At 37.4% G+C, this 255,300-nt stretch overlaps 3 protein-coding genes across 3 annotated transcripts; all 3 read left to right on the top strand.

Moving 5' to 3' along the window:
• Positions 1-18,856: 18,856 nt before the first annotated feature.
• LOC121393750 (CD109 antigen-like) lies at positions 18,857-21,694 on the top strand. The gene is made up of 3 exons (XM_041563121.1): positions 18,857-19,006; positions 19,920-20,022; positions 21,254-21,694. Exons 1-3 carry the CDS (start codon positions 18,884-18,886, stop codon positions 21,523-21,525), a joined length of 498 nt encoding a protein of 165 aa, XP_041419055.1. The 5' UTR covers positions 18,857-18,883; the 3' UTR covers positions 21,526-21,694.
• A 14,473-nt stretch (positions 21,695-36,167) lies between these two features.
• On the top strand, positions 36,168-98,458 carry LOC108704143 (CD109 antigen-like). The gene is made up of 33 exons (XM_018240551.2): positions 36,168-36,302; positions 41,122-41,279; positions 47,217-47,245; positions 47,985-48,221; positions 49,319-49,444; positions 50,702-50,741; positions 53,539-53,626; positions 57,318-57,435; positions 59,344-59,446; positions 61,998-62,107; positions 66,631-66,861; positions 68,582-68,683; positions 70,067-70,129; positions 71,861-72,040; positions 73,150-73,302; positions 74,665-74,685; positions 76,141-76,201; positions 78,099-78,198; positions 79,352-79,469; positions 80,910-81,023; positions 81,898-82,116; positions 83,120-83,249; positions 84,246-84,422; positions 86,325-86,406; positions 87,217-87,448; positions 90,301-90,469; positions 90,575-90,762; positions 90,912-91,070; positions 91,158-91,223; positions 92,841-92,974; positions 94,701-94,851; positions 95,767-95,869; positions 98,003-98,458. Exons 1-33 carry the CDS (start codon positions 36,241-36,243, stop codon positions 98,233-98,235), a joined length of 4,257 nt encoding a protein of 1,418 aa, XP_018096040.2. The 5' UTR covers positions 36,168-36,240; the 3' UTR covers positions 98,236-98,458.
• Positions 98,459-100,336: 1,878 nt separating this feature from the next.
• Positions 100,337-166,202, top strand: LOC108704145 (CD109 antigen-like). Its single transcript, XM_041563118.1, has 33 exons — positions 100,337-100,536; positions 103,757-103,917; positions 104,592-104,620; positions 105,355-105,585; positions 106,764-106,889; positions 108,716-108,755; positions 110,296-110,380; positions 110,932-111,028; positions 113,283-113,412; positions 114,820-114,929; positions 116,424-116,669; positions 117,711-117,812; positions 118,120-118,182; positions 118,270-118,446; positions 118,635-118,787; positions 121,009-121,080; positions 121,430-121,490; positions 121,787-121,901; positions 126,349-126,466; positions 129,404-129,517; positions 131,264-131,476; positions 136,586-136,730; positions 139,943-140,119; positions 141,848-141,929; positions 142,587-142,815; positions 144,724-144,889; positions 146,551-146,732; positions 148,386-148,541; positions 148,651-148,716; positions 154,735-154,877; positions 156,080-156,236; positions 156,574-156,676; positions 165,041-166,202. Exons 1-33 carry the CDS (start codon positions 100,460-100,462, stop codon positions 165,217-165,219), a joined length of 4,305 nt encoding a protein of 1,434 aa, XP_041419052.1. The 5' UTR covers positions 100,337-100,459; the 3' UTR covers positions 165,220-166,202.
• The last annotated feature ends 89,098 nt before the right edge of the window (positions 166,203-255,300 follow it).

The following is a 255,300-nucleotide window of genomic DNA, read 5'->3' as shown; positions in this document are numbered from 1 at the left end:
TACAATTACAATAGCCAAAATTACGATATTCCTTTGCTGTCACATTAGATTTAAAGGTAGGACCAGTGGAAATGACCCTACACATTTTACAAGTGGTTGCTCCACATCTGTAGCTGCCTTTTACAGTTAGCCAATTTTCACTATGTCTGTTTTGTGCCGAGGTTATCAAGCTCGGTGCCAACATCTTGCCCAACGTGGGTGCCCTTTTTGGGACACATTTCAAATCCGTGTTGGACAAAATCTCAAACAATCTCGTATCATTATGCAGAACTGGAAGATGTTTCCTAATTATATTGCAGATCCTCCCGTATTCCTCACTAAACTCGGTAATGAAATAAATTTTGTCTCTTCCATTAGTTTTGTCTGAGTCTTTATTAATAGTTAAGGTATTTTGTGTATTTGACCTGGCTTCAGTTGAATACCTGCTTGCTTTTTCACAGGATTGTCTTATCATATCTCTTGGATAGCCTCGCCTCTGCAGTCTGTGTCTCAAGTGTCTAGCTTGTTCCTCAAAGGTATAGTCCTGGCTACAATTCCTCCTATATATATATATATCCCCCGAACAATATGTCTGGGGTGACAGCTGTTCGCTCTCAAAATATTGTTGCCCGATGTGGGCTTTCTATATACAGTGGATTCAATTCTACCACTACATGTGTCTCCCCTTAGTGTGAGATCTAAAAAGTTGATCTCTGATTTGTTAAATTCAAGTGTAAAATGTAAATTGTATTGATTAACATCTAAGTACGTGTGAAAATCCCTGATTAATTCCTCAGGGCCGTCCCAAATAAACAAAAGGTTGTCTATATAGCGACCATACCATATAATGTGTTCAGGAAAGGGGTTCTCACATCCATAGATGCGGGACCGCTCCCACCAAGCCATAAAGAGGTTGGCATAGGTGGGGGCAAAGGAAGCACCCATAGCGGTCCCACGTCTCTGGAGGTAGAACCCCCCGTCGAAATAGAAGAAATTGTGCGTAAGTAAAAACTCCAAAACCAAAAGTGTGTAATGAATTAAATCATTAGTGTAAGTGTGTGTGTTGTTAAGAATATCTGTAAGCGCTCGTAAGCCCAAATCATGTGAAATGACTGTGTACAGTGACTTAACGTCCATGGATAGCCATATATAGGTGTCACCCCATTTCAAAGTGGACAATCTCTCTAATAAGTGTCCGGAGTCTCTAATATAGGAATCCAATTGTGGTACCAATGGTTTTAAACATGTGTCCACCCAAACTGACAGTCCTTCATTAACTGACCCTATACTAGCCACTATTGGCCTTCCCTCTGGGGACGTAATCGATTTGTGTATCTTGGGGAGGTGGTGGAAAATCGGGACCACCGGATTAGTTCTGACTAAATAGTCAGTGTCCCGAGAGTCCACCACCCCTAACGAAACTCCATAGGAAACCAAACCCTTAACAAGCTCGGTATATTCTTTTTGTGGATTGGAGGGGAGGGGTAGGTAGGTGTCTGTGTCACCCAGTTGTCTCCTAGCTTCCAGCAAGTAGTCAGCTGTATTTAGTACCACCACACACCCACCCTTATCCGCTTGCCTGATTGTAATATCAGTGTTGTCTCTTAATGATTTGATTGCTAACTTCTCCTCCCTTGTCACATTATCAGGACCCCCTCTAGATTTCAAAGAACTTAATCTATTCAGATCTTTCTCAACGAGGTCCTGAAAAATGTCCATTGGTGTACATCTGGACTGTAAGGGGTAAAAATTCGAAGGCATCTTTTTATCCTTAGGCAGAGCCACTCTCTCAACTACAACATCTGTGTTTTGGGCATCATCCATGCTCTCATGTCGTAATGTATCTAAATCAACCAAACAACAGTGTTCGCGAAACGTGGACAATAGATTCTTGGGATCTGACCCACTCACAAACCTTTGGGGCTCAACTGCCTCAGCTGTACCTAGCCCGCATGGACCAAAATGTCTCCGAAGGGTTAGTTTACGTACCAACCGATTCACATCTAATAATGTATTGAACAAACTAAAATGGTGTGTGGGTGCAAAAGATAAACCATGGCTCAAAACACGTATTTGGGGTAGAGTCAAGGTAACTAAAGAAATATTCACCACGTTTAATAAGTCCTGTCCTTCCTCGCCGTGTTCGGCCTTAGCCCGTATCTCCTGTCTCAGTTTCCTCCTCCCACCTCTTCTGGTCTTCTTTCCATTTGGTTGCTCCATTTCGGCCAATCCTTCTCCATTTTCTTGCGTTTCGGGAACAGGTCCTGACCTTGGTAGTTTTTTGCCTTTTTAGGAATGTCCCCTGTACCCAAATCCTCCAGGTCCGCTTCCGTCGGATTCCTCCTAGTAGTCCGCAAAGAGGTCTTTTCCAAATCATCAGCACAATACGAAGTTTCATCACCTGAATCACTGGAGACACTTGAAAAGGACACAGATTTGTTAGAATTCTGGCTCCTAGACTTATTTTTATGTTTAGGTTTCAAGATGGGTCTGGGTTTGTTCCACAGATATACCATATTACTCTCATAATCCCTCCTAAATTTTCGTTTTTTCCGAGCACTCACTGTGGATTCAAGCTTCTGTAAATAGGTCTTCAATTGGATATCAAACCCCTCAAATTCCGGTACTCTGTCCGTCATCTTTAACTGGTGTTGGGACCCCTTGATCTCATCTCTGGTATTAAGGAGATCCTGTTTCTTGTAATCAATGATAAGTCCCATTAGTTCCATTGAACATTTCGTTAACACACTATTCCATTTGTTAGCAAAGTCCACATCATCCTTCGCAAAAGTGGGGAACTTTTTTATCCTCAATCCCCTGGGTATCCACCCTGAGGAGATATATTTCTCCAAGGTAAGTATGTCCCAACATAGTAACAGTTCGCGTGACATCTGCTTTTCAAGTGTTCTAAATAATGTGGGAACCTCATCAGGCATATCCTCATCCAGATCCATATCCCCCAGCATTGACTCATATTTATTGAATCTATTCAAAAGGTCTTCTAACCCTTCCAGGGCACACGTGTTCACTAATTGCATGGGTTCCGTTGCTCCGCCAGCCGCCATGTCAGGGTGGAAAAGTTAAAATCCAAAAAACCCTATAATGTATGCAGCATCAAACTTTGGGCGGTAGCAACTAATTTTGAGCTTGACGAATAAATAAATAAGTGAATAAAAGAGCTGCAGAACCGATAATTTAGGCAAAAGTCAATGGTGCACACTGGTAAAATTATTTAGGATGGGCACGTTCCAAATCAACTTAATTTAAAATCGTGTCTCAAAAGCCCATGCTGCGTATAAACATTGCAGGCTTACATGGGCAAAGGGGTCTGCTCCGTTACCTGTATTCACAGCTCAACTGGTCTAGCTGCTGATTGGAAGAATGTCTATTCAAAAGTTCATAGCACAGAGTAGGTAAAAAGCTTTTTTTATTGGCATTGGCGCAAACGATAAAATTCGCAAACGGTCTTCCACTGTCAGAAGTGGTCGCTAAACAGTTTCTGTGTTTGCAAAAGCTATATTAAATTTGCGCAAAGGCATAACTTTTCGCATTGCAAATAGTTTGTCTGTTGCCGGCTTTTATTACATTCCCCCGCTACATTTTTAAACATCATAAACTTTTAACTGCTGGAGCAGCACAGGCATAGATGTCAATCCAAGGGGATGAGCAGCGCACCACTGAAAATTCCTGCGCCGGAAGCAACAAAATTACTTGTGTCTGTGACCAGAACTGATGTCAGTGTACATGTGAAAACACTGTTCCTCTGAATGCTCGCTGAATCTGCACAAGCTCCCAATGACATTATTGGATACATACTGCACATGCAGGAGAAACTGGAAAACCAAGGGGAATTATGTAAATTCATGGAAGTCTGTGGATTTAAATGGGGGGGGGGGACAGGGGGTTTGACCATTCTACATGGTGCACCACATGGTTAATTCTCATTTTGACTGAAGTTCAAAATTTTTAGTCTTCTTTCCATCTTCATAAAAGGTATTTGCATAAAAATGTGCTATGACTGTGTTCTGCAGTGCTGCCTTCTCTACCAAATGAAGCGCTGCTGCAACTTTTGATGCAGTCAAACCCTACCACCACTTCAGACCAGCCAGTAGGACTCTGAGCTGTGTTTTCGGACGTAAACAGTCCTATCGCCATTTGAAAAAAAGGTTAATGTAGTGTGGGTGTGTTGGGGAGGCACAAATGTATTTTATTTATTTATTTTTCTCCCCCATCCAGTCCAATTTTTTCCTGCCTGGTGTTTCTAGGGAGAACACTGCTTAATTTGTGTGTCCTCAGAAGAAATGTGGGTCACATGCCATGTGCAGTTACATACTAAGTACTTGACGTTGTGTGACCTGTAAACATGCTTCTGTTTCCAAGGAATTTAAATCCTCAGTTTACGATTGTAACTATTCAATCAGATTCAGCATTAAAGCAATAGTAAATTTGCAGCCTATTTAATCCTGATTAATGAGAGCAACAATACAGAAATGTTGGCAGCACATAAACAAGAAACAAGGGACATTATAGCTTATGTAGCTCAGCTAAAACATGCTAAATTAAAGGAAAATGCTTATGCAAAAAGGCAGCTAACAGGTACAGTATTTTCATGTACGGGTGTAAACATTTAAAAAATGTTTTTTACTCATATTTGAAAGAAATAACAAAAATACCTTTACCTACAAAGAGCACTTAATAGATTTTTAACTTGTACATGTCTATACCTGATGGTGTAAACCATATTTTTATAGTTAATTTGCATTGAAAAAACTGTTTATCAAGTTCAACCCCCTCCAAATGACATATACTGTATATAAATAACAATACATTTGTCTTACAGAGCATATGTTTTTAGATCCAAGATCCCCATTTGAAAACTTGGAAGAGTCAGAAGAAAAAGTCAATTTAGTGAACAAAATATAAAGAATTATATTATGAAAAGTTGCTTAGAATTGGCCATACTATAACATACTAAAAGTTAACTTGAAGGTGAACTACCCCTTTAAGATTCCAATAGCCTATGATATTATACATGTCCAAGAAATCATCCAAGCCCCTCTTAAAGGCATTAATAGTCAGCCATCATAACATCTCTATGAATAACTACCTACTCTGCTTTTAATGAAAGTTCTTTTCCTCTAGTCTAAAGGGGTAGCCCCTTCTGCATTGATCTTTTATATGTGCAAACTTAACTACTGTGACTTGATATATATACATCTTGTAAGATTATTCTTCTCTCATTTGATTCAGATATCTGTACTATTAATTATACTACAACAAGGTAGTGAATTCAGGGGAATTTTCAAAGTAAAAAAATATGAAATTCAAAGTAATTTTTTGGATACTTCGACCATTGAATAGGATACTACGACTTCGAATTTACTTTGATTCAAAGTAAAAATCGTTCGAATATTCGACCATTTGATAATTGAAGTACTGTCTCTTTAAAAAAACTTTGACTTCAATACTTCGCCAAATTAAACCTGCCGAAGTGCTATGTTAGCCTATGGGAACCTTCTACAACCATTTTCTAAGTCTTTACACATCGAATAAAAATCTTTCGATCGATCGCTGAAATCCTTAGAATCGAACGATGTTTATTCAACCGCAGGATTGCCAAATTTGCTGAAAAAACGTTGATTCACATATTCGAATTCAACGTTTTTTAATTCGATAGTCGAATTTCGAAGTTTTTTGTACTTCGAAATTCGACCCTTGATAAATCTGCCCCCAAGTGTCTTAATTGAAATACAAATATACATCATATATTGTTTTAGCATACTGTTAAATGCTCTGTATAGTTTTATAGTCATGTCCTTTTATAGGGGTGGTTCACCTTTCCGTTAAATTTTAGTATGTTATAGAATGGCAAAAGCTAAGCAACTTTTCAATTGGTCTTCATTATTTTTTTAATAGAATTTTTTAATAATTTGCCTTCTTCTTCTTCTGACTCATTCCAGCTTTCAAACTGGGGTCACTGTCCCGATCTAAAAAACAAATGTTCTGTAAGGCTACAAATGTATTGTTATTGCTGATATGATATACTGTACTTTATATTACTCGTCTTTCTATTCAGGTCTCTCCTATTCACATTCCAGTCTCTTATTCAAATCAATTCATGGTTGCTAGGGTAATTTGGACCCTAGCAACCAGATTGCTGAAACTGCAAAGCTAAATAGATCAAAAACCACAAATTATAAAAAATGAAAACCATTTGCAATCTCTCCAAACCTTCCATTACTGATTACAGAGTGTTGGATGCAAACATGTGTGCATGGGTTGGTTCCTAATAAAATAGTTTGGGGGCATAATAATAACAGACAACTGGATACCATGAAGAGAAAAAATGGGATGAGAAAGCTTGACCAAAACCCCCTTGTCATTATCCATTAATTATACACTGTAGTGTATGCAGCTGTCACTCCAGAGTGCAAGCAAGCAGGCTTTTTTTCTGGTGAAACAGACCTCAAGGAGAAAATCTAGGACGGTTTTGTGAAAGCACATAGCGTTGGTCAAACCACTAGATTTGCTGCAATACTGTACTGGGTGTGCACACAATGAATGAGGTTAGTAGTGATGGCCAAATTTATTTGCCAGGCGCGAATTCCCACGTTTTCGGCCCTGGAGAATAAATTCACGAAACTGACGCGAAAATTCCCTTGCGTCAAAAAAATGGATGCCGGCGCAATTTCGCCAAAAACAGACGCTGGTGTCCAAAAAATGGACGCCGGCACCGTTTTGCAAATTTCACAGGAAGTTCGCAAAGGGAAACGCCTCAAATTCGCCCATCACTAGAGGTAAGTGTTAGTAAGATCATAAGGATCTTCATGTGGACAATAATAGATGTTTTCCATAAAAATAAAAACTAGATTAGTTATTTTTAGACATTGCTAATTAAATCTCCATGAGGTATGTATAAAGGAAACAACAGGAATCTATTTAACAGTTACTTATGTTAATATGTTGGATCATGTAACACTTGTATGACTCCACCTCTGCTTTTATACATTTTGAAACAAACAGCATACTATTGCATACCATTTAAATGAAAACTAAACCATAAAAATGAATATGGCTAATCATGCCATATTTTATATACTGCACTTATTGCACCAGCCTAAAGTTTCAGCTTGTCAATATCAGCAATGATCCAGGACTTCAAACTTGTCACAGGGGGTCACCATCTTGGACATTGTCTGTGACACTCACATGCTCAGTGGGCTCTGAGCAGCTGTTGAGAAGCTAAGCTTAGGGGTCGTCACAAATTAACAAGCAGAAAATGAGGTGTGTCTATAATATATGCTAATTATTGAATTAGGATGCTAGTTGCATTGGTTTCTGTGCTGTCATGTAGTAATTATCTGTATTAATTACTAATCAGCCTTATATTGTGACATTTATATTCTATGTGTACTGTATATTGTGAGCGGGTCCCTAAGCTCAGTAAGTGACAGCAGCACAGAGCATGTACAGTGAATCAGCAGAAAAGAAGATGGGGAGCTACTGGGAGGCTTTGAGAGGCACAGATCTTTACTGCTAAAGGGTTGTGGTTGCCTTGGGTTGGTACAGAAACCCAAAGCATAATGTACAACATTTCTAGTTAAGCTTTAGTTTTCATTTAAAACTAACGATGACTTGACTATAATGACTACTTCTCATGTTCTAGAACTGATCTAACACATTACTGTATCGTATTCTTTTTAGTGTCCTGTTGTAAAAACCTAATGCCTTGTATATACCTGGCACATTGAGGGTTAATACAAACTTTACTTACCCATGCAGTTTTTAGGCAATAGTGAATATACTGTAGTTAGCTGTACAAATAAGCAAGGTTTTCTCCCTCATGACCTATCACACAAAGCATTCAGTGACACAGTATACTGTATCCCAGCATTAATTTCAACAGAAACATGTGTAACATGGTGGGACATAATAAATATTTTAAGGAACTGCATCTATTAGGAGCTTGGAGAAAAACATTTATTTTTCAGTGCTCAGGCTGATTATCGAAACATCTAGTATTATGACAAACAATTACAAAAACACATATTGCTTCTTTTTAATAACTTTAACATAACCTAAATGTAAGTGCAGCTAAATGATCTATTGCTTGGGACCAGGGTTTTTTATGGTTAAGGAATCACCCTTTTCTCCATACCTTAAATGTTCTAAAAATCATTTAAACAGTAATAAATCCAATAGTATTATTTTGCCACCAATATGGATTCATGCAACTTAGTTACTGTCACGTGTTTGATTATTACAGAAAAAATGGAAATTGTTTTTAAAGAAATAGCATTATTTGCTTAAACTGGAGATTATGGCAGTTGCCCTTACTGTCATTCCATTCTTTCTGGATAAAGGGTTTCCGGATAAGGGATGCCATAACCTGTACTACAAACATTGGCATTTTATCAGCATGAAACTTTATACTAGTGTAGTGGAGCTTAAAATTCTGTTACAAAAGAGCTGTAAAAAAGGACACAAAAACTTGCATGCAGTAGCTTTGTACACAGCATTTTACACCACGTTTCACATCAAAAGTTCTTCGCTACAATTGCACAGTTACCTGTAAAACATGATCTTTGGTTCCATTCCAAATTGCAGATGAAAAACAATATTCAAATGAATGGGTTTACTCTGATTTGCATCAATGTTTTCTTACTCTTCACATTGCTTGCATCATATTCATTTATAAGTATTTATTATAAATAATACCTTTCAAGACGGATCCCTACCAGACGATTACTGGGGATTAATAATTTTAATGAAAATATCTCTAGGGATTGAGCCTCAACATGCCAAGCAATTAAATGCAAATAAACGATGGTTGACAAGCTGGCATAATTATATTCTTTTATAGCAAATGTTTTCTTTGTAGATAGTGATTGACAGAGTAAATGGATTGTTTATGTTGCTTATATTTTAGGAGGTTATGTTGTGCTGTTTCTGTATATCTATAAAACATAAAGGATAAATATGCAGTAAATGCTAGGATTTGGCAAGATGTAAATACAGCCTCTAATCCATTAACCTAAATAGTATTTGTTATTTGACCTAAATATTTTGTTTGGAATATGTGGAGATATGACTTAGCAATGTGTCTGAGATCCATCACTTCAATACATTTGAGTACTTTTGGAGTAATTTGGATGCCTGCACGCCTCCCCCTCATGAATATGGCATTGCCGAAAGCAGGCAGCATTGTATTCAGTGGGGAAACATACTATAGGTATCTATTTTGGAGTGCAGAGACCTGCGACAGTTTTTTAAAGGGCAAGTGCAGAAAATGTGATGGATTGTACAAGTGTTTTGCACTTGAAATCATGTCCTCCACCGTTTTCTACTTGATATTCCTAAAATAGCATAAATCCACATTGAGAAAAAAACAATCCTAATAAAATCTTAATTTTATTTTTCCGATTTGTTGCTGGGGCGACTAATCTCCCCTGAATCTGCTTGTGTGGACTGACCCTAAGAGGTCTGGCAGCAATCTGTAGAATCCAGTACCAGTGTGTGCAAGGCAGCCCTATCCTAACCTCAGATCCTGAAAATGATGCATAATAGTATCACAACTGTACATTAAGGTGCAAATGTACTAAGGTCCAAATGGGAAATTTTCATTTATTTTTTTTTGATCAAAACTCAGAAGTTAAATTTAAAAGCACCAAGGAATTTGAATGTGTGATTGATCACACCTCAACCCTGGAAACAGTTCTAATTTGAATATTCACCACCTAAAACCTGCCAAGTTTATGTTGAAGTCAATGCAGAGGTCCCTTGAAGTATATAGAAGATGTTAATAGTAGTGATGAGCCAAGTTTTGCTGTGAAAATTATGTCCCATAGTCTTCAATAAAAAAAATGTTGTGTGTCAAAATAAATTGTCGTAGCAAAAGTCTGGGTTGTTTTTTGGAGAAAAACTCAATTCAAATTAGATTCTCATTCGATTTTTCGGGTAGGGACGAAATTTTTTTTTTTTTAATACAAAAAAAATTCCACCTTTGATAAATAATCCCAGTAAGCCTCATATACTTTATATATATATATATATATATATATATATATATATATATATATATATATATATATATATATATATATATATATATATATATATATATATAGTCAACTACAAGAGGTCCTCTGCACTCAACCCATTATCAATATATAGTGACATTTTGTGCATACTGCTACTGAAAAATGCCTTACCCTTTAAACAAAACAGGGATTGTTTGTCCATATATTGCAATATATTTAAGATGGCCAACTATGTCAAAGTCATCCCATATCTGGCCAGTCCTACGCTTAATTTTCATCTGATTCATTAAGAATTCAATTGCTTAATTATACATTTTACAAAGGGACTAAGTTTTACCTGCAACTTACTAGCTGCTTTCAAAGTAAAACTCCCAAACTTGGCTGCCCTTTTATTAGACACCAGTGGGATCACCTGACTATAGCTGGGAAGGGTGGGAGCTACAACATGGAGCTGGTCACTGCTCCTGTATAACTATAACAAACAAGGGAAAGTTGTGCTCACCACTATTTTTTAAAACCATTAGGCGGGGGTGCAATGAGGGTGTGACCACAAAATACATATAGTCAACTACAAGAGTCCTCTGCACTCAACCCATTATCAATATATTTAAGACAGTGACATTTTGTGCATACTGCTACTAAAAAATGCCTTACCCTTTAAACAACTGACAGTAGAATTTGATATGACAGTAGAATTTGATAGCTGGAACGGTCCAAATCCTAAGACGGACGAATGGCTAGTGTCAGAGGGTTGATAGTTGTCACCCCCGCCCTCTATGACGCCATAACGCTATATGGCCTAAGGCAGGATGGACTTTAAGGGCTAAATGGTCTACTGTGGACAATGGTCACTCATATAGTTTATACTAGGCCATACAAATAAATGATCCCCACTCTGTTACTTAGATTCCAGAGTGTTAGCATAGTGTCAGCATGTCTCTTATGCCCTTTTGCAGAAGTGTTGCTCAATAGCTGTCTGTACCACAATGGCTATGTTTAGCCAACAGATGTTTACGAGGCTGTGGACAGTTGGAACCAGAAACTCTTATGTTGCAAAACTGCACATCTTACAGGAATGTACAAATATATGCCAGTAAGTCTCCTCGCCGGACCATGTATGGTATTTCCTTGAACCCCTTGTCACAATTACTGTAAATGCCTTCTGAAAGCTATATAACGCCTGGACCAAGAGGTGGGTCTTTGGTAAGTCCTTGGCTGACATTCTGTGTGTTACTCCAACAGCTTACCCAGACAAAACTGTTATGTTGTATTATGTAAGAATAAATTGCCTGACTATTACTAAAGGTTTTCCTTTACTGAGTTTTGTCTTACACGAGGTCAAAAATGGTATTACTAAAAATACCATCATATGGTGACCCGCCGACTGTGATTCATTTTTTTCCAGTCAATTTTTTTCAGGCAATGGAGGGCTCCAGGCTGTGGCCATTGGAGTGTACCCGAGGAAGCTTTGTTCTCGGATGTCGATAGTTTACCCGTGGATATCTCTTTTCCAGGAAGGTTTCCCCGTAAAGCTTTACTTTAACGGATGATGGATACACGCGCGTAAGTACCCCCCGGGGTGGGGTATATATGTTTTTCTAACTTCTTCTTTTTGCCTATTGTTGTGTTAATTGTTGTGTTAATCAGCTGAAATTATCTGCCATTCATGATAGGAATCCGCAGTTTCCTTCCTGTTTTTGTATTTTGTACGTCTGTTATTCCTTATCATGAAGTGTAGTCTAAAACATCTTGAAATAGAAATTACACGTGTACTGTATGTTGTTTGATGAATGCAAAAGGATCCATGAATGTTGAATGTTTGCCTAGCTGAGTGTGTGAATAACTTTAGTGTAACTGTCATATGCCTAGCCGAGTGTGTGAATAACTTTAGTGTAACTGTCATATGTGTAATGGTGTACGAGAGAATTTGTGGCTCTATCTCAGAGTCTGCTTGCTGCGTGAAGTGTGAATCACTTTCCTGTCTGTTTGAATTGTCAGATGAAAAACGAGAGCCCTACAAACATTTAGGTGTTGTCCAACTGCAACTTCAAACCTATTTTCTCCCTTTCCACTCAATTGTAAGCTTGTTCTAAATTACAGAGAAAAGTATAACATAATTTTTTCCTGCAGGTGACTCCAGTTTATATGTTTGTTTTCCCTGTTTGTTTTATAAACCAATGTTAATAGCTCGCTGCTAAGCTTTTTGCATCCTACAGGTCTGTTAGAGCATATTTTGAATGTAATACTTGTGTGTATGTTAGAAAGAAAAGGACTTGACTTGACTTGACTTGACGGTTATATGACTTTGATGTGTCTGTAATGAATATGTTTGCCTTACTGTTTTTAGTTCTCTTTAATGTTTAAATGTTTTAGTAGGTACCTCTGGTAATGTAATATTTGTTCTATGGGTCTATCACTAAAATATTGTCATTTTGTCTTAGACTATCATGTCACTATTCTTATCTTATCCTAACATTGTCTTCTTTGTTACTATTCTCATAGTAACATTAGTTCTCTTGTGTATTTCTGTTTGTGAATGGGTTACTCGTGAATAAGGTTAATTCACTCCACTTGTCTTTCTTGTGTTAACAGAAATATTAGTGTTGTCTCTTTAAATGTTCTCTGTTATAGTTTTTGTCTCAAACTAAACTTACTTCTCTTTTTTATCTTTATGTGTCAGATTGATAACTCTTTTTCTAAGTGTATTATGTTTGACTTGTGATCTGAAAAAAAAACATGTTCCATCAGTTTGGAATATCTAACAATCCTCCTAGATATGCTAGTTGAGTGCCCAAAACATTTTAAGTTTCAAAGCCTTTGTTAAGTGTCACAGCTGAGGGGACAAGACTGCGTTTTCCTGGCCAGAGGGCGATAGTTTTCTTCCCTCACAACTTGAAATTCTACTGTGACAGATAAAGGATACGTGAAAGAGTAAATATTTTACTATGCAAATTGCATGCTATTAGATCTAGCAGGCTTTTGCCCACCAATAGAAAGTGATATTTCTCACATATACTTCAGCTGAGACATTACACCTATGCTCTGCTCCTTGCTCAGCAAACTTAGATCCAGTCCTTTATATGGATACCAGGAGCAATTAAATGCCAAATTTGAATGTGCCTATTGGCAATTTTAGAGTGATACAGGGTTACACAATCTCAGAACTTTTTGGTTCCACAGACGGTGCAGCCCCCAGTAATAAAGATTCTTATTGAGCTAATGGTTCAGAATGTTTTAAGCTTATTAACAGTAGTACTTCCCCTGAATATTCTGAAGACAAACGTCCTGACGACCAAATAAATCACCGTCAGTTGTTTCACACTGAAGTACTTAATGGTGCATTAGACTTACAGCACCCTTTAGAGGAAATCTAGTTCATAGTCCAATTAATAACAAGAAGGATTCTGTTTGCTGGTACTGTCATAAAAACTACATTTCCCAGAATCCTCCGTTGCACAATATTTCAGATACTCACTGTTTTGTAACTTCCTCTTTTGTCAGCTCGCTGGCTCAGGAAATTTTAACCACAGCAAATATTTTTAACTTTACCATTTCATACTCATCTGTATTTTTTTTTCTGTATCTCCTGCATCTGGATCTTTTTCACCAACATGAAGGTAAACTTGATGCAGTTTGGATCCATACCCGATTCACTCATTGGTACAGGTTAAATTATTTTCATTATTCTCTAGACAGATGTGAATCTATTATTTCATATTATTGTACTGCATTTGCAGTACAACAAGAGGGGAGTATTATATTGTGAGGTTATGTTGTTGTTACTATTTTTTCTAATTAAATAAGTTTCAGTTCATAAAAATGCAGCTTATGTGCTTGTGCCGCTGCTAAAAAAAAAAAAATTCTCCCGTAATCTTTGCACTTGTGTATCTTGCATCACAAGCCTGCAAGTGTAAGAAAATGCAGAAGTGACTTAAATTTATTGTTGATTTTGTCTGATAACCAGTAATTTCACTACCAAATTTGTAGAAATAAATGATGCTACTAAAATGGGTCTATGTCATTCTCATTTAGGCTAAAAATATAAATATATATATATAAAAATATATATATATAGATACAAGAGAGAACTTGTTAAATGTTTTTCCTGGTTATGATTAATCAATATTATTTTGTTATAAGAAGGAAACAGTACAGGTTGTATTTGATAATTTACACAATTAAATTTTCGATTCTGTTACAAAATTGCAAATATCACTGATATTAAGTGGAGTTGTGTCTTTGTACCATCCCACTTCCAACAACACAATTACTGGCAGCATTTGGTTGGATTTATTCCCAGCTGTCCTGTCAATTCTCTGCAACAATCCTATCAGGTGTTGTGGACTTTCCCCATTTGAATTAAACACAAGAAAACGAACGTCCTTCACTCATATCATAAATGTACAACCACTTCTCATTACTGACAGTTCATACAGTAGTTTCATTAGAGTTCTTTAGCTAGTACATTAGACAAGTCAGTATTACCAGAACACCAGATATTGTCACATTGTCTCTTTGTTTCCAGGTTGGTGATCTGAGCAAAATTCCATCAGTAGCTGTTGAGATTATTCCAATCCATTCCAAATAGAACAGCTATCATTGATCACACCACTCATTGAAAGAAACTCTACATACATACAAAGAGCCATTTCCAAGTTTGCCATTCATATCTGTGATGCCTTTACATTTTTGCCTATCCTAATATCGAATCCATGGACTGATTATGAACTCTAAAAAGAACTGTACAGAGACTGCTGCATTGACTGAATACAAGTGACTGTTGAATATTTCTTCATATGCCTATCCACCGCCATGATGTCTCTCTGATTGGACTTTCCCCTATAATGAACTGATGGACTGATATTGAAACGGGTTAATTTTAAGGTTTAGATTCATACAGTATTGAATGTGATATAGTTAAATTGTGTGCAATTTATAAGAACAATGGGAATGTGATAATGTAACATTTTCTCTATATGTTTAGATTTAGATTAGTTATGAAAACAACAAAGGTAAAATTGCATCTGTTTAAACAGTTTTTAGAAGGGAAGTTTCCTGTAATTACTTATTATTGTATTATTGCCCCAGGTCCTCAGCTCTATATGTAGCCGGTTGTGTGTAAACAGCACTGACGTAGAAAAAAATATAGACCCCATAATAATAGAACTCTGTCATGTGCTAATATTAGTATTGAGTAGAGTCTAGATTCCACGACTAGTCCCACCCATCATGTTAAATCTATAAAAAAAATATAAATCTTATCACCGTCATAAACTAAGCTCTATAGTTAATATAGATATGGGTATATAGAATTTGTGTGAAAGTAGGGAGGGGTGTGTGTATGGGGCTGGGTTTTCATTTGGAGGGATTGAACTTGATGGACTTTGTCTTTTTTCAACCCAATTTAACTATGTAACTATAAACATAGAGGTTGTTCAAATAAATAGAGTAGCTGACCAAAATAGTATGATTTTAGATTAGTATGTGTTTTGATAGGAAAAAGAAGGTTGTACTCATATTGTTTCTGAAATGTTTGTTGAATGTCATATAGTCAAAGTTTTAGAACTGCAACAATAAGTGTAATCTTTTTATAGAACAGTTCAGTTATTCCAAATGATTAGGTAAAATTTTATAGCTGGTTAAACAACTCCATTGGAAGTTTCATTAAGTCTATCCATGTCATCCTAGCCTTAATACTTGGTCTATATTTCTCTGTTAGAATTTGTGCTATAAGCACCTCCCCCCAACTTCTGCTTTCATTTGATTTACATCTATAAGATAAAGCTTTTCTCAGCCATGTGTGGGGAGGTTTGAAAGAAAGAAAGAATAATTTTTTACTTTTCAATAGTAATGAAATCAGTATTATATTAGTCTCTTAGAACATGTTACATATATATTATATATTCTTTGTCATTTTATAGGGTTTTCTGTTCCCAACTGCACTTAACCAAGTTATTTCATGACACAGGATGTATCTGTAGCTCCCTAGCTTCCTGTTTTTTCTTTTCACTGATTTCAGCTTTCAGCTGCACTTCTGTACTGGTGCTGCCATGACGTTGAACTGTAACTCACAACAACGTACACCACTGTCCCATTTATAATAGACCTCCCTTGTTCCTGGGGGTCCTCTCAGCACTCTTACTGTGCCTGTAATTACTAATGTGAAACATATGTAATGTTTCAAGAGAGGAATGACAGTAGAATTTGATATGACAGTAGAATTTGATAGCTGGAACGGTCCAAATCCTAAGACGGACGAATGGCTAGTGTCAGAGGGTTGATAGTTGTCACCCCCGCCCTCTATGACGCCATAACGCTATATGGCCTAAGGCAGGATGGACTTTAAGGGCTAAATGGTCTACTGTGGACAATGGTCACTCATATAGTTTATACTAGGCCATACAAATAAATGATCCCCACTCTGTTACTTAGATTCCAGAGTGTTAGCATAGTGTCAGCATGTCTCTTATGCCCTTTTGCAGAAGTGTTGCTCAATAGCTGTCTGTACCACAATGGCTATGTTTAGCCAACAGATGTTTACGAGGCTGTGGACAGTTGGAACCAGAAACTCTTATGTTGCAAAACTGCACATCTTACAGGAATGTACAAATATATGCCAGTAAGTCTCCTCGCCGGACCATGTATGGTATTTCCTTGAACCCCTTGTCACAATTACTGTAAATGCCTTCTGAAAGCTATATAACGCCTGGACCAAGAGGTGGGTCTTTGGTAAGTCCTTGGCTGACATTCTGTGTGTTACTCCAACAGCTTACCCAGACAAAACTGTTATGTTGTATTATGTAAGAATAAATTGCCTGACTATTACTAAAGGTTTTCCTTTACTGAGTTTTGTCTTACACGAGGTCAAAAATGGTATTACTAAAAATACCATCACAACACAGGGATTGTTTGTCCATATATTGCAATATATTTAAGCTGTCTAATAAAAGGGCAGCCAAGTTTTGGAGTTTTAATTTGAAAACAGCTAGTAAGTTGCAGGTAAAACTTAGTCCCTTTGTAAAATGTATAATTAAGCAATTGAATTCTTAATGAATCAGATGAAAATTAAGCATAGGACTGGCCAGATATGGGATGACTTTGACGTAGTTGGCCAGCTTAAATATATTGCAATATATGGACAGATGAGAAAGGCCGTGGGTCGGCCGAAACGTCAGACCGTGTTCTAAAAATAAAACTTAAATTTTAATTAATAAGAAATGTGAGTGCGGATTCTTCTGGATATATATATATATATATAGCTAGAAAAAGAAACCGCACCAAAAAAACCCCCCAAATTTATTATCGACGTTTCGGCTCTGTAGGTCGAGCCATCTTCAGGAAATATAGGAAATAAGGAGATATATATAAAATGGGGAACATGATAATGCTTCGGCACACCACTGCTCTCCGTTATCCAGGGGTTATGGCTTTTCAATGTGTATCTAATGCAAGTAAGGGAGACACAGGTCCAGGAGGAAAACTCGTTTTATGTCAACATTATTAAGAGCTATTTCTATTTTTCTATACTGAAGAAACACATGTACAACATATCTAGTATAGGAGCATGTCATGTTTAAAGCAACCAGAAAAAACTCTCCATTTGGCTATACTTAATACAAAACCATTTAATTACATTTAATTTAATGATAATGTATTAAAGCACAATGTATCCAGCAAGTGTCACTATTGAGCTTTGTCTACAAAGAAAGTCTGGAATTTATGCATAGCTGGCAGCACATTGATGGATGGTAAATTATCATCTAATGTTGTTTCATGGCTTCCATGTTTTGGTCCAGATCTCAGATTTCCCTTTTCTTTTGGATGTAACAAAAAGTGCTAGGGAATTTAGTACAACTCAAGGGACAAGACCTTGTTATCCCTTCATTCACCTCTAAGGGCTCTTAAAAGGCCAGAGAAACATATTGTGGGATCTACAGCGCTGATTCTTTTTGACTAGGGCTTATAGACTTCTATCACTCGAGACTGCTATTGCCATACCAGGTGAAGCCTGCATGATCAGTGGGACACAGACTGACAATATCAAAATCTTTTCAGTGTTGGGAATGTTCAGTTCTTGATAAGTGTGTCACACATACAAGCTGGAAATAGTGCCTTGGTTTGTATGTAAGCACATGGGTACATGTGTGTGCCTGTGTTTGTGAGTATGTATGGATATACAGTATAAGTGTACTCGTCAGCGTGCATGGACCCATGCTTATCTGTAAGCATTGGTGCATGGGGATGCCTGTGATTGTGAGCAGAGAGGTAGGAACAAGGCTCCGTACAGTATATGAAATCTGCCTGCAAGCTCCTTATTTGTTTGCATGAAATTTGGCAAAAACAGAAGTGCACCCAACTCCAGCCCCTGGCTTTATCTGCCCCTACTCATTTCACATTTTACCCTCCATTTTTCAACCCACCCCCTACATTTCTACTTTTGGCAACTTCTCTTTCCCCACTTTATAATCACCGCTGCTGGTATATAGGGCTGTATTTAGAGGAGGCATCAGGGGTATGTGCCTAGGGTCCTAGCTCCCCCCCCACATTGCACAATAGACATTTGCCTCTTCTGCCAACCCCTAGTTCTTGCCCTGGTCCCATCTGTGTGATGCCCATAGGTATACATGTCTCTCAGTGCCCACAGTTGTGTTGAGAGTCTGGAAGGATCTAACTGACAATCAATTTGGTTTCCATCAAAGTCTTTAATGCTTTTATCTGATATTCCTTACATGTGTACCCTTAATAAATACTGTATAAAATAAGAATATTTTGCTTTCTTATTTAATCAGCATGCAATGTTTTAACTATTTCTGAACAATCTGATTTTTTTTTGAAGCTATCAAGGTCCAGAGAGCGCAACCGGCATGGTTCTTTGGGAGGTTCCCTTTCTTAGTGGATTCGAATTGGACCCTGTTGGCATAGGTTTAAATGGGTCTTTTAAACTGGTGGAGATAAAAGATGAGAAAGTGTTCCTGTACTTTGACTCTGTGAGTCATTATATCATTATTATTATATATATACATTATATATTATATTAATTTAATTTATTTTCTTTAGAAAAATGTAGCCCTTTCATATATTGATATATGGATATACATACACCAGGAAATTGTAATTGAAGGGAACATATTACATCATATATACTTACATCTCATTGATTTTCCTTCACATTCCAGTGCACAACAATGGTCTTATCCCACTTGTGATGGGAAAGGCAGGCAACTTCTCCTATGCTTTTTTTCATTTACTATCCTGTCTTTAGTATAGGTCATCTCATCATATTTACTAAAAATCCTAAAAAACAAATTAGAGAAATGTGGTGATTCTCTGTGAGAATTTGCCTGTATTTTTTCCCAATACAATTGTAGGGGGGGAAATTCTCTACAGAATTTTCACCAAGAAGAAATGACATGGAAAATTAGCATGGAGGGAGTGATATAGATAACGAGATTCAAAAGCAGCTGCTCTATCATTATAATGGTATTTTAGCAGCGTGAACCTGGAGACATTTTTTTTGTTGATTAATTTGTTCTTCTTTTCTTAGTAAATTGGAGAATATTCACTGGAAAAATTTCACCACTGCCAAGATAATTCTTCAAAACTTATTCTTATCCCTTTCAGTAAATTGAGGGAAATCTTAATTTTTGGTGAAATTCTACAGATTTTTACTTTACCCTTAAATATGCCCCATAGGCTTCCCATCTAATGTGCATCTACAAAGATTCAGGACAAATTACTTTCTCCAGAATTCCCTTTCCTGCAGCTCTGTCCCTATATCAGGACTTTTTATAATGGACAGGTGTGTCACTGAGACTTCCCAAGCTGTAAATTAAAAACAACAAAAGCCACATTCTGCTTATATTTGATACATTGTTAATGATGTGTGTTTTTTTTTTTTAGATGAACAGAAATGAGATTTGTGTAGTTGTTCCCATGGTTCGTACATCATTGGTAGCAGGTTCCCAAGCAGCAGCAATCAAAATCTATGATTATTATAATCCAGGTAAGTGCCATCGGATAACTATCATCACAAAATACACATTAATCTAACTAAACATTATATTTATGTTTACACAAGTTCAAATTGTACTTGCTTAAAAGTAATTGACATGTTTTATGAGCTATAATTCACATTAACAGCAAAATGGGATTTCTATGGGAAGGAAACCATGTTTCACCAGTATACCAATTTTGGCAATACGCTAAAGTTCATCCACTGGATTTTAAAGCACAGCTACTGTAGGATAGTAACTGATCAGATACAAACTTCAGGCTTTCTTAATATACAGTATTAAGTTCCATGAAAGTTAATTAAAGAGACTAAAATAGTGCCCATCACTTTTTGATTGACGGGTAAGGACTAAGGGGTTTTCATGACACTGGAAGAATTTAAAGCAAACACATAGCCATTCTAGGCACACAAGGGTCACTGTTTTGTCAAATTTTTGCTTTCTCTTGTTGGATCTACAGTATGTACTATATACATTTTCTCAGTGTCGGACTGGCCCACCGGGATACCAAGAAAACTCCCGGTGGGCCATGGTGTAAGTGGGCCCTCTTGCTTCTAACAATCTTGCCTATTTCATATTCATTCCCTATTTCTATATGATAAAAAAAAGGCTTAATAATGGAAGAATAAAGTAAAGTAAGTAGATATAAAAGACTAGTAGAATAAAGAGGCTGAGAGAGGAGAGGAGGAATAATAGTTTGGAAAGTGGGCCCACCGTCTAAGGTTTTCTGGTGGGCCCCTGGCATCCCAGTCCGATACTGCATTTTCTGATCAGAAACAATGATCTTGATTTATGGTTTCTAACAGGTTTGAAGCTTGTCAATGCCCTAGTTGTCCTTTTAAAACCAACTAAATGCAACATATGACTTAAATTCCCATAATAATGTGTTTTGTGTCAACATGGTAATACTTTACTTGAATGAAAAGAAAAAAACATAAACATATTGCAGGATGGTCTGCCAAGTTAATGTTGTGCTATGGGCCCCAGGGAGATTGGGTTGGGTGATGGGTAAAAAAACACATAAAAAACACAAACAATGATAAATCAGCCCAGTAGGCTTGTGCTATAAATGTATTCTCAAGGGTGAGTAAACCTTCTTTTTTATGCATTTTATTCATCCATTTTGTCATAATGAACATTTACTCAGCATTTGAAAACATTTTGATTTCAACATATTTAACCTTCGTGATGGGTCCATAATTATTATTATTCTTTTAATTTCAGGAATCTATACAATGAGAACGTATAATTCAGAGAAACTGAATAAAGTCACAGTTTGTGCATTTTGTGAACTGAATTGCAATGCTTGTATATCCAATGTAATGATGCCTATGACTAGCAGTACCACTATACCACCTAAAAACAGCCTCAGTACAACAACTGCAAAGCCTTTAGTTAGTAGCGCTACTGCATCAACTCTTGCCATGCTTGGGTTCTGTGTGAGCTGCATGTGGAATCTTCTCTGGAAATTATATTTAGCTTACATTTTTGCTTAAAATATTAATTTTATTCTTGCTCAATGTTCAGCGTTTTGATATTAAATTTATTCTTCTAATGATCTGAATTACAGTTAAAAGTAGTCTACTAATACGTCAAGAGCTTTATATCAGCTAATAAAAGAGCAATATATTTCACATTTTATTGCAATAAATCATTATAATTAAATTCAGCTGTTCTACAAATTGCCATGAGGTCTTTTAGTCTTTTTTCTCTTGCTTTATATATATATATCTAGTCGTCTCCAGTAGTGAACTGACATATATATATATATATATATATATATATATATATATATATATATATATATATATATATATATATATATATATATATATATATATGTCAGTTCACTACTGGAGACGACTAGACTCCACAAGAGAGAGTGTGCTGCTGCTGTGCTGCCCCCACAGCACGTCCCCTCCCCCTGCAGCTTTGCTAGCTGCACTGTGTTGGACCAGTGTTGTTAGTGGAGTACCACAGGGCTCTGTACAAGGTCCCTTGCTTTTCAACTTGTTTATTAATGACCTGGAGGTGCAGGGGCGATCCTGGCCCATCCACCGCCTGAGGCAGCAGCAGTTGATGCTGCCCCCCCTCCCCCGGAAATTCGCTCTTAAAGTACCAGGAGCAGCATTTTTGCTGCCCCTGGTACCTAGTGGGGCGCTGCCGTCTGAGGCGACATCCTCAACTTGCCTCATTGGCTAAGCACCCCTGTGGAGGTGGGCATTGAAAGTACTATTTCTATTTTTGCAGATGATACTAAATTGTGCAGAACTATAGGTTCCATGCAGGATGCTGCCACTTTGCAGAGTGATTTGTCTAAACTGGAAAACTGGGCAGCAAACTGGAAAATGAGGTTCAATGTTGATAAATGCAAGGTTATGCACTTTGGCAAAAATAATATAAATGCAAGTTATACACTAAATGGCAGTGTGTTGGGAGTTTCCTTAAATGAGAAGGATCTAGGGGTCTTTGTAGATAACAAGTTGTCTAATTCTGGGCAGTGTCATTCTGTGGCTACTAAAGCAAATAAAGTTCTGTCTTGCATAAAAAAGGGCATTAACTCAAGGGATGAAAACATAATTCTGCCTCTTTATAGGTCCCTAGTGAGGCCTCATCTGGAGTATGCAGTGCAGTTTTGGACTCCAGTCCTTAAGAGGGATATAAATGAGCTGGAGAGAGTGCAGAGACGTGCAACTAAATTTGTTAGAGGGACGGAAGACTTAAATTATGAGGGTAGACTGTCAAGGTTGGGGTTGTTTTCTCTGGAAAAAAGTCGCTTGTGAGGGGACATGATTACACTTTACAAGTACATTAGAGGACATTATAGACAAATAGCAGGGGACCTTTTTGCCCATAAAGTGGATCACCGCACAAAAGGCCACCCCTTTAGACTAGAAGAAAAGAACTTTCATTTGAAGCAACGTAGGGGGTTCTTCACAGTCAGGACAGTGAGGTTGTGGAATGCACTGCCGGGTGATGTTGTGATGGCTGATTCAGTTAATGCCTTTAAGAATGGCTTGGATGATTTTTTGGACAGACATAATATCAAAGGCTATTGTGATACTAAACTCTATAGTTAGTATAGGTATGGGTATATAGAATTTAATTAAAAGTAGGGAGGGGTGTGTGTCTGGATGCTGGGTTTTCATTTGGACGGGGTTGAACTTGATGGACTTTGTCTTTTTTCAACCCAATTTGACTATGTAACTACTATGTAACTATGTGTGCCTGTGTGAGTTGTTTGTTGGAGATGTCACAGCTCATCACGTGACTCGTCTTCACCTGAGAGAAAGAGAATAAGGAGAGATTGCCTGCTGCTCTGCTCTGCTGCTCTGCCGCCTCCCACCATGTAGTAAAGTAAACCTTGCCTCACTGACTGCTCAGTGCTCACCAGGAATGCCAGGTTGGTGGGTTTCTAGCCAAATTGGGCTTGCTTTAAAAATTAGTAGCGGGTTTTAAAGGGGATGTATTGTCAAAAATTAAAATCCCCCTTTGCCCTTGGGGAACGGATATAAGCCTTTTTCTAATTGCAATCTATTATTTTTTATCAGCGGTTTTCATATTGTTTTACTTTATACACTAATGCCCTTTTTTCAGTGTACAAATTGGGCTATTTTTGGGCTACTTTTAAAATGGCTTTTGGCTACTTTTTGGCTAATTTTTTGATAGCCTTTGGCTGGTTTTAAAATATAATCCTGGCAACCCTGGCTGGGAGAGAGAAGCAGCAGAGTACAAGCAAAGTGTGCATACTCCCAGAGTTTCTGTGTGGGAAAGTTGTTAGGGAACCCAAGTGGCAGAAAAGCGTACTCTTTAGGGTGCAGAAGGAAAGGGGGTCCTTGTCAGAGCAAAGCGTGCTCTTCTCAGGGCATGGAAAACCAAAGGGAGTCCTTCTCAGGACTTTGAAGCAACTGCCACATAAGTGGGGATTCCCCTGAGCAATTCAGAGATCATCAGCTGTGTCATTTGAGTGAAGTTGCTCCTGGCTGGCAGGCTACCTGTATCACTGCAATTTAAAGGTATAGTGTCCTGCCAAATAAACACATCAACCGTTCCACTGTGTATGTGTATTGAGGATCAGAGAAGTTCCCAGGGAGGGGTATTACAGTTCAGCCTGTCCTGACCTTGAGGCACGCCATTTTATAGTGTACCTGCTCTACCATATAGCAGAGGCACAGGACTCCTGTAGTGCCACACGCAACTAAATGCATGCTAGATCTCATGCAGTAGCAGAAGAGGGCTATATAAAATGGCGTGCCTATAGTGAAGTGTAATTACAGACAGGTTTTTACTACAGATCTTAAAGGTTGGTAAAACAACAGTAATTTCCCTTGTCAAATCCAGGGATTTGCATTAAGCATGCTCACATGATTTAAAGAGATGTTGAAAAATGTGAGATTTGAGGGTTCTTTTTTTCAGCATGAGGGTTCTTTTCCCCTGATGCAAAGTGAAAAAGGAAAAAAATCATTTGGATTGAGAAAGGACACTGAGCCCTTGAAATTGAATAAATTACTCCTGTGTTAAAAATAAACAGATGTAATGACTTACTATTGTTAACACTCATTACAAGCAAATATATCAGTTGCACCCAATAAATTAAAGACCATTTAGCTCATTTTGAAGGCTCATCAAAATCAATTGCATATGCATGTTTCCTCTTTTGGAATGCTGTTCCTCCTGTAAGTCATGGGGTTGGTTGACCTGGCAAGCTGCTGTGTGATGGGCAATTATATTGATAATGTGGCTTTCAACAAAAAGAGAAAACAACATGGCTGCTTTGTTTTTCTTGGCCTGGTAGGATTAAACTGTTTGCCAGGTGAAGCCAGACCTGATGTCAACCCTAAATGCACCTCTTCAATAAACAAGACGCATTTCTAGTTAGAAGACTGAAATTTTACTATTTAAGATACCTGGTACAGTTCTCACCTTGCCTCAAAGCAAAAATGGCTTTGGGTAAAGGTAAGAAATTTTCTTCACACACTGTTTTAGAAAATATTGTTTCTGTGCTATTGGATTTGCAAATTACTATTTTACCAGAATTTACTCAGCTATATGGGCTGATTCATTTTAATTCATTTAAAAAAGAAGCATGTTGCTTTGTTTTATTCTGAAATTCTCAACTTTCCTTTTGTGGATATTGTGTTGGCTTTTTTGCAGGTGTCATAAAACTTCATAGATAATAGATGAAACTTGCCACGGCAGATTTCTTTTGTAGTCTCTTAAATACGGCTGATGTGTTGCCGGTAAATTCAGGAGTAGCCTTATACAGAAAAAAGATCTAAACACCAGTGTCCCACAAGTGCTACAGCTAGGGTTGCCACCTGTCCAGTTCATATAGATAAAGTTTTTTCAATAAAAATATATTTAACTAATCATATTTGCCATTATTTAATCCCATACGTATTTCATTATTATGCATACTTATATTCATTATACTTATATTCATTATTTTATACTTTTCCATTTAGAGTGTTTACTTTTGCTTAAATATCATCTGCTTATGAAACATTAAACAATATATTTATTCTGAATTTTTTTGGACTTTTTTTTAACATCAGTAGAAATACTTTTACTACAGAGTATATCCAAACATCCATATAGTGTGATTGCTTGTGTTATAATGTGTGTGTGCGCCCTATCATTTAGCAACAGAGCAACTTAAATACTGTATTATTTTAGCTCTGTCAGCAGGTATCAGCATTCATGTTATTGTGTTTTTATAAAGTTTTCTTGAAACCTATTCTGTGAAGAATCTCTAGAATGTGATGCTATATACTTTTCCTATATAAAGTATTAGCATGCATGCAGCACCATCCTGATTGGTCAGATTTCCACTGTTCCTGCATCTCCAGAATATCCACACACTCTAAAATGAACTATGTGCATCTAGATTTAAGATTAATGTAAGCATGGATATTATACTTGTTCAAGAAGTCATTCAATCCACTTTTAATGGCATTAATAGAATCTGCCATCACAATGTCACCCTGCAGGGACTTACATATTTATAATGTCCTCTAATAAGATTATCCCCTTGTTCTACCCCTCATTCCAGTCTAAGTGCATGACTCTCAAGGCAACCTGGCTGCCACTTCACCCCTCGAGTGCACATTTGTGCGTGTCCGTGAGAACGTGCATGCGAACCCGATATAACAATTCGTTGAGGGGATGTCACGGTGGGCACCCAACACCAGAACAAATGCCAAGCACCCTGGTCTCGGGTCGTGCTTCACCTGTAGTGTCTTTGGCCTTGGAAGGAGCCCTCAGCTACTTGGATGCCACCAGGACTTAAACGAGAGGTGCAAGGACAGATGTTCTGGATAGGCAGAGGGGCACGACTGTTAGCTTTGGGCAGAAGGTCGTAGTACAAGGCGTTAGGCAATAGAGTAGTCAGATCAGGCCGGGTCGGGGTAGGCAGAGAATAAACGTAGTCAGGCAGGCAAGGGTCAAACCAGGAAGTCAATCAGAAGGGTTAAGCAGAAGAGGTAGTCGGTATTCAGGCAGGGGTCAGGATCCAGAAGTCAGAATAGTCAAAAGCCAGGCAGGGGTCACAACAGGAATCAAAACAGGTTCAAAAACAGGATAGTAAACTCACAAAAGCACCAGGAACAAACTCCTATCACGGGCACTGAATTACACACTGAAGTCCCTTTAAATACTTTTTGAATTTCGCGCCACTGCGCGCTGACGTCGTCACACTCCGCACGCACCCTAGGAAGAGGATCCAGAAGCGGCGCAGCGTGGCGGGCGTCCCCGCCGAGGGGGCTGCAGGCGTCCCTGCAGACCCCCTCCCACTAGACCACCAGGTACAGTTCTTACAGGGGAGCAGAGCACACACAGAAAAGCGAGCACAGAGGTGCACTGCCCAAAACTGCATACTGAAGGTGAGGCCTTACCAGGGACCTATATAAAGGCAAGATAATGTTTACATTCCTGAGGTAATGCATTTTTTTTTATTTGCTTTAGTGGCCACTGAATGTGCCATAGTTTGTTTTCCACAAAAATCCCCAAATCCCTCTCAATTAAAAGAATAGCGACACCAATTATTATTAATAATTAATTAAAGCTTAATTCCCCCCAAAACAGCTATAATAATAGGTAAGGCTTACGTCCCCTTGGATTTTTTCAAATCTTCAGCTTGAATTTGACTTTCAAAGTGCCCCATAGGAGAAAGGTGAAAAGGCGACAGCAGCTTGAATGTCTCTGTGAATGATGTGAGCATATATTTAAGCTGCAGATGCTGAAAAAAAGCTTAGGTGCTTTAGGTTATCGGTGCAAAGTGTCTTCCGGCAGGAATTCAGGCTGCCGCTGCCTTTTAGCCTTTCTCCTATGTGGCACTTTGAAAGTCAAATTCAAGCTGAAGATTTGAAAAAATCCAAGGGGAACTAAGCCTTACCTAGCATTATATCTTTTTTGGGGGGAAATAAGTGTTAAAAAATGTTGGTGTTACTGGTCCTTTAAGAATACCTCAACAAACTACCATTAAGGGGGTTATTTACTAAACTTCGAATGCAAAAATCACAAAAAATTTGTGATTTTGAAAACTTTTAAAAAATCACAAATTTTTCAGAATTTATTAAACCCCCAAGGATGGAAAAGTCTGAATAAGAAAATCCGGCATCTCAGACCTGTCGAGGTTGCATATAAGTCAATGAGAAAAGTCCCAATTATTATTACTATTATTAACATGTATTTATATAGCGCCAACATATTGCATAGCACTGTATGATTTTTTGATGTGTGCTGGGTTTCGTGCAATACCTGCATTTACTGAGTTTTCAGGTGAAAAATCCTAAAAAATCATGAAATCGGATGAAAAATCTGAATCTTTTTTTTCCTGCAAAGAAAATTTTTGGGAAAATGTAATAATAGATAAGCGCAAAAAACCCGATCGAATTTTCTACCCAAGTGCATAACCTTGCATTTATTAACATTGAATCTCATTTGTCAGTTTTTTTGCTAATCTCTGCATTACATTTCTGAGCCTGATTTCCTTTAATTGCCATTTTAGAGGTAACAAATTACATAAAAATGATTTAGAAAGTGGTATAAAATAAATTCAGTTAGCAAATTCAAGAGTAAAATCAATTTTGTTTCAACTTGTTTTATAAAGAGCTTTTTTTCCTTCAGTATAATACAGTGCAATACAACACAGTACAACAATACAGGGTTATACAGTACTTATTCATGAAATCATTACACTGTTGTATAAATATGAATGATTTTACAAGGCACACTGTGGCAGTAATGTGGTGATGTCTGGCTTATTTAAAAGCTCTTTTTAAACATCTTTATAAACATGCCCCTAAGTAAATCTGGTCTATAGGTTTGGGTGGTTGTACTACCACAGATCCTGAATTAGGAAAAAGAAAATTAGGAACGGTGGATGACATGAAGATTAGTTTAAAATTTGTCTTTTACTGTATATCTTAAAAAAGCTAGTCACTTTCAAAAATGTAAATTCTGTTTTTAACTCATTTTCGAATTCTCTCTAACAAAAAAATATCCTAGAACAAACTAAAAGGAAAATAACAGCACCATTTTACTACATTATGAAAGTAATTTAGATATGTATAAGAAACATTACAATTCACATTCACTTCATATTTTCAATACACTAATACAAAGTGAAAATAAAAAATAAATGTCCCTATCTAAGGTCTGTCATTTATGTCTGAGTAAGTTTTATAATGTTTGATAAGTATAAATGATACAACTGTTATGCTCCTCATGTAAAAAGGATAATATTTAGTCAAAATGATAATGCAGTATGTGAGCATGGCTGCAACATTTATGTTGGGTGTGCTGGATGCCAGTCTGAGAAGGTTATTGAAATGCAAGGCAAACCATAACAAGGACAGCCACCATATGTAAGGAATGCGAAATACTGCAGTTTAGAAACATTTCTTAGCTGTAAGCAGCAATTATATCTGAGAAGTGTACGTGAGACTAGAAATAGAAAAAAGCGTCTAGTGTAACAAACAACAAAGTTGTTTTAAAAGGAAACTCCCTCATTAGAATAGCCTAATACAACAATTTGGACTAGTAAAATTCAGGTCACTGAATTTTTTTGTTACTTCCTGCTAGTATAATTTAGCCAAGCATATAGGCACAGTGATGTAAGCAGGCATCATGATGCAATTATGCTTAGGGTCTTCATAATCGAAGAACGAAATGCCGAACATTAACTAAAAAGGCAGCTATTTCATTCTACTGTGCATCCGTTTGCCCGGGGAAATTTGAAGAAAGAAGAAGACGGAAGAAGATCTCTCCATGGTGCTCGCTAGAAAAACCCTAGGCTGGTGCAGTTTTCTGCTGATAGGAGCACCGGCCCGGGGGTTTCAGGTAAGACAATACAATCACTTGGGGTTGTCTAACATTTGGTCCCCCCTAGTGCAAAAAGCCTTTCCTTCTCCTTTAAACAAACGTTTGAAGTTTTATCCCTGGTGTGAACTCTGGTGTGCATGGCCGAATAAAACAATTATGGAGAGCAACATAAGCATACAAAAAATTCTTGCGTGTGTCAAATATGGATGTATCAGGGTTACCGGCAGCAGCAGTGCCGGCAGGTGCGTCTGTCCCTTCCAGCGTTGCATCCAAGATGGTGGCGCCCAGGATCCCCACGTGGGTGATGATGTCACTGGCGCCAAATTCAAAATAAAGGAACGCCAGAGACGCCGGTTCAATGCCCGATGATAGGTCTTATTTTCTTTGAGTACCTGGGTGTTATAATTACTGTTTATTCTCTGAACTTGACCCTGCCTGGACTTTTGACACTGTTTGTATGCTGCCTGCCTTTTTGACCCCTGCCTGTACTTTTGATTGTGCCTTTCTCTTGAACCCTTGTCTGTACTTCATATTTGGATATTGCCCCTGTAGCTTCCTCCCTGGTCCAGACTACGCCCTCCGCTGAGTGCCGTCAGGCCTCTGACAGGATGTGAGTGGTTATTGGTAGCCCCTATGTTGACTGGCAGTCTATAGGAGGCTCTGTTTGGCAGTACACATGGGTTTTATGCAACTAAAGCTTGCCTTCAAGCCAAGAATTCAAGAATTAAAAAACAAGGACACTGGGAACAACATCCGAGGGGTCGGAGAGAAACTCACAAGCCACTGGTTGGGTATCACTGCTCTAGATCTTTCTTTTTGTAATTCACTAACTTCCCTCTTCCTAGCTTATAGTTATTAGCTTGCTGCTTCAACTTGTTGGTATGTACTGCAGTACCTCAATGGAGATATGCAGTTGTTTATTAATTATTCTGCATTGACTGATAAGTCTGCATTTTCATTTAAGAGATACCATCATCATTCATCTTTATGGTATTTCATGTAACTGGAAATTTTAATACGGACCCTGCTCCTTTTTCACAAAATTCTCTGCAGTAACTAAAACATTATATAAATCTTTCTGAAACCTTACTTACTACCATTTTTGTCCATGTACTACTACTACTGTATGCCCCACAGAGGAGGATGAGGGTCAAGGCGCTGTCTTAACTTCTTTACTCTAAAAAGAAGGCAGAAGACTGGAAAAGGCAGAAGAATCTCTTAGCTGATTAACCAGTTCTAACACTAATGGGCACATTTACTAAGCTCGAGTGAAGGATTCGAATGAAAAAAACTTGAATTTCGAAGGTTTTTTTGGCTACTTCGACCATCGAATTGGCTACTTCGACATTCGACTACGACTTCGAATCGAACGATTCGAACTGAAAATCGTTCGACTATTTGATAGTCGAAGTACTGTCTCTTTAAAAAAAACTGTAAAATGTTAGCCTATGGGGAAGGTCCCCATAAGCTTTCTAAGCTTTTTTTGATGATAGGAAAATCCTTCGATCGATGGATTAAAATCCTTCGAATCGTTCGATTCGAAGGATTTAATCGTTTGATCGAACGATTTTTCCTTCAATATTCAAAGTCGAAGGATTTTACTTCGAGGGTTAATTAACCCTCAATATTCGACCAATAGTAAATGTGCCCCTAACTGTGTATGACAGGACAGTCAGAGGAAGAGTACAGTAGTTCACCATTTTTCTTTCATGTCAAATTGCTTAAATCCTTTTAATCTGTGATCAACATTGCATATTATAATTTATACTGAATATCCTCCACATGTATAGTATGGATTAACAATTTCAGTAAAAATGGCATTAAGGGTTGGGTTACAACATGCCAAGCAATTAGATACTAATGGTGGCTGGTAAGCTGCTTTTTTTTATATTCTTGCATAACAGATATTTTCAAACAGTAACCTCTTTGCTGTATCTGTGATTTATGAGTTTGTAATTCATATTTGTTCATGTTATGCTCCAGTTGTAAGTTGTAAATGCAGCCTCAGAACTGGCAGTCCTAAATATTTTATTTCCAATCTTTGGAGATAATAATGAGGACAATGTATGTGATCCATTACTTCAATCACAGTACATGCTGAAATGTTTGAGCAAGGCCAAGTTTCAAATACAGAGAGTACTTTTGTCTGACTGAATCAAAATACAGTATTTCATTTATTTGTGATCTAATGAATATATAGAAACGAGAGGAAAACATTTGACTGTTTGCACATCAGGCTCCTTTGCATAACTATACTGAGCTTTCTACTTCACTGGATTCCAGATTTTATAGCCTTTGAAAACTGGCTGCACATGTGCTAGTAAGGGACAAACGTTCCAGTTGATATGATCTATTCAATTCCATGACAAATTCTAGTAATGAGGAGAGGGGAGTATCCACATCATATTTCCTGTAATATGTGGATCTTACATGGGTTTGGTTTTGCACAAAGTGGTGAAAATGTGCTGGGATTCATTACTTTGCCACAGCACCCCCACTCTTCGGAGTCTTCAAATGAGAGGCCAAATATCTCCTTATAGGCTTTGTAGCATTTCATAAACACACCTTCCCTTGTTCCCTTTTTTAGAAAAACAAAATTAAATAGGCCATGTGTATATTATATAGCATAAATATTTGTTTTTCGATCACTGTACCAGGTCACTTACTATTTTCCTATCAATCTTCTGTTACCTCCCATTCCCTTATGGCATCTATCCAGCACTACTACACCCATTGGCAATTGTACATGTTATCTGCATAATCATCTGTAAGGGCATAAGTAGAACATGAGATCAGGATGAATATCCATTAGTGGCTATTTCAGAGAGTCAGGGGCTTAAACATTGGAGCAGTAGCTCCTGCAAAATCCATATAACACGGAAGAAGAACTCCAGAATAAAGCTGCAAGTGAATGTACTAATGGTAGTGGATACATGACATGTTTCAATGCCCTTTTTCAAGCAGTAGCTGCTGCCTTTGCTGAGGGCCAAGAGTGTCTCTCCTAGTAGATCTCTAACTGATGTGCTATTGTAATACCTATTATATAAATACATATTGGCTTACAGATATTAGCATAAAATTACTGATATAAATAGTTTAGTCTTTATATAACAACTAATAACAGATATTATCTTTTGGACCCCTCCCATTCTATTATAATCTGGGTCAAAAGGGTGGCCCAATAGTTTGAGTAACAGCTCATAAGGAGTCATTTATAAGCTAGAAGGCAGCCTGCAAAAAAAAATATGCCATTTTTGACTTTGCATACTGCCTTGCATTTTTGAGCTTTGTAAAGCACTTGCACGTCTTCCCCAAATCTATGTAAATAGCCCAGTCTAACACTTTGCTCTGCATTTATGAAAGTACAGTACCATTTAAAAATAATTATGGGATTTCTAATCATCTGTAACAAAAGAATATGAATCTCATCCAACTTCCAAGAAAAAATAAAAAATAAATAATAAAAAAATAAATAGTTTAACACATGATCGCATTGGGCTTAAACAATTGCTAAAAGACAGAGATATTACACTTAGGGGCATATTTAAATACGGTCGAATTTCGAATTGAAAAAACTTGGAAATTCAAATTCAAAAAGACCAACCGAAATTAAGTCAAAGTTTTTTTTTTGGTAGAATAGGTCAGTTTTCGATCAAATAGGTCTGTATTCGGCAGAATTTAAATCGTACGAATTTAAGGAAGAGCACATTCAATTGAATTTGATTCGTAGTTTTTCCAAAAGAAATCTTTAATCTTTCCAAGTCCACCAATTGACTCCAAATAGGGTCTAGGCTAAGACAACAATTCGGCAGGTTTTAGATGGCAAATGGTCGAAGTCAAATTTTTAAAGAGACAGTACATGATAAATTTTGATAATCGAATTTTCTAATTTTTTTCAAATTGGAATCGAATTTGGACTATTCCCTAGTTGAAATACATAAAAAAATAGCTCAAAGGGATTCGGGGTTCTGCAGGTACTATTCGTTTTGCTCAGTATATCTAAAACACATACATAGGGGGTTATTTACTAAACTCCAAATGCAAAAATCACAAAAAAATCGTGATTTTTTTAAAAAAAAATCACAAATTTGTTGGAATTTATTGAACCCCAAGGATGGAAAAGTCAGAGTCAGAAAATCCGGATCTCAGACCTGTAGTGGTTGCATATAAGTCAATGAGAGAAGTCCCAATTAATTTTTTGATGTGCGCTGGGTTTGTGCAATACCCCGAAGTATTCAGAGTTTTCGGGTGAAAATTACAAAAAAATAGTGAAAATTTGATGAAAACATTGTGAAAATCTGATTTTTTTTCCACCAAAGCAAATTTTCAGGAAAATGTAATAATAATAATAAGCGTTAAAAAGACGGATTGGATTGGAGTTTATATCAGAAAATATTGAGATAAATTCAGACTTTGATAAATAATCCCCATAGTCTCTCATTTAAGCCATTCTATACCATACCCAAAAATATTTGATTGATCCTATCACACACAACACCAACAATCAGATATTTTCTGTTGCAGCTTGGAAAATGGCAATTAATGCTAATAATAATATTGAAAAATCATAAAATTATGGCTTGGTATACAAAAAAAATTAAATTGGCAGAAGGGTGGGGTGTCCAGGGGTTCCAAATTGACCCTATCACTTCCATGGTGTGACCAAAATCTTATTCCCATTGTCATAATACAGTAGGTGTGTTTGTCCTCAGGGTAGTTGGACCAAATGACAAATGGTTATGTGTGCAGAAATTAATGAATGCAGCCTTCCTAACATAACATAAAGCTATTCAGGAATACAAGCTACACAACTAACTAGTCTGACATAGAAATACAACACTCAAGAGACTCCTTATTATTTCTTGCTCTATTATTGTTAAATATGAGATAAATTAATTGTGCATGTTTTTTGTTGAATCTGCCGATGCTGTTCTAGTACTAGAGTCTTATGTATAAGACTTCATTTTGAATCTGCTGTTCTGTTTCTCTGCTACATTATCTTACTGTGTTATGGAGTTTACTTACTCTTAAGCATTACAGCAATTACTCCTGCAGCTACTTGTCTGTGTGTTTTACTATATTCCATGGACACAACAGTTATGATTTTCATCATGACTAAAAATATTATAAATGTAATCTAACGCTGCTACAGCTGTATTTCAGATTTAATGGTGTTGAGAACATCATAATTTATTTTAAACAGACAAACATAGAAAACAATGATTAAATGGAAAGTTAACCCTACTGAACATTTACTATTATAACTAAATAACTTTAAACTAATCATTAATCTGTTTTATATAGGGAATAATGTATATAATATAAATAGAAGCAGAATATCAGTATGTTATTTGGCCATATAAACACCAGAGGCAAGTGGTATATACAAATAATGCAACTATGAGGGAATACCACCCTCATATTTTACAAACATGTCATAATATTTTTTGTGTATTACAGAAGTTTCAAAGTCAAAGTAAATTTTATTGTCATCTCAGCAGTATATGAATACACAGTGAGATGAGACGATGTGGCTCCAGCTGTGTGACTGAAATGGCATCACTAAGCACCAATAATAACTGATTATATCACTTAGCACATATATGTTCAGTAAACAAATATAGGTGTGGGATCTCTTATCCAGAAAGCTTTTATCAATTAAAATATGGCAGTAATTTGCCATAGCGGCTTAATTTAACAAAAAAAAAAGTATTTCGGGGCAGATTTATCAAAGGTTGAAGTTCGAATGTTTACTCTAATAAATTCAATGTAGTCACAATTCGACTAGGAGGTCTAAAATTCGATTGAATGGGAATGACCAGAAAATTCGATTTGTATTCTATTAGAATATAAACAAAATTTGAATCGAATTTTCTTCCGAAAAAACGAGAGTGTCAGGAAGCCTATTGACATCTTTAAATGGATCAATGGACTTCTGCCATTGACTTGTAAATGAATTTGGCAGGTTTAGGTGGCAAATATTTGAATTCCATGGTCGAGATAAATCCCACATTCGAATTTACATTTTCGAATGTGTGAATTTTGACACCAAAAAAAAAAAATCAAAAATTCAAATTTACTATTCGACCCTTTATAAATCTGCCCCTTATTGTTCACTGATTTGTTTTTTTGTAATTACATAGTACCTTCTGCTTGGTATTCCTAAAAGAAAATAAATCCATGTCGATGACAAAAAACTGTCCCATTTTTAGGACAAAAGAGTCCTTATTTAATGTGTGCGTTTGATAGAACTATGCTGTATATATGCCATGGATTTATGGAGAATGACCTATGTAAAGAAATATGTGCAATAATTAAAAGAGCAAAGATCTGTGGAGTTAAGAAACTACCTCATTTGCTTTAATATATCACACCATAGCTCCAATTGTTGGCTGGTCATTTGATTATTCTTAATTAATACCATTTCTCTTCTTCATAGCCCTCTTCTAATAGTTATAATGTTTATGTATAGTTATTTTTTACTTGATTTGTGTACAGAATTATATTTATGTTAGGGCCAACATAGCTTCTTTGTAATTGTCTTGAACAAAGAAGTGAAATGCTATGAAAGCTTGGTGTGATCATCATCTTTGCAATATAATATCCATATCACCTTTATGCCACTATTACCATTTTATCAAAAGTAATAACCCTGTAACTTTCTGAATGAATTAAATGGCTCAAAAACTTTACCAAAAATAACTTGATCACAAACAGGTTTTCCCTTAATACCTAAACTAGGTGTGACCACATTATCCTGGGAAGGGATGCTCATCAACTGAAATTTAAATGGTTGCATCCCTGAAAATAATGAGTGCTTTCCAAAAGTTTAACGGCAACACAGTGCCTGGGTATCCAAACTGGCTGTGGTTCCAAACAAAGCCAGGATGCACCTGCTTCTGAGACTTATTGGCCTCTTACTTTTAATATTTCACTTTTCTGATGCTCGGTAAGTAATTAAATATGAGTCAAACCAAATCTCAGAGTGTATTTAATATTGTTATGTGTATTTAGCTTGATGCCTTATATACAGTATCTATATTATATACATATAGTATCCTTGATACCCAACAACTGATTGTCACAATCTTTCAACCTTTTTCATCTTTTCTTTAAAGATTCAGAATTTGCAATGTTGGGGTTAAGATTCTACCTTAAAGTGATCTTTTCTCAAATCCCCGCAATCTTACAATAATATTATCTCCTTAATATTGGTCTGCTATATATAACACAAGATTAAGGTTAAAAATATTTCTCACACTTTATTCAAAATCTTGCTGTGCCCTAGATTTCTCAGGCACAGTACTGCAATGTGATTATATTCGCTTTTATTTTTGCATATAAGGAGAATTCATAAAACGTTGATTTTCTTGAAAAAGAATAATCCCATCATCATAACAAGCCATTATTATCCTCATTATAATTACCATTTTACTTTACTATAGTATTTAACAGTCTTTGTTTTCCCCACCAGGTTTATGTGGTTTTGTCATAGACTATACATATGTATATATAACATTTGTTTTTTAACTATTTTGCAATAGGAGGGACAGAAATGTTTTTTCGTCACGAATAGTATTATCAGATAATGTAGGTGGTGGACTCAGAAGCACATGGCAGGCAGACAGTGCATTCCAGTTATTATTATTATTATGAGTGTTTGAGGTATACAAGTCTACCCTCCCCACCCATCCTCATTGATAGAAAGCAGTGAGATTTCCTCACTAGGGTCGGGAGGCCTTGTGCCCACTGCCATGTTTCTGTCCAGGAAATGAAAATCTCAGTAATTATGACTTGAATTTTTGTTTTCCTGTTCCTTCACATGGCAGTGGGCACCAGTGGGATTTAACAAGCTTACACACTAGTGAGGGAGCATCGGGAAACACTGCACCGCTATGCAGGCCACTGGAATAACCAACTACGGAACAAAGGCCACCTTATTTCAGCAGCTAAACTCAACAGAAGAAGCTCCCAGAATAAAGAGCACTGTGCATTTTCAGATGTCAGCGGTAGAACTACAATACTGTAAAAGAAACCACAGAATTGACATGGCAACACTGGTGACCTAAATAGCGAAAACCAAAAAAGGACAAGAGTTTCATAATTTACTCACCCTTCTGTGACAGTATAATAGTCCTTGTTATGTAGTAAGGCTCATGATTAATAATTAGTAGTAAACCTCTACAATAATATGGAAAATATTGCTGCGCATATCAGAGGATGGCAGTAGTAAACAATGAAATATTCACCATTGAGATAAATGAAAATGACTATAGGAAGGAAAGTTAATAACGTACTATGGATTTTTCTGTGCATTAACTTTCATTATGTGTATTCTATGTCTGATATAACACAAGATGACAGAACTAATTTCAGTAATACAGTCAGGAGCATATATAATGATTTTGGTGGAAAAGCAATTCGCAGAACCAATATTATCTTTTATGGTTATATAATAATATTGAAGTAACCTGCCAAAATGTGCACATGTATACACTATACCATTAGAACATCCTATCAAGAAGTAACCTGACTTTAAACCAATTCGCTGCTACATAATATAGGAACTCTTAACTACAGTTATAGGATGTGTTATCCGGAAACCTGTTATCCAGAAAGATCCGAATTATAGAAAGTCATCTCCCATAGACTCAATTTTATCCCAATATTCCGAATTTTCAAAAGTGATTTACTTTTTCACTGTAATAATAAAATAGTACCTTGTACTTGGTCCAAACTAAGATATAATTAATCGTTATTGGAAGCAAAAGCAGTCTATTTGGTTTATTTAATGTTTACAAGATTTTCTAGTAGATATAAGGCATATAGATATATATTATGGAAAGATCTGTTATCCGGAAAACCCCAGGTCCCGAGCATTCTGGATAACAGGTCCCATATCTGTAGTACAACAAAGTAACAACTCTGGCAATAAAGAAGTGTTAGATGTGCCTGTACTAGAACTAGTAAATATTTGCAATGTGGTAGCCCAGGATAACTGTAGCAGTTTTAATATATATATTAATACCACCTGTGATAATGATGAGTGCAACCAGTATTGAACTGACTAAATTGCAGATGCAACTGATTTTAATAATGAACACTGGTAACATGCTGGTGCCACTGTGCAGATTACCCTCTGTCAAAATCATCTCTGAGTAGCTGTAATGCTAAACTGCAGATGTAACAGTTCCAGTATACTGGAAAGTTGTAGCATGGGAGTATCAATCCACTGATAGTGAAGATAGAATTAAGACTATATTACTTGTGAAAATGTTAGAGTACCATGCAGATTTGATAGCATAGAATATTAAAATGTTCCCATCTGCATATATATATTAGCTGTAAAAAACACACTGTTAGCATACCAAGTAGTTACACTTCTGGACTGCAGAAGTGCCACAGTATTAAAATACTGAATATTTGTAACATAAAATAAGATGCCATGTAAAACCAAACCATACAATCTACTGAGTAGTTGTAACCTGGAATAATGCTGAACCACAGAGATGCGCCTCCTATAAGTAACTGAATAGCCGCAGCATTGTAAAAAAGATGAACCATAAAAAAGCACACGGTATGAGTATACTTAATTTTTGCAGAAACCCAAAATTATGATTACTTGTGTAGTTGGAACAAGAAAGATATTGCAAAAAATACCCCTAGTATTGATATACAAGTTAGTTGTCAAATGGAATAAATGACCAGCAGTGCAATATGACAAAAAAGAAAGACTTCCCACCAGGCCCGGACTAGCAATCTGTGGGTTCTGGCAAATGCCAGAGGGGCTGCTGTATGTTTCCATAAAAAGTTACCATATAGTGGGCTGGTCGGGGGCTGTTTGGGCAGGTAGGGGGATGTGTACTTGGAATGGCAGGGCCTATTTTGACTCCCAGTCCAGGCCTGCTCCCCACAGAGTTTGTGGTTCCAACATTGTCCTTCAGACACACTAAAGTGACAGGCTTGAATAAGTCTTTATGAAGCCGATGCATTTCAATATCCAGTACACAGTTTTGGTAATGTAAGCTTTACCTGCAGCCAGTGAAACCAAAAAACACACCAGGCTGAAAAGAAATACAGTAGTATAACCTCTCTGGCTCCACGGACTGGGTGTTTCTACCCATATGAGGAATATTGTAATTAGATGCATGCGCAGAGTGAAAGAAAACCCGTTTATGAGACTGTACCGTGCCTGAGGCAGTAGGGTGGGAACACTAAGAAATGTGCTGACATAACAAATATGAATGAAAACAGGGACACAGGATTCACTGTGCATAGTAGATTATAAAGACGAATGCCTTTGTTTTCAGCCAACATGTTGATTAACCTTAATCATACTGATCATGGGTGTCTAAACAGTTTTTCAACCAGTGACCTCTATGGCAGATAAGAATATTGCACAAAGTAATGTAACACATTATAAATGAACTTAAAAACAAAATATACTTGTTACAAATACAGCAGTTACATGTATGAAGTTGTTGATGCAGTATACTATGAGATATCATCGATTAATGAACAAAAAGCTGACATGTCAAAGACTAGGGGGCACATTTAGTGGTCTTCGAGTGAAGGAATAGAATAAAAAATACTTCGAATTTCGAAGTATTTTGTAGGCTACCTTGACCATCAAATTGGCTACTTCGACCTTTGACTTCGAATCAAACGATTTGAACTAAAAATCGTTCGACTATTCGACCATTCGATAGTTGAAGTACTGTCTCTTTAAAAAAAACTTCGACCCCCTACTTCGCCACCTAAAACCTACCGAACCTCAATGTTAGCCTATGGGGAAGGTCCCCATAGGCTTTCTAGCCAATTTGTGATCGAAGGAAAATCGTTCGATCAATGGATTAAAATCCTTCGAATCGTTCGATCGAACGAATAGCGCTAAATCCTTCGATTTCGATATTTGAAGTCGAAGGATTTAACTTCGACAGTCGAATATCGAGGGTTAATATCTTCTGGACTGAAAATTAGTTTCAGTACTTGTGTACAACATTCCTCATAGGCTACATGTTATTAACACTGGTGGGCACATTTATCAAAGGTCGAATTTCGAGTTCATGTGAGTTTTTAAAAACTCCCATGAACTCGAAATTCGACCAATTGAAATTTATTAAAAAACTTGGGTGAATATGATTGACCCAAAAACTCAAATCGAATTCGATTTGAGTTTTAAAAACTCTATTCTAGTTTTTAATCTGAATGTCAGGAAGAATGCAAACAACACCAAATTAATCCCAGGATGTCTTCCATTGACTAAAACAGCAATTCGGCAGGTTTTAGGTGGCAAAAGTCTAATTCGAGTTCCTAAAGGACAGGGTATTTTTTAAAATTCAGATTTTTTAAAAAAACTTGAATCGAATTTTAACAATTCCCTAGTCGAGTTAACAGATTAACAGATTTGGCCACAAAAAAACTCAAAAATTTGAATTTGAAATTAAAATTTTCCCTTCGACCCTTGATAAAGCTGCCCCAGAGTGTCCTGAAAAGTGTGCTAAATGCAATTTCTCTAATACCCAATTCTTTACAGACATGGCTTCTAGTTCAATAAAGTGGGGACAGACTACATTTCAGAGCAACTACCTTACTGATTTCATTATGTCATCATACAACAGGACAATTTATTTGATATTATTGAAATAAACTCTTTTCAGCCCTTCCTTTCTATGCTAGTAATGGCTTGACTAGCTTAAATAGTAGATAATGTGACAAATGAAAATATAGCATCTAATATTAACACAGTTTTAATTTTTCCTTTAAAGTGCTTCGTACTACATTTCGAGACCTTCCAATATATTCTCTGGGATCAATACAACCCTTACTGTTCACTGGTTCGGGAACAATTCTGAAATCAATGTCACTGCAGGAATTATAGACCAAGGTGTAACTATAGCTGAAACAACGCAAGTCTTTGAAAATGGTAAGCATATTTATATCCCAATATACAGTGAACTTGGTAATGTAATTATGCCTGTATATTGCAGATGAACGATACTGACAGCTATAATAGGTTCAATTTCTTCTTTAGGTTTGATTAACGTTGTTTTTGCTTTTTCAAGAATCTTTGCAGTTGAGTGAGAGACATGGGACTGAAAAGCAGGAAATTAGTCCTCTCTGTGTTTAGTGTTCCAAACCAAATGAGATCCCTCATATGGAGATCATTATAAAGAGTGATCAAGTTCACTAAATGCAAAACTGATATTCTTTTGGACTGTTTAAACCACCACCTTTCACAAGCACACACTTACATGACAGTTCTATTTAGGGCATTTAAGGTAGCTAGCGTTATATAAAGTTAATAAGAATATAATCTGTATATTAAATTTTAGGGCATCCTTGCTTAAATTTTGGCCAACATCAAACAACAACCAAGTCATGTTTGTCTGCTGATGAGAAATAATTGTTCTTCTGAACTCTTACAGCTCTGACATTAGTTGTCACACATTTTTTCTAAGCTTCAGACCGCAATTCTACCACTGCTTTAAACCTTGCCATCTTTTGACAAAGAAATCCACTCTCTACTCAGATCTCTCTAGCATGGCTTATTTCTTAGATTACACCTATATTAATGTTTAGATTTATCTCCTCATTTCATGGCTCCCCTGTCACTCTTCAAACTCTTCTGTAGTACTTCTCAAATTTTGGTATGAGTCAGGTTCAGACTTGCCTACCAGGGTGCTGGGTAATATCTTGGGGCCCACCACCCTGGGAAGATTTGCACTCATGGTAGGTCTGATCAGTTCGGCGTAGGGGCCTGAGGTTTTTGGTCAGTGGCAACCAGGGTCCTTGAGCTCAGGTCCTAATGTTGCATGTTTAAAATATTTTCTGGTCATTGTAGTGTTATAGTGACCTGAATCAAACAACCCTTTCTGTTTAACTGGTTGTTAAATTAGACCTTTAAATAAAAGTCTATTAGTTTGTGTTCCTGCTAATTTCCCTAACTGATTTAAGGTATTGCAGGAAAATGTCCAAAGCTCCAAAGCAAATGGGAAAAATATAATCTCATGAACTGAGGAGGATGTAAAGCACAATAAATGCAAATAAACACCAAACTGTTCATCTAGGCTGTTTCTGCAGTCTGTGAGGCAACTGAAATAATTGTCCTTCTCAACTTCTGAGCCTCGACCCACAGCATATTAAATATGTTCTCTCCTTTTGTGGTTGTCTTTATTAACTGATTTATACAATTTTATATCTGCTGCTATTCTAGTCATTAGATTCTCCTTCATTAATACTAGTAAGTTTAAGAAATTTAGAATTTGTTTACACATAACTATATGAATCTATGTACAATGAGAAATAAGCATTTGTGACCTTCAGGGATTTCAAACTCATGGGTTTATGGCTGTAACCGAGCTATGAACTGAGCTAAGTGACTTGTTCTTGTGCTTCCATATCTACCCTAACTCTATGTCCTATAATCATCTGCCTTCCTTCACTCTGCATCCCTCCCTTCCAACTTATTCGTGTGTTCTCTAACATGTTTTTCTCTACTTTATGTATCACTTATTTCTCAGCATGCTCATCCTCTCAATTCTACAGCTCTAGAGAAGCCTCCATAGAGGGTTATTGTGCATGCGCGTGCAAGTGCGTCCTTTCAGTTTTAATATATTGATGGATACATTTTATGTTATTACTCCTATAAATGCAAAGTGAATCATAAGGTATTTACTTGGCTCATACCATACACACAGCACTGCCTAAATACCAAAAATGAGAGTTTTGATTCTCCCATAAGGCATCATAGGTGGAGACTGCAAATCTCTCCTTTGTGTCCCTTTGGCCAACTATGCATCCAGTACCGCTGGTTTATAGCACAGATACAGCCTAATGGTTCAGAGCCATGTATCCAAACTTGCAGCCAGCCTGTTTTGGATCTTGTTAGATCTCATCAGCGCAAGATATTTGAACATGGCCTCAGAGAGGTAGGACTTGGAGAGTAGCAAAATGGGGAACCAAATCTGTTTATGGTAAGAAGGGCTGAAAGGAGCCAAAAAACCCTTAGCTAGCAATTAAATGCAAAGGGATGCCTTCTGAAATCAGAAGGTATTTTCTTGTCTCATGTCATACACACAGCACTGCCTAGATACCAAAATGAGAGTTTTGATTCTCCCATAAGGCATCATGGGCGGAGACATGCAAATCACTCCTTTGTGTCCCTTTGGCCAACTATGCATCCAGAACCTATATACCGATATAACTTATTTAATTCCTAGTATATATATATATATATATATATATATATATATATATATATATATATATATATATATATATATATATATACACATAGGCGGGTGGTGATGTTTTCGTTTGGGGAGGCTAAAAAGTGTTAATTATTTGAGTGCAATGATCATTAACAGCCTAGACATTTTTTGTCACACCCATGTTGATAACTCTATTGTGCTAAAGCAAAGATTCTTTTGGTAGCAGTGCAGGGTAACAGAAATGCCCAATTTGTTTTAGTGATTTTGGTTGTTTAAAGTTGGGCTTTTTACAACTACATTCAGCTCTCCCTTTCAATAAGCACCTAATTCCATACCTACAGCTACCTTACACTCAACTCAATATGCCATTTTTTTTAATTTGCAAACTTATTTTGCATTTTCCATCAGCCCCCACAATAAGCCCTGCAGCAAGACAGCCCTCCATACACCCCAGCAGAACAATATCAACCCGCCCAGCCCCAAGAGATCCTGACTCAAGACTTTTCACTCTGTAGCTCCATGGCTCTGCTTGTTTAGCAGGTCAGTATTAGGGGGTTTTATAGAAATCCAAGCTTAATTACGGTTAAGAAAGCATTGCAAACATTCCTTTATCTGCCATATACCATAACAAATCCTATCTATAGCATATCAGCTAAAAAATAAAATTATGTAAAAGTAAAATGTATGAATATCTGCATGCTTATAATACTATTAAGTTATACTACACACCTTATCTTCCTCTCTATACAAATTTCCATGCTCAGTAATTCCTCCGTGTAGCCCCTCCCCTTGCTGGGCGGTTCTAAATCTACACTGGGAAGGAAGACAGGCAAGAGTCTGAGCTGAAGAAGATTCTTCTTTGCTAGCAAGGTGAAGAACACTGTGGCTCGATTATTACAGTCTTCCACTTGCATCCCTTCACATCTTAACCCTCCCTATAGAACTCAAGTGTATGCTTTTAACTGGTTAGTCACCTGTGTAGCATAATGTTGCAGGCTAAATTACATTTACAGAGGAATTAGGTTTGGGGAGGCTTAGCCTCCATAAACCTTTATGAAAATCCACCTATGCAGGCTGGCATGCTACAACTTTCCAATTAATCTCTTACTGTGTTATAATTCCCCAACATGAAGTTAGAAGAAGCTGTAGTTTTGTGGCCAAATACACAATTGCGTATCTATAGGAACCCAGGTCCCCCATCTAAAAAAGATATCTGAGACCACCCCCACACGCTAATAACCTGCCCAATAACCCCCCCCCACCCAACATGTGTTTGCACTTAGGCATCAAAGGCACTTTACGGGTACATTTAATAAGTGGTGAAAATTCGCCAGCGACGGCTTTGTACCCATTGCTACACTTCGCCAGGCGAAAATTCGCTCATACAACGCTAATTTACTAAAATGTGAAGTTACATCCAGGGCACCGAATGCTGGCGAATTTTTGCTAGCGTTACTTCGGCAATCAAAGCAAAGATGCACTAGCGTTGGCTAATTGGCATACGTCGGGAAATGATTAAGAATGCACGTATATGTTGCAGCAAATACATTACATTAGACAAGTCCAGGGAACCTTAATGAAAAAAATAGAGTTGTTATAATGCCCTACACATGAGCCCAGTGTATAGTTTATGTTCCATATGTTAGAAAATGTAGGGGGGAACCAGGGGACCCAAAAGAATTTTTACTGACTTTTGCAGGCTATCACCCTGAAAAAGTGAAAAGATGCCAGCATTTTTTAGAAAATTTTTCAACAAAAAAAATTGAGGTAGTCCTATGCACTCCGTTGCACTTCGCCTGGTCTGAGCTGGCGTAGGCAAGTCTGACGGAACAGCTAACATTCAGTAAAATCCACATATAGTGAATTTGCGCAGTTACGTCCGTTCGCCAGAGAAAATTCGTCTGGCGTTAGAGTGGGAAGTTGCGCTACTATCTATCTCCTTCGCTAGTGAAGTTACGCTGAATTTTCGCCAGCGTTAGTCACTTCACCCTTTAGTAAATTTGCCCCTAAATTTGCCCCAGGAGCAGTAACCCATAGCAACCAATCAGCAGGAAGCATTTCCTGGTCACCTGTTCAAAAGCAAACATCTTATTGGTTGCTATGAGTTAATGCTCCCAGGCAAACAGTGCATTTCATTACATATGGGGGATAGTCTGGTGAATGGTAGTTATGCCACTGCAAATAGGGCTATAAACTCTACATAGTATAGATAGCTCCCTAGGTTTTTTTAGAGGTTTTACCATGTGATCCAATGCTGCATCACCCTAACCCCCAGCAATTACCTCAAGCCAACAGACTGTGATGAAGGGGGCAGATTTGCTAGGGTAGAGAGTGCAATATTGTTCTCTCTAAATTAACTACATTTTCACTTCTCAAAAAATTCACTTTAAATTTATAAAAAAGGGGTTAATTTAATCTTAGGGTTTCCCCTGTACTAAGCACATTCTTGAGGGAAATCTGAGGTTATTGTGGCAAATTAAATGGGAGGTTCACCTTTAAGTTAGCTTTTAGAATGTTAAAAATGGCTAATTCTAAGCAATTTTACAATTAGCCTTCATTTGTTCTTTTTTTAAGTTTTTGAATAATTTGCTTACTTCTTTTGATTCTTTCCGGTGATCAAATGGGGGGTCACTGACCCCATCTAAAAACAAACACTCTGTAAGGCTACAAACGTATTGTTATAGCTTTTTCTTGTTCATAATTTTATCCAGGTCCTCTTCTATTCTTATTCCAGTCTCTCATTCAAAAAAAAAAGTCTCAGAATATGACCCTCAACATCATATTAAAAATTTATTTAACGGTGAACAACCCCATTAAGTATTGTAAATGTATTGAACCTATTGTTTCTCATGTTATCTATCTGAACTGCAAAACTGGGGGCAGATTTATCAAAGGTCAAGGAGAATTTTGGAATTTAAAAAAATTGAATTTCAAGCTATTTTTGTGTACTTCGACTAGGGAATAGTCCAAATTCGATTTGAATTTGCAAAACATTTGAAAATTTGAATATAAAAATTTATCATACTGTCTCATTAAAAATTGAAATTCAACCATTTGCCATCTAAAACCTGCCGAATTGCTGTTTTAGCCTATGGGGGACCTCCTAGAACCTACTTGAGTTTTTTTTGGGAAATCAAATTGAATTCGATCGAAAACTGACCTATTCGACCCCAAAAAAAGTTGACTTAATTTCGGTTGGTCTTTTTGAATTCGAATTTCAAAGTTTTTTCAATTCAAAATATGCCCGTTAAAATAAAAATTCTGAGCTGCCAACAAAATGTAATAAAAAAGTTCAAGTGGGATTTAAATAACTATTGATTTGAAGGGGGTTCCTAGAAGCTACAGTTTCATATAACAATAGCTGCTTCTCTTCATAAAGCAAGCTCTTTTCCAGAGGGAAGGGCAAAATAAGAAATGAGCAGAAGAAAATTCTTATAAAAATATTATATGTGAATATTTGACCCTATTCTAGTATTCTAGAAACATAGATTGAAATCTAATAAATGATGTTTGTTTCTGAAGTAGCTATTATTTTACTCCAACTAGTATAATTCAGTTACTAGGTATGATGTAATCAATTATATATTTTTAACAATATTTTTTTTTATTAGAAACATAGTTGTAATACTTTTCATTCTTTATATTTTTAGATTCCATTGGGATTTTGTCTTTACCTGCAGTAAGTACAGCTATACTGTATAAACAACATTGGGGTTGGGGTGGGAGAAGCAATATACACATAGGGTAAACTAGAACTAAATGTAAACTATATAGCAGTGAAGTATAAAGCAAGTAGTATAGAAGTCTAAAGCTGGCCATAGACGCACAGATCCTATCGTACAAATCGAGGATTCGTACGATTTTCGGATTGTGTGTGGTGAGTGCCGACATCTTTCGTCCGGCGGAGATCGGACAGGTTTGATTTTGACATAACCGATCCCGCTGGAGCTCATTGTGCATCGTAATCAGATCACCCGTTCAGATTACCCCCGATATAGCCATGCTCGTAATGGCATATAGGGGAAAGATACGCTCGTTTGGCGATGTCGCCAAACGAGCGGATCTTTGCGTCTATGGCCACCTTAACGCAACTGGACTTTCAGATTAATCTTAAAAACATTTCAATACTCAACCGAGCGACTTCTTTAGTTCTGCATTGCTGAAACTGCTCGTATGGGTGCTGAAAGATTATGAGAGTACTCACAATGCCCAGCTGCTTTAATGTATATACTGTATATCATATACTGTAAATTATATCCTCTGGAGGAGCCTAGACACCATTTTTCAGACTGTGTCTGTACTGTTATTTTGTTGAAATTAAACTGCTCCCAAGGACTACAGCAGATAACATAATGTACCATAGGCATGTTACTATTTTATGAGCTATGCCTTAACTATTTTTTTCTTTTTTATTGTAGATTACACTGAATTATTCCAGCTATTATTATGGTTATAATATATTTGTAAATGGATCTGGTGGCAATGAATCGATTTTTTCAAATACTTTTTTTGTGTTCCCGACTGAAAAACCCACATATACATTCGTTGAAACTGACAAGAGAAATTACAGACCTCTGGAAACTGTGAAGATTAGAGTCATCACTGTATATCGTGACTTGAAACCGTACAAAAGACCCATAAGTATAACTATACGGGTATGAGAATGTATTCTATTTGTGTATAGTTGCATAACTATTACATTTCTATACTGTATATATAATAAATAATAGTCCTAGATAAAATTTCAGCTTCATGTGCACTTTATATTATATTAGTATCTGCTTTTATCACATGTATATAAAGTCTCAGAATGTGGCAGAAAAGCTATTATAGCCACAAATCGTCATCGAATACCAAGCTCTTTCACAGATGAACAAGCAAAATAATGCAGGCTATGCATTTTTTTCTTAGCTTTTTGCAAAAGTCATGGAAGTAGCTTTTTTATATTTTTTTATGAATACTTGTCTTATTCCAGCTAGGATAATTTTAAGGGTTCACTGTACCTCCACTGTCTCTCCTGGGGAAGGGAAATTCATGGAGCACTTGCTTCTTTACTTTTACTATGAGCCATTTTCCAAAGACATGAGCCCAAGTGCTAGAGGACTATTGCCCATAAAATTGTGCCTCTTGAGACAAATGCAAGGAGCAAATATTGCAAAGTGTGGGTACAGACAATGCTCTGCACCTAGCACCATATAACAGCGGGGGAAGGGGGTTTGTAGGGTCATGGGTGATACACTGCATGTGAAATTGCTAGTGACCCACAATGCACACAAAATTGCTGGTCACCCAGAATTTTGTGTAGGGATGGCCAACAAATACTTTATTGCAGACCCCTGAAGCTATGTTTCTGTGCAGAGCTTAGAATACTCAGTATGTCAATTTGCCCAAATGTTAATTATTTTACTATAAATTTAAATAAAGAAATTTACTTTTGTTTTCATGGCCCATAATGAATAATTGAGTGCCTGAATGGACAATTTTGTGGTTGTTTACAGATTACCCTCTGCTGAGGGTCTGGAGCTGTGGTGGTGTATCTAAGTTTGGTTTCCTGTGGCCCGCTCTTTGTTTATATAAATGATAAATCTTAGACCATTCAAGTTTTGGGGGTTTGAGTGAATGAATTGATCAAATCAAAAGGAATGGACAACCCATTCAATACTTGATACATCTCCCACTTTGTGTGATACATATTTAAAGTGTCCCTACAAATGTGATTGATAAATTGTTTTTTTCCCTCAACCAATGACAGGATTCAAATTCCAACGTTGTAAAACAACTATTGAATCAGAAAACTGAGTTAGGAGTCTTTTCAACTGAAGTTTTGCTGCCTGTCTTGCCTGTTCCTGGTTCCTTGTATATTAATGCTGGGCCAAATGTAAGTAAAGTTTTCTACAAAAACTTTAAGGGACTGATTTACATACTTTCAAGTCTTTTTCACAATGGCAATTTGAGTAAACATTTTTTTCTTGATTTGTTTTCTAAAAATATAAATTTTAAAAGTGATCTAAATTTTCTTTTAAATTGGGAGATTTTTTTTTTTTTAGAATAACCTCTTTTAGAAAATGGGAGAGAATATGTTTCTGCACAAGAAAACATTGTTGCAATTAAAAGTAAACCGCAAGAAATTAAAACATTTTGTCTGCTAACAGTGTAGGCCAGGCATGTCCAAAGTGCAGCTCAGGGGCCAATTTCGGCCCTTTTTCAAATTTACACCGGCCCTCATCTTCCATCATGAAATTAATAATAATGAGGCCCCCCAGCACAGTGCAATCAGGAATCCCATAGTAGTAATATTTGGGCACATTAGTGAAATGATCTGCCACTTGGTCTATACTGCTGCCTGTGTGCTGAAGGTGTTAGCTATAGACACGTACTGGAACGTAGTGATGCGCTGTTTTCGCATACTTCTTTAGGGCTGAAGGTGTCAATAGACGTACTGACTTGCCAGTACAGTAAACTAAAGAAGTATGGCGTCACTACGCGCCATTACATGTCTATTACTAACACCTTCAGCACACAGGTAGCAGTATAGACCAAGTGGCAGATCATTTCACTGATGTGCCCAAATATTACTGCTACGTTTACTCGATTCCTGTAATTTAATGTTAATGGTTCAAAGAATGTCAGGCTGAATGGTCGGCCCCCACACATTTTCACCTCACCAAATCTGGCCCTCGTTGCAAAAAAGTTTGGGCACCCCTGGTGGAGGTTGAATTTTGGAAAATAATTTCTACTAATGTTGAAAAATGTGGTCTCTTTTTGGTTTTTTTGTTGAACCACCCCTTTAAGTACTCCATTTGGCCCTGCACTTAGCTATTTGTGAATTTTATTCCCTGCAGTGATGTGCAAGCTGGCCTAATACCCACGGGTTGGCCCGTAGGTCTGTTATGGATGGACTGGGTAGGTATGATGCAAGTTGGGAGTGGGAGGGTTCGGGTAGAATTTTTGTCAACCCACACATCTCTAATTCTCTGCTTTCCAGTTAATATGCAATTCCTGAATGATAATTTATTTATGTTGGATACTGAAGTGTTAGGTTCCAAGTTTGTGTAATACAGTGCAATATCTTTTATTAATATGTTGTGTAATAATGTTTGTTTTTTTTGTATTATTTTCGTTTTCTACTTTTTAGGGTTATGAAGCCTATGAATATGTCTACATTCATGAAAATGGTAACAACAGTTTTGAAACAGATTTTGGGGTTATATAATGAAAGCCACTATGTTTGCCTAGGAGCAGTTACCCATGGAAACCAATCAGCAAGCAGCATTTTCTGGTTACCTGTTTATAATCAAACAACTTGGTTGCTAAGGGGTTACTGCTCCTGGGCAAACTTTGTACATTTTATTACATGGGGGCATATGTATTTGAAAAATAAGCCATCATTATGAAAGTTTCAGACAAGTATGCTTGGAGAAAATGTTCTGTGTGTCAAGTTCCAGTAGAAAATAGAGTTGTTACTGAAGGAAATTAATACAAAATGTAAATTCTATATTTTCTTACACCAAAATATAAGGTTTCTGCATCTACCTTTTGTTATGAGACACTTGATGGATGGAAAGAAAGAAGGCAATAGTTTATATACAACCCTATGAATACAAGATGAGGTGTTTTGCCATGTTTCCCACACCTGGATCTTAAAGTAAAAATGATCATGGTCACCGCATTCTTAGCCTGGTGCATTAATGTTTATAGAACCAATACTAATATTAGAAGCACAAAGACCATTAATGAGCACCCTTACCATAACATTTAAAAATGTCCTTCTGGACCTTTATTAAAAAAGTGCTCATGAACAGGACACAATCCTGCACCCAGTATTAAAAAAATGTAAAACATACATAAAAACACAATAATTATGTGCCAATGTTGAATATTCATAAGCAATTTTGTTTAGGGTCTGTATCAGGGTCAGTGAAATTGCAACCAAATGTTACTTAAAAGATTCTTAGGACATTAAAGGAGAACCAATGCTTAACTAAAAATAGGCTATAAATGTTGTACATTATGTGTTGGGCTTTTGTACCAGCCCAAGGCACCACAGACCTTTAGCAGGGAAGATATATATCTCCAAAGATACCCCAGTAGCTCCCTATCTTCTTTTATGCTGATTGGCTGCACATGCTAAAAATATACAGAACACATAGAATATGAATGTCACAGTATGAATACAGATAATTACTAGATGGCAGCATAGAAACCAGTACAATTAGCATCAGAATTTAATAATCAGACCTGTAGCATCATCTCATATTACAGGCCAATCTCATTTTCTTCTTGTAAATTTTAGCCAACCCCTAAGTTCTGCTCAAAGCCCACTGATCATGTAAGTGTAGCATTCCAAGATGGTGTCCCCCTGTGATAAGTTTGAAGTACTGGATCATCGCTGCTATTGAGAAGCTGAAACTTTAGGCTGGTGCAATAAGTTCATTATATAATATATGGCATTTTTAGCCACATTAATTTTTAGAGTTTAGTTCTCCTTTCAACATTTGTCCATTTATAAAATACTGCAGCCTCTTAATCATTGGGTAAGGCAATCATTTTCTCAAAATATTGTTTCAATTGCACTGTACGAGATACATATATATATATATATATTGTGAGCTTCTGGTAGCGAAACCCTAGGCCCCGGCACAGATTTCAGCACATACATGGAGACTGACCACCTTCAAGAGTTCAAATTGCCGCTTTTCTGGCTTTTATTTGCAAGAAACACAAACTCTTCAGCCCACTGGCTTCACATGGGGAATCACATATGCTTCATGTCATAGTAATAAATGTCCCACTTCACACCCTCACTGGTGTTCACCTTACTCACAGGGGAGTTTAGCCCTCAATGGCTTTCAGCAGACCACAAATCCCAGAATCCTCTCTGAGCACACTTGAGACACTCTTGTCTCCTGGGAGTGGTTTCTCTGGTCCTCTCTCCAGCTCAGGGGAATCACTCTTGTTCCCTGTTGCTCACAAGCACATGTAGCCCCTCACCCTCCTTCACTCCAGGAGGTCTCTATCAGGAAGCAGCAGCAGCAGCTCTCAGGTGTTGCTCCACACTTCCTTTTAACTATCCTTAATTAACTAACTGCCTTTAGCTTGGCAGCTGCAAAACCCTTACATGGAGCAAGGGATGGAAGCCCATCCTGCTCTCTTCCATCCACTCCAGGGACCCTTAATCCAGCTTTTACCAAACTGGTGCAGAATTAAGCAGCATTACATGCTGCAGAAACACAGTTTTCCCTGGAGTTTTGATTTCACCAGCTTAATGCTGGTGAAATACACACAATATCGTGCCCTTTAGACACCCATATTTTACAATATATATATACTACCTCATTCCTAGGGACAGTAAGCCTTAGAAACTAGATGACTAGAGGGTTAATTATCAAAGGTTGAGTCGATTTGTACCCGAAAAATTTTCAAGTCAAAACTCGAATTTTTACTCACATTTTTTAAGATTTATTGTTCCTTTGAACCTGGAAATAGCTTTGATTCAAAAAATACTCCAGCTAACACCTGTGAAGTTCATGTAGAAGTCAATGGCAGAGGTCCCTTCAACCATTTGAAGATGTTTGTAGCCTTCATGATGTTTTTTTTTTGAGTGGGTTTCACTCAAAAAATGGATTAATTCAATCGATTCACATTTTTTTCCACAGAAAACTTGATTAATTCTCCCCGAATTCACTGACTGCGTTTTTCCCATTCAAGTTTTTTCTTGAATCTGAAAACTTTCAAGTTGTGAGTTCTTTTGAGTTATAAAACCCCCCCACAAACCTCTAAGACTCGAACCTTTGATAATTCCTAAAATTCCAAGATAGAGAAGTTCTGAATAATTAATTAAAAACAACAAAAATTTTAAACAAATTGCAAATTGTCTTAAAATAAGATTATCTATGCTATACTATAAGTTAATTTTCTAGCGAACTAACCCTTTAATACAATGTTCTGATTGCTTTCCATTTTTTTCTTTAGAGTCTCCAAATTTTGATGTCACAATAGTGGCACCTTCGTACTACTATAAACCAGGCAAAAAAGACTTTTTTGGTAAAGTGTTCGCAAAGTAAGTTTATATTACCTAGAATTTAAAATATAATTTTGAGCAACTTTCAGATACACTGCTTTCTGTGACTTCTGCAATTATGCAGTAGAATGCAGCACATTATGGGGCAGATTTATCAATAGGTCGAGGTGAATTTTCGAAGGAAAAAAAATTTGAATTTCAAGCTATTTTTTGTGTACTTCGACTAGGGAATAGTGCAAATTCAATTAAAATTTGAAAAATTCATCATGTACTGTCTCTTTAAAAATTTGACTTCGACCATTCGCCCTCTAAAACCAGCCCAATTGCTGTTGTAGCCTATTGGTGGACTTTTAAAAATCAAAGTTTTTCTTGGGAAAAAATTTGAATCGAATTTGATCGGTTGTGCTATTAATTCGATTCGAACGATTCGAATTCAGCCGAATATGCACCTATTCGATCGAAAACGGACCTATTCGACCGATAAAAACTTCGACTTAATTTCGGCTGGTCTTTTTTGAATTTTAATTTAGACGTTTTTTTCAATTCGAAAGGGACCTAATTGTTGAAGAGTCAGACCCTGGGAAAAGAAATCCATGTATGAATGTATATTGGGGGGATTGAAGGATTTGATCCCGAAACGCGGTTTTTCCAGCAACCTGGAAAGATGCTTGTTTTTAAAATGATACTGTATGTTAACTTGGGGCTACATTTTCATTTGTATTCTTATTTTGGCCCTTTCATATTGTAACTTCCAAACCACTGCGTGGTTGCTATAATGGACCTTCGTGGTCTTGCACTTGCACCCCCTGGGTCATAAATCATTCCTAACATAATCATTCCTAACATATTGCATTATACTAAAATTTGACTGAATGCCAACCAGGTGCTGTGGAAGATGATTATCAGTAGGAGGGGGGAAGTATCCAGAACTGCTGATTTACTAGTACAGATACAACCTTAAAATACAGAACCATAAATCCAAAAATTCAGACAGCCTGTTACACTCTTATTAGATATTATCAGTGCTACCTTTTAGTTGAAGTCTTTTGAGGTTGCGTTTCTAGAAGTTTTCTCGAAGTGGCAGCTTTTTGATGCCCCTGTTAACCTGCAGTCTGCTACCGCCAGAGGCAAGTTTTCTCAGCTCTTTTTGATTCCCCCATCTGTGTCTGCCTTGAAATATTTGGTATTACTAGTCCATTCTACCAGTGTATTAAATACCGATATATTAACTAATCTCAAATAGTCTTTGGGGGGGAGGGGATAATGTCATCACAATTTGATATATTTAAAGGGACCAGACAGGGCTGCCCCTTATTGACTCTTTTATTCAATATTGCACTTGAACCGTTGATTCAAATTCTAGGTTCTTTCCAGTCAACTAAGGGTAATAACCATTAATAATAAGCAACCCAATTAGCCTATGCTAATGATTTGGTGCTTATCATTAAAAATCCAAATAATTCTCTTATATCTGTTTTTGACATACTTCAAGACTTCCAGTCATTTACTATTAAAACAGCATGTCAAAAGATATTTTTAATGTTTACTAAATGGGCAAATTCAGCTCTGAATCTGTAAGGAAGGATTGTTTTTTTGGTATTCCCTAAATTGATTTATCCTTTGATAAATCTTCCATTGCTTTTAAAACATTCAGATATTAAGAAGTGTGACATTTTAATAATCTTTATTTGGAATGGTTAAAAAGCTAAGATTGCTCTCTTTAAAGGAACTTAGGTAAAAATAAAAACTGGGTAAATACATAGGCTGTGCAAAATAAAAACATTTCTAATATAGTTAGCCAAAAATGTAATGTATAAAGGCTGGAGTGACTGGATGTCTAACATAATAGCCAGAACCCAACTTCCTGCTTTTAAGCTCTCTAAATCTGAGTAAATCAGCGACTTGAAGGGGGGCCACACGGGACATAACTGTGCAGTGAGTTTGCAATTGATCCTCAGCATGCAGCTCAGATCCAAAAGCAACAGATATGACCCATATGCCCCCCCCCCTCAAGTCACTATTTGGTTACTGCCTGGTAACCAATCTGTGGAAACCAAGAGAGCTGCAAAGCAGGACGTAGTGTTCTGGCTATTATGTTAGACATCCACTCACTCCAGCCCTTATACATTAAACCCTTATTGAGTTTATTTAATGTTTACATGATTTTCTAGTAGACTTAATGTATGAAGGTCCAAATTATGGAAAGATCCATTATCTGGAAAACCCCAGGTCCCAAGCATTCTGGATAACAGGTCCCATACCTGTACCCCAAAGCTGCTAAAAATCCGAATCCAAAAAATATGCCATCTCAAACCTGTTGAGGTCATGTAGAAGTCAATGGCAGATGTCCCTGAAGTTGTTTTTTGATATTGTGATCTGCTTTGGATAATCTGAAGAATTCAGGGTTTCATCCGAAAATTTTGACAGGACAATTTGCTGCTCTGATTTTTTATTATTGATAGATGAGTTTAATTCGTGGAAGGGAGTTTGACTGAATTGTTTTCATTAAAAAATTCGATTAATTCAAGTTTTAGTAAATCAGCTCGTTAGAGTCAATTTCTAAAGCAGTAACGAAAGCAGTAACGTGAAAGTATGCATTTTTGCACTAAAATCAGCTGTGTCTTAAAGCAAGAAGTGGATGGTTAAAGATCTGTCGGATAAACTTTTTACCATACAGGTGGACAAACAGACTCATGTACCATTAGCCTTAGTCTTACACATGCTCCTAATACACATTAAAATAAAAACTCACAAAGTTAATTCTTATCTAATCGTTAAAAAGTAATCTTTAATTTACAAATACAGATTTCAGAGTTACTGCAATAGTTCTCAGACCAGTAGTGGTCCTAATATTGTAAATGCAATAGTGTATTTTATATTGAATAGTGTAACATCTATTTGCACAACAAAGTTTCAGAAATAAAATCAAATATATGATTTAATCAGTCATGTAGTAGAGTCTTTAAATCCAAAATGTTTCTTTTCTGTTTGAGTCTCCGCTGACACCCCCCCCCGCCTCTAATACCCAATATTACCCTTTCAGTTCTTTGAACACTAAGAAATGTTATATAACTCTCATTGCACTGTTTAAAATGGTTGGTAACATTACTTCTCTATTTTTATAGAAAAAAAAGGCATTAGACACCATACGATTTGTACATTTGCAGTCTGTGTCTATGGGGCAGATTTATCAAGGGTCGAATTTAGAAGTAAAAAATACTTCGAAATTCGACCATCGAATCAAAATACTTCGACTTCGAATATCGAAGTCGAAGGATTTTTCACCGAATTTTGCAATCGAACGATCGAAGTAGGTTTAATTTGGCAGGTTTAATTTGGCAAAGTATTGAAGTCAAAGAGACAGAACATCGATTAACGAATATTCGAATATTCAAACGATTTTTACTTCGAATTGAAGTCAAAGTAAATTCGAAGTCGTAGTATCCTATTCGATGGTCGAAGTATCCAAAAAATTACTTTGAATTTCTTATTTTTTTTTACTTTCGAGAATTCCCTCGAATTCACTTTGACCCTTGATAAATCTGCCTCTAAGTGTTTAATAGTGTGAGTTTTTCTATATTGTTAGTATGACACTTCCTTTATTTAACTTTGTAATAATGGTTATTGTTTATTTGCTGCATCTGGCTCATTTACTGAACCAGCTTAAAATGTCTCCTAAAAATAGGTTGCATGCTATACCAAATATTTTCTTATACTTCTTTAATTCTAGCTATAGCTATGGAAGACCTGTTAAAGGAAATGTAACACTATCATTGAGTTTTACTGATTTTGGTGTGAGTTATTATTATCCTCGTGATGATCTCACTGGTGTGAATAAAACATTTGAGGTAAGCATTCTTTCATTATTATCTACAAATAATGTACTTGTGATATATACTTGTGTGATGTATGTGATGTTTTATCCTGATTAGGGAGCATAACTGTTCATAGTGTGTATATATATATATATATATGTGTATATATATATATATATATATATATATATATATATATATATATATATATATATATATACACTATGAACAGTTATGCTCCCTAATCAGGATAAAACATCACATACATCACACAAGTCTATATCACATTATTTGTTGTATTCTCATTGTATTAAATATTATTACTATATATACTTTTATTTTTGGTGCTAAACTAATTTGGAGCCTTTATTTTTGCAAGTCACATTGTGAAGAGATTGTGTGTGGAAAGCACTGACTTTAAGGGGCAGATTTACTAAACTCGAGTGAATAATTTGAATGGAAAAAAATACAAATTTCTAAGTATTTTTTTGGGATTTTCGACCATCGAATTGGTCAAATTCGATCGTATCGAATGATTTGAAGTAAAAATTGTTCGACTATTCGACCATTCGATAATCAAAGTACTCTTTAAAAAATACTTCGACTTCATACTTCGCCACTTTAAACCTACCGAGGTGCAATGTTAGCCTATGGGGACCCTCCCCAGCACATTTCTACGTTTTTTTTGGTCAAATAAAAATCCTTCGATCGATGACTTAAAATCGTTTTAATCGTTCAATTCGAACGATTTTAACGTTCGATCGAAAGATTTTTAGCTTTGCGCTAAAATTCTTTGAATTCGATATTCGAAGGATTTTACTTCGAGGGTCGAATTTGAGGGGTTTTTAACCCTCGCAATTTGACCCTTGACAAATCTGCCCCTAAGCTCTAAAATATTAATTAAAGAAGTGAGACTCAGTTCAATGTATGTGTATATATATATATATATAGTTGTGAGCACAACTTTCCCTTGTTTGTTATAGTTATACAGGAGCAGTGACCAGCTCCATGTTGTAGCTCCCACCCCTCCCAGCTATAGTCAGGTGATCCCACTGGTGTATAATAAAAGGGCAGCCAAGGTTGGGAGTTTTACTTTGAAAGCAGCTAGTAAGTTGCAGGTAAAACTTAGTCCCTTTGTAAAATGTATAATTAAGCAATTGAATTCTTAATGAATCAGATGAAAATTAAGCGTAGGACTGGCCAGATATGGGATGACTTTGACGTAGTTGGCCAGCTTAAATATATTGCAATATATGGAAAAACAATCCCTGTGTTGTTTAAAGGGTAAGGCATTTTTTAGTAGCAGTATGCACAAAATGTCGCTGTCTTAAATATATTGATAATGGGTTGAGTGCAGAGGACCTCTTGTAGTTGACTATATATATATGTATATATATATATGTATATATATATATATGTATATAACAAAATCGTGGATGATACCCGCACTCCTTCACATGTAGTTTTTGCCGGGTGCTTGGTCAAGTTTAAGTATATAAAAAATTGTAGAAAGGACCAATTGTAAAAAGTTCAATGATTTATTCAAAACTCACAGTTTCGACCCTCTTTTGGAAAACGGAGTGCTGGTCCTTTCTACAATTTTTTATATATGTATATATATATATGTATATATATATATATATATATATATATATATATATATATATATATATATATATACACATTACAGTATATATCTGACTGCAGCAGTGCAGGAAGAGCCTGTTTTATCAGTCATGTTGGGTAAGTGGCAAACAATACATAATTATATTACCAGCAGTCTAGTGTGACTGACACCATATGTCCTTCATTGAATGCCATTACAAGTAGTTTGTGTGGGTCAGGGTTGATACTTTATTTGCTGGTAATCCATGTAAACAAAATATTTGCGTTTGATAAAAAGCATTGTAATTACAGTACTGTTTTTCTTCTTGAATAAAGATATATGGATCTGCAAACTTCAGTTTCTCCAATAATGAAGTATTGAAGTGTCCATTTTGGGGGAGATTGATATTAACAGCTTCAGTAACAGAGGAAAAGACAGGTATTCCTATATGCAATGATATAAAATGCACATTCATTTTTTTATTGTGGAAACAGAAATGAACACTGTCTTTACCCTCTACCCAAATGAGCAAGGTCTACAGTAAACCTATTTAGATCCAATGTGTAGAAGACTCCAGCTAAATACCCTCAGTACGGCAAGGCGCCAACAATACAACACTCCCTTCTAAGCTGTGCATTTGTGACATGCAGCAACTATCGGCTTATTTAAGAGGAGACAAAGCAAATATATGTTTTCTCAATGTCTGCAAAAGCTTGTAGAATCAATGCAAGACAGAAAGCATATATAGTGCCATATTTTGTGGCACTAGAGGGAAGGTTTTTTCCCAGAATGCTCTATGAGACCCAGAATATGGGGAGGATAACAGACGCTGAGTGCAATTGGCAACTAATGTTGCTGTTGGGAGTCATGACTCACCATTTGGGGGAGGGAGCTGGGTCAGGGGAAGTCTGTAAGGCAGTGGTCCCCAACCTTTTTTACCTGTGAGCCTCATTCAAATGTAAAAAGAGTTGGGGAGCAACACAAGCATGAAAAAGTCCCTTAGGGTGCCAAATAAGGGCTGTGATTGGCTATTTGGTAGCCCCTATGTGGACTTGCAGCCTACAAGAGGCTTTACTTGGCACTTTACTTCGTTTTTATGCAATTAAAACTTGCTTTCAATCTCTGAATTCAAAAATAAGCATCTCCTTTGAGGACCCTGAGAGCAACATCCAAGGGGTTGGAGAGCAACATGTTGCTCGCGAGCTACTGGTTGGGGATCACTGCTGTAAGGTATATGTTAAGTGCAGTGTTGTGTGAAAACCAATGGATAAACGGACGAACTACCCTAAGGGGACGAGCCATGTGGTCTAGGAGAGCAAATTCTTTAAAGCTATCCCTGGTTTTGTATACTTAAACGGCCATCACTACTGCTTTGTTTCACTGTCCCCTCAAGTGTTTCACATAAGAAACAAAAGAGCAGATTATGTCAGGCAAATTTTTATTCAAAATTTAAATAATAAGTAAGTACCTCATACAGGTATGGGATCCATTATACCCAATGACTCCAGTTTAACCAAGTAATAATTACATTTTTTCCATTTGATTTCCTTTTTATCTATAATATATAATATATAAAACAGTACAGATATAGGAATTGTTATGTGGAAACCAGTTATGCAGACAGCTCCAAATTACAGAAAGGCCATCTCCCATACCATCCGTATTATCCATATAATCCAAATTTTTAAAAATGATTTTCTTTTTCTCTGTAATAATAAAACAGTACCTTGTACTTGATCCAAACAAATATATAATTAATTCAAAGCAAAACTAGCCTATTGAGTTTATTTAATGCTAACATGATTTTCTAATAGATTTAAGGTATGATGATCGAAATTACAGAAAGATATGTTATCTGGAAAACACCAAGTACCGAGAATTTTGCATAACAGGTCCCATACTTGTACCTTGTACTTGATCCCAAATAATAAATTGTGAATCCTTATTGAAGGAAAACAATCCTATTGGGTTTATTTAATGTTTAAAGTGGAACTATTGCAAAAATTTAAATTTTATATAAGCTTCATCATACTGAAAAAAGAAACTTTCTAGAGACAATTATTTAAATATTCTGCATCATTTCTGGAAAAATCAAGTTTATCTTCACTATCCCTCTCTCAGCATCTGTTTCTCTTCACTCGCTCTGCATGCAGGAGTTGGGTGTCAGATATTCATTGACAGTTAGATCCAATATATCTTATAGGGGGCTTCCTTTCCTAGCAGATGTATTAGAGCTCACTCAAATAACTGATTCCAGTACAAACAAAATCTAACAAAATAACTGCCTTTTGCACAAATCCTGCATGTAGAGAGACATGATATCTGGTGATTTTAATAGAGTGAGCACTAATACATCTTCTAAGCAAAAGAGGCCTCCCTATAAGATATATTGGATCTAACTGTCAATGAATATCTGACACCCACCTCCTGTATGAAGAGAGAATGAAGAGAAACAGATCCAGAAAGTGAGGGATAGTGAAGATAGACTTCATTATTTCAGAAACAGTACATAATTTTTAATTGATTATATTAAGAAAACTTCTTATTTCAATATGATGAAGCTTATATAAAATTTTCATTTTCGCTATAGTTCCCCTTTAAATATTATTTAGTAGAATGAAGGTATAGGGATCTAAACTACAGAAAGATCCATTATCCAGAAAACCCCAGGTCCCAAGCATTCTGGATAATGAAACAGGTTTCTTTGCAGTATTTTAACATATACTTTGCATCCTCTATTTTTCAAGTTACCCAGACAATTTTCATTCTAGGCTGAAATATCACAAAATACGGAAAAGCATCCGCTGGGTAAAAGCTTAATGCAAGGCACTGTATACTCTAACCATCATGTTCATTTTCTGAAATGTTGCATATGCAGAAAATGTGCATAAATATTTCAGAAAATAAATGCTTTAGTATATAAATAGTTAGCCTCTGTGGACTTGAAAAATAAAATCAATGCAATATTGTAATAACTATTTTTTTCCAGGCAAAACAGTGACTACTTCATGGTATATTAAGAAAGCAACTTCTGAGTACAGGATGTTTGTTGTTGGTCAACCAGGAAATTGGACGCATAAAGACAATTTTACAGCAATGGTAGGTTAACAAAAAGACATGGATTCTACAGTGCTTTGAAGAATATAGTATAGACACATAGTACAGTATTATACTACTGTAGATACTAGGTCATATTCTAATATTTTGAAAGAAATGTATATACAGTATAACATATAGAATAAACTTCTATATGTACAGATTTATATAGTAATATAGATTGGAATATATGTATTATGTACAGCTATATGGTTTTTTTTTAATGTGAATTAATGTGTAATATAAAAAAGACTTATTTATATTAAAGAATGAGAACAAAATCTGGTTAGTGCACAAAAGGATGTCATAATATCACAAACTCCATTCTGTACATTTTAACAGGCAATCTGTCTCACAAATGTATAACCTCCATGTAAGAGACACACTTATGTGTAGAGTTACTTACAAATGAATTATGTAAATAAAACTTGGACATAATATATAATAGTGTAACTACTGTAACTAGTGCATGTCAAGCTAGATTTGAATGACAAAATAGATATCTGTGACAGAAAGCAAGATTTTATAGTACAAGATTCATTCTTTCCTGAAAATGAAAGCTTAGCTTCACAAAACAGATAAAATATCATTCTGTAAAGCAATACTGTCAGTCACATCCCTGAACCAATAAGAACAAAGTTTTTGCCATATAACAAACAAGATGAAAAGTTGCCAGCTCTGATCCACATGGCTGCATCATCACTTAAAGGAGAATTCAACCCCTTCGGCGCTAAAATCCCTCTCCCTTCCCTGTGTTGCCCCCCCCTCCTTTCCCCCCGACCTACCTCCCCCCCTGGCAAATGCCCTTAACTTGTTACTGACCCCTCCGTGCAGTTCCTCTCCTGTTGAGTTTCTCCATGTTCGCCCGTGCGCTCTTCTTCCTGTATTCGCTGGCATTTGGTGGCGCATGCGCAGTAGAGGGATTTACCGGTAAGGATCTACTGCACATGCCCCCGAAAGTCACAAAGGGCTGCTGTTAAACACTACAGGTTCCTAATTGGAAGTTCTTACAAATGACTGAAAAATATAATGCTGCACTGATATTGATTGTAGAGAAAGAAAAGTATGCAAAACAATATGATACTTTTAGGTGATATAGCTTTTCTTATTGTAGTACTCTGCCACTTTGGTTAAGGGCATTCCTGCTGTTTTGCCATTGTCTTATGATTCATTCCTGTTTCCCTCTTCCTGTCTAAGCTGAGAGCAATAATGGGACAGGCCACACCTACCTGCCATGTTGTAATACATGTACCAGAAGTTCCTGTGCGTTTCTGGCTGTTTTGCCTGAACTAACACTGCAGAATCATTAAATCCACTACCAGCCAGTTTATCACACTTATTATCTTGCAGCCTCACCCATCACAGGCCTAATATCCCTTCAATAACATCTGCCAAACTCTCAGAATCAGTAATAAGCTTTGTCTACAATTATTAGACTCCAATGTCTCCTTCTAGCTATAATCTTGCACTCTCTTTATAATGTGCTTAGCTATAGTTTAACTACTACATAATAGGTTTAGCCAGAGATGTGGGAATGCCACCTGTCCGGATTTCACCCATTGTCTGGAGTGGCTGACTAAAGGTGGACATACACGGGCCGATAAAAGCTGCCAAAAACGAAGTGGTCCCTAGGGCCCACAATTGGATTGGACAAACATCACCCAGGGTAGGGTTACCTCCTTTTCTGGAAAAAAATACCGGCCTTCCTATATATTTAACTTTTTTCCCTAATAATAAAATTGGGATCAGCCATCATTTTTACCAGCCAGGTTTTTTTCGCCCGACATCTGTCAGGAAATTGATTGGCCAGGTCAAAAAATCTTTGTCGGTCCCAGTGCAATCTATCTATGTTTGCAGGGCCAAGCAGGCAGCTCCCCTTTGTTTTCCTGGCAAATCGGTCTTTTTAGTTGATGGTCAATTCGTACGATCGGAAAATCGTGGTCTCACGATGAGGATCGGATCTTTTAAACATCTCAACATCTATGGCCAGCTTAAGCAAAATTCTATTTTCTAATTATATTATTGTATGACAGCACCTGGATTGCTGCTGGGCTCGCAGTTCAGATGACAGTATTAATTATACAATGTCCCTAATTAGAGATGGGCAAATCTGTGCCTCGACACGGCAAAAAATTTGCGAAACGCAATCAACGGTAAAATAATTTTGACGCGAGCTACACTACTAACAATAGTGCAACTATTTGGTCCAAATGCATTAAAGTCAATTTTTATGCGTTTGTTAATTTTGATGTGCGCCAATATTTTTTTTTGATGCAGCGGATTTTTTGCCAGTGAATTGATTTGCTTGTGGCGAAATGCGGTAATTGGCAGAAAATTCGTGTCACTATCCCTAATCACCAAGGCTACACATTGTACTACATAGACTTTAGGGAGCATTAATGACTACAGTTGCCAGTAACAGAACTAGGTGGGGGCGGGCCCTGGTGCGGGCCGTGCAGCCGGGCCCGCCACCACCCTCGTCCGTGTGATTTTTCTCTCGTGCTGCAGCCGACTCTAGCAGAGACTACTAGAAGCTAACTGGTGCAAGATTACAGCTATGAGAAAACATTTGAGCCAAACAATCCTATACAAAACTTATAACTAACTCTGAGAGTTTGTCAGACATCATTGAAGGGATATTAGACCTATTATAATAATGGGTTAGGCTGCAAGATGATGTGTGATAAACTGGCTGGTAGTGGATTAAATGATTCTGCTGTGTGAGTTCAGGTAAAGCAGCCAGACAAGCACAATAACTTCTGGACTCAGTGGTGTAACTAGATACTACTGGGCCCCGCAGCAAATAATTTTTCAGGCCCCCAAAATGTTAAGAGGTTGACCTGTTTTACCTATATTTATTGAAATTATATAGGAATTAGGGCCTCATGGGGCCCCTATACCTCCTGAGGCCCCCTGCAGCCACAGGGTCTACTTCCTCTGTAGTTACACCCCTGCTTCTGGTACATTTATTAGAACATGGCAGGTAGTTGTGGCCAGAAATGCCACAATCTGCCTGTGATTGTCTGTAATTTGTGCATACATAAGAATATATGTTACTAGTCTTGCCCTTATATTGATGGAAGCATGAGGTCTCAATTCCCCACGATAATTTTGTAACCGTTTCCTGGCACAATCATTCAGGGCCACACTAAGGTGCTAACAGTAAAGATCCCAAGCCTCCAATTAGTTGGAGAATTGCGTTGTTTGGATAAGTTAAGTGCCCCCACCCAGGGCTAGGACCAGGTATTGGTGGGCACAAAACTCCCTGGGAATTGCAGCAGCAGTGATTATGGTACCCAATGTAAAAGACAATAAACCACACAATAGTTAGGTATGCAGTAATCATTTTTATTGGTTAGCAATGAAAGAACTCAATCGAGTTAAAAACAGTAAATGAGGTGTTAGAGAGTGGTAGTTGTAGCTCCTGTCAAAGTGCACTCTAGGGGGCATATTTATTATGCTGTGTAAAATAAATTGCAAATGTATGAAGGTGTGTGTAATTTTATGCCATGTGAATGCCAGATATGCTGCCATTGCTTCCGGTGGAAGTCACTCTAAGAAAAACCGCATAGCCTGCCGATGTGTGGTAATGTGAATTGTGGTGTATTGTACTGCCATTTTTTACACAGCATAATATGCCCCTAGAAGTGTAAGTCAAATAGATTGAGCTAGATAGGAGGTATCTTTCCAAGAGGTGTCACAGAGTTGAAGTGGGATTCCTTGCAAGTCTACCTCAAGGGAGTGTAAGTGTGGGATATGATCTATTATTGAATGTGCCTTCACCAAGCATGTACTGCAAGTACTTTTCACTGTTACTATATTTTTATTTTGGTTAAGAACTCTGGGCATCCAGAAATCCTGTTTTGAGCATCTGAGAGGTATAGTTCTGCAACACCTCTCAGCAAGGCAGCTATATTGTCTAAACATATGATAAAAAATACTGGCTATTGACATGCACAGTTTTGGATTTTTTTGGCTATTTGATTTTGTGTGACACAGCAATCTGACAAATCAAATAACATAAGATAAGGAAATAACAGAGGATGTGTTCATAGTGTACCACTGAAAGGTACAACCCTCCTGCTAATATCACATTCACAACTATTATTTGTTTTTAGTAGTGATGAGCAAATTTGTCCTGTTTCCCTTCACCGCAAAATTCGCAAATTTTTCCGTGAAACGGGTGAAAAATTCATGAAACACGAATGCAATTCCGATGCCTGCGACATTTGACGCGTATTAGTCAACGGGCTTATGTTAAATTGTCGCCGGCGTCGGAATTGTCTGCGAATTTCACACCAATTCCATGAATTTATTTGCCGGCGGCAAACAGTGGAAATTTGCTGTGAATTTCACGCCTGGCGAATAAATTTCGCCCATCACTAGTTTTTAGCAACATTGTCAGAAAAAAAATGAACGGTAGTGCAAAAACTGAATTTTCTTTTATATAGATGATTACTTTGAATGACTACTTTGAATGCTGTTAGAAAAATAATAATTATCGCTTTAATATTTCACTGTTTTAGATTCAGATCCAAAGAACGGATGATTTGCCTTTAACACAAGAGGAAAAAAATATTCCTGTTCTTATTAAAGTGACTGCCAACTACTACTACTACTATAACTACATCGACGTTACAAGGAATTACACCATGTCAGAATCTGGAATTATAACCATTGAAATTCCATATCAAAACCAATATTATTATAATTACTACTACTATAATTATTATTATTACTATTATTTTTCTATTGAGGTGGGTATAAAGAAAGACTAATACTGACCCATTGTAATTTGTTTTGCACATAGTAGTGAAAAATAAGTAGAGGTATGGGATTAGATATCCAGAAACCCCCCTATCCAGAAAACTCAGAATTATGGGAAGGCTATTTCCCATAGACTTGCTATCCAAATAATTATATTAAATCCAAAATAATCAAAATTTTTAAAAATGATTTCCATTTTAAAACAGTAATAAAACAGTACTTGTACTTGATCCAAACTAAGCTTTAATTAATCCTCATTGGAGGTAAAACAATCCGGTTTATTTAATGTTTAAATGATTACTTATTATAAAAAGATCTATTATCTGGAAAACCCCAGGTCCAGAGCACTCAGGATAACAGGTCCCATGCCTCTATCCTTTTTTGGATCATACTGATGCCTTACAGGCTTTTGTAGTCATACAACTACAGCAGACCCCCTGCACTCCAGGTATGATGTGAGCAGTGATACTGGAGTCTGCATACTAATGGAAAAATGAAAAGAGTAAAACCTTTCAAGGGGCACAATCAGTAACTGTTGCCCTTTAGGAACAGCTTCATTTTAAAAGTTTCTGCATATTAACTCAATATCTGTAGCTATTCTGTTTCCTATTTCCTATGAAAATGGATGGGCTGTGTTTTTATAGATTTGTAATAAAATTAGTCAGTGTATGTATATCTGGAATATGAGTATACAAAAGATTATTGTAAACATGGTAAAAGTCCAGGGTTACATTGGCAAAAACCTTTAAATACATTTTAGTTATAGATGGACATATATTGAATAATTTTTCACATGGTACTTGTTATTAATTTTGTATTCCTTTTGAATTATTTGTGTTGATTTTCTGCCTACTGTACTGTACTGGAAGTTGTAAACACAAACAGGCATACAGCTATATTTTAAATACATAAATTCTAGGAGTTTGAATAAAGAGTTGGAATGAGTTCCTTGCTCTGAAGAATTATGAACTAAATTTGTAACTGGAACTTGCAAATGAAAATGCTAACTCTGGCAACTGTGAGACTTAAGTTTCATTATTCTTATTGTGATTCTTATCTTTTCGTGCATATCTTTCTGTTTCGACATCATACTATTCATATTCAATTCTGACTTCCTAACTGCTACCTGTTAATTAAGTTCTTACAACCTGATAGCAGATAAATTCCAGGTGGGACAACTATACATCAAACAATTGTGATTACAGGTATGGAATCCATAATCCGGAAACAGGTTATCCAGAAAGCTCTGAATTACAAAAAGGCTGTCTCCCATAGACTCCATTTTATCAAAACAATCCAGATTTTTAAAAATGATTTCCTTTTTCTCTGTAATATTAAAACTGTACATTATACTTGATCCAAAGTAAGATATAATTAATCCTTTTTGGAAAAATCAGCCAATTGGGTTTATTTAATATTTGCATGATTTTCGAGTAGATTTAAAGTATGAAGATCCAAATTATGGAAAATCCATTATCGAGAAAACCCTAGATCCCAAGCATTCTGTTTAACCGGTTCCATACCTGTATTCAAAACTACAAAAGTAAGACATTCAATGTAATTTCAACACACTTAAATATAATTTTACAGTGAACTGTTCCTTTAAATGTTTTAGGGTGATTTAAAGAGTATGTATTTATGCAGTGTAAGGGGGGATAATGAAAGTAAAAATGTGCTAATTTCAATTTAAAAAGTTTACTTATGTTTTAGGGTAATTATAAAGGCTCTACTCAAAGCTGGAGCATGTACACACCATACACCTGGTATTGGAACCCTACTATTTACTTCAAAATTCCAGACAGACCTGTACAGGTAATGATAATTCTCTGTAGTGTCAGGTCATTTTGCAAATATTGCCGATTATACACTTTCTTTATATATAAATAAGGTCAAAACCTTTTGGGGGTAACTTATCAAAGTGCGGATTCACATTTTTGTCATGATTCAAATGTTTTTGCACAAAAACTCGAGAAAAAATTTGAATTATATTTTCAAAAACTCAAATGTTTTTTTATTTAAGCACAAAAACTTGAATGTAAAACTTCTAAAAGCTGACTTATTCAGGTAGAAATCTATGGGAGTTGTCCTAGGCATCATTCAAGCCATTATTGAATTAGAAATTTTCAAGTATTCGATTCTTAAAATTACATTTTTTAAAGCCTCTAAACTTGACAAATTCAAGGTATTTGAGTTTTTCCCTCGATTGTATTCAATCAAGTTTTTTATATTCTGATTTTTTAATAAATGAGCAAACACTCAAGTTTTTTTTAAAATTGTGAGTTTATTCAAAGTAGAAAAAACTCTAAAACCTCACACATTCAAAGTTTGATAACTAGGCCTCTTAGGGGTTTATTTATCAAAGGTCGAATTTTAGAGTATTATATACCTCGAATAAACTCACAAATTGAATGGTTTCTAATTAAAAAAATCTCCAATGGGAAAAACTCCAATCAGCGAGTTCTGGGTTAACAACCGGAAAACGTGAATTTATCCCGTTTTCAGCGAGACAAAACTCATTCAAATTGATCACGTTTTCAGGCAAAACCCTCTGAAAAAAACTCGAACATCATGAAGGCTATTAACATCTTAAAATGGTTCAAGGACCTTTGCCATTGACTCCTACATGACCATGACAGGTTTTAGAGGTGTATTTTTGGATTCAAGCTATTTCCATGGTCAGGGTATAATAAATATAGAAATATTTGAGTTTTTATTAACCGAAAAATGTGTGTTTTGACCACAAAAAACAACTTGAAAACTTGAATTTTTGTGGAAAACCAACTCGAACCTTAAAGGAGAAATAGACCGTTAAAAAAAACCCCTACCCTCCTACCCTAGATAGACCCCCCTCCCTCCTCCCCCCTAGCCTAGCTGCCCCCGAGCAAAAGCCCCTAACTCTTTACCTACCCCTCCATGCAGATTCTGTCCAGCGGAGTTCATGGGCGATACCTTCAGCAGCTTCGATAATCTTCCGAATGAGACCGGTGAAGCAGCGCATGCGCAGTTGGAGCAATTTTCTGGTTCGCGACAACTGCGCATGCGGCCAAAACTCACGAAAATTGCCAGTCTCATTCCGAAGATTACCGAAGGTATCGCCGTGAACTCTGCTGGTAGGGTAGGATTTTTATTATTAAGGGTTTGTTTCTCCTTTAATAAACCTGCCCCTAAATCTACATTTATTCTTGTACCACACAGGTTGGAATTCCATTTACCATAAGTCTTGGAATCATACCAGAAGTTGAATATATTTATTATACGGTATGTATTATTTCTGTTTAAATACTTGTATTGCATAGTTGCACTTGGATTCAACTTGTATTCAATATAAGTTTTAATTTTTTTAAGATTTTAAAGGGGGCATATACACTTTATTTTTACAGTGCATTAAACCATGTAAAATCGTGTAAAATAGGAGTCATTTTTAATTCAATACCTTTCAGATCAAAATAGGGATGTGCTGAATCCACTATTTTAGTATTTGGACCAATCCTGAAATCTTTGTGAAAGATTTGGCCGATCCCGAATCCTTTGTGAAAGATTTGGCTGAATGATTTGGCTGAATACCGAATCTATTGTAATTGTTTAGTATCAAACTACAGTTTTTCTCTGTGTAACTTCCTGCATTTATTAACTTTTAATAGTTAAATTAGTAGCTCCAATTATATATTGTTTCTGCACATCTGTATGTAGCTCTTTAATCCCACAACAGCTGCCATGTTTTTTTCTATAATTCATTGGATGGCAGAAACAACAGCACCCCAGCTGTTGTTGTGGAGAACTATGCACACTGTTGTGCACTGTTTATATAGATAATAGATGCAGGGAATAATATAAAACAAACCTCCAAAACTTGCTGATCCCTATTAAGATACCACATTATAACATAACAAAAGAAAATGATAATGGATTTTCTACTTCATTTTACTGAATAACATATCCTAAACTGGAATTGTATTATCTTTTATGTATTTATTTTAAAGCACCAGAACTGTACAAAAAACTCTTGTGTAGGTATTCAGCCACTCCCATTAGTATCACCTTATGCAACAATATACCAAATTTATGTCTGCAAGCAGTCTCTGCAATTTCTCGGCAGTCAGTTGTACTCAGCAGTGCTCAGTCCTTTCTGCCTTCCAAATCATAGGGGGACTCCTCAATTTGACCCTTAGCCTAAAGCTATCCTACTGAATCCCTTTATTATATACCTAAATGAAACCAGGAGACAGAAATGGTTGTAAAATAGCCACAGCATTTATTCACATTTTATCAAATAAATAGGATCTTGCCAGCTTTTTTCCTGCTTAGATGAAGGGTTGGTGTTAAGCTGCTGTCCCGGTGCTTCTCTGCTTGGCGCTCATTGCCTAGGGGAGGGGACAGAAAATGCTAGAGGATTTGCGCAAGCACTGCCTGGTGACGACGTCGGCCGGGCGGAATCGAGTGGGGGAGAAAGGCTAGGGTGTGCCTCCATAGGTGCTGTGCCGTTTCAGAAGAAAACAAAACGATTGCAGAAAACAGGAGAGGGCCCAGGAAGTCCAAAAAGTATTTATTAAAACATACAGCAAAATGCACTAAAACAGGCTATTTAAATTAAAATATAAGTGCATTTTTGGGAGTTTGCTTGTGTACAAATGTTTCTCAAATTCGCAAGTAAAAGGTGGGGTGTAGGATATTTTTACATTTTCCTTTTGTATTCATAATTACTAGAACTAGCTACAGTTATTTTTTCATTTTGCATTTAACAAAATTCGTATGCCCTCTCCAGGTTGGGTTTGCTCAGAGTGTCAGTACTGCTTTGTTATGTATGTATTTGTTTGCACCATTGCTGCACCATCCATTTGCACACACAGACAGTATAGTATATATGTGATATGGCAACTAACTGTAGCTTTACTTGCAATTTGATTGACAAAGGTGCTCTAGTTATTTATCTGTAATAAGTTTACTTAAGTTTAAAGTATTTTTCATATCGCAAATATTTTTTCGTCATAGGTAATGGCTGGAGGAGTATTTGTAGCCACTGGAAAGTCAAGCAGCTCCTCGTTTACTCTCACTGCTGAAAACTCATGGTTTCCCATTGCTCAAGTCAATGTGTATTATATTAATCCTAATAACTTTTATTGGTATGATATTATATCGGCAACTAAGACAATTCGCATCAACAGCAACAGGGTAAAGTACCAACGTAATTTTTAATTCTTGTTCAATAGATCATGCAATATTAACAAATCCCATAAATAGTTGTTGTAGTTTTTTTATTGTTTCATATGGTTTGTGCAAAATCTCAACAAATTATATATTTTAGATATTATTTTGCTTTGCTTTGTTTTCCTTTATGTAAGCTTGTGGGATCCATAACAGACACTTTCTTCTCTTTATGGCAGTTTATTCAGACACAATTGGTGACCAATTGAGTATAAAAAAACATAAACAATAAAAATAAATCCTGCCCACTGGGCATTAACTTCACACATCCAGAATCCTTTGTGAAAGATTTGGCCGAATACCGAATATAAACCCTAATTTGGAAAGAGAGTAAAAAAGAGTAAAAACATTTTTACTTCCTTGTTTGTGTGATGAAAAGTCACATGATATTTTGTATTCCGATTGGGTTCTGCCAGGCACTTGGATTTGGCTGAATCCTGGTCAAATCCTGAACCAAATTCTGAATATGGTGCATCCTTGGATCAAATATGTCTCAATTAGCTTCAAAACTCTGCTTGGCCCTCCCCCACCCCACACTCTCATTCATTTCTTATGTTGATGGATGCCTGTGCATATTGTGTTGCTAATACAGGTAAACAACAGTACACAGAGTCATCACCTCAAATTTGTTCACCAAGTCCACTCAAGTCCAAAAAGGACTAGATAAGCCAGAAGGAATGTAAACATAACCTTATTGAGCTGCAAAATTCCTAAAGTGCTTGTTCACATTACTTTCTAGGTGCCACCTTATGTCTAAAAACATTATTGCAAGCCAAGAAGTGTCCTTCCCCCTGACACTGTAGGGAGATAATGGGATTGCGTCTTTAAATACATCTGTAGACTTATTTGGAATGGTCCCTGCGTTACTGGTCTGTTGATTTATCTATCTGTAATTGATGCATGACTATTTTATTTTATATGAGGTTGGAATGGGACTCTAGGTATTACCAGAACTTAACCTTTAACTACTCTTCTTGTTCCTGTGAAAAGGGCATAAGTAAGCCTTTATCAGCTCTTCCTTTGAAATTTATTATTTTACAGTCTTGACAGTTATATGTTTATTTTTACACGTGTAGGTTGCTTTGTCATGGAGTACAAACAAAACAGAGCCATCAGAAAATGTTACTCTGACAATCAGTAATATCAGAGACACTCCTGCTATTGTGGATGTGAAAGTGGTTGATATAAATGACATACTGTCAGGAAATACTAACACTCTAGCTGCCAAAGTAAGTAATTGTATTTAATTTTAATTTTAAATTATTAGAATTACAGTGAATTGTACAAAATAATGACAATTGTCCGGCAACAGCCTAGACCTAAAAATATTTCACTTAATTTTGACTGTTTGATGTTATAGTGTATAAGCTTTTTTTTGGCGGGGGTGGTATTCCTATACTATGGCATTATTTTATTTATTCTGTGGCTACAGAGACTTTTCATGCTGCAATTACATCAAACCTTATTCACAGAAACGCATGTAACTTTCTCATGCGCTATCTAAAACAAACTATCTGAAATAAATTCATTCCCATCCCTGACTTCTTTATTTCTAAATCCTTTAACCTCTTAACTCTGCTGGAACTGTTTCATTTGTCACCCTCTTGTCCACCTAGAGCTGCAGATTGTCATATCAGTGGAGTTGAGATTCTCTTCTCCACCAGATTGTTTCAGAGTCTAAGTTTTCCTCCTTTTATTCACTGTCTTTGAAATATATATTTAATGCCTGTTTTACCTGTCTCAATCTATGCTACAGTTATATATCACCTACCTGGTGCCTTTTTGACCATTCTCTATAACTTTGCTCTTATGAAGCACCATCTTTCATTCTAGGTGACTTCAACATTCTTTTACTGACTACAACATTCTTTTACTGCTGTAAGATGCCATAGACAGTCACTATGGAGTGGACTACTGGGGGACTGGTTGGACTCCTGTGTACTTGAAATGGAAGGGCCTATTTTGAGTCCCAGTCCAGACCTGATAGCGTAGTGGTAACGAATTTGCGCCTGGCGAAGTGGTCGTTGGCGAAAAGTCATCGTTTAGTGAATTTGCCCCATGGTTGGATTTCAAATGTATAGGCTGCGGGGTCTATTAGACATCTGCCAGGCTTAAGGAATAAGAAACGGGACAACTGGAGCATACTGCATGTCTAAAGTCTATTTAGTGGTGCCCAGCCTAAAACATTACAAAACTATAGCAATTGCTCTAAGGGCTAAAAACACCCTCAGAAATAAGGACCCAATATTGACACTGTAAATTAATCCTAAAAACAAAGAAATAATTAAAAAAAATTATTTTAATTATTTGATTAAAATCGAGTCTATGGGAGCTGGCCTTCCCATAATTTTTAGATAATAGGTTTCCAAATAATGGATCCCATACTTGTACTTTCAAGTCTTTTAGTACTTTCCTTTTGTTTCTTAAGTGGTAAAGGTTGGTGCTCAACTAATACATGTTTATTATCAAGATAACCTGACTGGCCTTCATTCTTAATCTATATTGTCCCAGATATACTATTTATATTATGAACATAAAAAATATGTTTTGTCTGTAGTGCTTTTGTAAGGTTTTATATTTGTGTTTTCCAGGTGGACAATATATATTCATGGGTAAGATTTTTACTTTTTTATATGTACAGTATATATTTTCCATAAAGAAGTGCATGTGTATATACAAACATGCAGTAGCCTTCTCAATATCTGCGAGGTAACATATTGCTTATGTTACTCTAATTTTCTGAAAGCAGAGATTGTCCTTCAGCACTCGTACCTTCCACAACACATCAATGCATCTGTTAAAGACAAGGAAAGTCCTGAAATCATATAATATATGCTAAGCATGATCTGTGAACTGTGAGAAAGTGCCCCAAGCAGGGCCGCCATCAGGGGGGCACAGGGGTTACTGTTGTACCAGGCCCAGTCCTAAAGAGGGCCCAGCTGTGCTGCACTTTTCAAAATAGCCAGGTCCCCCTTGACAACGCCAAAGTGGTGACACACCGGGCAAACTCCCGAAGAGCCGAAGTCCTGAAGAGCCGAAGTCCAGAAGAGCCGAAGTCTCGATGATGCAAAAAGCCACAAAGCCACAAAAGGAGCCGAAGTTGAAGCCGCGAGAAAATCCGAAGCCATGAAAGGAGCTGAAGTTGAAGTCCCGAAGCCACATAAGGAGCCCAAGTTAAAGTCCCGAAGCCGCGAAAAGAGCTGAAGCCACGAAAGGAGCTGAAGTTGAAGTCCCCAAGCCATGAAAAGCCCCCAAGCCACGAAAGCAGCCAAAGTTGAAGTCCTAAAGCCGGGAAAAGACCCAAAGCCACAAAAGGAGCCGAAGGTGAAGTTCTGAGTCTGTGAAAAGAGCCTAGATGAAGTCTTGAAGTCACCAGTTCAGTTCTTTTTTTTAAAGTTATATGAGGGCCCTCACCATTAATGGCTTTTTATAACTTATGTGGGGAGCGTTTACCGTTTTTAGCACTGATGTCTGTGTGGTCTTTTAACTATGGTGTGGGTGGGATCTGGGGTGGGGCTTGGGAGCTCAAAGTATATAAGGCAAGTGTATAAAACACAATTACTTACAGAGCTGCCAGAAACCTAAATAAATAGTGGTAAGAACTGGGATAATAAAATAATGATAAGCAGAACAATAAACAAAAGGAAACAATGCCCATAAAAACATCAAATACTACTATAACTTTCCACAAACTTCTATTTTAGCCCTCTAATATGAATACTTTAAAATGTAAATCTATGTTCTGAGGTGTAGATCTTTGTCGCTTTTGATCTGTTATGTTTTTGGGGCAGTACTCTAAGCACAAAATGTAAAAATATAATACATAGTATTCTATAACCTTTAATTGTTCTCTTATATCCCTTTTAGCTCTGCACAATGTATGTTATTTTATAACTGTATAACATATGCCCTTTTATAATCTTTATTTATAAAGTAAACTATTTGTTCTAGTCCAAATCTTTTCCCTCTGTCAAAAGGTCAGGAGTAGGATTTTAAGGTTATACAGCATATTAGGATTATTTTGCACAAGTGTAAAATGCTTAAATAATATGACATTTCTTATCCAGGATTATTTAAACCAATATTCCGATGGCAGTTTCACCAGTGCATATAGCGACTATACACCAGGTGAGCATTTATATATTATTTTCAGCTTAGCTGTATGGCTAGCCAATAATAATATAAGACTGAATTATTTTACTGCAGGAATATATTGCTATGTGAGCAGCAGTTATAGAAAATATAGAAAATTTGACAAACCTAAAACTAAATTTGCATTTACTGTTTGATTATCCTCTAAAGGAGTTTGCTTATATTGATCATTGAACAAATTATCTCTCAGTTTGTCATTGAAACCTGACTGGTAAATAGGCGGTAAATAGGTTCTTTATATTTAAATACGTCTTAAAAAACTGTTGTCTACATTATATTAAATGGGGTTGTTTACCTTCCGAACACTTTTTCATGTTCAGTTGTTTTCAGATTGTTCACCAAAAATAAAGACTTCAGTTGTTTTACATGTTTTAATTATGACCATGTTTTCCAGAATTGAAGTTTAAAGTTTAATGTTCCTGTCTCTGGAGTTTCAGTCTGACAGCTCAGTGATCTAGGAGCATCTGGACTCTTAGGGGCAGATTCACTAAGGGTCGAATTTCGAAGTTAAAAATACTTCGAAATTCGACCCTCGAATTGAAATCCTTCGACTTCGAATATCGAAGTCGAAGGATTTAGCGCTAATCCTTCGATCGCACGATCGAAGGATTTTTCGTTCGATCGAACGATTAAATCGTTCGAATCGAACGATTCGAACGATTTTAATTCAACGATCGAAGGAAAATCCTTCGATCAAAAAAAGATTAGCAAACCTATGGGGACCTTCCCCATAGGCTAACATTGACTTCGGTAGGTTTTACCTGCCGAAGTAGGGGGTCGAAGTTTTTTTTAAAGGGGAAGTACTTCGACTATCGAATGGTCGAATAGTCGAACGATTTTTCGTTCGATTCGTTCGATTTCGTTCGAATTCGAACGAATTTAACCAATTCGATGGTCGAAGTACCAAAAAAATACTTCGAAATTCGAAGTATTTTTCATTCGAATCCTTCACTCGAGCTTAGTGAATCAGCCCCATAAAATTTGCTGCATTAGTTGATACATTTCTCAATAGCATTCGTGGAATATTAGCAACTATTGGATCAATTGCATCGTATCAAAACAGCTGTCTTTAATAAAACTCAAGGGGGCTCATTTATAAACTTCGCGCAAGGCAGATTGTTTCGCAAAGTGAATATATTTGCCCTGCACATGGTTATATTTATTAAGCTGAATAAGTGTGGTGCAAACAGAATTGCGATTTTTTTCTTCACAATGCGAATATCTATAAGAGCTTTTTAAATATGTCAAAAATCGCAAATTTTGAATATTTATGTGCACACTCTGCGACTGAATTATGCCACAACTTTGATGGTGGAGAATAAACGCACAAAACACTTTTGCAAATTGTGAATTTAAGGTACTGTCAACACTATATTCACGCACAACAACCTCGCACAGTGGGCGCACTCTCGCAAACACCCATCTCATTTGAGTCATTTGCGAAAATGTATTCTCAATGCCAATTCGCAAAAAGCATAAAGACGGGCAGAGCTGTGCAATTTTCTAGCATTCAGGAAAAACTAGATCATACATAGACTCACCCAAGGGCATTGGAAGCCGAGACATCCCCCTCCCCCCGTCCCACCTTGACCCTAGCCGGCCCTCATTTTAGCCTACCACAGCCCTTAAACCCATTATTTATACATAAAAGATACTGTACCTTTCTTTGTGTTACTGTCAAAGACAAAATGAATGGGTAAAAAACCTTTTCATTTATAATGCAATTCCAGTTTCATAAAAAGGCATTCTGGGTAAAATTCTGTTTATTGATTACATTAGTTGTTATAAATTATACTAAAATAACTTTTTAAATTTAACTTAAAAAATGTATATTTATTTTCATGCATGCCTTATGTTTTTTTTTTTTTACAAGTAATCAATTCTCCCTATGAAAATAATGATCCAATAACCCAGCCTGTTAATGCTATAAAACGGTTTTCTGAGACCATAATCTGGAAACAAAGCAATATCAGGTAGTTTTTTCTATTTTTTTTAATGTATCCTGTTAAATATTAGTAAATATGCTTAGAATGTGGCATTGTGCAAATTATCATAATCACACATCTAAATCTTACCAGTTTTTAATAATGTACAGCTCTCCTGCCTCAACAGACCTATATTCATGAAATGCGGCCAATCAGAAGCCCCCAGCCTTCCCCTCAACCTGCCCCTGCAGGCACTGTCCGCTAGTGATGTGCAGGCCTGCGGGTCGGTTGGGTTTGTGTCAACCACGCAGCCCCATTTGCGGGTGGTGGTCAAGCTCTTCATCCTGCTCTCCCCGACCCGCCACCTTACACTGCCGGATTCCACTTCCACTTTTATAGCCGTGCGCCTTCGGGCAGGACTATAAAAGGAACATGGAAGTTGGACTCATGTGGGTTATGGTTGGGTGCCGGTCAAGTTTTGGGTTTTATTGTTTTGACAATGCACTTCACCTAGAGGAAAATTTACCCTGATAAGAGTGTAACTTAAATGAGCAGTAAGGAGCGAGATTTTGCTCATAAGGGCAGTTGTAAATGTCCCCTATTAACTTTCAAGACTGAGTCAATTGGCAATCACTTTTTTTTCTGTGATTTAAAAATCCTTTATCATGAAAGGTTTTGGGTGATGAGTTTTTTAAGGATTATTGTTTGAAAAAACAAGATTGATAAAAAACAAATACCCTTGATTTTGGATACAAAAATGCAGTAAAAATGTGAATTGTGGCAAAATGCAGGCTCAAAATATAATAAATTAGCCACTTAATCAGAGCCTATATAATATATTATTATAATTATATAATGTATATTTTGTTTACATAAAAGCCAATTTTGCTTTTACACACAATTCTGCATCCAGTGCTATGATGTGTATAAATATACAATTACAAAGTGCTTGTTAGATAACACATCTAAACATACAAACTAATAATGGTGACATTTTACATTTTAGTTTAAAGGAATGCCAAATCATTTAAAATCACAAAGAATTAACAACAAGAAAATAAGAATAAGCTACACTGTATCTTACAGTAGCATTGCCTGCTATACTGTCTTTTTGACTGAAGGTGAAAAAATATAATTATACTTATGCTTACAGTCATAATTATACCATTTCTTTTGGTTTTGTGATGTTTTTCCATTGCAGCTCTGGATCGAGTACTAGTCTGCAAGTAACTGTGCCTCATAAAGTTATCTCTTGGGTGGCCAGTGCTTTTGTGATGTCGGAAGAATTTGGCCTGGCAGTGTCAGAGCAATATCCTGAGGTACAGTTTTTTTATCACCACGTAATTAACTGAATTCTCTTTTAATCTTTCTTTTTTGTGCCCAGCCTGATGAATCCCTTATTGTGTGTTCATACTACTTTAATTCCACACTAGTATTTCATCAGTGTTACTTGCAAATGAGCTATAAACCCCCTTATAAAGTCTCAACACTCTAAAGTTGATGGAAAGAAATGTAATTGAGCAGGGGGCTATTGTTCGACAACTTTGACATATGTATGCTATACATATTGCTTTGTGGCCAATCTAGTGCAGGTTTATGTATTGTTTACAAACATATGCACACATCCCCTAGCTCATCCCAGTCTATTCCCATTTTATTGTGTTCTGAAGATTCCTATTATATTATTTTATCTGGTTCTAGTGATGGAACAGGTTTGAGAATCTGTAGAACTTTTTTCACTGATCAAAAATGAGTGTAGTTTTACAAAAAACACCACCTTCAAGCGGGTCCTATGCAAAGTACCTCTCCCTTTGGACAAGACAGTAGCTCCCATGTAGCAGGCTGTCAATTAAAACCTGTCCTCACACAGGGGACACACTAGAACCTTCCAATACCATCCCTCAGGTAGAACACTCACCGAGGACTCACAGAGTAGGTACAGGCATTCACAGCTTCTCACAGAAATCTTTCATCTTCAGGCTGGGCTCCCAAGCTCTCTAGCTGAGGATTTCCAGCCTGTAGAAAATGTCCATTTTCAGAACATGGGGAAGTTAACCCTATTGACCCCTACACTACTACAGTGGATAAGTTTATTCTCTGATTTATGCCTTTCCCTTGTAGGTCAAGTATAGAGGAAAAGGCAAGCACAGCCGGACGTCACTTGGTATGGATAAAACTTCAACTTTATTTCAAATGCATTAAAACCAGAATGTCCTGACGCGTTTCGTATCTAGGCGATACGTAGTCATAGGCATGCCTATGACTACGTATCGCCTAGATACGAAACGCGTCAGGACATTCTGGTTTTAATGCATTTGAAATAAAGTTGAAGTTTTATTCATACCAAGTGACGTCCGGCTGTGATTGCCTTTTCCTCTATACTTGACTGTGCACACACCCCCTGCTACGGGTTCGGGGCGATGCACCCGGACCACTAAAGACTACGGGTGAGTGTTATTCCATTTTTATATCAGCGACCGTTTACTTGAATCAAGCGCTGGACCTGGGGTTTCTACACCCAGGTCACGTCTGTCACCGGGTGAGCAGGGTTTTCTTACCTTTCATCCGATTAGATAATTTACGTACATCCACTTCGATTCATCGCGGAACTGTGCAGCTGTTTCGTTCATTGTTAATTTTCCCTTGTAGGTGTTGTTAAAATGTTTACTCAGTTGCATAATATTGGAGCATAAGGCTGTGTCTCCATCTGTGTCAATATTTGTTTATACTACTCATTATTAATGCATTTTTTTCTGCAGCTTGACGTTTCCAAGTCACTCTTTCTGACTCTGAATGCTCCTAAAACAGTAATCAGAGGTGAAGAATTCATATTAAAGGTTACCTTGGAGAACTTCATAGCTTCAGACTTACAGGTAAATTCTTGAACATAAATTTATCATTTTTATGTGCTTACAAATTGTGAAGTAAAAAATATCAAAACTCTATTCTTTGCCATGGTGATACTTTCCATATCACTACATAAATTATAAAAATAATAAATATATTAAATGTGAATTATGTTTACCGGCAGCAAAGGATGCCTGGGTGTGGAGCCATGTGAATTAAGCAAATCCACTATATAAAGATTCATATTTGCAAGACATGAATAACTTTTAGAATTTTTGTGTACCAGCATTATGGCTGGTTTTCTTAGCCTCTCTATATACTCAAGATAATGCACCTATATGCCAAACAGTAAATTGTGTCTTTTATTACATTCTCACATTAAGGGCCATATTTATCAAAATCCGTGTATTTAAATCAAAAAGTCCAACCAAACTAGAATCCACGACTGGACCTTATTTAATATTTAAAAAACACAAATTATTCAGATCGGGTAAATACATGGTAAAATCAAGTGAAAATCGGAATCATATGATTTTTTCTGATTTTTTTGCCCGAAAAGCCAGCAATAGACAGAGTTTCTAGATAATTCCAGTGCAGGCCACAGAAATTCAGAAAACAGAAAATGGAGTATTTTTGGATTCTGACTTTTTCCATCCTCAGAGTAAAATAAATCTTAAAAAGTTAAAGTTTTTTTTTCCACTAAAAATTCAGATTTGATAGTTAAAGGAACTAGATTTTTTCGAGTATTTTGTTTGGACTTGGACTAATAAATAACCCCCTTAGTGTTATCAGTTGTTGAAATAAAATATCTGAACAGAATATGATTGCTCTCTTGTTCCACTTGTTTCTATATGTGTATCATTTATATTATCAGTAACTATCCATTTAATTATATTTTAGGTGGCTGTAATATTGGATCCTAGCAGCTCCTTTAAAATAATTGTTCCAGATAACAACATAAACAGTGTAGCAGGACAAAGAAGTGTCTTCATTCCAAGTAAAGAAACAAATGAGGTTTTATTTCCAATAAATCCTAAGAAACTTGGTGAAATATCACTCACTGTACAAGCCAACTCACTGGGAGCTTTTGATTCTGCAACCCACAAAGTATTAGTAAAGGTAGGTAACAGAGAACAAAATTAAAATAACGATGGGATTAATGAACTTTAGAAACAGTATTTTCTTTTTATCTTACAGTTTTCTGAATAAACTAATTTTGTTTGCAAGAGAATTCTTATAGAATGATTTATCAGTTACACTGTATATATTTTTCAAGCCATAACAATGGCTACAATCTTGCGGAAATACTGATACTATAAAAATATTTATGAAAGTCATAACTGCTGTGAATCCCTGAAATTTGAACACATCTGCCTCTCAGATGCAACCACCAGTACAACAATCACTACATCAGAGATGGTGGTCATTTTTGTAAACAGATTTTATTTTATTGTTATATTAGCTAGTTAATAATAAATATAGCAGAGAACCTGAGCACTCACCAATGTGGTCCTGGTTTAGCTACTCCAGGCACAGAAGTCAGCATTGTATGAAGGTACTAGACCTACTCAACTTAGATCCCTCTTTCTCTGGGTCCCTGCCTGGTGCGAACCGCTGGAGCACAAGCCCCTTCCTTACTTCAGATTGGAGCCTCAACTTCTCATCTAACTGGCCTACTATTATCTCTCACCACCTACAGTGAGCTCCACAAATCTAACCTATCACTATCTACCCTAACTATTGACTACTTCAGTTACCTTACTGAGGTGGAAAACCTCAGGCTTGTTGCTGCCTTTCACCTTCTTAGATCAACCAAAGAGTAAGTAGCACACTTATTTGGCTTCCCTAGGGACTTTTTTCATCTTTTCCTGTAATTCAGAGCTTTCTGGATTAAGGTTTCAGGATAATGGATGTCATACTTGTATAACTCTTTGCAGATAATATGTAGGTTAATTGCCTTTTGAAAAAAATAGTATAGAGTATATTATTTTTGATGCTTGTGTTAGGGAAATTCTCTACATGGAAAAGTGTCAGAGCTATATAAATATGATATTGTTATATTTGTATATACAGTAAATATTTTCAAAAATGTTAAAATGTATTTCTTCTTTATTTACTTCAGGCTGAAGGCATAGAGTATACTTATTCCAGTAGTGTTATTTTAAAAGCTGGAGATGTGGGAAAAAAATTATCATTCACTTTTCCTGCTGATGTGGTAGTGGACACCAGACAAGCATCTATTACCGTTGTTGGTATGGCTTATTTTACAGTTTCAAACACATTTACGTTTTTATGGGTGTAGATTATGGGTTCTTGCCATTTCAATACAAGAGCTTGGCGTACCATTCACAGAAAAACAGCTGGCACAAATTGGGTTAAAGAGAAGTCTAAAAATTAAAATAGTTCATTTTATATACATAACATACTATGCAAGTCCAAGTACCCATGCAGAATGCACTAGTTTTTGAGCTTCCATATTACGTGAATCAGAATTATTTACTATTAAGCCTTAAGGCATAAATATCATATAGTATATATACTCTATACTGTGAATTAGTCCCTAATCAGCCGAGAGCATGTTCTATGAATCAGCTACAAAGATGATGAGTAACTAATGGCGGCATCTTCAGAGGTATTCAATTCTAAAGGAATATGGTGGCCTAAATTGTTATGCTTCAGTTCTCCTTTAAATTCCTACTGGTGTGGGATTTAGTATGTAAAATTCTTGGGATAAAAACTTTTTGGATATGGGATATTTTACAACCTCAATAGGATTATATGTTTATCAATATAGATGTATGCTAGTTTAGTTAACAACATGTCAGTGAAATAGTCAGAAATTAATAGGATTCTCTTGTGAAACTGTGTCAGTAATTGGGTCAGTATACTTGATTCAACATGAGTTCAATAAATAGGTGCCAACAATTCTTTCTGTCTATTTTTAAATCATGAAAACATCATTGTTTTTTATTTCATGAGCTAAACAGGGCAACCAAGGAAACGGGAGCTGATGGTCCTTGCTATGTAGATAATTACATTACCAGTGCATAATGGACTTCTCCTAACAAAGCAGTCACAACAAAAAGACAAAGAATGGGGTGTATACTGGTAATCTAATTATTTACCATGCAACAACAAAAATAGAGTCAGCATATGCTGTATATTGTTATTTGCAATGCATATTGTTATGATTCTACTGAAATATATGTATAAATGATCAAATATCTTGGTTTTCAATATTTCAACAGGAAACTTTCTTGCACCGTCAATTAAAGGTCTTCAGTCGCTGATCCAGTTGCCCACTGGTTGTGGAGAGCAAAACATGATTAACTTTGCCCCGGACATTTATATTTTACAATACTTAATAGCAACCAACCAGATAACTGAAGATGTTAGAGTCAAAACCATTCATTTCATTGAAATAGGTTAGTGTGTGTTTGCAAGAGTCCATGCATTTTAAATACATAGATAGTTGCTTGACAGCAGTTATGACTGGAAACTGCATCTGTTTAAATCTACTGTCAATGTGTACATATATACTTAACAGAGTATCCTACAAATCATAATAGTGACAGTTTTCAGCTGCTTCAATTTTCACATATTTATGTTTTAAACATGAATTAGTTTAATTTCCCTCCAACTCATAAAACTCTGCAGGCTAAGTCACCAACTGTTTAAATTAATAAAATGTAATTCATTAGCTGATACAGTGTCGGACTGGCACACCAGGGGCCCACCCAAAAACCTTAGACCAGGACCCCACCAAAAAAACTTAGGCCAGGGGGCCCACTCCCAGCGCTATTATTCTTCCTGCCTGAGCCACATATTTCTGCTAAATTTGAATTACTATTGAGCAGTTATACATTGCTATCTGCAAAAAAGTATTGTTGCTAAGAAATCCTGATTGTTCTGTTACCTGCCTTTGTGCTTATTATGTGCCCATAGTGGTCCCTATCTTAAAGGGAACCCATTTTCCAAAAAAAATATTCCTAATCCTATTTTATTTTTATGTTAGTGATAAAATTAGCATTAATTACACTGTATAAATTATTTGAATCTTGTTTCCATCAGTCTGGGAATTCATAAGTAAGTAATTGCTTGCCCTGTCTCTGTGCTCAAGGCATAGAGGAGGGGCAGCCAATATTTGATTAACAGCTGACATTACAACAGCTATGAACACTTTAATGAAAAAAAGAATTTGGATTTCATGTTTAATTTGAAAAGGACTTTTATTATACAGATTTTTGTGTCTGGGTGACAGGTCTACTTAAAGTCACGAGCATTTGTCATTACCAGGGGCAATACTCATGTAAAGTGAATGGAAATGGTAGCTGCTGGAAGAGAAAGGCATTCAGTTCCTAGCTGTTCTACTCGAGAGACCACTGACCTTAAATATTGCTGTGGGCAATAAGCCTTGGCCTTAGGATAATTCCACATGGTGCTGATTCTTGGCCTGTTGCCAATACAATGGTTCCAAGTACAGGCAAAGAAGAAGGCTGATGCTAATGTAGAAGCTGATTATATGCCTGCTTTTTTTCCATAAGCTGAGAATCAACCATTTGTGGCATCAACCTTAAGAATTCTTCAAGAACAACATATTCTTGCTGGGGATTTACAGATACCACAGACGGTCATTTACTTACCGCACTGTTGGTTTGGGGCTGCACATTTTCTCACAGTCAGTTGCACTATAATACATTCTTGCATCAACATGTGCTCCTTGCACCATCCTATAGTTGTTTGCTGTTGGAACCCTGAAGCTACCACTACCTCCAAACCAGGCGGTATCTCCAGTGTTCTCAAAGCAACCTGCATCAATTACTATAGCACAGTTGCACCAAAACATGGTAGAATGCCCAAAAGTTTGCCAACTGTATTTGAAACATTTCCAGTGCAATTGCATCTGATTTACATTGAAGTGCAACTGCAACTGCATCAGGTTTATCGGCTGCAATTGCACAGGTGTATCTCCCCCTGGTGACAACAAATACATTGGAATTATGGAACAAAACATGGCATTGTGGGTAAAAAACATACATTGGAAATTTCCACTATGCAAACTGTGGTGGGGAGGTACTTACCTGTATATGTAAAATATTGTGTGCAATCTCTCCCTAGAAGGACCCTATGGGCCTATTAATTTATTCTTAAACCCTTGTTTATAACTCTATATAAATAAAATGATGATGATGATGATACTTGATAGAATTTGATGTTCAATTCTTACTACTGAGAATGCGGAATAATTGCAGACTTACCCATGCCGAGTATTACTGTTATATTATTGTTATGTTATTAATTAATTTTTCAATATTTTCAATATGTAGGTTATCAAACAGAAATGAATTACTGGAGATATGATGGTTCATTCAGTGCTTTTGGAAACCGTGATTATTCTGGAAGTGCTTGGTAAGCATTATAGTATACCTAAAATTTGTATTTCTAATGCATGTAAAATATTTAACACTAACAAAGTGTAAGTTGGTGTATTTATAAAGTTTTATGGTCATCCTCACATTTATGAATTCTATCTTTCAAAAACCATTGATTACGAGAAGCTAACTCACTTCTTTAAACAAATGTTCATTTTTAAATGGCATTTACCAAGCCCAGAGACCAATACCAATATAACTTAATGGGAAAAGTACAGTGCTTTTTTTCAGGCTCTTATTTGTACAAGCAAACTCCTATTTGTACATCAATACACATAATTTACCATGGTACCAATTTTTAGTGCATTTCAACACACCTTTAGACATTTATCCAAGATATTATTTATCTTTAAGCAATATATCAATCTATTAGGCCAAACTATACTTATTGGGTAATTCTTAAAGGGGATTAAAAGCCTATTGACATCCCCTGCCCCACTAAAGGTGTCCCTCCATTCTCCCAAAACACACCTCTGGTGAGTCTCGCAACTGAACTAGTGTACCTGGCTCAAAAATAATGCAGCAGTGTTGCCAGATTGCCATTTTGGGTCCCATCACAGAGCATGTGCAATTGAAGTCAGGTCTAGATTGGCTTCTGCTTTCATACTTCTATGGCAAATTTGCAGAGAAGAGAACCCAAAAGCGAGATGGCACCTTCCAACACCCCTGCATTTTTAGATGCAAAGACTTCCCGGTGGGTTTATAATATAATAGTATTCCTACTGTTGGTTTGAACCAGAAATGGCATGATATAGTCTATTTTAAAGACATTGTCATTTATTTCTAGGCTTTCAGCATTTGTTCTAAGATGCTTTCTTCAAGCCCGTCAACTGATTAGCATTAGCGAAGACGTCTTATATAGGACAACAGAATGGTTATTTCAGAAGCTGAATGAAGAAACTGGCATTTTTCAAGAACCTGGGCGCGTTATACATACTAGCCTTCAGGGTGGATCAGATGGTGAGATTGCCCGCACTGCTTATATACTGATATCTTTGCTGGAAGATGAAAGCAATATAGTAAGTAATAATATATCTTTTTTACAGTCCCTGTATGTATATTTTTGAAGCTTAGATGATACCTGCCACGGGTCAAATAATGTATCAAACAGCAAGATATAGCACACTGGAATAGCAGAATTTAGTCACATCAGTCATCATTAGGCTTGATAAAGGGCCCAGGGTGGCCTAACACTTTGCCTGGTCTGTATGTACAATTGGAGCCATTAAAGCACTTATAAATCACTAAATTCAGCTGTGTCAGTGTGCTACAGTCTATCTTGCTGTTTGATTCCATCTGTGTAAAGCTCCGAATAGATACAACTGACCTACTGATTTAATTGATTTGAAAGGGAAATGTGTTCAGTCAAAACCAATACTTACTGTATTACTGTTCAAGACTTTGAGGATTGGTTATCTGCCTGAAATGTACTGTAATGGTATGTGATTGTGTGAATGTTTTTGTGTCTGCATGTATGTGTGCTTGTACAACCTGGAGTCCCAATATATTAATTTCCTGAACAGCAGAGGGTGAATAATAAATGCTTATTAGGAGAAGGAAAATAGAATGGCCATATACATAAACAGACAATATAGTAATATGACATTGCTTTAGTTACCCATACTAATGAGTCAGCATTAATGCTTTGTCTCCATTTTTTGTTTTATGACCTAAAGAGCCATTTTGATGTGTTTGGATGTCACTTCTGTTTATATTCATGCGTTATCCACGATTCTGAATGTACCACTACAGGGATTATGTAACAGGAAAACATTCTTCAAAATGCATCAGCTAAAGTGCTGCTCTAGCAGAATCCTACACTGAATTCCGTCTTTCAAAAGGAGCAAACCATTTTTTTTTAAATTTAATTTTGAAATTTGACATGCTGTTAGTTTCCCAGGTGCCCTAAGTCATGAGACTTCTGCTCTGATAAACTTAAGTATTTTTTTTACTGGGGCACTGCAGGTTGGAATGGTATCACCCTTCCCTTCCCCCCCATCAGCAGAACAATGGTAAGGTAATCAGATAACAGCTCCCTGACACCTGCAGTGCCAGGAGTAGATATGAGAATAGCACTCAATAGTGAAAATCCAAATCCCACTGCAACCCCTCCAGTTGATTGAGTAGGAGAAACAATAGCTTATCTAAAAGCAGTTCCATTCTGAAGTGCTGGTTCTTTCTGAAAGCACACGGTCAGGCACAATGACCTGAGATGTCTGTCTACACACCATAATTACAGCTAAATGAAATACATTTGTTGCTTCAGGAATACAATTTTTCTATGCTATAGTGAATTATGTATGTAAACAGTTTAATTTAGAAATAACAACTACACCATGAAAATCATGACAGAATTCCTTTAAAGGAAAACTATACCCCCAAACAATGTAGGTCTCTATAAAAAGATATTGCATAAAACAGCTCATATGTAAAACCCTGCTTCATATAAATAAACCATTTTCATAATAATGTAGTTTTCTAATAGTATTTGCCATTGGGTAATCATAAATAGAAAATTGTCATTTTAAAAAATATGGGCCGCCCCCTGGGATCGTACGATTCACTGTGCACACAAACAAACCAAACAAACTTTACTCCTTAGGTCACATAAGCCAATTAACAGACAGAGTTCTGTCTTTTGCTTCAACACTCCTTCCTGTTACAGTTAGAGTTGTAGTATTTCTGGTCAGGTGATCTCTGAGGCAGCACACAGATCATCACAAAATGGTGGTTCAAGGCAAGAGTTGTAAAAGGGCAATATTTACTTAAATATACATACCAGTTTGGTAAGATTGTTTAATACACCACTTAATATGATATAAACTATCTGTTGCTTAAGTATTCATTTTGGGGGTATAGTTTTCCTTTAAAGCAAGTCTTACTATACATTCATCTAATACTGCAGGTGTATCTATCTATAGTATATATATATATATATATATATATATATATATATATATATATATCCTACATGTTGCCAGCACTCTCAAAAAAGGTTTACATGCCTGGGTGCAGTAAATTTATCCAAACCAAAATGCAATAAGGTCCGCACTCTCAGGAGTCAGGAATTCTTAAAAGGAAAAAATTATTCATTGTAGAACTTGCACACATGAACTTGCACATACTGTATGAACTATAACTAGAAGCTTCATCGATTAACGATGCACGAGGGAATGCAGCAGATTTGAACTGACATAAGAACTGTGCATAATATGCAATCAATTTTTTTACTTTTGTCTTCCCCATTTTTTGCTTTTTCACTTTATTTTTATATATTTTTCACATATTTTTTCTATTTATGCATTTGTCATTTACTGGTATTTATGGTGGGTAGCACTCACTGTTAATTTAAACCAAATAGCATTTATAGAATTAAGGGTATATGAAGCCCTTTTTGGGATTGGTGTGATACATAATATTTTGTATGGGTAGTTTAATTTGAAGTTATAAGTGGGGAATTTTAATGTATTTATTTAGACATATGTATTAACAGTTTGATTCCTTTTAGGACATGTAGTGACTTGGATACACATCAGAACATATAACTTTTTTATTATGTATTATTTATATATTTATGACACATTTTATTGGGTTTCACAATAGTAGGTGGGCGTAGAGACTAGGGTAATCACCTGTGCATAGTTTAAAAGTTCTGAGGTATATAGAAGTGTGTGCTTCTATGTAGTGTGAGCTAACGAACATGTGAGTTCATTAAACTAGTGTTATATAGAGTCAGTGAGAGGGACATTTACATCATTTATTATAATGATATATGAAAAATATACTTAGTTTTATGGAGTTAAGGTATAATATGGCGTGAGATGACCAATTTCAGTGTTTTGCAACTTCATAACTTATTTTCTTTTTGGAGACTATATCATACAGATTGAATAAAACAATACAATACCTTGAGAACAAGACAGAAGAAGGAATTGCCAACAACCACACTTTATCAATTGTGGCCTATGCTTTATCAGTGGCCAATAGTTCTAAAGCAGCAGCAGCACTCACTCAACTTAATTCAAGGGCAAACAGTGTTGGTAAGTGTTTTTTAAAATGAAGATTTGCCACATCAATATGACACCTGGTATTTATCAGGAAAAAGTTACGATTAACTACATGTACAATGTTTTTTATTTCTTTAGGGGGGCAGATGTACTGGTCTTCTGGCACTGTCATATCAAACTACTGGCAGCCCCCCTCTGCAGATATTGAGACAGCAGCTTATGCACTTCTCTCCCACTGCCAACAGAACAGGATTGCTGAAGGCGTTCCCATTATGAATTGGCTGGTTGAACAGAGAAATCACCTTGGGGGGTATTCTTCAACTCAGGTAATACTTTGAGAGACAGGTATTGTTATTACATTATTTGGCGCTAGCTGGGTCTGACATTTTCTGATGTTCTTTATAGTATAAATCTGATTATGCTGTAAAATTTGTTGGTTCTAATTGACAAGTTCCATATGTTCCATTATTTTCAGGATACCGTTATGGCTTTGCAGGCTTTAACCAAGTTTATGACATTGGTTCCATCATCTAACAATACTTCTCTAACAGTGTCTGTTACTGATTCAGGAGCTATTGTAGCAAATACCTTTCACATCACAAATAACACTGCTCTGGTTGTACAAAGTCAGCAGGTAAACAAGTGTGCCAATTTCATATTATAATTTTTGAATCTGACACGTCAGTTAATATAAGCTAATGTTTTTTTCTTTTCATTTTAGATTTATGCACTTGACCCATTGGAACTAATTCTTTCTGCAGCTGGTGAAGGAGTAGCTCTTTTGCAGGTGTGTTTCTGACCATCTGACCACAGCAAATATATGCAATTACATAAAAATTAGTTTCTACAACTTCCCCTTTATTTTAAGTGTTTTAAAATACTGGTTGTTCAATATGTAGAAATGTAGAGAACAGTATATTCTGCTGGCTCAGTTTTTATTTTTCTGGTTTAGGTGTAGATAACAGTCCTGTTTCATGTTTTGGTTGGAAAAAGTGCTATATACTGGCTTTGGTATTTTCTCCTAGGACATAACTGACAGGTCCTACTGGAAATAGTAAGGCCTTGGAGAAAGATGCATAGTAGTCTAGTGGTGGGTAGCACAGTGGCCTGCAGACACATGGACAGCACAAAGAAGCTGGAAGACAATCACATGGTGACAGGAATAAAGCAAAGGTCAGGTTGGGCAGGAAAACAACTAGGGAAACACCAAACCATACTTTTTTGGGTTTGGTCAAATCATCCACATCTAAGGTTGCTAAGTATGCGTGAAGCCAATTTTTTACAGTTATATAGGGTTCAGATTTGTTTCAGCCAGGCTCATGGATTCAGCTGAATTCTGATAAAAATGGCTTGGATTGGCCAAATCCCAAACCTAATCCAGGATTTGATGCATCCCTATAACCAACAAGCATGACCAGCAGGCTATTGTAATAATATCTTGGCACAGAAGAATGTATTTTAGGATTTTAAAACATTGTTTACACTGGGCCCTCAGCTTGGTACTCACAAAGTGGAGATGGGAAGAGGGTGTTGTGCTTCTTCACCTTTCAGTTGTTGCAATGAGGTAGATAGGATGGCAGAGGTTCTTAAACATAAACAAAAGATTTATTTGTAAACACCACAGGATCATACTCACAGGGTTACACTCATCTTTCTAGGTAGATATAGGGTGAAAGGTATTTGAAACGTATTATTAGAAAGTTATATGTGTGAGAGCAGGTAACTTTTTATGACCCAAAGCAGTTGTGCAGCTACAGGTGGTAAACCTCATTCCCTTGGGACTTGTCAGAGGTGTGATAAAATGATATTGTGGCAAGAAGGGTTTTCTTTCATGCACACATGTCCAGATAGGCAAGAGAGGGGGGCCTGGCTGAGATGCTTTTGCACATTCTACACCAGGGCCTTCCCGATGCTAGTTACCCTGCTGTCCATGATGTAAAGTTCTCACCTTGTCTCATAGTTGAAATGCAAATACTGATTAAGTCTTGTGACTTAGAACTAGTTTCCTGAGCAAAATAGCAATAAAACTATTGTGTTCATTAAACAAGTCAGACCTCTATGTGTATTAATGTATATAAGTTACAATAGTCTCCTCTTTCTCCATTTCTTAGATGTTTAATTTTTGCCCTCTCTTATTTTGTTTCTTTCTTTGTTTTTGTTTGGTCCACAATGAAGGCATCTGCAAGTCCACAAGCATACTGTACGTTGCTTCTTTGCAAAAGGCTTATGTTGATCATGTTGGGTAGTACTGTGTATTGAAAAAGTTGCATTCCCTTTAAACCCACCACCATCACCGCATATTTAAATGAATGTATATACAATTAATAACAAAGATCCTTCTTTTTGTCATACAAACTATTGTTAATCAGGTATTTGCTAAAAAATGATTACATTTCTATTACAGCTTAATGTGATTTACAACAGTATAGCATCATCTAGACGTAAAAGAGCAACGGCGGCTTCAGAGGTATTTAAACTGAGTGCAACTGTAGACGACAGTGACAGCCAAAATCGGATATCAGTAAATGTATGCTCAAGGTAAAACAAGTGTCGCTTACCACTGCCCAGTGAAATTCATATGTGTTAAATTGACAGCTTAATTTATAATTAATGTATTCATTATTAATGATATCATGAATTATACTCTGCAACTGGTTTGGCCAATATCTGAACCTTACTTTTACATTCACATCTGAACTCTAAGCATTTTGTTCAATTCAAGCCCTGCAGAAGGTGCTAGGATTTGTCCAAATCCAGAACCATAACACAGGATTTGGTGCAGCCCTAATTTTTACACAATCAGAAAATTACCTTTATTTCTTTAATGTGCCACAACAGTGTATGTCATTTCGCTCTGATGTTTTTCACTACAAATAGATCCTCATTTTGCCCATCTTTATTGCAGGGGTAGAAGCAGTCAAAACACACACAATCTGTTCTAATTTTTCTTGGTCATAATATTCCAAGCCTCAATTTCCCATCCCAAGGAGTTTTTTTTAGCTAATCTCCAACTTTTGTACTTTGTACTTTGCACTCTGTGATCGGCACCTGTTTACGCAGGTTCTTACATCCAGAATGGAGCACATCTCTTGGGTAAAGAGAACAGAAATGAATAATCAAATATGTCTTTCAAATGCAATTACTTTACCAATAACTTTAGAACTTGACAAAATGTATTTAAAGAATATTGGAAAGTTGCTAAAAATACATTTGTTTTCCTTAAAGGGATACTGTCATGGGAAAACATGTTTTTTCAAAATGCCTCAGTAAATAAGCAGACTTCTGCAGTGAAATCCATTTTTTCAAAAGAGCACTGATTTTTTTTATATTTAATTTTAAAATCTGACATGGGGCTAGTTTCCCAGGTGCCCCCAGTCATGTGACTTGTGCTCTGATAAACTTCAGTCATTCTTTACTGTTGCACTGCAAGTTGGAGTGATATCACCCTCCTCCCTTCCCTCCAGCAGCCCATCAGCAGAACAATGGGAAGGTAACCAGATTACAGCTCTCTGGTAGATATAAGAACAACACTCAATAGTAAAAATCCATGTCCCACTGAGACTCCTTCAGTTACATTGAGTAGGAGAAACAATAGCCTGTCAGAAAGCAGTTCCATAGTGCAGCACTGGTTCTTTCTGAAAGCACATGACCAGGTAAAATGACCTGAGATGACTGCCTACACACCAATATTACACATATACCATAAAAATCATGACAGAAACCCTTTAAGCAAAAAAAAAACTATTTGGGTGTATTTTCTTTAAACACTCTATATACAACAAATACAGCAACTGACAAAGAGGTAAGATTCTTCCCATGTATTATGCCTTTGAGCTTCTTCTTTGTTTGCATGAAATAACATACAATGAAATGGCATGTAAACTGATGCTTGTGCCCCACCTGTGTGATGCTCGTAGTGTGGTTAAAGTGGTAAAGTGCTGCCTGAGGAAAGGTTCTCAACTTGTCTCATTGCTAAAATGGAACTAGCTGGACTCGATGGTCTTCTCTTGACACAACTTAACTATCTTTGTTATAAGGAAGGAAGCACTGAAATATCATGTTTTTATATAATATAATGACGTGAAAACAAAACCCACACCATTACTGATGTATGCATGTATATATACACTGTTTGATTCCTGACAAAGGAATATATGTATGTACTGTTTGTAAAAAGAATGTTTGTACTCATTATATCCTGACACTTTTCATCTTGTGTGGTTTCAACTATTTATGAACAAATATGTTTTTTTTTTCTTTCAAGCTATCAAGGCCCAGCGAATGAAACTGGCATGGTTATTTGGGAGGTTACTTTACTAAGTGGATTCAAATTGGACTCTGGTAGCATAATCTTATATGCACCTCTTAGACTGGTGGAAACAAAAGACAACAAAGTGTTCCTGTACTTTGATTCTGTGAGTTGTAATGATTGATGCAAATGTAATTGATAATATTCTGTATTTGATACACTGATAATTGATACAATTTTGAATTTTTACTAAGAAAAATGAAGCAAATGCAAGACAAATACAAGAGGTCCTCTGCACTAAACCCATTATCAAAATATTTAAGACATTGAGACATTTTGTGCATACAGCTACTAAAAAATGCCTTGCCCTTTAAACAAAACAGAGATTTTTGTCCATATATTGCAATATATTTAAACTGGCCATATATATATATATATATATATATATATATATATATATATATATATATATATATATATATATATATATATATATATCCAAACGTACCCGCACTCTTATTCCATTATTCAATTCAATGTTGGGTGCTGGGTCATAGTATTATGTAGAATTCAAAATGGACCAGCACTCCAATAATCTTCAAACAAATGTGTTTATTGAGTCATTGTGTAACCAACGTTTCGGCCCTCATTGGGGCCTTCATCAGGATATAGAAACGGGAGTGAGATACCCATTTATCAATACACCAATCATTGTGAGAGTCCCCTCTTACCTCATCCACCAAGTGTTCAAATGAACCCGTGCGTGTTGGTTTGTTCAGTGAATATACCAACACGCACAGGTTAATTTAAAGTACCTAAGTACTAAATTACTTTGCAGAACATTTTCTTTTGAAATTATACTATTGCTTTCATAGCCTTTCCCTACCCAATGTGCATCTAGGTTGAGTCTAGGTTGCATTCCCCAGAAATCCTATTCCTAAAGCCCTGCCTACTATGGCATGACTAGGCTAAATCCAAGGATACATGTGTCACTGAGACTCCTCAAAGTGTACAATAAAAATGAAGCCACATTTATTTTAGATTTGATATATACGTTTTAATATATGCATTTTTTTTTTAGATGAACAGAAATGAGATTTGTGTAGCTGTTCCTATGGTTCGTACATCAATGGTAGTACATTCCCAAGCAGCAACAATCAAAATCTATGATTATTATAATCCAGGTAAGTGCCCTCAGATCACATATGTCACTGTAAATTAACAAACATTATGTATAAATAAACATCAATGTCACTAAACTTTCTAATTGTGTTTGGTCAGAAATAATGTGTCTCAAGAGCTATGTTTCACACAAACTGCATATTTCTAGAGAGGAGACATCTACTCCACTTTTATGCAAAACAGAAACATTATTGGAAGAAGACTCCAAGATGTTCCGTTTTTGTCTGTAGGCTGGAGCTCACCCACTGGATTTTAAAGCACAGCTAGGGTGGTCACTGATCGGATTCCAACCAAATGCTTTGTTTCATGTTACAGTAAATTCCATGTGAGATATTTACTGAGATGGGAAATAATAGTGCCCATTACTTTTTCATTCCAGTGGGTGAGCAATAACTTATAGTGGCTTCCATGACACTGGAAGCATTTGAAGCAAACAGTTTAAATCTCATTAGTATGTGCCCTAGAGGTGCTTTAAAACCAAAAACGTGGGTTCCCTCCCCTCCCCAGAGCAAGGGAGTGACTGATGGGGAGGCACATTTATCAAGAGTTGAATTTTGAATTCATGTGAGTTTTTTTAAACTCCCATAAATTTGACTAGTCGAAATGTATTAATAAAATTGAATTTGGCAAACTTGAACGAATTTAAACAACCTGAAAACTCGAATTGAATTTGATGCAAATTGAATTTAAAAAACTTGATTTGAGTTTTTTTCTCAGAAAAAACCCTCAAATGTCAGGAAGGCTGCAAACATTACCAAATTGATCCCTGGACCTCTCCCATTGACTTATACAGTAATTTGGCAGGTTTGATAAATCTCAAAATTCAAATTAAAACTCAAATCAAATTGAGTTTGGATAATACACAATTCGAATTTAAAAGTTTTGACCAAAAAAATGTTGAAAATTAAAATTTTCACTTCGACCCTTAATACATCTTATGTGTTGGTATTGGTGTAGTGTCGATGTGGGAGTGGTTCCCTTGGGGGGGAACTGGTGATAGAGGTATCAAGTGTAGGGTATGGCAGCGGCCAGGCCTGGGGCCAAAGTGAAGGAAGGGGCATGAGTTCTCTTGGTTGTAATTCTTTGCAGCCTTACATTTTGCTGGTGTTAATGTTCATATATTCATATATTTTTTGTTATTCATGTAAATGTATTAATTTACAAGCTGCTGCCTTTTTCACCCAAAGCATTTATTGTAATCTAGTAATCTAGTATGTTACGTTATTGTTGTTGGGAGGGGTCTGTCACTGATGAATCCACTGTCATGGCAAATGTATAACTAAACCAAAGGGTAATAAAAAACATGTTATACATAGTGAATACATAAATCTAGTAACATGCAGGTTGCATATTCAGATAGATCCTTTCATTAACATTGACTGCTTTGACTGCCACTGAGATGCCAGCAGCTACAGGTATGGTATCCCTTATCCAGAAAGCTCTGAAGGACGAGAAGGCCATTGAGTCAATTTTAAGCAAATTATTCTGAATAATGACAATAATTCCCTTTTTCCCTGTAATAACAGATAAGAAAATTGTAAAAATGTAAACAATTTTTATCAGGGCATGGAGATACAAATTACAGAACAGCCCCTTATCTAGAAAACCCCAGGTCCCAAGCAAATAACCATACCGCAAAAAATCTTTTTAAAAAATCACGAATTTTTCTGAATTTATTAAGCCCTGAGGATGGAAAAGTCAGACTCTGAAGATCCGGCATCTCAGACCTGCTGAGGTTGCATATAAGTCAATGGGAGAAATCCCACTGTTTTTTTGATGTACGTTGGGTTTCGTGCAATACCCTGACGTTTTTGGAGTTTTCAGGGTGAAAATTCCAAAAAAATCTTGAAAATTGGATAAAAAAAATACGAAAAAATACGTGAAAATCTGATTTTTTTTCCTGCAAAGCACATTTTAGGGAAAATGTTATAATAAATAAGCATAAAAAATCTGAGCGGATTTAATCAGAGTTATTAAATATCGAGATAAATAACCCCCTACATCTCAGTTTTTAACTGTTTCAGCTAAGCTTTCTTTTTTTCCATAAGCTTTCCTTTTTTCAATAATTAATATTTATTCAGCATCTGATTTGAATCTTTATGAGGGGGTCAATAATATTTTTTTTTATATTTCAGAAATCCATACAATAAAACTTTACAATTCAGGTAAACTGAGTAAAGCCACAGTATGTGAACATTGTGGACTGAATTGCAACAATTGTATATCCAATGTAAAGATGCCCAGTGTGGCGACACCTACATCTACATCTAAAGAAACAACAACTGCAAAGATCGCAGATAGTAGTACTACTGCACCGAAACTTGCCATGCTTTGGTTCTGTGTGTGCTGCATGTGGAATTTTCTCTAGGAATGATATTTAGATAGAAAATAATGCTTTGAGTATTCTTGCTTCATGTTCGGCCTTTTAATGATACGTTTTTATCCACCTAATGATCTGTATTTTAAGTAGTCATACCTTATAATGCCAAGTTTAGTTTTTACCAGTTTTATATCATGCCAAATAATTAATCAAAATTATTTTCATATTGTTAATGGGTTTTCATTACAATAAATCATTATCATTAAATTCATCTATTAGAAATTCTCATGTTTTGTTTTTATTTTTTGTTTTAAAAGCAGACTTATCTGCGAAAAATGATCACCATGACCGATAGGCAACTTTTAATATACAATAATTACATAATTACAATATCATGCTCCCCAGCTATATTATTCAATATCTTATACAGTATAGACTGTGGTTGTTAAATTGCCTATAGTGTTAGAATTGGGTTCATTACTCACAATGCAAACTACTAATGAACATTGTTAAACTCTTGTGTGACAAATTTTTATTAGTTAGTACATCTGCTTCATGCTGGATCCTTTCAATTAACAGGTTACGGCCTTGTGGGGAAGGTTTTTGCAGGAAAGTATTGCTGGAGGTGGATAAAGATAAAACAAACAACGGGTTATTACATTTAGAAAATGCAGGAGTTTAGCTAGGGAAAAGGTGTACAAAAGCATGATGGACAAAAGGTAGAAACATAAATGCAAAGGTAAGAAATTAAAAGATAAGAATGGAGAATAAGGAGAGGTAGTAAGGAGTATAAGATTGGCAATCCAGCAAAGAAAACAAAGACAGAAAATATGAGAAAAGCAACAGGGAGAGAGGATAAATAAAAAAAGCAGGAATAGAAGTGAAACAAAAAGGGCTGAAATATAGCAATGAATCAGTGGTTTGGGCCAGAAAAAAAAGCAGGGGTAAATACAATGGAGGACTAAAATAAAAAAGAGGGAATGACACGAGAGAGTGAAAAATGACGCGCAGTGAGAAACAAAATGAAATGGAAGACCAAGAAGAAAAAAGTAAAACAATACAGAAAGTAGGTGAGTAGGCAGGGTCTGGAACAAAGTGCTACTAGGATATACAATATGTGGCAACAACTTTTTAGAGGTGGGATAGTATAGGCTTTACATTTGTACAACAGGGGTAAAGGAAGACTGCAATAGAATGCTGGTGTGTAATACACTGTAATGCACATGAGTGACAGACTGGAGTCACAATTACATGGAAGTGTTTTAGTGTGTATATATATGTGTGTGTTTGGTGGTATTTGGTACAGAGACAGCTCAGATACATATAGGTTGAAGTTTATATGACACCAGATATAGTATCACCCTGTTTTCAGTTACACCATTCTCTCTGCCATCAGCAGTTTAAGGAGGACCTAGGATTAGTTATCCCTGATGTAGATTAAAGGCTTAAATTCACATGTGCTTAATTTTTATTCCACAACTATTAAATCCATACCACAGGATTACTTACATAAAAAACCTCAATATATAAATGATTTTTTATTGTGATGCCTATCCTATCTTCTACTGGATTGTCTGGAGTATCTAGCTTTAAAAGTTTTTTTAGGTGCGAAATATCAAATTTCAAAAAACCACAAGAAATTAAAAATGAAGACTAATTGTAAGTTGAACTGCCGGCTACATCATACTAAAGACTGCTTTGAACTTTTTCTTGGCCCTTTTCCCGGTGGCATCTTCTTGCAGGTTTATTTGATTAAATTTCACTCATAGGCACTTTTAATGTCCAGTATTCTCTTGAAGTGAAATCATATAATAACCAGAGATAAATGCAGACAGTGCTTCTGTTGCTAAGTGAAAAGCTGAGAGTCTCTGCTGTGTCTGCCTCTCCAATTTATTTGTGGTTAGGGAATATTTTCCACATGAGCATGTTTCATGTCTTAACTCATGATTATGGGTGTGGTACATATTTTATACTATGAGGACGCTTCCCACAGATTTATCCCTTCTCAATTTTCTTTAAAACACAGGTATAGCATCAATAGCAGCAGCAGCAATAGCAGGGAGTTGTACATAACACTTCAATTCTCTGCAAAGTAGCCAGAAGCAGCCACGAGTTCCAGTTAGAAAGAGGTGGGTGGGGATCTTAGGAGAGGAGTTATTACAAGCCTGGCTGCATGAATCACTAATTCCTCTGCTTGGTTATACAGTTTGTTTAGTCAGTGTGTAATAGGAGGACATAGAAACAGTTTGGGGAGAGAGCCTGAAACTAAAGGATGCTGCTGCTGGAAGGGCTGATCATATTCCCTCATATTCTTTGCTTCATATCAAGTTCTGCATACGCGGCAGCAGGGTAGGAGACTATTCCTTTGTTTAGTAATGCTACATTTAAATAGGTCAGCAAAGTAAATGTATTGATCCAGTAAAGTATAGAATAAGCTTTATAAAAATACAAGCCTGTCCACAAAGCTTTCTTGGCAATGTAAACAAGCCTGTCTTTCTTGCTCTCTGCGGTCCATAGTTTCCGCAGTAAACATTGTCTTTTGCTGTGGTGTTCACCTGCTTCCCAGTCCCCAGCAGCTCCATAAAGGGTAATTGTCGACTTTCACTAATTGCTACTACCATTATTACCAGCACTGACGACTGCACCAGCCAAATAAATATTTACAATAAAAAGCAGTAAATGTTCTTTGCAGGATGTTTGCTGCTTTTTTTAAAATAACATTTAAGAAATAATGCAGTAACAGTGTAGTAACAAAACAAAACAAAATCCAGAATTGATTTTACAGGCTTGGGTGAATATAGTGTTTATAAAGAGTGCTTTGAAGTGTATACCCCAACTCATCCAACAGATTACATGGCTGGGGTGGTGGGTAGCATATTGCTGACCATAGCAAAATTCACATTGGCTCTAAACCAGAGGTTTCTGCATAATTTCACACATTCAATATTATACTGCCTGCGGGAAAGAGCTGGGTGTACTTGATTTCATTTTAATGATTTCATATTTCACTAATTTCTTTAAATGTGGCAGGCCTTTTATAAATAACCCCAAATACACTAAAATCAGTGACAATAAACAAAAATGGGGAATGACATGGCTATTAGTATTTCCATTTGTCAATCCATACACTAGCATGTCATTCTAAAACCCCTCATATAGCTACAAATACATGTTTAAATATAGTTTTAAGCCATAATAAACATAGGTATGCACCTAATTCATTATTTTTGGATTCAGTCAAACACTGAATCCTGTGCAAAATATTTATTTGAAGACTGAACTGCATCCAGACCCTGATTTGCATGTTCAGTTCTGAAATAAATAAGAAAAAAACATCAGCTGTGAATAAAGGATTGTTGTGTGCATTTGTCCAGAGCTGCAAAGCCACATAACTTCTGCTGAACCAAAGCCAAAACCAAAAAGTATTGTGCCAAATACAAACCCTGTAAAAAGTGATGGGATTCAACTGAATTCCTGGATTTGGTGCATCCCTATTAAAAAGATAACTGTTGTGGGAAAGATAGTAAAGATATGAAATGGCATGACTATTTTGGTTTCTTAGCATTTATAGAGACATCTCTTGGAGTTTGGTTAAAATGTACACTGGATTTATAAGCATTTATGCCTCCAACATTTGGTTACTTTTGTCTATGATGTAATTATTTTTATAATAATGTACTTGAGAGAAATGCAAGGGAACCAGATGACTGCGCACACTCCATCCTTTCTAGTGGGCCTCTATCCCCTTTTATTTTTATCTAGGCCTTGTCATTAGCCACAAAGGGCTTCTTAAAGTTACACATTAACAAAACTTTAGTTTCAAACTGTTATTATTATTATGATGATTACTGCATGTTTATAAATTACAAATATATTCTGCAGTACTGTATAATAGAAGGGTGTATACATGATTCATAGGTTTATCTTAATCCACCACCATAAATGAAGGAGGTTTACCTGTATTCAATGTTTCCTGTAATGCAGGGGTCCCCAACCTCTTTACCAGTGAGCCACATTCAGATGTAAAAAAAATTGGGGAGAAGCACAAGCATGAAAAAGTACCTATGGGTGCCAAATATGGCCTCTGATTGTCTATTGGTAGCCCCTGTGTGGGCTGGCAATCTAAAGGAGGTTCAGTTTTTCAGTACAACCAAAAAAAATCTCTGTAATCTCTGTCTGGGTAAATATAATGTATTTCTTTATTTTTATAACCTTTTTTGTGTACACAAAGCATGAATTAATGTTTGCTCCATGTCATTTGTGCTGTAGGTTGTTACTGGTTTGTATATGTTTGTGTGTACATGAATATTTAATAAAAGTTATACCATTTGGTTTGACTGGAAGTTGCATCTGTGGCATGGTATGAATAGTTATAGATCATGTTAGAATAGTAAATACCGTGAAACACCTTACTGTGCATAGTGTAGATTAGGATAATAGATGAATCTGCACTGATAAACTCTAATTGCACACTTTCATAAATCTGCCCTATAGATACAGTAGATATAATTGTGCTAATCAGACTACATCAATGGATTATTCTCCATAAAATCTTTATGACAATATAGGATTGCACGTTCTCCTCATGTATGAGTGGGCTTCCTGCCACATCCCAAAAACATACAAGTAGGTGAATTGGTTCATAATAAAATGGACCCTACTGTGTGCCAATGTGATAAAGACCTTAGATAAAGCTCCACTGGAGCAGGGACTGATGTGAATGATGTATAATATTTGTCAAAAAGTATGTTGGCACTATATGAATAATAATTGGCAACCAACAGAAAGCATCAAATTGTACATATAGTCCAAAGTTAGTCCATTATTGTATGTGATCCCTTCATTCATTCTGTGTTTACACCAAGGTTGTGTCCTTATTGGTCCATGGCAGTAAATTGCAATGTTGGCTATCCCTGATGTATAAGATCAATAGTATAAGTATTGCCAAGTATAACCTACATAGGGCTGTAGACGAACATGTAGGCAAAGTCATTGTAGTCATATAATGCCAGCAAAAAACAAAACTCCTGTAACAGAATGATACATTATTACCTTACATGGCAGGAGTTCCGTGATACTTTTCTGGACTATGCTGGCCTTTAAAATAGGGATGCACCGAATTCACTATTTTGGATTTGGCCGAACCCCCGAATCCTTCGCAAAAGATTCGGCCGAATACCGAACCCTAATTTGCATATGCTAATTAGGGGTAGGAAGGGGGAAACATTTTTTACTTCCTTGTTTTGTGAAAAAAATCCACGCAAATTAGGATTTGGTTCGGCTGGGCAGAAGGATTTGGCTGAATCAGAATCCTGCTGAAAAAGGCACAATCCTGGCCGAATCCCAAACCGAATCCTGGATTCTGTGCATCCCTACTTTAAAACCTGAAGTACACTTGAGAAAGGGCTTGACCCGAAACATATATAGTGTATTCACACTGCTTCAGTTTGTTAATACTTACTACAGCTGTTAATTCTTCTTCTACTTTGTTTATTAAAAGAAACGTTCCGTTCCTTTGTTCTACTACTAATTGTTCTACTAATTGGTATTATCTGTCCTGAATTCACAGACCCATATTCTTGATCACTTCTCCCATGGATATACGGCCAGGCGTAAACCTGACACTAGGCATTGAGATGCTAAAAGAGAGCCCTCCCTTAGTAAAAGTAGTGGCTGAACTCCAAAAAGATGAACATACATTGCTGGAGGGAGAAAGCTTCTTTAACAGAGGTAATAACATTTTAACTGTTTGTATCTGATATTCTATCTCTCGATTTTTCTTATTCTTCTCTAAGATCATACTTACAGTATTAGTGGCCTGATTGATAATGGGAAAATGCTCATTATTGGAATGCCAATGATTTAGTAAATTAATTTTGTTATTAACACTTCTTCTATTGGGTATTAGAGTTCAGCAGCAGATCTGAACAGAAAACCCCATGAATTCATTAAAGGGACACAAACATTTATTTTTTGCCTAATAAAAGAAAACACAATTTTAAGCAATTTTGCAATATACATTCATTGCACATTTTCTATGGGTTTAAGTTATTTGTATATGTATTGCTATTGAAAGTAGTTTTCGTCTGTCCCTTTCTATTCTCTGCCCTGATGACAACCAGGAATTAAGCAAATACCTTTAAAATCACTTAAAATGTTTAATAAATAAATGTAGGAAAGTTGCTTAGAATTATGTTTTCTTTTACTAGGCACATTTTTATTTTGGGCGTGCCTTTAAACCCTGATAAAACAGAAGAGAAATGTATCATTTTAATACTTACATTATGAATATTTATATGTATAAATATGTCTATACATCTATTTATCTATATCCCTAATTTCTGTTGAGTTGAATAACATAGACTATATAAATCAATCATTTGATTAATGCTCTATCATTATAGGAACCTTTGGAACATTGGTGCTTCCTCAAGTAAGTCACCCTTATAATGTAAATAAATCAATTTTAGTGACTTGTGGGATAATGACAGAAAAAAATCACTTTGCATACACCTTTGCATTTTCAGGAACAAAATTAACGGGGTTGTTCACCTTTGAATTACATTTTAGTTTAATGTAGGGATTGATATTCTCAGACAATTTGCAATTGGTTTTCATGTTTTATTATTTGTGTTTTTTTTAAAATTATTTAGCTTTTTATTCTGCAGCTCTTCAGTTTTGCAATTTTAGAAGTTCAGTTTCCAGGGTCCAAATTACCCTAGAAACCATGCAATGATTTGAATAAGAGACTGGAATATGAATAGGAGAGGCCTGAATAGAAAGATGAATAATACAAAGTATCAGTAATAAATTTGTAGCTTTACAAGGCTAGAAAGAAGAAAAAAGGCAAATAATACAAAAACTATAAACAAAGAAAAAAAAAGGCAATTAAAAAGTTGATTAGCCATTTTAAAACATACTAAAAGTTAACTTAAAGGTGATCCACCCGTTTATAATAAGACAATGATTGGAATATGTGAATGGTTTGCAGGAACTTTATTATTTTGGGTTCATGTATCCTTATTTTGCCTCATTAATTTAAATATTCTTTTGGTATCTTAATAGCAAAAGGATTAAATAAAGTTCAGAATATTATTTCAAAATTTGCTTTGCAAGTTATTAACTACAAAGTTACTGAATGTCAGTCTACAAAACTTCTCTCACCAGCTTCCATTAAATAGCGTTAACGGAAAGTATGAACTAAACGTAAAAGGATATTATGAGGAAAAGCTGATATTTTTCAACAAGACATCCTTGGAGTTTAAGTCCAAAGGTTTCTCTGTCTTCATTGAAACAAACAGTGTTTTTTATAAGCCTGGCCAAGAAGTCAAGATACGCATACTCGCCTTCTCTTTACTCATGAAGCCTTACAGATCTACAGTCGATATATACATTTTGGTAAGTTCAGAAAAGAAAACATTTTAATGTTTGTGGAATTGCTTTGCTATTTAATACAAAGGGATTTTGCAAGTACAATAAATGAATACATAGGTAAAGACATAAACCCTACAGAATGCTAGAATAAGTCACATTGCAATAATATCAGTTAATGTCATGGGAAAACGTTTTTTTTCAAAACACATCAGCTCTAGCAGAATTCTGCACTAAAATCCATTTATTAAAAGAGCAGACAAATGTTTTTATAATTAATTTTGAAATTTGATATGGAGCTAGACATATTGTCAGTTTCCCAAGAGCCCTCAGGTCATGTGACTCTGATAAACTTCAGTCACTCTTTCCTGCTACACTGCAAATTGGAGTGATATCACTCCCTCCCTTCTCTCCCCAGCAGCCCATAAGCCCATTAGCAACCTGTCAACAGAACAATAGGCAGCTAACCAGATAGCAGTTATATGACATATCTAGTATAGGTAAATCTAAAAACAACTGGACTTGCTGAGTAATCAATGAAGACGTTTCACTACTCATTCGAGCAGCTTCTTCACTTCAACTGACTGGTGTGGGAAATTCTCGGCATATAAACTCTTCCACTATATGAAAAGTTTATATGCCGAGAATTTCCCACCCCAGTCAGTTGAACTGAAGAAGCTGCTCGGATGAGTAGGGAAACGTCTTCATTAATTACTCAGTAAGTCCAGTTGTTTTTAGATTTACCTATACTAGATATACCATGACCTGGATGAATGAAAATCTTCAAAGTCATAGTTATATGACACCTTTGCTGAAGGATTTGTTTGCATTGCTTAAATCCCTAGCCCCACCTAGGAGTAGACATGAGATATGAAAACCTCTGCTTTTTTCCTCCTTAGGTGCTATTCTTATGTCTACCAATAGGTGGGGCTAGAGATTTGGCAACACAAACACAACCCATTTTGTGGTATCACACAATGGGATAGTGCTGGCTCCTTTTCAAAGCTCAGAATCAGGCATAATAAACTGAGATGGCTGCCTCCACCCCAATATTACAGCTAAAAAAATAATTTGTTGGTTTAAGAATAAAACTTTTTTTACAAAGTGAATTATTTACAATGTAAACAGTGTAATCAGAATCCCTTTAAGGCAGCCACATTAGAATGCCTTGACTAAGCATGAAAATGTTTGTTTTATTTTGTAAGGACCCTCAGGGAAATTTAATTGAACAATGGCTTGAAGAGGAGATGGAGTTAGGTGTTGTATCCCAAATCCTATACCTCAGCAATAACCCTCCTCTAGGGGACTGGACTATAAAAGTGAAGTTGCATGTGAGTATAACACACAGTATCTCGTGGATGAACCAGCAAAACACATATTTCACTCCTGATTACAATTTTCTATTTTTAAATGTAATTCTCTAAATGTGTTATGTGTATGGGATTATCTTCCAATAAAAGTCGTAAATACAAACAGTCCCTCATTTTTAACTGATTTTCTCTTTATTTGTATTAAGTAAGTGCCAAGAACTCCATGTTAAATAAACTACCATAGCTGATTGTAAATAAGGATTAATTATATATTATTTGGGATCAAGTTATCGGGAAACCCGTTATCCAGAAAGCTCCAAATTACGGAAAGGTCATCTCCCATAGACTCCATTTTATCCAAATAATCCAAATTGTTTACAATTATTTCCTTTTTCTCTGTAATAATAAAACAGTAGCTTGTACTTGTTCCAAACTAAGATATAATTAATCCTTATTGGAAGTAAAACCAGTCTATTGGGTTTATTTAATGTTTATATGGTTTTCTAGTAGACTTAAGGCACGAAGATCCAAATTATGGAAAGATCCGTTATTCAGAAAACCCCAGGTCCTGAGCATTCTGGATAACAGGTCCCATACCTGCACTGTTTTTTTTATTACAGAGAAATAGAAAATAATTGTTAATTATAATTTGAATAAAATAGAGTCTATAGGAGATGGCCTTTCCATAATTCAGAGCTTTCTAGATAAGTGGTTTCCGGATACATGTGCTAAAATCCATTTTTTTAGCTTTAAGTCATGGCACTCCACATTATGTAAAAACACAGGTCCAAAGCATTCCAAATAATAGATACCATACTGTACATCCACATATTCATATGTGTATTTGCAAATGTTGTTCTCTATTATTTCTTTACACTTTTTTTTATACATTTGTATATGTAGAGTATGGTTTTATGTCATAAACTCTATATATAATTGCCTCGTCTTTGCAGCGACCAATTTACCCAAACACCCTCTCTGACTCTGCGCCGGCTTAAAATGAAAAAAACTCCTCACAAGGAAACTTCGGGTGACTTCGGAAAATTAATTGCCACGTGTGATTAGCGCCGGCGTTTTTTCATTTTAGCCGGCGCAGAGTCAGGGAAGGCGTTTGGGGAGATTGGTCGCCGCAAAAACAAGGCGATTAGTCGCCGGGCGACCAAATCTCCCCAAAACGCCCAGTGTGGCCTGACCCTTAAAGGAACAGTAACACCAAAAACTGAAAGCGTTTTAAAGTAATAAAAATATCATGTAGTGTTGCCCTGCACTGGTAAAACTGATGTGTTTGCTTCAGAAACACTACTATAGTTCATATAAACAAGCTGCTGAGTAGCAATGGTGGAAATTGAAAAACGGCTATATGGCACAGGTTAACTAATGGATAACAGATAGCATTATATTCTACAGAGCTTATCTGCTGTGTAACTTGAGCCTTTTCTCCTGTGAATGGCTGCCCCCATGGCTACAAAGCAGCTTATTTATATAAACAATAGTAGTGTTTCTGAAGCAAACAGATATATTTTATTACTTTAAAACAATTAAATTTTTTACGTTACTGGTCCTTTAAGTATTGAAAATGCAAAAGATATTGAAACCAACACCCTGGCCGAATAATAGAATCACAAGTAGGCTCAGTCTTGCAACCACTTGGTGTCTTGTTTGACAGAACCATTCTTGAGTATTAACGCTAAACAGATTAATATTACGTTTTAATTCTAAATACATTTTATGTAAATGATAAGTACAGGATAGTCTCTGTATGCATTTCTTTGTACAATACGAAAAGTTGTTCGCTAGCAAATATATACTTGTACAGTAAATAATATTTTTTAACATATATTTTACAGCAACAGCTTCATTATCAAACATTTACAGTTATGGAACATGGTAAGCATATCATTTTTATGCATTCCTACAATATTTCAAGTGTAACAAAATGTTGATGAGTTAAAATGTATCCCTTATTTACTGCAGATCAAATCAATATGAATCGTTTAACCATCTAATGTAAAATATTCAATCTGCAGCTTGAGTCAATGCGTTCCATCATATCCCAGAATTACTGTCAGACTCATAATGTCATTTTATGATATAGTTCTTTCATTTCTGTTGTGCTACATACAATATAGATAGTTAATATTGATAGAAACTGCAACATGGGCTTTGGGGAATATTGAAATTCAAGATTTTCAGAAATGAAACACTATTAATACATTACTGTTTATAGTAATTTGGGAAAATGCTAATTATTGATTATGGCCTCAATTGATTTTGAACTTTCTGCTAATAATAACATCCATAGAAAAAAAAGCTGTGAAATATTTTACGTATTTAAAGGGGAACTCCACAAAAATACAATTTAAGCTTTTTGAAAAGTAAACATAATTTCAAACTCTGCAATAAACATCAACTTTGCAATATACATCAGTTAAAAAATATGCAGACTTTTCATGATTTTGGATGGTTCCTGACAGTTCCCTAAGCCTAGCCCCCTGCTCTCGTGCTGATCTGTCTGACTACATTGCTGAGCTGGCTGACTACTGTTACTTTATATCAGCAGCCATCTGTCCTCAGCCTGCATCCTCCAAACCCCACAATTCCCTGCACATGTGATTTCAATAAGGAACAGAACATCACAGTGCAATGCATTGTGGGTTATGTAGTTCCTGCATGTTGTCTGTAAGCTGTGGAGAAGTTGTTACAATTTGTAACATTAGTGTTTAGTCCCTCCTTCCCTGCTAGGATTTCAAATGATGCAGAAAGAGAAGAACTGTTAAACAGCTGGATTGCAGCATAGAACGTGGCATTTATTCATACTTTTTTAAGAAACATGTAACTGTGATGAATATATTAGGGGTTTCTGTGTTATGTGGGCCTGTTTTGGTTTGGAAGCCAGAGTTCCCCTTTAAATGTATCTTTATGTGTGCAAAAAGAATCTTCATTGTATAAAAATGAGACCTGAATGGATATCCAAAATGCTCAGGGCCTGTGGTTTTCCGGATAATGGATCTTACTGTAATTTGGATCTCCATGGCTTTAATCAACTATAAAATAATTTAAACAATATTTAAACCTAACAGGAGCATTTGCCCCAATAAGGATTAAGTTTAGTTTGTACCAAGATACTGTTTTATAATTATGGAGAAAAGGTCCAGCTGAATAAAGAATCCTTCACAGAATCCTCCTAAACCAAATTCCAACCCTAATCTAGATTTTACAATCACATACAATTTACATATCATTGTGTAGACCATATTGCTGAATGAGCAAGTGTAGGGCCCGTATTGTATAACATTATCCAATATAACTTTTTCAACTGGCTAACACGGTGCGCAACACTTTACCTGGAACCAAAATGTATCTGTCTGTCTGTTTTTCTCTCTGTCTAGATACATGTTGAATTCTTACCTCTGAATTATTTATCTAGTTTTACCCAGATTTGAAGTTTTGCTAAACACACCATTATATCATTCGATAAAAAATCTTCATCTTGAAGGTACAGTTACTGCAAAGTAAGTATACATTTTTGTATTTGGATAACTACAGTATACATGCTTCACTGGGTATTTCTATGCCATAATATAATAATAAATTATTATTTTTAGAATCTACTTAAAAAAAATGCGAGAATAGTGGATAGATTTAGTCACAACATAACCATTCAATTTAATATTTGTTAGGAAAGTTAGAAAGCCATATGAGTCATTTATTTGTCTACTACCAAATCTATAAAACTGTATTCACCTGTCAACTTTAATAGTAAACATTAAAATAGTTTGGGACAATGCACTGCACTTCCCCAAATTCCCTCCCATACTTAATTATAAAGCATTTATACTGTATAATAGATTGAATAGATGGAATATCATTTTAAAACAACACTGCACTTCTGCAATTGTAAGGCAACCAACACCTTTATTTTGATCAGAGGGTTATTTAAAATAATTTATAAGTACAGTGTAATTTTGGATTTTGCTATGCTTTCTGCCGAATTGCTGTCAGACTTTGTAACATATAACACAGTTTGCTGAACACATTATTTATTTATTTGCATATGTTACAGGTACACATATGGAATGCCTGTTAGAGGAAAACTTTCAGTTATGTTAAGTCATAATTCAATCTACAAGAAGAAATCAAACATTACCAAAGATTTTGTGGTAAGTTTGGAACCCCTCCTTTTAAACGCACTTGCTATACTGGTGTTCTTATGCATTTTATTGAATGAATGAAATGTGAACGAATGAATGAAAGCTACAAATACTCAGGGGTGCCAAAAGTTAAGCACCCCCAGTCATTGCAATCATTCACCTAATACCCTGGACCAGTGCTCCTGTTAGCATAAAACTGCTCCAACCCGGGGGACTTCAGTGTAAGTACAACAGAGCAATCCACTTCTTCAACTTCTTTCTTCAAAATACTGGGACCAACCCATGTGCAGTAGAGTGAAAAATTAAACTTTTTTGTTCAGGTTTAGCTTTTCTCTATTGCACATGCACATCCTCAGGATGAAATAAATGAGGATTCCTCCATGGTACTCCTCTATAGGGTTTATACCCTAAGGTAGACTAAACACCTTAATGGAAACCAGGGAAAGGGATCCTGTGAATGACGAATTGTAGTAAGTGATAAAATAGCTACTGCCAATGGATTCTAGGATTGTGATATAGACAGAGAAGCTTGTACCAATGAGATAAGACTGTAGGGTAATTTCCCAGAGTGACACCTACAGACTATAAGGACTCCAAGGCAGACTGAGAAATTCTGGCATACTGGGGCTGGAAACCTGTAGTGGTTTTAGTAATACAAAAGATACACAGCTTCATATCATGAGGATGACTATGACTTTTCAATGTAGTGTCTTTTCCTTTCACAAATTCTGTTCCTCAATATATTTGGTCGACCTGTTTAAGAAACATTGGTGCCCATGATTACATCTAACTGTGTCTGAGAGGTCAATTTAGAGACCTTCCAAACACTTTTTCAGTTAAGATTGTTCACCAGAAATTAAGGGGGTTAATTACTAAAATCCGAATTATCTCATTTTTTTTTTTATTAAAGATTATTAAGATTTTGCCTTATAGTTACATAGTTACATAGTTAAATGGGGTTGAAAAAAGACAAAGTCCATCAAGTTCAACCCCGCCAAATACTTTCATATAAATTCTATATACTCATATCTATACTAACTATAGAGTTTAGTATCACAATAGCCTTTGATATTATGTCTGTCCAAGAAATCATCCAAGCCATTCTTAAAGGCATTAACTGAATCAGCCATCACAACATCACCCGGCAGTGCATTCCACAACCTCATTGTCCTGACTGTGAAGAACCCCCTACGTTGCTTCAAATGAAAGTTCTTTTCTTCTAGTCTAAAGGGGTGGCCTTTGGTACAGTGATCCACTTTATGGGTAAAAAGGTCCCCTGCTATTTGTCTATAAAGCCCTCTAATGTACTTGTAAAGTGTAATCATCTCCCCTTGCAAACAACCCCAACCTTGACATTCTACCCTCATAATTTAAGGCTTCCATCCCTCTAACCAATTTATTTGCATGTCTCTGCACTCTCTCCAGCTCATTTATATCCCTCTTAAGGACTGGAGTCCAAAACTGCACTGCATACTCCAGATGAGGCCTTACCAGGGACCTATAAAAAGGCATAATTATGTTTTCATCCCTTGTGTTAATGCCCTTTTTTATGCAAGACAGAACTTTATTTGCTTTAGTAGCCACAGAATGACACTGCCCAGAATTAGACAACTTGTTATCTATAAAAACCCCAATATCATTAAAATAACTTGAATAAATCGGATTGGGGAAAAACTCGATAAAATCGAGCAAAAACCCAAATTGTATGTTTTTTTGGCCAAATTTTTCAAATTATCTTCAAATTGGGATAGGAACATCTGCCATTGACATACATAACCTCAACAGGTTTGAGATGGAGGATTTTCAGATTCTGGCTATTTGCAGCATTGGGGTATAATACATCACGAAAAATTTGTGTTTTGGCCCAAAAAGCTTAAACAGAAAAAAATCAAGTTTTATTAAATAAACCTCAACTGCAGTCACAAATAGAAAATAGAAAGTTTATTAAAAAGTATAGTATTTTCAAAAACTGAACTGAAAAAGATGTTGGAAGGTGAACAACCCCTTTAAAATATCCAATTTATATAGTCCTACAGCATTATGATGACAGATATTGCTAGTTACGTTCTGCTCTCAACGTTGATGGTAAATGTTGATTGCTTATTAACTTCTCACATTTATTCAGAACAAGTTTGTTGTAAGCTTATTTTATCATATTTGTTATCCTTGACAATATATATGTGAGTGCCTGGTGTGTTTTAATTTCAGCTTTGCATTTGTATTCATTTTTTTTTAAAGCTCCCTGCATTTAATTTACTTGTAGATAAATGGATCTGCAAAATTCAGCTTCAGTAACCAAGAGCTAAGAGAGCTTATGAAAAATGCAGATTATGAATCTAATAAAATTACTGGCCCAGTGGACATTGTTGTTGATGTTAAGGAGTCACTTACAGGTAAGTCATTAGATTCAACTACATATGTCTAAAGCCTGAAATGTACCGTATATACTCGAATATAAGCCGACCGAGTATAAGCCGAGATACCTAATTTTACCTACGTAAACTGGGAAAACTTATTGACTCGAGTATAAGCCTAGGGTGAGAAATGCAGCAGCTACTGGTAAGTTTCAATAATCAAAAATTGATGCATGAGTGGGTTAAATCAATTGATTAATAAATAATATTAAATTATAAAGTGTAGTGCAAATGAATTAATTAAACCCCATAAATTGATTAGGACAATTAATTAGAAAATCCCACCAATCTAAAAATTAAAAAACCTAGATAAATAGTACTCTCCTTTGGTGAGATATAATTCATTGGTTTAATAAATTGATTATTAATAATTAGATTGTGACTAAGGATAATTTAAACAATTAATTAAAATGGAGTGAAAATATACTGGTGATATAAAGTGCAGTGCTAATAAATATAAGTTAATATTAGACTAAAGTAGATTCTAAAAATATTTAATAGTGACCATCAATTAAAAAGGATAAACACACCCAACTGCTTGATTAATGAGAACAGGAGGAATAAGAAAATTGTAGATGGTGGAGTCTACAAAACCACAGCCTCTTGAGGAAGTAGTAAGGGAAGAAGTACAAAAGGAAGGTAAACCGAGCTGCAGGCTAAAGCATTTCACCAACCCACTAGTTTTCAAAGCATCGGATCGTGATAAAGTTACGTAATAAATTACCATTAAAAGGATTTAAAATAAAACAGAGTGTCTCCAACGCACTTCCCAATATAGAGCTTTGTCAAGGCAAGACTGTACTAATGGCACGTGACGCGCCACTCTCTCGCATACCATACTTTCTTAATGTACGTACTACTGGCACGTCAGTTAGTCTATTCAGCTTCAGATGTGAGAGTGGCGCATCACTGTCAGCCAGTAGCACAGTCTATCTACCGTACTGCATACGGACCTGTATCCTACTATTATTGTTACGGTAATTTTCTTAGAGATACTGTGGGCCGCAATTGGCCCGAAGACCACACTTTGGGCCTGTTTGTGTTGTGTGACTAGAGTATAAGCCGAGGTAGAATTTTCAGCACATTTTCGAGTATATATGGTAATCCTAATAAATATAGCATAAGGTGAAACCATTATGATCTGCGCTGGATAATTCTATAAAGTCTGGGTTTTTGTCTGATAAAGTTGAATTTTTGCGGCGGCAATATGATAAAGACGAGTTTCGAGAGCGTCAATCGTATGATTCGAATTGACACTTGATTTTATTGTTTCACTCCAACTTTGTAAAATTAAGGGGATTTTGGTCAAAATTTTTTTTTATTAGAGTGAGAAAAAGTCGAGTTTTAGTAAATCCCCCCAATAATCTTAACATTTTCTTTTATCAGGCATTACAGAGAATGTGACCACAAGTGTGTTTGTAATTGACAAAGAATATAGCGTTGAATTTTTGGACTATCCCACTGTCCTGAAGCCAATGCTTAACTTCACAACACGTGTAAGTTTTATTTATTAAATTGGAGTAAATTTACATTTTCTTGAAGACATATTTCTGAACGGACACAATTATTTGTAGAGGGTGTAAGTTTGCAGGATCTAAAACACTCCTTGACACTTTCTTCAAATTAAGGCAGTTTATTTACACACAGGGATGACCATTTCATCATACAAAACATAAATGATACAAATAATTCCTGCCCACTTAGCTCTAATTTTGATGAGTCCCTCACTTTATGTAACTACTTATATTAAATAAACGCAATTAAAATATAGTTGATAAGCTGTCATTCTTTATAGACTGGGGCTCATTTATAAAGTTCCGCTGTGCAGAATGATTCGCTTAGTGAACATATTTGCCCCACTGATGTTTATATGTATTAAGATGTGCAAGCATACTTCCAAATTCTTATTCGCACTGTGATTGTCCTTAAGTGCTTTTTAAATAAAATAATAGTAATCACAGGAATGGGACCTGTTATGCAGAATGCTTGGGACCTGAGGTTTTCAGGTTAAGGGATCTTTCCATGATTTGGATCTCCATACCTTGTCTACTAAAAAAGAATGTATCCATTAAATAAACCCAGTAGGCCAGTTTTGCCCCCAATAAGAATTAATTATATCTTAGTGTGGATAAACTACAATATACTGTAATTAAAAGTTGATTAAAATGGAGTCTATGGGAGATAGCCTTCCAGTAATTTGAAACTTTCTGTATTATGGATTTCTGAAAAAATGTATGCTCGCAGAAAACGTATTCACAAAAAAATATACACTAAACATATTTTAAAACTGCTAATTTATATTTGCAAAATTACTGTTGACACTATATTCAGTACAACGTGCACAGTGGCCATGCTCATACAAACACTAATTTGATATATGAATATTTGTGCACAATGAGCGATCACAGCAATGCAAAGATTTCTGCTGATTCATAGCATGTGCTCTGTGCTCACAACTTACTGTAAACTAATTTCAAAAGTCACTATACAGATTAAGATTAATTCAGATAATTAATTCAGATTGTCATTACAATCAGAATTTATTAATCTGCCCTTTAATATAAATTCATATAAACCTCAATTTCTGGCTGATAATTTGTGATAACCCCTAACCTAGTTTCTCAATAGCTGCCGAGCATGTGCGTGTCTCCGAAACTCCTAACAAAATCCAAGATGGGAAACTCTTGTGACAACTTTGAAGGCCTGGATTAGTATTGTTTTATACAGTATATATATTATGCTGAACCCTAACTCTCATACACTAAGTTCAGTAAAACACTGCATTTACAACCATATTAGTTTTTGGGGATTATTTCTCCTTTAAGCATGCTCAAGTAATTTACGTCCCCACCACACCTAAAACCTAGCCTCAATACCCTTTCTAGTATCATTTTGCCTCCACCATCAGTGCCCCCTTTTGTTAGCCAGTTGGGTTATTTATAATTTATTTATGTAAAATGAATTGTCTGTCTTGCTCTGGTATGCTTTAGCTGCAGATTCTGCGGTATGATGGAAGGAAGCTGACTGCTGAAGAAAGAGAGAATGAAGTTGCAGTGACAGTAACACAGACCAGAAGGTTTCCTTTTGGAGACAACCCTGTTAAAATGAACACAACTCAGAATGACGCAGAAGATTATGTGCAAATTGAACAACTTACACGCTATACTGTTCCCAAAAATGGGTTCATTTCTTTTGAGATTCCGCTCTTGGCTGATATCACCCATTTATATATTAAGGTAACACAAACTTTTCTAAACTTTCTCTCATTGTAGTGCAAGTAAAATGAACATGACCACATATTTGCTGACTTGAACTTGTTAAAATAATATATAATAATACCAAGAATATATATACAGTTTTCAGCACAGAAATGGAGTCTGACACCACCTTTCACGTTCAAATGCAGCTTGGCTTTTATTATATACACAATGTACAGGTTCAGCACACTTGCATCAACATTCGGAATAGCAGTCCCACTTTAACACCCTCACTGGTGTTCACACAGACACAAATTGTCAGCATGGATGTACACAGGTCTCAGAATCCTCTCTTGGACTCACTCTTGACACTATCTGGGGAGGGATATCTCTCTTCCTCGCTCCAGTCCTTTAGAGGTCTCTCCAACACTTTGCTCAGTGGGGAATCACACTCTCTTCCCCAACAACACACACACACCTCCCTCTTGTACATGTTGGTGTCCACGGACCACTCACCCTCCTCCACTCAAGGAGGTGTCAAGGGGGATATATATATATATCTTTTGTTATTTTATTAGTTTTTTATTATTTTCAATGTTCAGGAAGCCTTTAAAGGGGAACTCTGGTTCCAAACCAAAATTTGATAAAGAGGCCCACATAACACAGAAACCCCTAATATACCCATCAGTATGAATAAATGTAATTTTGTGACAACTAATCCACAGCTTACAGACAGCATGCAGAAACTACATACCCCACAATGCATTGCACTGTCATGTTCCTTTCCTTATTGAAATCATGTGCGCAGGGAATTGTGGGGTTTGGAGGATGCAGGCTGAGAACAGATCGCTGTTAATACAAAGTAACAGCAGTAGTCAGCCAGCTCAATGATGTATATTGCAAAGTTGCTTGAAATTATGTTTAAGTTTTAGTGGTGTTCCCCACTTCTATTTGAAAAAAAAAACAATAAAAAACATTTCAATATCCAACTTTTTTTTAAAAAAAATATATTTTGTTTCATACCAGCATTCAGGAGATACATTATGTAATGATTTTAATCCATTCTATTATATTTTACAGGCTGAATTTTTGGATGCTAAAAATAATCTTTTTATTAATGATCTGTTTAGCTCACTAAATGGTACATATATTCAAATTAAGAAAGCAGAACAAGATTTAAAGGTATGATTTCATCCTCATTTAATAAAATACAACAATATAGTATAACTAAAGTATTTGTAACAGTCACTTAAAAGTCATTAGCTGTATATCATGTAACTTTACATAGATTGTAGATACAGTTCATATTAACATTCTGAAGACAGGACAATCAAATCTTATTTGCACTAATAAAATATTCATAACCCATACAGTAACAGTTTTATTTTTATAAATTACGTGACACAGTAGAGCTGAATATGATTTCTTCTTTAAACAACCACATGTAAACCTTATAGATACTCAAATCTGTGTCTGTTTTTACCTACAGGTTGGAACACCATTTATCCTTTCTGTAGATGGAAGTATTCCTTTAAAGGACATAAGTTACCTGGTATATTTTCTATTGCTTCTTTATAATATTTTTATGTAAAATTAATTTGTTGATTTTTAGGTTTAAGACACTGGTATATCATTATAGGTTGTATCCAAAGGTCAGATTGTGACTGGAGGTAAAAGTAACCTCAAGGATATTACCCTTAATCCTGAAAATACGTGGACCCCAGAAGTGTGCTTAATTGTTTATCATGTAGCTAATGATGGCACAGTTATAAATGATGTCACAACAGTCTCCGTGCAGCCCATCTTTGAAAACAAGGTAAACGCTTTCAATTTGCTGTACATGAAAGCTTTTCACAATTGAATCCTTAATTGAACATATAGTTACACCATGTTTTTGCATCTTACACTTTCTTTAATTGTATGTGGTTGACTGGTATAGATAATTGATTTGGTAAATAAAAAATAATAGTTAATAATAACAGCATAAATTTTGTTTCATGACAGGTTTTTGTTTTTTGGAATAGAACTCAGGCAAGGCCAGGTGAAACAGTTTCCCTTAATGTCATTGTTGCTGAGCCCAATTCACTTGTTGTGCTTTCAGCAATAGACAAAAGAGTGAAGCTTTTTGGGGACAGACAAGAAATTTCTACAGCAAATGTAAGTACAGAACAGTCAGCAGTCCATCTGCAACCAACACAATTTTTTTTAAATCACAACTCTATTTGCTATTTGCAGTTGAATTTTACACCCTGAGCCATCAATAACTGTTTGCCTACTTAAGCTCTAATGTTATGACTCAATAAATAGATAGGCAACTACTCTTCTTTCTTATCATCTCTTTGGAGTTGACAAACCGATCATCACATGGAAATTGATGCAGTTAAAAAGGAAGTTTATTTAAAGAAGAACATTCTTAAAATGTAGCCTATATAGGCTATGTAACCCCTATAGGCTATGACTATGATTGATAGGCCCATATCCTTACCTGAATGTCAAGGTACTGTATTAGACTTTGCAAACTCTACCCCCTACCTAAGACCTGCTAGGCCACCAATCTATCCTATAAGACATTGTGCCTAAAACTATGTGGTCAGCCTCAATTACTGTAGTTCTCCTGCCCAATTTGCCACCCGCGTCGGCCGCTCCCCCCTCTCACCTTCAGCGCCGGACGGGTCCATGTCGCTAGTGCAGAGAGAGCAATTGCGCTCTCTGCACTAGAAGAGCTGAATTTCAGAGTTGAAAACCAGAAATTCGTCTCATAGTTACCAGGAGCGGCGACTCGCCTCATTGGCGGAACACCCCTGGTAGTTCTTAATCTTTTATTCTTAATAGAATATAAACATGTTAATAGGGGCTTTTTACTGAACTCAGGGGTGCAAGCGTTAGAGCTAGGGCAAAGAGTGCACCCATTACTACATATCTAGGATGCACTTGTGCCCTGGTTTTGCTAACAATACAGATACAATACTTTGTAATTAGTGATGGGCGAATTTGTGCCGTTTAGCTTCGCCGAAAAATTCACGAATCTCGCGAAATGGCGAAAAATTTGCGAAACGGCGAAAAATTTGCGAAACGGCGCCGGCGTCTAGTTTTTGGACGGAAATTTTTTTTTGACGCCGGCGAATTTTTTCCACGAATTTATTCGCTGGCAGCGAATCGTGCAAATTCGCTGCGAATTTGCACCTGGCGATTAAATTCGCCCATCACTATTTGTAATCATACACATTACTTATCTGTGTGAGTTGTAGGCCTCCTCTGAGCAGCACAACTCTTTGTTGCCTACAATGTCTGACTGGCCCACAGGGATACCAGGAAAACTCCCGGTGGGCCAAGGTGTCAGTGGGCCCTCCTGCTTCTAAACATTTGGCTTATTTCATGGCCATTCCCTATTTCTATGAGAATAAAGAGGCTAAATAGATGGAATAATAGGTTATAGTATGTAAAGAAAAGAGAATAGGAGCACAGAAGTTGCGTAAGGAAAGGAAGAAAATAATACTTCGAGTGGGTCCCTGGTCTAAAGGTGTTTGGGTGGGCCCCTGGTCTAAGGGTTTTTGGTGGGCCCCTGGTGTCCCAGTCCGACACTGGTTGCCTATGAAAGTAATCTGACATTCTTAGCACTACAGTTCATAAAGGTGGTTCAGGTAAAAAAATCACCTAATTTCTCATAATTAAATCATATACTTGAGCTGGATATTGCATGTTTGTAGGAGCTATCTACAATTAAACAGAGACTTTTTAACTGGCATAGTGTTTGTGTGTGCAGGCACAAAAAGGCTCATTTGCAATGCCCCACACAGTGTGCAAAGTGCTAAAAAAGACCATCATTTTCAGACTATGCCTTGAAACAAGCACTGCCTGCGTTAGGCAGCAATTCAAATGAGGTGGGCAATTAAAGGCACGTAGGGGCATGCTCTTATGCCCATTAGTGCTCTTGTGCCGCCAGGGATCATGTATGACTCCGAGGGGGTTATTTACTTAAAATCCAATGCAAACCACAATATCTTCCTATTGGGATAGGGATACCTTCCATTGACTTATACATGACCTCGACAGGTCTGAGATGGCGGATTTTCAGATTTTGGCTTTTTGCAGCATCAGTGTATAATAAATCTAGAAAAATTCAAGTTTTTGCCCCAAAAAGCCAGACCAGATATATTCGAGTTTAGTAAAGTCTGAGACTTGGCTTATTGGCTGAAAAAAAAAAATGTGCGTGCTGAATCAGGGCAATTATACAACACTAAAATTTAATAAGAAAATTTTGAATGTGATAGTTTGTTATGTTTGCTTATCATAATGATATGATCAATATTATATCATAGAATTTATTTGTTAAAATGATTAGTGTATTTTAATTTAGTTTTTCCTGTTATTATCTTAGGTGCTAAAGGAGTTAAAAAGCTACAGCACTTCTCACATACAACATTACACTAACCCCTCTGAAGTTTTTGAGGTAAGCATTTTTATCCTGTTTTGTAAATTAGAAGTAATAATTCTTCATAATTCAAATATTCATATCCAATATGCTTCTTAATAGGTGTACTGCAGTTCTTTATAATTCCATTATTGCCCATACCGTAACCTGGATAACAATATACTGCACATATAGCAGATGTGTAAATCACTTCTTTAAATCCCTAACATGTCAACCTTAGCCTAACCATTCTCTTCTGTAGATGCAAATGTGGATCAAATAAGGCCAATAGCTATACACAGTTTAAATTGTATTATAGCACTACAGTACAAAAATATGTGTATATTAGGTTTTCTGTCATTTTAAATCATATATTTTTATTTCATAGATGTGTAATATTGGAGTGATGACTGATGCCAACATTGAAGTTCATGATCATTTTGATATTTGTAAGTTGTTTTGCCTTTATAATAATATTGTTGTGCAGTTGTTCCTAAAGACATCTCCAGTTTACTTGTCTTACCTTACTTTGCAATACTTGTCATATTCAACTTCAAATTAAATTTTATCAGTCCAATTTATGTATCAATCAGACATGTCTACTAGGGAAAAGTGAACCTTTTCACCCTGTATAATTTGGTGTTTATTATACATTTTGAAACATATTTTATTTGTATTATATTGTCGAGAAATGCTACGACTGTGAGTTTTGATCATTCTTTTTTTGTTGTTTTTTCTATTTTAGTGTTGGAATCTGGCTTTGATATACCAATACAAGGAGCTCTTCCTGTTCATTTTGGCAGCCCTCGGATAAGATCCCTTTTCCCAGAGACGTGGCTTTGGAATCATTTAACAACTGGGTAAAATGATTTTTTGACAATTATAGAAAAATATGAATTTACAAAAATAATCTAATTAAAAGGCGAAGTTCATATTTAAACAAAATCTTGGTAAATTTTAGATTGATATATACTTAATAACTTTTCAATTGTTCCTCATATTCTATTGTTTGTGAATTATTAGGCTTACTATTCTGCATCTCAGTGACAATAAACTGGTGTAAGGGCCACTGGCCCCAACTTGAATGTGAGGCTTCAACTTTCTTGTATTTTATTAATTGTCATTAGTGCTTATTATCAGGCCTGGATTAGGGTGGCAGGTTTTTAGGGGCGGCATGACGTCCAGCTGCACCCACATTGGTTCCTAAGCACTGGGAAAACAGAAGAGATTTGCTGTTTCTTCATATTTCCCATGCTCCAATCTTCAGTGTTCTGGACCTTATGATGGAAATTTGCACATTTCAAGGAGAGGGGGATGGGAGTAACGAGTAGAGGCAGTTCTAGGGGTGCCCAATATGTAAATCCAACCCTGCTTATTATTATACCATATAGCAGTTACAATTCCAAGCTTGTAAGCTGCAACAACAAAAAAGTTAATAATTCACTCTCCAAGAAGTAAATATGAAGGCCATTTGCAAATAGTACTAGAAGACTACTGTCTACATCATACCAAAAGTTACTTCAATACAAATGTAAACAATTTGTGCTATGGTTTAGAGCAGTGCTGTTCAATTTTCCGGCCTACATAGTGGAGGGCCGATAATGGAAGCCAGTGTTGACCACTCCCTGTTTTTAAACCATACCCACTTTAAGCCACACCCATGTTATCACAAGATCATATCCACATTAATTGTGGTAACACACCAAAAAAACAAATGGTTGGTGCTCACTGCAGGGATATCACTTATATGTGAAAAAAGTTGTCATATTAATACATACCCTTAAATCCATATACCTACTCTTCCCCTTGGATAACACAGCAGAGCAAGGCACACACAGGCAGAGCAGGGCACAAACAGACAGAGCAGGGCACACACAGGCAGAACAGGGCACACACAGGCAGAGTATGTCACACACACACAGGCAGAGCAGGGCACACACATGCAAAACAGGGTACACACAGGCAGAGTATGTCACACACAAACAGAGTATGTCACACACAGGCAGAGCAGGGCACACACAGGCAGAGTATGACACACACAGGCAGAGCAGGGCACACACAGGCAGAGCAGGGCACGCACAGACAAAGCAGGGCACACACAAGCAGAGTAGGGCATACACAGGCAGGGTATGTCACACACAGGCAGATTAGGACACACACAGGCAGAGTATATCACACACAGACAGGATATGTCACACACAGACAGAGTATGTCACACACAGGCAGAGTATGTCACACACAGGCGGAGCAGGGCACACACAGGCAGAGTAGGGTGTATACAGGCAGAGTATGTCACACACAGGCAGAGCAGGGCACACACAGGCAGAGTATGTCACACACAGGCAGAGTATGTCTCACACAGGCAGAGCATGGCACACACAGGCATTGCAGGGCACACACAGGTATAGTAGAGCACACACAGGCAGAGCAGGGCGCACACAGGGAAGGCAGAACAGAGCAGGACCACTGTAAAATGTACTACATACAGTGACACAGTGCTGGTGCCCCATTAGCATTTTGTATAAAGTGTGAACAGGTGAATGATGTGGGCAGTTTCAGTCTGGGTCTCAGGTGTGAACAGTACGGGGCTTTAGGTGTGTGAACAATAGAGGTGTCACAAGTGTGAACAATGCACGGCACTAGTCTGAATTTGAACTGGACAGTTAATCTCTGTAGCAATACCATTTAAATCTTACACATGTTAATCAAACACAGCAGGTAGGTGGGAGGCCACAAAGCCCTGGTTTAGAGACTGTAAATTAATTCCTAATAATAACCATCACCAATTGGTCTATATTAGCTCAAGGGTTAAAATTGGATTTAGCAATTCTATCTCACTGTGCTCCTATAACCTATCCTGTCAGTAAAGTGTCTATTTTCTTCCTAATACTGTTGACCCTACTCAGTGTCAGACTGGGACACCAGGGACCCACCAAAAAATCTTAGACAAGGGGCTGACCAAAAAATCTTAGACCAAGGGCCCACACTCAGTTCTATTATTTTTCCTCTCCTTACTCAACCTCTATTCAACCTCTATTCTCCTAGTCTTTTTTCTGTTCATACTACAATATGTTATTCCATCTGTTTAGCTTCTTTGTTCTCATAGAAATAGGGAATGGCCATGAAATGGGACAAATATTTTGCAGCATAAGGGCCCACTAACATCTGGGCCCACCTGGAGTTTTCCTGGTATCCAGGGGGGCCAGTCCGACACTAACCCTACTTTCCACTGTTTTGAAGCCATTATTGAATTATTTCTACTAATATCTCTGCCTTCCTGATCTGAACCCCTCAGGTTTATGTTACTAAAAGTAAATAGAAGTGATTAGGTTAAAATACTTCACTTATTTCACCTCACGTCTTCATACTATACTATACTTCATATTCATCATAACTATCAAGAATTTGTAAGCAAAATTTATAAGTATAAAAATTGCAAAACCACTATACCTACAGTACATCAAGGTAAAACGCACATGGTCCTGATTATTTCTCTTTGGTCATAACTAGCCACTACCTGCTCTCCTCTTGGTTTAGGTGTCCTTAGCAACACATTAGCTTGGGGTGGCTTATGCCTCTAAATGTGATCATCTTTGACATCCCTCCATTATATCAAGCTACAGCATTTATAGGATAAAATACTTCTTGAGACAGTGTTGCCAAGAATATGCAATCTACTACTAGAAATGAACAATTAGGCCTACCACGTGCAGTTTACTTTTACATGGGTATGGAGGATTAGCAATTCTGTGGTCGTAAGCACAGTTTATCTGAAATGTTTGCACTTTTTTATTTTTAATGTTTGCACTTTTTTATTTTTAGTTGTGTGGTTTTAATTTGCCAGAACAGTAGGACTCCCACAATATTCTTGAATTGATTTACTGTTTCTCTTTATGGGAACATTTGATTATACCGTATATATGTGCAAGGCTAGCAAGTCTTACTTGCAAGTGGGAAATACAGGTGAAATGGCAGCAAGACACTTAGAAACAACTGAAGGTCACTGAATTACTTTTGGACGAGGATTGCTGGACTGGCAAAAAAGCCACTTAAAATGGTCAAACTATGGGGCTGACTTATGAATAGGAGGGATTTATTTTTAGTTTAAATTATTCACAATTATTACCAGTTTGGAAAAGTCAAGCATTGCATTAAATGTAATGCATGCCCAATCTACTGGGTGTGTTTGTAATACAGGTATGGGATCTGTTATGCGGAAACTCGCTTAATTAATGCTTATTGGAAGCAAGACCAGCCTATTGGGTTTACAGTATGTAATGTTTACATTATGTTCTAGTAGACTTAAAGGAGTGGTTCACCTTCAAATGAACTTTTAGTTTGTTATAGTTTGTTGTAGAATGGCCAATTCTAAGAAACTGTTCAATTGGTCTTCATTTTTTATAATTTATTGTTTTTGAATTATTTGCTGCCTCCTTCTGACTCTTTTCAGCTTTCAAATGGGGGTCACTGACCCCATCTAATAAGCAAATGCTCTGTAAGACTACCAGATTTCTGAAATTGCAAATGGGGAGCTGCTGAATGAAAAGCTAAATAACTCAAAAACCACAAATAAATATAAATGAAAACCGATTGCAGTTCTCTTAGAATCTACATCATACTAAAAGTTCATTTAAAGGTGAACAACCCCTATAAGGTATGAAGAATTATGGAGCGATCCATTATCCGGAAAACCCCAGGTCTGGATAATGGATCCTATACCTGTATTATAAATAATGTAAGCAAATTAACTCATGTTAGAACATTTAAGAAAATGGGGGATACTATTGTTTTCACTCCACATTCAACAATATTGGAGTTAATGACATTATCAGTGCTTATTATAAATGAACTCTATGTTTTTAATGTGTTTGTAAAGTACAGAACAGTAAAACTGATGGCTTAGTTAGAAACTGGTTTTGAATATGTGTGAACATGAACAATGGATTGAAATCCTTGCAATGGGCCAGAATTCACTCTTTGGGAATGGTTAACAAGGCAAGAATCACAGGGAAATCAAGAATGCATAGCATTCGCATGAAACAGTAACCCAGCAATAAGCTGGGATCAGCTGAACTGCACTCACCCATTTCCAACAGTTAGCGGAATCATTGGAATTCAAACTTGGAAGTGTATTGGTACACTGTTAAACTCATACATTCAGCTTTGTTGCATACCTGCTACTGGTATAACTTGCTCAGAGAAATTAGTATTCCAAATATTGCAGTGACTTTAGCAAGTGACACTATTTCTATGAAAGTTCTAGAGAACGCAGCTAATTACTTTCTGAAATCAATTTTAATTTCTTAGATCCACAACACATATGGCACTTGACTTGAAGGTGCCAGATGTCATCACTGCTTGGATCACCAGTGCTTATGTGATATCAGAGAATTTGGGATTCGGAATGCTGGCAGTCCCAGAGCAGGTAATACAAGTAAAAAAAAAAAAATTTTCTTTATAAAGTTCCTGGTTATGTATAAAATAATATTATTACATCACACGTTTTGCAGTGGGTGAAATTAAGTATATAAGAGATAATGATAGGATATCCATCATCTCTGGCAGGTGAACTATAATTTTAGTTTAAAACAAACACTCCTGGCATGTACAACCAACCCATGAAAAAGTACAACTGAAAAAAACACACAAAAACAGCCCATTCTTCTAGGCATAAGGCTTTACAGTAGTAAAATAATAATAATACTAATATACATTATAATACAGACCTTAGGTACTATTATCTGAATATATGGTAGAAGGTAACAAGTGGGTCTGGGATTGGACAGAAACAAATATAAATGTTTTGAATCCATGGTTAAGCAAAAATTAAGAAAATACAAAAGTTCATAAAACCCATCCAAGACAAGAAGCTGGACTTCAGCTCTGCTATAAATTTTAATCTATTTAACATAGTGGCAGCACAGCAACTTATTTAGTTTGGCACTCTTTTGTAGGGCTTTTGCCTGGAAATCCAGGAAAAGTTTATCTAGAATGTGCTTAATAAATATTAGTTTTCGTTACTTCAAAACGGTTTTCTTAGCCAAATATTGTGCGGTTGAGAGTTCCATTATGGATCTTAGCTTCCATTGGTAAGAGAATGGGTTCTGAATCAGTATACCCCTGAGCTCTCATTCCCACCACTGTAAAAAGTGGAGCAAGGGATTGCTAATTTTTTTATTTTTAATTGTTTCCCTCTACCCAGAAGCACAGCATAGGAAGGAGTGGTCTCTATAATCATTTTGTCATAACAACCCTCCACCATAGCTCATGTTGGGCAAAGTTGGTGATTAGTGGTGCCAGAAATAAGAGCGGTGATTTATTACCCTCCACCCCAAACAAGCAGAATGAAGTTGTGAGAGAGGCCTTACATTCCTAAAATAAATGTTTCTGTTTTTCCCCTACCACTACACATAGACCATACATCAAAATACATCTGTAATCTCTAAAGCTATTTAACAAAATGCATATGAAAATGAAGTGAACACTGGCCACATGAATGTTATTGATGTTGGTTTATGGTATGCCTGGTACCCAAACCATTGCTTCCAGATTTTTGTAGTTTACAGCTGTACATTTTGTTGCTATGGTCCACAGCAAAATTGCATTAACATCCATCAAAATACATCTGCAACCTCTAAAGCTATTTAACAAAATGCATATGAAAATGAAGTGAACACTGGCCACATGAATGTTGTTGATGTTGGTTTATGGTATGCCTGGTACCCAAACTATTACCCCAAATGGTTCCTTTAGAAATCACATTTACCCTAGTGTATCTCCTCTATATAACGAGCTATATAAAACAGCTTTTGGGTGAATGGCAATGAGTAACTTAAATCAATGAAGTTTTAAAAAAGCTATATGTAGTTGTAATAAACTTGTCAAAATTGTGTAACTGCTCATGAAAAGGGCAGGGTCATTGAAATGCTCTCTTTTAAAATGAATAACTTCCCCTTGTTGCAGCACAATGTATTTACATTCAGTAAAACCTGACAGCATTATAAACAACGTATTTTAACTGTAATATGTTATCATTGTTAAATACAGTAACTTATTACAAGGAGCAGGTGTAGGCTGCATTTATAGGAGTCATTCATGCTCCTAACCCACAATCGAGTCCTTGATTCTATCTATGCCACTTTCTATAAAAACCACACCCCTAATTTATCACAAATTTATGGCAACAGTTCCTAGCCTCAGACCTAACCTTCCACCACAGGCATAATCCCAGATGCTCCAGAAAGCTGCAAGTCCCTTTCAACCCCATCTGCTAGGCCCAGATTAAAGATATCCATCACTACCTTTGACAGGTGCACACCAGCCACCATATAATAATCAGAAAACTTACTTCTGAGTTTGAGCCTATCCACCACTCCCCCAGAGCGTCAAACATAAGTCATCTTTTTACTCACCTTCCTTCTGCTACATTGCAGTACATGGGGGTCCCTTGCCTCTCACCACCTCAACTTGCCTACCATCTCAGACCACACTATGATCACCGACCCAGAAAAAGTGATCACAGCTTGTTAACATCCCTTTTCATCACCCTCACCAACTTCCTTTGCACCACAACTTCCATGTTATTGCCACATTTGTCGATCAAGAGAACCTTGGGGAGCATCGTTGGCTGCCAGCTCAGTCACTCTGTTGTATAAGCCTGATCACAACATGCCTCAGCTTGACATGAGCCCAGCTGCTTACCAGAAGGCCTAAATGCAGGCCTTCGACTAGCCTAGTAGATGTAAGAGTTACTCACCAGCAAAGCTACTTTTCCATGACCTTCAAAGGAAAATGACAACAAGAATCCAAGTATATGTATGTCAACCTACACAACCAGAAATCAGAAATATTGGCCAAAACCGCACTTGCTGCCTCATTGCGGTAGAAGAGATATCACTGATGCAAAACAAATGTATCCTGTAATCCCCAGGGTGTTTGCCTAGCCTCTCTAAACCTAACCTAAATATCGATACAAAGTGATAACAAGGTTGCTCGTTCTTGTGAATTGACATAAAATAAGTAAGGACCTCCTCAGACATCCCCATTGGCAAATACGCCCTCCCCCCATTGATCATTCCCAGCTCAATTTGACGGCCTCTGCCCCACCTGTTTTAGATGTACACAGTCCTATTCCCCTACTGGCACGTCCTTGATCTCCAGTCCCCCTGACCTGTCCTTGCTTTGACTAATTCTTCCACTTCACTCCACGGAAGGCCAGCATAAAAGAGACCTGAAATAAGCTCACCTCAAATTCTGACATAATTTGTTTTAAACGTCACTTTGTTTTGTTTGTGTTTTCTACAAAAATAGTTTAATCAAATATAGTTTAATCATGGTATTTCTTTTCTTTTTTTTTTTACAGCTGGAAGCCTTTCAACCATTTTTTGTTTCCTTACATTTGCCCAGTTATGTTATCAGAGGAGAACAATTTGTGTTGGAAGTAATTGTCTTCAACTATTTGCAGGAAGAAACTGAGGTAAAACAATGTGACGCTAACAAAATGTGAGGTAAATAAAGGGTGTTAGTTCAATGCAGTGTAAAACCTATTTAGTTAGTATACTGAATTTAGTTAATTGTTTTTTGTTAGCAGTGTAAGCTTGTGGAATCCAAAACAGACACTTACTTTTAAGGCAGTTTATTGAAACACAGGGGTGCCCACTTCAGTATACAAAACATAAATCATAAAAATAAATCCTGTGCTTTGGCCACTACCCTCACACATTTGGTGAGTTTCCTTATCACACTGGGTCCCTTGTAGTCTTCCAGCAAAAACACAGGTTTGGGTCGAACCTGTATTCACGATCCTTAAAGGTTATTTGGGGGATTGCTCAGCCTCTTGGCTTTACTCTTAGTCCCTCTATATTAGACAATCACTCCCTCTTCTCCCCAGCCCCTCCAGGAGTTCCGTCTACAGACAGGTAGCCTTCCTGAACTGTGTCCTGTGTGACAAGCTGGCTGTCTGTACACATATTTTTTGGGAGAAGTTAGCAATAGTAAGCAGATTTAGCAGAGAATCAGGAGCAAAAAGACAGGGACACCATGTTTTCAGGAAAAACACAAGTTTATTTCTCCAAGCTTTTCCAAACATAAGCACAAAACCCATTTATACAGCTTTTCCTAAGCCTAGAAATGTACTACCTTACTTGTACTGTAACATCAACACTGGTGAAAAATACATATAATCATGATCTTTTCTTTTTTTTAAAAGAGACCTACCTCACCTTCTCACTATAATTATATACCTCTCCACAGGACAGAACAAGAAGTTGCAATAAATTGTGACAAATTGCCTGCAATTGAAAATGTTATGATAGTAGTAGGGTGCATAATAGCAAGGTTGGGTTGGCAGATAAGGAAGCCCCTTTTTTGTAAAAGATAAAGATTATCCTTAATTATTGACTCAAAGTAGGTTGGAAGATTAACAATTCTGGGCAATTCTTGCTCTAGTGACAAATGATATGTGGTGTATGGGACAGGTCTCGTTATCACGTAAGTCAAGGCTATCATTCATGGGGTAAATATTTTTTATCTGTACCAAAGGAATTTAAAAGTGCTACTTATTATCTGAGTGATTAGCGGATGTATTACATGTATAGAAATTTAATGGAGGGAGTGTGCCACTTTGGTGATGGTCTGGATTTTATCTCTCTGAAATTTAAACTAATACATTTTGTGCAAAGAATTTTATATTGTTTTTCAAATAATGTATCTCAACCGGAACTGTTTTTAGCTCTTTCTCTAATTTTCTCTAATTCTGAGGATAACTTAATGGATGTTAATAGAAATAGGTGTAATCATTTTTTTACTGGACCCTCTCTTGTCTTATGTAGATGTTATTAGTATTTAATAATATTATTTAGGAGAAGAAGTATGTTTTTGATGTTATTAATAAATAACCCTCAGAGGCTTGAAAACAGTACATCATTCTAATAACTTTAGACATTCGGGGTGGGAGTTCGCTAAAGCTGGCCATACTTGTACCCACAATATCTTTTAAAACAGAGTTTCACTGTGTATTGCACCTTGTATGCTTTTCATCCTTTCTGCCTGAGGGCCGACAAGGGGGAGTGTGTACTCAGGGGGCTTGTGTACGGCTGCCTTATGGTTGTAAAAAAATCTAAAACTGAGATTAAGGTCACTTAGATATACTTTGCTTGAAATATTCTCAAATGCTTATTTTGTACCACAGCTTAAAAAGTCTTATGTACTTTTCTTTCCTAAGGTGTCTGTAATGCTTGAAAAAAGTGATGCTTTTGAAATTCAGTTAACGTTTGTAAATGCAAGTGAGAGCCAACAGACTGTGTCAATCCCAAGCCAAGAAGGAAAAATTGTTTTCTTTCCAATCAAACCAATCCATCTTGGCGAGATTCCTATTACTGTAAAAGCCATATCCTCTCTTGCTTCAGACGCTGTAACTCAGAAACTACAAGTTAAGGTAAATATATACCCTTTAACAGTACATGTCTTATGGCAACAAGTTAAATGCAAATAGTATAAACCAAGAGAATGTTCTTAGAGATGCCTAAAATGTTATACATATTAAGGAAGTGCTTTGATGATCAGTAGAGGAGATTCTCAGTGCCCGAGTTCAAAAGAAATAAGCAACAAAGAAAGAAAGAATAAAAAAATAAAATCCAGTTATGTTGTTACTTTTTAAAGGGGTGCAAGCAGGCCCGGATTTGTGGGAAGGCCACCAAGGCCAAGATTTTAGAGGGTGGAATGCTGCCTAACCACACCCACATTGGTTCTGAAACACTGGGGATGCACAGGAGATAAAATAGTTTTTTAAATTTCCTGTGCACCAATCCCCATTGCTCCGGTCCCGATGATGAAAATTTGCACTGATAATGGTGAGGGCTATGAACACCAGCGGGTCTATATAAATCTGGCCCTGGGTGCAAGCTATAATTCTAACTTTGGTCTAAAAACAATCACAATAAAGGCCCCCATACACGGGCCGATAAAAGCTGCCAGAGTAAGACAGAGTAAGTCGGCAGCTTATCACCCCGTGTGTAGAGCCCCTGACAGGCTTTCCTGATCGATATCTGGCCAAAAGTCGGGCAGATGCCAATCAGGCACTTTAGAAAATCGCATTGGATCGCATCTTTCGTTGATGCTGTCCCGAGATCCAACCGCCCATTTGGCCTCCATTCTGATCCGATCGCTGAGCCCTAGGGCCCATGATCGGATCAGCCCGATATCACCCACGAGTGGATCTACACGTCTATGGCCACCTTAAGGAGCCCAGGTTTCAACAAAATAGATGTTTGGAAAGGCAGAAAAAGTTAAATAATATTTTGCTTTAAGCTTAAAATTCTAGGGTTTTAGGATGTAACCTCACTGTACACCAACCTATAAAAGTTTATTACAGTGGTGCATTCGGTGGTTACTATTATTTCTCTATCAGTAAAGATTTTATTCAACCCCCTGTACTTTTAGCACTATATATACATTCAAACGAATGTGCAAATACTATAGTTTGTGACTAGTCCTCCCATAAGTTATGCATTGTCTGAGCAAATTTAGGTTGTCCCTGCCATTAATTGCAAGTTTATTGTACACAATTTGTAGATCTAAAATCCACTTGCAATCACAGGGTGAATGAAGCTCATCATTTGTCATGTGTGGGTACTAGAGATGTCGCGAACTGTTCGCCGGCGAACTTGTTCGCGCGAACATCGGGTGTTCGCGCTCGCCGGAAGTTCGCGAACGTCGCGCGACGTTCGCCATTTTGGGTTCGCCATTGTTGGTGCTTTTTTTGCCCTCTCACCCCAGACCAGCAGGTACATGGCAGCCAATCAGGAAGCTCTCCCCTGGACCACTCCCCTTCCCTATAAAAACCGTAGCCCTGCAGCGTTTTTTCACTCTGCCTGTGTGTGCTGAAGAGATAGTGTAGGGAGAGAGCTGCTGCCTGTTAGTGATTTCAGGGACAGTTGAAAGTTTGCTGGCTAGTAATCGTTTTGATACTGCTCTGTTATTGGAGGGACAGAAGTCTGCAGGGGTTTGAGGGACATTTAAGCTTAGGTAGCTTTGCTGGCTAGTAATCTACCTTCTACTGCAGTGCTCTGTATGTAGCTGCAGTGGGCAGGACTGCTTTTATTTATTTTTTTGTTGTTTTACTACTACTACTACTACTACTATAAGAGCCCAGTGCTATTAGTCTAGCAGTGTTGGGGAGTGGGACTGGTGTGCTAATCTGCTGCTCCTAGTAGTTCAGCAGCACCAACTTTAATTTTTTTTTTTTAATATTCATTTTTTTTTTATTTTACTTTTTTTTATTTTACTACCGCTGTAGTAGTGTATAAGTTGACCTTTTAGGCATTATTTGCCCTGTAGGCATTATTTGCACACTGTTTTCTTCAACCCGCCATCTAGCTGTGTGACCTTGTTCACATTCTGTCTAAATATCCATAATATTACCGTCTCCAGAAAAAACACCGGAGTGACTTTTTTCAAGCAGCCATAATATATTTTACGTAATCCGTATCCACCGCTGTAGTAGTGTATACGTTGACCTTGTAGGCATTATTTGCACAGTGTTTTCTTCAACCCGCCATCTAGCTGTGTGAGCTTGTTCACATTTTGTCTAAATATTGATAATATTATCGTCTCTAGAAAAACCACTTGAGTTACTTTTTTTCAAGCAGCATTCATATATTTTACGTAATCCGTATCCACCGCTGTAGTAGTGTATACGTTGACCTTGTAGGCATTATTTGCACACTGTTTTCTTCAACCCGCCATCTAGCTGTGTGAGCTTGTTCACATTCTGTCTAAATATCCATAATATTACCGTCTCCAGAAAAAACACCGGAGTGACTTTTTTCAAGCAGCCATAATATATTTTACGTAATCCGTATCCACCGCTGTAGTAGTGTATACGTTGACCTTGTAGGCATTATTTGCACACTGTTTTCTTCAACCCGCCATCTAGCTGTGTGACCTTGTTCACATTCTGTCTAAATATCCATAATATTACCGTCTCCAGAAAAAACACCGGAGTGACTTTTTTCAAGCAGCCATAATATATTTTACGTAATCCGTATCCACCGCTGTAGTAGTGTATACGTTGACCTTGTAGGCATTATTTGCACACTGTTTTCTTCAACCCGCCATCTAGCTGTGTGACCTTGTTCACATTCTGTCTAAATATCCATAATATTACCGTCTCCAGAAAAAACACCGGAGTGACTTTTTTCAAGCAGCCATAATATATTTTACGTAATCCGTATCCACCGCTGTAGTAGTGTATACGTTGACCTTGTAGGCATTGTTTGCCCAGTTTTTTTGGCCGCAGCCACTGAAGCACAGAGGCCAGAAAAAATATGCCATATAAATGCTGAAAATAGTCATTTTTTGCCATACGTTGACTCAACGTATATGGCAAAAAATTACTATTTTCAGCATTTATATGGCATATTTTTTCTGGCAACTGTGCTTCAGTGGCTGCGACCAAAAAAACTGGGCAAACAATGCCTACAAGGTCAACGTATGGCAAAAAATGACTATTTTCAGCATTTATATGGCATATTTTTTCTGGCAACTGTGCTTCAGTGGCTGCAACCAAAAAAACTGGGCAAACAATGTCTACAAGGTCAACGTATGGCGAAAAATTACTATTTTCAGCATTTATATGGCATATTTTTTATGGCAACTGTGCTTCAGTGGCTGCGTCCAAAAAAACTGGGCAAACAATGCCTACAAGGTCAACGTATGGCAGTTGTTTAAAGAGAACAGTAGATTACTAGCCAGCAAAGCTACCTAAGATAAAATGTCCCTCAAATCCCTGCAGACTTCTGTCCCTCCAATACAGAGCAGTATCAAGCAGATTACTAGCCAGCAAACTTACTATCATCTGTCCCTGAAATCACTAACAGCTCTCCCCCTACACTATCTCTTCCAAGCACACACAGGCAGATTTTTCAGATACATTTTTGCCCTTGATCCCCCTCTGGCATGCCACTGTCCAGGTCGTTGCACCCTTTAAACAACTTTAAAATCATTTTTCTGGCCAGAAATGTCTTTTCTAGATGTTAAAGTTCGCCTTCCCATTGAAGTCTATGGGGTTCGCGAACCGTTCGCGAACCGCTCGCATTTTTGCGCAAGTTCGCGAATATGTTCGCGAACTTTTTTTCCGACGTTCGCTACATCCCTAGTGGGTACCTGAAATCTGTGGGAGGTTTGGGAATGCAAAGAATGATCTTTTACTGTTGTATTCAGGAGGATCCATCTACTAACCATTATGGGAAGAGCTCTGAATGATTCTTATGATGGATGATTTGAAAACTGATTCAGTATCGCCTGGAAAAACTGGAAAATCGGCACCAGAAGTGTTAAAAATTATTGCCAAATCATGCAAGAGAAGTCTGAAAAACTCAAATGTTAATTGATTTAAATCAAAGCACAAAATGCCATACAACTGAATCTGAAAAGCTATACAGACATGGGACCAATGGCATCCAAAATGCTCGGACCTGGGGTTTTCCAGATAAAGGATCTTTCCATAATTTGGATCTCTGTGCCTTAAGTCTATTGAAAAATAATTTAAACATTAAATAAACCCAATTGCATAGTTTAGCCTCCAATTAGGATTAATTATTTCTTATTTGGAATTAAGTTCAAGGTACTGTTTTATTATTACAGAAAAAAAGGAAATCATTTTAAAAAATTATTTGAAAGAATTATTTGCTTAAAATGGAGTAATTCAGAGCTTTCCGGATAACAACTTTCTGGATAACCGATCCCATACCTGTATAATTCTGCTTTAAAGAACCAATATACAATGGTTTATATATATATATATATATATATATATATATATATATATATGGTATGAGTACTTTTATATAGAGCTAATTATCTACTTTAACCTAACATCTGTCAGATGCCTTTGACAGATGAGGATGGGTTGGCAATAATGAGTTAAACAAAGTATGAGCGAATTTTTTCACCAGCCATGAATTCGAAATCCTTTTGCATTTTACCCTCTGTCAACTCCCATTGACTGTAATGCATTTTGAAGGAAGAAAAAATTCTGTGCACGTAAAAAATTGTCGTGTGTAAAAAAAACAATTGACGCCCATTGACTTCAATGCGTTTTGTGAGTTTTTTTTACCGTTTTGTGAATTTTTTTGCTGGTTTGCGAATTTTTCGGCTAATCGAAATGGGACAGATTTGCTCACCACAAGTGATTTTTTAATGTCTTGATATAAAAAAGAAAATATATATTAAATTTTTCAATTAAAATATGTGGTGCCACTATAGTCAATAGAAGCTCTAATTATTGTCTAAAGCAACAAAAAGATTTATATATCTCCTTTAATTAAATCAATGTGTATTATTAAAAAAATCTGTGTTTATTATTCATCTGATATACAGTCCAACAATGCTGGTCATTGCTCATATTCAATCACTAACAAGCACCTAAATAATGTACAGTGTTAATTGCTATGTAGTAATATGCTTATTTATGTAATAAATGTGTTTATTTATAACTAATCTTCTAGTTTATAGCTTTATAGACAGTATTACTTTTTTTTGACAGGCAGAAGGAGTAGAACAGTCCCATTCACAGACACTCCTTTTGGATCTGATGGGCAATAAACCAAAATCCATTTCACAGACTATGAATTTTACATTCCCTCCTGATGTAGTAAGTGGCAGTGAAAAGGCATTTATTACTGTTGTTGGTAAGGATGAAAATTTGCTCTATGCAATTTTAAAAAATGGATTCTGAAAGAAATAATATCTTCACATTCAATAAATATTAATATTTTACATGAAGCTTCATTTTACTTTGCCAAGATGAATTAGACTACGCTGACAATTGTAATTTATTATTTCTTTTTATTGGCTATAAATTTGCTTTGTGTGTTACTATAATGGTTTTGAATTAGGAAAAATGCTCCTTAGTCTATTTTTCTAGGAGAATGGTTAATATTGCAATGCACATATACCATTTTAAAAATGTATTACTGTATATTAAGTGTCTTAATATGCAGCACATCACCTATTTCTTAACTTTAATTCCAACCTTTAGTATTATAATTTAATGATAGAGTGCCAGCTATTTCCACAGTGCTGAACAAATCTTTGAAGAAATACAATGCAAACAGAAACAAAGCATTCATAATGGAACAACCTGGAGGCCATTTAGGGTGGCCCCCTTGTGCAGTTTTTTGATAGGTAATAAACAGGAGGGATTAATATCCACTCACCTACTCCAATATCTGATGGTCCAATATCTACAAAGTTGCAAGGCCCTAGCACCAGATCTAACCTGTTTAACTATTCCTGGAGACTTCAAGTAAGCATAATTTAACTTTAAAAATATTAATCTAGAATTATATAACTGGAAATAATGAATTCTTTAATTGCAAGCAGAGATCTTCATTAATTGTTAGGCAGTGAATGTCCCACCACTGATCTTACCACTCTGCACTTCTTCCCATGGTCAATAGTAAACAATTCCTTTTAGGCAGCAGAGATGGTCTTAACAATGTGTCTGCATTAAATATTTCTATACTCTGACCAATATGGTATCCAATCTGCTGGATTGTGCTGAATGGTTGCATTCCCTATAAGAGGCCATACACCTAAATAACCATTTTCATTGTTCTGTTCATTCAGGCCACCAGAACAATTCACAATAACTGTAGGGATGGGTAGGCAGGGATAAGCAACATATATGTGCCTTCTGGGAAATGGAGGTGAGATTCCATTAAAGATGTTAATTGTGGTATTCTCAGCAACAAACTATTCGAGCAAGTCATTCATAGATCAGATACTTTCCTTACTTCTTCTGTGTTATCTGGGGGGAATTTTAAACATTTGCGTTAAAGGGAAACTAAAGTCTAAAATAGTATAATGCTAGAAATGCTGTATTTTGTATACTACATAAACATAAACATGAACTTACTGCGCCAGAAGCCTAATTAAACAAATGATTTATGCTTTCAAAGTTGGTCACCATCTTGATGTTAAACATCTTTGCAAGACCAATACCATGCACATGCTCAGTTTTGTCTGGGCTGCTGTTGGGAGGCTTAGGGACCGTCATAAATAATCAAAACAGCACAAGTCAAATAATATCTGCCAGAAGCCAATATAGCAAGACTGATAAATAATCAGAATATGCAGACTGCACTGGGTCCTCTGTTGTCATGTAAGGTAATGTGGTTTTTATAGTTTTTGTATTGTTTAATACAAAACTTTCTCCAACTCCCAGAACCAGTGGCTACAGCAATATAATCCTCCAAATAGAATCCCAGTTTATCTGTTTAAATCTGGCTCCATGATCTTTGTCCCTGCAGCACGGTCGCCGACTGCTCTACAGGGAAACAAACAAAGATGCTCCAGTTGTAGGAAGTAAGGTAGGAGGGGCTCCTCCTGCTGTTTGAAAGTATGATAGTTTCCCTTCAGAGCAGTTAGGGACCGTCTGTTTCCTATCCACAGCATTCAGTAAATGACACTGCATACAGTCAGGTTTCTTATGAAAACGGTATACATTTTTTAATTAAAGAATATTGGATACAGGTTTCTTTTTTATTAAAGAAAGTAAAAATGGGATTTTATTTTTTTGGCTTTACATTCCCTTTAAAACAAATTTGGAGCTAAATTAAAGTAAAATGTTTATTTACTCAACTACATCAACTAACTTCAAATTGTCATAGGCTGTGCTACAGATTCATCTGCAGTAATTTCAGACTCAAAACTCATTAAATGGCATCCTGACTTGACAATTTAACAGCAAAGTATACAAAACCACTAACTTCACAAAATTAAGTAAGGCTTTTGTAAATTTTTTAGGACAACAGTAATATCCCTTACACCATTTACAGTTTCCACAACTTTTTTGAATTCCCCACTGTTCTATGTTCAGCACCAAGTGGCCCATTTAAGATTCGTAATGCTTTTCGGCACGAGCAATCTTTAATGAAACCCCACATGAGTTTACTAATCATGCCAGTTTCATACTGAAACAAGCTTGGTAATGTTAGCAAGTTTGCTATACAGACTTTTTAACAGGCCTTTTGTAATGAAGAAAAACGTTGTCACCTAAAATTGTATCATGAAGGTTATATTGTTGTTGAATATACAAATGGAGTAGGTTTAAGAAATTGAATGTTAATACTGACAAATGAAAGGCAACGGAAAATTCCAATCCAAAGGGGGGTGCCAAATCTTAGGGCAACCCCCCCAGATTTACCTGATACCTGCTCCTGCTAGCAGAAAACTGCACCGGTCCAGGGTGGTAGCCAGAGAACAATCATTTTCCTCCCTTCTTCTTTCTTCAGAATCCAGCATTTGACACTTGTGCAGTAGAATGAAAAAGTCATCTTTTTGGTTAAAGGTCAGGCTTTTTAAGATACTGCACATTCATGTCCGCACAAAGGAAGATGATGGCTCACTGGATAGTGGCTGGGGTCGGTGCAGTTTTTGGCTAACAGGAGCACTGGCCTGGGGTATTATAAGTCTTTACAATTCTTGGGGGGTGCCTAGCATTTGGCGACCCCCTTGGTTTAGAACTTTCATTCTTCTTCAAGAGGGAACAGGACATGGGCCTTTTTTGCTGCCTTAGATTATTCTAGATTATTAGGCACTTTCAAGCATATACAGTAGCTGTTTTATGATCATACAAAGTTAATGAGAATCACTTGTTTAGTGTGCCCTGGGATATAAATAGCTAACCCTAGATTGATCGAGGGTCTAAACATGAAATATCTATGGATGATGATGTATGAAAATGATAGAGTACCTTGGGAAGAACGTTTACCTAAATATCAGTAATTTATCCAGACCCAGTATAGGCCACATTTGGACCATTTAGATTTCTGCTTTGATTGTTCTAGTTCTAATCTTTAAATAGACTGATTTAAATACAGAAATGTTCTTTTCTCAGGTGATCACCTCGGGCTCTCAATTAGAAGCATAGAGTCATTAATTCAAATGCCATATGGATGTGGTGAACAGAACATGATAAGATTTGCTCCTAACGTTTTCATTATGGAATACCTAACCAGGACAAAGCAACTGAATGAAGAGATTGCCCATAGACTTATTTCATTTATTAAAAATGGTAAGTTATTATTTAAATACAATCTGATTAAGCTTTTTTTGAGGGAAAGAAAGAACCACATACAGATTGGTTGCAACAGAAAATGTTTAATAAAGTTTACAAAAATATTTCCAGCTTTAAATAAATTGCAACTAAAAAATAAAATGGTCAAGTGCTTTAGTAAACGGTGGTCTGTCTATTCTTGGATATTTCCACTCTGACATTTTTTCACTTCTAGACTAATATCTTAAGTTTGAATCAGTGACATCACAGTTAAGCATAACCTATAAAACCTTCTTCATAAAGGAAAATTATATACACAGTTCAGTTTATATATTATCAGGCAAATTTTACATTGACCAAGTGAATACTGTAATGTTGTCTTTCTTGTCATTTGGAAATCATAGCACTGGCTGTTTGCCTGTTACGATTTTTTTTGTTATTTATTGGAATGAACCATGTCTCAAGTACCTTATAGCAAAATAACTTTTGCTAGTGAATTAGAATACAGCTGTTGCATTTTGCCATCCCCTGGTATTTTGACAGACAAAAAACAGTCTCAGATGATTATTACTAATGTTCTGTCTACTTCTGATTTAAGTTCATTTAGTAACCTCCTTCTCTCCTTTTCCACCCCTCTCTCCTAAATTTACTTATAGCAGACTCTTGCTTTTGACCTTGCAATACTTCAAACCAAGTCCCTATACCAGCCATCACCTTAATCAGATTCCCACGCACATCTTCCTATCTTTCCTCTACTTGTATTCTTTTCAGTATCCATGTTGTTTGAATCTCTCCCATTGTGACCTCTCTTTCTCTCATGCTCCTTACTCCACTGCCTTTGGTGATGGTGGCAGTGGAGAAAGGGACTTCTTTAAAGTGCATGCAGTTCAGCTCTTCTCCTCTGCACAGATCGACCTTTGCCAACCACTTTTACATTTTTATCTAACTATAAGTCCTGATTCTCCCTTTTACTCTGCACTGAGAGCTATGTAATTAGCAAAGGAATCTTCAACTGTATATCTTGGCTTTCTCACTTTTGCAATATGAACTTTTCTTTTTATTTCCAACATTGGGCCACTACCTTGATTTGGTCTTCATCAAAAACCCGTTCTCCATTAAGTAGTGATTCATTCCCTTCTTCATATAAGCTCATTTTCACATTTTTTTCTGTTTCAGACTCTCCTCCTTCATCAGATCATTTGCCAAAAGTCCTGGTTTATAATACTTGCACTATTGACCTATTCTGGTCAATAAAATTTACCAATTTTAAGTACTGATTTGAACATGTGCTGTACATATTTTTCTAACTGCAGTTTTGACAATATTCATGGATTTTGCAAACAGTAATGGCATCTCTTATCCAGACACCCGATATCTAGAAATCTCTAAATTGTGGGAACGCTATCTCATTTTATTAATTATTAATTATTTTTGTTTAAATGTTCTTTTTTTCTGTAATAACAGTGCTAAACTAAGTAAGAAAAAAACCATATTGGTTTCAAAACCTCCATATTGGATGTATGTAATGCTTGATTTTTTTTGCACACAAGATCCAAACCCCCAGGTCCCAAGCATTCCACATAAAAATTATCACATATTTTAAAGCTCCAACATATTCCACACTGTTGTACAATAATTGAACAGATTTACATTTACATATTTAAATACAAAAATAACCAATAGACCATACATGTACAGATAACAATCAAGCCATATTTTTCTTTCTTCTTTCTCTCTTTTCTTTAGGCTATCAGAGAGAGCTTGTCTATCAAAGGGAGGATGGATCATTTAGTGCATTTGGAAATAGGGATCCTTTTGGAAGTACATGGTAATTAATCATTCCCTTTCCTTTATATTAAGTGACTATTATTGATATGTAAGCCCATGTTATTACAGTATATAAGTGTGTACATGTTTATACAGTCAACCTTCACAAGAATACACTAGGGGTCATTTAAGGCCACAAGCGATGTTGCGTTCACTCAAATTTATCTGCCTGTTGCGTTATAACACCCTTCATTAAAGGTATTTTTTGTCAAAATGGGAACCCTGGAGCTACCTTCACCTATGGATCAGGCAGAAGCTCCATGTTCCATCAGTGCCCTGCATCAATAGGCACAGCGCACCTGCTTCTCAAGAATTATGCATACATATCGGGACACTAAAATGTTGAACATTTTCAGCACAATTGCATATGATTCACCTTGAAGTGTGAGCGTTAATGCTAATGTTAATGTTAATGTTAATGCATTGGCTGCAATTGCCTTATGTGCCTCCCCCTGGGAATAAATGGCAACACTGGAATTCTGGGAAAAATGCTGCATTTTGGAGAAAAAACATGCAGATTGCACTCCAACTAGCACCTAGTGCTATTTAGTTTACCATTGTTTAAGTTGATTGGAATATGAGATTGTTGGGATAAATAAATACATTATGAGAATATTACATATTGTTACATACAATTGTTTGTCTTCTTTTTGTTAAGGTTATCAGCATTTGTTCTGCAATGTTTTTTAAAAGCAAGACCATTTATACTAGTTGATCCTGTGGTACTGCATGAAACACTAACGTGGCTTTTGAAACACCAGAGGAAAAATGGTGAATTCTGGGAACCTGGGACAGTGATTTATGCTCAAATTCAAGGTGGCCAGCACAGTGCAATTACTCTAACTGCCTACATTATGGCTGCTCTCATTGAATACCCGGGACTAAAGGTAAAGGATAAACCTTGCTAATTCTGCTTTTAGCACACAACTTGAGTTAATCTGTAATAGTTCATTCAATGACTCTCTACAAATATACATACTGCATTACATACAGTACTGTATGTATGGGTATATATAATATAAATATGTACATTTACATGTAAATGTATATGCTTTCTTTAATTGTTCTAGTTGTTTAACACATTTCATGCAGGAACAGGTTTGTTAAAATCTGACATCATTAAATGGATAATACATGTAACCCTTTGATTTACACTCACTTTGACGCAGTTGCTATGGCAATCAGGGGTCTTGAGCCTCTTTGCATGAAAGATACTGTGATTTACAGTGAAGTGCCTCCTCCTAGTGGACACTGAGAAATTATATTTCAGGGCAATTTCACCAGGAACAATAAACAGTAAAACAAATGTTATCTTTATATAAAACTTAAGAAATAAAATTGGGCATCTAATACACAATGCACTCATGCACTTGGGAACACGTGGGGACCTACAGTATCTAACTCACTAGGAGATATTACTCTTACTGTCTCTCTAACACAGTCCTTTTAGTATCACAGTCCCAATCACACCAGAAGGGGTTAATGACCACACAGCTCTTATATCAAAGGAAGCGTTACGTTTTACCAAAGTACCTTTCCCTTTGGACACTTAGTAGCAGCTCCTACATAGCAGGTGCACGAACAAGACCTGTCCTCACACAGTGGCCTCACACTTGTAGCCTTGCCAATATCCTCCCTTGGGTCGCTCATTCACAGGGGTGCTCTCAGATGCATTAACACTGGAGATTATAGGCAGCTCTGCAGCAGGATCAATCTCAACAGTGATGCCTTTCACCTCTAGCAGCTTGGCAGGAAACAGGATGGGCTCTCTCTGTACTTTTAGGGATGCAGACTTCTTATCCAGATTTGAACAGCATGAAACATCAGCTTCCACTCCTGAATGGATGCTGCAGCAGGGGCTCTTTTAAAAGGTCTCCCTGCCAACCCCTTAGATTTAGTTGCAAACCACAGCTTTTCCTGGATCCTCCTCTTTTTCTCAGACGTCCTCTTGGGCTTTCAGCCAATTGGCCACTTCCCTTCCTGTAACCTGCAAAAAAAAAGCTTCCCATTTGGTCCTTCCAGACTGAGTCAACAGTTTATTGGTGAAAATTAGCCAGATATTGATTGGGGAGGTTTAAAAATTCAGGGCAAGGACTGCATTGGCTTAACTAACAATTCTCCAGAACATTTTTTTCTATAAAATGTGTGTTATTATTACATAATAATATGTGCAACATTTGCTAGTATAACTAATACATTTTTTGCCAGTTGAGTCCAGTCATATTTTTTGGTTGAACTGAAAAAACATAGATATTTTCCAAGGCAACAGAGCAAGCCGAGACTATAGTGTTGCAATATTAGCATGGGTGTCCACAGAAAAGTTTCCATGGGGGGCAAGTAAGTAAACATCACATAGGGCAGCATCCCACTGAAGATGAACCTATTCATGACAATGCAGAAGATAACCTAATTAAGGCTTGCCTTGATGTGGGAAGTATAAAAAAATGTTTTGTATTGTTGGGAATTAAATTACAAACAATTTCTTGGAACAATCTAGAGAAGTCAGGGTGTGCAACTGCCCCTCTTGCCCCCTTCTGTGGACACCCAGGAATATTAGGATAGTTTTAAACTTTTTAAACACAAAGAAATTCTGAACTAGAACAATGATGTGTTTGCTATTATAAGAGTAAAGAATAATGAGTTGTGTTTTATCTCATAAAAACTTCATTGTTGCAACTAAGAATTATTTCCATATTGAATGAAATTAATTTCTCTCTCGCAATCATTATATATACATGTAAACAGTATATCTAGGAAAACATATTAACTCCTCGTTCAAATAATGATTTTTCTAGAACTCCTCTCAAGTGGCAGCTGCAACAGATTACTTAGAATCGCAAATGGATGAAATAATTTCAGACAATTACACCCTTAGTCTTGTGACATACGCACTTTCATTGGTTGGAAGAAGCAAAGCAAAAGAAGGGATGGATCTTCTGAACAAGAGAGCAGAACAAGAAGGTGATTTTAAAAGTGTCTCATCATCCTAAATATTTGAGGCTATTAGACTAAAGAGGTGATTATTTAGTGAAAAGCATTTTCATTAGCTAAGCCTGAGGAACTAAATAACATACTCTAGTATATAACCAGCTGAATGCATATGTTGGGGTAGCCCTTGGCAAATGGCATACCTGAATAATTTTCTAAGTGAACAGTAGTAAAAACAAATTAAAGAAATCAGTGCATTAAATAACATACTTGCACGTTAATGCACATTTATATTTGTTTTTGCCAACTTTAAAATATAGCAACACAAAAAAAAAGTAATTGTCTCATGTCGAGAACTAGGACACCCTAGTAAATCAGGATTTAGTAACAAGCTTTTTGGCATAAATAACAGCTTGTAAACACCTTTTGTATATGTTCTTGCTATAAGGATTTTTCCCCAATCTTTCTTGTAGACTGGATGTTGCACTTACTATATGCTTTATGACAAGATTGATAGATCAATAGATGAATAGATAGATAGATAAAATATATAAAATATACAGTGGAGGTGGAGGGGGTGTGATCACACTATGGTCCGCACCCACTCAGGCCAGTGCACGCGAATCCGCCGGAAAAAATCTCCTCCGGAGGGTGGTGCGGGGCCCCCGGCTGCATGGCCTGCACCCCGGCCCCGTGCCCCCTAAATACAGTAAATATATACATATAATACACAAAAGCCATGAATATCTTGTAAATTATATCCTTATAAACTGTGACTAGCAATGTCATCAGTTATAAATGGTGAGTAGTGATGTCATTTTTGTCATATGACTCACTAAAACTTGTGTATTATAATAAATAAAGTACCCCTTGTTGCAAAATATGAGGCTATAAGAAGTGACCTTGGAGTTCCATGACCTTCGACCAAGTGCTTTTATATGGTCATGGAACTCCTCGGTGACTTATAATATCCTTATATCTTACAAAAGGGGGTACTTTATTCACTATATATATATTTATATATGATTTACATGTGGGCCCCTAGGCCTTATGTCCCCCCTATCTTGCATGCATGTGCAGATGCCCCTCTCCTCTCTACCATTCACCCTTCTTCCTAGACACAACCCCACCTTTCCCCATCACTTTCGCTTCTGCAATAACTTCTCCTAGGATCCTGGAGCACTGAGGAATTGACGCACAGCAGAAAGGTTTCACATCTTATTGGTTGAGGTTGCTGCACCTGGGCAATTATACTTACTTTTATTAACTATGGGGTTAGTGCTTCCAATAATTGTTAAAACTAGGTAATGTAATATCTATATACAGATACGGGTTCCATTATCAAGAAACCCATTATCTAGAAAGCTCTGAATTTTGGGAAGACCATCTCCCACACAGTTTATTTTAAGCAAATCTGATTTTTCACAGTAATAGTAAAACAGTACTGTATACTTGATGGTAACTAAGCAGCATGAATCTTTATTGGTGGCAAAACAATCCTATCAGGTTAATTTAATTTTAAGTTTAAATTAGTTATACCAAACGTAGTATGGAAATTACGGAAATATCCCTTATCGAGAAGAGGTTCCACGCATCTTATATAATAGATCACATAACATTACAATGCTGTATTTGAATGACATTGCTAATGAAAAGAAACTACTTCTCATTTATGGTGTGAAATACTTTTTCAGGGCAATTGCGATTTTGGAAATCTTCAGCACCTAGTTGCCAGCATCCATGTACTACAGATATAGCAATTTCTTCCTATGCTCTTCTGTCCCATGTGGTCCAGAATCGAGTTTCAGAAGGGATACCAGTAATGAAATGGTTAAGCCAACAGCGAAGTCATCTTGGTGGTTTTTCCTCTACTCAGGTTTGTTATTGTTGGACCAGGATATCAGTACGAATGTATGAAGAGTGAAAGAGAATTAGCAAGTTGCACATTGAACAACACTGAAATAAGTAAGATCATTTATTTATGGACACTGAGCCATAACCATAAATAGAATAAAAGTGCATATATTTTAATATTTAATATATATATGTAATTACTATTTTATATAAGATAAATGTATGCAACAAAGCCCAAAACCCATACAAGGAATAATTATCATTTCAAGACACTTATAATGGATAGGGAAACTAATAGAAGACAATCATTATATAGCTTTTTATATAGCATTTTCTGGTGATCGTTTAGAAAACAAACATCTGCTTGGTTGATGTCATTTGAATACAAAATGCCAGAAATAACACATTATCCATTCCAAAAATGTTCAGTACATCTGATTCATCAAAATGTGCAATTGCATGCACCTGTATGCATCAAATGTATTTGATGAACAGAAATTATGGGGAAAATGCAGCATGTGAGTAAAAACATGGAGAATTGTGTTCAAGATTACTGTATTTACTGTTTTTTTTGGACTTACTGAATACTGCATCCTCTATAAAAGATTTATCTGAATACAAACTTAATCAAAACCTTAATTTGAATATAAAGATTTAAATTAATTAATCTTTATATTCAAATTAAGGTTTTGATTAAGTTTGTATTCAGCTAAATCTTTTATAGAGGATGCAGTATTCAGTAAGTCCAAAAAATACAGTAAATACAGTAATCTTGAACACAATTCTCCATGTTTTTACTCACATGCTGCATTTTCCCCATAATTTCTGTGCATCAAATGCATTTGATGCATACAGGTGCATGCAATTGCACATTTTGATGAATCAGTTGTACTGAACATTTTTGGAATGGATAATGTGTTATTTCTGGCATTTTGCATTCAAATGACATCAACCAAGCAGATGTTTGTTTTCTAAACGATCACCAGAAAATGCTATATAAAAGTAATCAATTTTGAATAAAAAAAATGCTCAGTCATTTGTTCAGTACTATTAAATCTGATTTGACCATACTGACATACCATACTTTGAATATAAAGATTAGCCAAAACCTAATGAATTTTGAATAAAAAAAAAATACTCAATTGTCCAGAGCTATTGAGTCAGATTTGCATTCCTAATAACAAGTTAGTATCTGATAAGCTGGACTGTGGCTTTGACATCCCACATCGCAAGAATAAGTCACAACATCACGTGAAAGTTGAAACAATTCAGTGTTGTTCTGCTTATTATTCTGCAGATGTTTTCTTGTTTTGTCCCCTTTGCAGCATGTATTGTTCTACAATGTGCAGCTGGGGTGCAGTTACTATCTTATCACAATGTTGTTTTTTTAAAACAGAATAGGCTTATTCCATAGAACATATTTTGATTGATTTATGACAAACTGGTCACATAAAATCCCACATGTGAGCTCAAACAATTCCTGTCATTCTTTTATTTCATGAAAGCTACATTCTCACTCAATGTGATAGGGATTTCTGATGCCTTTTTAAATGAAGTCCTTCTTTAGCAGAGGAGCCCAGGTAGCCCTCCCTTATTCTGCAGCAGTAGCTTAGGAATGCCTGACATGTGGTGTTAATGATATGTAGCTTGTATTTTTCATATTTCTCTTTAAAAGGATACTATTATAGCTCTGCAAGCAATATCTTCGTTTGCATCTGTGTATACAATAAGCAAACAAATGCTGACAATTACAGTGAATTCTCACTCCCTGAATTCTACTGCAACCTTTCAGATTGACTCAAACAACCGCATTCTTCTTCAAACGAAACAAGTAAGGCATGCAGAAAGTCCACAGCATTTACTTTATATGTAAAAATAGTAAATTAGTAAATTCATTGAACTGTACGAGTAATAACAGTTAATTACCTATGTTGTTACAGCTTGCTACTCAGCAGCAAATGAACTTCACTGTACATGCAGAAGGTATTGGTTTTGCCATTTTACAGGTAAGAGTTCTTGTGTTCATTTGTTTAAGTAAGGCATTAATTGTATGGTTGAATTTCATCATGGGCATTTTGTACTAAGGACTTTATGTGGTCAATTTACTAATAATCAGATTTCTATTTTTTCCACGAATCTCAAAAAAATGTTTGGTTTTCCTATTTTTCTTAAAAGCTCTAAAAATTGACATTTATTAAGTGTAAAATCCACATAAAACTCTAATACAAAAATTTGCCAGGTAAAAGTTTTCAAGGCCCTATAGAAGTCAATGGCAGCTGGTTGATCCTATTGGACCATTTTTAATCAATTTAGACTTTTAGAGGTTTTCAAAAAAAATTCAATAGCAATTGTCCAAAAAACTCAGGTTTAGAGATATTCGGATTGTTCAGTACTTTATTTCATTAGTGCTTTTTAAGTTCGGATATTTAATGAATTTCATGGCATTTGTTGTGGTTTCATATACCTCTAAAACCACTAAAATGAGACTGTTGAGAAATTGGCCTCCAGTATGGAAACTGCTAAAGACATTTCTCTTTACAACTATTTAAGAATGCAGAAGTTGCTGCAGTTTAGCAAGCAATTCATTGCAAATCATACAGTATCTTCTGTGCTGGAGTACTGTCACCATTACTGTACTGTATAAAGGTGGCTCTTGAATTACAAACAAAATAACCATACTAAATAAAAGTAATTCCATAATTCAGTGCTGTCCAACTGGCAACCCACTGCACCACAGACCCCCCCCCCATCCCTCCTAGTGTGACCACCCACATGCTGTGACTGCTTACCTTGTGTAAGCTTTAAAAGTTATCATTACTGCGATTAACTGGCCCCTGCAATGTTCACACCTATAATCACCCCCTGCATTGTTCACACTTCTATTTTTCACACCCCTAAAGCTCTGTACTGTTCACTCCTCAGTCCCAGACTATAAGTGCCCACATTGTTCACCTGTTCACACTTCAGACAAACTTCTGGAGGAGCACCAGGTCCTGATAAGTTTCCCTGTCTCCTGCTGTATTCTGTCTGCCCTATGCTCCCTGTGTGTGCCATACTCTCCCTGCCCTATGCTCCCTGTGTGTGCCATACTCTGCCTGCCCTATGCTCCCTGTGTGTGCCATACTGTGCCAGCCCTATGCTGCCTGTGTGTGTCATACTCTGCCTGTCCTATGCTTCCTGTATGTGCCATACTCTGCCTGCCCTATGCTCCCTGAGTTTCAAACTCTGCCTGCCCTATGCTCCCTATGTGTGCCATACTCTACCCACCCTATGTTCCTTGTGTGTGCCATACTCTGCATGCCCTATGCTCCTTGTGTGTGTCATACTCTGCCTGCCCCATGCTTCGTGTATGAGCCATATTCTGCCTGCCCTATGCTGCCTGTGTGTGCCATACTCTGCATGTGGGAAATACTTGTCAGGCTGTTCCCAATGTGTCTAATCATGTGCTAGGGGTTGCTGTGCTATCCACAGGGAGAATGATGCATATGAATTTAAGGGCATGTCTTAATATAACATAATAAACTTGTTTCACATATGAGTAATATCCCTGCAGTGAGCACCAACTAATTGGTTTTATGGTGTGCTACCACCATTAATGATATAGTCTTAAAAGTTCTTGTAGTAACATGGGTGTGGTTTAAAGTAGGTATAGTTTAAACAGGGAGTGGTCAACACTGGCTTCCATTATCTGCCCTCCAGCACGTATGCCAGGAAAATTCTGGCCCTTGGTACCACAAAAGTTGGACAGCATTAGTGAATAATTTTGGTTGCAGCCTCCTCTTGAAAAGTGACTGGTTTTAGTTTATTTGGTATTGCTTTTCCCTATTAATAACATTGTTATCAAATTTTATTTATACCAGCCATGTAGTATAAATTAGTGAAAACCCAGATTTTTGAGTGCTTATTATTTAATGATTTTTTCATTAGGTTCAGTTAAATGGTGTTTAACATCATTAAAGTATTTTTCATGTACTGTATATGCCTTGGCATTCACCAAGCCTGCAGAAATGCTCAGTGGTATGGACAGTTCACATCTATGTTTTTAAGTTGATTTTTGCTTTGATTCTGTCAGATGACTCAGTGTCTCCGACTCTGTGGGATCACACGTTCATTAAGTACTAACCAAAGTATCAGTATGCTGCAAATATTTACTGCATGTTGGTCTCATAGGAGATTATGAATTTGAAGAAAGAGGTGATTGAAGAACAGTGCTTATTGAGATGACAGAGACTGGTAGAAGCATTCATTATGGCTGTTTTGCCTAGAAGAGTTATTTTTCAGAATTTGTCTTGATTTAGTTAGTGTGTGTGGAAAACGGGGGAATCGAATGAAGCTCATATGGCATAGGCTAAGGGTGTGGTGGTGGTGGAGATGGTAACATAGACTTCACTTTTGTTCCCTAACATTTAATCCCAGCCTGTCTGGTATGCTTCAGCAGCATTAGAAAAGGCTAAAGAACGCTGCTTCTTTTTTTAGAGATGTTAATATTAAGACATACATTTCTACTTGCGCATATAATACGTAATACTTTATTATGGATCTCCAGTATCTGTTGGGGTACACATTGCTAACATTTCTAGCACACACTGCCAAACCTTTTATTTAAAATGAATGGTGCATATATGTGCTACACAGGTCATATGATAAAATAAACTGTCTAATGTGCTCTAAAAGTACACCCTGCACTGGTGAAACTGTTGTGTTTGCTTCAGAAACACTACTATTGTTTATCCAGAAACCTGTTATCCAGAAAGCTCTGAATTATGGAAAGACTGTCTCCCATAGACTCCATTTTATCCAAAGTTTCCAAGTTTTTAAAAATGATTTCCTGTTTTCTGTAATAATAAAACAGTACCTTGTAATTGATCTAAAGTAAGATCTAATTAATCCTTATCGGAAGCAAAACCAGCATATTGGGTTTATTTAATTTTTAAATGATTTTCTAATATACTTAAAGGGTTTCTGTCATGATTTTTATGATGTTGTTTTTATTTCTAAATCACACTGTTTACACTGCAAATAATCACCCTACAATATAAAATGTTATTCCTGAACCACCAAGTGTATTTTTTGGTAATATTGGTGTGTAGGCATCCATCTCAGGTCATTTTGCCTGATTATGTGCTTTCGGAAAGATCCAACACTTTAAGATGGAACAGCTTTCTGGCAGGCTGTTGTTTCTCCTACTCAATGTAACTGAATGTGTCACAGTGGGACCTGGATTGTACTATTGAGTGCTGTTCTTAGATCTGCCAGGCAGCTGTTATCTTGTGTTAGGGAGCTGCTATCTAGTTACCTTCCCATTGTTATGCTGATGGGCTGCTGGGGGGGGGGGGGGTGGATGATATCACTCCAACTTGCAGTACAGCAGTAAAGATTGACTGAAGTTTATCAGAGCACAAGTCACATGACTGGGGGCAGCTGGGAGACTGACAATATGTCTAGCCCATGACAGATTTCAAAATTAAATATAAAAAATCTGTTCATTGCAGAATTCTGCTGGAACAGCACTATTAGCTGATCCATTTTGCAAAAATGGGACTGCTCTTTGCACTACACCTCTGCACTCTTTGCACCCCTTTGTATTCTTGCACCTGTGCCCAAGGGCTTTTTGAATGACACCGTTTGTCTTTATTTCTGCATCAAGTCGGTTGCTGTATCAATGGGAAGAACAGTCCTGTACATCAACTACATCCTGTACATGAAAAACATTTTAGGGTTCCATATTTGGATCATTATACTTTAAGCCAATTAAAAAATAATTTAAACATTAATAAACCTAATAGGATTGCCACCAATAATGATTAATTATATCTTAGTTTGAATCAAGTACATGGTACTGTTTTATTATTACAGAGAAAAAAGAAATACTTGAATTTGAATTATTTGATTCAAATGGAATTCAAACTAAATATATGCTTATTTATCAATGCAACCAATGTAATATTTATCATCTGCAACAAAAGGAAAAAACTCCAGATGGCAGTATTGATTCATGGTTTCTTTTCCATTTCATACTGTTTATGTATCTATGTACAATATTTGGCTGACTGAGTAACTGTATATTTTCTGAGTTGCTTGTTTCAAAGACACTATTTGTATATGTTGCAAATTATTTCATTTCTATTGTTTGCTAGATTTGCATTTTATATTATTTAAATGGTTCAAGACATTTGTAAACCTGTGTTTAGTATTTAGTATTTACTTAGTATTATACACACTGATGTGTCATTGTTGCATTTTTTTTTTTAACTGGTGCTTGTGTGTAACTGTGAGACATCTATTGTAAGTGTTTCAGTCTTCTGGGGTTCATTGTTAGGATATGAACAACAGAAGTGATCTCAAGATCTAATTTTGCACCAAAATGTTGTCTTGGTGTTCCCAAAAAAGGCTGTTTTCAACGGTGAATGTTATTATTAGTGGAATTAAGGGGTTTAAAATACTAACCAGATGCATATTTTAACTTGGTTCTCACTATAAATAATCAATTCCAATTAGAGTGCACCTCAGATAGTCATGCTAGTTGCATTGGTTTCTGTGCTGACGTGTAGTAATTATCTGTATTAATGACTAATCAGCCTTATATTGTGACATTTTTATTATATATATTCAGTATATTGTGCAGCTGTCCCTAAGCTCAGTAAGTGACAGCAGCACAGAGCATGTGCAGTGAATCAGCAGAAAAGAAGATGGGGAGCTACAGAAGCATATTTGGAGACATAGATTTTTACTGCTAAAGAGTTGTGTTTGCTTTGGACTGGTAAAGAAGCCCAAAACATTATGTACAACATTACTAGCCTTCTTCTTTAGTTAATCTTTAGTTCTCCTTTAAGGGGGTTATTTATTAAAAGTTGAGTTGTGTTTTTCCCAAAAAGTTCAAGTTTTTCAAGGGTAGTTTCACTATAAACCCCGAATTTTTTAGGATTGCAAAAAAAATTTAATTTTTCAAGATGTATTATTCCCGGAAGCTGCAAAAACCCCAAATCCGAAACAACACCAGCTATAAAACCTGTTGAGGTAATGTAGAAGTCTTCAGTAGCCTTCATGATTTTCGAGCTATTTGAGTTTTTTTTGCTGATAATTCAATCAATTTGAGTATTCAAGTGTTTACCCCAATTGCATTCAATCTCGTTTTTTTCATAAATGAGCAATGATTCGAGTTGTGAGTTTATTCGTGGTAGAAAAAAACTCACAAACTCGACCTTTGATGAGTGTACAGAGGCAAAGCTGAAGGGAAGTCCCCTTCACATACATGACTGGCACATGTACAGGCTGTAGTGCACATGCCCCAATCAACAAAGGGAAGGGGTTGGTTGGAGATCTGGTTACTACTAGGTCAGCGCCCAAACCAAATGCAGCGGTGCTTAGACATATCCTATATAATCTACATTTTTAAAAGATATAGTACCTTTAAGAGTTGGCCTTTCTTTTCATTAGAGCGAACTAGTAGAACAATGATCAGGATTAATGTTGTTTGTGGCTTTCCACAACTGATATATTAGTATGAAAAGGACATAAGTATTCCTTGTTGTGAAGATGCATGCATTTAAGATGCATAATAGTTGTATATAAATTGTACGCCATTGCATAATTGAACAATCAACTGCATTCAGTTTTCAGTCAAATTGATGCAAAATACTGATGTATGGGAACCAACAACGTTCTTGCTGTACCTACAATGCTAATAGTATGGTTCTCTTTGAAGTACAGTAGAACCCAGATTTTATGTACCTAGTTTTTTGTGACCCCATATAGGCTAGCAGCATTTTTTCCCCAGGAATTTGTCCTTTTTTGCCACCACCTCTTGGGAAATGTAAAACCATGGTTCTACTTTATACACATTTTTCAGTGCACCATATCAAAATATATTTCATTTGTAAGGCCAGTGATGGCTGTCCCAATGATACCTACCTTTTCTTAACGTTGAGTGGAAGCAGAGTACTTGCGCTTAGCAATATTTTTATACTTGACAATATAATGTACATTGGTATGTTTTGTTTCATCTTCATTATATTTTTTTTTAGTTTCACACAATTTACAATCTGAAAAATCCATTTGCATCAGGAAGGCACAAGTCCAAATCAAGTCAAGATGCGTTTGATCTAAGTATTACTGTACTTGACAACAAAGATAATTTAAATGTTGTCTCTTTAAATATTTGCACAAGGTAAGGTAATCTCGAGGTTCTCCTCCTGCATTCATATTTTCACTCAATAAGATGTCTTTACTAAATTGGTATTAGTAGATCCTACCCAAAATGTGTACTACATGCAAAGCTCTGTAGATATTGTGACTTCATCTGTTGCTTATGATTAGCTTATTATTAAGTACATTTAATTAAGTTCATTTAATGGTACTATATTTTGTAAATGTCACCCTATCAAGCAGGGGGATGGTTTAAAGAAAACAAGGATTTACATCTAGGTTCAGAAGTCCCAGGGGTACCCAACACTTGGAATTGTAATCTTGAATCTGCTTTCAATTACAATTAAAAAATAGTTTAGAACACATTTAAGTTTTTTTAATAATGTACAGTACTTTGTATTTTTTGATTTGTATTTTGAAAGATCGTTTCTTTTCTTATGCAAAATGGAGTTCTATTTAATATATATAAGAAAGCAGCACACTCTATGCTCAACATCAGTCTTTGTTACTCCATTGTAGACAACATTTCACTAACATCCATTATGTTTACAAATCCAATAGCATATATATTCAATCCAGAATGCTTGCAGTATAGTCTTACAAATCACACGATTTGGTGTCTGAAAAAAAGACCCTTTATTTAAGAAGTATACATACAAAACACATACTTATTCCAAGCACGACAACCTTGTTTGTTTTACAAAAACAAAAAACACACACAATCATTTACAGTATATGCATACATATAAGAATATGGCTTATATGCCATATATTACCTTAAATGTGCCATATGTCATGTAATAAACGCTGACAAGGGGCAGGATATTGTTTATAAAACCATATGGGAAGTATTTTTTAAGTAATTTTTTTATGGAGTCCAGTAGGAATTGAGTGGATGCAGTACACAAAAAATACAGTTCCATGCTAACAAAGGAATTCTCACAATGGTTTCACAGGAGCAAATTATGATATTCTTTCTTTATAACTCTCTCTTAGAATCTAGATGTATTGTCACACTGTGAAACATGCTGCCTAGGAACTGTGGATAAATAGTGGGGACATTTGGTAGGGAGCATGTCAGTCTGTTGAAAGGGCACTGGGGAATTTATAAATGTTAGTTGAGTTGACATTTTTATGTAATTGTTTTTTTCCCCTTAAATGCAAAAATGTATAAATTGGCTTCAATTTGTTGTAACATTTATTTTCGTGAATAATTCCCTTCAGAAAAATACTAATTGATGGCTCTACCCAGACTGGGATGGTTCTAATGCAAGTGGACTTACTTAGTGGTTTCAGCTTGGCTCCTAAAGGAGTCACAGTGAAATATCCAATCAAAAAAGTGGATTATAATGAAGGCAAAATCAACATTTACTTTGACTTTGTAAGTGGAATAACGTTATACTGTTTAATACATTTTTAAAAAGTCTTCTCTTTTGTTGTTTTTCTGACATTTTCTAACTGTACAGTCACAAGAAGATGTCACACTTGAGTTTAGCTCGCTGGAACTTGATTCTGCAATTGCTTGTTTTATTACACTTGGTATGGCATTGTCCAACCACTTTAGCTTCTTTACTGGAACTGAGATTGGTGTTTAGATTGAATACTATTATTGATGTGGCTTACAAATGCAAATATAAATATATAAGAAATAAAGCACAAATGTATGATATTTTATTTTTATCAAGCTTTTTATTTATATCAAACCTCTGAAAATTTAGATCAACCAAACTGAAGTTTGCATAGATGTCCCAGCTACTAGAGATTTTAAAGTTGGATACACCCAAGAAGCTTTTGTATACATTGTTGATTACTATAATCCAGGTAAGTTCCATACGGACAGTCTTAGATTCAAAAACAGTATGATTTGCTTCTACAACAAGCTGATTTTCACGTTGACTGTTTGGCTTGCTATCTATAGACATATTTATCTTTCATAAAACTGCCCCTTACAGAAAGACAATGTTTGGTGTAATGGGGGGACCACTTTGGACTGTAAACAAAGAAAGTAAGTTATGTTTTGTGTATAACCTGCATTTAGTCTAATTCCTCTCAATGTCCTGCCTTCTAGCAGAACTATCCAGATCAACTTGCTCAGCTTTTGCAAACAGACAGTGTCTCAAATTCCATGGACGACTCCTTCCTGATTTATTTTATGTACTAATAAATGGAATTGAGTTTCTCATAACTTATTAAAAGGCTTTCTCTTAGAAACAATTCCTAGGAGAGTCATCTGCAGTGTGTGACAGTACCAGTGGCGATGGAATGTCTTACCCTACCATCCTTTCCAGGACACTCCAACATCTAGCATCCAGGAATAAGTTTAACTAAGCAGAGAAAGCATTTTCCCAATTTAACCCCGACTCCCTAGACCTTAAATATTCCGCTAGGGAGAAATCAAGAGGAAATAGCCCCTTTTCACATATGTCTTTAGCCACTTATTCACATGCTGTTGATGTGTTTTTACTAGGCAACAGAAAAACACTGTTGTAACCTTATATGCTTACAACATGGGAAGATACAGTTAGGTCCATAAATATTTGGACAGAGACAACTTTTTTTTCTAATTTTGTTTCTGTACATTACCACAATGAATTTTAAATTAAACAACTTAGATGCAGTTGAACTGCAGACTTTCAGCTTTAATTCAGTGGGTTGAACAAAAAGATTGCATAAAAATGTGAGGAACTAAAGCCTTTTACACAATTACAATTTAAAAAAACTGAAAATAAAAATGTTAATTTCTAATACTTGGTTGAAAACCCTTTGCTGGCAATGACAGCCTGAAGTCTTGAACTCATGGACATCACCAAATTCTGGGTTTCCTCCTAATGCTCTGCCAAGGCCTTTACTGAAGCATCTTTCAGTTGCTGTTTGTTTGTGGGCCTTTCTGTTCAAAGTTTAGTCTTCAAAAAGTGAAATGCATGATCAATTGGGTTCAGATCAGGTGACTGACTTGGCCATTCAAGAATATTCCACTTCTTTGCTCTAATAAACTCCTGGGTTGCTTTGTCTGTATGTTTTGAGTCATTGTCCATCTGTATTATGAAACGCCTCCCAATCAATTTGACTGCATTTAGCTGGATTTGAGCAGACAGTGTCTCTGAACACCTCAGAATTAATTTGGCTGCTTCTGTCCTGTGTCACATCATGGATAAACACTAGTGTCCCAGTACCACTGGCAGCCATGCACGCCCTGCCATCACACTGCCTCCACCATGTTTTTGTCAGGGAGCCGGGAGCTCCCTCCAGGGAGGTTGTCTGGATCAAGGAGGAAGCCCTCTTGAGGGAACAAGGTCGCGGTATCCAAAGGGTTAAACGGAGAATAGTCAGGATCAGGCAAGAGTTCACAGGCAGGCAGAATACAAACAAAGTCCAAAGTCCAGGCAAAGGGTCAGGATACAAGGCAGGAACAACATTAGGCAATAAGGCACACAGGAAACCCAGGATATGCTTCAGGAAAGTAATCCTTTTCTTGGGCGCCATTCTGGCGTCTAGTTGGCGTTTTTATTTTCAAATTTGGCGCCATTCTGACGTCATTGACGCTCTTGCGCCGACGTCGGCGCGCTGACGTCATCGCCCGGCGCCGCTACCCACGTGGCGGCCATGGGCGCCGCCATTTTGGGAGCGACGCCGGCGAAGATGGACGCGCCGCCCGGAGCTCCTGGGCCTGCTCCGGGCGGCGATCGTTACAGTACCCCCCCCCTCACGGGGGGCCTCTGGACCACCAGGACTTGGCTTCTGGGGAAACTTGGAATGGAACTCCCTCACCAGACGAGGAGCGTGAACATCACGGTGTCCTTCCCAGGAGCATTCTTCAGGGCCAAAGCCCTTCCACTGAATGAGGTACTGAAGGGACCCTCTGGAGATTCTGGAGTCTAGGATTTTCTCCACCTCGTACTCGAGTTGACCCTCCACTGAGATGGCAGGAGGAGGAGACTGACCGCCAGAGAACCGGTTGGTGATGGCGGGTTTCACCAGAGACACGTGGAACACGTTGGGGATTCTCATCTCTGGTGGAAGCTGGAGTCTGACAGCCACAGGGTTGATTATCTCCAAGATGGGAAATGGTCCCACGAATTTTGGACCCAACTTGGGAGATGGTATCTTCAACCGGATATTCCTGGAAGAGAGCCAGACATTATCACCCACCTTGTAGAGAGGAGAGGATCTTCGACGACGATCCGCGAAAGTCTTATGAACAAGAGCACTCTTCTCTAGGTTCAACTTGGTCGCAGCCCAAATAGCAGACATATGGGCTGCGGAGTCGTCAGCAGCCGGGACGTCAGATAGCACAAAGTCTTGGGGAAAAGCTTGAGGATGCTGACCATACACCGACATGAACGGAGACCTTCCTGTAGAGGAATGACAAGCATTATTATGAGCGAATTCCGCCCATGGGAGGAGATCAGACCAGTCATCCTGGCAGAGGGATACGTGGTTCCTCAGGAACTGCTCCAGGGCTTGGTTGACACGTTCAGCTGCCCCATTCGTTTGCGGGTGGTATGCAGATGAAAACTGAAGAACAATTCCCAGGTCTTTGCATAAGGAACGCCAGAACTTGGCAGTAAACTGGGTGCCTCTATCGGAGACGATCTCCACCGGGAAACCATGCAGGCGGAAGATGTACTGGATAAATAGCTGGGACAACTCCACCGCAGAGGGCAACTTCTTCAGAGGGATGAAATGGGCCATTTTGGAGAAGCGGTCAATAACAACCCAGATCACAGTATTCCCACCGGAGGGAGGAAGTTCGACAATAAAGTCCATAGAGAGGTGCGTCCATGGACGAGAGGGTACCGGCAAAGGCTGTAACAACCCACTGGGGCGGGAATGGCTAGGCTTAGAAGTGGCGCAGACATTACAAGCAGCCACAAAGTCCTTTACATCCTTGCGGATATCAGGCCACCAGACTAGGCGCCTCAAGAGTTCAAGGGTCTTAGCCGAACCAGGATGTCCAGCTTGCCTGGAGCAGTGGGTTTGTTGCAGGATGGCCAGGCGAAGTTCTGGAGGGACGAAGGCCATGCCAATCGGAGTATCTTGAGGAGCCGAGGACTGCCCAGCCAGAATCTGGTCGGCAAATTGGGGATACAGAGAGGCAATGATCTTGACTGGTGGAATGATTGGTTCCTGTCTCTCAGGGTCACGGTCCACCGGAGTGAAGCTACGAGACAAGGCGTCGGCCTTCAGATTTTTGGAACCTGGGCGATAAGTCAAAACAAAGTTAAATCGGGAAAAGAAAAGGGCCCACCTGGCTTGTCTGGGATTTAGCCTCTTGAGGGACTGTATGAACTCCAGATTCTTGTGATCAGTGAAAATCTGGACAGGAATTTCAGAACCCTCCAGGAGGTGACGCCATTCTTCAAGGGCAAGCTTGACTGCCAAGAGTTCTCGATTCCCGACGTCATAGTTCTGCTCTGCGGATGAGAACTTCTTGGAGAAAAACGCACAGGGGTGCAATTTTCCATCAGAGGAATGTCTCTGAGACAGGATAGCTCCGGCTCCGACTTCAGAAGCATCAACTTCGATGCAGAAGGGTAGTGCAGGATTGGGATGTCGAAGAACAGGAGCGGACGTGAAGGCCTCTTTCAAGGACTGAAAGGCTTCTATAGCAGATGGAGGCCACAGGCTGGGTTTACCCCCTTTTCGGATGAGGGCCAGGATAGGTGCAATGCGGGAAGAGAACCCCCGGATGAACTGTCGATAATAATTAGCAAATCCGATGAATCTCTGGATTGCTTTGGTACTCAGTGGGAGAGGCCACTCCTGGATGGCCGACACTTTCACGGGGTCCATCTCAAATCCCTCTGGAGAGATAATGTATCCTAGGAAGGGGATCTTGGATACCTCGAAAACACACTTCTCCAACTTGGCGAAGAGAGAGTTCTTCCTCAGACGAGAGAGTACCTCCTTCACCTGGGAGCGATGACTTTCAAGGTCCTTGGAAAAGATCAGGATGTCATCCAAGTATACGACTACGAACCTTCCTAGGAGATCTCGGAACACATCATTCACAAACTCCTGGAAGACGGCAGGGGCATTGCATAGGCCGAAGGGCATAACGAGATATTCATAGTGCCCATCCCGAGTGTTGAATGCCGTCTTCCATTCGTCACCCTCCCGGATGCGAATGAGGTTGTAGGCCCCCCGGAGATCCAACTTGGAGAAAATCTTTGCCCCTTTCAGCTGGTCAAAGAGCTCGGCAATCAGGGGCAGAGGGTATCTGTTTTTCACGGTGATCTTATTCAGACCCCGATAGTCTATACAAGGCCGAAGGCCTCCGTCCTTCTTCTCCACGAAGAAGAACCCAGCCCCTGCAGGAGAGGTAGAAGGGCGGATAAACCCCCGCTGGAGATTTTCTAGGATGTACTCCTTCATAGCGGTAGTCTCTGCAGGAGAGAGAGGGTAGGTGCGCCCTCTGGGGGGCATAGCTCCAGGCAGGAGTTCAACCGGACAGTCGTAGGAGCGATGTGGGGGAAGGAACTCTGCAGACTTTTTACAAAACACATCGGAAAATCCCTTGTAAGTGGAGGGCAAAGTCTTTAATTCCGCAGAGGAGACATTCACCTTCTCGAGGGGTTTTGGCGGAAGGCAATGTTGCAGGCAAAATAAACTCCAACGAGAGATCTGCCCAGTGGACCAGTCTATGGTGGGGTTATGCAGACGTAACCATGGAAGACCCAATATCACTGGAGTAGAAGGACAGGGGATGATGAAGAATGAAAGTTTTTCTTGATGCAGCGCCCCAACTTGTACAGATAGTTCCGCCGTGAACTTTGTGACGAATTCAAACTCCAGGGGTTTGTCATCTATGGCAGTAATTCGCAGGGGAGAAGACAATGGAAGCAGAGGAATCTTCATGCGTTCGGCAAAAAAGGCATCCATGAAATTGCCATCCGCTCCGGAGTCGAGGAAGGCCCTTTCGAAGATAGACTTACTTGCCAGGTGAATCTGCAAAGGAAGGAGAAGCCTGCGTGAATTTTCTTGATACTTCTCCAGAGAACCTCGAGTGATGCCCCCTACATGAGAAACCTGAGACATACCTCGGGGTACAAAACTCTTGGCTTTGGCAGGACAGGCGTTGGCAAAATGGGAATGCCCACCACAGTATAAACAGAGACCTGCCATACGTCTTCGGAGTCTTTCCTGCTCGGAGAGGCGAGTCTTTCCTACTTGCATGGGTTCCTCCAAGGGAGACGTCGACACATGGGTCACAGGAACAGCGGGTGTTTGCAGAATCGGCCTTTGAAAGCGAGGGGCCAACATGGGAGAAAATCGTCTACTGCGCTCTCTCTCCACCTGGTGCTCTCTGAGACGAGTGTCCACCTTAATGGATAGAGCGATCAACCCTTCCAGGGTGTCAGGAGTCTCTCTGGAGACGAGATCATCTTTGATGCGGATGGATAGGCCTTGGTAGTATACAGCCTTGTAAGCTTCATCACACCAGGAAGTCTCCGCCATCAGTGTTCGGAAGTCTATAGCATACTCATTGACACTGCGGCTTCCTTGCCGGAGCTGCAAGAGACGGGCAGGGGCGTTCGTAACCCGACCTGGAGCATCAAAGACTATACGAAAAGCTTGGAGAAAGTCTTTAACATCAAAAGTCAGCGGGGAATTCTTCTCCCAAAGAGACGTTGCCCACTCCAGTGGCTTGCCTTCCAATCGAGACATCACATACCCCACCTTGGAACGCTCGCTTGGAAACTGTGTGGGTTGGAACTCAAATTGAATTTGGCATTGCGTGGCAAATCCCCTGCAAGCTTGTGGGTCCCCACTGAAACGAGGGGGAGGTGGAATACGAGGCTCACCTGTCGGGTAGCTTGTGTTCGTGGGGGCTGCCGCCATGGGGGGATCCCCAGTAGGTGGAGCAGTGGAGGACGCAGAAGGCACTTGAGCCAGCAGGACATCGAGTGCTTGCCCAATGCGAACCTGCTGGTTTTCGTAGTCCTCCATGCGGGATGCCAGTCCGCGGAGCGCTCGTCCGACATGAGGTGTGGCTTCCTCAGAAGGATCCATGGCCCAAGAATAATGTCAGGGAGCCGGGAGCTCCCTCCAGGGAGGTTGTCTGGATCAAGGAGGAAGCCCTCTTGAGGGAACAAGGTCGCGGTATCCAAAGGGTTAAACGGAGAATAGTCAGGATCAGGCAAGAGTTCACAGGCAGGCAGAATACAAACAAAGTCCAAAGTCCAGGCAAAGGGTCAGGATACAAGGCAGGAACAAGATTAGGCAATAAGGCACACAGGAAACCCAGGATATGCTTCAGGAAAGTAATCCTATTCTTGGGCGCCATTCTGGCGTCTAGTTGGCGTTTTTATTTTCAAATTTGGCGCCATTCTGACGTCATTGACGCTCTTGCGCCGACGTCGGCGCGCTGACGTCATCGCCCGGCGCCGCTACCCACGTGGCGGCCATGGGCGCCGCCATTTTGGGAGCGACGCCGGCGAAGATGGACGCGCCGCCCGGAGCTCCTGGGCCTGCTCCGGGCGGCGATCGTTACAGTTTTATAGATGATTTGGTATGCTTTGGATCATGAGCTGTTCCATGCCTTCTCCATACTTTTTTTCTTCCACCATCATTCTGGTAGAGGTTGAGCTTGGTTTCATCTGTCCAAAGAATGTTTTTCCAGAACTGTGCTGACTTTTTTAGACATTTTTTTAACATAGTCCGATCTAGCCTTTCTATTCTTGATGCTTATGAGTGGCTTGTACCTTGCAGTGCACCCTCTGTATTTACTTTCATGCAGTCTTCTCTTTATGGTACTTGGATATCGATACGCCTACCTCCTGGAGAGTGGTGTTCACTTGTTTGGTTGTTTCTCTTCACCATGGAAATGATTCTGCGATCATCCACCACTGTTGTCTTCAGTGGATGTCCAGATCTTTTTGTGTTGCTGAGTTCACCAGTGCTTTCTTTCTTTCTTTCTCAGGATGTACCAAACTGTAGATTTTGCCATCCTTATATTGTAGCAATTTCTCAGATGGGGTTTTTCTGTTTTTGCAGCTTAAGGATGGCTTGTTTCACCTGCATTTAGAGCTCCTTTAACTGCATGTTCACAGCAATATCTTCAAAATACAAGCACCCCCCCTCAAATCAACTCCAGGGCTTTTATCTGCTTCATTGATAATAACATAACAAAGGAATTGCCCACACCTGCCCATGAAATAGCCTTTGAGTCAATTGTCCAATTACTTTTGAGCCCCTGAAATGAAGTGATTGTGTTAAAAAAGGCTTTAGTTCCTCACATTTTTATGCAATCTTTTTGTTCAACCCACTGAATTAAAACTGAAACGGGGGAATGTAATAAAAGAGCAAAACAGTTTGCACAAATAAGAATAAAAATTTGCATTGCACAATGTAATACTCTCCCTTAAGTTGTTATTACATTGCGAATTTTCATTGCACATTGCCCACTTTTAAGAAGTGCTTGAAGGAGTTGTAATCTTTTAGAGCAAACGTAACAACTTTTTCATTAAGAAGTTTTATCACATTCACTGCGCACTGGCGCTAACTATAAAATTCGCAAACCTTCTTCCACTGTCGGAAGTGGTCGCTAAACAGTTTCCGTGTTCGCAAAAGCTATATTAAATCCGTACAAAGGCAAATTTGTTGGCACAGAGGCATAACTTTTCACAATGCGAATATTTTTTCCGTTACCGACTTTTATTACATTCCCGTTAAAGTCTGCAGTGCAGTTTTATTTAAAATTCATTGTGGTAATGTACAAAACCAAAATTAGAAAAAAAAGTTGTCTCTGTCAAAATATTGTATTTAGTATTCACAGATTTTTATATATAATATACACATATATTTAATATATATATATATATATAAATATATATATATATATATATATATATAAATATATATATATATAGATATATATAGATATAGATATATATATATACACATATATATATTCCATCCCATATAGAACAGCACTCTCAGGACTTAAAATAGTTTTTATTCATAAAACAGCTTGCGACTAACGTTTCGGCCTAGTAATAAGTAACTTGTAGATAAGGTGCTATAGGTCTGTTAACTCATAGCATCCACTCAAACATGTTAATATTATTTATATTAAATTAATATATTCTAAGCTTTGTTAGAGCACAGAAAACTCATGATATACTTTTGTGGCAAATGAGATCTATAATTTTTCTAATGAATTAATGTCTGTATTTCTAAAAGGTCAAATGGCAATCAGAAGCTACAATTCAGAAGTAATGCAGCAAGTTTCACCTTGTTCTTTCTGCAAAGATGACTGCAATCGATGTATACCAGGGAATCAAGCTATAAGGACTGAACCAAAATCTTTTATCATTTGCATGTTTATTATTTTGCTGCTATTTCAACTGATGTTACTATAAGCAATACATATTCCTTCTTAACAATCAACCCACCTATGTTTTTGAATGTTGTGTGCCCAAAGATGCATAAAACCAGAAAACACCTGAAATGGTCCAATACAATTACCATGTCAGTCATGCTGCCCTCTCTTACTGATATTGGAATTTATATATAATATTTTTGTTAATTTTGCCCATTGTATTGACAAAGTTACTTCTGATGAATTGTGTACAAATGTAGTCAAGTGCAATAATTGCAATAACAGTGTAACAGAGGGCACACGGGAGTCTTGGAATTAACTCCTGCATTGAGGAGGTGTTTCTTTAAGAGTTCTCTATAACATATACACACAACTCACTTAGTGAATAGTATGCTCATACTATAATGATGTCATGTGCAAAAAGAAACACTATTTACACACAAATTCAGTAAAAAAAAAAAAACAATTCCCAGTGATTTGAGCCCAATTTCCCAATGTATCTTCTAATTTGCATCTTTGCACAGGTAAATCACAGGTAAATCATGCATTCCCGCAATGGCTTGTTTTAAAGGGGCATGCTATTGCGCGGGACTCTGTTGAAAATACTGTTTTGGAGTAAAAAAATATGGTGAATATTGCTCCAGTTTCTAAAACTAACATTTATGAATGCTGTTAAACCACCACTTCACAGACCAATACAAAGTGCAGATTAATGTTAAAATCCATTGGCGAGTTATGAGACATGGCTTCAGTTCTGAGATACAAAGCAGGACATGCTGTTGGTCGTTTCTCCTCTTACACTTGCAGCCAAGTAATAATCAAACATTATCCCAGCATTTCAATAGTCTGCCAGTTTGTATTTAACGCCTGTGTAATATAGTTTTTTGTCAGAACGTAGAATTTTGTAGATGCGCTCTCAGTCCATATTTAACCTTCCAAAACTGTTTTGTGTAATATTATCCTATACACTATGAGCCCAGCAAACTGGCACTTGTTACTAGAAGAGCCTGTAACTCACTGATATTCCAACCCAACATCTGCTGTAGGTCAGCCTAAACCTTTCTTATTCTTACTCTGCTGTGTTATCTAATCGCAGTCAATCCAATTAAAACACAAATCTTTAACTTGTATTTTTAAAATATAACCTTAAACCTTTGAACTATACCTATAATGTGTAATACTATGAATTATGGATACTATTCCAGTGTTCTATAAGTACAGGTATGGGATCCTTTATCTGGAATCCCATTATCCAGAATTATACAGAAAGGCTGTTTCCCATAGACTCCATTTTATAAAAACAATCCAAATTATTAAAAAGTATTTTCTTTTTCTCTGTATTAATAAAACAGTTCCTTGTACTTTATCACAACTAAGATAATTAATTATCTTAATTAATCCTTATTGGAAGCAAAACCAGCCTTTTGGGTTTTTATTACCTATTGGGTTTGTTACATGAGATGAGATGAGAGAGGAGGTAATATCAGTTAAAATAATTGCTTTCTCACTTATTAAATACTGATCTGGAGATACTGAATTGATGCCACAGCATGTCCTCTGTCTGCTAAATAACAGATATTAATGTTAATAATGCTTGTGTATGTCATCGGCAACTCTCTGTGGGAAAAGAGAGTGAATGAAATATTCTGTATTCTCAAGAAATTTGATATACGTCCCCAGCACAATAAAATCAAAGGAAAGGCCTGGGGAGAACCAGGAATTCAGATCTGAGAAATGAGGGGGATGAAAGGCAAAGGCCTTACTGTGGGTGGGTCAAACATTCTTAAGAAAAAAGAATCTCTCAAGTACCAAAAAAATCCATTCATTGTTATGCTTTGAAAAGCCATTGTGATATTGGAAGAAAAAAAGCAAAATAATACTTGAAAATATAAAGCAACCTTGTCATAAGTGTTCCTAACCTTCTCAGTACAAACTGCTATTTATTCATTTGTTTTACTTTTTTATATCCATTCCATTCAGAGTTAGAATTACGTAAATTAACTAAATACAATAAACAAATGAGTGGGATAACTGTGGGTGACAGGTCCCCTTTAGAAATGGATTGTATGGTTTGCCCAATTGCTTTATAACTGCAATTTGTGTGGTTTTCTTGTATGGGCATTACATAACTGCATTATCTATCACCTTGTTTATTTAGCAATAAACTTCAGTATTTCCTAGACTTAAGGACTGGGCAAAATCTATTTCTTTTATCAATTTTAAAAGAAAGGAAACAAGTGAATCATGGCTGGAACATGAGCACTATGTAAACAAAAGAAAGGAAATAAAATAAAGAAAGAATAGATATTGTTTTAGAAAACTGTCAGTTGTTAGATGTAATTTGCAAGATCACTAGAGAGTGCAAGACCCTGCCCCATTGCGCTCATTTACAGAACAGGGGGGCCCACAGGGTTGCTGCTAACTCTGTTGGATAAAGAATGTGGTACTTTAGTAAGGACAGCAGCAGCGTAACTATCCATGGCCAGGCCCGGGTGCAGGATGTGCACCCGGGTTGTCCCCTCTGGAATTGTGTGACAATGCACTCCCTGGTGTGGGTGCGGAAAACTTACCCTGCCCATGCCCCATTGTGTGCCTACCTTGTGCCTAGGGTTGCCATCTCCAAATGTAGGAAACCTTAGCTGGGGAAGTGGTCGGGACGTCATGAGTGGTGTGGAAGGTGATGATGGGACATGTTGGGTGCGGGGTTATGACAAGGTGATCGGCAATTGGCCAGTCGCCATGTCATTTTAGTACAGTCCTGCCCAGTTTCCCTAATTTGGAAAACTAGGCAGAAAATTTTGACCTGGACAGCCCTCCCAAAACCCAAGCTGTCCAGGTCAAAACCAGACAGGTGAAGAATGACCCTCAAAGTAGGGGCAAGAGGGGGGGTGGCAACATGCCTGTCTCTCACTAATACAGTCTTGAAAAATGCAGTAAGCGCTGTATTAGTAAAGAGAATCACATAACAGAGCGAGGAGGCCTGTAGCTATTTGCACAATGCACTACATAGATTGTTTTGTAAATAGGTCCAGTTGTATGAGTTGTATGCTCTTATTTTGTTAAAGAATTGCATTAAAATGAGAGGATTAGAATGAATACAGAGGCATTATATTGCGTTTATAGTTTTAAATTACTAGGGCTGTTCACCTTTAAATTAAGTTTTAGTATGATGCAGAGAGTGACATTCTGAGACAATTTGCAATTAGATTTCCTTTTTTTATTATGTGTGGTTTTTAAGTTTTTAGTTTCAGCTCTCCAGTTTCCATTATTAGCAATCAGGTTACTAGGGTCCAAATGAACCATTGATTTGAATGAGCCTGGAATATGAATAGGAGAGGGCTGAATAGAAAGATGAGTAATAAAAAGTAGCAATAACAATACATGTAATAGCCTTAAAGAAAATTTGATTTTTAGATTGGGTCAGTGATATTTGAAATCTGGTAGGAGAAAAAGAAAAAATGAAGGCCAATTGTAAAGTTGCTTAGAGTTAGCCATCCTATAACATACTAAAAGTTAATCTAAAGGTGAACCACTCCTTTAAGGTCATAGTTTTAAATATTCACTGCTTTTCTTTCCTGTATTTTATTGTCAAAGGAGCATATCTTTATTTTTAAAATTAGTTCAATGGATAGGGCTTATGCTGAACATACTTTTTGCCTATTGTTTTAATCATGAAAATCTATTGTTGTTGTTATTTCTTAAGGCAAATGGGGAAACTGAAGCTACTCCATGTTTGATCCTTGCAGGTAGATAATTAGATACCAGTGCACAGATACTACTCCCTGCATAATGTACTCCTGTTAACAAGTCAGTCACAACAAAGGGGGATGTAAACTTATTATATACCTCACAAAGATCATTCATGGAGTAATTTCAGTTTACTCAAGGGCTCTATTTAGTGCAAAAGGCTTTCTCCTGATTTAAGTAATAGGCAAAACTTTCAGCACAAGGCGAATTCATTGCACTTATGTTGAACAAAGGGTTATACTGCTCTAATAACACTATCAATCTCATACCGTTGTAATATTATAAAATAGTACATCTTTGCAACTGTAGTAACTGTTGTAGTGCAAAAAAAAAAAGTCTTATTTACCTCCCACTGCAATAAATGCTTTCAACAATTTATGTTAATGGATGTATTTTTTTATACTAGTCTCAGAATACCCTGCATCAACTCCTTCCTGCCCGAATGACAGGACATGTAAGTAGGCAATATGGTGCCTACTCAACATTTATACATGACACTGGAATTTGAATCATTCTCCTGAACAACTTGGCATCACTCCTTGCTTCTTTCTTTCTATTTTAATCTCCCACAATAAGGGGCAGATTTATCAAGGGTCGAATTTCAAATTCAAATTAAAACTCCCATGAACTCGAAATTCAACTAATTGAAATTTATAATAAAAAAAAAAAAATCTAATTTTTTAAACTTGAATGAATAGGATCAACCCGAAAACTTGAATCAAATTAATTTTTAGTTTTAAAAACTTGATTCCAGTTTTTTCTTTGAGAAAAACTTGAATGTCAGGAAGGCAGCAAACAACTCCAAATTGATCCTAGGATGTCTCCCATTGATTAAAACAGCAATTTGGCAGGTTTTAGGCAGCAAATAGTGGAATTCAAGTTCTTAAAGGACCAGAGTATGATAAATCTTGAAAATCAAATTTCCCGAATTTGAAAATTTTGGCCATAAAAAAACTTGAAAATTTGAATTCGAAATTTGAATTTTCACATTGACCCTTGATAAATCTGCCCATAAATGTAACATTTGGTTGGACCCTTTACATAATTGTTCTCTGTGATTCTGGGGGCAATTTATTTAACTGTATATTTAATTCTGTAGAATCCAATCAGAAATGTGCTTTTATTAAATTGACAGCAGTTTAAATCTTGGAGTGTAGAGGGGGAGGGTGGAAGCATATTAAAATAAAGGATGAAAGAATGACAGCAGAGCAGGGGGCAGCTGAGGGAAGAAAGGTGGGAGAATGGCAGTTAGTTGGGAGTGAGGGTGTTTGAATGGAAGAAGGGGTAGCTAAGCTGGAACAGTTTGTGAAAGTTGGTGGGGGGTGTGAGTGGCAGCAAGACATGTTCTAAAATGTGCTTGCTACATTTCATGAATATTAACATGGATGAATGTAGAATATTATTCAGGTAAAAGGTTCAGGACTATGTGTATGCAAATCATTTTTTTTTCTTCTGAAGCTTGAATACACAGCCAATATATACTTAAGTTCAGTGTGTGATAGCTCATATGCTGGTTGGGGTTTTAAGAATGGCTTTCCAAATTTTTGCCCATGGGCCATATGGGGTCCTTCCAGCAACATTTGAGCACCGACCCACTTGTGCCAGGTTTGCTCTGGCTACTTCCCTGTGTGTACTATTCTATTTTGCAAATTCTACAGCGCTGCGTATCCTAGCATTGCTTGAAGGTGGAGTCATCTTTTAGAGAAAATATAACAACTTTTTCTATAATGAGTTTTATTACATACATTGTGCACTGCCCTAAACTATAAGATTCACAATCTTTCTTCTACTCTTGGAAGTAGTTGCTAAACAGATTCCGGGTTCACAAAAGCTATATTAAAGGGGTAGTTGGTTCACTTTTAAAGTTAAACGTTTTATTTGGTCTTAATTTTTATTTATAATTTTTGAATTATTTGCCTTTCTCTTCTGACTCATTCAAACTTTGAAATGGGAGTCACTGACCCCAGCATCTAAAAAAATATTGCTCTGTGGGGCTACCATTTCATTGTTAATTTTAATTTATATTATTTATCTTTCTATATAGGCCCTCCTCTATTCATATTTCTGTCTCAATTTCAAACTATTTTTTGAACTATTAGCCTCATTGCTAAGTTAAATTGAACGCTAGCAACCTGGTATCTTCTGAAATTCCAAACTGGAGAGTTGCAGAAAAAAAAAGCTAAATCGTTTAAAAACCACAAATAATACATAAATGAAAATGGCAAATTGTCTCAGAATAGCATTCTCTGCACCTTACTAAAATATACACATGAATATCCCCTTTAAATTTGTGTGGAGAAAATGTTGCAATAGCATTGCAGACTCTGTAAACGCTAGGCATACCTCACTATAACAACAGCAGCTTTTTAAGGACCTGGACAAATGAAATGAGATAAACACCTCACCGGCATAATATTCAGTGTGTGTGCCTTTAAACCTTTTGTTGCTATTGGCTATTGGGCTCCTAGTAGCGTTGTAATGCCTAATGAAAGCACTGAGGGACTGTGGAGTAAAAAGCTGCCTGCGCAATTCCCTCCACTTCACAAGGCGTTACTCACCAGCCACTCCGGAAAAAAAACGTTTTTAACAGGATTATTTTGCACAATTTTCAGGGCAAAAAAAGTAAAATTTTTGGAAACAAATATCTGTGAACATTAATAAATCAGCCCCTACGTGAACATATCTGTTAGTAACTGAAATAGTTCTTGCACTGTATTTTTTTGGTGCCCCCCCCATTTATAATGTATTTCAATGGGTGCTTTTCCCTGATATTACATCATGTTTTCTCGATTTTATACCAAACTTTGTCCTGAGGTTTCCAGAAATGTCTCTGTTCTCTGTGAATGGTCTTACGGGTATTAGCCAAATTAAGAGGTATAGGGGGGAATGTAATAAAAATCGGTAACGGAAAAAATATTCACAATGCGAAAAGTTATGCCTCTGTGCGAATTTAATACAGCTTTTGCAAACCCGGAAACTGTTTAGCGACCACTTCCGAAAGTGGAAGAAAAAAAGTGTTACATTTGTACCAACGATACCTTCAAGCACTTCTTAAAAGATTTGCAATGCGCAACTAAAATTGGCAATGTAATAACAGTTTAAGGAAGAGTATTGCATTGCAAAATGAAACTTTTTATTCTTATTTGTGCTAATTGTTTTGCTCTTTGCGACTTTTATTACAGTCCCCCATTAAAATACTAACCAGATTCATATTTTGCAATGGTTCTGTCTGTAAATAGTCAAGTTCAATTGGTCCCCACCTCATAGAGTCATGCACCAATCACTTATTGCTTTAGGTTTTGCATGTAACTGTCAGAGATGTGTTGCACATGTCCCCCATACTGTAACATTAATGCTATGTAGCTTCTACCCTTCTGCTACCCTGCATGCCAACTGTTGCTGATATTATATAACAATGGTAGTGTGTTATTGTTGGTGGGGAGACTGTTCTTTGACCCTGTATATTCTCACACCCACTTAAAAACGTTTTTATTCTGTTTTACTTATGCCTTTTAAATTTGGAACCAGGACTATACAATTCATTCTTGGTTTCATTGTTGTGTCATCTTGAAACACAGTAAACATATATAAATGTGGATGCCTCTGTATATTTAATACCACACAAGAACATCTGCTTCTCTTTGGTATGGTTAAAAAGTTATGAAATACAATATCATAACTAAAGATAAATGTATGAGGACAAAATGAATGTGCAGGATGTGTTGTAACAAGTCTAAGTATATCTGATGATACACAAAGATTCTTTCCAGTGGAAGACTCTATAATAAATTAAGTGTTTTCATTTTTATAACCACACATTCTTGTTTTTAAGGTTCAGTCTAGCTCTGTGGTTAGGCATCTGCTTGGCTGCTGGAAAATAAAGCTTGTCTTGAAAATATGGTTCCACTATAAGACTGGTGCAATGCTGACAATTCTTCATCATTTCAGTAAATGTTCAGTCTAAAATGTTGAGTATTGTTTGACTTGATTAACTGATTAACTTGTACCCTGCACAAAATTAATTGGCCATTACTCATCTCAAAGCAGAAATCTCATTTGTATTTTTATGGCGTTTTCATAGAGTGGCCATCTGTTTGTATTTGCTCTATATCATACGCATTTTGAGTCAGAAGAACCTCTCCTTGTTTTTTTGCAGAACAGAATGAATCCTGGGAAGGAAACATAGTGTTGGCCCTCAAATTTTCATGGAATACCCTATAGTAGTCGTGTGTCGGGTAAACCAAAACCCATGAGACGCGGGGGTTTGGCAGGTTAAGGTTCACATGTGGGTGCTGACAAGTTCTCCAATGGCAATGGTAGTGTCTGGTGCAAGTTAATAGTGTCACCTCTCGTCACTAAAATGTTTCCCCCACTGGAGTTGCAGGCTAAAAAAATGCACCCTTGGCAAGCACTATGCTACCTGTTTGTGCTGGCAGCCATGTTGTGACACTAAACAAAGTAATGCTCTCCATCAAATATGTGTATCCCACACATGTGCATAATGAGTCAGCTGGTATATTCACTTATTATAAGCATGCGTGTTGCAGAACATGTCTGTCCGTGCTAAGAGGAAGCTAGTGTTTGCGGGGGGGGGCATTTAAAATAAAAAAAATATGTTTCCCGTAACTGGAATGTGGGCTCTCACCTCCAGTGAAGGAAACTATTTTGGGGTGACAGTGCCCTGTTAAGGTCAAAATAAAGCAAGACATGATGGACACAATAAGCTAAAGTTTTAGGAAAAGTTGCTCTAACTACATACATATGTCTTCAGAAGAGAACATGCTCAGCAGGCTATGTTCCAATGTATTCAATATGCACTACAGTAGCAGGCGACTAAGGGTCATCATTACACAAAGTGACAGACAAAAGTGTCATTCAGGGGCACAACAATATTCATAAGAACTACACAGGGTATGAATCTATACACCAAGCTTTTCAATTAGGAAAATGGTTATTGAGTTTCATTAGCTGAGTGAAATTTCAATACAAATTCCTTTATCCAGTATCCAAGCCTAATTAAAATCATCTGAATCATCTGAAAGAGTATGAAATATTTCTTCAAAGTAGATCAAATTGACTGTATACTTGATGTTGTCTGTGTGCCATCTTAAATGAGTTGTTTGTGTTGGCCTTCATAGGGACAGCATGGTGGCTCAGTGAATAGCACTGTTGCCTTACAGTTTGATTCCAGCCAGGGCCATCTGCAAGGAGTTTGCATGCTCTCTGGGTACTCATGTTGACTGCTGTGTGAATGTGATAGCAACCTTAGATTGTAAGATATTCTGGGGTTTGGGAATGAAGAATAATCTTTGTAAACTGCTATTTAAATGTGTCAGTATTATGTAAATATAAATGTAAGGATCCCTATGGTCTGAAACCACATGGTGGAAATCCCCTGCTTCTCCCACTACAGGGTCTACCTAGGGATTTGGGAGGGGCAGGAGCCCTTGTCCCTGTGCAGCGTGTCTGGCAGATACCAGAGCGTGCCAGAAGGTGTCGCAGCTGCATAATTGTTTTGATATAGGCAGAGCCATGTGCACACAGCCATTGCTGCATCACTCTCGCTGAGAGAGAGTGGACAGAAGGAGTTTGATAGCTCTGCGGGGCTGATGCAGGTACTCCAGAGCCTGGTGAGCTCAACCATGTGGGTTTAGAGCTTGGGTGCCTTTTTGTGTGCATTATGAAGAATGCTGGGAGCTGTGTGTGTAAGGAATAAAGGGGGTTTGTTGTGCTCACATTGTTGATAGTGTTGGGAGCAATACCCTGAATATTTAAAGCAAGCTGCGTGTGCTTCACTGAATGGATTTCATCGCTGTGGATGCCTGTTCCAGCTCTGGATGAGCCTAACCACCTGAGTGAATCCCCAGGATGAGTTGTGCCCAAGGAAGGATAGAAAAACAAAGGATATAGCATGTCTCCTGTTTGCTCGTGTGCCTGCCACATGAGAGGAAATACCTTGGTCCAGCAGGAAAGGTATTTGGGCAGGTGGCGCTACCTGTGGACAATGGTGCTCTTTGGGGAAAAGGGACTGAGACTCTTTGTCCGCCAAAGGAGTAGTACAGGTTCCCCAGGGTAGTGGGTCATGCTATGTGAATTCATACAGTATATTACTTTGCCTTTAATATTACATAAAGTTATATTTGTTACACAGCAATTTGTGTGTTTGAATGTTTTCCTAATGAGCTGCCTGCAGGTGTATTCCTGGATCCCATTAGGTGGAGGCACTGCCATGAGAGGTAATTCCAAGCACCCTTTCACTTAGCAAAGGGGACTCAGGACCTGCATTGTTTAGAAATATGTAATGTATAATCCAGAATAAATGTATGTTTGACTGTTACCTTCAAACCGACTAGCAGGAAAATAATTATCCAATATTCTTGTTTGCACTTCCACAGTGGATGCAGTAGTATCCAAAATTATAAAGTTCACAAGAAAAAGGCAATACTGTAGGATTAACTGCTTGAGCAGTTAATCCTGCAGCATTGCCTTTTTCTTGTGAACCTTATAATGTTATATATAACCTTTGGCACAGGGGGGTGGCCAAACAGGGGTTACATAAGTAAAAAAATAGTATAAATAAAACCCACATCAGCCTGGAAAAAAAAACAAGTTGGAGTGGTGTTCAGACATTTTGGCTACGGTCAGAGCTGTTTGTTTCTTGGCCTCCGAACACACGTATATTGATATACTGTATATATATATATATATATATATATATATATATATATATATATATATATATATATATATATATATATATATATATATATATATATATATATACACTGTGTATATATATATATATATATATATATATATATATATATATACACATATATATATACACATATATCAATACTTAGTTGAGTCTCTTTTTACAAATGTAACAGCCTCTAGATGCCGCCTATAGACTTTTTGACCATACGTCTATACAAAATCTCTCCAGTTCAGTTAAATTTGATGGCTGCCAAGCATGGACAGCCTGCTTCAAATCATCCCATAGATTTTCCATGATATTCAAGTCGGAGGACTGTGACGGCCATTCCTGAATATTGTACTTCTCCCTCTGCATAAATGCCTTTGTAGATTTCAAGTGTGTTTAGGGTCATTGTTGGATTATCCAACCCCTGCGTAACTTCAACTTTGTGACTGATGCTTGAACATTATCCTGAAGAATTTATTGATATTGGGTTGAATTCATCCGACCCTCGACTTTAACAAGAGCCCAGTCACTGAACTAGCCACACAACCCCCCAGCGTGATGGAACCTCCACCAAATTTGACAAGTAGGTAGCAGGTGATTTTGGGGTGTAAATGTTTTTATTGAATTTTCAAAACAAGTATGAGTTTAACAAAAATGCAAAGTTGTAAAATGAGACATCTCCAAACTAGTTATGGAGACTCGAGATATAGAACAGGAATACAATAATATTAATAATTGGTTATTTATTTATTTTTACTTATTTTGGAGTGAAAGTAAAAATAAAATAAAAGTAAAGTAACAAAAACAAGTTCTAAAGTCTGAATGAGCTTTTGCATACAACAAGCGACTCTTTTTGTGGCGTGAGTGCAGAAAGGGCTTCTTTCTCATCACCCTGCCATACAGATGTTCTTTGTGCAAATTGCGCTGGATTGTAGAACAATGTACAGATACACCATTTGTTCTTGCAGATCTTTGGAGTGATCTTTGGGTTGTCTGTAACCATTCTCACAATCCTCCGCATATGCCGCTCCTGTATTTTTCTTGGCCTGCCAGACCTGGGTTTTACAGCAACTGTGCCTGTTGCTTACCATTTCCTGATTACATTCCTTACAGTTGAAACTGACAGTTTAAACCTCTGAGATTTTGTAGCCTTCCCCTAAACCATGATACTGAACAATCTTTGTTTTTAAATCTTTAGACAGTTGCTTTGAGGATCCCATGCTGTCACTCTTCAGAGGAGAGTCAAACAGAAGCACAACTTGCAATTGGCCACCTTAAATACCTTTTCTCATGATTGGACACACCTGCCTATGAAGTTTAATGCTTAACAAACTAATCCAACCAATTTGGTATTGCCAGTAATCTGTATTGAGCAGTTACATGCATTCAAATTAGCAAAATTATAAGGGTACTCACATTTTTGCACAGCCAGTTTTTCACATTTGATTTCATTCCATACAACTGAATGCTGCTTCACTAAAAATCTTTGTTCAGAAAACACCCCAGTACTCAGATGTTCCTGTGAAATGAAAGACATACCACTGTTATCTTGTTTGTTGAAAGTTGAGTAAATTATTATGCAGGCTGAGAGGGGTTCCCAAATTTTTTCGTATGACTGTATATACACATTTGTGAATACCAGATAATTACCTTTCATTCAATTAGTTTATTTTTTCTTTAAGTGAATATTCCCATTGCTAGCTGGGCTTACAAGGCCTTAACAGATGTGTTATAAATTCAGTGCTTTGTGTTGTGTTTTTTATATTAAGCTGTACTGTACATGATGTTTGCTTATCCTTTCCAAAAGCTACTTTTCTTGGGACTGAAGTCAGTACCACATAGCTGCGCATAGAATGTAATGGTCTATAGCAAACTTTCCTAGCAGCTACTCACTTAAATTACCAATATATTAAATTATAATCAGTGGTAAAAAGAAAATTATTTGTAATTTTTCTTGATCTGTACCTAAAACAAATACTTTTTTATATGAAAACTAGTGCAAAGAACTTACTATACCTCTAAAACAGATTCGGTTATTAGCTAACAATAAATTCTTGGTCATTTCTCAAAAAAATGCAAAGCACTGAGGTTGCATAGTACTGAAATAATGGCATACATAGCCAAAAAGATTCCACCCTTTCTGCTTAACCCCAAACCCCACCCCATAATTTTATGCCAGCGCCGTTTAAAACAATAACATGAAAAATCATAGTGAAACTATAAGGAAGCTCAGAAAAAAAGTGCTGTATGTCTGTTACACCCTATGTACTTTATATGCATGTGACTAAATGATTGATACACTATAACTATGTGCAATTACTTCACAGAATAAGTGCCCAATAGAAACTGATTTAAATCTTCTCCACAGGTCACTCAATAAGCCAGCCTACTCACCAGGCCAATTTATAGTCCCAAAGCAGGAATGTAGTCTTCAACAGTCAGTCTAAATTCCATAAGAGATAAAAATGAGTATAGTGCATACATGTTACAGTATATACAGGCTACTTACAAACATCCAGTAAGATCAGCACATTTCTTTAAATCAGTACCCAATGTTCCTGGTACTCGCCACAATTCCTTGGGAGTAAGTAATAATGTATTCAAGAAATGGAAAATCAAATCAGCTCAAACTCACTGACTTGTTACACACATGATGCTACATGAATATACAATCGGACAGAAGGAAGGATAACCGTGATTCCAGTGAATTCGTTTAAAAATTGTATCTTTATTTTGCAACATCTAAAAACATCAGCAGCATTCAACACTGGTGATGGGCCAATCTTTGCCGGAAAAACGGCAAAAAATTTGCAAAACGCATTGAAGTCAATGGGTGTCAAAATTATTTTGACACGAGCACCAATTGTTTTGCGTATGCCAATTTTAACGCACGTCCATTTTTTGTGAAGCAGCAGATTTTTCACCGGCGAATGGTCACCGCAATTTCGCTGATTAATTTGCTTGCTTGGAAATTCGCCACAAGTTAGTATCTGCCGAATGTATTCGCCCATCACTATTCAACACCTGTCGTGTTTCTGGTGCTTTCGCTTTTAGTTATAGGCACAGGTTGATGAGACATTGCCCACAGGTGCTCAACCACAATGATACTGCAGTTTATCCACGTGTAGAGAACCTGTGCAGAGAGGAGTTCAGCGTGCACCCGAGACTGCAAACAGTGAGTTGTGTGAGTGTGGCACTTTACCTCTGACTTTGTACAACCACAATGATATGATATCACTACTGTGTGTTAGTATTTTTTCTACTAAGGAAGGGTGGTGAGTACGAAACCCGTTGAGATATTAGTTTCTAGGAATGTGCTGATGTCACTGAATGTTAAGCAGCCTGTCAAGGAAACACTCTTAATACATTTATTTGACTATATTTGTTTTTTATCTTTTGCTTGTACTAAATCATATAGTCCATTGGGACTGCAAATGTATCCCCAAGTTTTATGTATAGATTAACAAAAAGGGACACATTCCCGAGAAAAAATTATTCCAATAAAATAACTGCACCTACAAAACTGCAGTGTAACGTTTGCTTAACAGGATTAAGTAACCCATCAGTCCATCAGTACTTCTGACTTACTTAGGAAAGCCCTGGAGCTATAATCGCAGGGGCTGCATGACAAGAGATCCGAATGACATACCTCCCAACATTTTGGAAATAAAAAGAGAGAGACAAAAAGTTGCTGCGTGTAGTGCGATGATTTTAGATAGATAGATGATAGATAGATAGATAGATAGATAGATAGAGGCTATGCAAAATAAAAAATGTTTCCAATATTTTTAGATATACAAAAATGTAATCTATAAAGGTTGGAGTGACTAGATGTCTAACATAATAACCAGAACACTACTTCCTGCTTTGCAGCTCTCTTGGTTTCCACTGATTGGTTACCAAGCAGTAACCAATCAGTAACTTGATGGGGGCCACAAGGGTCATAACTGTTTGCTTTTGAATGTATGACCTGCATGCTAAGGATCAATTGCAAACTACCCGAACAGTTGCGTATGTCCCATGTGGGCCCCCTTAAAGTTGCTGAGAGAGCTGAAAAGCAGGAAGTTGTGTTCTGTTCTTACACATCCAGTCACTCCAGTCCTAATAGATTACATTTTTGCTTGGCTAACCATATTAGAAATATTTTTTATTTTGCACAGCCTATCTATTTACCCAGTCTTTATTTTAACACTGAACTGTTCCATTATGGGTTGATTCATCTAGAAACTAAGCAACAATTGCTATAGACCTTTGTAGCTTTTTCCATGTAAAAAGTAAATCATATTTATATTATACTATTAGTTACCCTATAATTATATTACTGGAACCATATAGGTATCACTGTCACAGCCTGTTTTCATTTATCTCTAACTTTCTGTGCTGCAGGATTAGGGCTGATCCCAAGAAGATGGAAAACTCTCTAAATTAAGGTATAATAAACAATTGTCTGGAGAAAAGCAAATCAACAACATTGAATAGGGTTGAGGCTGTCAGGATTTATTTCTTAAAATATGTCTCAAGCCCCACTAAAACCAAACTTAAGATTCTATGGAACTGAAATCGGAACTTCCATTTACATTTTCCAAGAGCAGGTTTTATTTTGCTTACATTAAGCAAGTTTCCATAAAAATGGCAGGTAACCAGAAGGAGCTTATTGAAACCAAATACATTTGGCTACAAAAACTGTACTTTTTTTCTTTTATTTCTTTTTTTTTGGACATTTCAATTTATCAAGGTAAAATACAAGTATTGGACCTGTTATCCACAATGCTCTGGACCAGTTGTTTTCCGGATAATGGGTCTCTCTGTAATTTGGATCACCATTTGCTAAGTCTACTAAAAAAATAAAGAAACATTAAGGGCCAATGTATTAAACTGCAACTTTTTCAGGTTGTGCTTTTGATGCCAAAAAAAAAAGTGTGACTTTTTCACGTTTTATTATGACAAAACTGTGACAATTTCCGAATTCGAAACTAATCCAGTTAAAACCTGTCAAAATCATGTAGACATCAATGGCAGATGTCTCATTTAAATCTGGAAGATCTTTTTTTGAATTCTGGTTTTAGAGGTTTTCAGGGGTTTATGGTGCTGGCTGACAATACGAAAAGTCGTAGTTATTGTGCGGCACGTAAAAAAGTCACGGTTTTCACGACTTTTCTGTGACTTTTTCCATCTGTGACTTTTCAGTTTGGGTCTTTTAATACATTTTATGACATTTGTGTTTTTAGAGAGTTTAGCTGTGGTTTCAAAAGCCTCTAATACCACTAAAATGAAACGGTTGATAAATAGGCCTCCACATAAACCCAATAGGCTGGTTTTGCTTCCAATAAGGTATAATTATACTTTAGTTTGGATCAAGTACAAGGTACTGTTTTATTATTACAGAGAAGGAAAACAGTTTTTAAAATGTGAATTATTTGTTTTGTTGAGTCTATGGGCCTTTCTGTAATTCAGAGCATTCTGGATGACAGATTCCATACATGTCCAAGATACAGTTTACAACTAACATAACAGTTTACAACTAACATACATATAAAATAACACTACAAAACCAGCACTTTACCACGCATTTCTTAGGTCAAATATTATTCTATATCTTCTATAGACGTTGTGTGTCTATGATCTATAACTTCAGTATTTCATTGTATAAAAGTTTGACCATTTAATTGGTGCACACACAGTTTGAAATATGAAACCACTGTTCTTCTCTTTTGGAATACTAATCTGCAGGAATGTAAACCTGGTGACATTACTACTGATATCCATTAGAAACTGACAGTGGTTGACTACTCCATGAAGGTATCATGGTGGTTCCATTAATCATCTGTTATAGCTGGCCATGAACACAGAGATGCCTGTAGTTACAGCAATAGTGGCACTCACAAAATATTTTTGGCTACTATCTTTCTTAGGTCTGCGACAATATAACCCTCACATGATCGGTACTGTAAATAAATACAACTCAATCAAAAAATATCAATGGAGCATATTATATTTATATAAAATTTATCATACGCTTGCAGCAAAAAAAAACACCTTTGTTAAATCATTTCAAGCCTTATACAAAAAAGGATTACTTTGTTTAAAAGAAAGTATAGTGGGCATTTCTGCTTGTCTGCATCCAGCAAAAACATGAAGCTTTGAAAGTGGTTTGGAGTAATGGCACACTTGGTATTTTGGCACGTTCAAATCAAAACATCTTGTTTGCCCTTAACAGAAGGAGCTTTTGCTAGCAAGTGGACTCATTTCAGATCTGCATAGGCCTTTCAAAGTGCTGTATAATGGCACCAAATTTGAATAATTTGCAAATTTGCAGCAAATTCCCCACCTGGTCATTTCTTATCAGAAACTTTCATCAAAACCTAAGGAACTTAGGTAAAGTATACTGTTATACTGTGTATATCTCTTTTCTCCAAAACAAAAAGCTCATGGCAAACCAAACGTTTGACCATCAGACTTTGAAGACAATCTGCACAACTGTAATGTGTGGAATCCTAGTTATAGTATTTTGGAATGATTGCAGAACATGAAAATGTTGACTGAAACCTTTTACGTCTCCAATTGCAACTGTGTGTCATACTTGCAGCAAACTCCCTGTATTATAATGTAAAACAAGCTAGAGGAATTCTATGAGCTGTAAGCCTAAGGCTCTTCAGTCTATTCTGTTTCCTTTCGAGTTTGTTAACAAATATTAATGATGACAGATACAGAATCTGGATTCCTCCATCTATTTTGCTTACAAGTAAAGCCTGACTAATGGAACTTTGCCAAGACCAGCTGTTCTTTCCCGAAGAAAATGTAAACAAACAATATAAGCTACCATTCTTCATGTCTTACATTAGTCTAATAGGCTATCACACCACATATTTCTATATAAGGGCATATCATTCAAAATCTATTTATTTCTAGTTAATGAATGGGTTAATTGGCTTTGGTTTTTGGAATGTATAATTATATTCTTGGAATTCTTTAGCAAACAGTGAAAGCATACTTTTTATTCTAACTTGGTTATTTAATATGCTTACATTTCTGTGTGGGAAGCCCAATATTTGCCTTGCTAGAGAAACAGAAAGGAAGACATTCAATAGGCAATACTGTAGGTCTCTGAATCAATTGTCACTGAAAACAGTTGGGGATACCTAAATTTGAGCCGTGGTCTTACAGGAGTTAGTAATGTGTTTAACCCTTTTAAGTGTCAGAAGAATTTCTTATTTTATTAACACTCAGTGCCAGCAGTTTTTTTGAACATGTTGTGCTCTCTCACTTTAGGAGCATTTCCCGGGGGGGGGGGTGATTTGTAGGCTACCTAGGAAAACTATACATTGTTTTTTTTTCAGGAGAACCTGCGCTTTCTTGATCTGCCTGAGTTTTGTTTATTTTCACTTCTGGAACAAGATTTAGAGTTTTATGGAGATTTCTGACTTTAGATCAAAAACTCCCAGCAATAAAGTACCGAATTTTAAAAGCACTACCCAGAGTACTTTACATTCCAAAGCCAAAAAATCCTGGAACAGTAGGTTTAGCCAGGAAACCATACATTTTTGAAAAGTAAACATGCTGCAGAATCTAAAATGGGTAACCATGTCTTTCTACTCCAAAGTACCAAACATGAAAGCTTTTCTGAACTTAGTGTTTTCTATAAAAATGTATGAAAATTCTGAAAAATCACCTCAAAACTTTTATTCGCAAGTGCATATCTCTCACATAGCATTAGGTAACAAGTGAAAACATCCTAAATATGAATGGCAGGGGTCCACTGAATAGATTGATTCCCATTGTGCATAGGATTACCAAAGTATCTGACATTTAAAGACCCCAAAATGAAGTTAGCGCATACATAATATCTCAGAAATCACTTCAGCTAATGAATAATCAACACTTTTACTGCATATTTTGCAGGGTAAAAATACAATACCCAAAACCATATATTTTTGGTAAGTACACATTCTGACAAATCCAAAATGGGTCACAATGCTTTTTCAAAATTGTAATTTTTTATGAAATACCTGAAAATCGCCTCAAAGCTTCCACTTTTTAGCATCTTATCTCCCACATAGCATTAGGTACCAAAAAACCCATCCAAATATGAACGACAGAGGTCTACTGAACACTTACCAAACTATGTGGTGTACACAGACCCCTGAATAAACACACATATGAATTTTCACGGCTGACACTCTGGCTGCTGCAAGATGAACACCCGGTATGTGTATTATGAGCTATAAGAACCCCTAACAGTAGGGAGACACTAGAAAACCATATTTTTTCAGAAAGTACACATCCTGAAGAATCCAAGATAATAAGATAGGTAAATACCTCTTTATACTGCAAACTAAAAAACTGGAAAGTTTGCCTCATTATACGCTTAACATTGCGTAACGTACCAGCATCCAACATCCTAAATATGAACACCAGAGGTCTACTAAACAGTTTTATAGGCAATATGCATAGATTTAACAAACTATGGAGCATGTTTACTAACAATGGAGATAAATATCTGGAGATGCCCATGGCAACCAATCAGCAATTAGATTTAAACAGCCACATATAAGTTAGAAAAAAAAAGGAATGATTGGTTGCTATGGGCAACATCTCCAGAAATCTCTTAAGATATTTATCTCCAGTGTTAGTAAACATGCCCCAATGGCATACAGAGGCACCCAAAATGAAAAAAGTGAATATGCATTTATGCGACAGACACACTGGCTGCAGCAATATAATCACCGGGTATGTGTATTTTATTATGTACCATAAGACCACCTAACAGTATGGAGACCCTAGAAAACCATACATTTTCCAAAAGTATACATTCTGATGAATCCAAAACAGGGAAAACATATTTCTGCTGCAAACTATCAAACTGCAAAAGCATGCTAAACAGCACTTTTTTAATAAAAGTTATAAAAATCGACACAAAGCTTGCATTGTACCCCATATATGCCCCTCATTCGTAACATATCCAAATAAGAACACCAGGGGTCTACTGAACAGTTTGATGTCCAATATGCATAGATTTACCAAACAATGTGGCATACAGATTCCCCCAAATGGATATATTGCAAACAAAATTTCCATTGGCAAAAAACATGTAACAAAAAAATAACGCAAAATGCAATGTAATCACTAAATCACTACTATGCAATAAAACAATGAAATTCAATGTTTTTTTTTCGCCTAGTGTAATAAGCAGTCAGAATCATAGGGGCAAATTCACTAAACGACGAATCGCCTAACGCTAGTGTTAATTCGCTAGCGTAGCGCATTTTCGTTAATTCGCTGATTCACTAACGGACGCTGGCGTAAATTCACTAGTGTTACTTCGCACCCTTACGCCTGGCGAATTTGCGCAACGGACGTAACTACGCAAATTCACTGACGCACAAATTATTCTGAACGCTATCTTTTACGCCAGACTTCCTTCGCCACCTCAGACCAGGCGAAGTGCAATAGAGTAGATAGGGATTGCCTCAAAAAAAGTTCAGATTTGTGTGTCTGCTGCACCTATGGGGTCCCTGGGCTATCGCGCCCCAGGGGATGCTCCTCCACCCAGAAGTGTTGCAGAACGTAGAGTCTAGTTCTGTGGCATTTAGGTACTTTTATCCACAGAATGTAGTCAACTGTAGCCCCCCTAGCTCTTAGTGTCCTCAAAATCTATGATCTACTGCTAAAACCTGTTGAAATCATGTAGATGTCAATGGCAGAGGTCCCTTGATATTTGTAGCCTTCATGATGTTGGGGTTTTTTTCCCAGTGAGTTTCGCTCTAATACTCGATAAATGTGAGTGATTTCAGTTTTTTGTTTGATGAAAACTCGATCAATACAAGTATTCGGGGTTTTAACCCCAATTACACTGATTCAAGCTTTTTACATTTGCAGTTTTTCATGAATAAGAAAACATTCGAGTTGTGAGTTTAACCGAGAAAAACTTTACAACCTCGACCTTTGATAAATAACCCCCGAAGCGTCCGATTTATCAAAATGTGAGATTAGAGTTTACCACAGAAAAGTATATTTTTCAAATGGTGAACTCTATTACCCTCAAATGGTGAATTACCCTCGCACACCCTGGCCTTCCCGATCTGTACGAGTCCCAGGTGCTCAGTGAAGGAGGCGTTGGTAATCTTGATCTTCTGCCTGCCTACTGTATGTCAATGCATGAGTATCAGTATTAAAAGTTAAAGTTCTGTGTTGAAGTACTTCAGTCTTCTTACCTAACTTTTCTGGCATACTATTTAAGTTCTTTTTTTAATCTTCAAACAAGGTAAAGGGTTTTATTTAACCTTTTACACCAGTTTGTTATTTAATGTCCCACTATTCTTGCTTATGAAAAAAAACCTTAACATTGAACCTAAACCTTAAACATTAATTTTATCATAACAGTAAAGTAAAGTTTATGAGAGAAACAAACCTTTGAACACTAACTTGAAATGTGAAAATGTGATATTTATTTTTTATACCAATGCCTAAAGCACTCTGGAAATGGATTAGAACTTGATCTAAATGCAATAATGGGATATTAAGAAAATAGTAAACATCGGAAAAGTACAAAAAAACACTAACATTGATGCCCAGGCCAAACCAAAAGTCACTGGAAAAAGCCAAATTACTTTTAACCCTTTCCCTGCCAGCCGTTTTGTCCTAGATGCGAACATCTACTGCCAAGCAGTTTTTAGATATTTTGCACTCTTTCACTTTAAGGGCATTTCCTGGGGTGGTCTTTTAGTTAACCCAGGAAAACAATATATTGTTTTTTCAGGACAACCTGAACTTTCACAATATGCAAGAATTTTGGTGTAATTCTACTTCTGTAAAAAAAATATTGGATTCTAAATGTCAAATAAAATGAAAAAAATCATGTTTCACGAAGAACAATCACATATATCAGAAACATCATTCATTTTATGTACGAGAACACAGCCGATTTAGAAAGGTCTATGTCTCCTGAACGCGACAATACCAAATATATATAGTTTTATGGAGATTTCTCACTTGTATAGCTCAAAATCTACAAGCAGTACACAACCAAATTTCCAAAGCAACGCTCCCCAAACGGCATACTTTTGATTTCAAGGCCAAACATTCCGCTAACAGTAGGTTTACCCTAGAAAACTACCCATTACTAGAAAGAACAGATTCTGGTGAATCAAAAATGGGTAGAAATATCTTTGTACTCCAAACTACCAAGTTATAATTGTTTCCTAAAGTTATAATGTTTTATAGAAATTGGTGAATTTTTTGAAAAATGACCTCAAAGCTTCCACTCTACAGCAACATATCTCCCACACATCATTAGGTATCAATGTAAAACACCCCAAAACACCCCAAATATAAAATCCTGGGTCCACTGAACAGTTTGATGCCCAATATGAATAGATGTACCCAAGCACGTGGCATAGGGGGCCCCAAAAGGAAGACCCCCCGTTTGTTCTGTCATTTCAGATACTGCAAAATCAACACATTTACATAGTTTTGGGGGGCGGCAAAGGTAGAAAAAAGTACGTTCACCCCAGAAAACCATATATTTTCGGAAAGTACACATTCCCCTGAATCCAAATTGGGTATGCATGTCTTTCTACACCAAAGTACCAAGCGGCAAACCATTCCTAAATTTGGTGATTTTGGCGACATTTCCAAAAATCACCTAAAAATTTCTACCCTGCAGCATCGTATTACCCACATACTTTTAGGTATCAAGAGAAATCACCCCAAATATGAAAGCCTAGGGTCCTCTGAACAGTTTGATGCCCAATATGTATAGGTGTACCCAAGCAAGTGGCATATAGGGGCCTGAAAAGGAAGACCCCCATATGGTCTGTCATTTCAGATACTTCAAAATCAACACATTTACATCGTTTTGAGGGGGGCAAATGTAGAAAAAAGTAAGTTCACCCCAGAAAACCATATATTTTCGGAAAGTACACATTGCCACAAATCCAAATTGGGTATGCATGTCTTTGTACTCCAAAGTACCAAGCCGCAAATCATTCCTAAATTTGGTGATTTTGGTGACATTTCCAAAAATCACTTAAAAATGTCTACCCTGCAGCATCGTATTTCCCACATACTTTTAGGTATCAAGAGAAATCACCCCAAATATGAAAGCCTAGGGTCCTCTGAACAGTTTGATGCCCAATATATATAGGTGTACCCAAGCACATGGCATATAGGGGCCCCAAAAGGAAGACCCCCCTATGGTCTGTCATTTCAGGTACTGCAAAATCAACACATTTACATCGTTTTGAGGGGGGCAAATCTAGAAAAAAGTAAGTTCACCCCAGAAAACCTTATATTTTCGGAAAGTACACATTGCCACGAATCTAAATTGGGTATGCATGTCTTTGTACTCCAAAGTACCAAGCCGCAAATCATTCCTAAATCTGGTGATTTTGGTGACATTTCCAAAAATCACTTAAAAATGTCTACCCTGCAGCATCGTATTTCCCACATACTTTTAGGTATCAAGATAAATCACCCCAAATATGAAAGCCTAGGGTCCTCTGAACAGTTTGATGCCCAATATATATAGGTGTACCCAAGCACGTGGCATATAGGGGCCCCAAAAGGAAGACCCCCATATGGTCTGTTATTTCAGGTACTGCAAAATCAACACATTTACATCGTTTTGGGGGGCGGCAAAGATAGAAAAAGTACGTTCACCCCAGAAAACCATATATTTTTGGAAAGTACGCATTCCCCTGAATCCAAATTGGGTATGCATGTCTTTCTATGCCAAAGTACCAAGCCGCAAACTATTCCTAAATTTGGTGATTTTGGTGACATTTCCAAAAATCACCTCAAAATATCTACCCTGCAGCATCGTATTACCCACATACTTTTAGGTATCAAGAAAAATCACCCCAAATATGAAAGCCTGGTGTCCTCTGAACAGTTTGATGCCCAATACGTATAGGTGTACCCAAGCACGTGGCATACAGGGGCCCCAAAAGGAAGACCCGCATATAGTCTGTCATTTCAGGTACTGCAAAATCAACACATTTACATCGTTTTGGGGGGGGGGCAAAAGTAGAAAACAGTAAGTTCACCCCAGAAAACCATATATTTTCGGAAAGTACACATTCCCACAAATCCAAATTGGGTATGCATGTCTTTCTACACCAAAGTACCAAGCCGCAAACCATTCCTAAATTTGGTGATTTTGGTGACATTTCCAAAAATCACCTCAAAATATCTACCCTGCAGCATCGTATTACCCACATACTTTTAGGTATCAAGAGAAATCACCCCAAATATGAAAGCCTAGGGTCCTCTGAACAGTTTGATGCCCAATATGTATAGGTGTACCCAAGCACGTGGCATACAGGGGCCCTAAAAGGAAGACCCCCATATAGACTGTCATTTCAGGTACTGCAAAATCAACACATTTACATTGTTTTGGGGGGGGCAAAAGTAGAAAACAGTAAGTTCACCCCAGAAAACCATATATTTTCGGAAAGTACACATTCCCACGAATCCAAATTGAGTATGCATGTCTTTCTACGCCAAAGTACCAAGCCGCAAATCATTCCTAAATTTGGTGATTTTGGTGACATTTCCAAAAATCACCTCAAAATATCTACCCTGCAGCATTGTATTACCCACATACTTTTAGGTATCAAGAGAAATCACCCCAAATATGAAAGCCTATGGTCCTCTGAACAGTTTGATGCCCAATATGTATAGGTGTACCCAAGCACGTGGCATACAGGGGCCCCAAAAGGAAGACCCCCATATAGTCTGTCATTTCAGGTACCGCAAAATCAACACATTTACATAGTTTTGGGGGGGGGCAAAAGTAGAAAACAGTAAGTTCACCCCAGAAAACCATATATTTTCGGAAAGTACACATTCCAACGAATCCAAATTGGGTATGCATGTCTTTCTACGCCAAAGTACCAAGCCGCAAATCATTCCTAAATTTGGTGATTTTGGTGACATTTCCAAAAATCACCTCAAAATATCTACCCTGCAGCATCGTATTACCCACATACTTTTAGGTATCAAGAGAAATCACCCCAAATATGAAAGCCTAGGGTCCTCTGAACAGTTTGATGCCCAATATGTATAGGTGTACCCAAGCACGTGGCATACAGGGGCCCCAAAAGGAAGACCCCCATATAGTCTGTCATTTCAGGTACTGCAAATCAACACATTTACATCGTTTTGGGGGGGGGGGCAAAAGAAGAAAACAGTAAGTTCACCCCAGAAAACCATATATTTTCGGAAAGTACACATTCCAACGAATCTAAATTGGGTATGCATGTCTTTCTACGCCAAAGTACCAAGCCGCAAATCATTCTTAAATTTGGTGATTTTGGTGACATTTCCAAAAATCACCTCAAAATATCTACCCTGCAGCATCGTATTAGCCACATACTTTTAGGTATCAAGAGAAATCACCCCAAATATGAAAGCCTAGGGTCCTCTGAACAGTTTGATGCCCAATATGTATAGGTGTACCCAAGCACGTGGCATACAGGGGCCCCAAAAGGAAGACCCCCATATATTCTGTCATTTCAGGTACTGCAAAATCAACACATTTACATCGTTTTGGGGGGGGGGCAAAAGTAGAAAACAGTAAGTTCACCCCAGAAAACCATATATTTTCGGAAAGAACACATTCCCACGAATCCAAATTGGGTATGCATGTCTTTCTACACCAAAGTACCAAGCCGCAAACCATTCCTAAATTTGGTGATTTTGGCGACATTTCCAAAAATCACCTCAAAATATCTACCCTGCAGCATCGTATTAGCCACATACTTTTAGGTATCAAGAGAAATCACCCCAAATATGAAAGCCTAGGGTCCTCTGAACAGTTTGATGCCCAATATGTATAGGTGTACCCAAGCACGTGGCATACAGGGGCCCCAAAAGGAAGACCCCCATATAGTCTGTCATTTCAGGTACTGCAAAATCAACACATTTACATCGTTTTGGGGAGGGGCAAAAGTAGAAAACAGTAAGTTCACCCCAGAAAACCATATATTTTCGGAAAGTACACATTCCAACGAATCCAAATTGGGTATGCATGTCTTTCTACGCCAAAGTACCAAGCCGCAAATCATTCCTAAATTTGGTGATTTTGGTGACATTTCCAAAAATCACCTCAAAATATCTACCCTGCAGCATCGTATTAGCCACATACTTTTAGGTATCAAGAGAAATCACCCCAAATATGAAAGCCTAGGGTCCTCTGAACAGTTTGATGCCCAATATGTATAGGTGTACCCAAGCACGTGGCATACAGGGGCCCCAAAAGGAAGACCCCCATATATTCTGTCATTTCAGGTACTGCAAAATCAACACATTTACATCGTTTTGGGGGGGGGGCAAAAGTAGAAAACAGTAAGTTCACCCCAGAAAACCATATATTTTCGGAAAGAACACATTCCCATGAATCCAAATTGGGTATGCATGTCTTTCTACACCAAAGTACCAAGCCGCAAACCATTCCTAAATTTGGTGATTTTGGCGACATTTCCAAAAATCACCTCAAAATATCTACCCTGCAGCATCGTATTAGCCACATACTTTTAGGTATCAAGAGAAATCACCCCAAATATGAAAGCCTAGGGTCCTCTGAACAGTTTGATGCCCAATATGTATAGGTGTACCCAAGCACGTGGCATATAGGGGCCCTAAAATGAAGACCCCCCCCTTGTATGTTCTGTCATTTCAGGTACTGCAAAATCAACACATTTACATCGTTTTGGGGGGGCAAAGGTAGAAAAAAGTAAGTTCACCCCAGAAAACCATATATTTTTGGAAAGTACACATTCCCACGAATCTAAATTGGGTATGCATGTCTTTCTACTACAAAGTACCAAGCCGCAAACCATTCCTAAATTTGGTGATTTTGGGGACATTTCCAAAAATGACTTCAAAATTTCTATCCTGCAGCATCGTATTACCCACATACTTTTAGGTATGAAGACAAATCACCCCAAATATGAAAGCCTGGGGTCCTCTGAACAGTTTGATGCCCAATATGTATAGGTGTACCCAAGCACGTGGCGTATAGGGGCCCCAAAACGAAGACCCCCATATGGTCTGTCATTTCAGGTACTGCAAAATCAACACATTTACATTGTTTTGAGGGGGGCAAATGTAGAAAAAAGTAAGTTCACCCCAGAAAACCATATATTTTCGGAAAGTACACATTCCCACGGATCTAAATTGGGTATGCATGTCTTTCTACGCCAAAGTGCCAAGCCGCAAATCATTCCTAAATTTGGTGATTTTGGTGACATTTCCAAAAATCACCTCAAAATATCTACCCTGCAGCATCGTATTAGCCACATACTTTTAGGTATCAAGAGAAATCACCCCAAATATGAAAGCCTAGGGTCCTCTGAACAGTTTGATGCCCAATATGTATAGGTGTACCCAAGCACGTGGCATACAGGGGCCCCAAAAGGAAGACCCCCATATATTCTGTCATTTCAGGTACTGCAAAATCAACACATTTACATCGTTTTGGGGGGGGGGCAAAAGTATAAAACAGTAAGTTCACCCCAGAAAACCATATATTTTCGGAAAGAACACATTCCCATGAATCCAAATTGGGTATGCATGTCTTTCTACACCAAAGTACCAAGCCGCAAACCATTCCTAAATTTGGTGATTTTGGCGACATTTCCAAAAATCACCTCAAAATATCTACCCTGCAGCATCGTATTAGCCACATACTTTTAGGTATCAAGAGAAATCACCCCAAATATGAAAGCCTAGGGTCCTCTGAACAGTTTGATGCCCAATATGTATAGGTGTACCCAAGCACGTGGCATATAGGGGCCCTAAAATGAAGACCCCCCCCTTGTATGTTCTGTCATTTCAGGTACTGCAAAATCAACACATTTACATCGTTTTGGGGGGGCAAAGGTAGAAAAAAGTAAGTTCACCCCAGAAAACCATATATTTTTGGAAAGTACACATTCCCACGAATCTAAATTGGGTATGCATGTCTTTCTACTACAAAGTACCAAGCCGCAAACCATTCCTAAATTTGGTGATTTTGGGGACATTTCCAAAAATGACTTCAAAATTTCTATCCTGCAGCATCGTATTACCCACATACTTTTAGGTATGAAGACAAATCACCCCAAATATGAAAGCCTGGGGTCCTCTGAACAGTTTGATGCCCAATATGTATAGGTGTACCCAAGCACGTGGCGTATAGGGGCCCCAAAACGAAGACCCCCATATGGTCTGTCATTTCAGGTACTGCAAAATCAACACATTTACATTGTTTTGAGGGGGGCAAATGTAGAAAAAAGTAAGTTCACCCCAGAAAACCATATATTTTCGTTAAGTACACATTCCCACGGATCTAAATTGGGTATGCATGTCTTTGTACTCCAAAGTACCAAGCCGCAAACCATTCCTAAATTTGGTGATTTTGGGGACATTTCCAAAAATGACTTCAAAATATCTACCCTGCAGCATCGTATTACCCACATACTTTTAGGTATCAAGAGAAATTACCCCAAATATGAAAGCCTAGGGTCCTCTGAACAGTTTGATACCCAATATGTATAGGTGTACCCAAGCACGTGGCATATAGGGGCCCCAAAAGGAAGACCCCCATATGGTCTGTCATTTCAGGTACTGCAAAATCAACACATTTACATTGTTTTTGGGGGGGCAAAGGTAGAAAAAAGTACGTTCACCCCAGAAAACCATATATTTTCGGAAAGTACACATTCCCACGAATCTAAATTGGGTATGCATGTCTTTGTACTACAAAGTACCAAGCCGCAAATCATTCCTAAATTTGGTGATTTTGGGGACATTTCCAAAAATGACTTCAAAATTTCTACCCTGCAGCATCGTATTACCCACATACTTTTAGGTATCAAGAGAAATCACCCCAAATATGAAAGCCTAGGGTCCTCTGAACAGTTTGATGCCCAATATGTATAGGTGTACCCAAGCACGTGGCATATAGGGGCCCCAAAAGGAAGACCCCCATATGGTCTGTCATTTCAGGTACTGCAAAATCAACACATATACATAGTTTTGGGGGGAGCAAAGGTAGAAAAAAGTACATTCACCCCAGAAAACCATATATTTTCAGAAAGTACACATTCCCGCGAATCCAAATTGGGTATGCATGTCCTTGTACTCCAAAGTACCAAGCCGCAAGCCTTTCCTAAATTTGGCGATAAAAGCAACAGTTTTTACATTTTTGAAAATTGCCTAAAAATATTGCAATTGGCCGCATTTATCTCACCCAATTTCTTACATACAATTCTAAAACACCATAAATACTGATGCCAAGGGTCAACTGAACCGTTTGATGCCCAATATGCATTGATATACCAAGGCAGCTGGCATGTGCGGACCCCAAATGAAAATAGTGCATATGATTTTTCTCCGCTGCCGATTCGCCTTCTGTGAACATAGACCCTTGACTTCATATTATGTGCCTCAAGACCCTCCTTACAGCAAAGACCCCCCCAAAACCATATATTTTTGGAAAGTACACATTCTGACGAATCCAAAAAAGATAAAGACGTCTTTCTACACCAAACTGCAAAGCTTTTCTAAACGCAGAGGTTTTTACATTTCTGAAAATCGCCTAAAATTGTTGCAGTTTGCCGCATTTATCGCACACAATGTTTTACGTATAAAGAAAAATCACCCTAAATATGGACGTCAGAGGTCTACTAAATAGTTTGATGCCCAATATGCATAGATTTACCAAAGTATGTGGCGTGTACGGACCCCAAATGAAAAATATGCCTACAGAAAAGAGAGCCCCAACTGTGCGTTATGTGCCATAAGACCCCAAAACTTTAAAAAGACCCCCAAAAACCCATATATTTTTGGAAAGCATATATTCTGGCGAATCAAACTAAGTAAAATAAATCTTTCTATACCAAAGCACCAAACAGCAAAACTATACTAAAGATACATAAGGAACAATAATGCATGGATAAAATTGCAATAAAACCACAAAAATAGCGTAAATCAATGAAATAACAAAATAATTGATCCGACAGCGTAATTAGTGGCCGAAATCGATTATCCAATAGTCACGCTGTCAAAATAACATGCTTTTAGGCAAAACAAACAGTACAATGAATAAGTAAAAAAAAACAAAAACACCTGTTTGTGAGTTTTTGTGTATACATATTTGTGCACTAATAAAAGTTGTCTGAGTGTGCAAATACATGTAATTAAGTGTAAATAAGTATACAAAATCGACCAAGTGTGCTAAAATAAAAAAATAAAAAATAAAAAATACAAATTTTTACTAAAATGTTTATGTAAGTGTATAAATGTACTGTAGGTATGTGTAAGTGCAGGTAAGTGTGTAAAAAAACGTGCACTTACCGTTTTTGTAGCAGGAGGATCGCTGGAACCGAAGGAGGACTCCTGGCAGCGTGTCTGCAGAGTTACTGCGCAGCAGGAAGTGAGTGGGCGGGTGGTGCGACGAGGAGGAGGTAAGCCAGCAGCAGCAGCGCTTACATTGCGCTTCTGCTACTTTGAAGTCGGATCTGCGACAATGGCGTCGCAGATCCGACTTGACAGCCCCCCAGCCACGTTGCCCAGGGGGCTGTCTACCCTCCTGACTCTCTGCAGAGGCGGCAAAAGCCGCCGATGCAGAGAGAAGGGCTCAGCTGCAATAGAACGTACGAGGTACGTTCTTGGCAGCCTGAGCCCTGAACCGCCAGCACATACGCCGTTAAATGGTTTGACTATGAAGATTTTTATTCATCCAGGTCATGGTATATCTAGTATAGGTAAATCTAAAAACAACTGGACTTGCTGAGTAATCAATGAAGACGTTTCACTACTCATCCGAGCAGCTTCTTCAGTTCAACTGACTGGTGTGGGAAGTTCTCGGCATATTTTAAATGGTTTGTTCTTGTGCAGATACGTTGCATTCCTAAGGCAATCCTATCAGTCATATGGTTATGCAGTCTCGGGCTATGAATATAACATCCATAATGGTGCATACACCAATTTACTTAACCTGCCTGGTGTAAAACTCAAGATGGCTTGAAATACAGAGTTTCTCAGGCCAGGTACACAAAGCAGAAATGGAAAGAGAGAAAATTTGATTTACAAATTCCTGCAAAGTAAGTGGTGGCGCATAAAGACATAAGCATACCCTTACTCTTCAGTTACATAGTAAGTTAGGTTGAAAAAAGACACATGTCCATCAGGTTCAACCTTTTAAGTCTATATACTGTATAACCTGCCTAACTGCTAGTTGATCCAGAGGAAGGCAATTTGCCTCAGAGGGGGAAAACCCTTCTTGACTCCAAGATGGCTTTGGACCAGTCCCTGGATCAGTTGTGTCCAATTGAGCTGGTTCAGCAGTAAGCTATATGTAACTAGGTGTGAAGCATGCAAAAAACCCTGTACTTACTGCCTGGTCAGACAATAGCTACCTTTAACTGGAGTGTGCATACATCTAAAAAGACAACTATCAAATTACTGCACAGCACAAGTACAAACATTACTGGACACAATAGCCTTATGTATGATATTATATGTAGCAAAATTAGAGCCTAATACTGTACCTAAAAAGCTTAATACTGCACCTTACAATTATATATACAGTATATGCCCTATAACGAGCTAGTTTGTTTCTCCCCTTAAGAGAGCTATATTGAAACTTTCCTTTGTTACATAGTTACACTGTAAATTTCAGTCCCCGTATTTTAATAATTCCTTCCCTTTTACCATTTTAGCCTTTTTATCTGGTTGCACATTTCTGTACTCTCTCCAGCTCTTTAATACACTTTTTAAGACTGGAGCCCAAAACTGCACTGTATACTCAAGTTGAGGTCTTACCAGGGACCTATAAAGAGGCAAAATTCAGTTAAATGTCTATTTTATGCAAGGCAGAACTTCATTTGCTTTAGTAGTCACTGACTGACACTGACTAGGGATGTAGCGAACGGCGGAAAAAATGTTCGCGAACATATTCGCGAACTTGCGACAAAACATGCGAATAGTTCGCGAACGTCGCGAACCCCATAGACTTCAATGGGAAGGCGAATTTTAAAAGCTAGAAAAGACATTTCTGGCCAGAAAAATGATTTTAAAGTTGTTTAAAGGGTGCAACGACCTGGACAGTGGCATGCCAGAGGGGGATCAAGGGCAAAAATGTATCTGAAAAATCCATTGTTGACACAGCGCTGCGTTTTGTGCTGTAAAGGGCAGAAATCACACTACGTCACTCAGGTGATGTTTCTGGACACGGAATGTGAAAAAGCTCACACAGCTAGGTGGCACTTGGTTAAAGACTGGGCAAATAATGCCTGCAAGGGCAACGTATACACTACAGCCGTTGGATACGGAATATATTATTGCTGCTTGAAAAACGTCACTCGGGTGGTGTTTCTGGAGACGGTATTATTATTGATATTTAGACAGCTAGGTGGCAGTTGTTTGAAGAACAGATGCAGATGAGAGATCAGCAGCAGGACAGACAGCTGCCCACAGCAGCTACATACAGAGCACTGCAGTAGAAGGTAGATTACTAGCCAGCAAAGCTACCTAACCTAAAATGTCCCTCAAATCCCTGCAGAGTTCTGTCCCTACAATACAGAGCAGTATCAAGTAGATTACTAGCCAGCAAAGTTACTATCAACTGTCCCTCAAATCACTAACAGCTCTCTCCCTACACTAGCTCTTCCAAGCACACACAGGCAGAATGAAAAAACGCTGCAGGGCTTCAGTTTATATATGGAAGGGGAGTGGTCCAGGGGGTGTGGGGGTGGTCCAGGAGGGAGAGCTTCCTGATTGGCTGCCATGTATCTGCTGGTCTGGGGTGAGAGGGCAAAAATAAGCGCCAGCTAAGGCGAACCCAAATTGGCGAACGTCGCGCGACGTTCGCGAACATTCGCCGAACGCGAATAGTCGATGTTCGCGCGAATTAGTTCGCGGGCGAACAGTCCGCGACATCCCTAACACTGACTATAGTTAAATAGCTTGTTATACACAAAAATCCCCAAATCCTTCTCAATTACAGATAACGCTGTCAGGAACTGTGGGTGATCAAACTCTGGATTGTGTTTTTAACTGTGCCTGTATTACTCCACTGAGCCACTGGAGGCTTTTAGAGAAAGTGCTGGTCAGTATTCTTCACAGGTATCCGGTATTTCTCTTTTCTGCTCTATTGCCTCCACATACCTTGTTAACTATATCATGTGTCAGTGATCAAGCAGTTAATGGCCAATAGAAGTCTGCTCCTTGCAACTCCCAGTTGCTTGATTATCAAAGCTCCTGAGCCGAACCTACAGTAGTTGTTATTACTCCATACTCCTTTGACTCCTGCCTGATTCCTGGAGGGCCTGGTTCTTGTCTTCTTCCTGTGCCCTTGCTTGGTTCCTTGTTCCCTTGTTCCTGTTCTCCATTTCCCATCTGGGGCCTGACACCTATTTGCTGTTCATTCCTTGGTTCTGACATCTGGCCTGTTTCTTGACTGTACTTGTCCGCTGCCTGCCCAGACCTCAGCTTGTCTCTTGGATTCTGCTTGTCCTCCGCCAGCCCTGACCCCCAGCCTGATACTCATTCCTAGCCAGCTACCTGCCACTAGCCTCATGCACAGGCATGTATTTTGATATTTATAAAAAAAACTTTTGTTTTTTCAGTTTGCATTTCATTTAGTTTTTTGTTACCGGTATTCTCCTTTTTCATTACATTTTACTTTTCACCATACCATGGCTTCTGGGCATTATCCAACAATTAATGGGTGTATCCCAGTTACTCAGCACACTGACTCCTACCTGGCAGTCACTCACCAGTGGTCAGATCTGCCAATTGCCAACACACTACCATATAGTGTACAACTTACATTTATGTTATTTCTATCAAATTGCATAACTTTGTACTTATCAACACTGAACCTGATTTTCCAGTTTGCTGCCCAGTTCTCCAATGTAGTCAAAATGGCAGCAATCTGCATGGAACTTACGTGAAAGCACTGTTAAGCTATTTCAAATAATTTGTATATCTTGTAATGGGACATTTTGTTTTGGCTAGGCGGTTTGATATATATGACCCAAGTCTGACATAATAATAATAAATAGCATTTCAAAATCAATTTTGCAGGTTTATACAAGCAGCTGTGTTATGTGAGTCATTGCTAAATGTAAATTGAATTGCGTAATATTTTATAAATAACCAGCTTTAGATGTTATCATAATTGTAGCACACTTTACAAGGTTACATTAGCAAAAGTATGTGAGTTCTAGATGAAATTTTATGACTCTTGGAATCTGGGTTATTGATATTTTATTAGTGTTCTTAATAACTCAGAATTATTGATGTATTCAATGTTTAATGTCCACCTTCATATATTTTATGGACCCACCAATAATCCTGACCTGTTGGAAACAATCTGTAGAAGCTGTATGATGCAGACAATTCATGGTATTGAAAAGAAAGGTTGGCTAAGGTACTTTTGAAGCTTTACGTCAAATATCTAAACCAAAAATATCTTCTTTTTTAAAAGACCTTCTAAATCCTTCTCACTTTTTTTATTTGGCACTGAGCAGAACACTGCTTATTGCTTTGGCATTAGTAAGCAAGTTTTAACATTATGTCAGCCCAATCAAAATGAAGCAGTTTTTTTTCCCACCAGATCTTTTTGTTTTAATTCCAGTTTCCGAAACCCATCGTAATGAAATATATTCTGTAGGGGACCAAACTGACTTATTTGATTATAATTAAGCCTAAGGGGAGAAACTAAGCCATGTATTTGAGAACGGAATGATGTAAAAGCATTTAACTGCCTTATATATTATGTTCGTGCCTGAGGTTTATTATTATTTAAAATAATCAGTTTTCTTTCTACATCATTTGCCAGGTTTGTTTCCTGTGACTGGAAAATATTACTGTTTCTTTCTCATTTTTATAGACTGATTTAGCTTAATTTTTTATAGTTATTACATTTTTGTGTTTAAGCCTTGACAAATGGTCAATGGTTTGGCCCAGATAATTTCAAGTATGTTAGCACTTGTAAATAAAGTCTATTGGATTACTCTTATCAGCATGCTGATGTTGCTATATTTTATTCATGTTTCTTCTAGCCCCTGGCAATAGGTTCTCACATTATGTACCTGATTGAAATTATTACGTGGCAGATTTATTTAACATCTGCAGGGAGGAATGTTTCACTTTTAGCAGGCCATTCTATAATGTAACTCCAGCATTACTCTAGAAGCACAGACTCTAATATTAAAAACATGAAGGTGGTAGTTCTGAGGTAGAAGAAAATTGAACATTTTATCCTTGTCTAACTTGTAAAGTTGCCACCCATGGCTAGTGGACAACCATTATAGTCAGATGGATGTATAGAGCCTTTACGGTAAGAAACTGGTGCTGGTGCGACTCAATTCTCTCTCTCTCTCTCTCTCTCTCTCTCTCTCTCTCTCTCTCTCTCTCTCTCTCTCTCTCTCACACAGCATTCCTCTCCTGAACCTTCATTGTCATGTGGATGAACACTAGAAGAGTGCCATTAGCTGTTTGTAATAAAAGTACCTGGTGGTCTAGCGGTGCGGCGGCGTGGACGGCCGCCACGCCGCCGCACTCCATCTTCTTCCTTCTCCCAGCGCCATTAAAGGCTTAAAGGCGCAATCACGCCAGCGCGTTCTGGTGCGAAAACGCACGTTCTGGGGCGTGGAATTCTTGCCCTATAAAAGGCCCATTCTGACTGCTGACTGATGCCCGTGATAGAACTTGTTTCTTGTGGTTCCTGAGCCTTGTGCGTTTGATCTGTTCTGAATCTTGTCTGTTTGATTACCCGTGTTTGACCCAGCCTGTTCCTGACTATTCTGCATTCTGTATCCTGACCCTCGCCTGCCTACGACAACTCTTCCTGCTTAACCCCTTGATTGACAACCCGGTTTGACCCTTGCCTGCCTGACGATTCTTGATATCTGCCTGCCTCGACCCAGCCTGTCTGACGATTCTCTTGCCTGCTCCATTTGTACCGTGACCTTTGGCCCAAAAGACTCTGCTAACAGCCGTGCCCCTTCGCCAGCCAGAACATCTCGCCTTGCACCCCTCATTAAGTCCAGGTGGCACCCAAGTAAGCTGAGGGCTCCTCCCGAAGCCCAACGGTGGTCACACTACTGGTGAAGCCGAGCCGAGACCAGTTTGTTCTGGTATCGGGTGCCGGCCGTGACATTATCATAGGCCATGGAGGACGAAAGTCACGATGAAGCTGCTGCTGCTCCTCCAACTTCCACCGAAGCGCTTCTTACCACCCTGTTACAGCACTTGGAGGACCTTGAACAGAAGCAAAATTATCTCCTGCAGGGTTTCCACAACCTAACCCGACTACGCAAGCTTCCCAGCAGCAATCTGTTTCGCGAAACGGCGAAAAATTTGCGAAACTGCGCCGGCATCTCGTTTTTGACGCCGGCACACGTTTTTGACGCCGGCGCCCGTTTTTTCGACACCGGCGCCCGTTTTTGACGCCGGCGTCCGTTTTTTCGGAAAAAGTGTTTTTGACGCCGGCGAATTTTTGACGCAAATTTTCGCGGGCTTTCGCTAATTTATTCGCTGGTGGCGAATCGCGCGAATTCGCGCCTGGCGAATAAATTCGCCCATCACTACTTTTGAGGTGACCTCTGTTCAGTTTTTGGGGTTTAATATTTCTAACAGGGGTCTTGAGATGGATCCAGGGAAGGTGAGAGCTGTCCTGGAATGGACCCAACCCCTTTCTTTACGAGCAACCCAAAGATTCCTCGGTTTTGCAAATTATTACCGCCAATTCATCAAGAATTTTTCCCTGGTAGTTGCTCCAATCACCAACTTGACTAAAAAGGGTGCTGACCCTAGTATTTGGCCCCCAGAAGCAGTTCAAGCTTTCGAACGCCTCAAAAAAGAGTTCAGTTCTGCCCCTATTTTGCAGCATCCAGATACTGCCTTACCATTTATTGTGGAGGTAGATGCCTCTGAAGTGGGTGCTGGGGCAGTCCTTTCCCAAAGGCACCCGATAACCAACAAGTTACATCCCTGCGCCTTTTTCTCTAGGAAGTTTTCGCCTGCAGAGGCAAACTATGATATTGGGAACAGGGAATTGCTGGCCGAGTTGATTGTAGCCGCATTGGGTTCTGACCTCTCCACCTTGTTGTCCCCTGTCCAATCTTCTGCTCCTGCAGACACTCCCGCTGGGAGAATGTTTGTGCCTGAGGAGCTGAGGGAACAAGTTCTTGAAGAAGTTCATAACTCCAAAATGGCTGGGCATCCTGGCATTGCCAAAACTATTTCATTGTTAGCCCGTCATGTGTGGTGGCCTTCTTTTAAACAGGATACTAAGGTTTTCGTAAATTCTTGTCCGATTTGTCAAAGATCTAAATCCTCTCGTCAATTGTCACAAGGTCTGTTAAATCCGTTACCAATCCCTGAGAGGCCATGGTCCCATCTTTCGATGGATTTCATTGTAGATCTGCCTCCCTCTCAGGGTAAAACTGTAATTTGGGTGGTGGTGGATAGGTTTAGTAAAATGAGCCATTTTGTTTCCCTTCCACACCTCCCTTCTGCCAAAACCTTAGCCGATCTGTTTATCTCTCATATTTTCAGGTTACATGGCTTTCCTGTTAACATTGTGTCTGACAGATGTGTTCAGTTTGTCTCGAAGTTTTGGAGAGCTTTCTGCTCTTTAATTGGCATTGATTTATCCTTCTTAACTGCTTACCATCCCCAAACCAACGGACAAACTGAAAGAGTGAATCAATCCCTTGAGCAATATCTCAGGTGTTATGTATCTGATAAACAGTCCTCTTGGGCTGAATTGTTGCCCTGGGCAGAGTTTGCCTACAATAATGCCACTCACTCCTCTTCTGGGGAGTCTCCTTTCTTTATTGGAAATGGGCTACATCCAAAGGCATTTTCTTTTTCTGGTTTAGATTCCTCTGTACCCTCTGCTAATTCCTCTGTCAATCATTTTTCTAAAGTTTGGTCCCAAGTTCATCATTCTCTTTCTGCAGCTTCCTCTGCTCAAAAGAAAGCTGCAGATAGATCTCGTAGAGAGGCTCCTCAATACAAGGTGGGAGATTCTGTTTGGCTATCTACCAAAAATATTAGGTTGAAGGTACCCTCTCTCAAACTGGGTCCCAGGTTCATTGGTCCATACCCAATAACTGAGATAATCAATTCTTCCTCTGTTCGTCTCCAATTACCTGCAGAGTTTAAAATATCTAATTCTTTTCATGTTTCTCTTCTAAAACCAGCCACTCAAGTCCGCCATATTCCTGTTCCTCCCCCAGTATTAGTCGAAGGTCAGCCTGAATTTGAGATCCAGGAGTTCCTCGATTCTCGTCTGGTATGGGGTAAGCTCCAGTATCTTATTAAGTGGAAGGGCTATGGCTCTGAGGAGAACTCCTGGGTCTCAGTCGATGACATCAATGCTGATCAACTCAGAATGAAATTCCATCAAAAATTTCCTGGGAAACCTGGGGGTCCAGTGGCCCCCCCTAGAGGGGGGTAATGTAATAAAAGTACCTGGTGGTCTAGCGGTGCGGTGGCGTGGACGGCCGCCACGCCGCCGCGATCCTTCTTCTTCCTCCTCCCAGCGCCATTAGAGCGCGTGCGGCGTGCCTGCGCGCCTCTTAAAGGCGCAGACGCGCTAGCGTGATTGCCCCAGCGCTTTCTGGCGCGAAAACGCACGTTCTGGGGCGTGGAATTCTTGCCCTATAAAAGGCCCATTCTGACTGATGACTGATGCCCGTGATAGAACTTGTTTCTTGTGGTTCCTGAGCCTTGTGCGTTTGATCTGTTCTGAATCTTGTCTGTTTGATTACCCGTGTTTGACCCAGCCTGTTCCTGACTATTCTGCATTCTGTATCCTGACCCTCGCCTGCCTACGACAACTCTTCCTGCTTAACCCCTTGATTGACAACCCGGTTTAACCCTTGCCTGCCTGACGATTCTTGATATCTGCCTGCCTCGACCCAGCCTGTCTGACGATTCTCTTGCCTGATCCATTTGTACCATGACCTTCGGCCCAAAAGACTCTGCTAACAGCGGTGCCCCTTCGCCAGCCAGAACATCTCGCCTTGCACCCCTCGTTAAGTCCAGGTGGCACCCAAGTAAGCTGAGGGCTCCTCCCGAAGCCCAACGGTGGTCACACTACTGGTGAAGCCGAGCAGAGACCAGGGTGTTTGGCATTTGTTCTGGTATCGGGTGCCGGCCGTGACACTGTTCCATAGACTATTCTCCTTCTCTGGGCTTTCCACATACAGCACACTGGCTTATCCTTTCTATCTTTCAGTAAGTAAGCTCACTCCCCACTACTAACCATTTCTAGCCTTAAAGGAAACAGCCTCCCACCTAGTTGGGCCACCAAGGTCTTGATCCTGCCTGTTTTATACTCTTATTCCAAAGGGAAAATGCACAGCCCCTGTACTTCCTTTTACAGGCTCCTGCAGAGGGAATTCCCTACAGGCAAACCTTAAAGGTTGGCAAAACCTGGTGGCTGAACTACCACATTGCCCAACTAGTTACATATGAAAAATAAAACTCAGCAAAAGTTTGCGTAAATATGTCAGGCATATGTCCCTGGTTGTTTATTCACTTTAAAGGAGACATATAAGATTAATTAAAAAACCCTAATTTTGCAGGTAATTATAAGTAATATATGTTGTTGCTTTGACATGGTGCTAAAAATTTATATTATCTTTGAAAATCGTCCCTTTACTGGAGCTCCCTATAGCTGTTCTGTGGAGTTTCAAATGAGTTTCAAATGAGGAGTGGGCTTGTCCTAACGGCCCATGCCAGAAGCACAGTAGGAGGGGGACAGCCAATCACAGCCCTGCAGTCACAAAAACAGGCTTCCGTCACCTTCTTAAGCAGCTCTGGGTTTCGTTACAGGCAGCTGTTAAAATTAATACAATAGTTGCTAATACTCCAGAGAGGCTGCTGAGAAATGTAATAATAAATGTTGCAACAAACAATTCAGAGTCAGCACCTGAATTACTGAGCTGCCAGACTCAAACACCAGAGACACGAACATTCAACTTTAAACTTAGATTTTGGAAAAACAGTAAAAAATAAATAATGGAAAGTAATTGGAAAAAAAATATTTATTTCTGGGGAACAACCTGAAAACAACTGAAGTGAAAAAAGTGTTTGGAAGGTGAACAACCCCTTTAACAACAAACATGAAATATATGAATGTATAGGCTGAATTTCATTCAGGAATAAATGCCATATATCTAGCTACACACAATAGCATTTAGCACACACATCATTAGGTGACTTGATGGCAACAGCAGTTTGATCCCAGCCACGTACATGAATGAGTGTAGAAGTCACTGACAAGCTTGGTGGAACATGTCTAAATGCAAAGCAAATAATATCAGTTGCAGAAATGATTTTTTAAAATGATATTTTAATTGAAATCAGATTGAATATAGTGTGAATGAAAGTTTTTATCCTAGAGCTATGAAATATTGTCTTTTGAAACTTTCCAGTTACTTCTCAGATACTGTGATACTGACACAGAATGCTTCAAATTTAGTAGCGAACTGGCAATTGTTCCAAAGTTTTTGATTAGCATCTTTATAAAAATCATTATTTTTAGGTATAATTGGTCATTTTAGCCAGCAGGTGTCAGTGGTTAATAACTGTTGGAAGATGGATTTTCTGCTTCCAAGAAAAGAATATTTCCTGTGAGCTGTTTTTAGCCAGTAAAACTGCCAATAACTTCTTATATCTAGACAAATTCCTCCTCTTCAGCTGTCCAAAGACTATAGCTATTGCAACACAGGGACTTTTTCCATTTTCATTTTTAACCTTCAAACAACCTTTGTTAGCAAAATTCAAAATATATACATTGCCCCTTCGCTCAATTTGCCTGATGCGGATATTACTTTGACTAAAAAGTGAACCTGTACTTTCTACCTGCCATTGATGAGGCACAATGTACAGGGCTTTCTATGTATTGCAGCACATTATGTTTTTTTTTTGGGCTTACTAAATTGCATATAGAATGGTGTGTAAATAAATGCACATTATTGTGTAATGCCCATAAGGCACACATGGCCTTCCAAGCCGTGCTTCAGGTATAGAAAAAAATCTTTTGTTCCATACAATGTTTCTAGAACCAAAAGTATTATTTGCTGGCATTGGTGCTAACTGATACTTTGGTCAATGCAATGCTGTAAGTCAACTAGTTGATCTGAAGCATACCTAAGATTATTCTTCTGTTAAATTATCTAGAAAGGCTTAGCAATACACACAACAATGCTTAGTTTGGAAAGATTTATTGAAATACGTAGCAAATTTAGAATCTGTTGTGTTTTCCCATCCTTCCTGATTGTTTCCTCCTGCCTGGTCAAATGCCAGCCCGCTAGTTCTCAGGTTGTTGAGCGGCTGCAGAGGTGGATGTCTCTACAGCTATAGAGAAAGCATACTAAGTGGTCTACCCCCCTCCCCCCGACTGCAGGATCTGCTAACTAAGCCACTAAATTCAGGAGTCCATTTTCCCTTATGGCTCTCTGCTGTGCATTATGCTGTAGATTTTTAAACTGGTGCAAGGAACAGAGCAAAGATAACAGATCTCAAAGGGCTAGACACAAGTGCATGCAGGGTCGGACTGGCCTGGCGGGACACCTGGAAAAAACCTGGTGGGCCCCGACTCTCATGGGCCCCCACTGGGCCAGACCCCCCCTCTCCCGACATTCCGAGTTTACCAAAAAAACGTTTTGGCAGCATTCAACGCCGTCTACACATGTGCAGCGAGAGCGTATGCGTGCCGGTGCATCGCAGTAGGGGGGGTCAGGAGGGGGCCCAGGACAGAGTGGGTCAAGTGGAAGAGAGAATATAAACTTGCTGATAAAAAATCTACATTTATATACATACATAAATCTATCCTCACGTGTACCTCGTCACATTCTTGATCTACCTGTTCTTCCTATGCCATAGGCTGTTGCAGTATGATACATCAGGTTAGCTATGAAGCTACTGGCGACTTCATGTACATAGTTATCTCAGTAGCAGTAGCATTACTTGCCCCTCCTTTATTTTTTCACTTTCTCCTTTTAACCAGGTCAGAGCAAAACATGGGTGTGATTGTAAATACCCTGGTCAAAAGTGCTAAAGCACTCAAAATTCAGTACTTTTGTCTCTGCACCTCATTTCACTATTGGTGATCACTGACCAGGTATGAGAGCACAATCTAAGCTCTACCAGACAATAACCTCCTTTTACTTCCTACCCAAGCTAAAGTTCAAAACATGGCAAACATGCATACTTGGGGACGTTATGTGAAAAATAAATAAAAGAATCCAATATTTGGGAACACCCCTCCTTGATTTCCATAAGAAAAAGAATTTGACTCTACCATCAGAACAGTAAAGCCCTGACTCAAATGTTAATCTTTAAAAACACCAGACTAGCTGAAAATGCTCTATTGCACCATTCATTTCATGTATACACCTTGGTCAGAAAAGGTAAAAAAAAACAATGTGAAAAAACAGTTATGGGTGTTACTATCCAAATTATTATTGTATTATCTCATTATATATAGTATGGAGAAATTTGGGATGCTAATGTTCTGAATTATAGTTTGTATAGTTCACATACAAGTGAATGCAAATATTGAGTGAGAAAGTAAAAATGTTGGCAAGGTTAAAAGCTTCCTTCAGAGGGAAAGGAAAACCTTTGTTATTTACAAAACCGTTCACACGTCAAAAATCAACTTGCGGTTATAGTGCTGATGGATTACTGGGAATAGGCAAGCGTCTGGCACTTATCATTGGATATATTTCTATGAAGTAGACAACTCACAGTTTTTGTGGATTTTATAATATTCTGTAAAAAATACAAAAGGTACAAACATGTGCCAAAATACAGATTGAGCAGACTTCATCCCAGTTATCCTTTCCAGATACTTCCCAGAATTCACTCTCAATGAAAGTCATTAATGTTGCTTCATTTAACCATAGTTGACAAAGTACCAAACAACTGGCCTATTAAGTTTTATTGTATTGCCTTATTACTAAGACAGCTCAGGATTTCTGAGATCCTTAACTCTTTGGGCATGGGCACAGTACTCCTACCATAATTTCCATGAATTATTTCCCTTCCCTCCCCCACGCAGTGACAATACATGCACTCCATATAAACTCATACCAACAAACAAACCAACACGTGACATGCCACCCTATCAACATAGATATACAAGCAAGCTGATAACCACATTAGCATTCCTTAGAGCAACATCTGTCTCTAGACCTCTAATTCACTTCCATGCAGGAGACAATACTGTCCAGCTTTTCCAGCTCCACACTACATATAATCAAAGAGGGTTGGAGGAACCATCTAGAGAAAAGTCATAAATCCAAAACATCCACAGAAGCCACCATAACCTTCTGGGTGACAAACACCAGACGTCAACTGCATAAACATTAAAATGCTATGGTGGACATGCAGGGATTTAATTCTGGAACACAGCCAGGTCGCTAACAGGTAACATTATCTCTTTAAATAAACCCCTTTTGTAATGTCACTTTCTTCTCTCACACTATTGATATGCCATTATATATTATGAATGTGAATTCCTATAGTTTTTGCACACACAACTCGAGTCATTGTTGCTCAGAAATACAGACAGACATTTTCTGCCGGCATTTGGTGATCTCTCTTGTGGTTATTAATTGTATTTTCCTTTGGTGGGTCAAGCCTGATTCATTTTTTTCAAGCAGTGTTTCCCAGAAACCTGAATAATAGTATCTGTCTGCAAATGGAACTCCTTTGTAAAGGGAGGATTGTGCAAGATGGACTATTTTGGGATGTCCTTCCAATATATTTTCAAAGCATTATCAAACTTGAAACAATAATATCCTAAGAATGCTCTTTGTTGTGGTACTGGACATTTCATTAAAGTTTCCATGTATCTTACAGGAGGCTTTAGCCGTTCGACCCTGGAATGCGTCCCAAATTTTGGTTTCAGCTTTTCCAGTTCGTTCAAGAGTTAGTAATCAAAGCAATTTCCCAGAAGGAAACCAGTGCTGCTTCCCATTTCTGAAACTCCTTCAGTCTCCACTAATAAATATGACATCATCTAAACATCCATTAGCTTTTACAAAATGTTTTTTTTTCCAGTGTATTGCGAATGAAACAAAATAAAGTGGAGAAAGATCAAGAGGTGTGGCTGCTCTTTCAAGGAAGTACAGATGGCAAAGCATACATCTTTGAAAAACTCCAGTTTTCCCCTATGAATCATTCATATACAATGGCCAAAATGTCCTTGCTGGAAACAATCTCAGTAAATCATGATGAATCACTGACCTTGCCAGTTGGGACAGTATTGTGACCTTGTACAGTGCCGTAAGCATTTCCTTGGCAATTGAAGCCTCGCTTTGGGCTAGACGTTATGTTATATATATTTAAAAGATGGTTATTACAAACTCATTCTCTGGATTAGTGCAATGCAAGAAGTAGTAATACCATAAACCTTATACTTGTTCATGAGCAATCCCTAATTTCTTTCCCTTTCTTTCCTCTTTAATTGCAAATGTGATCAAATATCACTTGGATACATCTTCTCACCGTGTGAAAAGAAGACAGGAGCCCCTCAAAATATTGTGCATGCCTTACACTGTCAGCACTGCATAGCTTCTTATAAAAAGTTTTAAGGGAAGTTTTGAAATGTTGGTTTGCGCTAGCTTCTATTCTATATGTGTTCTCTAATGTAAACATTCACAATTTGACAAGCCTACATTTGTAATGGAAACCCGTCATTGCCACAATTCTTTGACTACTCTACCTTACTTTTGGTTGAATGATACATACATATTTTTCAAAACCTACAGACCAATATCAAGCTCCACAATATTGAACAGTTACAATTATATTTTATTTAACAATTTGAAATATAGGTTATGCAATATTTTAGTCCTAGACTTTCTAAATTTTTTAGCATAATCAACATATATATGACTTCCAATGTTTATCATCCACTATTAAAAATGTACTGAACAAGATCCAATAACAAATAGTATTAATTCCAGTTTTTAGTTCCAAAATAGAGTCTTGCATGTACTGCCTCTATATTCATCTTCATCTATCACCCAGACAAAAATCCATCAATCGTTCAGTTCCTTCTATAGAAATAGAAGCACTGTCTTAAAGGAGAAGGAAAGGTTAAAACTAAGTAAGCCTTATCAGAAAGGTCCATATAAATACATCAGTAAACCCCCATAGTAATGTTGCTCTGAGTCCCCTGTCAAAAGAAACACTGCATTTCTTTCCTTCTATTGTGTACACATGGGCTTCTGTATCAGACTTCCTGCCTTCAGCTTAAACCTCATTGCCCTGGGCAAGAGCATGCTCAGTTTGCTCCTCTTCCCCCTCCCCTCCCTTCTCTACTGTAATCTGAGCCCAGAGCAGGGAGAGACTCAGGCAGGAAGTGATGTCACACCACATTAATACTGCAGCTCCTATTCTAAACAAACAGTGAGTTTCTAGAGCTTTTTACTCAGGTATGGTAAAATATTCTACAGAATAAATATAGCATTCTAGCTTGCACTATTGCAGCTAATCTATTGGCAATAAAATGCCTCCGTAGCTTTCCTTCTCCTTTAAAGGGGACCTGTCATCCAGACATAAAACGTTGTATAATAAATACTTTAAAAATTTAACACGAAACCCAAATTTTTTTTTATATTAAAACATTCATACCTGTTAGGGCAGGCAATTACTGTCACCTTCCATTCTGTACTTCCTAGATGTCACTGTATTCCTCACCCTCTCTCTGTTGTTAGTGCATGAGCATGTGCATCAGGTCCCTGATTCTGGAACCAATACTATATTCTGGAATGATACAAAGCGTCTCTTAATAACAGCGTTCACAAAATGGCTGCTGCCTGCTTGTTATGATTGAGAATTCCATGACTGAAGAAAACGAGAGTTAAATAATTAAGTAAAGTCTATTTTACTTGTCAAACACAATAGAAAACAATGTGTAATTATTTGTTATGGTGATAGGTCCCCTTTAATACACTTTCTAAATTATTGACAGACGATCTAAATTATAGACAGAAATTGACCTTGCCTCATTCTAGAGCACTTTGGTACCAGAGAAATTCCCTTACCCCTGTTGTGCTTAGGAGTGAAAATATTCCATATGCAAAAGACAGTGTAAACTTAGATAACAAAGCTTATGTCCAAAATTTTAGTGTTTTGCCAATTTCCAAAATATATTATATGCTGCCTGCAAGTGGTAATTTGCTCATTCCCCTCAAAGGTCCGATAAAAAAAAAGACAAATAAATGTCAACATTGTTGAGTGTTATGGTTAAAGATACTTTATGTAAAAATTTAAACTTATATTTTGTAAATAGCACACATCTTTTTCACAGAGTGGTAGGTAAATTAAGCTTCATTCTTTTTGTAGACGCTTGCAAAACAGTGATTCATTTTTTTATAATTTGTTTGTGCAACATTTTTAGTTATCTGATACAGTACTTGTGCACAGATAAAGAGCAAACACAAAACTTGTTTCTAAACCTTTGTTTAAACATGCATTCTATTATCGTACTTGAATATCTCAAAACAAACAATACAGTTTGACAACTAATTTCTATATTTTATTAAAAATAAACATGTTTGCATTGTGATTTCCATCACTAAGAGAAATGTAACAAATCATATGAATAATAAAAGGCTTATGCTGAACTGAAATATTCACCTCGGTTTAATAGACAGCTTGGCAAGTGAGACAATGAGTTAAATCAAATGAAATCAATACTTAGAGGTCATGACACTCATGAGACCCACATGACATGCGTGCAGAGATGATGGATAACAGTGAAATTAATAACAGCCAAGAGGTAACATGGTTCCATGCAGAACATGGCATATGCTTCTAGATTACACTCAGATGCTTGGTTTTAAAAAGGAGAAGTACAGAAAGGTATACTCGGAAACAAATTGAGAGATTCAATAGTTTATAATATTTTTCAGGTGAACAATTTATTCTATAATGCAAGGAAAAATCACATCTGTGGTCATTTTCTTTGGTTTGCTGCTTGGAAAAATATATTGATCATTGAGTAGTTCATGTGAAGATTTAGACATATAAGACTATTATACTCCAGTCCTCTCCTTGCTTAAGTCAGTAGTAGAGGCCCGGATCCATATACTTTCCAAAGTTCCACGTACAAAACTTGTATGAACGATGTTATTATTACAGTAAGAGAAGTGAAGTTGTCTCTCCATTAAGAGGTTGTACTGGCATAAACAATAAATGGTTTAATACAAGGGCTGAACACCTTTCTATTAAGTGAGAAAATACAACTTTAATAATATAAATACTCGTACAATATTAATTCAGGGACTGTTGGACAGGTCATTTTTTTCAAGTATATTTCTTAGGTAGACAGGAAATGGTATTCTTTAACCTTCCTCTGTATAAACTAGAATGTAAGCATGGGTATTTTAGGTCAAAGTTTGAACTTGATATTCATGTCTCTTTTCTACCTCAAATTATGAAAAGAATAAATATAAAAATATATTTTTACGGAAAGAATATATATATTAATATATATATATATATATATATATATATATATATATATATATATATATATAAGTATATATATATATATATATATATATATATATATATATATATATATATGTGTTAGAAATTATTATATATATATATATATATATATATATAAACAACTAATTCTTCACTTATTTGTCATTAAGGGGATAACTACTTGCTTCAAAACAACATTTGGATTCCTCATAGGATCAGTATTCCACCTGCATCTAAAGTCCTGTAATCCGAAATATCATGCTTATCCAAAAAATATATCCAAATCTTCTTAAAGTATTTAGTATGCTTGCCAACAAAACAAAATCTCCCCTGGCAGAGAATTTCATCATTTTATTGCTCTCTCAGTTAAAACCTATCCCATTGTTGAAGGTTAAAATTTGTTTTTTTTTTCTCCTTGCCTTGAGGGTGAAATCAAGTTTTCTGTATATGCTTTGCTCATACAGAACAAAGAGTTTATTAATTTACTAACTAGTCACCAAATACTAGGCAGAAAATGCATGCAAATCTGCATAGTATATGTAATGTGTCCATGTGTTCACAAATGGCATTACTTCTGGAGTACAGTGTACCGAACACTAAGGGAACCCTGGGACAGACGTTTACAATGCAGGTTCCTTAAAGGGATCCTGTCATGGGAAAACATGTTTTTTTCAAAATGCATTAGTTAATAGTGCTACTCCAGCAGAATTCTGCACTGAAATCCATTTCTCAAAATAACAGATTTTTTTATATTCAATTTTGAAATCTGACATGGGGCTAGACATTTTGTAAATTTCCCAGCTGCCCCTGGTCATGTGACTTGTGCCTGCACTTTAGGAGAGAAATGCTTTCTGGCAGGCTGCTGTTTTTCCTTCTCAATGTAACTGAATGTGTCTCAGTGAGACATGGGTTTTTACTATTGAATTATGTTCTTAGATCTACCAGGCAGCTGTTATCTTGGGTTAGGGAGCTGCTATCTGGTTACCTTCCAATTGTTCTTTTGTTTGGCTGCTGGGGGGGAAAAGGAAGGGGGGTGATATCACTCCAACTTGCAGTACAGCAGTAAAGATTGATTGAATTTTATCAGAGCACAAGTCACATGACTTGGGGCAGCTGGGAAATTGACAATATGTCTAGCTTGTGTGTGACAGTGTCCATGAAGCCCTGCAACTAAAGTTCTCTTTCTCAATGATTGTATCTTGTGGGAGAATTCTGTTTTAAAGTTATGGTAGGAAAACAGCTGCTGGGGGCCCCTACCTCATACAAATATGAACATAATTCAGATTAAATCAGTATCACTTAGAATATGTTGAAAGGGCCATGTTAAGTGATTTGCATTTACATTTGTAAATGAAGCCCAACATTTATTTTGTTCGTTCTTAAATATATGTTTGCATAAAGCCAATACACCCTTGTCAAGCACCTTTTATGGAGTAAGAACATTTCTACAACTTCTCCATTCCCTTTATTTATTTACCAGTTTCTGCACTTTAGTTACTTACAGGTCTTCTGTAGATTAGTATTAAGTACTGCTTAAAAACAGCAACTTGGATTTAAACCAAATGCCAGCGTTAAAAATGTATAATATATAGCAAATGTGCATAGCTTCTTTAGAAATTCACATTAGTAATGATGAATTAATATTATTATTATTATTATTATTAATAATAATAATAATAATAATAATAATAATATATGACATCTGCATGCTAAAGGTGAACTTGCACTTTCAGTGCAACATTGTCTCTGGCAAAAGCCTATGTAAGATCTAAATTTATAGCTGGGATCCTAATGTGTTGATGATGTGTCTCCACCATCACCTTCTATAATGTTTGCAGTGTATATAAATGAGATCTAAATTGGGTTATAATTGTATATATAACCCTATTCAGCCTGAATTGCATGCAATTAAATGTGTAGATGCTAGGAAACCCTGAAGCTACCTGCATCTGTGTATAATTTATGGGCTTCTCGAATGGGTTGTATCCATGAATGCTACTAACTTGCAGCAATTGAATCATACACTAATAACACCTATTGATGTTGCTCTGCAGCTCTGAACTGTCGCTGCAGCTTGTGTGCAGTTCACGAAAAGCAGGAGCTAATTTGTGGCTATTTTGGAGCATCTTGTAAAAGTTGTGGTAGATGCTACCAATCACCTATGACTAAGCGCCGGAAGGTGTGAAACGCGTAAGGTGGGCCTGGTGGGGTGAGTTTGTATCCGAATTTTTAATGCTAATTTAAATAAAGAAAAAATTTTTTACTGAGAAAAGCCTTGGGACAATTATCTTTGGATAAAGGAATTTTTGAGTGCGATTGCCTTAGAACTGGGGCGAGTCCCTGGGGCTTAATTAGATAGAGATCAGATGTGGACTCCCAACTGATGCATAACGTAGATGCTACCAAGCTTCCATCCATAATTACATTAAAATTCTGGAAATTACTCTGTGGTTTACAGATGAAGAAACTGTTATCTAAAGTCATCTTAACTCATTTAATGCATTTAACCTTTCATTAGCATACCAAAGCACCATTTTTAACAATGATGAATGCTTTAATTAGATGGGATGCTGTGACACAGTTTTCTGTGTGAAATGGTATAAATGGGTTAAATGTGTTTAGATATTCTCTGTTAAAAACATGAACCAAGCTGGCTTCATCTGTACATGCCAAATTGCATTTTGCTTCATAAATGTACCCTCATTTCTTTTTAAGCATGGTTGCTATCTAGTGCTTTTATAAATTATCTTCAACATTCTTGATTTTACTAGCATATATTCTAGTACATTTCAAACAGCAGTGGACCATACAGGGCTGTATTTTATCACTCCATAGTCTTCTATAAAATGTTTAGGAAGATTAAAATGGCTTATTCCTCATAAACCGTTTATTATGTTCTCGGATTCTTGTTCTCTCCAAAGATATGGCTTTGCCCTAAATTACACTACTAGTGTTACAATACCTGTGATACAGACAATTCCTTAGTAGTCTGTAAAGTGAATTTATAAAGCTTTAAGACTAAATTAAACATGCATGCATTCCAATTTTTGCATAAAGAGAAATCCTTTAGTATGATGCTGATAAACCAGTCTGTCCCTAGAATTATGGGCAACATGGTGGCATAGTGATTGTCACTGCTTCCTTGATGTGCAAAGTCCAACATGGACATCATCTGTGAGGAGTCTATAGGGCTTTTTTATAAAGTACAAAGATTTGTGAAGAATTAGCACAAAAGTACAACTTGCAGCAGGTGCCGCTGCCCCCTGTACAGCATGTTTTTATAAACATTACATGCAATTGCACATGTAGAAGATTGCAACTGACTTCCTGCCAAGCTTCTTCTAAAAACTGGGCATCTCACTGGTGCGTGGGTGTCTTTTTTTTTACGTGACTGGCTAACTTCATCCCTATCATCATTTTTGCACAATGATAGGGTTCTTGGATTGTAAGCTTCACTGAAGATGGATTAACAAATAATAAATTATCTGGTGTCATAGCTGAGCCATTTGCCCCAACAAACATCTCTACTATTAAAGGTATGAATTAGTGCATGACTTCAGTCATTCAGTCACTGAAAACCTAGCCAGGCCCCTATTTTATAGTATTAAAGACAGTGTAATATGTCAACACCTGGTGCTTTATTTTTCTCAGGTCATTACAATTATTGGAAACCATGTCTTGTTAAAGAAGCAGTTGACTGCACCAACAACCAGCAAGAACATATATCTTATTACAATTGATATACACTCATTATATTAAATAAATAGTATTTGCACACAAAGGCAATGCCCATGCTTTCTGAGACATATCATAATCATTTCAGGGGCAACCGCCACCTCAGTCCTACATGGTGGAGCTACCCTGCCCTCTCTAGCTTATACTGTAACTTTCCTTCATGGGGCACCTGACTTATACTTGGTGTGTGTCTGTCTAATTTTCACATCACTAAACTCCTATTCAAGAAGGGTGTTTACCGCCACCTCTGTCTTACAAGGTATGATGGAGTCACATGACTGCTTCTAACCTCACACAGTGGGGGTTTCCTAAATTTTACTACCTGTAATTCTATCCTAGTAGATACTGTAGGTTCCATATTAAACTTTACTTATTAGTGTAGCACTAAAAAAATAGGGGTGTGATGGTTAATTAATGTCCCATTTCTGTTTCTTTCCTAGACAGAGCACATAAGATATTTATTAGATAAGGCAACATTCCACAGACCATATGAGGTCAGCCTCCACTATGTATTCTATTTTTCCAAAACCACACTACAGCAAATGGACATTTCATCTAAGATTTGTAAAAGGACAAAATGAAGAAAAAAATGTTCATGCACATTTGTTAAGACGTCACCATCTGTGCTGTAAACTGTAACTCCCCATTCCAAACACATTTGTTATTATTTATGAGCTCTCTTTGCGTATGAGCTCTGTCTCATAGATGCACTGCAATCCAGACAGCAGTCATGAAACCAGATTAAATGAACCCTTTTATAAGAAATTAAATGTTTTGTGTATTAAAAGGTGCAACATGACAGTTTTGTCATGGCAATGATTAGGAGGACGTAAAAAGTAGTATTTTGGGAAATACTGAGGAATTCAGAAAGGCATTGCATCAGAAAGACAACACACACATGCCATTTCCAACACAGTTCAAGCCAGAATCATTATGAAACTAATGGGAAAAATAAACTGGAAACCTGTGCTCTTTATTTTTATAATAAAGAATTAAGATTCTTATTGGGAGTTGAAATCCAAAGCTCTCCCAGTAGCTCTGAAATGTGATAAAAATATCACTCAAGGAATGTAATCGTGCATGAAACAGCTAGACTTTTATTCAGGAGCAAATTCCTTATGTCTACCTTCTGACTACCTTCATGTCTGAGTTGTGGGGATCAGTTTCTAACATTCTGCAAATTAACAACTTCACATGTTTAAACAAAAGTCAAAGTTTTACCTCCCTTCCCTACAAAAACCTCCATTCTGTTAACGCAGGCATGTCCAAAGTGCGGCCCGGGGGCCAATTGCGGCCCTTTTTCAAATTTACACTGGCCCTCAGCCTCCATCATGAAATTAATAATAATGAGCACAGTGCAATCAGGAATCCCATAGCAGTAATATTAAGGCACATTAGTGAAATAATCTGCCACTTGGTCTATACTGCTGCATGTGTGCTGAAGTTGTTAGTAATAGACAGGTACTGGCATGTAGAGATGCGCTGTTTTCCCATACTTCTTTAGGGCTGAAGGTGTCAACAGATGTACTGACGTGCCAGTACAGTAACCTATAGAAGTATGGCATCACTATGTTCCAGTACGCGTCTATTGCTAACACCTTCAGCACACAGGCAGCAGTATAGACCAAGTAGCAGATGATTTCACTGATGTGCCCAAATATTACTGCTACGATTACTCGATTCCTGTAATTTAATGTTAATGGTTCAAAGAATGTCAGGCTGAATTGTCGGCCCCCACACATTTTCACCTCACCAAATCTGGCCCTCGTTGCAAATAATTGGGCAACCCTGTGTTAACGCTAATATTTACTGTCACCCACCTTAACCCTTCAAGCTGTGTGTTATTATTCGACAGGGAAAATAATCAAAATGGCTGTTTAATGTGTTTATAATCCTTGCTAGACTCAACAGAAGAAAGAAGCCTCAAGCAGTTTTGCTAATGTTTATCGTCCTATCAACCATATCCCAACTGCTATTAGGGGCAAGCTGGTGATATCAGGGGGCAGGATTGATTGGCTGATCGATTGGCCGATCGTCTCATCATTCCTAATTTGGACATCTTTCTCCCAGACAGCCCTTTCAAAGACTGGGCTGCCTGGGTGAAAACTGGACAGGTGGCATCCCTAACTGCTATAGAGATAGTGGTTAGAGCCCCCCATGTAATTTTATGGTCAGTATAGTGGTCAGGACAGTAGGTCTCATTTACATTGGGTACAACAAAAGTCTTGGAAAGTTAAGAGATACAAAATGATACTCCTGCCTTGTGTCTTAAAGGAGAACTACTGGGGGAGGGGTGCCAAACTATTAGGCACTCCCCAGAGATTATAATTGCTTACCTGATTCCAGGGCTGTAGCTCCAGTTGGCTACAAAATGCACCAGCCAGGGGTCTTTGTGTAGAAGCTCATGTTTCCACCTGCTTCAGCTTCTTTCATCATATATCAGTTCTGTTCTGGGTAGGCACATGCCCAGAATGGGACAGAGAGTTGTTTTTAGATACAAAAAGCCAGCTTTTTCACTCTACTATGTATAAGCCTGTGGGGGCTCAAAAAGAAGTGGAAGAAGATTACAGCAAATGAGCTTCTACAAAAGTATCCCAGGCCTGTTAAGTTTTAAACCCAGACTGGGATATCAGGTAAGTTATAACCACTGGGGGGAGGTGCCACTCCACAGTAACTACTCCTTTTCTTCTCTTTTAATGACAGTCAAGGTAGGGACAGGTCTTGCCCATCTGTCACCCTTGTATTATACATTTTAGCAAACAGAAATATGCAAAAACTAAGACGTGAACAAATGGAGAGCTGGCAAAAGTTTAGGCAGGGGTGTGGTTGGAGGCAAATAATGCAGTTATTGACACCATTCATTAACACCATTGGACAGGATGTACAGAGGAGAGGGGAAAAAAAGAATGAATTGATTATTTCATATGGTACAAAATGTCTTAAGGAACATTTTATTCCCCTAGACCAGGGCTGTCCAACTTGCGGCCCAAGGACAGCATGCGGCCCCACTTTGTGTGGCCCTGCACATGAAAGTCTGCCTGCTGTGTCTGCTTACCATGTGTAAACTTTAAAAAGTATCACTACAGAGATTAACTGGCCCCTGCATTGTTTACACCTCAAATTCAGACTGTAATCCCCTGTATTCACACCTGTAATCCCCCCGCATTGTTCCCACTTGTAACACCTCTATTGTTCACACTCTACTTGCACACCAAAATCCCAGAATGAAACTGGCCGCATTGTTCACCTGTTCACACTCATACAAACTGCTGAAGGGGCACCAGCACTCTGTCACTGTATGTAGTACATTTTAGACTGTCCTGATATGTTTCCCTGTCTCCTGCTTTGTTCTGCCTGCCCTATGCTCCTTGTGTGTGCCATACTCTGCCTGCCCTATGTTCCCTGTGTGTGCCATATTCTACTTGCCATATGCTCCCTGTGTGTGCCATACTCTGCATGACCTATGCTCCCTGTGTGTGCCATATTATGCCTGCAATATGCTCCCTGTGTGTACCATATTCTGCCTGCCATATTTTCCCTGTGGGTGTCATACTGTGCTTTACTTATGCTTCCTGTGTGTGCCATATTCTGCCTGCCTTATGCTCCCTGTGAGTGCCATACTCTGCCTGTATGTGCCCTGCTCTTCCTGTGGAGCATAAGCCTGGTTTGTTAGCATTTGAAAATGATTGTTAGGGGCCCCAAAGGTGTTTAAGCATGTGCTGGGGGGGAGGGGCTGTGTTATCCACAGGGGAGGATGAGGCATATGGATTTAAAGGTATGTCTTAACTTTTTTCATATATGAGTGATATCCCTGCAGTGAGCACCAACCATTTGATTTTTTGGTGTGTTACCACCATAAATATGGAAGTGGTCTTGTGGTGACATGGGTGTGGTTTAAAAACAGGGAGTGGTCAACACTGGCTTGTATCATCTGCCCTCCACCACGTAGGTCAAAAAAATTCCGGCCCTCGGTACCACAGAAGTTGGACAACACTGCCCTAGACTGTGACTCATCCCTTTAAGGAGGATTTAGTCCAGATGTGAGTTGACATTAAAAAAAAACAAACAATATGTTTTCTCTCAGTGACAATATGCAAAATGCACATTCTTTTTTTATTAAATAAAAAAAGTTTTAGGACTTCTAATTTGTTTTGCAGAATAAATATGGTTTGCATATTGCTATTCTTTTAACCAAAAAAAAACAAAACATTAATAACCTTGTAATTGTAATAAAAATCATAATTTTATTCTGGTCAGTACTTTCCATAGACTTAAATAACAAAAATAGAGCCAGAGCTGTAGTAGTAGAATTGGCATTTCCTATTTATTATGGGCAGTTACTGGTTGCTTCTGTGTACAGCTGTCCATATATTTGGTTTTGCTATGTAAGATAAATATTACATATAGCAAATAAAACATGATGGCAATGACTGTGCACCCAATAAAAATACAATATCATTATATTCCTATGCCTTCTCAAGGAAGCATTACATAAAGAAACCTGTGTTAAAACTCCTTATTCCATTCTGACATGAAGATTGTTCATGAGCTGTTTTATGAGGGATACCTTAGTATGTTAAGGCTTTTTGTTTGGTTATCAGCATCCAGTGTAAGTTTTTCTGTCCACGGCAAATGTCCTGCGGTGGGTTTGGTACCTGCAAATAAAGCGGGTACCCTGCGGGTTGCAGGTTGGATTATTAGATTCAGTTATAGATGTGGATGTGGGTTGCAGGTCTGTGGGTTGCGGCTCTCATCTATATTTCTTATATTAGATTATGTATATTATCTATATACAGTATTACTCATTTAAACTTTTTTTTAAGTCAGTTTCTGCCCCCGATGAAGACTTCTGGTAACTTCCTGTTTAATTCTGGTCAGTGAGTTGCAGATCGAGTTGTTGATAAAGTAGTTGTGGATTGGGTAGTGGGTCCAGGAGAGTAAAAATGCAGGTTGCGGGTCCAGGACGTGGGTTGTGGGTCCAGGTTTTAAAAATTGGTTCAGAGCAGGACTCTGCTTCTGGTCCTTTGGTGCCTTTTCCATGAGAAAGTATATGAAGAAACGGATGCCAGTGACACTTTCAGGAACAGCAGAAGAGATGCCTTGTATGTGCCAATTGTCTGCTAATGTTTTCCGCTTGGCAGATGAAAATGCCACTTAGGACATGTGCTATAGGACTAAATACACAACTTGATAGGTTCATTGGGGAATGGGGGCAAATGGTACAGGGAGCCAGTGTGCTTTGAGGGGGGCTCTTTCTTTACCTGAGGCAGCATCAAAGATCCCCAAAGGCACTTCAATCTATTAAGGTGCAATGTGGCCTTTATTGGTTCTTTTATTTATTCGAGGTGTATTCATTATTTTAATGAGAAAGAAATGAATTAATTAGGTAGATTTCTCATGTTTCTGTCACAGTGGGTAGTGATCCTAGGAGACAGTGAGATGAAGGTGTAAATTATTATGGGGTTTTTGGATAGCCAAAATAAACTGTGTGTATTGGGCCACATGAGGCATGGGGTCCCTTTGTGGCAGCTGTATGAATATAATTCTGCCACTGTGTTAATATTGGTTTGGCTGATGGTATAATGAAGGAATGTGGAGTTTAATCGTTTGCAAGGAAGGGTCAGCACGCTGGAATTGTATTCCCATGACTACTTGCCAGCTGGTGTTAGGCTTGGGATCAGTGATAGTGAGGCTCAGGAGGGTAGTAAAATATTATATATACTAATGCATTCTGAAGGAGCGGTGATTCCCTAGCCTTCCATTTAGAGTTGTAGTATTTCTGGTCAGGTGATCTCTGAGGCAGCACACAGACCATCACAAAATGGTGGCTCAAGGCAAGAGATGTAAAAGGGCAATGTTTACTTAAATATATAGACCAGTTTGGTAAGATTCTTTAATATGCCACTTAATATGATATAAGTGTTGCTTTAGTGTTAATTTTTTGGGTATAATTTTCCTTTAAGCAGGGTTGGTGGGTGGAGGAATTATATGACTAGGCAGCAAATCTATCAGGACTCCTACAGTCATCTCAGATATGTATTGTAAATGATTAATGTTCATTTAAACAGCATGCAGATTTATTATGTGGCAGAATTAGGGCTTTTACACACAGGCAAATCAGCTGATTTATTGCATACAAGGGCCTATTAACTAACATTCAGATTTCATTTTTTTCCAAAATGGTATTTTTCTCTAAAAATGTGAGCTTTTTTATTTCCGTGAATCAAAATACGTAGATTTATTAATACAAAACTTCTCTACGTAAAGCAGTCAATGTCCCATAGAAGTTACTTTTCCTATTGGAATTTTTTTTTTTTAGCTATTAAGACTTTTAGAGGTTTTTTAGAGGATACAAGCTGCTTATGTCTAAAAAGGAACAATACACTACTGTTTGGCTGCTAGGGTATACTAGAAATTAGCAACCAAATAACTGCTAAAATTCCAAACTGCAGAGCTTCTGAACAAAAAGCTAAATAATGAAAATAACTCAAAACAATAAAACAATAAAACCAATTGCAAACTTAGAATGTAAATATCTACATCCTATTAAAAGTTAATTTAAAGGTGAAGGACCATTTTTATAACTCCCTGTATCAATAGCAAATGAAAATGATTGATAACAAAAAACAAATGCTTCTAAGGAAAATATTTTAGTGAAGGAATCCGATGGAATATGGACAATAACATGTCATTTCCAAGAAACAGTTTTTAACAGTTCAGAATGCTGAAAAATCTCTTCTGCTTTAAGTCCTATGAACATTGGCTGTGCTTGTTGAAGTATTGTGGGCTTCTGCCCAATCTGAATTTCCTTTTCTGCCTGCTCTTATGTGTGAGCCAGTTGTTTTGAGAATGGTACATTCTTAATCATTATCACTACAATAAAATCTGGTAAAACTGGGTGCCCTACTTCCCACTATTGCTACATTTCAGAAGTAGGAATGTTTCAGAACTGCACTATATTTTCTGGGCTCAGGCATGTTCCTGTCTAGAAGATGATCTTCCCATCTGTTCTAAATATGCATATGTAATAAACACTAGTATGGAACAGATGAATGTGTTCAAAGCCAAAGTAACAAGACACAGACAGACTGTTCTTTGTCTGTCAGTGTTTAAAGTGGCAATACCTCTATATTGTAATTAGCAGCATCCTGGATCTGTAAAAAGTTCTACTGCTGTAAGAAAAGGGTGAGTTTATAGATGGCAGTCATTTTTAAACAGTGGTTGTGGATGTGTAAAAGCAGCAGAGCTCTCCCTTGTGTGGTGCAGCGTATCTCCGTTGGTCGCACCCAGCCACTTCCGTCCGGTATGTGTATACAGAAGATTGAACCCGCATTCAGGCGCTGACCCAAACGTCAAAAGGAGTCGCTACGAATTAGTTTGAAGATGTGGCTTTTATTTCAACACACAGTGCGATGTACATGGCAGTGAGTAGGTGCAAAACGAATGTGTTTCGTGCCTTTACGGCACAACATCACCGGGCAGTGCATTCCACAACCTCACTGTCCTGACTGAAGAACCCCCTAAGTTGTTTCAAATGAAAATCCTGAAAAATTCTTTTTTAATATTTTTCCTTAAAGAAAAGTAAAGTTTTAAGGCACTTTGTTGAATCGTATTTATATGTTAGGTCAACAAACAGGAGAAACGCATGGTTAAAAGCATAAAGAAAAAATGGAAAAGCCCTATAATTAAATGCACAGTGCACGCCTGAGGACAGAAGGTGGGAAGAGTGCAAGAGTGTAGTAGACAAGAGGGCTCATTTGCTGTAGACAGAAAACAAGATTTACAATGCAAAAAACAAGGTACAAAGTGCTCTCCTTATTTGTGCCCACCATGATTCAGAGATAAAAAGAGCAGTGCTTGCCAATGAATGTCTTGTCTGTGAGAAGGACTTGAACCCTGTATGCTGATGGCAGATACTGAAGTCAGGGCCAAGGAGGAACATGCAATGCAGGCAGGTAGGAAAAGTCCAGGCTGGGAACAGATGAGGTCATATTTAGAGATCACCACAGTTCACTTGTGTGAAATTCCACCACTTTCCATTGGGATTTTTAAAAGAGTATGGTATTTATCAATGGGTGAAAGTGAAAGTTCACCCTCTGATAAATATGCCTTTAAAACTGATATAGAAATTAATGGAAAGTGCACACTGGTGGACTGTATTGATTCCTAACTTCACTCTTCGATAAATATGCCCCAGTGGGTTAAGAGGCTCAAAGTTGTAATCCAGGCAAATAGTTAGAGGAAGGCAGCAATTAACATAGTTAGCATCGAAGCAAAGGGGTCAGGAACCAAGGATCAGTATCAGTCGATATAGCAAATAAAGGGCACCCAGGAACTCACTCAGGAAGAACCTATATTTAGGGTCCCTGGCATCTTTTTATTTAAAATGTTTGCGGTAAACTGTGACAACATGATGTCACATGTTTCGCCTTGACAAAGCCAAAGGTGAAAAACAAAGCTCCTTAATAATTGAATTGGAGTCCTAGAATTGCTTTTAATAGAATTTATAAACTCAGAATAATCGTAGCCATTTGTGACCTCATTTGCTCTTTTATTCTCTTTTACTACATGGCACTGTGGGATTTGTAGTTTTATAGGGAAGATCAGCTCTCCTATTGAAATAGCAAGGTAGTTTTGAGACTACAGTCTCCAGTGTCTTACTTTCTCCCTGTGTGGGGGTCCCAGGGCCTAGCAATACTAACAGGCAGCAGATTCTTGGGACTTCTCCACCTCAATAGTATTTTCCATATTCCTACTTTTATTTCTCAAATGCTGGTTTTGGTTTTTAACTAATTTTTATTGGTTTTAACTAATTTTAATTCATTTACCAACACCCAACAGCTTCTGTTGTTTTTTAGAAACCAATTATAATCAACTTTCTGCACATTGGCAATCTGGGATTGCAATCAGTTTCAGCACTAGCACTTTAATTGTATTTATTTGTGATTGATTCATTTAATTCTAATTAATAAACTGTTTAATTTATTTATTTTGCACGTAGCATTTTTAAGCGGTTCAATACGTAATCAATACGTAATATGTAATCATATTATTCACAATTAATTGAGTAGCTGATAATTTATTAATTAATTACACCTGATAATTAATAAGATATTTATTGCACAAAAGCACTGGTCAGTAAATAATTGGTTGGGTGTTCGGAAAGAGGGGGGTTTTACTTCTTTTCTCTTGTTACAAATTGGTCATATGGGAACACGTCACAATGAACTTAACCCAGTACAGCACACCAAATGGCTGGGAGGTGGGCAGTACTTGGGAATCCTCCGGAACACCTTTAGTTATACAGATTGTGCTGTCTAGGAAGAGCCAAGGGATGCAAGATGCTGGGGTGTCTTGCCATAGTACAGGGCGTACGTGTGCCTATGTGAACTACAAGGGCCTAGTACCTTGTGCATGTGGTTTTAAGGGCAGTTATTTTATGGCCATTAGCAATTGCATCAAGCCCTTAATAAATGAGCCCATAAATGTTTTAACAAAACAGACAGCAACTCACTCATTTTTACATACTAATGTAGGACAATTGTTCCTACTCATGTCTGGCTGTCTGGCAGTCCTATAACTCTGCCTATCAACCAGCTGGAAAGCAGTCTAGTTACTGTTCAATAAAAAGAGAGTTACACATTCTACAATCTATTATCCATGCTTTAACGATTTGTTTGTTTTGAGTCAAAAATAATTGCCTGAATCCTTCTTCCTACATGTGGTATGTGTTGTGGGGTCAGGACTCGGATGGGAGATATTGTGAAGTGCTGCTACTGAACTGCACTCCATACAGAACTCAGTGGCATTTGACTGCTTTGAGCAGATGAATACATTCTGAAGAAATGACCCAGGTATTTAATTTGATAAATGTGTCAATTCATTCAGATTCTCCTGATTGTCAGGAAAATGTTCCTGGCAGAGTAATAATAAAAATTATCCTCTAAAAGGGTTCCTTTGGAAAAAGATACACACAAATTAACCTTCACAAATAAAAAAAAAATCTTCCTTATAGGATTCCAACATTCTAGAATTTTTCCATATTCTCATGATAAATTAAAGCAACACAAGAACTGTGTGTATTGAAAGGGGAAGCTGGAAAATTACACAAAACTTATTCAGCGCAGGGTGTGTATTACCAACCCCACTACTAAATAAAGGTTATGGCACACTAGGGTAACCAAAGCAAATCAATACAACTGTGTTTTTAAACAGCTGACCAGTTAATGCAAGATTTGGAAGCCAAGGGTTGCTAGAACAGTAGCAAACTTTGCACCTTTTGTTGCATAAACCTACATACGGGGCCAATGTATTAATGGTCTTTTTTTAACAATTCATACTTTTTAGCACTAAAAACCTTGCGAAGAATGGTTTTAAAACACAACATTTTCGATTTAAGCATAAAAACATGAAAAACCCTAATGTCTAGGTCATGTAGAAGTCAATGGCAGCTACCCGTAGCTAATTGTAAAATATTTAGTTACTTCAATGTTTTCAAAGTTTTCCTCACTTTGTAAATGCATAAAAAAATAAGAATAAACAAGGATTTTGAGGTTTTCGTATTCTTATTTGTTCTGTGTTCTTATTCATTCTTGTTTTTATATTAGGATATTTTAATATATACTGTAAGTATACACTGGTGGTTTTTTTAAAATGTGGGTTTAGTCGAGGTTGAAAAATCCTCTAAAATTACACTAATCTGAATTTTTATAAATAGGCCTCTAGGTGTTAACTGTATCACTAGTCAAAAAGCTTGGGATTCAACTGCATCTCTTTTCTAACAACAATAATGGAAGTACTAATAAATATAACTAATATATCAACAGAATGCACCCGTTACACTGTACGTCTGCACTGCACTACATTTATGGAATCCCCTCACATATTAATCTGCTATTCAGCCGTACCTATTGGCAATAAAAAAAAGCTTCATGTACTGAGTGAGTAGGCTGTACAGGAAAAAGAATGGCTATTGTATGATAGTAATGTAGTAATATTAATACTAATAATAATTATGGCAGATTTAAATGAAGGAAAGCAAAAACAAAGAAACACAGAAAGAAAGGGGATTATAACAAAGTCTGCTAGGAGCAGTGGGAGTTCCAGAATGGCTTCAGATACTAATGAGTAAAAAATATTGTATACACTGTAAATATAGAAAAGAAAAGATTTTTTCAAAATATACACATTGCGTCAGTGTTGAATGTTATAGTACTTCAAAATATTTACATGGCTTTCGTTATATGCCACTTTGTATGTACCTTAGCTGTGCAATGCTTAAGCAAAATTCAGAATTTAAGGATACATTTACAAAGCACCTGGATTCTACCTGCTGATGAAAAAAAACATTGATGGCTGCATATACTGTAATGCAATTGTAGCACGTGTAACTAAAGTTGTAGTTCACAGGGACAACCCAGTTTTTGGAAATTAGGATATCTGGACAGGACATTGAAGTGAATCACATGGCGATCAGCAAATCGCTGATTGCCACATTATCAATCCCACCCCATATGTCACCTTCCCCCAACATCATCCATTCTGCCCCTGACATCACTTCCCTGCTCCTGTCATCTGGCCCGGCCCGGATGTCGCTGCTCCACCCCCATGTCATCCGGCCCGCTCCCTGCCCCTTTTCCCAAAACAAAAAAGGTGACAACCCTAAATGAAATTCCAAAAAAAATTAGTGAATTTTGTGCGAAATTCGCGAAACAGCGAAAAAATGTTTTTTACAACGGAGTCCATTTTTTTGGCGAACATGCGCCAGTGAATTTTCGCTGCCATTTCGCAAATTTGCCGCAATTTGCGTCTGGCGAATAAATTCGCCCATCACTAAGCAGCACCAAAAATTTGCAAAAACTCAATTTCAAACATTGCTTGTTGTAATTATATTCCCCCTTAAGTGATAAAAAAGATAAGATAATGGAGGTCTTTTCCAATGGGAACAGGCTCATCTTAACCAGACTTCTGTCAAGTACATAAACTAAATCACTTTGCTTTGCTGGAGTTTTTGTGTGCTAATATTTTAAAGGTTGGCACACAAATGAGCTGTTTGAAACAGTCTGTAAAGAAGACAATCTTACAGAATTAAATTAAAACCATAACTTCAAGCAGTTGTTAAACAAATGTGTTTAATAAGTAAATAGAAACAATGGAACTGCAATATATTTAGACTGTGCTAAATCATTAAATAAAAGAAAGGGACAATTTTGCTCTTTAAAGACATGATTATGGTTAGTCTGCACATAAATAGGGAACTTGGGGAAGAGTAGAAAAAATATGATTCTTACTGAGCCATATTTTTTTAATATAATATGCCTGTCCTTAAATAGTTAGCTGCTGAAGAACTCGGCAAATAATTTACAGGTTTGGTAAGGTTTCTGTTTTTTTTAGTTAAAATTAAATTTAGTTAGATTTGCAAACATACCTGCAAATGTATCTTAGGTTTTTTTTTTTTACTAAAACGCAAATTAATCTCAGTTTTTTATGAAAAAAGAGTCGACCAAACTCCCTTCCACATATTGAACTCATTTATCTCAAAAAAATCTGAGTGACAAAACAAAATCGAGCATCAATTCATATCATATGCTTGATGCTGTGAAAACTCAACTTTTTTAGATTATCAGGCGAAAACCCCCGAATTTATCAGATTATCCAGCACAATGACAAGATCACAATGTCAAGAAACATCTTCAGGAACATCTGCCATTGGCTTCTACATGACCTTGACAGGTTTAAAATGGAGTATCTTCAGATTCAGATTTTTAGCAGCTTTGGGGTATAATAATCTCTAAAAATTCAGTTTTTTACTATACTAGTGTCAGGCCCCTTGCTGCTGTACGTATGTCCCTTCTGCATACACTAAGCCACAGAAGTCACAAGGACATGTGCATGTCTGTATGTGACATCCTACTGCTTTTATCTGATGATAATGTTGAATGCAAAGACATTTAAGCAACACAGACACATAATTTTCTTGGTTTTCAAGACAATATGAACCCTGGATGACTAGCCCGAACTGCCAACATCCGAATTGATGAGCTTTCAGCACACGCAGGCAATGCGGTTTGGCCCCCATCTCATTAAAAAATGTACCAAGGTAGAGAGTGGATGGATCCAAGAGAAGCCCCAAAAATGGAAGCGGCTTTAGTCGGGCCGCCGAAGATCCTGGATGTGCCCGTTGAGGTAACAACCCGATGTATCTTTGTGCCTTTACATTGAAAAGGCAGTGTCAGCGGGCCAAGGTGGGGGTGAAGATAGCCTGCCTGTAATGGAAGGAGGCGTAAGCTGTAAAACAACATGGCAGATGGCAGACTGCCCCTAGGTCAGTGGAGGGAATTGCCAAAGTAGGGGAGTAGGGGAGGGAAGTTAGCCTGACTGTGATAGATAGCCCAGGAGTGTTCCGGATGACAACAAGAACCAAATGTCACCTTGTGCCTCTTCATTGAGTCTCAGTGACGACAGTCCATTTTCTGCCTAAGAGTCAATACGAACAATGGGTTCCTCCATAAGGGGGGCCTCCTTAGCCCATAGCTTGCCCATACTTTACCTTTGCATCAACTTTTTGACCCTATCCATGCTGCCCTTTTCGGGGTGTGCCTTGCTGCAGCTTACAGTTGACCCTGGTAACTTGTTGAACAAAACAGGGTTCTGTAGATAGCTTGAAAAAAAAAGAAGCCTTTGAGAAGCTGATTAGCAAAGGCAGCTTTGGCACTTTACTAAAAGGTAAATATTGGTTACTGATTAATGTAGCTCGAAGATAAGGCAACATATAGCAAAAGGTACCAGCTGGGCTCAAACACCATCTCATTAAGAAATGTACCGAGTTAGAGAGCGGATGGATCCAAGACAAGCTCCAAAAAAGGCATAGACTTGCCTGGTGAGGTCTATAACCCTACCTGTGATGGAAAGCAGGGTTTTTTTCTTAGAAGTTGTACTTCTAAGCTAACTAGGTATCTATTTCAGGCCAGGGGTTCCCCATCAAGCACCTTGACTTCCCTTGTCATTAATTTGGCCTTACTTTGCCCTTACCTTGCCTATATCTTGCTCATACTTTGCCCTTACCTTGCTCATAGCTTGCCCTTACTTTGTCTTTGCATCAACTTGGGTTTTTTCCCCATACAGAACCCTTTTTGTGCCTTGTATCAGCTCACAGTTGACCTTGGTAAATTGTTGAACGAAGAAAGGGGTCTGTAGATAGCTTGACTAGAGACTGGAATATGAATAGGAGAGGGTCTGAATAGATGATTAATAAATAGTAGCAATAATAATACATTTGTAGCCTTACAGAGCATTTGTTTTTTAGATTGGCCACTCTATATCATACTAAAAGTTAACTGAGGGTTGAACCACCCCTTTAAAGAAGATATTATGGATAATTCACTAGATACACTATGACTAAAAGTACTCGGCTTTATCTGGCTGTTATAGCAGCAAAGGGAGAACCGACTTAATTTTTACCCCCTTGGTCTGATAATGAGATGAGGTAACCTCATCATGTTATCAGTGGAAAGTTAGCAAGTATTAGCATAGTTACTCAGCAATTAGTTGAGATATGCTCTGCAAACTGCACAGTTTCCTATATAATTATACAGCATGTACCCTTCTAAAAACTTCATAGCTGTTCATGAAATGTACCTAATGCAGGGCTGTATTAGCTTCTACACAATCCAACATAAGTGTTGTTAACTAATGGCATAAGTAATCATCTATATATGAAATCTAAAGAATGCCAACTGGTGCAAGGTTCAGGAGTGTCCTGTACTTGTTTTTAATCAGGAGCACAACCATTGGCCCAGGCACAAAGGTTCTGCACATGGACTCTAAAGGACTCTGTTTAATAATAAATCCTAATGAATTATATACCATTGTATAGTGTATATACCATATGTGGAATAATAATAATAATAAAATACAGATATATGTCAGCATATAATAAAAGTGTACATATATATATATATATATATATATATATATATACACTGTATATTTTGTGAACAAGTCATTCATTGTTTCATTGAGCAGGCATGTGTACTTTGCTGTGGAGTCGCAACTACTGATGGTGATTTTGGCAGAAGTTCTCTTGCTAATTTCCCTGGCCTCCACAAAAAAAATTCCTTTTACTGAAGTACATTTTGTAGCAGATTTTTAAAAGGTAGAGGAAAGAAAAGAAAAACATGTTTAAATCCCGCATTAATACACTTCACGCATGAGTGCCGAAATTTCTGTTTGTGTCACTGCTATAGTGCTTTTGTCTAAAAAAAGAAATACCAAAAAATGTTGCTCCAAAAGGAGCTATCGGTAATTATTAGTAGGCATATGCTAAAGGCATTAAAAAGTTACTAAAGTACACCTTCCAAATCACTTCCTTTTTAGGGAAGAAATGTCTCCAGACTGCAAATGCAATTCATGTTTAAACAAATTTTTTTTAAGATCTAGGAAAAACTATATTTTATAGCTTATGCCATGTTGTTACTTGCAAAATAAGATTGAAGAAGTACACTCAGATTTTCCAGAGTTTTATAGCACAGTATTTCCAAAGAGAATTTCCATAATATCCTAGCACTGCAAAATGACAGGGTTTGCATATTATAAGGATTCATCTTTTGAATGGGAATGCGTACATTAATTCAATTAAGTTTATTAGTATAAGTAACACATTTGCTATCAAATTTGTAGCAGTGAACTTGGTCTAATAATACATTTACTGCAACGATCGACCAGACTTCACCCCAAAGTTTGGCATTGTTATTGACAAAGACTTTTTTCCCAGACACCTGTGGATACCTTAACTGTACCTTCTTGCACTTGTTCCATGTTTGAATTGCCCTATCTGGAATGTAGTTCATATTTTGACAAGTGCACGTCCGCATTTAGCATCCTGCTACAGTTATCCAACTTAAAGTCCCATGCAAATACACTTTAAGGGGCAAATTTTGTTTGCATGAAGTGCATTTATGTTTTGTGGTAGGATTTGACATGTTTAAAGTTTGATTATTGGGTCTTAATAAAAATTAAACATCTGTTAATTCATTTTGGAGCTTGTACCCCCCCCCCCATACTCTTGGAGGAAAGAAGTCAGGCAGGAAATAGTAGGATGGAACCATTCAACAGACCTCTCAAACCCGTCATGATTGCAGGGTGTGATGTATAGTAGATTTGCCACTGGTTAATAACCTTGCTTAACATATGTCAATGAAACTTCAGGGACATCTGCCATTGACTTCTACATGACCTCAACAGGTTTGAGATGGCATATTTTCGGATTTGGATTTTCAGCAGCTTTGGGGTATGATAAATCTCTAAAAATACGAGTTTTCCCCTTTAAAACCTTGACCATAATAAAATGAGGTATAATAAATGAGCCCTTCATTTTCTACATCTTATAGTGCAGCTGATATATGTGTACTGGACTTTTCTCTTTAGGTGACATTATTAATACACCTTGATTACCACCTGCATACTAATGACTAAGCTCTTGACCTCACACTTGTAGTTTGAATAAGACTTGCAACATATTTGGCAGTGCTTACTGGTTCCTTGCCATATAAACATAAAAATTATGTGAAATGCAGAATTTTTTATTTTCCAGTGAAGTTTTCCCTTGTCATATGCTAGAATAACTGTTGCTTTTCCAACTTTCCCTTAATCTTGCAACCTTTGCCTGTTCTTCTTAATTGTTCTCCATTTTTTCCTAAAGCCTAATAATTTAATTTACTGCTGCTTAAGGAAGTCTGCTAACTTAATCATCCAACTTGGTAAACGGACACATCTTACTCAGGAAACCCAACACATTTATATACAGGCAGCTAAGATGTTGTTATGGCTTATCACTGAACCCCTTTTCTGTGAACTCTGTAAATGACTGTATGTTTGTTTGTTGTTACTAAAGATGGAATTTAATGGAAAATATATTTCTTATTAGCTCTTCAATATCAGCATCCAATTCCCCAAAACGATGTCTTCTGGGCTATTCCTTTATTTATCTTCTTGGGCTCAGAGAGCTATAGCAAGAGACCATAAAATTTACTTGTAATAATTAGTATCACATATTAGTCTGAATGTCTAATTTTTCAAGATTTGCAATTTAGTGACCCTGTAGAATGGAGGGATTAATCACATGATTACACAGTTACTCATTCCCAGTGCCAGGCCAAGTCAACCGGGTGCTCAAGGCAACAACCCAGCATTCTCCTGTGCGTGCACAGGCATGTGCAGAAGAGCGCAAGTGTCCAAACAGTAGGGATTGATGCCACAGGTGGTGAAAAAAGGGTCTGAATTAGAGACAAGGTGGCAGAAGAGGTATGTTGACTGGTGCCCCTCCATCTTTGCACCCTAGGCACATGCGTCCTGGGCATCGAACTCTGGAGACTTTTCAATAACGTTAGCTGTGTGAGTGTTTCAAAGCAAATTACGCTACCGATCGCTTATGCCTAGCTTCGTTAGTCCTCTTACGCTTAGTTCAATTTGAATAGGTCGGATACATTAAAGTACATCTTTATTAAGAGATGTTGGTGCAAATGCTTGAAGTGGCCACTTGAATAAGGACAAAAGAGATCCTATTATGTTAAAAATGTTAACACAATAATATTCAATATGTAGGACTGAAGGACAAGTTGCCAGTGTTTTTACAACTTTAATGCATTTCTGGAAGACAGGGTATGGATTGCCATTGGTCAAAAGGGAAAAATTACACTAAATTTATTTTAAAAAAAATTTGAAATGTTGCCAGAAAAAAATTTAAGTAAAATAAAAGCTGGCAAGAGTCTATAGAAGTCAATTGGAATTTAAGCAACTTTATTTTTCTCCCCCAGTTTACTAAAGCATTAAAGAATTTCAGCCCCATTGAAAGTGATTGGAACATGTGATTTAGTTTGTGTTCGTTTTTTTTTTCCCACATCAAAAAGCAACTGGGACTAGTAATGGGCGAATTTGCTCCATTTCTTGAAACGGCGAAAAATTTGTGAAACGGCGTCTCGTTTTTGGCGACAATTTTTATTTTGACGCCGGCAAATTTTCGGCAGTGAATTTTCACGCCCGTTTAGCGAATTTAACTGCGACGATTCTATCATGTTTTTGATTAAGGTAGAGCGGAAGGGGAAAAAAACGTGATTGCACTACACATTTATATGTTTTGGAATTGCAACTACACATGCAATAACCCTAGTGTTTTATGAGACAAGATTTTTAGCATCAGATTTCTCATTCTAAATGTTTAATAAATTGCCCAGTTTTTCATAAACCTGACACTGTGTGCAGAGATGCTTTTACATAAATTCAATGTTTAGTCAAGAAATGTAACATTAAAATATATATACGGAACTGAATTGTAAATTGTTCTATTCTTAATAATTCCCATACCAATGCAGCTTTCCAGATGCGGCACTATGTGATGCCAAAATAGCATATGTTAGCATCAAACAGCCCCATATTAAAACAATTTTAGTTTTTCATGTTTTTTATCTTCTAACCACCGTTAACTAAACTATGTCAAAAAACAGTCTCAGATGGGCTTCTCAGAAGCATTTTATGATACTTGCCTTTGCATAAATCTAAAGAATGTATATGAGCATTTTGAATTTTTGTAGCTTCAGGGTATAATAAATCTCAAAAAATTCAAGTTTTTCAAAAAGAATTTCCCTCTAAAAATTTGAGTTTTTGCCCGAAAAACCTTGACCAGAAAAAGATTTAGTGAATAACCCCTTAGTATAATGTAGACATTTATATTCTAAGACAATTTGCAATTGGTTTACAATATTTTATTATTTGTTGTTTTTGAGTTATTTAGGTTTTTATGCAGCAGCTCTCCAGTTTGCAATCTGGTGGCTAGAGTCCAAATTACCCAGCAAACATACAATGACTTAAATAAGAGACTGGAATATAAATAGGAAAGGGCCTGAATAGAAAGATGAGTAATAAAAAGTAGAAATATCAATACATTTGTAAAAACTGAAGACCAATTCAAAAGTTGCTTAGAATTAGCCATTCTATAACATGCTAAAAGTTAACTTAAAGGTGAACCAACCCTTTAAAAATGCTAAATAATTGAATGGTGCATTAATAAATATATATAGTTTGTTTTTATAGATTAATTATATTAAAAAAATTGAACACTATAATATACAATTTGTTGATTTTATGTTAAGATCTATAAAGATAGGCAGAATACAGGTGACCCTGATGTCAAATTTTGAATAAGGTGTTTATGTCTAGTTGTTACATGCAAAATAATATCTGTATATAATTATGCAAGAGAATCCATTCTAATAAAGAAATAAATGTGCAATGCTAATTATTAACATTCACTACAGCAGTGCTATGAACCCTTTGGTATTATGTGTATGCTTGCATTTATCATGCCTACGGCATATGCAAAGCGATAACAGATAATGCAAATCTGGTTAAACAAAAGAGTGATTTTTGCTAAATATATATATATATATATATATATTGTGCATAATATTTTTAACCCAGCTTTGATTTGACATTTATACTTTGTCTAGATGTCAGTGATCCCCAAATCTACAACCAGTGCCATATGAGCATCTGTTACATGTGGTATATGTAGTTTTGCTCCTGCATTTGCTTATCTTTGTAGATTCTTGCTGAGGTACAGTAGGAATTTGTATATATGCATTGCAGGATCAAAGGCACAAGCATACAATCATAGGCTGCTGCACACTGATATTTTACACGGAAATGCTACTGACCTGCTAATGACCCGTGATTTTTTTTCATGCCATAAAGAAAAATAAATTTACATTTGAAAGTGGTTCATAGTGGCACATAAATCTGAGATGTGTATTGTACATATATATTATTTTGCAAGTCAAGATCATGTTTGAACTCATGTTTAAAACAGTATTAATTGGTATGTTTTAGGGATTATGGATTCCCAATCTTCCTATGAACCTGCTTACCAGGCATTGTTATCTATATGTGATATGCATCCACTTATAAAAGTATTGGTAGTGGGGTTTGGCAAAGATGCAAGCCAAGGCAGTCACTGTTATAGTTGCAGCTACCGTGTACTGGCTCTCCCTGATACCCTTGCAGGGGCAACTGTAATTTAATACCCCTATTGTAAAATATAAGGATAAAGAACCATATACAGGTCATGGAACTCTGAGGTTACTTATAATATCCTCATATTTCTCAACAAGGGGTACTTTATTTATTATAATACACAAGTTTTAGGGAGTCATGTGACAAAAATGGCATCGCTACTCACCATTTATAACTGATGACATCACTAGCCACCATTAATAAGGATACAATTAAGGGATATTCATGGCTTTTGTGTATTATATATTACGGGATATTCTTGGCTTAATGGTGTCTTTGGAAGAGATCATGCTAAATAAAGAGAAAAGCAGGTATGATTTCTTTTCACTTAGGACTGACGCTTGGACACTGCCTTGACGGGGCACATCAGCTTATGCATACTTTGTACAAACTTTGTTCATTAAAAGTGTCTCCTTTTACTAGAGTTACAGTTCAGTTGTGCAAAATGGGGTTTCCTAGTGGGCTATATGTTGGAGTGCTGGGGTTAACTTTTGTAATATATATATATATATATATATATATATATATATATATATATATATATATATATATATATATATATATATATATATATATATATATATATATATAATATATATATATATATATAATATATATATATATATATATATATATATATATATATATATATATATATATATATATATATATATATATATACACACTAGAACTATTACAAATGATAGTGTACAGACTCTACAGTATTTTTTAACAGGGGCAGCTGGAATGTTGTCCAAATACATATATAGCTAACCTGCAATCTCAGCATGGATTACTCATGTATGTAGAGATGAAATAAGAGACTTAAAAACCAGTAAAAGTAGAGTTCAATATCCGACAACCAGCTGCTGAATCTACAGTATATCTATAGAAATACTGCTCAATACACAAACTTAATTAAGCAAAGCCCAGGCAAGTTACTGTACTCAGACTCCTCACCTAATTCTCACTGAGGCCACTGCTCTCTCTGTATACTCCAATTCCAGCTTTCTGTATACTCTAATGAGTTGGAGTAGCTCAGTGTCACAGGCTGGATTTCTATTTAATACAGAGGGTACCATTCAGGTCCTTTCTGACTTACATGCTGTATTAGTGACTACAGTGAGATTAACTGCTGTAAAACAGCAAGATACTAAAAAAACAGCTGCCCAAATAGTTCTACCCCCAAAGCCAGCAGTATAGTGAGCAGTTAATGAATATATACTGCTGCTATAACATTATATTACAGAGAGCGCACTGCCACATGTTTCTACCGACTCAGAAGATAAGGAAGTGAACTGCTTCTTCCCCTGACGACATCACATCCCTCTCTGACTCCGCCCCTGGGCCTGGCCATCTCCTGCTTTAACTCGTTCCTTCTCACCTAAACACAGCTACATGTGATTCTGCACATCTCTGACCTAGACCAGTATAATTTGGCTGCTGGTCATTCGGATCCCTTGTCATGCAGCCCCTGCACTTATAGCTCCAGGGCTTTCCTGGCTCACAGTTGACTTTCTAATTCATCCTATGGGTGTTCATTTAGGTTTTCTTCAGGGCTTTGTAAAAGCCATTTACTCGTCTCAGCGTTGTGCATTCAATATTATAATGAAACAGGTAAGGGTCACCCCAAATTATTGGGGAGGAATCAAGGAAGTGTTAAGAATGTCATGCCATGCCCAGACTTATCTGCAAGACTGCCATATGATGAAGCATGATACATAATTCCAGAGAATATGTTTCTGGTGCTTATCTTAAATTGTTACAAAAGTATCTAAGTGTCGCTGTCACGTATGCTGGAATCTCTGCCAAAAGCCAATTAAGTTTTAGAAACATTGTGGGGATCATTTATCAACATTTGGCAAATTTGCCCTTGGGCAGTTACCTATAGCAACCAATCAGTGATTAGCTTTTTAAAGCCAACCGCAAGTAGAACAATGAACGCAGCAATTTGATTGGTTGCCATGGGTTACTGCCCATGGGCAAATTTGCCCAGTGTTGATAAATGACCTATCTTTTTCTGGCTGTTCAATGCAGGAGATTAAAGAGAAAGTTGGGACATTTTGGTAACAATCCGGGACTGAGGGTTGAGCTATCATAATCAGGACATTCCTGCGAAAAACGGGACAGCTGGGAGGTATGCTTTTCTGCAGCAGCTCACCAGGATTGTTCTTTATGGGTTTAGAACAGATCCCTTCTCATTTTAAGGGGTGGAGGTAAACGCTTCATGAGATTAAGGCAGTGGGAGACCTTCTGGATGTGTTTAAATTAAATAGTCTTGCTCCTTATGGTCTCAATATTGAGCTTGATTTGGCAGCATTTTAATTGATTCATTGCATCGGCTATTCTTGGGGATGTATGCATTTTAATGACTCAAATGGGGGGTTTATAGGGCTTTGAATTCAAAATCGGGAGTCCATATAGTTATTCAGCCAGGCCCAAGGGACTCGCCCCAGTTCAAAAAGGCATTCAACTACAGAAAAGTTTATATCAAAAACGATATAAGTCCCAAGGCCTCTTCAAGTAAAAAATATTAATTTATTGTTATTCACATTAAAACAGTAACTAGTACATACTACCCCACATACCCCACCTTACGCGTTTCGCACCCTCCGGCGCTTATGACTAAGCGCTGGAGGGTGCGAAACGCGTAAGGTGGGGTATGTGGGGTAGTATGTACTAGTTACTGTTTTAATGTGAATAACAATAAATTAATATTTTTTACTTGAAGAGGCCTTGGGACTTATATCGTTTTTGATATAAACTTTTCTGTACTTATAGGGCTTTGGTTAGGATTTATATCTTGAGATTTTTTAGATATTTATTTTTTTGCTCATCGTCTGTGGCACATATGTATTATATGCAGGGCCGGAACTAGCGGTAGGCAGAGTAGGCACGTGCCTAGGGTGCAAAGCTGGGGGGCAGCGTCAGGCACGTACCTTCTCTGTCGCCTACCCCATGTCTGGTCCCCTCTCTCCCAGAATGGCGCTGCTATTCCTTAGTGTAAATGCACTTCTATGTATGTGTCATTGCATGTGCGCGAGTGGACATACGCGTGGGAATGCTCAGCCGGCTCCACGACTGACCAGGTTGCCTAGGACGCCTGGCCAGCTTTTTGCACATATGTATTATACACATTTCTGTATATAAATACAGTAGAAACCCCATTTTACATCCCCTGATTTTAAGTTTTCCCTTAATTTACATTGTTGTTTTGTGGTCCCAACTATATATTACACCTTTTGATTTGCAGCACACCACTTACTTCTTAATGCTGGGTGCGTCCATATCCCAGGCTGCTTCCAAGCCCAACACAGTAACAGGTTCCAAGTAGGGAAGAAGCACACCAGTTCAGCCAGGCAATGTCTTTAAAGGGATACTGTCATGGGAAAAAAATTATTATAAATTTTTTTTTTTTCAAAATTATTCAGTTAATAGTGCTGCTCCAGCAGAATTCTGCACTGAAATCTATTTCTCAAAAGAGCAAACAGATTTTTTCATATTCAATTTTGAAATCTGACATGGGGCTAGACATATTGTCAATTTCCCAGCTGCCCCAAGTCATGTGACTTGTGCTCTGATAAACTTCAATCACTCTTTACTGCTGTACTGCAAGTTGGAGTGATATCACCCTCTCCCTTTCCCCACTCCCCCCCCCCAGCAGCCAAACAAAAGAACAATGGGAAGGTAACCAGATAGCAGCTCCCTAACACAAGATAACAGCTGCCTGGTAGATCTATGAACAACACTCAATAGTAAAAACCCATGTCTCACTGAGACACATTCAGTTACATTGAGGAGGAAAAACAGCAGCCTGCCAGAACGCATTCTCTCGTGCAGGCACAAGTCACATGACCAGGGCAGCTGGGAAATTGACAAAATGTATAGCCCCATGTCAGATTTCAAAATTTAATATAAAAAAATATGTTTGCTCTTTTGAGAAATGGATTTCAGTGCAGAATTCTGCTGGAGTAGCACTATTAACTGATGCGTTTTGAAAAAAACATGTTTTCCGATGACAGGATCCCTTTAACATGTTTATTTGCAGAAGTATTTCAAGCACAAGCTTTTGGGAACCAACCCCTTCCGCAGGTGCAACACACATTAGTGAACTCAACATATTTTAAATACCTCAGTACCCATGTGATACTAGCATGTGATTCATTAACCCCATCTTCACCATGTAGTCAGTATAAAGCCCCATGTGGTTTTACATTAATCCGTATAAAGGTTATAAACAATCTGGATTTAAAAGCAGTCCTCATATTTCATTATCCGAAAAATGTAACAATAAATATAATATAACATCATTTTAAAACCATTATTACAACGTAACTTGCTCACCTATATATTATGCATAATATATTTCCCTAATTTTACATTTTCTATTTTTCTGGATATTACATTATTTTTTTCTGGTCCCCTGAAAAAATGTAAAATGGGGGTTCTACTGTACTTTATTTGATGCTATGTATTAAACATTAACTCTTATGCACTTTATTACTTTATTTTACTTTACTTATTTGGAGTGGGCTCCGTGTATGTGCAGGGTATTGTTTCAGGTTGTTGCACTTTATCTCCTTTATATGCTTCCCTCTAGTCAGTATTGCACATGTGTGCGTGCATGCGCTGCTCGTGTATGCGTATGATGTTATATGCGTGAGACTTCTGTCACTTGAGCTGTTGAAGTGGAGATGAAATTGCTCTTACAAGACGGTTTGTTTCTATGATGTTTAAGAATTTGGTTCCTGAGGAAGCAACATGTTGAACTGTTCTTTACACATGCTGCATACCCATGGATACTTGTTAGTAGCTAATTTTTGCCAATTCTTTTCTATTTCTAATAAATCATACTACACTATATTTGGCCTTATGTGCCTTATATGTGACAATGTGAGGAGGCTGAGAACATTCTTCTATGCCAGAAACCGGATCGAACAAAAGCGGACCATTGGTTTTTTCTGAGATTTCTGATATTGCCTCATTCTTTTTGGACTCTGGTGAGTAGGCCCATTCACTGATTTTACTGTTGACGGAAGAGTACTGCCTTATTGTCACACTTTCCAAGTGCATGTCCCAGTGGTTTGCGTGTGTTACACCAACTATTTGTAATATGTACACTTCACAAATGTGTATTATTTATCTTAAGTAGTGATGGGCGAATCTGAAAATTTGCAAAAAGCATTGAAGTCAATGGGCATAAAAATAATTTTTACCAGTGTAAATTTTTGATGCAAGCAACAATTTTTATACGCGCCACTATTTTGTCCAAATGCATTAAAGTCAATGGGTGTGAAGTTATTTTTACGTGCGTCACTTTTTATGTGTGTGCCAATTTGGGCTCACAACAATTTTTTTTGTCTTGGCTGATTTTTCACAAAAGAATTTTCTATGCAGTTTTGCTGAAACGTTCACCATGAATCCATGACTGGCGCATTTATTGGCACATATCTTAAAATTATTACACTTTCTACACTTGTGCTTCATTGTAGTTTGACTACATCTGTATTGCACAGTATAATGATGAAGCAGTTTACAGTTTTCAGGTTTATTTTAAGAGCTTCGAAATTTCTCTGGTCCCACAAGCTGAGGGTATTACTCCTGGTCTCAAGGCTCCTCATTGGTGTAAATATAGGGACAGCTGGTATTGTCCTTCATCCTTTTATTATCTAATATACTGTAAGTAATTCAAAAAACAACTGGACTTGTTGAGTAATTATTCTGAGCAGCTTCGCTTCAACTGACTGGTGTGGGAAGTTCTCGGCATATAGACTCTTCCACTAATCCAATCACAATGGCACATTGTAACTCTTCAGAGAGGTGACATCTGAAGAAATTCACAGTGTGTAGTTACTGTGATAGGATTATCCAATGTGTCATGCAACTCCTAGAAACAGGTGTTAATTGTGGGAGTTGCATGAATGGATGTGTGAAGTGTTCTGAAACCGCCTGGGTACAGATGTTACAACAGCATTGAATGTAGCAGACAGGTGGTGTCGAAGGCCCCCGCCTCTGTTCAGAGATGGTTTCACCACCTTGACATGAATCGCCTCGTTCAAACCAGCGGTCTTCTTTATCCAAGATTTGGACATTGCTATCTTCCCTTGTCTTTTAGGTGCAGAAAGACAGCCAAGTCTTGCCCTGTAGAGTTTGCCCTCCTATGTTGAACCATTCGCTTGGTGAGCAGTTGTTTTGTTTCCCCAATGTATAGATCTGTGCACTCCTCACTACACTGGACTGCCTATACCACATTGCTTTGTTTTTCTTTAGGTGTTGGATCCTTTGGGTGTGCTAGTTTTTGTTTCAGTGTGTTGTGGTGTTTGTTGAAAATCCTCCTGAGTTTCTCTGACACTCCAGCTACATATGGGATGACTATGTTTCGCCTACTATGTGTCTCCAAATAGTTATTTGTTTTGGTGTTCCTGAATAGTGATGGGCGAATATATTCGCAAGGCGCGAATTCGCGTCAAATTTGCGCGATTCGCAGCCAGCAAATAAATTTGCGAAACGCCCGCGAAAATTCACGGCAAAAATTTGCCGGCGTCAAAAAGTTTTCGAAAAAACGGACGCTGGCGTCAAAAACGGGCGCCGGCGTCAAAAACGGGCGCCGGCGTCCAAAAAATGGGCGCCAGCGTTAAAAACGAGCCGCCGGTGCAGTTTCGTGAATTTTTCGCCGTTTCGCGAAATTCGCGAATTTTTCGGCAAAGCGAAACGGCGCAAATTCGCCCATCACTATTCCTGAAGTCTTATGGCATCTCTTCAAATTTTGAGTAGAGTGGGCAATAATGTGGGAATGTTTCAACACCATCATCACTTTCCTCTTTTTCTTCCTCTTCTTCTGCAGGCTGGACATCTTGGCTGGGTAAAAATGGTGCCTGCAACTGCCTGTCCTTCAGAGCTTTCCAGTCTATTGGATAGAAATACAAATAAAAGCTGGTTTAGCTTCTACTGAATTAAGTGATTCATATGAGATTATCCAGCAGAGAAAACTCAATCACTAAATAGAGGATGTGCTGAGTGAAATCTGCCCCCTTTCCAAATACATCTGCCCTGCAAGGTGTCTGAAACATGAACCTTAAAGTAATAGAATTGCTGCATTTCTAACCCCATCATTTCTATCTGATCCCAGACGAAATTCGGGGTCTTTCTATAGTAGCTACACAAGGGAAATTATAGTCCCACATGAATTAAATCATCTTTATTTCTATTTTCTACTGTATAATTCAAACCCACTCTTGCAGCTTTCTGCAGGGGGTATCAGGGTATTCAGTCCCTCTGCAGTGCCCCCTCCTGGCTGGGCAGATGTTAGGGTTAATGTATGATTTGCAGTTCAATGTTCAGCAGCACTTTTATTGAGAATTATTGTACAGAATCAGTGTCATGGCTATAACCTGGCAAATCCAAGTCACATTCATTGTCATTTACCGTCACAGATTGAGGAATTTCTGCAATCAGGGGAAAATATTTGCCCCCATACTGTAGGTGCAGGTGACAGCAGGAAGCTTGATTCATAGATCCAATAAGGAGTCAGTCAGGTTTATTAAAGGAGATTTTCCCATACAGATCAGTCCTTCTGTGCCACCACACTGGCATGTCCCGCTGCACATGCTCCATGTAGGGAATGTCAATCTCAGCAAAACAGGTTCCTGTTCCTTCTTGGCACTGGCTAATGACCAAACCCCAAGGGTCTACCACCATGGCGTGACCATAGAGTGTCCGCTTCTAATTGTGGCTGCCTGTCTGTGCCTCTGCAACTATGTAGCACTGGGTCTCTATTTCACAGCTCTCAGCAGCACCTGGTACAGAAAATATACAGCAAATTAGGGACTCAGTCAAGATCGGAAGAGGGGTGGGGATACAAAGTCCCAGTGCAGTAGGTACAGTGGGTTCCCTGGGTATCTGAAGTAGGCACTTTCTGTGCAGGTGCGAGTGGAGTGGGATACACAGTCCCTCCCACTGCAGTAGGTACAGTGGGTTCCCTAGGTATCTGGGGTAGGTACTTTCTGTGCAGGTTGGAGAAGGGTGGTGATAGTTAATGAAACAGTGAACCGTCCCTTTAAAGAAGAATGAAACCCCTACTCAATAGGATGGGTGCCGAATTCCTGCACTGCTCGTGCACCCATCCGGGCAACACAGAGGAACACAGGGCAGAAAAGATAATTGCCCATATCACACTCTGCAGAATAAACCACAGGATTGTGTATTATTTAAATAAGAGGAGCACCAGCCCAAGGTCTCCATTAAGGGGTTCAAATCTTAACAAATTGGCACCCCCGCCCCATGAGTTTTGCTTGCATTGGCCTTTAAATTAGTTTATGGTAGTGTAGTACAAACACTCTTTCTTTGTGGGAGAGCAAATAAAATATTCATTTGTTTTATGTCAGGAAATGTATTTGTAGTTAATCACAGGTTCAATTTCACCTATGTTCTGAAATGGTCTACATTTCTAAATATACTAATTTTATGTAAGGAAGACTTTAACTGTATTATGAATTTGTAAGGAGTAGACATTTTGTAATAGGCTTAATAAATTTAAATAGGGTTATTTTTGTTCCAGCTACTAGACGGAGCTGCTAGCTAGGGGCCCCCTTGAGGAGGTTCTGGAGCAGGTTCTCTTCCATGTAATATACACAATATACAGAGGAGAAGAGTGCACCACTTTATCTGTGGCTACCTCTGTGAGGCAGTTTAGCTATTGATAGGCCATATCTGTGGCATTCACTGTAGGTGGTAAGACACAGTGGTAGGCAAGTTAACTGTGCACCTGGGCCCTTAGGCTCCAACTAGTACCTTTAATGCAGGTTTACTCCAGTTCCTCTAGTCTGTGAGATACAGAGCCCCTGACCTAAAGAGAAGAGTTAAACAGGTAGGCAACAAATGGACTTAGAAATCCTTATTCTGTACATTGATATCAACAACAATTTGTGTAACAATCATTATTGGAGAACATGATAAATGCAAAAATAGTTCCTTTTCTGCAAGACTGTGTAACTTCCAGTTTATTCTCCTCTAAGTTCTGTGACAGTGTTGTGTACCACAATAAGCCAATTACTAGAAAAGCTATTTTACACCATGTAACAAACTAGGGATATACTTATAAAAGAGTGAAGTTACAGATCACCACAGTCCGCTAGCGTGAAATACCGCCTCTCTCCATTCATTTATATGGGTTTTTTAAAGGCGTTTTTATCAAAGGCTGAAAATGAAAGTTCACCATTTGATTAATACGACTTTAAAAATTGCATAGAAATGAATGGAGAAAGCAGTATTTCACATTAGAGCTTATAATATTTCATTATTTGTGTTATGTTCTCTTGCATTACTGTCTCATTCTTCCTTCTTGCTTGTGACAGAACAAAGGGTATTAGTGACCATATAGTGTCTTCTTGACATTGTGTCATTAGTCAGAAACCAATTCCCTTTGACTATTATTCAAAAACCTGTAAATGACATGAAATATACCATAGTATTCCCAACTGCTTCTGTCCTTTTATTTTCATGGCACATGGCATACAGAATAAAGAGGAAGTTAGGACAGACAATTCTCTTCTAGGAATTTCTAGATAATAATATAACATTTTGCTTGTTAGCCTTAAACTTTTAAAGATATATAAGGAAATCATGTACTGTATGTGTATTACATAACCTACCAAAACTTTGAAAAGCTTTATCGTGATCAATTCTCAAAGGCTAGGTTTTCCTCACTGCAATCAGAGCAGCTGAAATGCAAGCTACGAGGTTTCATCACGTGGCTAACCCTGGCTTCAAGTGACTGCACAAGTCTTGATGCACAATATGTGATTTATGAGTGGAAAGAATTGCTGTTTAATGTTCCTCTGGGGAAAAGATCTAGACAGGTTTGCACAATGGAACAACCTGTTTTTTCCTTTAAAACATGGATTAAATTACTAGAAAATGTCAGATTTAATAATGGTACGGTATGTATTGTTTCTCTCTACTCACAGCACCTATCTGTTTGAGCTTGTATGGGTAAAAGCAGTGTTCAAAACTATGCTGTTTTACTTTACTGCAATGTGAAATAACAAATTAACAAATATCATTCTAAAAAAAACCTCTTGTCATCATTGAGACTAGTTTTCATCATTCAAAACTAGTACTTTTCTGGAGGTGAATGTTTATACCCGAGCACCATATAATTATATTTTCCAACAAGGCTTAAACATTTAGATTTTTGTGATCTACTCAAAAATGTATAATGTATGATCAGTCTTGATGATATAATTACACAAACAATCGAGGCACCAAAGTCTACTGCATTTTTGTAATATGTCGTATCAATAACAATAAAAAACATCAATGGAATTGACAGTTTTTGTGATAAGCCAGTCTAACCACACCAGGAAAATGTAAGTTTTATAAAGTGTTAAGTTTCCTTTTGTTCTAACCAAAGTACTCTGTGCCTGTCTTCCAAGCAGCTATTTGGAGAAAATCATAAACGGAGACTTAGCCTGTTAAAAATATTTTGTGTGTAGCATGCATACACTGTATTATTATTATTATTTAAAGCTCAGTGATAGCTATTAGCCTGTTTATATTGTAGATCAGGGTGTGGGAATGCTTTGTTTTCAAGTTTCCAAGTGAGCTGCAGTAAGTAAAACAATTCAAGCAGGCACGACTTTACAGGGTTTCCCTGTCCACTGGATGGCTCTGTTGTTCCATGAAACATACAAAACAATATATCAGCTAGTAACTAAACTAACTGATATTTGCATGTCAGTCTAGACATCTGATTGAAGTGGTTGAAATATTTACATTAACACTATCCTGTAATAACTGAAATATATGAAGCCACAAATTGACATTAAGATATGATTTTATAATGTTGCTAGAAAAATAAACGTAGGAAAGTAAACGGAAAATGAGATGAAATGTGTGTCCTGTTTCCAGTTTCTATTTAAGATTCTTTATTTAAACAGAATGAATGTCAACACATACTGTAGAATGTCCATTCATTTAGGATTAAACAGAATATAATTGTAATTGCTACAGATTACGGCAGTGTATTCTATCTATACACTTTTACATCTTGAATGGTAACAAAGAGAATCTCAAACACATATAATGCTTGGCTAGCCCCCCCCCCACTTACTAATTCTGCTTTTCTGTGCCTGGCTGCTGCCTTGAGCTCTCACAATAAGGGATTCTGAAAGAGCAAATGTGCTCAATTAGTTATTTTTCTCAATATATAGGATTGAGAAGTCAGAGTAACTGGACGAACTCTATAAAGGTGCTCATGTCTCATCTTAAACAAGTTGCCGGCGGTTGACAGGAGATACAGTACATACATTTTTAAAAAAAAATAATTGTGAACAGCCTTTTTGGGATCCACCCTTACAGAATATACCCTCAGATCAATTTGTTTCGTTTTAGTTAGCCAACTTTTTCTAATTTTCTTTCAATGTTTGCTAAGGGATCATATGTATGATTATGTTCTGAAGAATGACTTTATAGGGGTCTTTCACAATGCCCCAGGCAATGTGCAAAGCACAAAAAAAGCCATAATCAACCATTTTTAGACTTGTCCCACTGCATGGAATATTGTTTGAATATCTGCAGGCCTCTGTGCTCTGTTTAGGAGTGCAGAGACCTGTGGAATTCACTTTAAATGGAGTGTTAAGTGGGCTAGGCAGTGCTCAATTCAATCTGTGCCATTTAATACCCAAGAACATGGTCTAAATTATCATATCTCCACTCCCCAGTAATGCAAAGTAGCACAAAAAAACTTGTTTGACATGTATAGGTAAGGGCTGGATACTGGAACTCATCAACAATGAATAGGGAGGGGGGTTCAAACAAATTTAGTTAGAAGGGAGATCATGAACTTAGCTATGACTCCATGACATTTCTTACTGCAATGTATGTACATGCTGCAGCTTGACACAGAACCGGATACTTACATGGCACACTTCTAATCATGTGTGGACAAAAATGATGTCTTTCAACATCCACTGAGATCTGATACAGAATCAGAAGCTTGCCCCTGAAAGATTAAAACCTTAAAAAGGTTCATGCAAAACAGAACAGCATTATGAAATGTTTAGCAGAAGATGGTGTTGAGACATAAAAGCTTGTTAAACATGCCCAACAACATGTACCATAAAGTTATAACATTGTCAGTACCTGCATACCTATTTCTTTGGTCCTTAAAAAAATTGTTTTTCAGCAAACTCATGGAAGAAAAAATCATGAGAAGAACTTCATGCAATTATTTTGAGTGGCTCATTGGTTACTTCACAATCTATGGTCCAAGGAAGTTTTGGCGCAGTCCCTGTATAATTCCACATGGCCCTGAGCAATTCACATAATCCTCTGTTCTTTAGTGATTAAATGTACACTGAAATCAGTCATATGCTTGACACATCTGTATAAAGACTTGCAGTGAAATTATAGAGCAAAGTAGATAGTAAATTAATGTTTATACACATTAAAAGATTGTGATTATTTCTGAAACAATTTGTATGTGAATGAGTAATGCAAAGTAAACATGTTTTTCTATGTAAACATACGTAAAACAGTCGCCTACGTGCGTCTAATGACAAAGCAACACACAGTAAATCATGGGTGCTCAGCTCTCTAAAATATACATTGTGTGCTCTACAGGAACCCAATTTGGCTTCTGTTAATCCCATCTGTTTTCTCCAACCACAGATGACAGCATAATCCTCTGGTAACTAGTTGACCATTGTGTTATACTGTGCGCTATTCTATTCCAACAGTAATTCTAATTATCTTTACCAAAGCCTATTATATTGATAGGTACTGTAACGTTTGTTATAAATATTTAGCACTAAACTGTGCAACTGGAGATCTGTGGTTTGGATGTGGCCAACCAAAGGAGTTTTATGGGCCAAGCTTGATCAAAGGCTCCACGCAGATTTCCTTGAGTGATATCATTGTACTGTAATCTGGCCTCCAAACGTGTGGTATACTGGATAATTGTTCAACTACATGGAAAAGTTAGAAAGCACTGAATCAATGACATGCACATCACTATCACAGCTTCTTGCAGGAGCTATGAATTTATTTTACCGAGACAGTACAATAATCAGTGTCTATTATATAGACATTTCATGTGCTTTAAAGTATGTATGAACACAATACCAAGTTTTTGCAAGCTTCTGAATGCTGATTTGTGAAAATTGCATCTCTTTAAGATTAACCTGTGACTTAGGGCCCTGTATCAATTTCATACCCTTTCCATATCCCTTACATACAGGGATCCAAATATGTAATATTCATTTTACAAAAGGCCCATCTCTGTAATGTGCTTGGAGTGGTGGCTCTGGGTTGGTGCTACATTCTGTGTTGTGTTTAAAAATATATATGCAAAATGATATAGTTCTGGCATCACAACCCTTTCCTTCTTCACAACAATTGCTTGGATCACCTCTCAATTGAGAAGGCAAATCAGAAGAATGCATACTGTTGTATTCTGGTGATGTTTTTTAATCAAATTTGGGGGCAAAGTTTCTTTTTTGCTAAAAAAAATCTTTCCTATTACAGTTAGGAAATGTGTTTTGATACTGAACTGCATACATTTGGGAACAAGGTACCAAAATGTAAAAATGCAACCACACCACAATCCTCTTCTGCCTGATGAGAGAAAAACAATGGATTACAGGTATGGTATCTGTTTTCTGTAAACTCATTATCCAGAAAGCACAGAATTATGGGATGTCCATCTCCCATAGACTACATTTTATCCAAATAATACAAATTTTTAAAGATGATTTCCCTTTTTTTTGTAATAATAAAATAGTACCTTGTACTTGATCCAAACAAAGATACAATTAATATTTATTGGAAGCAAAACCAGCGTTGGGTTTAATTAATGTTTACACTATTTTCTCATAGACTTAAAGCATGAACATCCAAATTACAGAAAGATTTGTTATCTGCAAAATCTCAGATCCCAAGCATTCTGAATAACAGGTCCCGTAATTGTATTTCCACATACAGAAGATACTATTTTAATAACTGCTTTAAGACATGATAACCTGAATACATTTTGTAACATTGGGACCAAATGTTATATTCTAAAATATATTATCTAAAATGAATGAAGATGGCCATTTGGAATGATACACTAAGCAAGATGAAAACTGTAGGACCGCACAGCTGCCAGCTTGCCATTTCCTGCTCAATTTCTATGTTCTATGTTAAGTAAATGTAACCATGTTCAATCCAAAATATTTTGACTGGAAAAAAAATATACATGAAAGTGCTATAAATTTTTTACAAAACCTCTTGTAACGATAGTTTACCCTAGTGGCTGGCGGGGACGCCCACCGCATGGTTTCTTACTCCTTTGTTGCCATTCTCCTATGGCGCGTGAGGCGTGCACTTCCGGGTTTTACACGCCAGTGTGATACCGCCATCACGATTTGGCGCAAAATTCAAATGTATTTAAAGGGACTTCAGATTTGAATTAATTTCCTGTTGTTAGGTCTAACTTGTTTAGTTCCTGGGTGCTTATTCTTCGTGAATCCTATTGTATATCCTGGTATTGACACTTGCTTGCCTGCCTGACTATTCTGAACTCAGCAATCCTGACCCTAGCCTGCATGAATATTCCAAACTCTCCAATCCTGATCCTTGCCTGCCTGTTTATCCTGTAACTGTACTATAACTGTACCGACCCGGCCTGTCTGACCAAGCTTGAACTCTGCCTGTACTGACCACACTATTCCGTTTGATCCTTCTGAGTTGTGTTGCCTTCCGTCCTAAATCCTTGGTAAAACAATCGTGCCCCTTTGCTCATCCAGAACCCTTGCTTGGCTCCTCTCTTATCAAGATCTTGCGACAGCCGATTAGAGGAGGGCTCCTCCCAAAGTGAAAGGTGGCAGCTACAGGCAGAAGCAGAGCGGAGACCAGGGAGCCTAGCACTTGTTCTGGATTTAGGGACCTGAGCGTGACACCTCTTTTAACAACTGTAGTACTTCTGGCTTATAAATATATACATGTGTTTGCCTAATAATCATCAATAAATAAGTAACTAAACCTTTTTATACAGCAGGACAGTAACAAATTATGTGTGCCGAGTGCTGCAATTCAGCAGGGGATGCTCTGTAACAATTGAAATGATCTTCAAGGCTTTGGATTCACTGTAAATAATTCCAGCATACCGTACATATCTTTTTAAAGACAGATGATCAAATACAAATTTGTCAAGTGTGTTTATTCCATTGCTTTTAGAAGAAATTGGAAATAGCTGTAGGCTTATATGTTACACTACAGCTTTTTTTTTTTAAATGATTGGTGCATTTAAAAAAATGTTGTGCATAAATGCACTCTGTACCTCTGTAGATACTTCATACAAGAATATGTGGCATCCTTTGGTTATAATAAGATACAGGCATGGGACCTGTTATCTAGAATGTGAGGGGCCTGGGGGTTTCCAGAAAAACACAGTTCAATATGGTTAAAAACTCCCAAATGTTTGTCTTTTTTATTTGACAGCACATGGACCACCAGACAACAAGGAGCTTGTCACTTTATAAACTAATATGCCATTGCCAAAATTATAAATCAGGGTATGCAATGAGGGTTTGACAACAAGATTTATACAGACAAAAAAACCATCTGTTTCATTTACCCATATCAATATATTACATGGCATTAAAGGAGAAGGAAAGTTGTTAACCACTTGGGGGTGCCACATGTTAGGCACCCCCAATTGAATGTATTTACTTACCTTGCTCCTATCAGTAGAAAACTGTACCGGCTCGGGGTTATTCCAGCGAGCACAGGGAGCGATTCTCTTCCGGCATTTCTTCTGTCTTCAAATTTCCCGGGGCAGATGCATGCGCAATAGAACAAAAAAGTCACATTTTTAGTTAAAGTTCTGCTTTTCACTCAAATGCGCATGCACAGCCACGAGAAGACAGAAAATACAGGAAGAGGATCACTCCGTGGTGCTCACTTGAAGAATTTGGCCTAACATTTGTCACCCCCAAGTGGTTAACGACTTTCCTTCTCCTTTAACACAATTTGTGCAAAGAGACACTGAAAATGTCTTCCTTTTTAAACAAAGCAGTGATCGTTTGTCCATATACTGCAATATATTTAAGGTTGCCAACTATATCAAAGTCATTCCTGGCCTGGCTAGAGATGACTTTATATTTCCTTTACATATAAAAGGAATATAAATGCACATCCACTAGATCTGATTATATTAACAACTGTGGTTGTGCAGAAAGACAGTTTTTGCAGTCAACCTCTACATATACCAGTAGCTAAATTTCTGAAAGAGACGGCAGGAAGGAAAAAAAAAGTTGTTATAAGATGCCAAAATCTATCAAGGCAGATCTGTTTTTAGGTGGGTTTAGCATCTGCTGGCATTGCAGTAACTCAACTGGAAAAAAATCGCGATGATTCATTAATGGTCAATTTCTTTGGTTTCAGATGTTGCAAAAAGGACGGTCTGTCCAGCTCCGGTCTTAAACACACACAAGCTGGATACTGATTTGTAATATTTTTACTGTTTCACTTCAAGGTATGTTTTAATAAATCTCAAGAGCATCCTGGAAGTTTTAAGGTATCTAGCAATAATAAGCCAAACATGATTTATAATATGTTTATACACATTACAGCCTGCTTCTATGTCCCCTTCAAATTATGTCAGAAAAGAGTAACAGAACAATCAACATTTCATTGTCTTTGTTTTAGCTGTAACCAAAACAGACTTAACATGGCATTTAGTTACTTATCCATTCTTATTATATATATATACAGCATATATATATATATATACAGCATACACATATATATATATATATATATATATATAGGTACAGTATATCTTTATTCCTTATCAATGAAAGTACTGTGTGCGCCTTTTTAGAAACACCTAATCACTGAATCAGGTGATTTCAGCTAAAAATCCAAAGTTATCTCTGCAGTTTGGGCTTTCAAGTTCTTAGTACATAATACTTTTCAAAGACTGCGTGAACACAAACCTGACTTCTATTAATCCTGCTGTAAATAAAGGGAAGCCATTGCTGCAACTAATTAATTACTGGCAAAATGTGGTATGATATTGATACCAACTAAGAAGATCCATTATATTATTCATCGTAGAGTTGCAGCCAGAGAGTTGTTTATTAAAACAAAACTGTATTTTTTTCATTATTGGCTTAAATGAGAAGTAAAGCTTAACTAAAGAAGTAGGCTAGAAATGTTGTACATTATGTGTTGTGCTTCTGTACCAGCACATGCTCTGTGCTGCTGTCCAGGCCCGGACTGGCAATCTGTGGGTTCTGGCAAATGCCAGAGGGGCTGCTATATGGTTTCATAGAAAGTTACCATATAGTGGGCTGGTAGGGGTCTATTTGGGCTGGTAGGGGGCTGTTTGGGCCTCTGTGTACTTGAAATGGCACGGCCTATTTTGACTCCCAGTCCAGGCCTGCTGCTGTCAGTTACTGAGCTGAGGGACCCACTCACAATATACAGTACACATAGAATATTAATGTCACAATATAAGACTGATTAGTAATTAATACAGATAATTGCTACATGGCAGCACAGAAACCAGTGCAACTAGCATCAGAATTTAATAATCAGCCCAGTAGAATCAGATTATATTAATCTCATTTTCTGCTTGATAATTTGCGATGACCCCTAAATTTAGCTCCTCAACAGCTGCTCAGAGCCCACTGAGCATGTGAGTGTCACAGACACTTTTCAAGATGGTGACCCCTGTGACAAGTTTGAAGTCCTGGATCATTCCTGCTATTGACAAGCTGAAACTTTAGGCTGGTGCAACTAGTTCAGTATAAAAAATATGACATTTTTAGCCATATTTATTTTTAGGGGATAGTTCTCCTTTAACCAAGAAGAACAAGCAACTGTGGCACAATGCATGGAGATAGAGCATAACCAGGGCAAATAATTGTTGTTACAAAAATAGATGTAATAAAAATTAAAATTGCACTTACACTTTAAAAATTCAAAAATAACCTATTAGTCTCTTAGAAGTGTTATTATGCGGTTAATTTTATTAATCATAACGTGTTGAGCAATAGAATCTTATGAAAGAAAATGTTTGATCATTTAAATAAAAAGTGCAGAAAAAGATGCCCTCTTCTATACTGCCTGCTGCTCAACATCCTTCAGTTCAAAACCAACTCCTGTTCTACATCTGCTAAATGGCTTTTGTCTAAATGAAGTTCAGCATGCAACGAAAAGGGAGGAGATCTGCCAAAATCAACATTTCTGTTTCTTGAATTATTTAGTATTTGTTCAAGTAGCAGCACAAAACAATGTGACTACGGTACTTTACCCTGGTCATTAAATAGGAAGCAACCGCCATCAGTTTCTTTGCCTTCTCAGATGGGGCCCAGGCTAAGCCTTGACAGCCAAGGAGCTAGTTATAGCCAATAATTAATGTAATTCTAATTATTAGAATGTAATGAATACGCACATCGAAAGTATTCACATAAGTAATTCACAATTGTGCATGCAATGATACATAGACAAAGGGGGAGTTAGGCCCCTAAAACATTTGTACTCTGCATTCTAGCTGATTGATCCAATAATAAGTGTGGAGGAACTTTGCACCTGCATAATGTGAGTGACACCCATTCTTTACCATATTGTATTATAATTACATTTGTGTCTAAATTAAGTATGAATTGTTATAGGAAGAACTTTCATCATGTATGTACATTTTTTGTATAGTGCTCCTTGAGGGCAAAGCACTGTACATCAAAATAATAAATTAGTAGTAACAAACAAGGGGTCACTGCAATAGTAAGTAACAATAAGTGCATTATTACAAATACAATTCACATAAATATAAAATATAATTACAATACAGATTAAGTGCTCAGTGTCAAGGAAACAAAGGGATGGACCTTACAGTCTAAGTGGAAGGGTAATTTACAGACAACATTCAAGTGCTGTAGGTTACAGTGTGTGACACTGTCATATAAGTGTCAGGTTCCAGTTCAGGTGTTATCCAGGTGCTCCCAGAGGTAGTCTTTGAGTTTGTTGTAAAAAAAATTGAAGGAGGATTCTCTCTGGAGTGATTCAGGAATGGTATTCCAAACAGTGTCGGACTGGCCCACCGGGATACCAGGAAAAGTCCCGGTGGGCCCAGGTGTCAACGGGCCCTTGTGCTGCTAAACATTTGCCCTATTTTATGTTCATTTCCTATTTCTATGAGAAAAAGAGGCTAAATAGATGGAATAATAGATTATAGCATGTAAAGAAAAGAGACTAGCAGAATAGAGGTTGAGTGAGGAGAGGAAGAATAATAGTACTAACAGTGGGCCCCTGGTTTAAGGTTTTTTGGTGGGCCCCTGGTCTAAGGTTTATGGGTGGGCCCCTGGT

The sequence above is a fragment of the Xenopus laevis genome, chromosome 5L, assembly GCF_017654675.1.
Source record: "Xenopus laevis strain J_2021 chromosome 5L, Xenopus_laevis_v10.1, whole genome shotgun sequence".
Classification (NCBI taxonomy): domain Eukaryota; kingdom Metazoa; phylum Chordata; class Amphibia; order Anura; family Pipidae; genus Xenopus; species Xenopus laevis.
Note: the sequence above shows the minus strand (reverse complement) of the source record. Positions and strands in the feature narration are given on the sequence as shown.

What these genes read in the sequence shown, in the direction of transcription:
- LOC108704143 (XM_018240551.2), top strand. Translation starts at nt 36,241, where the DNA reads ATGCACCTGCTTCTGAGACTTATTGGCCTCTTACTTTTAATATTTCAC. An exon ending in AGTAACAGAGGAAAAGACAG is followed by an intron (nt 59,447 to 61,997) that starts GTATTCCTATAT and finishes ATTTTTTTCCAG; the next exon opens with GCAAAACAGTGACTACTTCA. An exon ending in GATTATTCTGGAAGTGCTTG is followed by an intron (nt 86,407 to 87,216) that starts GTAAGCATTATA and finishes ATTTATTTCTAG; the next exon opens with GCTTTCAGCATTTGTTCTAA.
- LOC108704145 (XM_041563118.1), top strand. Translation starts at nt 100,460, where the DNA reads ATGCTGCTGCTGGAAGGGCTGATCATATTCCCTCATATTCTTTGCTTC. An exon ending in AAGAAATTTCTACAGCAAAT is followed by an intron (nt 118,788 to 121,008) that starts GTAAGTACAGAA and finishes TTATTATCTTAG; the next exon opens with GTGCTAAAGGAGTTAAAAAG. An exon ending in TGGAATCATTTAACAACTGG is followed by an intron (nt 121,902 to 126,348) that starts GTAAAATGATTT and finishes TTAATTTCTTAG; the next exon opens with ATCCACAACACATATGGCAC.
- LOC121393750 (XM_041563121.1), top strand. Translation starts at nt 18,884, where the DNA reads ATGGTTCTTTGGGAGGTTCCCTTTCTTAGTGGATTCGAATTGGACCCT. An exon ending in TGTTCCTGTACTTTGACTCT is followed by an intron (nt 19,007 to 19,919) that starts GTGAGTCATTAT and finishes TTTTTTTTTTAG; the next exon opens with ATGAACAGAAATGAGATTTG. An exon ending in CTATGATTATTATAATCCAG is followed by an intron (nt 20,023 to 21,253) that starts GTAAGTGCCATC and finishes TTTTAATTTCAG; the next exon opens with GAATCTATACAATGAGAACG.